At 40.9% G+C, this 238,273-nt stretch overlaps 2 protein-coding genes and 2 long non-coding RNA genes across 4 annotated transcripts; 1 reads left to right on the top strand and 3 right to left on the bottom strand.

The window, feature by feature from the left end:
- Nucleotides 1–2,060: 2,060 nt before the first annotated feature.
- On the bottom strand, nucleotides 2,061–181,761 carry LOC134463615 (protein unc-80 homolog). Its single transcript, XM_063216795.1, has 65 exons — nucleotides 181,395–181,761; nucleotides 180,739–180,787; nucleotides 180,089–180,245; nucleotides 169,411–169,655; nucleotides 168,404–168,527; nucleotides 168,121–168,182; nucleotides 167,369–167,490; nucleotides 166,258–166,528; nucleotides 153,007–153,138; nucleotides 152,540–152,759; nucleotides 151,220–151,351; nucleotides 150,606–150,874; nucleotides 150,159–150,351; nucleotides 145,458–145,558; nucleotides 143,827–143,958; nucleotides 142,650–142,797; nucleotides 137,090–137,140; nucleotides 127,439–127,587; nucleotides 126,364–126,527; nucleotides 125,876–125,977; nucleotides 124,671–124,879; nucleotides 122,778–122,884; nucleotides 119,546–119,696; nucleotides 112,549–112,721; nucleotides 106,911–107,123; nucleotides 105,323–105,458; nucleotides 104,989–105,122; nucleotides 104,441–104,618; nucleotides 102,568–102,771; nucleotides 99,754–99,851; nucleotides 99,278–99,475; nucleotides 98,782–98,889; nucleotides 95,707–95,845; nucleotides 91,098–91,279; nucleotides 88,110–88,241; nucleotides 87,830–88,016; nucleotides 86,172–86,300; nucleotides 80,284–80,427; nucleotides 79,956–80,056; nucleotides 79,727–79,813; nucleotides 79,423–79,606; nucleotides 77,130–77,224; nucleotides 76,736–76,825; nucleotides 74,385–74,486; nucleotides 72,783–72,963; nucleotides 71,325–71,590; nucleotides 70,487–70,621; nucleotides 69,782–69,920; nucleotides 69,139–69,235; nucleotides 66,940–67,110; nucleotides 58,540–58,632; nucleotides 44,287–44,505; nucleotides 43,266–43,466; nucleotides 37,871–37,994; nucleotides 36,872–36,997; nucleotides 36,074–36,197; nucleotides 34,702–34,908; nucleotides 33,444–33,628; nucleotides 30,693–30,858; nucleotides 30,136–30,315; nucleotides 17,955–18,096; nucleotides 8,337–8,418; nucleotides 7,981–8,092; nucleotides 5,705–5,859; nucleotides 2,061–5,391 (listed from the first exon to the last, which is right to left on the bottom strand). Exons 1-65 carry the CDS (start codon nucleotides 181,484–181,486, stop codon nucleotides 5,035–5,037), a joined length of 9,858 nt encoding a protein of 3,285 aa, XP_063072865.1. The 5' UTR covers nucleotides 181,487–181,761; the 3' UTR covers nucleotides 2,061–5,034.
- Nucleotides 174,848–175,779, top strand: LOC134463618 (uncharacterized). The gene is made up of 3 exons (XR_010037777.1): nucleotides 174,848–174,987; nucleotides 175,350–175,483; nucleotides 175,608–175,779. It is a non-coding gene; the product is annotated as an uncharacterized LOC134463618 (long non-coding RNA).
- Nucleotides 181,762–185,378: 3,617 nt separating the features above from the next.
- scyl2 (SCY1 like pseudokinase 2) lies at nucleotides 185,379–215,762 on the bottom strand. Its single transcript, XM_063216791.1, has 18 exons — nucleotides 215,607–215,762; nucleotides 210,143–210,330; nucleotides 209,062–209,219; nucleotides 207,261–207,405; nucleotides 206,022–206,171; nucleotides 205,572–205,793; nucleotides 204,852–204,968; nucleotides 204,247–204,372; nucleotides 203,393–203,569; nucleotides 197,160–197,282; nucleotides 196,919–197,032; nucleotides 196,428–196,560; nucleotides 193,759–193,877; nucleotides 192,673–192,773; nucleotides 191,684–191,753; nucleotides 190,721–190,783; nucleotides 189,094–189,213; nucleotides 185,379–188,741 (listed from the first exon to the last, which is right to left on the bottom strand). Exons 2-18 carry the CDS (start codon nucleotides 210,317–210,319, stop codon nucleotides 188,106–188,108), a joined length of 2,751 nt encoding a protein of 916 aa, XP_063072861.1. The 5' UTR covers nucleotides 210,320–210,330; nucleotides 215,607–215,762; the 3' UTR covers nucleotides 185,379–188,105.
- Nucleotides 215,763–219,424: 3,662 nt separating this feature from the next.
- LOC134464388 (uncharacterized) lies at nucleotides 219,425–220,237 on the bottom strand. Its single transcript, XR_010037872.1, has 3 exons — nucleotides 220,037–220,237; nucleotides 219,879–219,950; nucleotides 219,425–219,798 (listed from the first exon to the last, which is right to left on the bottom strand). It is a non-coding gene; the product is annotated as an uncharacterized LOC134464388 (long non-coding RNA).
- Nucleotides 220,238–238,273: the final 18,036 nt, after the last annotated feature.

Raw genomic sequence — 238,273 nt, 5'->3', positions numbered from 1 at the left:
AGTTCCCCGGAGGTTTGGCGACCACGCCCCCACGCCTTATTTGGCTCACTCAGCACGTGCGTCCTCAGTCCAATCGCAATGCTTTATTTTCCCCAGACGTTTAATCGCATTTAAGTGAAATTGCCATGTATACACGTCGCAAAATAACTCTTAATCCGATCTACTTAAATCCGATCCATTAGATCCGATTCAAAAACATCATGTACACGTAGCAATTCTCACAGAGAAATCAAGAGAAATGTCTAATTTCAGGAGGGAGGCTAATAATATCGTCCTCAACTGTAGATATGAATGAGATGATCTGATGCAGTTCAAACCATCATCATAATAGGGAAGAAAGGGTATTTAAATTACTTTGAACATGGCATGGCTGTTGGCGCCGAAAGGGCTTGATATGAGTATTTCAGAAAAGACTGATACTAGGATATTCACACACAACCATCTCTAGGGTTTACAAAGAAAGGTACGAAAAAGAAAAAAAAGGCAGTGAGCAGCAATTCTGTGAGCAAAAATGCCTTGTTGATGGCAGAGGTCAGAGGAGAATGGTCAGACCGGTTTGAGCTGATGCGAAGGCAACATTAAATCAAATAACCACTAATTACTACCAAGGAATGCATAAGAGAATCACTGATTGCACAGCACATCAAATCCTGAGGCAAATGTGCTACAGCAGCAGAAAACCACATTTGGTGCCACTCTTGTCAGCCAAGAACAGGAAATGAGGCAACAATTTGGACAGGCTCACCCTATACGACACTAGAAGATCGGAAAAATGTTGCCTGGTCTGATGATCTACTGCAACACTCAGGTGGAATGGTCAGAATTTGGCGTCAATAACATGAAAACATCGGTCAACCCTGCCTTACATCAATGTTTCAGGCTGGGGATATAATGGAATAAGGATATTTTCTTAGCACAATTATAGCCAATTAGTACCAATTTATCTTTGTTGGAATGCCATAGCCTACCCGAGTATTGTTACAGGCAGTTCAGGCAGTTCTAAAGGCAAAAGGGGGTCCAACCCAGCACTAGAGAGGTGTTCCAAATGAAGTGGCCGGTGAGTATATTGAAGAAGTAAAGGACAGTGTGTTGAATACTTAAGAGTACTGTGCTTTATGTTACCGGACTTCCGCCATCTGGTATCAAGATATAAGGATGAGTGAGGAAAGGAAACGTCTCCGCGTGCAGTTGGTGAATGCAGCCAGATGACGTAAGTCAGGTTTATGTTTTACGTACATTTTCAATGCAAACACAGAGGTTGATATCCCCTTGTGATTATGTGATGCCTGACTGCAATATTCAATCTGAATGGCCCTCAGTGAGGACAACGGTGGTGAAACCAGCACAATATATTTTTTGTCCAAACTTAGTGCATGTGTAACCAAGGTCATCCTGCACAAATCACCACTGGAGGCTCGAACTCCAACCTCTCAACAACCCTCTGGCATGGAAGCACAGGTGCAAAACCACTGAGCTGAAGGTTAAAGCCAATCTCTCCATTGCTATTTCATCTGTATGAGGCTTTTGGAGAGAGGTTTAATAATGTTCTACTGCTGAACTCTGCTAGCAGCTAATTGTCATCTGTTCAACATGCACAGGGGGAACCATCAATCTATTTCAGTGTTTCTCAAACTTTTTCAGACCGAGGACCACTTTGTCCCCCCAAGAATATTCAGGGACCAGCTGTCAACTGAATTGAACACTAATTTGACACTGCAAATTTTGATGCAGATCACTTACTGTTTTCACTCTACAAGCCTGTAAAATATGACTTCAGCTGTGTTTAGATTTGTAATAATGTTACAAATATAGCCTACAGCTAGCTTGTCTTTGAAAAGTAGAAATCCCCTCACAGACCACCTGAGCTCTTTTGCAGACCACCAGTGGTCCCCGGACCACACTTTGAGAATCACTGATCTATTTGCTTGTAGTCTACTATGGGAGTGGAGGGCATTTTACCACTTTTAAAAAAATGACATCTATGCAATGCTTAGTGTAGGTAAAATAAAAAATACTGCCAATACACATGTGAAGAATTTGATTATGCATCATTGTTAAGGTACAAGGATGTTTATTGAACTATTACATTAACTATTTTTGAAACAAATGGCTTGGTATATTCATTTCATTCAACACAGAGAGTAATGACAAAAACACAATTTACACATATCAATTCTAAAACATAGTTTGGCCGAGGTCATAATTTCAACATACAGAAATTACTAGGAGCACTGGAAAGCAAGATTTTCCCCTATAATTTACAACCAAAACACCTGGATATTATATGTCCTAATAATCCGCTTAACCATTTTTGCATGAGGAGAGAGAGAGAGAAACCATAACTAGTGACTTTCTCATGATAGCCTTGCTACTCTATGTCAAGTACATATTCACAGTGCTATTAGAAAGTTTGGGTGCCCTTTTGGAAAATCAATACAGCAGTTTATCTATTGTTGAGGTTTTGAAGCAGCAACTTAATTTCACAACTGAAATGTTTCTTTCCCTATGGTTTTGTATAAATTATTTTAATAGGTGTAACAGAAACTATTTTGTGTGGATTTAAACAAAAATAGGCTTGTGCATAAGTACATGTATGGGCACCCCAAAGAAGGTAAACCAATAATATGAAGTAGAGCTCACCTTAACTGATCTAATGGCCTGTGGATAATTGCTATATAAGCGGCCATGTCCCAACAGTCTGGCACTACTGAGTAGTTGCCAATTATTCTATCAAGAACACCTCTAATTCAGCCAGGTTATTTATCTGTCTTCTATAAACAGCCTGATCATAATAAATTCATACATTTTCAATGGTGGTAATATCTCAAGATTGGTATGACCATTTCAAGACATTGTACTTTTGCTTTAACTTCTTGTTGAATTTTGGTGCAGTGCAATCACTGTCCTGCTGGAAACTCAAAACTCTGGTCAGCTTTAACTTTGTGACTGACACTTGAGCATTCAATTGAAAAATCTGCTATTTGGAGAAAAAAAAGTGAGGCCCTCAACTTTAATATGTATTATAGTATGTATGCTAACCACACAGACCCATAGCAGGGTGTGCTTTAGGCCATATTTCATATAATTTATGCATTCGTGCATTTTTTGCCATGCCGACCTCACATTGCTCAGTTTTATCTGACCACATATGATTTCCCAAAATGCTTTTTGCTTGTCCAGATGTGCTTTTTGTACAAATTATACATCTTATTTGCCAGTATCCAAGACAGAACTTAGGACAAGGCTAGTCTGCTATTATGTTTGATAAATATTATAATATTTTTATGGCCAACCATATCTGTCTTCGTTACTGAAGGGCTTACAAAGTCATTAAAACAAGTTTGTGCTGCAAAGGTGAGCTCTACTTAACATTAATGCTATACCCTCTTTGGGGTGCCCATATTTATGCATATACAAGTGTTTCTGTTACACCTATTAAATGTTTTCACAACTGAAATGTTTCTCTTTCCCTACAGTCTGCTACTTAAGCTCAACAAGAGATTAACAAATGTAATTACTTTTTCAAAAGGGTGCCCAAACTTTCTCATACCACTGTATTTGCAAAGATAATGGCATACATTACACTTAGCTGACACTTTTATCCAAAACAACTTTAGGTTGCAAGATGTTAAGCAACTGATGCTCTGTGAAATTTGTGTGTAATAATCTTGCTCCCACAAGATTTTTGGTTCATGTGACACACTTTTGGTGACATAGTCACCCATTTCAGGCGTATCAAATATTATGCTTGAGCTACACCCTGAAGTAACCCAATGAGTGACCTGAATCAGATCTTGACAGTCTAAACGCCACAGATCCATTTATGCCACCCAGGTCGTTTCGATATGAGGTACTAATTCTGATACATATCCAATGTTTTCACACGTGACTTCAATCTGAATGGTCAGGTCACATTCATTTGATGTACAGGTCAGTGACATTTCAGCAGTAGCACACGTCGGGGCAGCGCAACAGCAGCCAGTGGCACTATTGTATGGATTTTGTTTGTATGTTTATAGTGGACCTTCTAACAAGCATTGTCATTGCAGTATATCAACCACCAATTACTAAATAATGTATGGGCATTAGATGTACTGTAGTTGTGCCGCCTAAGCAAAAAAAGTCTTTGAACTGTACATGTCACTAAGTGAGCAAAAACAACACTGAGCAAAAGTAAATTTGCGATTCCATTACTGCTAAATGCAATGTATATTTTGTATATTTTGCCACCAAAGGTTCCCATCACAAAAAGTAGTGTCCAAAAACCTTGCCCTTTCATTGTCAATCTCCCTGTCTCCTATGCAACTATAGACAGCTGCTTTAAAATTGTCAGGCAGTCATTGCTTATGTCCTCATTTACAGTAAATCACTTCCCTAAAGATTAACCACACTTGCAATGTGTGACGTCTTCATATTTTACTGTGCATGTGGGCACTTACTACGTTCCATGCTTTAACTTTTGCCATACACTGAACGTAGTATTCTGTATGCACTTTGGTAACACTTCAACATGCACCTTATTGTGCTATTTATTATGTGATTTCTTTACTGACCATCATTGTCTATTGTCCAATAACTACTAGGCCTACTGTTTACTGTCTGTCTCTGTACCCATTGTTGTTTGTCCATATTTATGTGCTCTGCTGCGGTCCAATATGTATTTGATGTTAGGAATGTGCCAAAACTAATTCAAATCAACTAATTCAATTCATTGAATCTTGATGATTTATGTTAAAATTTGATATCAAATACAAGACACATTTAGTTTTAATTTAGATTACTTTTGATTTAGATTAGATTTCCTCAAATATTACACCCTTACTCCTGTAGGTACCATGCCTGTTATACAAAAGGAGTTCCTTCTACACAGTTTACTTAAACAGAGTTTGTCATTTCACTATAGTTGTAGGCTTTGGTGTATGTGATATATACATATAAATATACTGCATCTCATGTCATCTCATCTTTATCTTAGACTAAGCAATTGGAAATGTGTCAAATTCTGTGCGTATTTGTAAAACTCTCCAACGTGTCTCAGACGTGTGACTCATCAAGATCAAGGTCTACAGGTGACAGTGTGAAAAGAGAGGAACCAGAGCCTGGAGGCTTTGGCAAATTGGGCTTGAGAAGAGTTTGTTCTGCCCCAAGCTCATATTGCAGTAGCATGGCTGTTTCTTCCTTCTCTGGGTTTGGCCTGATCTGAGAGGGTACGTGAGATAAAGAGTGTGCCAGAGGGGAACAGGAGGGAGTCACAGCAGGGCTAGAGGGGCGTGGTGAGGGGCACGTGGTGAGAGACGAAGACGGCGGCGTGAAGGTGTTCGTAGGTGGTGACAGCCGACTGCTAGCGGTATACGTTTCTTTTCCCTTATAACTCTTTGCTCCTGGCAAAGTCTAAAATACAAAAGGTTGCAAACTCTTAGAATCATGAATTTACACAGCAAATAATTGCATAACCTAATAACAGATATTTTTGAATTAGGCCTTAGACTATTTAGACTTTAAGCCATTTGTCCATGGGGCAAGTCATTTTGTCTTGATCAGAATTAGTTGTAGATCTAAAGTACAAGTTATTAGGTGATGTTTACTAAAATGAAGACTGATGAGGTGCTTTTTACGTGATACTAGAAAAATAAGCTTGCAAAGATTTCATTATGGTGTAGCTTTGCAGTTGTTTATGAAAATGTAGTTGCACTTTTGTACAAACCTCAGGGCAACACAGACTTTCCAAGTCTGGCTTCACAGTGGCACCAGGAGGGGACGCAGGGGGACTTGTCGTTCTGATCTCGGGAGGAGATTTACAAGTGGTCTCAGGTTGTGTCTCTGTGAAGGTGACTGAACGCTTCTGCTGTTCCCCATAAACTGCAAAGAAAATAGCCACGTGAGTTTAAATCCACTCTGTCTCTCATACACACACAGTCTACTGTACTTGGAGATTTTCACAGAGCGAGATTGTAATCTTTTGAAAAGCCCACAGAACAAATTATGTGATTCATGTGAAACTATGCTGTAGGTCCAAATGACAATCAAATGCTATGCTGTAATAAAATGCCCAGGCGAAATTTGTCCAAATTGTGACTTAAAAAGGAGTTTTTTTGATTGTAATCGGTCAGTTCTGTTAATCACAGAGGTACTAAATGAATGAATTTAGTGTTAGTGCATTCTATGCACTACCGAGAACATTTCTTCCAAATTTCTAATGAAAATATTGCCATTTAGAGCATCTATTTGCAGAAAATTACAAATAAATGGCCAGAATAATGCAAAAGATGCAATATTTTCAGACTAGTGGTGGGACGTTATCACCGTTTACATGCTGCGACAAGGTGAGATTCTTATTGGGCAATATAGAAAATACCGCCATTAATCTATTCTCAATGTTGAATTGGGAGCAGGATCACTGGGCACGTTGCCTCACCACCACCATGAGCAAGTTGGGTTAAAAGTGACTAAGTGAACTCAGTTTCAGTGCTCACATCAAAAACAACTAAATCAGCTTGTTGGCAACCTAGCTGAGATTCAAGATCTTGTTTCTAAACAGGATTTGGAGAAACTAATTCATGCTTTTATTTCCCATAGAGTTGACTATTGCAATGCCCTAATGGCCTAAATGCTAAACATATTGCAGATATGCTAAAGGTCTTTTCTTGTGGCCAGGGTAAAATCCAGACAGGGTGAAATGGCACTTCGTATCCCATGCAACACCACACGTTTTAGGGACAGCACCTACCCACAAGCCATCCGCTACTTGAACCTGAACATTCACTAGCACTTTAAAGCCACCCCACTGCCTGGCCTTCTACCTCTGCCTACCTTGCACTATGTACTGTATTCTGTCTTATTGCACTTTTCAATGTTAATTGTATGCATAATTCCCTGTTTATTTATGGCCCCTCTTGTTTTCTTGTCTTTGTCTTAGCTATATGTATTTGTGTTGATAAATGTACAAGCAAACCAAAGACATTCCTAGCAATTGTATGGTATACTGTTGATTTGGCTATAATAAACTTGAACTTGAACTTGAATGAACTTGAACTTGAATGCTGTCAAATGCTGGAACCAGCCTCCAGTTGCGATTGCAGAGTTGGTTACTCATACCCAAATTGCCCTTGTCATTTTATATTCTGCACACTGCCATTGTAACACTGTTTCTACGGAAGGTGAAGACTAGTCGTTTGGTAACGTTAGTTCACCAGCACACTCCGACTGAACTGATAATGAAATCATTCAATTGTACAGTATTCTCGAGCACACTGAGGATTGACTGAATATAATATATATAAACAGTATCAAGAAGAGGCTGCACATGATTGCAGTATCTAAAATAATCTTGGTTCATATTTTATGTATCTAATGACATGGAATGTAGGCTAAAGAAGAAAGTTACATTTAATCAAATTGCCCAGCCCAATTATCATGAAGTGACGTTTCATTTCATTTCTCAGCATTCCAGTTTAATGCGGAAATCCAGTGCTGCAGAAATGACTGATGATAACCTCTCTTGGGTGCGCTTGGCTATGAGAATGCACAGGAACCCCAGTTTAGGCAACTCGGATAACAGTCATGGGCTGAATCTCAAATGGTGCACTTGTGCACTTTAGTGTTCATGTTTCAGTGCGTAGGCCGTATTAGTTACGCACTGAAACATAGTGCCCGAAGTGCACCATTTGAGATCCAGCCATGGTAACCAGCTTATTCAACTCTATTTTACCAAGTTAACCCTGGTTTACCTCTGGAAAGGTTGAACTCTTGTTTGTAGTACAGGCCGCAGCATAACCATGTGTCCTTACTGAATGGACTTTCCAAACTTCTTTTACACAGACACAAACACACAGTTGGACCGATACTAACACAACACAACACACACACACACACACACACACACACACACACACACACACACACACACACACACACACACACACACACACACACACACACACACACACACACACACACACACACACACACACACACACACACCTATCTGTCTGTTTTTGGGTTGGATGCTCCTCCGTGTGGTTGAGAGTCTGGCTCCGCTGCGACCCCGAGATTCAGATGGTAGCTTGTGTATGGACAACAGGGGCCGTCGTAACTGTGCATTTGAAAACAGAGAAAACATACATTTCTCTCTTAAGTTACAAATATTTACACAGGAAAATGCTGTGTAAATTCAACACTCTTCTGAGCATATGTCGATTTAATGTTTCAATATCGGTTTCATTTACAATATACTGGGATAATTTATTCTTAGTAAAAGTGTTTAATTAACACTGCATTGTTTTTTTTTCACTGTACAATTATTTATTTGTTCCACTCATACATGTATCTCCCCTTACCTGTCGCAAACCACGTTTTCTACCGAGTGGTGGGTGGATGAGCACGTTCTGCTGACCAGGCTCACTTTGCACGCTTGCCACCCTACAGTGGAGAACACACATGATTATGACAAAAAAAACACTCATACAGACAAACACAGAACCATAGAAACACAAAGTCAGCTAGGACCTGAAGATCTGAATGCATTAACTCATGGAGCTGAATGACGCTGTGCATGTTCACATCACCAATAGAGAGAAAGCTGTAATGAGTTCAATCTTACTCACATAGTGATATAACTTCTGTCCTAATAAGAGTCAGAGCACCAATGATTAAAGCTTAACCAGGGAAAACAAATGCAAACACGGAGTCATGATTATACAGTGCTTAGTACTTAGTATCGCTTTATGCTGTTCTTTTAATCAGATTTATGTCATCTTCTTACAGACAGAGCAGAACATAATACTATAAGGGTGGGTATATGGTACAGAAGACAAGTAGTCATTGCATTTAATGCCATGATGCGAGAGAGCGAGCTTGGTCAGGTTTCAGTGTCTGTCACTATGCATTTGGAATCGACATGAAAGGTGTGAATGGCCTTGGCTTCGCCCAGTGGCATGGAGAGGCATTGGATAAACCCAGGTTAATCCCACCTCTGAAAAGTCAGGGTTACACTTTACTTTATGCTGGCGTCATACATAAGACATAACAGTGTCAATGACACACAGTCATGCATGTGTCATAAATTATGTCAATGTCATTAACATTTCATGACTTTGGTTATGGTAAAGACAACCCTAACCATGTCAACTTTTCATGACTATAAAACATTAATGGCATTAACATCATGTTTATGACTCATCCATGACTGTCATGACACTGTTTTGACACTATTATGTATGACGACGGCATCAAGTAAAATGTTACCAAAGTCCGTTTGTATATGACATTGGCTAGAGACTGAAGCTCGAACAGTATGAGCTTTGTTGTTGTGATAACCTCAGCAATGTTCCTCACTTCAACTGAAATGTTTTGTTCTGATCAAAGATTTTGAGACGCTTAATCTGCTATCTTGAATGCCATTTTCAAACAAAGGTGCAATAGTTTATGTATACATCATTATTTACTGTGCACTTCTGGTTGCCAAGGTGTGTGTTCTGATAGCTGGGTTAATCAATGATAGATTCACTCTACGTTGGTCAAAGATATGTTGTTAGTCTGCACCAATGACATACTTTTACAGTAAAAGCAGCATCTTAGAAATATACCCCTGATCCATTTTTTTTCCATTACAAGTTTGAAAGCATGTTCGAAAAGTGTAGCTCTTTAATAAATCAAGTAAATAAGGGCTCTTCCAATAATAATTTGACTGATCTGCAGAAACCTACACTGTCCGTTCAATCCTGTGTGTGAAAATAGGGAACATAGAATGTAAAGTGAATGCTGGTAAAATAAAAGACCTTTCCAAAGGTCTTTCCAAATGTGTGATAGCAATTCTTTTTAACCGTAAACATATTTTATAAGTAGTATGCAAAAGTGGGAATCTCCCAGGAGGTCATTGTGATTACTTGAAATATAGCAGACTTTATGTCAATGTAATTATGTCAATGATACAAACATCTAAGTACGGTACCAGGTAAAACAAGAGGCACTCCTTAAAAGTGCTACAAAAAGTGTTACTCTCTTGATGTTATGGTGTGCAATGTGTGTGAGGAAGTAATGACCCATCCCTGATTTCTATGCTGCACCTCTTTAAATCAGCCTAATTCCACTGTGACCTGACCTCCAAATTTGGGTGTTGTGTTATGTTGATTCCAAACAATTTCCAAGTCATTTCCATTGTATCAGTACCTGATAATACAACATGTCTGGCTCAGCTATTTTCAAGATCCTGGTCATTCCAATGGGGGCATGGGTTGTTTACTATCATCCAAGAAGTTATTGATGTGTTGTAAGGTGCCTAACATTTAGGATGATATTTTTTGCATGATTTTTACATACTAGGGATGTCAACAATTAATAGATTAATGGACTTTTGTCAAATGAAACATCTTTTTAAAATTTCAATTAATCACCAACTTGACTGGCGAGAGGTCCAGGTGAAATGGGCATGATGATATGCATGTGAAGAGAGGGGTGTGAAGAGTGGGAACATTTCAATAAATTTGGATTAAAGAATATGAATAGATATTACTTAAAATGTAACATTTTCTCTCATTTTAAATTGTAATTTTTAGATGTTATCTTTTTTTTTGGGGGGGGGGCATTGAGATTTGTGGGAAAAACACAGCTTACCGATTAATCGTAAGTAAATCGATAAGGTCAATCAACTAACAATTAATCGATAATTTGCATCCCTAAAATGTACACAAACTAAGCCCCCATTAGAATGGCCAGGGGATCATTCCATCATTGGCGCTGAATTCAGCGGCGCTTAGGGGTCTTACACACCAGGGCAGTAAAGCGTCACGGAACGGCATTGTTTTTTACCGGCGTCAGTGAAAATACATTGAAACATATCTGTCCTTACACATCAACCGGCGGTAGTCGAGCGTCAGTGTGCCGCGCTGCATTTGGGAAATAGAACTCGAGCGTATTTTTCACGACGGCGACCGGCGGTGTCTCATTCAAATGAATGGCAGAGTAGCATGCTAGCTTTGGCTGTGGGGAGGGTTTTCAACAGGACTGGCCGCGCACGCCAACGCTGTCAGTGTGAAAGGCAGAGAAAAACACGCCGGCCTAAACTAAGCAGAAAGACCGCGTTCGTCCCGCGACCGTTCCGCCTTGGTATGTTTTGGCCCTTACGTGCAAAAGCAGAGTTGCAACTAACGGCAGCTTAAAGGGACACTGTGTGAGATTTTTAGTTGTTTATTTCCAGAATTCATGCTGCCCATTTACTAATGTTACCTTTTTCATGAATACTTACCACCAGCATCAAATTCTAAGTATTCATTATGACTGGAAAAATTGCACTTTTCATACATGAAAAGGGGGATCTTCTCCATGGTCCGCCATTTTGAATTTCCAAAAATAGCCATTTTTAGCTGCAAAAATTACTATACTTGGACCATACTAGAAAATATTTGTTTATTACTTAGTAAACTTTCATGTAAAGATCAAATTTGGCAATAGGCAGCCCAGTTTCAATGAGCAGCATAGTTGCAGTACCTTTTTTGACCATTTCCTGCACAGTGTCCCTTTAAACTTGAGGCAGAAGCCGTTCCATCAGTGAAGATCAGCTGCGCCTTGGCTAGGTTGACTTCAGCTGCGCTCATCAAAGCTGTCGTTGCGCTCGTCCACGTTGTACAGGGGAAGTCCATATTAAGGATGGTCGAAAAAGCGATCATGTTGGGGAGTCGGGCATGCGTTGTGAAATTGAGTTTTTATCACAGAAGTGTGAATTAGTGGGTCAACGGTAACACAGCTGCTTCCTACTTGAGAGACCTGTGTTCGATTCCCACCGTGCGCAATGACGTTAATGCAATCTTCAATGGAGCTTTATCAAACAGTGATTGTCATTTCACAGCGTAAAAATATAAATGCTATTTTCTGCTGGAGTGTTTTATTTTATCTTTCAAAATAATTTGTTTTAGAATGAAACAAAGCATAGGTAACACGTAGGCTAAGGCAGAGAGCATTTGCTGAATCATTACAATGCAAAAACCAACCGTCTGTGACTTTGAGGACTTTTTCTTAATTACCTGTAAAGTGTAAATGTCTACATAGGCGTATTGTCATGGGTGATCGGTTAGGGCGTCAGACTTGCATCCCAGAGGTTGCCGGTTCGACTCCCGACCCGCCAGGTTGGTGGGGGGAGTAATCAACCAGTGCTCTCCCCCATCCTCCTCCATGACTGAGGTACCCTGAGCATGGTACCGTCCCACCGCACTGCTCCCCATGGGGCGCCACTGAGGGCTGCCCCCTTGCACGGGTGAGGCATAAATTCAATTTCGTTGTGTGCAGTGTGCAGTGTTCACTTGTGTGCTGTGGAGTGCTGTGTCACAATGACAATGGGAGTTGGAGTTTCCCAATGGGCTTATTGCTTGGTTGAGAATGAAGCCAGCCACTTAAAGAGACATTAAATAGGCAAATGCAGCCTATGTTTGTAAAGATTTTTTTTTCAGCGTACAACATGTCGCCAGTTGCCAGATTTGAACCCGGCGCGCTCACATATTAGGCAGCGCACCTACCCACTGTGCCATCTACACCATGTTCTCTGTGACAAGAATTGCTTGAACTTATCTTATTATCAAGACAATAAACATTTTCTAAAAATGTGCTAATTATCAAAAAATCCCCCGAAATGAAAGACAATGGTAATTATTGGAGTTTTAACAGGCATTACCACCCCATGCACTGTTTTAATAGGGAGACTGGTTCACTTTGATCTCGCAAAATGCTGGCGGGAAAATGCGGAACAGTCCGGTTGTGACACCGTTTCCTGCAGGTTGAAATTCTTTGAAACACTGATTTATTTAGCCTGATGTTAAACCTGGGAGCTACCAGGTTTGACTTGGAGCATAAATTACCGTGGCAACTCAGCTGAGTTTCAGGTTAGCAAGGCTGATGGAACGGATCTCTGTCTAAAAATAGCGTAGTTTACCGACTTGAGCTCGGATTTGGGGTTATCGCCGTTGATGGAATGGTCCCCAGGTTCTCAGCAAGAGATAAACAAAACAGTTGCACTTTATGTTTATAAAAGCACGGAATTAAAAATATATCATATTTGACATGCTGAACTGTAATTACACTTGTAGAGAAACTACATAAAAATTATGTGGCAATAGCCCTCTCTGCTTTCTCACTGTTTGGTGAACAATAATGTGCAATTACTAGGGACATATGAAAAATTAGAACACAAAAATGTTTGAAGTGCAATGATGCAATATAAACAATAGTGCAATATGCAACAACTATAATAGTGGCTAAATGTACATGCAGCAACTTTTATTAAACAATATATATATATATGCCAGATCTCCTCTTTAAACTGGTTTAAGAAATATTTGCATATGTATAACCCTATGGCCTAAATGTATCTTTTAAAGTATGAAAAAGTCTAATTGTAGGTCTTGTATATAATATTAAAATTTCTATTTCAGTGATAATTAATTGTTGATACAGCATATCAACAATAATTATTGTGAAAAAAATCAGAGTTCACAATTAAAAACAAAAAAAAACGTTGGGGGAAATCTGTGTACATCAAGATGGCTATGACCTTCAGTTGAGGGATTAAAAAACCGTTGAAGCTACCGATACAGTTTTTGACTAAAAATAACGACATTTATCCTCAACACAGTTCATTTCCAGAATGGCTTTTTCAACTTGATAAGAGTCCACACCTTATAGCATTGGCATTCCAAAGACTTTTTTACATTCCAAGTGTTGGTGTACGAGTCAAAGAAAAAGCTGTGACTGTGAGATGCAGTGTTGCCAAATTGGGCGGTTCCCCGCCCAATTGGGCTGCTTAGGATGACCGTCTGCGGGTAAACAGGGTAAAAAAAGGGCAATTTGGCGGGTTTTCCAATGGATTTATGGCCATAGATGTCAATAGAATTTTGTTCAAATTGGGCGGGTTTTAGTGCTTCCAGGCAGACTTTGAGCATTTTTTAGGCTGAAAATCATCAGTCTCATCTGGCAACTCTGGTGAGATGTCCAGTCCTTTATCACACCTGAAACTAAGACTTCAACAACTTCAAGACTTCAACAAAACATTGCTTCCCCCACACCAAGCACAATGATTAGTAGATGGTGTAGGCTGACGACGAGGATGAGAGCAGCTGTCAAGGGGCAAACAAGACACAACATTGCACTGGTAATGAGGACAGAGACAAAAAGAGACAACAACATGTCAAACACTATGCGATGGTCATGACACTATGAATCTGACCTTATTGTACATAGAAATGCACACACATACATGTATATACATACAGTACCTCCACCACACACACACACACACACGCACGGCTCAACACTGACTGTACCTAGATAGGTTACCCTCCTCCAGAAGTCCCTGGCTCTCATCGAGCACATTCGGTTCGCTGTGAAGGGTAGGAAAAGTGTTATAGGGAGAGCGTTGACAGGCCAGCCAGAGATGGTCTTAGTAAGAGTACTATTTCAAGGAACAGTCCACTTTATTTCAGAAAATTGCTTATCTGTAGTTAGGCTCTGATACAATATGAGAATACATAGTTTTTTTTCTCTATTTGTTTGCAATGCCTAGTTTGACCGTATATCCATATTTAGTGTTGCAATGGAAGTCTATGGTATCAAATAAAATCTCATTAAATGTACCAGTGATTGTGCTAAACTATGCTAATAATGTCAACCTATAGAGTACTAATCTAAGTACTGAGAAGAAAATTATATGTACATTCATGTGTTATACTTGGAAATACTGAAAATAGGTGAAAATCAAAAAAAGGGTGGACTGTTCCTTTAAAGGGGAAGATATCAATCTCAACACTTTTCCAAATGGCTAAAATGTGCAAGCAGGCTTTTTTTATTATCTATCCATTGTGGCAAGTTTGCACTCTCTGCCACTTCCATACTTCAGGGTCTCGTTTTATTGTTAGGGGAGAGAATTCACAATGTCTCTTGAATTCACCACTGGGCATGGACTTAAAACTGTTATGATATGGCATCGCTGTTCTCCTTGGCCATGAAAACAATAAGGGATAGGCCCCAGCAGTTACTTTTACATAATGCTATCATTTACAGGTTTTTATGTTTTTCATGTTTGTGTTCAGACACATCTTCAAATGGGGATAACTGTGCAGTGCAAGAAAAGACATGCAGGAACAGCGAGATTCGAAAGATGTGTATTACAGATTCACGGCATACTAATTACATAATACATACTACAACTACAAATATAATAAGTATAAGTAATGAGTGTAATGCTTTCTAAATAAATGAAACTAAAGCCATGTTCATAAAGTTCGCTCTTTGAGATTACACATAAAATACCTTGAGTTTTGCAATGTCCATCACACTCCCAAATGTAAATCAACATGGCAATAAACCCTACCCTAACAATGTACAGGGCACATCCAGGAATTAAAAAAATGTTGGTAACTTGTGTTGGTTATTTTAGGGATACATCTATTAGCACTAATGCATACAATGTCCCTGTATAAGTAACTTGTAAGGCATGTACAAAGCAAAATCAAACATTTGTTAGGCATGTATTCGCAAATGTCTTGTTCATGCACAATAAGGGATTTATTACCAATTTAATCTTAGCAAGGACCTAGTAGGCCTTAGTGTAGGGCTGGGCAATATGACGATATATATCGTTATCGTGATATAAAAGTGTATATCGTGACCTTTCTCCTATATCGTTTATATCGTGATATTCAATTGTATAAAATTGATAAAATTACTATCATTTAATTACATTTCATGTTGTCACAATACACACTATAAGTTAATGTAACTGTAAAAAATGAGAATAAAAAGATCCATTTTAAAGAAAGGTTGTTTTGCGACATGAAAAAATAAAGAGCAAATAAAGAGAATAACTGAAGACGTATGTAATTGTGCTATATCGTGATATATATCGTTATCGTGATATAAAGTAATCCATATCGTGATAATGTTTTTTTTCCATATTGCCCAGCCCTACCTTAGTGTTTGCTTAGTACATGCCTTACAATGTTAATGCCTGCATAAGTAACTTGTATGTATTAGTGCTAATAGATGTATCCCTAAAATAAAGTGTTACCAAAATGTTTAATTTTCAACCTTTAATTGATGTCTTTGCTTTTAAACAGGGTGAGCAACGCTTCAGAATTCCCTTCCATGCCATTATAAGACTAAACCACAAGGATTTTGTAAGAGTAACACCTCAACCCCTGTAATTCCAATGAACTTCAACTGATTTGCTTTATGGTAAGAGTTTCAAATCAGAGTGTATTTGACAGGTAGGTATAAATGTAAGACAGCAGACAGATTTTGAATCATCGTGAGGAAACCTATGAAGAAAATGTAAGGTTGCTTTGTGGTGGAGGAGACAGGTGAATTAAAACAATTACGCACAAAAGAGGTTGAAATAAGAGACCGTGAACCTGACGGGACTCATTGGCGAGGTGCCTGAGGATGCTGCTAGGTGCAAAGACTATGTTCATGGCTGTGGTGCTTATCAAACACACACACTCATGAATCATAATTAAAGTTACACTGTGTAAGATTTTTAGTTGCTTGTTTCCAGAATTCATATTACCCATTCACTAATGTTGCCTTTTTCATGAATACTTACCACCACCATCAAATTCTAAATATTCATTATGACTGGAAAAATTGCACTTTTCATACATGAAAAGGGGGATCTTCTCCATGGTCCGCCATTTTGAATTTCCAGAAATAGCCATTTTTAGCTGCAAAAAATGACTGTACTTGGGCCATACTAGAAAATATTAGTTCATTACTTAGTAAACTTTAATGAAAAGATCAAATTTGGCAATAGGCAACACAGTTTCAATGAGCAGCATAGTTGCAGTACCTTTTTTGACCATTTCCTGCACAGTGTACCTTTAAGCTTTAGTTGCCCTAAAGTAAACACGATTTCACACACCATTCCAGTTGTAGCAATACAGTCAATAAAATGCTGTCTGTTTCCTTAAATAAAATGTTCAAGAGTTTCATGTGTGAGACAATGCATTTTGGTATTTAGATGGTGCATGCTGTATCCTGTATGTATAAAGGTTCTTATCTCTCATCCTTGTGAACACAAGGCACACACACACAACTGGTTCAATAGACTTAGAAATGCCCAACACGATTACCTACCCACAGCAATGATTCATAATGTACGTCATTGGCTACGTTAACATGACGTTTTTAATTCCGAATTAATAATTCAGAATTAGTTTCGTCGAGTTTACTTTAATCTTTCACTTAATTCTAAATTGTGAAGTGTTGACATGACGTTTTCAAAACGGAATTAAGTTTTATTCAGTAAATTCCGAATGAAATGTCTCATGTAAACATAGCCAGTGACCCACATACAGTATATCATTCTTGCATGAGACACTTAACAATAGCAGTGTAAATACTTCATGTATGCATTTCACAATGCATTTACATCATTGGTAGATTTACAAATCCTGGTAACATTATACAATTTGTGGAAATTTGCGGAATTTGTGGAAATTTGCTTATTTTCCACTATTATATATATAGCTGCATGTACCTGTTATGGTTTCAGATAATTTGTCTCTTCTCTCCACACTACTCATGGTCTCTGAGGAAGGCGGTTTGACCATTGGAATGTGCACCTATGTTGTGCACCTGATTAACAAAGAAATAAGAATTGCATCTGTGCTGATCCGGCCTTTTCTCCTCAGCAGAGCCTTTGTCCTTCATTGATGCATCAGATGAGAACACAAAAGTACGTGTAATTGCTCCTTTGTACATTGTAAACATGCTGCTCCATGCCGAACAGTGGCCAGTGAACTTCAGTTCAAATAGCTAAACAATTCAGACAGTTGACTTAAAATAAATTATTGTTCACAGAGCAAGATTTTTTACCCAAACCATGGAAATGAACGATGATTACATATTACAAATATAGAACTACAAAGTGTTGCTTGCTTGCTTGCTCAGAATGTTGTGTATGGGGAGTTATGCACCTGTGGCTTGGAAGCATTGTACTGCTGATCAGTTCAGGCTGAGTGGCCCCCGTCGTGTGGCTGGAGAAGCGGCGATGAGTTATGGCACTTGGAATGAACGTCTCGTGCTCACTCACCACACTGGGGATGCTCATGGAGTCATCTGTGGGGGTAAAAGGAGGATACATGAGAAGGACATTTACTCATTGATGCTGGAAGATGTGTATCGCAACATTGACCCAGGCGCCTGAAGTAGCATGGACATGAGATTTGGTTGCCATGGCGGTGCGCAGACGCGCAGTGGCTTAAGTGCTCTACCTTTTGGTGCTTTGTTTTTGCTTAAATATATGTTTTTTTTTTTATTTATTTTTGTTTTAAATGTCGGGAATTACATTTAGTAGGCACCAGCTCATAAAAATCGGATTACAAAGCGAGAGGGCAATTACAACCGCTTTTCTCCAGTATCACAATATCACCGAAGACTTCGCTAGAACCCATGGGTCTCCATGGATCATTATCCCCGCTGGGAGACGGAGCAGGCGGCGTCGGGAGAGGAGACAGAAGCGAGGCTGCAGGGCTGGTGCGGTGGCGAGGCTACGGAGAGGGACTAACAAACCTCCGCTCCCAAGCGTTTTTCTCGCAAATTTAAGAGCACTCTGAAACAAGATGGATGAACTGAGATTGCTACTTGTCAATAACAACACCATGGAGAAAAGCTGCATTCTACTCTTCACCGAAACCTGGCTTCAGCCCTCTACCCCAGATGCAGCTATCGAGATAGAGGGCTTCACAGCGCATCGGCGGGACAGGACATGAGACTCCGGTAAAAACCGGGGGGGGCACTGTGGTGCTAAGCCCCCCACATTTGGGCTTTCATGCAAGCCCCATGGGGACGCCCGGACGGGGTCATTTCCCAATCCTCCCCCATCTCTCTCTCCCACTCATTTCCCGTCAACATCTCATCTCATACTATCCTGTCAATAAAGGCATAAAAAAGGCAAAAAAAACAAGGGAGGGGGCTTATGCGTGTATACAAATGACAGCTGGTGTACAAACTCTGTGCCTGTAAGCAGACACTGCTCCCCAGACCTGGAATATGTGACTGAAGTGTAGACTTTTATTTGCTGCGTGAATTCACTGTCATCATCATCGCTGCTGTATATATTCCCCCTGACGCTAAAGCCAGCTCCGCCCTGGGACTATTACATGACGCAGTTAACGATCAACAGAGCCTGCATCCAGAGGCTGTTCACATGGTAGCAGGGGACTTTAACCATGTTAATATAAAGACAGCACTGACCAAATTCCATCAACATGTTAAATGTGCCACAAGGGGGACCAACATATTGGATAAGGTGCAGTATATCACGAAAGTGAGCCCCTCACAGTTTTTGCAGATTTGTGAGTATATATTTTCATAGGAAAGCATTACAGAAATGTCACTTTGACACAAGGATTAGTGACTTTTTATCAACATATTTATCCACTTTCTTGTTCACTCAGAAAAAAACAAAATACAGCCATTAATGTTTGAACATGTACTCACAAAAGTGAGTACACCCCAGATTAAAATCCGGTAGAGAAGGGGCTGTGTTGTCTCGAATCGTCTCGAAATGAAAAGGGATTAAAAGGGAGGTCATCAGCGTGCGTTTCATAAACACATTTACTTTAGATGTTGTCAAGCATGTGTGGTGGTAAACAAGTGAGTTTTACAAAAAAAGCGTATCCTCTCAATAGCCAAGCATGGTAGTGGGACTGACATGGTGTGGGGATGCATGGATGCTATCAACCAGGGCCGTCGTTAGGCCTATTTTAGGGGGGCTTTAGCCCCCCCTACATTAGTATTAGCCCCCCCTTTAACGATTTTGCACAAAAAAAAAAAAAAAATCGGGAAAATTCCCATATTTTAAGCCAAAATTCGGGAAATGTTCTAAAGGCCAAATTCTGACAGTCAACGGGATGACAGAGACGGATCGTTCTAGGACCTACTCTGCTTTTCACAACAGCGCCTGTGCAAAGACAGTCCTGTCTAAAATCCCTCAGCACACGTTTTACAGCGTGGAAAAACAATGAAATGAAAACAAAACAATGAAATGAGCACAATGAGTTTCTTCTTGTTGTTTTGTCACACAAGTTGTCTGCTCGTGCAAAACTTTGTGCTGGTATAGGTTGTGATTAGGTTAATCGCATGATTCTGTTCCGAGGCTGTTTCATGCGTTGCATGAACTGACGGATTCTGAGGAGAAGAGTGGGCGCACAAGTGCTACGGAGCTCGAGGGTGAGCGCTCGTATTTTCAAGGAACTTCAATTCTTGGTGGCATCTGACATACAATCTTCTGGCAGGTAGCTTGATAAGCAAGACCCTCTGTCTCTCTCTTCAAGAGGGGGTGTGGCTCGTCGGGCTAACTGACAGGGCCGTGGGTATAATTACTGGACCGACTGTGTTTTTTGATAATGTGAAAAATCCGGGATATTTCCGGGAAAAATATCAAATCGGGAAGAAATCGGGAAATGAGTCAAAATTAGGGAGTTTCCCGGGAAATTAGGGATGGTTGACAGGTATGACTGGGAAGAGGTGTAGCGTCTATCGGTCTGGTGCAAGGAGAACAACCTGTTCCTAAACATCACAAAAAAAAGGAGTTGAAAGTGGATTACAGGAGGACAAAGGCTAACATTCAACTGCTGGTCATCGATGGGGCCTGTGTGGAGAGTAGGGCCGTCAACAGTAATCAATGCGGCAATGGATCGCGATGCAGGGCATGGACAATTCAGCATTGATTCGGCCACAAGCCAGGGGTGGATTTCTCGAATCCGACCAAAATTAGCCTTCGGACCAAGTAAGTACGAACGAAGTCCGACACAACAACTAACCAACAACGATGATTTCTCGAAAGCCTCAAACCAACAAAGTCCGATGTAGGTACGAAGTAAGTCCGATGAAATTCCAACCAAGTAAGTTCAGACGCACGATGAAGTTGTCGGAAATGCTCGGAGTGTCTCGCCTCAGCTCGGGTGCATTTGTCGCAAAGCAGTGACGCTGTACCACACAGTGCCTGTCAAATTCAGGCTATACATCTATCAAAGTCCACAAATCTTTGTCAACACAATCATGTCCCCGACTTCACCCCTCTTCAACTGCAGTTACCAAATGCGACATTACAATCCACCATGTATTATTTGTAGGTTTTGCATACACTGTTTAATGCTATAGCCTACCACTAATATGGAAGCACGGTTGGTGGGTGAGTGGTTAGAATGTCGGAATTTCATACACGTTTGCCGTTTCCTTATCGGAGGCGTGAGTTCAATCCCCGGTGAATATATAATAACCACCCATCACATCTTTTTTCCAGAACGGCAAGCGAAGTCATTCTCACGCTCATGGGCAACGCAACACTTTCAACAGGTCATGGCCAGGCAGATTGCAGTTAAATGCTGCTTGAAATGATAACTGAAATTACGCTTGAGAATTAATAAAACATATCAGAATGTTTCTTTAATTTTCCAGTCTGCACGCGTCTTTACGCGCAACGTAAGCGGGTGGAACTGCCATTATTGCCGTTGTACATAAAGACCCGCAGGAAGGGACCTATGGAAGGGGCCGTTAATGTCTGTAAACATGGCACATTCAAAGTCCTTCAACGTCGGAAAAGACCTGTTAACACAATCATATCCCCAAAATCCACCCCATTAAATGCAATAACCAAATGTCGGTCTACACATCACCATCAATCAAGAGCAAGGGCGGTGAATGGTAAGCGCGAAGGCATTTTCAGTGTGACAAGATTTCGATTCCCTCAGTAAGATAGGCCTACATTAAACGCAGGTGCCTATTCCTCTGCGCAACTGTTTATCCAACCTCTGTGTGTGTGCGTAAAGTGGCCGATCCACGCGTGCTGTTGGGCGCGCTTGTGGAGCTCTGGCATCCGAGAGTCTTTGCCTCGTAGCCACGCACGCAGGCACATTAAGGCCAAGTCAAATTGCTTTTCACCTGTATTTTACAAAAACACAAAACGATGGCCCAATTCACACAGATAGAGAAAGAATGACACGATGCGCTGTGTTGTTTTCTGATCCCCCTGACTGCACTGCACTTCGTGCGCCATGGGCCATGGCGCTATTTGGAGTGTGCTCACTGCTGAAACAACATTTGCTTTAGAATATGAATACTATAAGACCTAGTAACGCGAAGAAGTGTCCTATTCTTGTCATCACGCTCGCCTTTCCGAGTGCCTTCCCATTACGCACTATTTCAACATACTAGGGCAGTTGCATAATGTCCATTTTTTGAACTTGTTGTAGCCTACGATGTAGTTTGGAGTTCTTGTGGACTAAGGCATAGCCTACAATGCAAGGAATAGGCCTACAAGAAGGATCACCGCACACTGGTGCCTTTTAAAAATAATAGTGAACAGCGCATTTCGCAATGGCAACTTATAGGCTACACGTATTTCCATGTAGCCTATGCTTGTTGGAGTTTAATCAAAATGTGCTATTGGCTTTGTTATGTGTGGAGATATGTGAGCAATTAAATAATCTACATTCATGCGAGATGCTGCTTTTGGTGTGTGTTGAAATCCCGATGGTAATCAAACGGTTCTTTTTTTGGCGCAGCTTTGATTGATCGGAGCTCGTGAAGCACGATAGTGAAACATATAATTTCCTACTATATTTGGACAATATTTTTGTCCCCTGTTTGAATATTGTGTTGGTGGGTTTTTTTTTCAGCCCTGTTCGTAACATGACTAGACATTTGGTGTAGTGTGGGTCGGAGGCTTGTGCACTTGGTGGCAGTAATCGATCGATGTTGCTTGAACTCTGCCTGAACCCGCCCCAAACCACGAGCAAGAGTGACGTGCTTCCCAAAACAAAGGTGAACTAGCTAACCATGCTATTCGTTCCAATTCCGACAGTAGTACTAACGAACAGCCCCTACTTCGTTTTGCAGGAACACCTGAGTCGTTCGCACCAACATCGGACGAACGACTAACTATTGGTACTTTGTAAGTCTTAACGATGTGTTCCAGAAACAGTTTTGTCGCAGCTGGGTCGTTAGTTGCTACCTTAGTTAGCAACGAAGGTTTCGAGAATGTTAGCCCAGATTGATTCAGTGCATTTTTTTTGTTTTTAAACACGAACAAAACAAACAAATTAAAAAACACCAAAACTTCCAAAGTATGTTCAACTGCAGAATGCAGAAGGGGGTAGGTCTGGAGGTCTGTCTTTTCTTTCAATTTTGGTTGCGCGTGCATCACTGCATCCAAAGGGTTGGTGCTGCCCACTCTCTCTCTTTCTCTCTCCACATGAATTTCACCTCCCTCTACCCTATTCCGTGTCTCGTTCTCCATTCTCCCAATAATCAACGTCTTTGAAAGCGTGAAATAAAATCGGCAAAGCGCGTCATAAACTTTTGAAACAAATAGGCTATGAGGACAGCACCGTTCATACTTATAAATTGACGGGGATCAATGACCACATTCATAGACCGTGCTCTCCACATTAAATTCACCTACCTCTAACCTATTCTGTGTCTCGTTCTCCGTTCTCCCAATAATCTATGTCTTTGAAAGCGTGACATTAAATCACCAATGCGCGTCATAAACTTTTGAAACAAATAGGCTATGGGGACAGCACCGCTCGTGCTTATAAATCCGCGTGGATCAATGACCACATTCATAGACCGTGCCCTACATCTGCATGACATTAACCTATGATTGATAATGCAAAAAAACCTTTGGAATCTTTGTCTTGGAGTACTTTTGTGTCCCCACCAATGTCAAAATCAAAGTTTCGCCCTTGGTGCCCATGCTTTTCAATGATGGGTAGGCCTATGTTTAATTTTCCCAATTGTGGACGAATAGGCCTATCGTGTGGGATAACACAGCTTGGATTTATTTTTTGAGTGGATCAAACATGAAATAATTTGCGGGCGTTTTACTGCCATCTGGTTACTTTTCTTGTAGCACCCATCTTAGGTCGAGAAACTGGCACCAAATATCTGATTTGCAAACTAAGATAGGCTACCGACCTCCAGAAGAGAGACTTAATAATAATACAAAGTAGACCCATGCGTTTGCAAAGTATCTATATATTGTCCTTAATTTCCCTTGGGATTAATAAATGATAGCCTACTATACAAAACAGGTCATGCTGTTCATCACACGGTTCACTCAAAGCTCCCCGTGCTCGTGTTTGCATTAGAGCTAATGAAACCTCTAGCGCAGCGTTGCCGGTAGGAGGGGGACGAGACTAACGAATGGCTGAAGTCAGGTCAGGTGTCTAGGTGTCTATGGTGGCGACGTGAAGGCATGCGGCAGTCAAATATTTGTTTGCATGGATTTACGTTGATTATATCAAACAAGCTTTGTTGAAATAAGACAACTCAAGGTAAGACAATAATGGGTTAAGCGCTAAGGTAGGCTTATTGTGGTTTTTTTTGTATTATGCGTTGTTCCCCCATGAATCCTTTTTAATGCATTGGTGCAGCAACCGACTTTGGCAAATCGCATTGAACTAACAAGCTTGTGAAATGCACTTATGTGGTGGTTAGCCCTGCGCAGTGGCTATTCAGCAGATACTTATTCTGGGCCAGTGTGTATATTGCCTACAGTAGGTTGCCGATTTCAGGAAATAGTCAAGTAAGTTAGTTGACAACTGTTCAGTCACTCCCTCCCAACCCCTAAACATTTTACCTAGCTGCTCCTGAAAAATTGCCCCTTTCGTGGCATGCAGCATCTAAAGTTTGACCATCTTTCATCACATTAACTGAATAGCCAATAAGCACGCAGTGATGCCCGGCCGTTTCCACGTCTCCCCAAGTTTCACCCTTGGCAAAGCGGAACCATCTAGCCTACCGACGAGAAGGCTGGCAGTTTAAAAATGAATGTGTTTCGGACAAGGATGGGGTCGTGACAGTTCTCTTGGATATGGAGGAGGCATAGAATGTGTTAGTAATCTATGGGAGGAGGGCGTTGAGGTCGATATGGATAAGGTGGTTGACAAACAAATCACTGTTGAGCCCACACAGTCGCCTCTTTCTTTTTCTTTAATTGCACATTATAATAATATTATGATACATGTTTGAGCTCAGCCCTGGTGGGGTGCGAATGTTGTGAACAATAACAGACAATTAGGCTAAACATTTATAACATCAAACATAGCCTATGGGTAGAGGACCTCGACATAACCCCCGTCACAAACTTTGTGCTTTGAAGCTGAGATGCATTTTGGAAAAAAGAGATGAGCTCTGGTGTAATGCGCCATCTGTCTTAAGAAATACCCAAGTTTTTTCATCATTATTTCGCTAGCATGCCTATTCTGAATGAGCCATTTTGATATAGATTAATCTAGATTAATTTCATAATTACAGTGAGATTAATCTAGATTTAAAAAAATAATCTATGCCCACCCCTAATATATATATAGCTTTTTTTGTTTGTTGATTTTTCAAGCACCGTGAGCATCTGCACTTTACCAATTTCATTGTACCTGTACAATGACTATAACGTTTCATTCATTCATTCATTTGAGAGTGGGGATGCTCATCGAGTCATCTGTGGGGGAACAAGCCCGACAGGTGGACAAAGATACATCCGTCTATGCACTGCCGCCTTGTGGACACAGGAGGGCATAACGACTTTAAGAATGCGTTTCAGATGGACAGACATACAGACGGACAGACAGACAGACGGACGGACGGACGGATGTACCCTCTTATAGCGATGATAGGACACATCTAAAAAGGAAGAGAAATGAGAGGGACATTTGAGTTTGCCTGATTATCATAGACTTGCAATCGAGATTCGATCTGAGTCTGACCCCGAGCATAACAATAAACGTTTCCAAGCAGCAGGTTGTCCCGCCTTCCTCCATTTGCCATTGGTCGAGGCTGTGCGTGATGTGCAGGAGTTTAAACCAATCAGGCCTCTATTTTCTCTGACGTATGTTACGCGACCCGAAATATGACAGTTGATGTATACGACGACGATCACCATAACAACAATACCGAAAATGGAGAGACACGACTTTTGCAGGACATGTAAAGTCATCTGTTATTTGACAAAAGCACAGTCAGTAGCAGAGCGATTTCTGAAAATTGGCCTCACCATTTCCCCCGATTTAGTAAAATCAGACAGAATCTGTCCAAGATGTGTGAGTGCTCTGACTCGGCTTGAACGGGACCTGCCCGTTTTTCGGCAATGGGAAAGTGAGTTTGCGGGAGCCAACGATGCCTCATCCGAAACGGACCACCCGACTGATAAGAGACCTAGAGAGCCAACACCATCAAAAACGCCACGCATTGTTAAAAAGGGACGAGGGACAACAAGCTTGCCTAGCAGCAGCCCTGGAAGCCTTCTGAGCTCTCGGAAGAGCATTACTCAGGTGAGCTTCCATCAATCGATGAGCTATGTGTAAAATGTAACTGACTTTTTTGTTTAATACATCATTTGTATGTCATGAATCGGATACGTATGGTGTATCATCGAAGGTGAATGTGGTTTATACGCGGGTTCGTTTGGTTAAGCTTAACCTTTTCAGTTAGTTAGCCACTGTGGTTAGTTTACCGTGCATGAAAGGGCTAGCCACTGTGGTTAGTTTGTAATTGGGCAAAACTCGTATGAATGTCTGTCGTTGGTGTAGGTTTATTCCGAATAAAAACACAACACGGCCAGAAATTGTTTGTAGCGACCACCTCACTCTGACGTGACACCGCCGAAGGTGTTGCGTCACTAGGAGGGCGCAGCCTGGCTACATTTGAGTAGCCTAGAAAACCGTTTTACATTGGGCCCTTGATTTCACATTATAACAACATGTTCTACTCACCCATGTTAGTCGTGTATCATTTGGAGATCTGCCGAAGATATTTGGTCATGAAATTACTTACTATGGGCAATTTTTCGCAGGCACAAACTATGTTGTTTTTAATTTATTCATTATGATAAGCTACCACTTATATGTCTATGAGGATGGCTTGCTTCTTTTTATCTGTTCGACCTAGCAACTGTAACCCAAGGTCGACTGTCGGAATTCATTCTGCTTTTAGCAGTCACTCTTTGTTGCTTTTATCACTCATGGCATTAAATGCTAACAACAAAAACTACATGCTTCCAAGTGACTTGCAAGTTCTACATGTTCACGACTTAGCTGTATGGGGCACCTAAAGGTGGGCATACACTGTGCGATATTTTCAATCGTGGATATTAAGCTCCTCACACTGCACAAGGGAATTTAACAATTAAAAAGTTTGCATCTCACGACTCACGTCCTCACACTATATGAGCTGACAGTCGGATGCGAGCAGGATGCTCCCACTGTGGGACACGAAAGGCATGTTTCCCGGGTCTGCAGAGGAGGGAACATGCGCACCTGGGGTTGTTTCTCAATTGGGAAGTAGCTAATTTCTACGTTGAAGAGTAGATACTAAAAAAGTTGCTAACTCTTGTGTCTCGAACGTTAGCACACAAAGTAACTACTGCTTGGAGTAATGTGCACTCTGAAGTAGTGGTGACTTTGAAAGTGAGGCGCCTCCTATCCGTATCTCGACAGTGAAGTTGAAGTACAGCTGGAGTAGATCCATTGAGTCCAGACATCACCTCAGCCACCCCAAGTAGCACACAGCGCTAGTCTACTTCAGAGTGTGACTCCACCCATTAGCTAAACTTGTAGTAAATATTTGACCACAAATGTGTCAATATCTTTAAATCCTGTGGTGCAAACGCACTGAAAAACAATAGACACACAAAGTCATGATACAGCTGCGAGAGTGTTCAGAACACAAATTCACGTCATGTCATTTGTTTGTGAAAAAAAGTCATATCCTTGGTGATGAATCCCACACTAATAATATACTTTTAGCTGTATACCGATTGAATTTCGTTTCATTTCGAGGTGTAATTTGTGAAACTAAGGGCTGTAACGCGCTCAACTCAAACAAAGTTAACAACTGGGTGCTCATTCCTCGAAAATATATGAATTAAAGAAAAAAGCAGGACAGCACTCCAAGTTTTTGTGGTTTATTGCCCGTCACACGTTTCGGGGTTAACCTTCTTCAGTGTCGGGCAAAAAAAAAAGGTTTGCCCGACACTGAAGAAGGTGTAATTTGTGAAATACTGTATTTGGATTAGAAAGTATTGGTTACTCCCGGAAATGCAGTGGTACAAGTGTCGAAGACTCAAAAGAATTTTGCGCGAATTTCATTTCATAGCCTAGTGGTATTTACGCTTGCCTGTCAATGGGAAGACGCGAGCCACGCGGGTTCAAATCCACTGTGCAGCATGTTGACAACAACTCGTGAAATCGTGTCTTGGACCCTACAGTGTAACACATTTTCCCTTGGCTGCACGTGTGTGTTGGTAATGCACAAAATAAATTATCTATTTCTGTCAGATATTTGCAAAATTTTGGCACTGCAACCATGTGGATTCGAACCTGCGTGGCTTCTGTTTTCCTATTGGGATGCAAGCGTAAATACCACTAGGCTACGTAATGAAATTCACAACAAGTTCTTTTTAGGGACAGTTCAACAAGTGAATTTCCGGGAGGAACCACTACTTTATTATCCAAATATTTTACAAATTACACCTAGGAATGAAACGAAATCCAATCGGCATGCAGATAATGCTGCATTATTGGTGCGGACTGTGTCAGATTGTAATGCCATGGCCGTGTTTTTTCACAAAGAAATTACAAGGTGTGTTCGTGGAGGAAACAGCTGAGTCATGGTGTCAGCGGTGACATCCAATCAAATATGCTGGTGGTGGTTGTACACTATTGCTTTCTACTTCACACACTGAATTTAGGAGGAAACAGCTGAATCATGAGTCAGCAAGACACATGTGGTTGTCATCCAAAAAGGGCTATTCATGCTTGTCTCTTGTTGCTTCTTTGGTCATGCACTGCAATGACAAGAAAGTAAGTAGCGATGTGGATTCAGGAAAGTAGCCACACTACTTTGGGCTTACTGTGGGAATGGTAAGGTTTCGAGAAATGCACGTATTTCGCCTTGAAGTAAGTAGAGAGTTTTAAAGTACATCTGTAGAAAGATGCTAACGTTCCAGAAACGCACCCCTGAGGTGGAGATGAGGACGCGCTGAAGAGCGAATACCGCTGCCCTTTCAATTTGTACATGAGAAGCGTCAGTAGTAGCACTACTAATGCTCCAAGATTTCAAACAGTTCTGATCGTGAAATGATCGTGAGGTGAAATCGCTTCGTGCTACCCCATGTACACTACACGTTGAGAGGCTCACGATTGACCTGCTATTGAGCAAGAAATCGGCCCAACTTTCAAAAAGTCGTGCGAGTGACAAATCATGGCAAAATCGGGAAAGAAGTCGCACAGTGTAAGCCCGGCTTAAGTTGCTCTCTTCAACTTCTGGTCTATGGGGCCCTTAACACACAAAAGTTTTGAATGGGAGTGAATGGAGCGAGTCAAGCTAAATCTTGAGTCCGTTCGACATGTGCTCTGGATTTCACATAAGGTGGCAGTGAATTTTAAAGATTTTGATTGACGCCGTAAGGCCACCCATTTTTGGAAAGCAAGTAACTTTATTTTAGTTTTCGTGTGACACTTGGTAATAGACTACAACCTGACTTCCCAGGCCGCATGAGCTGTCCGGAGGGGGCGGAGACTTAAGCCCTCTGCACACTTGCTGTGAGCCGCAATTTATGCGAGGCGCGCGAGCAACCGACTGCACATGCTTGCTTTAAAAGCAGTAGACCAACACGCAAAATACTGGCGGTGTCATCCAGGGGGCAGAGAGCACAGCATTGCGATAAGGAAATTGGGAACACAGACTGTAAACAAAACAAAATAAGGACTCCCCGGGCAAGGAGACGATACTGCTACTTCTGTATTTGCACGCTCCTTTGTCAAAGTGCAACAGGGAAGTATGCCTGCAAATCGAACGTTTGTAAGTTCGGACAAGCTCAAGACGCTCTTGAAAAGTTGTCGCCATCGTCGTTTTCCCCAGAAGCGCTCGTATGGAACTGTGCAGTCTTTCTTGTGATCGCCCACAGTGAGTTTGAAGATATTGCACCTGACGCACTTGTATCTAACGCTCGTAGAATTGACATGAATTGTGCAAGTTAACGCGTTCATGAACGAATAGTGCACGCGCTCGCGTGTGCTACAGCAAGCATACCGCCAGCCTTAGGCACCCCATAGCTAATAATTTAAAAGATTTAAAAAATGAATGACTCACTCTCTTCTTCTTCCTCGTCAGTGCGGCTGAGCGTGTCTTGGGATGGTTGGCGTGACGGCTGACTGTCTTGTTCCCAAACTGTGCCAGTTCCTGTGTTGGACCGGGACATGGTAGCCAGACTCAAACGGTATGCTGATGTGGATGTCCCCACTGTACTGATGGAAGTCTTCCCCTGATAGGCTGCATAAAAAAAACGATACGATCAGACACTGATTCGTGTCAGGACTCTAAAACATTATAAACACTTGTCGATGCCCACTTGAAATGGAATTTGGCACATGCTCCTCATAAAAGCACTAGTGAGATTTGGCTAATCGGATTTGGGATTGGATGGAGTTTAGTTCCTTCAGTTTTTTTTATTTTGCTTCTTTTTTCAGACTTTGTACAATCCATAGGCTAAGATGTTTCCTTCTTTCTCTTTCTCGAGCACATTGAATGACACCTGTGTATGATGACTATACAAATACCATTGCTATTTCTGCCAAAGTGGAAGAAGTACTGTATAATCATATGGTAATATAATACACAGAAATATTATGTCAATTTAATTATTTCACCTGAGCCACTATGCACTGCCTCCTTCAAAATCTTAAGCTCGTTGCTAAACTCGGCAAACAGAGAACTCTTGCAGAGTGGCCTTGGGATGAAGCGACGCTCCAGCTGATCGGCAATGTGGTGCCGTGCTGTGATCTCCTCCTGCGACTCCGCTGGCTGTGTAAGAAGCTGGGCAGGTACAAGGGACAAACCCACATCACTCAAAGGGAAAAGATACATGCAACCAAAAACCAAGTCTTTGAAGGCATTTTTCTCAGTTTCAATGTTGTCGTAGTTACTTGCCTTTGTAGAACAGTTAACAACAATGGCAGGTACTACATTGTCGGTACAAAGGCAAAGTTTAGTAACCACCCCAATATTGAAACTGAGAAAAATGCAGTGAAAGCCTTGCTACTAGGGTTCATATTAAGGATAGACCGATATATATATATCGGTATCGGTATCGGGCCGATATTTGCATTTTTTAAGTGTATCGGTATCGGCCTTTACACGTGTGGTTTTGGCCGATACGCAATATTGATCATTTTATATAATTTGGGTTTTTTCAAAAGCACCAACACACTTTATTTTTTTATGACTTGATTGTTAGACATTACTTGATTGTTAGAGTGGGTGTTTAAATGTTACAAGTTCTACCCCAATTTGATAACGTTAAAGGAATAATTATTTTTAACGTGAGACCTGGAATATTTGTCATTATTTAACCTTTTTTTCACCCATATCGGCCCCAAATATCGGTTATCGGAAATCGGGTATCGGCCAAGGGTGATGAAAAAAAAATCGGTATCGCTTCATCATTAAAAAACCTGTATCGGTCGACCCCTAGTTCATATTGTATTTACTGCAAATATGACACAGTATCTCTAAAATGGGACACATTTGGACCATAAGGCTCTGTCACAAGATAACGCAGGTGTTATGAAGACCATTTTCAGTATGATTTAAATTTTGACAAAATATGTAGCCCTATACAAAATATTATTGCCCTGCACTTTGCTGGCCTTTGTAGTATGTGTATGAAGGTAGCCCAGTCCTCATTTTCGCATATTGGTGGTTGACGTGATGCCTGGTTTTTACGTAACATTGGTTAAAAACCTCCGAAATTGTTATTTTTCCTCAAATGTAAATGAAATGTGACAAATGTAAATGAAAGAAAATGTGGTACATTATGTTTTATTTTAGTTTTAGATGAGAAGATTTTTGTTCAGATTTATGTAAAGGTTTATGTGTCAAATGTCCTGTGGTGTGACTGTAACCTAGAATAAATATAGTTATAAAATAAACCAACAACATTTTGAATAATTTATTAAGTATTTGGCATGATTGCATAAATATTAACTTTACACAAAAATGTTTTAAATGTGAAAAAATTCAATACAGTAATATTAACAACAAGTTCAATTTTGCAATACAAATTGCTTCCTGCGGGGTGACATGTAAGTCAGGTTTGTGGACGGGCAGCTGCAAGGCCAACTGCAAGGGTCTAAAAGACAGGCCCTCAACTAGTTAGTACCTCAGTTATTGGAGAGTTGTGTGGAAGTTTACGGTGACTATTAACCGCTTAATATGTCTACATATTTCAATTTTTCTGTCAGACATTTATGGTGTCCTGTGGTGTGACTGGTCTTATAGAAGGAAAAATAAGGGGTTTTTTTTATAAATGAAAAACACATATTAAGATTTAAAATAATATCTAGCTAGCATGAGCTCCAAGGTCAGTCATGTACGTATATAAAAGGATTAAAATGGCCACGATGCACTGAATGTCCTGCGGTGTTACATGCTTAGTGTTACTCAATCCATATTTGTTTTTTATGTATCATGCAAGGATGTAAGGATACCGGGATAATTATTTGTCACATTCACCCAATTAATACAAGTAATACAGTGAAAACATGCAGTAAAAACACAGTTGTCTGTTGCCTGTACAATGCATAGGTGGGTGGGGTGGGGGTGGGTAGTAGTGTCTGTTGAGGGTTAAAGGAACAATAGAAGAAAGAGCATGGAGGAGATGTTTGTGGAGAATATTTTTTAATTTTATTGCATCTTACAGAAATGTGATGTCACACTGCAGGACACGTTTTCCTAAAAAATAGGGCAAATTCCACGGACCACTAACAGCTCTACACACTCCAGCCTTTGAACAATATAATTCCATCCAATGTTTAAAAAAAAATGTGTTACACCCTTATTTGTCAACCACCCGTATACCCATATGCAGTGGCAGTGTATGATTGCGGCCAAATGTCCCAGCCGGGACAAAGAGGATAAGTAAGTAAGTACCCATATACTGTATAAAGGTAAGGCACAGACACATTCCATGCACTGCAACATGTAAATATTGTACATGGAATGTGTATGTTGTAGAGCTGGGATTTAATGTAATTAATTTTGATTAATTAACTACACAAACATTAACACAATTTAAAAATTAACAATCTTTTTTGTAATCAACTGTTGATAAATCAACAAAGTCTGTTATAGCCTTTGAATCAACAGAGATATTTTCTAATAGTCAGGCTTTACAATGTTCGGAATGAACTTGAAAGCATTGTGTTTTTCAAAAAAACTGTGTTATAGTTTACAGAAGGTCTACCTGTACCTATACCTAAGGTCTACCTGTACCTATACCTAAAAAGTTGCACTGGTCTGTTGAGCTTGCTTAATTACCACATTGGAAAAATAAGCAATATTGCGCAATAATCTGGTCCCACATAACAGTTAGGTCATTTCAAACAAGGATGTAGACCTACCTTACACTGGATAAAGGGTCGCAGCAGGATGAAGATGGGGATTCGCGTGCGTACAATGAAATCAATAAAATCCCAGAATGCCATCCCCCCAACCTTTCTCAGAGCCATCTCCTTCACCTGTAGACTAAGCTGGTACCATTGGCTGCCCAGCTGTCTCTCAAAACACACCAACACCACCTTAAGAGCTGAAAAGGGGAGAAGTAAATGATGTATGCACATTATTGGCCACAGAAATTTAATTGTAAAAACAGCCCAGTAGGAGTCACTGATTTTTCACTGTGGTTTCATGTCTGCACCGTGATTGCTCCTGGCAAGATCCAGCTCAAAACACATTGGAAGTGTCCTGGTACGTGCACGGAACTGGAAAAAAGTAAGTGACTCCTACTGAACACACAGAGTTTCATGTACTGATAGTCTATAGGCGCTTTTCCATTATTCCATTATTACGTATGGAATAGCGGACGACGAGGTGTCCCGATATCAAGGGAAATAATGGACGAGGCAGAGCGTTCTAAACAGCCCGACGGCGCAGCCGAAGGGCTGTTCGCTTCGCCAAGTCCATTTTCCCTTGATATCGGGACACCTCGAAGGCCGCTATTCCGCTTATCACCCGGTTACCAGCATTTAAGTATTAATTTATTAATAAGTTGATCTAAGGCTTCGTGAGAAAGTAGATTCACCACTGCGCTTGGTACGTTGCTATGGGCACCACTTCCTAATCTAGTGAGACGCGCCTCTATCGGAGGCATACAGTAGCCTAACGGACGCGCTCAGAATGTTGGGGTGACTTGACAACCAAATGCGATAGAATTGACGACTGGGTTTTTGACTTGACAACGAGATGCAATAGAATTAGTAACGGGGTCTTGACTAGACAACCAGATGCAATAGAACTAACGACGCGGTCTTGACTAGACAACCAGATGCGATAGAACTAACGGCACTTCGCCAGAAAGTTAAAAAAGAAGCAACTTGGACGCCCGCACGCCCGCATGACATCATAGGTGTCCTGCTACCGGGGAATAAAGGACACCTGCTCAGCCAATCAGAAGACGTTCCGTCTGCTCACTGGGTGATAATACTTGGTAAACTTTCGTGAAAAGATCAAATTTGGCAATAGGCAACCCAGTTTCAATAAGCGGCATAGTTGCAATACCTTTTTGACCATTTCCTGCACAGTGCACCTTTAGCACATTTAATGACAATTACGTATGTGCTATATAAATCATACTGAGATATTGAGTGGTTAGAGATTTACCTAAATAGGCAGCCTGACCAGTCGACTCCGTCAATCCCTCCCTGCGTAAGTCCTTGCCGGTATCCCCCGGAGTGGAACAGTGGGCAGGAGAGTTATCCAGCATGAAGCTCTTGCTGCGCGAAGTGTTGATGATACGGGGCGGAAGAAGGATGTTTAACACTGTCTGAAGCAGAAGTAAAACCTCTGGCTGCTCCAAATGGGGACTGTCTGGAAAGGTGAAGATTTGGGTTATACAGTGACCTCATTTTACATGAGACATTTAATTCCGAATTAACTGAATTTAATTCCAAATAAAACTTGATTTCCCTTTTGAAAACATAATGCTTAAAAATTTGGAATTAAATAAAAGTGCAATGCTAAAGGATAACTTCAGCCAATTTTGACATGCAGTTGTAATGCTCACACTACCCTTGACTACCCTGGTCAGTACCAGTAAATGTTTTGATTTTTCTTCAGCCTTTTCCGAGATCCTGGTCATTGAAATGGGGGCCGGTGTTTGTTTACATTTTGAAAAAAAAATCTTGATTTATTCCCAAAAACATCCAAAAGGTTATGCAACATCAGTAGACAACTAGCAAACAGCAATTATTTTGGGGAAAATATTTGGTGTAGGCCTATGTTAAGATGTTTTTAAATTTTAAAACAAAAGCTGCCCCCCATTAGAATGGCTCAGATCTTGGAAAGGGCTGAGCCGAAAAATGCAGCACCACCGGGTACTGACAAGTCAGGGTAGCGTGAGCAATACAACAGCATATTGAAATTGGAAGAAGTTGTTGTAACTATATAATTCCGAGTAATTAATTCTGAATTAAAAACTAGTGCTGTAACTACATTAAAAAAAGACAGACTTTGTAATTAATTAATCTAATTTAATCTCATTTTTTATCATCACCATATGAGATACTTGGTATGAGAGAAAAAGGTGGGGAAAGGATGACTTAATCTACTTCATGACTTTAAACAGACTATGCCCACAATAAACAAAATATACCTCTGATATAAAACAACTATCAAAATTGAATACCATAAACGCCAACCTAATATCTCAACAACACTGGAGACGAAGGAAGACCACAGAAAAAAAGAAACACTTTTTTTGAGCTGGGTGAAAGAGCTTTTGGTATGGCAGTTTATGAACTTATACCTACTCATAATTCATGACGTAAATTTTATAATGTAATGCGGTGTAATTAATTAATTAATGCGCTAATGTTGCAGCCCTATTAAAAACATCATGTAAACGAGGCCAATCATCAAGGAGCTACAAATTATACTACTACTACCACCACAACAGGCATCACCCCAAGCTATACCATAACGATTAAGCATGCAACAAAAATCAGTGATGTTTGCATAGTAATGAAGAAATAACCTTTACTCCCTGATCCCACTGTGAGAACAAATGGGATTAGTAGGTTAAGCAGCATACTTTCCCTTCGTTCTTGATTGGTGAAAGGGGATATTACATGGTTTAGGGGGAAGTCATCCTTCAGAGCCTGTTGTAAAAAAAAAAAACATTTGAGACATTGTGAGGATAGAAACTAATATCTGAAGTACAGTCAGGATAATGCTATTATGTAACTATGTCTTTTGACAATTAGTCACAAAAGATATTGATAATCCTTCATCAATAATGATAGCCCTTCATCAAGTGCAGGTGTAGAGGGTAACTTTGACCTGTGGTCTGATGAAGCAAAAATATAACAGTTTGGCAGTATCATCACTGTTGATTTGAAGGAAAAAGAGGGAAACTTGCAAGCCCACAATAACCACGAGCATCAACAGCATTAGCATCATGTTATGGGGCTAGTTTGCTTCAGGAGGAACTGGTGCACTTTACAAAATAGATGGCATCATGAAGAAAGAACAGTGTGTGGAAAAATATTGAAACATCTCATCACATCTGTCAAGAACTTATATCTTGACGGAAAATGAGCCTTCCAAATGGACAGTGTACCAAAGCATACCGTCAAACTAGGGGAAAATAATGGGGAGAGCTGAAACGACATGGGTGTGCAAGGTGTACTTTCGTTTATTTGACCCTACCAAGCTCTGTTGATAGTATTGCACTTATGTCAGTTAGTTCTCAGTTCAGTGGTATCAGTATTTGTAATCTTGTAGATTTGGGGTATGTTGGAATTTCTGATTTTTTTTTTTTTTTAAAGAGTACCTGTATTTGAAGAGCTACAAGCCGCACCACTGCAGTACTGAAAGGGAGTGGTGGAGAAAGGTAGGGACTCAGGTGAAGAAGAGGCAAGCCATCAGCCACACTAGATGGACCTACAACACCCATCACCTAAATCAGAGAAGAAGAAAAAAAACAAGAGTATGGAAAAAGCTGCAGTCATCGTACTGTTGTAAGAATTCACAGTTAAAATAATCCGCTGTCTTTACAGTGTACACTGTTCACCCTTCAGTCACAATAATAATTATTTATTTTATTATTTTCTGAGCAATAGCTCTAGGTCAGAGTATGTGCAATATCTAGGTTTGTATATGCCTTTGGATGACTCAGGGCTAAAACTGGAATGTTGTGTGTAACACTAACAATGGTTGTCTGTTACCCTGTTTATAAGTTTGTTTGTTCTTTGTGGTCCTACTGTAAGTCTGTCTGTTGTGGTAATTTGATGTTAACTGTGAATCACACTTTCTCCATTCTGAATTTCTCTCCTGAAGAGACAATAAGGGATAATCTAATCTAATGGTGCTTGTGTTGGTATTTATGGCGCCTTTATGCTTAGGGCACCAAAATGGCTAGAAACAGCCCTGAGAAGTGGAGAGTTTCGATGTTTGTCCATCATAACCTATTGTCTGAAAGAAAATGAACATGCATCTCGCCTTTGTAGCCTCATACTGATGCTAGGCTGCCAACATCCCGTTCACTCTTAGCTGAAGACATTCGACTACATGTGGTTCTCAACCTTTTTTGAAGAAACGCCCCCTTGACCTCATCATAAGCCGCAGAGGCTCTGCAGTAAGGGTTTACAAGGGCAAAGATGGCATTAATTGGCTCAATGAGCTAACACGCTATACCATTAGGTCAGCGACCCGGGTTCGATTCCAACCCAAGGTCTTTTGCTGATCCTTCCTCCCTGTCTCGCTCCACTAATTTCCTGTCTCTCTCAATTGTCCTGTCTAAAGGTGAAAAAGCAAAAAAAGATGACATTACCAGGTTGACGCAAACATTAATGAGAGAACGCAGGTGAGGCAGAAAGGAGATGATGGGCTGGCGCTGTAATGTCAGACAGATCCCTTCAATCAGACTACTGGCTGCCTCCCATTCCACCTGTCGTCTGAAAACATAAAGACATCCAGACACAAAGACATCCAGACACAAAGACAGTGACACACATTTTCAATCAGATGATATGTTGTTTATAAATGTGTGTCTTACCTAGGGGCAAAATGTCATATTATGTTGCAACTGAAACAAAACTGTTACAAGCACTCGTGACAGCATTACTAATAAGTAGAATTTTGGTGTTTAGCACTTTTTAGCATGACACCAACAGGTCTATTATTATTGTTTTGAAATTATCATCAATCTCAAATAACAAGATTGTTGACTTTGTTCAATTATTGAATGGGTAAAAAGGCTTTAAGTGTGAAATGTTTAATCACATTATAAAAAAGAAAACACTGATTTAAGAAAACAAACAAACACGCACACCTTTAAGCCATTTAAGTGAACTCAGACCTGTGACTCAGCATTTTCTGCACATATGCGAACTCTCCAAAGTGTACCCAGACCCTTCTGAAGTAAACCGTCCTGAGATCTTTGTTGACGTGGTCTCACTACGGTTTGCTTATGGGTCATTTCACGTGAAATCAGACACTTAAGGACCCGACCGACACAGATTCCAATCATACTTGCTGTGCCTGTTTAGTAGCAAGGTAGCACCCCAGAACTGCATGTGTGAATCTGACACCAATATTAAGGGAGAAACAGACTAGCAAAGGTTAACATATGAGGGTAGGACACTATACATTCAGCCTTGATTATATTAGTCAGTGTAAGTCACAAAAATATGTCTGAGGTGTTTTTTGAAAGCTCTTTTCTGGCTCTAGAAATTACACATACAGCATGGAATACAACAACCTTCAGAATATGAATTATGATACATTGGAAAATTAAAACTTGAATATCAATAAAAACTTCTATTTTAAAATGTCCGCTTTCTTGTCTTAACATAGCCTGTAAGATCATAAACAAAACCTGAAAATGCGGTGTTTGGTTCTTTATTCATTTCAGAGATAATGGGACATAAAGGTTGAAATGAGTTGTAATGAAGTAGTAATAGAGTAGTGTCAGGGACAGGACTGGACTGGGCATCTGGCATAATTGGTATTTTCCCGGCGGGCCCTGCACCCTCGTCGGTCCCTATCCCAGGAACTCAAAAACTACATAGCTTCTGCCCATTGTCAATGGACACAGTAGAAGCTAGACCATTTTCAGCATTCAGAGAAGGCTGGGTTGAAGGAATACGCTCAGTAAAAGAACTTTCAAGCATCAAAGGGTATGTTGTACCAACTAGTGGTTAGCATGTGTTGAGGAATGTATGCCGAGCACTGGAGAGGTGAAACTGAACTTCCTGCATCCTCATGGACCATCTCCATCCTTTAATGAAATTAAGAGGCAGTTAAGTGACGATGCCTTTTATCAAAAATTGCCTTCAGATCCGACTAACCAGTTCAAACATGTTGTCCACGAAAAATTTAAATACTGGTTTGATAAAGGTGAACTTACAAAAAATGAATTTGAGTTCATGGTGAATGATTTCCCTGTTGTGCCAGTTATTTACAAGGTACATAAATCCCAGACCCCGCCTATAATAGGCCGACCTATCGTCAGCAGTATTGGTTCTCTGACTACCAATGTCTCTACTTTTGTTGATTTCTATCTAAAACCATGGGTGACATCTCTTCCTTCTTACCTCAGAGACTCCATTGATTTCATAAATAAACTAAAATCATTGCAAGTTCCAGCTGGTGGCATACTGGTGACGCTTGATGTGTCCAGCCTGTATACAAATATCCCGCACACGGGTGGTATAGCGGCTGTCAATCATTTTCTGAGCAATAGGCCCCACACTGAAAAACCTAGCACTGCCTGCATATGTGATTTGACTGAAACAGTACTGACCACCAACTACTGCTTATTCAAAAATGACTTTTATTTGCAAACTAAGGGCACTGCCATGGGTAGCACCATGGCACCTAACTACGCTAATCTTTTCATGGGCCAGTTCGAGAAAATGTTTATCCTTGACCCTGACCTTAATCCATTTCATAAACACATACTATGCTACCAACGCTATATAGATGACTTATTTATGATTTGGAATGGGAATGAAACAACATTGACTGATTTCCACGCATATCTTAATGCGGCCAGTGAACACCTGCAATTCACCCTTGAATCGAATAGCCACGAAATTAGTTTCCTTGACGTCCAGATCATTGTTGATGGTGAGACATTACAAACTGACCTTTACCGTAAGCCCACTGACCGCAACACTTTGCTCCGTGGTGACAGTTATCACCCTACACATCTAATCAGGAGCCTCCCAATTAGTCAGTTTCATAGGGCCAGACGGATTTGCAGTACTGATGACAGGTTTGACGGACAGGCGACAGACTTAACCAACAGATTTTTGGATCGTGGATACAGAGAGGAATGGATAACTGCAGCGAAAGAGCGCTTCGATACTACCACCCAGAATGAGGCTCTACAGCCCAAAATCAAATCACCTCCTAGTTCCCCTCCTCTCTGTTTCACTACGTACTCACCTATTGGCTTTGAGGTACAGAATATTCTAAAAAACACTGGCATGTCATTAGATCCAACCCTGCGCTCAAATCTGTATACACCGAGTCCCCCAAGTTGGTTTACAAACGCCCGCCTACTTTACGCGACCAGTTGGTTAAGTCGTACACGCCTCCGGAAAAACCGTGCACATTCTTGGACATTCCAGAAGGGAATTATAAATGTGCCAACTGTGTTCAATGTGGCTTCACAAGGAAATGTACTACATACAAACACCCGCACTCTGGAAAAACACTAAAGATACGTGGTGTCATTACATGTAACACCCCTTTTGTGGTGTATCTTATAAGATGTCCATGTGGTCTCGCCTACGTGGGTTGTACTTCTAGACCGCTGCGCGTCAGAATGAGTGAACACAGGAGTAACATTAGGTGCGGTGATGAGCGCAACCCCGTGGCCGCGCATTTAAAAAAAGCCAGCCACAACCTGTGTTTTTTTCATTACATTGGTATTGAGAAGGTTAACAAGCCCCCTAGAGGAGGTAATCACAAACGACTTTTACTCCAACGTGAGACTTACTATATACACACACTCAACACCATGTCTCCAGCCGGCTTAAACGAAGAATTTGACATTAAACCATTTTTGTAGGGCTAGGCCTATGCTGAAGTATGGTTGTCATGGATGTGTCTTCTACATGTATCCGTTTTATTCTCAGCTATATGTTTCCTCATGACTACCATTTTTACTGAACATGTGTATACTCATGGGATGTGATGATCTAGCACATGATTATGTAAACCTACATTACTCTGTAATCTACCTGTATACCTACAAGGTGTTTTTATGGTACCTATTATTTAGGCCATGTGATTGGGGATCTGTTTTAGACCCATTGATGAATTATTATATTTATGATGACTTTGGATGTAAATATGTGTATATATTGTTCAGCCCCTTTGTAGCTGATTATACATAAGGTTTTGGGATAGGTGCCCTCTGGTGCCCACTTTGTATATAGCTTACCCTTCACTTTTGTATGTGACACCCTCCCCCCTCCCCGCTATGTATATATACCACACCCTTTACACCTGTTCTGTGTTGCACTTTGATGAAGGACGGTTATTCCGAAACGTCGTGCCATTAAATATTTGGGAACATTTAACAGTGTTGCGGACCTTTATTTTCTTTTCAGCCATCTCCATCCTTCACATATTCCGTAGACATGCTGTCATGCGCTATTACTATGGTATTACTATATTATACTAGGTGATTTTTATGATGTTATATTTTTTAGTCCCATTATCTCTGAAATGAATAAAGAACCAAACACCAGTATTTCAGGTGTTGTTCATGACATTGCAGGCTATGTTTAGACAAGGAACTGGCCATTTTAAAATATATATTTCTTTGATATTTTTAATTTTTCAATTGATGATCATTCATATTCTGAGGGTTGTTGTATTCCATGCGGTTCTTGTAATTTGTAGAGCCAGAAAATAGCTTTCAAATAACACGACAGACATCTTTTTGTGACTTACACTGACTGATATAATCAAGGCTGAATACATAGTGTCCTACCCTCATGTGTAAACCTTTGCTAGTCTGTTTCTCCCTTAATATTGGTGTCAGATTCACACAAATGCAGTTCTGGGGTGCCATCTAGCTACTAAACAGGCACAGCAAGTATGATTGAAATCTGTGTCAGTCGGGTCCCAAAGTGTCTGATTTCACGTGAAATGATCCTTATGAGTCCTGACAAGTTACACTAGGTGTAATCACTTGAGGAGTGCTGAAGAGGACTGGGTGTGATCAAAGAGGACTGTGTTTGGTCAAAGTCAAATAGATTAAGTCCTTTTACTCGGCGGCCATCTTAGCTACGCCTAAAGCGCAATTTCAGATTACAAATGCGCGGAATTTCACGACATTCATTCTGCTTTACGGTCTGTGGGACCAAGTGGCCGCGGACTCTGTTGCAACCCCATGCGAGTAGCTACCCGATGCAAGCCGCACATGTCATCAGCAATCGACCGGCGGAAGCAGATTCTGAGGGCATACCGATTGGGTTTGAGCAGTCGTCAAAGGTTACGCGCCGAGGCGGCGAGATGATTGGATAAATGACAGTGCAGCTCAGCAAGCAATTGGCTATTGTTGTCGAACAGGTGGGATATGTGCAAGCACACGCCATATTAGCATAGCGAATTGCACTTGTTCATTCCTATGGGCGCTTTCTGAAATTTTCCGTCTCCTAATACAGACAGTCTCTGGTTTGGTTCTCTTAAAGGGAACTAGGTGTGAAAATGCCCAAAGACATGAGAAGCAGTTCATTGCACCAGTGTGTCAGGGAGCATGAGAAATCAATTTCCAAGAATAACAAGACTATTTTTTTGTCATTTTAGTTGCATTATCACAATTGATAGTATACATACAAAAACCCCTAAAACTTGCTTTACAGCATTCCGGATTTAATAATTTTCAACAAACTGTACGAGTTTCGTTGCAAAATGACCTAAGCACCATTCTTTGACTTTTGCATTTTATGATTGGAAATGACTGTTCAGACGTCCTATCATCTACGTGTGAATTCCTGCCATTCCAATGTTTTGGGAACATACTTTTTCAACCTATATAGAATGCATTTTGCAATGCAATGCTATGGAATGCCCAATACAAAAATGTCAATTTCCCAAAATGTTCCAACATGGATATACGTCATTTTGCAATAAAGCTCTTCATTTGTAAATATCAATTGGATGAAGTGACAGACCTGGAGTTAAGAGCTTGTGGGCGAGCGCACCTGAGGGTTGGCATTTTGTGGATCTTGTTGAACATACGGTCCAGGCGCTTTAAAATGAGGATAAGTGCTGGGCGGACTGCTTCAGCTGACCAATCGGTAATGGGCAACATTTCCATGATGTAGCGTCGTAGCCCACGACTCTCCATCGTCAGGGTGTCATACGGAGCCAGCTTCAACAAGGAGTGGGCGATCTCGGCCAACCTAGGCAAATTAAGGCAGCTGTATTTCGGCAGTACACTGTGTTCCAAATTTTCCTAACAGTCAATATCAATTTTCAGTCAATATACTGTAAATGACAGTCATCGTTTAACCTAGGCAATCAAGGCAGGTTAATTTCTGCAGTACACTGTGTTCCAAATTATTAACCAAATTCTATTTTTGGCAGATTTTCCAAAGAGTCAATATACAGTAAATTGCAGTCATCATTATTTTAAAGTCATTAACCATTACCATAACCAAGTTAACTAAATATATACAATATTATTGAAGAAACCATCAACAGATAACGTTATATCACTAAATAAAAAAACCTTAAAATCCACTTTCAAATTATTATGCAAAATAGGCTTTCAAAACATTTTATACAATGGCATGGTGGAATATCCCATTCTATTTGCATTCTCCTCTTCGCATCATGCTACAACTCCCCTTACCAATCATAAATCAAACACAAACCCACGACCTCTCATGGCTTGTTGCTTATCCAACACTGTTGCACTTAATCGCTGGAAACATTTCTTATAAAGTGCTGTAATAACAATTAATTTGCCCTGCATCGTTCAGTTGAGGAAGTGGTTGGTTACCACTGGGCGTGCACACGTTCATTGAAAAACCTTGTTGTAACACTGATGTTTACTGTTGTTTTATTGATTGCATTATTTTTATGATTTTTATTTGTTTGTATTATTTTCAGTCTGTATAAAATGTTCTCAATATATATATATGGAGAGTGGGGAGCTTTAGAGTCCCCTTTGAGAAACACTAATTTACAATGCAGTTTAACTCCAAACAAAAGTTCTACCTCATATGCGATTTGATGTCCAGAAGTTCCAGAGCCGTGACGCGTGGCTCTCCTGCCACGTTTTGCAAGATCTTGAGCCTGGGCACGCTGTGCTTGTAGAACTCGGTGCAGATGTTGAGCAAAGACTCCCGTGGGCGCCTAAACTCCTCTCGGGCAATTCTCTCATCCATCTCCTCGCGGGGAACACCTTGGCCCTCCTCAAGCAGATTCAAGTCGTCACTAAAGTTGGTGAAAATACAGTGCAGTGAATTGGTTATATAGAGCGGAGTAGATTCAAGATTCAAGATTCAAGATTTTTATTTGTCACGTGCTTCCTTGTGCAAGCACAATTGGCAGTAAAATGGGGATTGCAACTGCTCTGTGCTGTGTTGGATGGTAAAAAAATTAAAATAATAAAATAAAATAACAAATAATTAAAAATAGTTATTGTCTTAATAATTTGAAAAGCTGATGGCTTGAGGAAAAAAACGTTTACGCAGTCTCTCTGTTCTACATCTTATGGAACGTAGTCGTTTCCCTGAGGGCAGCCTTTCGAACATGGAGTGACTCGGATGGAATGTGTCTTTCATAATCCTTTGTGCTCGTGTCTTTGCCCTTCTTGCATATATATCTTGCAGCCCTGGAAGGATGGCGCCAGTGATTTTATCTGTAGTAGCATGCACTACTCTGTGCAAGGCTATCTTATCCTGAGCTGTGCAGTTGCCATACCACGTTGTAATGCTTCCTGTAATTACTGACTCAATTGTGGCAGTATACAGTAGAAGGACTTCTGCATGTCTGATGGAATTCTGAACTTCCTTATGCCGTGTACAGACCAGGAGCGAACGGAGTGAACGAAGCGACGGAAGTCATTATTTCTCTATGGAGGGCACGCGACCTGCGCTACCAAAGCGAATTCGCCAGGAGCGAAGCTTCTTGAGCGACCAGAGCGAATTTTGACGATTAAACTCAATCTAATCGTAGGCGAATTCGCTCTGACGCTGTTCGGCGAAAACCAATCGGAACGTTCATATCTCCGAATGTCCCAGGCTGTCAAGCCAAAGCCGCTTTGTGATTAGCTGAATCAAACATGTCAATGCTGCGTCTGGAGCGAATACAGCGAATTCAAGGTGAAACTTCTTCTGCTACCCACGCTACCAGGCAGCGTAGTTCGCTCTTGATCTGGACACGGCATTAGACTCCTGAGGTGGGACAGACGCTGCCTGGTCTTTTTCACTACAGTGGTGATGTGAGGTGACCAATGCCTCTTTTCCACTGGCAGTTTTCTGATGGGCCTACATCTCGACACAGAGCAACTCGGCTGCCACTTTTTGCTTTTCGAATAGGCACGACACAGCTCAATCGTAAAGCAAAATGTGGCGTCCGAGTCACGCTGTGTCGAGCTGTAGGCCTACCAGAAAAGAACCAGTGCGAAAGAGGCACAAGACATATCTTCAGAAATGTTGACGCCTAGATATTTGAAACTGCTCACTCTTTCCACAGGGGAACCAAAGATTTCCAGTTGAGCATAGTTCTGATCTTTCCCTCTTCTGTAGTCCACCACAAGTTCTTTGGTTTTGGCGACGTTGAGCTCTAAACTGTTCTCTGCACACCAGGATGACAACATCTCAAACTCATTTAGGTAGGCTGTTTCATCATTGTTGGTGATGAGTCCGACCACCACCGTGTCATCTGTAAATTTCACAATGGAGTTGGAGCTGTGGATAGCTGAGCAGTCATGCGTATAGAGGGAGTACAACAGAGGGCTGAGAACGCAACCTTGCGGCGCGCCGATGTTGATCGAGATTATGTTAGAGGAGCAGTTGCCAATCTTCACTGCTTGAGGTCTGTAGTAGTTGACTAAAGTATAATTTGGCTTCACAATCAGTCTATATACAGTAATATATCACATTACAGTAATATATCACAGCTGGGTAATACTTAAAAAGGCCCCGTCAAGACTCTTTTCTCAGCATTTCAGTTTAATGCACTGCAGAAAATTTGTTGATTAAAAATGATTAATCAACACCTCTCTCTGGTTGGCTGCGCTTGTGCTGCCATGAGACCATGCAGGAACTCCAGTATAGGCAACTCATATTGGATAAATCAACTTCTAAATCAGTGTTGTGGTGCGGATTACAAGGTAGCCAGGTTTTGTAAACCAGGGTTACACTGGGTAGGTTGAATTACCCTTGAATTACCATTTTTTATTTTTCTTTGACCTTTATTTAAAGGGACACTGTGTGAGATTTGTAGTTGTTTATTTCCAGAATTCATGCTTCCCATTCATTAATGTTACCTTTTTTATGAATACTTACCACCACCATAAAATTCTAAGTATTCATTATGACAGAAAAAATTGCACTTTTCTTACATGAAAAGGGGGATCTTCTCCATGGTCCGGCATTTTGAATTTCCAGAAATAGGCATTTTTAGCTGCAAAAATGACTGTACTTGGACCATACTAGAAGATATTAGTTTATTACTTCGTAATCTTTCATGAAAAGATCAAATTTGGCAATAGGCAGCCCATTTTCAATTCGCAGCATAGTTGCAGTACTCTTTTTGACCATTTCCTGCACAGTGTCCCTTTAAAGGAAGGTCGCATTGAGGTATGAAACCTCTGCTTCCAGGGAGTCCTGGCCAAGACAGCATTTAGAAAAACAAAGAGGAGGCACATGCATACACCGCATTCCACATTATTATGCAAATGACATTTTTCGCTGTTTCCCCAAATAATCAATACAAATGACAGTCCTCATAATTTTCAAGTCATCAGCCATTAGAGTACAATTTAAAAGTTTTTGAATGAACCTTCCAATGATAACGGTATTTTTTTAAATAATAAAAAACTTTAAATGCTCTGTTCCACATTATTACGCAAAATAGTTTTGTAGTGTTGTAATCCAAATTTCTTTCTTTTTTTCCCATTTACCTCAAAACAATTGACTTTGGAATTTGGTACCTTCTAAATTACATTTCAATGTTCAATACTTGGTGATAAGCTCTTTGTCTTAGTAACTGGAATGCTGCGATTAACATTGAAGTCAATGGTAGGGCATTGCATGGGAGTTATGGAAGCCCAGATATCCTTGATGCTTTGCTCTCAGCTGTTTTTGTTTGTTTGGTCTGGTGACCCACACTTCACTCCTCAATATACCCGTAGATTTCCATGCCACGTTTAGGTGCTTTTGAGGTGATGACATTCTAACGCACCAGACATAAAACCCCATTGAAAATGAATGGGATGCTATGTCTGGTGAGTTAGAATGTCATCACCTCCAAAGCACCTACACGTGGCATGGAAATCTACGGGTATATTGAAGAGTGAAGTGTGGGTCACCAGACCAAACAAACAAAAACAGCTGAGAGCAAAGCATCAAGGATATCTAGGCTTCCATAACTCCCATGCAATGCCCTGCCATTGACTTCAATGTTAAACGCAGCATTCCAGTTACAGCTTATGACCAAGTTTTGAACATCGAAATGTAATTTAGAAGGTACCAAATGCCAACTGTTTTGATGTAAATGGGAAAAAAAGAAAGAAATTTGTATTACAAAACTACAAAACTGTTTTGCGTAATAATTTGGAACAGAGCATTTTGGGCATTTTAAGTTTTTTGTTATTTAAAAAAATACCGTTATCATTGGAAGGTTCATTCAAAAACTTTTGAATTGTACTCTAATGGCCGATTACTTGAAAATTATGACGACTGTCATTTCTATTGATTATTTAGGAAAACGGCAAAAAATGTCATTTGCGTAATAATGTGAAATGCGGTGTATGACTTAAAGACAAACAAAAAAGCACATGCAAGGATATGCATAGGCCATACACATATCAGAAATAGGTGCAAACAGATACGCTAGACTAATAGGGTTTTCACACCTGGTCCCCTTTAAGTGAACCTAACTCAGTCCTCTTTAAGTGGACCAAAAAGCGAACCGACAAGAAAAGGACTCAGTTCTGTTTTTTTTTCATATTGTGAGTGTATTAAATAAAGAAGTTGCTGATCTTTCTGGTCCTGTTAGGTTTTTATGGTGTGTCACTCTTCTTTTTTATCACTCTCGGCCCTCTAGAGATCTCCTTAAGTGATTACAGCTAGTCACAAGTGTAACTTGTCAGAACTCATAAGCAAACCGAACTGAGACCACGTCAACCAAGGTCTCAGTACGGTTCGCTTCCGAGTGGTCTGGGTACGCTTTGGAGTGTTCACATATGAGCAGCGTCATAATTATCGTTAACTATTGTTTTTCCCCTGAGGACAATAAAACGATGACGGAAAAAACAGCATGCGTTTGTACGAAAAATATAACGATATTGATTAATATTTTCGTCAAAAAAATAAAAATGTGACTACAATACCACCCGAGACGAAAACCAATAGGAAGCATTTTTGTTAATATGTCACTGAAACATTAGAAAAGAATTGCCTGCTATTTCGCAAGTCGTGACCCTCATCTGCTCCGCGTTTCCTCCCTCCTCCCCTCCCTCACACACACACGCAGCAGGCACAGTGACAGCAGTAGTCTACTTTTTAGTGCAATCCTGGCTGGAAAAAATATTGTTGCCCATTTATCCATGACGAAGAAGTTTATGCAGTCATGAAATAGTGGTGGTGCTGTCGCACAGTAGCAAACATCTTTCTCTCACGATGCATTTTTGCGGAACTTATCCACTCCCTGTCGCTTTCATGAAACTGCTACCCGACGGCCGCTGTCTGATCTTTTTTCAATGTTCGTTAATGTTTGTTGGCTAATTTAAGGGTCTATGTGTAGGTAAAAGCCTTCTGATAAGAATCACTTTAGTGCCGATCGCAAAGGATTCTGAAGTGTGGAGTTTTGCGACTTGTTTCAGTCAAGGACACTGAAATAGGAAGTGAACGGCCGTTCCACGCTTTCAAATGAGTTATTGCAATAACGTCTTGCGAATCACAACTTTGCATTAAGCAAATAATATGCAACAGCTTGCAATACGCGCACAAGAGAGAGAGAGAGAGAGAGAGAGAGAGAGAGAGAGAGAGAGAGAGAGAGAGAGAGAGAGACAGACAGACAGACGTCTTCCAACAGTGCCATTGTAACTCTTACATGCAGTAGCCTACCCCGCGACGCTCTTGATTACTGGTATACCCACAAGTATTTTTTCATAACGTGCAGTCCCGTTTTCCCCCGAAGTCGTTCTAAAATATCGACAGAGATTTATGAGTGTCGTGGCCATGATTTTTTTTACACATTGGACGCACTGGCTTAGGCCCCTATAAGACGCTCTGGCAGTTTTTGACAATATTTGATTATTAGCCTACAATATGTCATTTTAATCATTGATTTCCCCAAATGGTATTTTAGTTCGACAATTTTATAAAGAAGTGTAGACAAGAGGAAATGAATGTAATATTTTAGTTGACTAAAATTATTTTAGATTTCGTCGACTAAAATTGTATGAATTTTAGTCGACTAAAACTAGACTAAAACAAAAATGATTTAGATGACTAAATTGTGACTAAAACTAAAATTACATTTTCGTCAAGAGACTAAAACTAAAACTAAACTAGATTGCATTCTCACAGAAAATGCTGGAAGCGGGCTTGTCTTTTGGGGCAGAGATGAGCAGTTTTATTTTTTATATCTCTATCCCTAAATTAAAAACAAACTACTATTGAGAAAACAAAGCTAAAAGAAATGTTGGAAAAAATCCATCCACCCAGTCAGAAGTTATGGGCCAAACAATTCAGCCATCTTGGATTCAGCCATCTTGGATTCAGCCATCTTGAAAGTGTTGTAGCTCCGCGTTTTGGGGATATACTAAATGACATACATGGTATTTTAAGTTGGCTAAGGAACACTGCATATGATATAATTTTGAAAATCAACATGGGTCCGAGTGGGATTCGAACTCACAACCTCCATATCTCTAATCCAGAACCTTTGCCATTGATACTAAATGACATACATGGTATTTTTAGTTCAGCCATCTTGAAAGTGTTGTAGCTCCGCGTTTTGGGGATATACTAAATGACATACATGGTATTTTAAGTTGGCTAAGGAACACTGCGTATGATATAATTTTGAAAATCAACATGGGTCTGATGGGATTCGAACTCCCAACCTCCATATCTCTAATCCAGCACCATTACCATTGAGCCAAGCAGCTGGCTGTCATAAACATTCCAGCAAGACAATATCAATTTGCATTGAAGAGCTGAACAATAGGCTTCTAGAACTGTAGTTGCAGGTGCTCGGTAAGAATAGAATGTTGAGAGAAAGTGACAGTTGAGATGGAACCCTATATTGGCTGCACCTGTTCTGATTGACTGTATGGCAGTTAGTATGGTGCTCTAAGGCAGAGGGCAGAATCATTTTGTGGTCTTTAGCTTGCTGTTGTTAAAAAAACTAAAAAGAATTGGCACATGTCATAAATGTGATCTTTCCAACAGTCTTTGAATGAAGTTTATAGGTTAAACGGTTCAGTCACAAATGGACCTCTTATGGAAGATGTGCTGACCTCTTCAGAAAGGCACTTCAAGAGTCAATGGGAAAAGCCATTGGGTCAGCCCTGCCGTTTTTACACACCTGCCATTTAAAAAGTGATGGGAGTTGGAACATGATACTTTCACAATTTGGAGACATCTCATAGAGCTCGCTAACAACCCGTCAACGAAACTTCTAGGTGAAAGTGTTGATGTTTTATGTCCGAAAAAGCCTCCAACACTCTGATCTGTAGAGTGACGGAACACTGTCTCCTGAAGGTTCTACCATTGTTTTCAATGGGGACCCAAACTTGCACAAAATCGCCAAAAACGGAAAAACGACGAGAGACACGGACACGCTATATTAGTACAAATGATCTCCAAGCTGAGCCGGTCGTTTTAGTGTTTGAACTGTGTCTCTATCTCGAAAGGCCTAGGAGGAGATCAATTTTCTATTTTTACTGCCCTACACAAGAAAATCAAGCTAGCATAATAAACTGTATTTAGGGATTACTAGAATCGGGCCTTGCTCTGCAAGCCCGCTTAATTAAAAATTCCTGTCAAAATTAACACTGCATATGCGGCAAAAAAACAGTCACTACTCTGAGTTCGCTTAGGCGGCTGAAAGGGACCAGGTGTGAAAAAGCTGAAAGGGGTCATTTCACGTGAAATCAGACACTTTGGGACCCGACCGACACCGATTTCAATCATACTTGCTGTGCCTGTTTAGTAGCAAGGTAGCACCCCAGAACTGCATTTGTGTGAATCTGACACCAATATTAAGGGAGAAATAGACTAGCAAAGGTTTACATATGCGGGTAGGACACTATACATTCAGCATTGATTATATCAGTCAGTGTAAGTCACAAAAAGGACAAACACAGTAAAACTGACATTAAAAGCAGTGACACTTATCTACTAAAGTTGTTTTGGTAACACTTTCTATAAAACCCATATCTATAGCGCATTATAAGCTTATTAATAACAAATTATAATGTGCATTATAATTACTTAAAACGTAATATGACGAGACTCATAATGCTTTATGATGCTCTATATCAAGAGTTATGAATAAACATGTGTCTAGCATATAATGCTTTATAAATCCAAGGGTGTTATGCCTGATGGGGCTTATAGTACATTATGAGTACTTATACCCCTCTATGCACAGACCTGGATGATAAACTGTCATAAGGGCTCATAAGATGCTATAATGTTCCATGAGAGATCATAAGTCGTCAGTGTGTGCTCTAAGTAAAGTGAAGTTCATATGGATGCATCTATAATGCACTGTATAATGCACATCTATAATGCATCGTAATGTACTATAAGCCCCATCAGGCAGCCTATAGTTTATATCCAGTCACGAACACTCATAACACCCTTGGATTTATGAAGCATTATAAGCTAGATTCATGATCACTCATTAAAGGGGTATGCCACTATTTTGGGGCTCAGTACTGTTAAAATCCCTGCCCTAGGTTTAGTAAGGAGGAATTTGGTCCTATTTTTCACGTCAGTGGCTGTCTTGTTTTAGACTCCCTCTGGGAGGCGAAATGTAGCTAAGCTAGTGAGAGTCAATAGTTTACTAAACCTAGGGCAGGGATTTTAACAGTACTGAGCCCCAAAATAGTGGCATACCCCTTTAATGTTAACATAAAGCATCATGAAACATCATGGGTGTAGTCATAATGCATTGTAAGTAATTATAATGAGCATTATAATTGGTTATAAATGCGCTCATAATGCGCTATAGATATGGGTTTCATAGAAATAGTAGAGCGGCTACAGGGAAAATCGTGTAAATTATGATACAAGCGTGAAATTCGGCAGGTATGTGCTCAAGACCCATTCGATCAAATCTACCCGATTGGCCACTTGAAATGGCAGCCATTTTCCAAGATGGCCGCCAAAAAAGACCCCAGAAATTGATTTATTGCATAGAATTGACCTAGAAAACTATGATACAAGCATGCAATTCAATATGTATGTGCTTACGACCAATACGATCAAATCTACCTGATTGGCCACTTGAAATGGTGGCCATTTTCCAAGATGGCCACCAAAAAAGACCCCAGAAAATGATTTATTGCATAGAATTGACCTAGAAAATTATGATACAAGCATGAAATTCAACATGTATGTGCTTACGACCAATACAATCAGATCTACCTGATTGGCTACTTGAAATGGTGGCCATTTTCCAAGATGGCTGCCAAACAAGACCTCAGAAATTGATTTGTTGCACAGAATTGAGAAAGGAAATTGTGATACAATCAATACATTTGACCATTATGTGCTTAAGACCAACACAATACATTCTAAGGGATTTCCCAGTTCAAATGACTGCCATTTTCCAAGATGGCTGACAAAAAATACCATAGAAATGGATTCGTTGCACAGGATTGATAAAGCAAGTTATTATTCAAGCATCAATTTAGGCATGAATGTGCAAAAAAAACAACAATACAATCAAATTTACCTGACTCAACACTTAAAATGGAAGCCATTTTACAATATGGCTACTAAAACACTGAATTTAGCCCAGAAGTGAGCAAGAAAATGATGATACAAGTATGTAAATTTGTGTGTTTGTGCTTAAGAGCAATATAATGCAACTTGAAAATGTAACATGGCAGCCATTTTTAAAGATGACCATCAAAGAAGACACTAGAACTTCATTAATTGCAATTAATCTACCAGATGTGGCCCAAATAAACAATCACTATGTTTGGATTTCCAATGAATTCATCATAGAAGGAAGCATAATCAAGCAGAAAGGCACATAACTATAGGTTATCAAGGGTAACCCTAGTTCTCTGAGGGATATGAACGAGACATCTCACTATGGGTAACGCCCTTTGCGTGGCCATTTGCCAAAACTTGCTTTCAATCAAGCCGTCAGACCAATGAGCTGCGCAGATGGGGATCCCACCCCCTCTGGGACAAAGCCCAGGTGTGCCGGGCTCTGATCTTCAATCTGAGACAACTAACCTTTGAGCTTGTGGGTGAGTGTGGCAATCTGGTGAGATGTCTCGTTCATCTCCCTCAGAGAACCAGGGTTGCCCTCTGTGACCTATAGTTCTCTTTCGGTTGAATCACTCGACATCTTACTATGGGTATTGAAAAATTCCTGATTGCATTGCCAGTTACCTAGAATGCGCAAGCAAAAGCCTGGCCGCAGCACAGACCCTGCCGATGCCCAGAGCTGTTGAAGGCGGAGAGGCAGCGTCCATCAACAGCGATAAGCGACACGGCTCTCCCAACAGCTGCCCCAGGGCCCAGGGGCCAGGGGCAAGAGCTGCACCTGAAGCTGCATCCCTCCAGACAGACACCAACCATGGGGAAAGTTGATACCAGTACCAACCTAGGGGTTAGGTAGGCACTTGACACCATCATTAGAGCAGGCACACCGCCCAGACTCGGCCTACCGGTGTCAATAAAGTGTTTAGAGGGCAGATCCCGGCAACGCTAGCGGGGGAACAAGAAAGAGGCGCAGTCTTCGTTCCGAACCCGGAGGGGGAGGAGGGGTTAAGCACGGGGCGCACAAAGGCAGCGTCCAGACATCCAATACCACGGAAAGCACACAGTGGAGGGAACCGAGGGCACGGAAACCACCCGTCTGAGTGTAACCGATGTGCAAGTGGAGCCCACAGAGGTATAGCGAGGCCCCCAATATCAAGAGGTATTCCCCAATGGAAAACCAGGCCTTGGCACAAGGGGGAATATCCAGCATGTTCAGTACACAACACCTGCAGGTGCAACTGAGAGGCACCATGCCCGAGACCGCCAGCCAAGCTTGAGCTGCCATGCGATCTTGCTGGCAGAAAAGACCCATTCATTCTCCAGCAGGGTCGCAGGTCCAAGTTCCGGACGGAGAACCGAGTAGCAACCACCACCACAGCGAGCCAGCCAAGAAAGCCCCGATAGACAGCTGTTTGAGCTCACACGCTCTGGTTCCCAGGGGGACATCAAAGACGCACTTCCCCTTGATCAGGCAGCCTGGTCGAGCAGGGGCCTGAGATACTTCATTGGAGAAGTATGATCTAACTTACCACGGGCGCCCTACCCAGGGACAGCGCTCCAGGCAGCACAACTGACACTCACGCTCCTGCTGAGCGCATGAGACACAGTAAGGGGTGACCGACCCAAGGGAGACACGGGTAATGCGTCCTATTAGGAGAGGCGAGGATTCAGGTGGCCTTGCCACGATCAGTCTTGTGTTCCAGAACTTGTGCCCGAACGTCAACCACCATTAGCGGAGGTCGGGTGCGCAAAGGGGACAGTGGCTGGAGAGGGCAGCCAGGGGAGGATGTTCATATCTTCGAATGTCCCAGGCTGACAAAGCCAGAGCAGTTATGTGATTAGCTAAATTAAACATGTTTAATGTCAAGTCCAGAGCGAATAACGCGAATTCATGAAAAAGCTTGTTTCTGGTGTTCACACACCTTCTGTTTAACAGCAATATTGAGAGAACCATGAATTGCTGTTATTAGCATATTATTACCACACTGTCATCGTATTATTAGCATGTCATAACCTTGGGGTCCATTGACATTAAGTTAAGAACTGGCTTATGTGTCATTGCTGAACATTTTAATATCTGTATCACTTCATCATCTATGGAAACATATTTGAGGAGAGTGAACAATTATTTCCACCCAATTTGCAATCTGCAAATTTCTAGGGTCTTTTTGGACACATCGTCATCACATTTTAAGTAGTAAATCAAGTATATTTGATTGTAGGCCTATTGGTCTTAATCACAAACATGCCGAATTTCATGTGTCCCTCATAAATTGCTTGGATAATTCTGTGCAATAAATCATTATCTAGGGTCTTTTTTGTCAGTCATCTTAGAAAATGGCCGACATTTCAAGTGACCAATTGGGTAAATTTGATTGCACTGGTCTTAAGGGCATTAATGTTGAATTTCATGCTTTTATCATAATTTGCTAGGTCAATTCTATGCAATAAATCTAATTCTGGGGTCATTTTGGCGGCCATCTTGGAATATGGCCACCATTTCAAGTGGCTAATCAGGTAAATTTGATCGTATTGGTCTTAAAGGCCAACTTCCGATAAAACTCAGTTATTCATATTACTCACTCCTTTCGAAGATCGGACGGTCACCCCAAGTTAAACTCACTTGCAAGGCTCTCATAGCGGTGCGTCAACTCTCCTGGCTGTGTTTCCCGGTGTTTCCCAATTTACATAAATAATGCAGAGAAACGAGCGAATCACGAAAGCCTTTCTGTGTTTCGTCACGTCGAAAGAAGGCGTTGTCCACAAAGGTTTATATCGATCCATTTATCTAAAAACATGTCGAGTATTTTTTTTCTGCTTGTTTTCAAAACAAGCAACGTCTGGTGGCCCGAAACATAGCTTAGCTTAGCTATCAGCTGGTTGCTACTCTCAGGTACACACACAGCACAAAGCCTCATACATAAAGCCAGCTCACTCTGGTTGCTCCGTGCCTGCAGCTCGCCTAGGGGTCGCTGTCGAAAGAGCACAGCCCTGAATGGAGCCTGCACGCCTCCGTTGGCGCCCTTATAGTGCAGTACCGGGGAAGTGGCGACTGTTTCCCATTACATTCTCTCCAAGAACTGGAGGACTGAGCCAATCAGAGACGCGTTTCTTCGAGAGCAGGAGTGAGCCAATCAGAGACGCATTTCCACGAGAAACACGGAACACTCTCTCGTTTCTCCACAAGCCACTTTGCCAGCTTGCAAAAACGTCTTGAAACAAAGCAACCAGAACGTTTTTTAAAACAGGACCAACGCGTAACACATTCAATAACAATTGGGAACACGGCAATATTAATTAAATGACGTTGAGAGGCCATCTTTAAGCACATAAATGTTGAATTTCATGCTTGTGTCAATTTTCTAGGTCAATTCTATGCAATAAATCAATTTCTGGGGCCTTTTTTGGCGGCCATCTTGGAAAATGGCCACCATTTCAAGTGGCAAATCAGGTAGATTTGATCGTATTGGTCTTAAGCACATACATGTTGAATTTCATGCTTGTATCATAATTTTCTAGGTCAATTCTGTGCAATAAATCAATTTCTGGGGTTTTTTTTGGCGGCCATCTTGGAATATGGCCACCATTTCAAGTGGCCAATCAGGTAGATTTGATCGTATTGGTCTTAAACACATACATGTTGAATTTCATGCTTGTATCATAATTTTCAAGGTCAATTCTATGCAATAAATCAATTTCTGGAGCCTTTTTTGGCGTCCATCTTGGAAAATGGCCACCATTTCAAGTGGTCAATCAGGCAGATTTGATTGTGTTGGTCTTAAGCACATACCTGCAAAGTTTCACGCTTGTATCATAATTTGCACGATTCAAGCCAAATTGGCCTTGTAGCCACTCTACTAAAAGTGTTACCGTTGTTTTAAAAAGATTTTTAAAAGTATCTATAGAGGGGACAGATTCCAAGTTTACAAAGTTTTGGAGGTTACTCCAAGCATGTGGGGCATATGAACTAAAAGAGGTCTTGCCTAATTCAGTGCGCACAGTAGCACGGCGGATGGGACACACAAAAGGGCCTTATCGTGCACTTTTGAGTAAAAGCATGAAAATCGGTACACATATCCTTCTTAATATGCTGATTAATGTTAGCGTTGGAGGCGTCGCGAAAAATGCATTGTTTTCAAGATGGCCGCCAAATCCAGTATGGCCGACCCATATTAATGAATCTACCTGACACTTGGTAGTAAAAGCACGAAAATCGGTACATATCTCCTCCTTGATATGCTAATTAATATTAGCATTGGAGGCGTTTCAAGATGGCCACCAAATCCAATATGGCCTACCCATATTAATGAATCTTCCTGACACTTGGTAGTAAAAGCATGAAAATCGGTACACATATCATTCTTGATATGCTGATGAATATTACCATTGGAGGCATTGCTAAAAATACTCTTATTGGATTTGGCGGCCATCTTGAAAACAATTAATTTTGCGCAACGCCTCCAACGCTAAATTTAATCAGCATATCAAGGAGGATATGTGAACCAATTTTCATGCCTTTACTACCAAGTGTTGGGTAGATAGGTAGATTCATGAATATGAATTGGCCATATTGGATTTGGCGGCCATCTTGAAAACGATTCATTTTTCATGACGCCTCCAATGCTAATGTTAATCAGCATATCAAGAAGGATATGTGTACCGATTTTCATGCTTTTACTACCAAGTGTCAGGTAGATTCATTTATATGGGTCGGCCATATTGGATTTGGCGGCCATCTTGAAAACGCTGAATTTTTTGCAACGCCTCCAACGCTAATATTAATCAGCATATCAAGGAGGATATGTGTGCCGATTTTCATGCTTTTACTCAAAAGTGCACGATCAAATCACCCATCCGCCGTACTTAAGTAGGATTATTTTATTTCCTGTCCTAGTGCCATAGGAACTGGTTTGGAGTGACACCAGACAGTTGACGTATGATGGGTACCATGAGGCAAAACCAAGAAATGCAGAGGAATTGTGAAATGTAGTACTAATTAAATTGGGCTGCACTACCATTGACTGTCGTCAGACTGATGTCAACTCCAAAATTGAAAGCAAAGTTGAATTTTCAAAAATGTGTTCATTTGTACAGAACATTTTTGAGTTTCCAATTTTTTGCAATGTTCTTGCTTTGAAATAGAATGTGCAGTGTCCCCAATGCATTTTTTCTAATGAAAGTAGAATTAATTTGAAGAATTTTGACATTTATTCACTCTTTGTAAAGACACTGCTATTATTTTCAGCACTACTGTATTTTAATGCTGTGAAACAGGTCTTACCGTCCTCCAGGTCCCCCAGACATAGTGTGGTTTGCAGCAGTTCCCCCTTTATGGCCTTGATCACAACGACTCATCTGTGGTGCTGTCATTGGCCTAAAAGAATAACAACATGAAGTGCAAAATGTGTTTTGATGTATATCTCTTCACATTAACATCACTTTGATGTCATAGCTTGGTAGTATCCTGGTGATGCCATTCAAAAATGTTAGAGCCAGCCAATTAAATTCAGTGACTAAGTTACCACACAAGGCAAGCTTACATCTTAGCAGTGCTTCACTGCATCATTACCAAATTTTATCAACACTTCTTGCATGCTAAGTACAAATTTGTTTCAATTGACAATTTGCTAATTTTGATTACAATCCATTCTTGAAAGAAAACTCTGGGAGCAGATATATACAAATGCAATGCTACAAATGCAAAACAATCATCAGCAGTAAGATTCTGAAGGCCATACTGAAATTCACAGAGAGGATCCAGTTCCTTTCTTTCTCCACATGTAGGCATTTGCATGACTTTAGCTAAATCTTGGTTTCATCAGTCCATGAACTTCCTTACAACTTTAAATATGGCCTTAAGATTCTAATACCTCTTCAACCTCTGTTGCTCAGTGCACCTGTAGCTTCTTTCATTCACAGACAGTACTTTTCAAAATGTTGTACTTGCTGTGTCCAATGTTTGTAGGACAGATCTGAATGATTTTCCTGCTTTTCTCATCTACTGCTTTTCTCCCATGGGCAGTTATTTGATGCTGGTTTATGAGTGATTCTACGATTCGACTGCGCTTTTGGCAAAAGCAAAATGTCAATTATCAGTATTTTTTTTCAACTTAATGACCTATATGTTTACATAGTGTATATATTTCATCCAAACACACAAATTGCCAAGCTTAATCTTAAATCATTTGATAAATACTCCAATGAAAGCGAACATTTGCTTGATTATTTTGTCAACAGTGCTATGGACAAATACTATGTCATTTCAAACATATATAAAAATACTACAAAGTTGAAACAACATACGTTTGAAAGTGCTTATGTCCCTTAACAATAATGTTGTCATTAATCTGTGCAATTGATATAGAAAATGTGATTGTTGAGCTTCATAAGTAGGATTGTATGATCAGTGGCGGACTTAGCAATTTGGGGGCCTAAGGAGAAGTTAGCTAGGGGGCCCATCGGCCCACCCAAGTGTGCATTGTAATTGGCAATGCGCTTATATTTATTGTATTAGATACAATCATAACAGAGTAGATAAGGGTTAGGGTTAGGGTTATGATATAGGGTCAAAATCCCTTATCGGTACCCCTCCCGATAACTTTTAGAGGTCATAACTCTGGCTAGGAAGGTCACACAGACAAGAGACACATATGTTCATCTAGCTCCCATCTCGCCATCTTTCTACGACTTTCGGGGCCGGAGCTACGGACAGTCAAAGTTTTGTTTTGGCTGTAGAATTTCCCCAGAAAGTCAGAGAGAGATGGGACCACAATTTTCTTTGGTTACAGCACCATTGGATGACACCCCCAGCCCCCCCCCCTCTTTGTCCACTATTCCCTGACTTCATGTTATGAGGATGACGGTTTGTTTTTGTGTTTGTTTGTTCATTTTTTTGTTTTTAAAAACCTAATAAAAAGTTAATCACAAAAAAAATAGAGAGATGGGGCCAAGACAGGTGTGTTCCTTGACCCTGAATTATGTCTAGTGGAAAGCATCGCCGAGTCTCTACGATGTACCGTTCCGGAGATATTCGCGATCAATGTTTTCCCATTGACGGTAACACGGCTTGAAATTTCAGCCATTTTTATGGTGTTGTGCTAACTGGGGACCTCAGAAGTTCCACCACAACACCTTAATCAATTCATGTATTTGTATGCTTTATCTATGTTTTTCTACATGTGATTTCTGATTCAGATTCTTATGAATATGTTGATAACACACTTGACAGTCAATTTTCCCGCTATGAGAACATGAAAAAGAATGGATTAAATTATGGAAGGATGGAGCTCAAAACTTACCAAAAAGTCTTCCCATATCCTGCCAAAGAGGTTATGACATCACGTGAAGTTATTCGTATGGCCTAAGACCACACCATTACTGATTTATGGAGGGGGTTTCAGACCGTGACACGGTTAGCACAGTTTTCGTGGACACACACAAAATGGCAAATTTCATGTACAATTGAAAGCACAGTGGTCTTTCTGACAGGTTTGTCATATTGTGATGATTTCTGTGAATCAACATGTGCAATAGTCTTGGGCAAAACAAGTTTCTTTACATGCTAATATGAAGACTGAATCTGACATTTGGAAAACAGGACGGCATGAAAACACCCAAAACCAGTATTAAATATTCATTTTTGCTGAGGGAAATAATGCCATGTCAACACTTTCTATATTATATGAAAGGTAAATGTGTGCTAATGTCCAAAACATCATTGGATGCAGTAATAGTTAGTGGAATTGGCAAATAAAATCCATGGACTTAAAAGCGCAGTCGTATCGTAGAATCACTCTTATACTATTTGATAAGAAATACTATCTATATATCCAATACTATCCAACTATCCAAAACTTTTGCTCACATGAAAACATGAAACAAAGTGTGGCCTGTCCTGAGTTGTTTCACACATTACACATTATTTTAAGAGGAAATAAAAGCTGACGTTGTGAACTCTTGTATCATATTGATAATTCAGTCTTAAACTTGTCTATGATGGCTCATTGCATTCAATAATAAAATTTAAATAATAAAAATCTCATAACCTAATGGTGCAGCCATCATTAGGTTATCTCGTAATTATGAGATAATTATCTCAAAAGTATGAGATAACGATTATAATTAGATACTCTCATTATCTCATAATTGTGAGATACTCCCTCATAATTTTGAGATAATTATCTGAATTACGAGATACTATCTATTATTGAGATATGAGATACTATTTTTTATTATTGAGTGAATGCAACGAGCCATCGTAATACGACAGAGTATTACTGCCACATTTAAATAATAAAAAAAAAAATGTCACAATTCTGAGATACTATATTGGAATTGTAAGATAATATCTCAGAATTGTGACTTATCTCGCAATTCTGACTAATTATCTCACAAATCTGAGATATGGTGGTCCGTGTAACGCTTTGCAGTGCTTTGATCCATTTTCCCAATTAAAAGATGAAAAATGGGGTCAAAACTTCAATTTTCCAGACAACTCGGAAAACGGATAATTGGTGTTGTTATTTCATTTCATTTTAATTTGTTGGTGGCTTTTGAAAGAGTAAATACGCGAATTTGAAACCAAAGTAAAATGAGTTCACATTCCAATTTTCCATATCTACGTTGTGACTCGTGGACTAATGCCGTGTCCAGACCAAGAGCGAACTACGCTGCCTGGTAGCATGGGTAGCAGAAGAAGTTTCGCCTTGAATTTGCTGTATTCATTCCAGACGCAGCATTGACATGTTTGATTCAGCTAATCATATAACGGCTCTGGCTTGACAGGCTGGGACATTCGTTGATATGAACATTCCAATTGGTTTTCGCAGAACCGCGTCATAGCGAATTCGTTTGCGAATTCGCTTTGGTAGCGCTGGTCGCGTGCCCTCCATAGAGAAATAATGACTTCCATCGCTTCATTTTCTCCTGGTCTGTACACGGCATTAACCATGCACCCGTGGGGGGGGAGGATGTCTTGGCTCCAGATGTGTTCTCAGAATTGCGTGCCTTCAGGCATGCATTAAAATAACCAACATCATCCTTTACTGACGAAGCGCTCGTAGACTATTTTGGCCTGAGTCTCAAACTCGTCATCTGTGCTGCAAATTCTGCGGACGCTCAAAAGCCGAGGTAGCCTAAACTATTTTCATAGCCGGCGGATGGCTACCTGTGCGTTAAGAGGCTATTTCTCTCTGTCACATTGCGATAAACCGACGTCTTGCAGCACAGATGACGAATTTAACACTTTACAAAATAGTCTACGAGCACTTCGTCAATGGGATATGATGCTGGTAATTAATGCATGGCTGAAGGCACGCAATTCGGCGCGCAGTGCCCTGGAGAAACGGGTGCGTAACCAAGAGTAACCAAGACGACTGGCCATGGTTAGGCTAATACATTTTCACTGTAACCTAATTAAATAAGCTAACTCTAGGCTACTCTCCGTTTAACAAAACAGGCTAGGTATTTGTGCCCAAATATAGCCTATGCGGCATTGGCAACACCCAGCATCACCGTTTAAACAGTTAATATTCACCAGCCGCGGGCGGGATACAGCCTGGCCGGCGGTTACAAAACAATTTTTTCAAAGACTTTTCTCCACCACCATATCCACACCACCATGACTTCTTGAGAGATACTTGCTATGGGTAATCAGGGCACATTAGACACTCCAATCTGTCAGGCCCCACTACCACTGCACAGGGCTGAGCTAATACCAACCAGCCTGCCCAGATACCACATTCCATGGGCACTAAGCATCAGTAGGCACCCCGACAGTACCAGTCACATAGCCTGATGAACCAGCCTAAATGTGAGACCGGATTAATTTAGTCTGGCCACGATGAACGATACCTCCGAAGATTGTGGATGAGAACCACCTGTTATTTTTTCAAACCGTTCCGGCACTCTGACCAATCTGTGATCTTTGCCGTTGATGTGCTTTCCCAACGGTGTTGCGAGGTTCGTCGTCACTCCCTCAAAACCCCGTCCGCTTTGATTCAAAACAAATCGCTGCGTTGTGATTGGTTTTGCCTGACTCAGGGCACAACGTTCAAACGTTCTCAGATCCGAGGCCAGACCCACTCGCTATAGCTGAAAAACTTCAGCATCTGCCGCTGCCAGCTGAGGGCCAGTGATTACACCCGCCCGCGGTTCCAATCAATGAGCCCCGCGGGCGGGTTCCAATTAACAATCAGACAGCCACGGGCGGGTTGGTGCAACATCCAATCAGCATGCAGTTCTGTACTGCACAGGTGCAGTTTGTTATTGAAGCTGAAGTGTAAAAGTGTACATGCTGCCCAATATTCGCCATATTTTTGGCGTTTTTCCGCAGAACAAGTCAACTGATTTCTGCATAATGTCACAAAATCCTCGGAAAAGAATATGCAACACGGCTGAGGCGAGCGCTGAACCAACAGTATCCAGTGACGGGGACGAAACAGACGATGAATGGGAACCTGACAGCTTTTGAATTCATCCCTGGACGAAGACTCTGGGTAAGTACCATGGACTGCGCTTCTGTGTATTACTGAGCGTTTTTTTTTTTTTAGTCAGACCGGGCCAAGAGCTGTTCGGTCGGGGTAACATGTTTTGAAAGTCTCTGTGCATTGTTTTCTATTACAGAGATGAATACATACTCCCATCGAAGAAGATTGGGGGCAAAGGAGTAGGCCGGCCGCGCGGTAGGCCTCCTGGACGTGGCAGAGGTAGAGGAAGAAAGGGTAGAGGCAGAGGTGGAGGCAGAGGCAGAGGACGAGGAGTCGGCCGCCCGCCAGGAGGAAGGGGGAGAGACTTTCCCCAAACTGAAGATGGACGTGGATGGCAGGACACAGAGGTACAAGATATACTTCCACAACAACCAGTGTTTAGACCAACTCATACTCCTGGTCCGCAAGTTATTACTGAGGGAAATTATTCCATATTGGATCTCTTTCGCCTATTCATCTCCGATGCAGTTTTACATAAGGTCCTCAGTAACACAAACAAATTTGGGAGACAGAGGTATGCATATCTTTGGGAAGAACTGACCATGGCAGACATGTTCAGCTATCTATCTCTGATCATTTACATGGGTCTTGTTCACGCCCCAGCTCTTACAGACTACTGGCGAAGGGCAGAATTGTATAGCTTTCCTTGGGCTGGGTCAACCATGTCTGGCCGTAAATTCAGACGAATCTCCACCAATATCCATCTGTCTGACCCTGATGATGACGAGCTCAATGCAGCTCGGAGAGGCACCCCTGAGTTTGACCGCCTTCAGAAGATTAAACCCCTATACTCTGATATCCGGCAAAGCTGCATTTCCAACTTCCAGCCAGTCCAGAACATTGCCATTGACGAACGAATGGTCGCCTCCCGTGCCAGGATAGGAATCCGGCAATACTGCAAAGATAAGCCATCGAAATGGGGGTACAAATTGTTTTTGCTAGCAGACTCACAATCTGGGTACACCTGGGACTTCATTGTTTATGAGGGGGAAAACAAAGCAGGATCTGGAAAAGGGCTGAGCTTTGACTTAGTCAGTTTTGGGGACTGGCTATAAGCTCTTTGTGGACAATTTTTATACAAGCCTAATGCTGTTCCAGCAACTGCTGGATGAGAACAAGATATGGGCATGCGGTACCATTCGCAAACACAGGATCGGGTTCCCAAAAGACAGATCCGATGCCATTAACAATTGCCACCCAAGGGGTACGATACGTTGGATACGGGAGGGAAGTCTGCTGTTTGTACAATGGAAAGACACTCGTCTAGTTCGGATGTGTTCCAGCATTCATCAAGCCCACAGCGAAGGCAGCACGATACAGCGCAGGGCATATGGAATGTGGAACAATTGCCGGTACCTCCTGCAGTACAAGACTACAATTTTCACAAAAAAGGAGTTGACTGGTCTGACAGTTTGATCGGTTACTACCAAGTTCTTCACAAGACGAGGAGGTGGTACAGATCTTTCTTTTACCACTTTATTGACATTGCCATAGTGAACTTGTTCATCCTCCACAAATACATGATGGAAAGCCCTTATTTCAGAAAGCCTTCCGTGAGAAGCTAATTCTGGAGCTCCGGTGCGCTGGACATGGTGAAATTGTCCCCTCTCCTCCGCGAGCGCCACCACCACTAGCTCCACCACCTGATGCCTTGCATATGCCCGCACACTTCGGGGAAGATGGCACAGAAGGACGGCGACAGTGTGTGAATTGTAGACAGAAGACACCACGTCTATGCACCACATGCGACGTTACCCTGTGCATGGTACCCACGAGGAACTGCTACAAGTCCTGGCATATAAAGGCCAGGCACTAAGGTGAGTACATTGACCTCCATGAGGGGGGCGGGGGGTGCACATTGCCTGGGCTTGAAGAGCCACAACACCTCGCACAATAAGCACACTAGCTCCAACTCTGATGACCACCACAGCCAGGACCGGGTATCCGAGGACCGTCAGCCCGAAAATGTGTGCTATAGATCGGTGACTGGTCTCAGTAGGATGCAAGACATCCAAATTTTTCCTGTTTTTACGCGTTTTCAGTGGATCCTTTGTCCTGGACTTTTCATAAGACTTGAGGCAAGTTTTTTTTCCTGTTTCATCGGGAGAACTGCTTTCGGAGTGACATTTATTTGGATTAACATTCATTTTCTCATTTTTTCCCCAAGAAATGTTGTGTTTTATTCCAAGTAGATTTGTAACAAAACACAAGAGTGCTCTTTTGACTATTTAGTGACAAACTCCAGACTCGTAGCTTTCAAACAAGAGCATGGGTGTTAGTGTAGCACAAACAGGGATATGACTGCAACCCCTGGCGTAAAAGAAGCCAAAAATGTATAAAATGTGTGTGACAGTTAAGTGGTTAAGATCATTGACAGTGCGTAAAATATAGCCTACATTAGGCTATTAAATCATGCCCCAAACTTAAGAGTGTAGCCTACTAGCTGAATTGGAAAGTTTGCGGGTTGGCCTACTGAGCCTTCTGTCAGATCTGTATGCTCCGTCTCAAGCTGACTTGCCATCCGTTTTGAACCCATTTTTCATCTTTTTCATATGAATTCGGAAAATGGATCAAAGCACTGCAAAGCATTACACGTACCATCCTATCTCAGATTTGTGAGATAATTAGTCAGAATTGTGAGATAATAAGTCACAATTCTGAGATATTATCTTACAATTGCGAGATAGTATCTCAGAATTGTGACTTTAAAAAAAAAAAAAACAAATGTGGCAGTAATACTCCGTTGTAAATTCTAAAGCCATGGCATGTTTTTTTCACAAAGAAATGAAGGGAGCAGTGCAGCAAGACAGTACCATTCTCAGGGTACCTCAGTCATGGAGGAGGATGGGGGAGAGCACTGGTTAATTACTCCCACCACCAACCTGGCAGGTCGGGAGTCATGACGGCAACCTTTGAGCTGCAAGTCTGATGCCCTAACTGCTTACCCATGACTGCCATTCATGGCAAGATATGCCGAGTCAATGCAACCATCATTAGGCTATCTCATAATTATGAGATGACTATCTCATAATTCTGAGATAATTATCTCATAATAACGAGATACTATCTCAAAGTATCTCGTTATTATGAGATAATTATCTCAGAATTATGAGATAACCTGGTGACATTTTAGTATTGAGTGAATGCAATGAGCCATCGTAGAAATGTGTGAAAGAAGGTGATTATAAATATACCTTGTCAAAGCCTCAACACTGTAGAGCAAGGCCTGTAGTGACGTGGCCAGAGCTGCTATTGCAGCAATTTCATCCCTGGCTGCGCACGCAGATTCTAGAGCCACCGTCGTCTTCTTCAGTTTTTGCAAATAGCATGGGACCAATGCCTCCAGAACCATCAGCATCTGTAGACTAAACAAATGGCATAAAGCATCTTAGTTTTGAGGTATTATATTAATGTGGTATGTGTAGTGTGTACCCAGTGCTGATTTTTGTTTAAAAATAGATATATTGTGAGAAAATTGAGGACTGTTTTCCATAGAGATTTGTTCCATAGTGAGACTTTGAATCTTTTTTTAAACAAGGCAGACTGCCCACAATGCTGGTATGCATGGGTATGGCAAAAAATACTTAATTATTTAGAGACTTTAATGTTGATACACCAGTGTGAAAAACACTGTATGGAACCTTCCCTAAGTACACTATGGACACTACCACAGGGCTATTGACTGAAATGTGACCCATGAAACAAATCTAAAAAAAGTCGGGACAGGGCCAGGTGTTATTTTTTAGACTTATCCAATTTACAACATGTTTTGGCCCTGTCCCGACTTTTTTTAGATTTGTTTCATGGGTCACATTTTAAAGGAACACATATTTCCCTGAAAACAATACTTTGCTTGCCATACAGCCAACAGCTGATATGTTGACCTTGTGCTATTGTCCATCTTATGCATGAATTGAATGTTTTGAAGATGGCAGCATTTTACTTTTATTCACAAAAAGTGTCACTAAGTGTCCCAACTTTTTTGGAATATGCTTGTATGTCATTAACCTTAAGCTCCGCATACTTAACGTGCGTAATTTGGCGCATTTGGCGCGAGAACCATTAAAATGTGGAAGACCATTCATAGTCAAAAGCACCATTTACAGGCGCTTGCTTTGGAAGTGTGCCCTCTGCTGTTCATGAGAGAAACAGCAGAAATCGGCGGTTGAATCAGATGCAGCGGTTGTAGAGATCTAAAATAGAAAGCCAAACACGGCTGCTGTAGGGCTATACTGAACGTCTGACTTATGACTTACCACAATAAAACATAGATTTTTGTTGTAGCCTACATTGCCAGATCATTCCAAGACCATGTGAAAGCATTGTTCTGGCTGCAGAATTTATAAATAGATCGCCAAACACAATGTGCTTATAGCCTACTGAACAAAGTAGGCCTAAAAAATTGTTTCACTGAACAACATTTAAGGGAGAAGATAAAATAACTCTCTAAGACATTTTATTATCCTCAAAATGATGCAGGGTCCATTCCGTAGTACAGTAGGCCTAGCTGTAGCCTATATCTCTTCGCAACTCCTGCTTTGTCTGCCTACCTGCATGGTCGATTGGTCTTTTTGTCTTGGTTTTTAGGTGACACTTTCGCTAAGGCACATGTGACACTATGTACACTTTTGGGGGGGGGGGGGCACCGCTGGCGACGTGTTACCCTCCATCTCTCTTTTCTTTCTTTGGCCCCAAGGAATACAATGACACTGTACTAGGCAGAGAGACAATGGACACTAAGGGACACTTTACTGGCCACTTGTCTTGGCTTCTATTTGCCACTTAGCTAAGGCACATGCGACACTGTGGACACTTTATTTTATTATTTTTGGTGTGTGTGTATGTGTGTGTGTGTTTGTGAGTGTGAGAGAGAGAGAGAGAGAGAGTGTGAGAGATATGCCTGGGCAAATGTATGTAACAGTGAGCTATATATGGTTATTTTATGTGTAAGTATGTGTGTAACAGTGAGCTATATATGGTTATTTTATGTCTAAGTATGTGTGTAATGTCTTGTGAGCAATGTCTTTATTTATGTATATGTGTATGCTACTTGACACCTTAATTTCCCCCTGGGATCAATAAACGATACTCTACTCTACTCTACTCTACTCTACTCTACTCTACTCTACTCTACTCTACTCTACTCTACGCCAAGTTACAAAAAATGTGGGGTGCATGACCTCGCGCCGCGGCAGCTTGCGGAGGGGCGTGTGGCGTCATTTTGAGCGCACGCCATCGTCGCCAGGGAGGTATGAATGAGGTTAGCGCCAGTTGCGTTAACTATGAATCCGCCTTTAGTGTGCATTGTATTGCATATTCTCCACCATACACAGGACGTGAACTTTGAATGGCTACATTTTGGAATGACAATATTTTAGATTTTATTAACTTACCTCCTGAAGGACTCTGGTGCATATGCAACAACTGTCACACAAAGTTTGATGGAGTCACTAATGGAGAAGGCCAAATCCTCATTGCCATAGCAAAAGTCTACAAATAAACAGGGGGAAAATAAAATGTTATTATTATACTAGCTATATTATTACAGTCACTTTGCTGTAGGTGCGCATCACACAGACTCATGTAGTACTGGTACAGTATTGGTAAATCCCAGAGCCTGACAGGCTGAAGGGTCATTGACGTTTTTAGTAGTAGTCAGGGGGGCAATTTTACTATTGAATGGTTATCTATTTTTTTATATTGTATTGTACTGTATTGTATTGTATTATACATTCCAACATACTTTGGTGAAATGAGTGTGGTCAAATGAGTGTTCATTAGCTCAGCATGTAGGTCACTGTCAACAAGACTGTTAATTAACCAACCTGGTGATGTGATCAATTTTAGTGGTAAATGATTGCTTTGCCGTCTTAACAAACTTAATGGGTGACATGGGATTATTTGGTGCCAATTGTTTTGTTTTCTGTGAAAACTTCTGTTTTAATGTTAGTGAGAAATATAACGCTTGTCAGTTTAAGTGTTTCTGAAAAAAATTAGGAGGTTCATGAGGGCAAAAAAAATAATAATCTGAATTACCTAGCGACCGTAACGGCTTTTCTGCCTTCACAAGCTCAAGAACATCAAGAGCATCGTCAGTTTCACCCTCCAGAGACAGCAGTAGATCAAAGAGACACTGGGCTGAGACACCTTTGGATAAGCCACTGCTGCTGCTGATCTGTTAAACACATGAACACATGTGTATACAATACTGTATATGCAAAAGCATTTCATCTTACTCAACATTCACAGACTAGTAGTTCAACTCTTGAGGATGATGATGTATAGTACAGTACATGAGTACAGGCCAAAAGCTTGGACACACCTGCTCATTCAAGGATGGCAAATGCCTAAAACAAGTTTTAAATGTCTTTAAGCTCTGGTTTTACAATTCTAATCAGTTATTTGATTACTTTTGTGTTCAATAAAGACTGACTTGACTGACTGGGTAGACAAAATATAAGCTTGTTAAAACCTGTGGGACCATCAGTTGTGTTGTGTAGAAGTCAGGTAGATAGACAGCTGACATTGCTGTTGGACAACTGCTAGAACTGATTTTTTTTTTTTTACTAAGCACATAGTTCTATGTGTTCATGCACATATAATTTTGATGCCCTCCATGAGAATCTACAATAAAGGCCTACTGTAAATACCCATGAAAATAAAGAGAACACATTGAATGGGGTGTGTCCCAACTTTTGGCCTGTACTGTAAATCTACAATTCAAATAAAAAAAGAACTCACATTGAACTCCAACAGCGGTGCAACACTGGCAAACAGCTGTAAGACAAAAGGCTTGCGATGGAGGATGTAGAACTGTCTGCAACAGAACTCAATTCCTTTACTTAACAGTGGGTTGTTTTCATAATCGGAGTACACCTGTACAAAGACACAGCCACCCACACAAATACTACAGGTTAAATAATATCTTCCTTATCTAACCCTGCTGCTAAAGCAGTTTACACAGAACACATTTAAAACAATGGGCACATTCTTGATGACAGTGTGCACACAAAATGACAATGCATTCAGTGTTGGAAGATTGGAACTTCAGCCAACGCCTTAAAATATGTCTGCCCATATACAACCATACAAAGTTGGTACAGCTACTGTCATTGACATGCAGACACAAAAGACCAGAGAAGATAGTTATCATTTGGCTATTGGAGGTCAGATTGAGGGCTGAAAGTTCTGAACACATTCAACACAGTGGACACATTTGTGATAGCACATGCTGTAGTAGAACATTCTAACCAGAATGCACTATAATGGCAAAATGAGCATTCGCCATCACGAACACGCCCAATCACATTATGCATATGATTATGAATATCACCATCTTCACTGGAAGAACACCAGTGACGTCAGGAGTTAGGCCCAGGCATATTTACTTGATGGACATTAAACACAAATGTATTCATTTTGTTGACATGGCTATGAAAGTGTTCACAGGTGGTGAACAAGAGGGCTGCTTGACATGTTCATTGTGAACAGGGGGCGGTCGGCCAGACAATCGCCCGCTACTATGGCACTATCATCACCACGTTATTAAGCATTAGTGAAGTGGCTCATTTTGCGTCACCTGCAAAATTGTCGGCAAAATCCACTGGTATCCACTGAGGGAAAACAGGTGGTTAAAATGCACCGCTGTGTTGATGGCAGTAGCTGTGTACTGTCTGAGGAGGGCACTGTCTTCTGGGTGTAAAAGCAGTGCGCCATTCAACACGTTCAAGAACAGCATCATCTCATCTCCCCACGGGTGCTCACTGGGCATGCCCAAGAACATCTCCTCCAGTAGTTTAATCCACAACATTTTGTGAAGGGTGTCCAAGCCAAATAGCTCTTTTCCTGCAAAATAAAACACAGACACACAGGTTTAAGTCATTAACCCCCAACAACAACTGATATAAAAAAGATTCTACATAATTTTAGTGACAGTGTAGATATTGTATCATTGGCTTAATACTAATTTGTGGAACAGCTGATACACATTCATACGAAGCCAGCACTGCACTTGTGCAGCCAAGGCAGTCAGATGTTAATAGTACATGAAAGCAAATATACAGTGGCTTTACAAAGACCACACTCCCCTGTTCAAATGCCAGGTTTTTGTGATGTAAAAAGTGACAGAAAGACAAATAATTTTACATCATTTTCCATCTTTAATCTGAACCATTATCCCGTAAAATGCAATTGAAAAACAAACTCAAACTTTAAGGGGATTTTTAAAAAAATAAACATTAATAAGCACAGCCATAAACTAATGCTTTATTGCAGCACCTTTGGCTTTATTACGGCACTTTTTTGGGTAAGAGTCTATCAGTGTGGTACATGTTGATGTGGCAATATTTGTCCACTCCTGTTTGCAAAAGCACTCCAAATCTGACAGATTGCGATTTCATCTCCTGTCCACAGTCCTCTTCAGATCACCCCTCAGATGTTTGATGGCATTCAGGTCTGAACTGAAACTTTTCTATATATTCCCTTTAAAGCTTTGAGTTTGATTTATAGTGTATGCCCTTGAACGTAATTTTTGCAGGCCACTTGGAACAGAAGCAACACTGCGGAACTGTCTCCATTTATATGTTCACTAACCATGCATTTGTGAGCATCAAGACTTTGAGATTTAGTCAATTTAGTCACTTTTTAGAACTGAATACAAAATCAATAACTTGCACATGTTTTCAGAGACTTATCTGGGTGAATTTGAGTGAGGCATGTCCAGACAATGCCTCTCCATCAAGCCATAGTCTTTAACTGGTGTGTTTTCCACTGGGCAGGGCAGTTTAGCAATTGAATTTTAAATCCTTCAAATTGTGTACTATTCTTGTTTGTCTGAACTCATTAGCTTTTGAAGGATGTTACCAGTGCCAAGGATGTACTAGTTGTATTAGTTGAACAGCTCCTTCTTGTTATGTTCGTGACGATCAGACCATAATTCAGACCCAGAGATCAGACGCAATTTCGACAGAAATGTGAACGATTTCAAAAAGTGTATTAACTTTTCCCCTCCATCTGTAAGTCAAAGCAAACTGTGTACCTTGCGACTCGTTGAAAAGTGAAAATTCAGCATTGATTGCACTTCTGGGAAACGAAGGAAGACGCAGCAAATCCTCTTGGAGCAGAGAAACATGTGACTGCTTATGAGAGGCTGGCATGTGCTGCGTTAAAGAGATGAGGAACAGAACCCGTCCAACCTCTTCCAACTTCCTAGTGAACACCTGAAATCATACAATAGACAGAGGTGCCAAGAGTAAAAGTTTTCCTTCCAACACAGGTAATTAGGAGAACTTATCTGAGTAACCAGTAGACCTGTGTAACTCTTCTTACGATCAGCTGACTTTGCACCAGGGCTTTGAACCGGTTCAAGGAACGAAAACGAAAACCGGGAACTTTTTGTATTTTACAGGGAACAGAAACGATACCGTAAGTGTTATTATTTTTTATGCTCTGGAACAGGAACACTTAATGAAAATAATGGTAACCGGTTAATACCGGTTTTATTTCGTTCCTCAAACTGGACAAAAAAATAGCCTAATTATTTTCCTGCGCACGTTACCATGACGGCTGAGGTTGACGTCCTGTGTGACATCAGACATTAGCTGACTGAATGCTCGCTGACTGAATGCTCTGGGACCTCTATGTGCCTAGATCGGTGGATTATAAAGTCTCCACTCCACATCCTAAATAAGAGAAACCACTGTCATACGAAAGGGCCGAGTTCCCATTGCATCGTTGTTAGACATATTGCAGAGAAGCATGTTTAAAGCGCACAAGAATGTTCTTCGTTAATGGGCATCCATGGCCTGCACAAACTCACAATGTCCGTCATAGCGATCCCTGTAACGCAAGTCAGCGTGGGGCGTGCATTTTCATATATGAGGTTTATTCTTTCTCCACCTAGGTCGTCCCTGAATGACAAAATTCTGTAGGATATTCTTTTCATCTGCTTGAATAAACAGTTTGGAATGTAGGCTGACCCATTTGCACTTCCATCTTTCTTGGTTAATTAATGTCAGATATGGGGAGTAATCAGCTGACAGGAACAAAATTAACCGTTCCGGGAACAATATTTTTTTGTTCTTACCAGTTCGGGAACATCAATTTATTGGTGGAACTCATAACCTGAAACGTTATAATTCCATTTATGTTCGAAACGAACCAATTGGAAAAAAATATCGGTTCAAAGCCCTGCTTTGCACTCCTTGAATCAAGTTTGTGATGGGTCCTTGTTAGGTTTTTAGTGTTTTTCAGTAACAACACAGTCTATCCAGCTCATTAGGTACAATGGAGTAAATGGTGCAACAGCTTTTTAATATCATGTTTACTTACACCATGAATTTACTTTTACTTTTGACACCTCTGACAATAGAATAGTGAATATAGAATACAATGTATACATAGAATATGTTCATGGTTTTTCAATATTGCATCCATTTCAAGAAATGTTATTAGTTTATAAGGTATCATAGAGACTGGACATTATACTGAACATTATACTCTTAGAATCTCTGGTGGGATTGTCAGTCATTCCAACAAGTTCATTATTCAAACAGCCATAAACACAAGTCACACCAGGAAAACTATTCACAACCGCCTCAACAGCAAGACACCATACAATAAAAACAAATTGGAAACAAACCTGCTTCTGAATGAGTTCTTGACCTTCCTCAGGCAACATGTGTACAAGGTTGAGTTGAGGAGAAACAGATCTTCTGAAGGGGTAAATATCTCTCACATACGTCTGAACAAAAGCAAAAATATGATTAGAAACCAGAAAAGAAACGATTCAAAGTGTACCCAGACCCCTTGGAAGTGAACCGTATTCAGACCGTTATTGATGCGGTCTCAGTACGGTTCGCTTATGAGTTCTGACAAGTTACACTTGTGACTAGGTGTAATCACTTAAGGAGGGCTCTAGGACCGGGTGTGATCAAAAAGAGGACTGACACACCATAGAAGGTCCACTTTTCGGTCCAATTAAAGAGGCCTGAGTTCGGTTCACCGAAAGAGGACTAATTGTGAGAATGCCCTGTGATATTAGGTAAAGGGTGAGATCGACAAGGTGTCATTATACAATTTGGATTCAACAATGTGGCCAATGTGTACACACCCTCATTTGAGGCACCCGGACTGAAGTTAATCAGTACTTAGGGACTGTACGTTATTTACTGGGGGGGGGAGGGCTGGTGCGCTGGAAGTCCGGTCAAAAAAAAAATCATGGCCCTCCCCCACCACCTCAATTTTTTCCCCATGGCCCTCCCCCCTCTTCAATTTTGTTTTCCCATGGCCCTCCCCCTACAGGTACAAAAATGTAAATGCTAAATATAATTTTTGGTGCTCTTGTGTGAGAAGACCTTGCGCCATTTAACCCCGATGCACGGCGCCTTCCAGCTCTGTTTGGCTATTCTTGTCGACTTAAACATTTGGTCATGTCAGTACATGGCAATTGTCACAGAGAGATGTGCACGAACAGTGTAGCCTATTAACTGTTCTGTTCAACTTGGACCGAGAGATTCGAGGCGGCTGCTCAACTGCGGAATCTCGAAGTGAACCCCCCACCCTCTCTTCTCTCTCGCTCTGCCCGCATGATTGACAACCTAGACTCTAGGTTGTCAATCATGCGGGTCCTACCTAGACCAAGCTGCGTGAGCAAGCGGTCTCACCTGCAGGATGACTCGAGTTGGTGGGATTACAGGGTTGAAGTAGGCGTATGGCTCCAAACAGTAGCTCTAGCCTAGACTATTTCAAAACGTGTTTTTATTTTCCCAAAAGTAGACATTCTTGTGGACACCGATGAACAATTAAACAAACCGCTGCATTTTTAGGGTGGCGCGCTCCAGTTTGACAGCTGATAATGCCGGTTGGAAGAAAATAGGCTACATTTCACTTCGAGATTCCGAAGTTGAGCAGCCGCCTCGAAGCTCTGTCTAAAGTTAGTAAGCTTGTTCGTGCACATCTCTCTGTGCCTTGCGATGCACTGACACATCACCAAATGTTCAAGTCGACTATGATAGCGAGCGAAACAGCTGGAGGGGCGCCCTGCGTTGGGCACGGTGACCGCGATTTCCTCGACATCGCAAAGTTGGTCCTGGATCAACATCTGGTATATTAGCCTATTCTAGGTCTGATTCCAAAAATTAACGGGCATGCCAAGTGCCGTCACGGTGGTATACGGCTCTGGTTATGGCTAGGTAGGTTATTACAGTGGCTATGTGGAACTGTGCCTAAACCAAATCTAATTCCTAAACAACCTGTCAGTGAAAATGTGTGCACCAACCTAACAACATGCCAAATTATGCCTTTACCAAAACATATTCCTAAACGTAACCTGTCAGTGAATAACTGTATTTTGTAACAGCATGGCACTTCTGCATAACTGATCTTAATCCATAGGCTACAGAAGACGTTACTGGCGCGAAATCTGACATAATCACTCAAACCAGATGTTGATCCAGGACCAACTTTGCGATGTTGTTCCAGCAGTAGCCTAACCCGAGGAAATCGCGGTCACCGTTATGGCAGGCACAAGGTCTTTTCCACACAAAAGCACCAAAAACAATATTTAGCCTAGGCTAACACATAATTCGGTATGCCTACACGCATCCCTAGGTATGCCTAGGGATGACTACAGATACACGCTTCAGTGCTAAAGTATGCACCCGGGACCTTGCATCGCAAAGCGATGTGTTTCAGAGAAGTATTGCATTTTTTATTATTATTTAAAAAATAATAAAATAAAATGAAATAAATTCTTTTTTTTCCCCTTGGCCCTCCCCCTAACTCCGATTTTTTTTTTTGCCATGGCCCTCCCCCCCACCTCATTTTTTTTCATCATGGCCCTCCCCCCCCTACGCACCAGCCCTCCCCCCCTGGTAAATTACGAACAGTCCCTTACTGTACATAAAAAAAGAATCAAAAAGTGTGTTGGAAAATGAATTAAAACACTACTGTGTGTAAATATAAAACAGGATAGTTGCTCAAGCGAGTGACCTTGGCATAATGAATGAGGTTCCAACGCTTGTCCATGAGGAAGTACTGTGCAGATCGAGCCTCTGGAATATTAAAGAACTCCAAACACTCCTGAGGAAAATCACAATTCACACAATCAGAATTCACACCAACAAAATATCAAAATACTTTAAATGTAATATGGTCACTTTTTTTTCAAAGACGTGTTATTATTCACTTGTTTTATGCTTTCTAAAAGACTTAAAACATGTTACTATATGATTCAGTTGTGTTATCCTCTCTAAAAAACAACAAAATGTAATATCAAATACTGTATCATACATGGATCTGATATACTGTATGCAAAAATGCAGCTTTTTAACTGAGCTAACTCTGCACATTTGAAAATTGAGCCTTTGACGCAGGCATGTACAACCTTAAGAAGAGCTTCAAATTGTGTGTCCTCATGGACGGGCAACTGTGTGGGGATGTCACACTCATTCTGGCCATGTACCACCAAAGTCTTGGTTCCTAAAATGAAATAACATTTCGACATGAAATAACTAAAATGAAATATGGAGAAGATCCACCTTTTCATGTATGAAAAATAAAATTTTCAGTCTCAATGAATACTTAGAATGTAATGGAATTTAAACATTAATTTAATTTAATGTTTAAAGGGGCACAATGTAGGATTACATACAGTGAGGAAAATAAGTATTTGATCCCTTGCTGATTTTGTTGGTTTGCCCACTAATAAAGACATGATCAGTCTTTAATGTTAATGATAAAATGTATTCTAATATGGAGAGACAGAATATCAAAAAGAAAATCCAGAAATTAACTCTGAAGAATATATATTAATTGATTTATATTTAATTGAGGGAAATAAGTATTTGATCCCCTGCCAACCATTAAGATTTCTGATCCCGCAGATCAAATGGCACTTCCAATCAACTTGTTATCTGAATTGAACACAACTGTTAATAGTAACCTGCACAAAAGACACATTGAATCTGCAGAATCAGTCCATAATATCAGTAAATCAATCAAACTAAACTCGCCAACATGGGACAGACCAAAAGGCTGTCAAAGGATGTCAGGGACAAGATTTTAGAACTCAAGAAGGCTGAAATGGGCTCCTGGATGTTAAGGAGCAAACTGTTGGTGCATTTCTTCCAAATTTTAGGACAAACAAAATGATTATCAATCATCAATCTTAGGCCTGTCTGTGGTTCCATACAAGATTTGACCTTGTGGGCATTCAATAACCAGAAAAACAGAGATAAAGCACCCTAAAACTGTATGGAAAGAGCTAGGAAATTATCTCAAGGCAGCTGGGACCTCAATCCCTAAGAAAACTATTGGAAACACTTAATACCACAGCGGATTAAAATCCTGCAGTGCATGTATGGTACCCCTGCTTCAGAAGGAACCTGTTCAGGCTCACCTGAGGTTTGCCAATGAACATCAAACTGGATTAGGATATGATTGTGAGGTGCTGGAATCAGACGACACCAAAATCAAACTGTTTGGCATTAACACAACTCAATGTGTTTTGAGGAAGAGAAATGCTGCCTATGATCCCAAAAACAACACCTTCTCCAACATCATACATGAAAGTGGTAACATTATGTTTTGAGGTTGTTTGTCTGGCCAAGACACAGGACAACTTCACATCGTCAAGAAATGGATGGAGGGAGACATGTAAACGTACAATGCTGCATGCCAACCTCTTTCCCACCACCACTAGACTGAAGGTGGGTCATGGATTGGCCTCCCAATATGATAATAATCCATAACATACAGCCCAAGCAGCGAAGGAGTTGCTCAAGCAGAAGCACATTAAGGTCATGAAGTGGCCTAGACACTTTCCAAACATTAACCCTATAATAATAATGTGGAGGGAACAGAAGCTCCCATTTGCCAAGCTAGAGTCATACAATTTAAATGATTTAGATATGATCTGCAAAGAAAAGTGGACAAAAATCCCTTCTAATATATCCACAAACATTGTCATTAACTGAAAGAAACATCTTAACTCTGTACAAGAAAACAAGGGCTTTGCCACCAAGTATTTTGTCTTCTTTGACTAGAGGGGTCAAATACTTATTTTCCTCAATGGAATACAAATCAATTAAAATATATTCTTGAAAGTTATTTTCTGGATTTTCTTTTTGATATTCTGTCTCTCCATATTAGAATACATTTTATCATTAATATTATAGAGTGCTCATGTCTTTATTAGTGGGCAAACCAACAAAATCAGCAAGGGATCAAATACTTATTCTCCTCACTGTAGTTTGTTAGGTGCCCCTGGCATGCCTGTCTCAAAGTCTACATTGTCATGAAAAGATGCTGTTTAACTGAGCTCGCTGTGAGAATGTTTTCATCACAGAATCATGCCAGCAGCTGATACAAATGTGAATCTGTATCTGGCGGTATGAAAAGCGATTTTTTCGTATTAGAAGTGTTTCCGACGACACATCCAGGTCGCTCTGTCAAAAGTTACATTTGGGGTTCTCTGACAGCGGTCGCGGGAGCCATTGTTCACTTACTATTGACTGAAATAAAAATTGGCTGACTCTGGACATTAATTAATTAAACTTTTAATCCTACATAGTGCCGCTTTAAAAGTTAGATTGATGTTTAAAAACTAAGCTGCAATGTGCTCAGCCTCTAATTTGTTACTTTAGAACAAAAATATGACGCTAAATATTTGAAATAACCTGGCATGGAGGCGGTAACCAGCAACTTGACTTCACACTGCTCCTTTTTCATGGTTTGCTTGAGATCCTTGAAGAACAAGCCCTCCACATAACCCACCACCTCCCACAGGAACGTCAGAGTGGCCGAGATGGCGTCCATGCCCCACTCGCATGGCGTTCGCACAAAATACATGATCAAGCCCACCTAGCAATTGACAAAAATGCACATACTATAAACACACACTCTGAAATATCCTAAAAGAGTTACACTATGGAAAATGTACGTCTAAAACGTGTATACCCATTACAAATCGGTGAGACTTACCAGGTAATTGAAGAGAATATGTGATGTCTGAGCAGGCATGTCCCCAATATTGAGTAGAAGCTTTCTAAGCATGTATATCAGCTCATCCTGAGACACAATAAAAGTCTGTGTCAAATTCTTATGCATCTTGGTATTTCAATGCATTTGATATGTTTTTCGGGACAAGCATGTCATATTAGTTAGATACAGTTAGGTATGTTTGCAAATAGTTAAAAGGCCTTTTAGGTACCTGTCTGTTACTAACAGTGAGCTTCTCTAGGAAATGTCGCAGCACTAGAGCAGGGTCTTCAATAAGACAGTTCCACAACACCTGCTGTGCAACAGCACTCACTAAGGGAAGGGGCATTTTGCAAGAAGAACAAAAAAGATAAAAAGATGCGTCTTAATAATTTTGCATTTCTCTGTTAATCTACAATACACCAGACCAGTTATTTTTTGACAAAATGTTAAAAATACTATTCATTACTGTTAGTTTGAAGCATGGATTTATACATTACTTAATGTTTCAGAAGGACATTTGTAGACGTTGGAAGTATCAAAGGCATGTTTATGTGTACCTGCAACTCCATCTTCTTGAACCTCCCCATCCTCCATTAAGTGTACAATCGGCAAAACTGCTGCACAAATGCATGCTGGGAAAACCGCTTGGGGCGGCTGCACAACATGATGAGTGGGAGTGTGTTCTGTGGTGTTGTCCTCATCTACACGCAAATTATATCAGACGGTAATTAGACCAAAGTATCGGATTGAAATGTACAGTATAATCCGAATTTCAGGCAGAGTAATAAAAGTTTCACTTTACTTGTCACCGGTGTCATACATATGACATGACGGTGTCAGAATAGTGTCATAATGCAATGCAGTCATGGAAATGGATCATAAACATTATGTCAATGTCATGCACATTTCATGACTGTTGCCATTAAGTGACATTTGGTTATGGTAAAGACAGACGAAACAATGTAACCATCAAAGACAACAACACTACCCAAAATATATTTTTTAATTTTATTTTGAAGCTTATTAAAATAAAATGCTTGTGCTTGACGTTGGTGGACACGCCCCTTTAGGCAGACCGGAACCTGGTCGCGCTTGCTGCCCATAGAAACGTATTAAGTTGGCGAATGTTATACTCTTAGAATCTCTGGTGTAACCGAATAATCCCATGCAGAATGTTATAGTGCAGGTTGAAATTGCAGAAAAAGAGGTTTAGGAACATTTTATATAGATTTTTACAAATTGTGATTTTTATCAACTACAGACCCCATAGTCTTCAAATCCACCTGTTTCAATTTTTTTCCTGAAGTGGAAACACACAAAATCCAAAATGGCGGATATGCAGTCATATTCTAACTCAATTGAATGTAATTAAAAGAAACGTGTCATACAGATGGTGTAACTTCAATCTGCTCACAACATTACCGTACCGTGGCAGCGTACCGTGATCATTACACCCTGTGGCCATTCGGAATGGGGGGGCAGTATAGCACTGCTTTTGCAGAGCAGCGTCTGCCTGTGTTTGTGCGTCTGTTTGTGCTTCCGTGCTTGTCCATCCCCCAGTTTTAGTAGTAGTAGAAATACAGTCAGCAAATTGCATGTTTTATTTAGCATTGGGCATTTGATAGGGCATTTGATAATAACACAAGTGTGAGCCCTAAACAAGACCACCATGTGAATTTAAACTCGACTTTTTTTCTGTCTTGCATTCACCGTCTCCCAATCCGTCCCTAACTTATTTCGGCACTATTCAAGTCAGGAACGGGTATCCTCAGGATACAGAGTTTGCATACCTACAATTTGAACCGGTAAAGACAATTAAAACCGAGTCAATCAGACAGGAACACCATTGTAATTAAGTGTGTCCCGTAACGCCAGCATGAGAGAGATCGAATTTTAAATTTGGCGACGACATTCTGTCTTCAAAACTGGCATCGGCCGCTTCCAATTTAGGACCACCATTAGGCCTATTCTCAACCGTTTCCACAACCTCACTGATCACAGTTGCTTCATCTCTAACGCCAGGGCTAAGGATAACGAAAATAGCAAAACAGAGTAGGCTAATAAACTGTAATGGAGAGACTGAGGAGACATGAAATCAAGCGGAGGAGTGCGGACCATTTTGAGTGGACCGATGTCGCTTGCTTTGTGTAGGCCTATCAAGCAAGCCTGTCTCATTTGTGCGATGAGCACAAAAACACAAATTGAACCACTCGTAGGCCTATAGTGTGAGTCAAACAGACATGAACAACATTGTAGCCTAATGAAGTAGTGCCCCGTCACGTCAGCATGAGAGGTGATTTTACATTTGGCGACGACATTCTGTCTTTAAAACTGGCGCATTGGCCGCTTCCCCTATTGCAGGCTATTACCTGATCTACACTGTCGCTGCCACAAAAAAACAAGGTAGCACAACTTAATACTATTACTAGCCTATATATCTGGTAAATAGTAGGTTGAAGACGGGGTATTATTGGTGCACTGCTTTTTTTGCGAAGCAGAGTAGGCCTAGGCTAATCTGCTTCAGTGTAGCTCATTGTACGTTGATCCCTCCCTCAGTTTTAGTAGGGAGGGAGAAGAGTCAGCCAATTGCGCGTTGCACGTAACATTGGGCATTTGATAATAACACAAGCATGATCCCTAAACAAGACCGCCAGTCGACGGTGTTTTGTTTTAATTATTCTGTCCTGCATTCACCGTCTCAATTCCGCCCCTAACTTATAAGTGATGACTGTTAATTATTTCTGTACTAGCCTATTCAAGTCAGGAACGGATATCCTCAGGATAGCCTACGGACTAATAGGTTGAAGATGGTTTTTTTTATTGGTGCTTGTGAACATTTCATCCTTTCAATGCGCTGTTGTGCGCGATCGACGGGATTCCGGTTAACTGGGGATGTGATGGACTGCACACGTGACAAGACATCTGTTACACCAGGTGTGGTAATCATCTGTGATTAGGACTGCAAATTCAGTTGCTTCGGTGGAGATTCGAACCAACAATATGACTGGGGGACTATAGCTCCTTCTTCGGAGGCTGGATAACCTGTCGCGCCACGACATGTCACAAAAGGCTGTGCAGTGAGTCCCGTGCACTGCACTGCACTGCTGTAACCCACCCCCTCCCCCACAGACAAACATTCATGTTCTGAAAAGTTCAACACGTTCTGAAAATTTTAGCCGCTTTGCATTAAGTTTTCGAGCAGACACTTGTCCACGGTGACGCAACATCGAAAGAGAAAAGGAGAGACTGTTCACAAATAACTGAATAAAGATTTCATTTAAAAAAACCACAGCATTTGTATGAAAATGTGCTGGGTGACCACACTGCCTATCCAGATGCACGTATAGCAACAATGAGAAAGAGAGGGAGAGACGGAGAGAGAGAGCGATTAGCGGCGTAGGCCTATCTGTGTGTGTGTGTGTGTGTATTTGTGTGTGTGTGTGTGTGTGTGTGTGTGTGTGTGTGTGTGTGTGTGTGTGTGTGTGTGTGTGTGTCGGGGAACATTTGAAGTGAAAAAACAACCCTCCCCCACTTCAGCATCAGATGTTGGTGGTCTACCACAAGTCAATCCTTGTTTACCCGACTATCTTGTAGCCTAGTATTCATGAAGTTCATAAAGCCATAATATCGTTATATAGCCTATAGGCTAAGATATCAAAAATCCCTCTGCATTTCTGCATTGCCTGAGTTCATAGGCTAAAACAACTTTATTTAGGCCTGACTTATTTAGCTTACTTTATTAGCCTTATTTATTATCGTATTTAGGCTTTAACGTAGGCCTATTTTACAAAATATCGAAAGAAGGAAAAGAAAAGACAGACAAGTTGAGGCTTACTGATTGTAGCCTATTACAGCAAATCAAACATGCGCTTTATGAACACACTAGCCTGAGGGCAAACATCTTGTTGGCATGATTGAGATAACCAGGCCATGCCAGGAATTCAACTACCTGGGCACACACTAAAATACTGACAGGCTACAATTGCTTGGATCTTCGGAGCACAGTGGGTTTCGTGGGTCCGGGGGGATGGTTGGTGACGGCACGCTTGATGTATTTTTTCCCCACCCCTGCATGCATGCACGCGGACACACGGGGTCGGGACATTCACCACCACAATACCATGAGCAAATGACTGAGTGCGGCTAAATATGCCTGTTGCATAGCGTAGCCTAATTATTCACACATCACGTCAAGTCACAAATTAGTAGTCTCTTGCAGTTGACCTATGCCAAATTAACGTCCTCCCTGTAAGGCTGCACTAATTCAAACAGGTAGAGAAGTCGGCTTAGCCTATAGCCAAAGTCTATAAAATGTAGCCTATTTTTTGTAATTTCCAATTATCTAGGCTATGTTTACGATAACGATTTGTTGCGCTACGACGGTGCTCAAGACAAGTTGGATCATAGTCATCTCAAGTGCTCCCATTAAAAAACGGCTGGGGTGTTACACCGGGAAGACCGCCGTCTTCTCTTTGCTGCCTAAATTGTAACAATTTAAATGCCTCATCTCCAAGCAGCACAATCGAAACTATTGGCTATCTAGCTTGTGAGTTTGGCTGGTATCCAACAAGACGAGTCAATTGGCATTAGGTCTTGCGAAGAGTGGAAAGAGTTACGTTACAGGCTACGTCGCGTGTGTGTGTGGGTGAGAGAGGGAGAGAGAGAGAGAGAGAAAGAAGCGCTTCCCCGCAGAAAGGGCATAGCGATGTCTCCAAATATTAGACAAATGCAGCTTATTTTAGTTAAGTAGACATCAGGGAAGTATTTTGCTTAAAAGCAACGCCGACCTGATTGGTTCATATTGCTCTAGCCGTGCGTGTCATTTACATCTTGCCAGCCTATGTTCTTAAATAAATCTCTAACTTATAGCGATTCCAAACTTGTCCCCCACCCATCGCACAACGTGAAAGTTGAAATGTGTGTAGCCTATGCTTAAATAGGCCTACTGCCTAAACTAGTTTAAATGCGTCCTCTCCAAACAGCACAATCGAAACTATTGGCTGTCTAGCTTGCGAGTTTGGCTGGTATCCAAAAAGACGAGTCAATTGGCATTAAGGTCTTGCGAAGAGAGCAAAGAGTTACGTCGCGTGTGTGTGTGGGCGAGAGAGGGAGAGGGAGAGAGAGAGAGCGAGAGAGAGAGAGGTGCTTCCCCGCAGAAAGAGCAAGGCGATGTCTCCAAATATTAGACAAATGCAGCTTATTTTAGTTAAGTAGACATCAGGGAAGTATTTTGCTTAATAGCAACGCCGACCTGATTGGTTCATATTGCTCTGAATAGCCACAGAAGGCTAGGCTATATTTTAATGGGTTTACGCGCGCGAGGTCATCTAACTGTGGTCACGCCAGGTGCTATTACGAGAGGAAAACTATAGCACGTTGGCAAACATTAAAGTCAGTTTAAGCCATGCATATGATGAACCAGTTTTCTTGTTTGAAAAAACACACTTCCTGGTGCGCAGGGTGCATGCATTTCTGACTGACCCATGAAATCGCATGCACGGAACTCCATGATTATGAGATGACATCGCATATATTTCCCAGCGCATATCACCGTAGCCTACAGTGAGACATTGTTCTTATGAAGCTGGCGGGAGACATGCATCCACAGTTGAAGGAATGTGCAATGATTTTGCGCTCACCCAGGCTCAAACACAATTCCTTAATGGCAAATCTACCCACGGTTGCATCAAACTTATAGGTGTCCTCCCTGTAAGGCTGCACCAATTCAAACAGGTAGAGAAGTCGGGTTAGCCTATAGCCAAAGTCTATAAAATGTAGCCAATTTTTTTGTCATTTCTAATGATCTATGTAGTCTATACGATAACGATTTGTTGCGCTACGACCGGTGCTCAAGTTGGATCATAGTCATCTCAAGTGCTCCTAGGAAGGCTCCCCCCTTCTGACACCTATGGGTGCCTTTTTAACCTTTGACCTACTTTCTTTGTCTATGCCTTGATGAAGGCCAATATGGCCGCAACGCGTAGACCCATGTGCTTTTAAACTGAATTTGCCATGTTAAATTAAAGGTTTTTTTTATATTTTTCTCAAATCTCAGAGTGCCTCTGCTTTTTTCTTCCTTTTTTGGACCTACACTTCACCCGGTACAGATGAGCACCTGAGTAATATTACCCCGCAAAGTCTCCTGAGCGCTTTAAGCCCTTCAAGCTGTTTTCTATTCAGTGTTGCCCCGGAAATCAGAAAAGTTAAACTGAACCTTAAAAAGGGCATTAATGGCGAAATTTCTCCACACAATGGCAGCCATCTTGGATTTGCCACTAAATTTCAAGGAAAAAAATGGAAACAGGTGGATTTGCATTCGGGGAGGTCCTGGAATAAAAAAAAAACACCAAATGGAAAAATCTATATGAAATGTTCCAAAACTTACATATGGACCTATATACTATTAAGACCATTTCAGGCAGATTAATAAAATAAACATACTCACCTTCAGTGCTGACAGCGGAGCGTACACTCCAAAGAGAGCCCCGGCGGAAGGAGTAGTTCCGGTGCGAGTTCGAGGAGGCACACGAGGGACTCACTGAAAGACGACGGGATGCCAAATTTACCACATCCTCTGTTGTATCAAAAAGAGGAGAGAGACAGGTCATTTTGCATTTATGGATTAACTTCCAGGTTCCACATTGTTAACTTTAGATTTACTATTCAGACAAAACCTAGACTAAATAAAGCCACGCTCTCCACTTAACAAAAATGGCAAACATTCCTAGTGAGAATTCAAGACATAAACTTCAGTTAGTTAAGTACTGCCTCCAAAAATACTCTTACAGTACTAACAAATAATGTGCAAAAACAATTCTCCCAGCTTTAGGCTACATGATGCCCATAGCACTAGCATTGTCTTGACCTAAGTATTATATCCTAAGCTTTGAAATGACACAACCTTTTAAAAGTAACTGGAACAGAAGTAAAAAAAAACAAAAAAAACTGGCGCTTTCCGATGCGTTTGTAGACAGTATATAGGCCAACCTATTTTTAGCCTATAACAGCGCGGTCCAAATTTCTAGGCTAAATATGCAGATAGAGATAGGCCTATGCATTAAATGTCAACGATTAACCTGTGCTGAAACTGCTATAGTTTTATTTTTAATATTCCAGCACCCTGACATTAAAATAGAAAAGCGCTTCAATCTGCTCTTAACGTGTCCGTTGTCTTGAATAGCCTTATTTTATTTGATTGACGATAGCCTAGGGTAGGCTAGGCCTATCATAACAGCATAATGCAAGACATGCCTATATTAAATCATTATCATCATCATCATCATCATTATTATTATTATTATTATTATTATGTCTTTATGAATTGATATTAGACTAATAGCCTATTGATTAGGTCACGTCTTATCCGATATGCACAGCTGTCTCGTTAAAGGGACGCCCCCAGTAGGCCTACGCCTACTTCGCTGAACGGTCATTCTGGACCTTGTAGAGCTATAAGTTTATTTATTTAATAGACCTACCTATGTGTAGCCTAGTCTTTCTGCATTTCTAGGGGTTTTATCAGCAATTTTAGCCTATAGCAACCGTGGAGTTGGCCTAAATATAGGCTACACTGGAGGTATACTAACTCTAGGTATAGGCTAATAGCCTAAATCAGGGGTTCCCAACCTTTTCCAACTTGGGGCCCACTCGAAATTGTCAAAAATGTTCGGGGCCCACCTCTGACCCAATTAAGAATAAAACTCAAATAAATCAACAGCAACACACACCAAAATATTATTATTATTTATGGAAAATTATTTCAAGGCCCACTTGGAATACCTTCAGGGCCCACCAGTGGGCCCCGGCCCATAGGTTGGGAAAAACTGGCCTAAATTAATCATTAAAAAAACAGTTTTAGGCCTTCCACATATTTAGACTTCTAGCAAATTAAATAGGACACACGGGAATACTATACAATAAGGGTTGGTGCCAATTATTGCGATTTTCTTCTCATAACGTTCGCCAGCCATTGGTCTCTCATTGAAGGCGGTCTCTGTCAGAGACCGTTTCGGTCTCCATCATGGCGACGTTCTATTCAACAGTGACGTCGTGGGTTTAACGAAAACAGTAAACCTCTGTCCCGACTGAAGTGTGCATGTTTACCATCCTCCTCCTGCTCAGGTGGGGGGCTGCAGGTGGGCTCATAGCATGCTTCATGGGAGATGGGAATGGCTGTGATTATGGAAGCCTCGCGGCCCAACCTCCTCCTCTCCTCTTCCTGCTGCAAGTTCTTGAGAATGTGCTCTGCCCGCTGATGAGATCTCGAAACGGCACGTGCCGAGAAGGACTTCTAGGATCAGAGACAAAGAAACTTATCTTTCAGATGGTGATGTTTCACAATAATAAAATTTTACTCTTCTTTGCCAAATTTTGTGGGAGTTACCGACTGGTCTTCATTAATTGGGTCTTGAACGCTTCCTGTGTTCTGAGGTATCCAAGGAGGATCAAACATCGGCACACATGGCATGCCCAAGATGGGAGAAGGCAGCGTAAAGTTGATGCTGGGAGGTGGAATCTAAAAAACACAAACAACAAAGTCTACATGTCACATGCCTACACATCCAGAAAAGGAAAAATACCTAGATTCATACATTTATATACATTTAAGAGAGGTCACCCCTACGACTATGCTAATGAACAAATGAATTGTAATGATATTCCATTGATTTGCACGTACATCAAAAAACACCAACAAAGTAACAGCATCTGCGCATAACACTATGTTCAAAAAGAGAAAAGTACTATTACTTATTCCAATAGCTCACTATGAAGTCTTACATTCTACTTGGCTGTCACAAAGATTGTAGATTTAACTGAACGCTAGGACTGGCTTATCATTTGGAGCATGTTCCCAAAATGGAGGACGTACAGTCAGCGGCCACTTTATTTGGCACAAGTGTCTAACTGCTCTTTGATGCAATTGTCTAATCAACTTAATGCATTGGGACACACAGACGTGGTCAAGACGATCTGCAGCAGTTCAAACCGAGCATCAGAATGGGAGAGAGAGGTAATTTAAGTGACTTTGAATGTGGCATAGTTGTTGGTGCCACACAAGCTGGTTTGACTAATTCAGAAACTACAGAAAATATTCAGAAAAAGACAATACACAGTAAGCGGAAATTCTGTGGCTGAAAAAAGAGGTGGGAGAGGTACAAAAGGGGACACGAACATTCCCAATGGAGGCAACCTCGAGTTATCTCTACAGCAAATGGAGGCAACCTCGAGTTATCTCTACAGCAAATGGAGGCAACCTCGAGTTATCTCTACAGCAAATGGAGGCAACCTCGAGTTATCTCTACAGCAAATGGAGGCAACCTCGAGTGGGGATGGAATGGAAATGCGGTTGCTTGACAATCTCAATCTCATCTGCATTTGACTCAACCAACATTTTCACTCCCACTGTGGATGTTGATTCTACCTGGGACCTGATCTACCTAATAATGGTTATCTCTACAGCAAATACAGTACCATTAGGTTGGCAGACAATGTGGCTCCTCATAACCCACCTCGCCATCCCACAGACTGGCATTTGTATGATGTGATTTTTGTTGCTACCGTATTTCCGTGGTATCGGACTACAAGTCGCACTTTTTTTCATGGTTTGGCTGGACATGCGACATATACTCTGGTGCGACATATATATGTTTTTTTTTCTCCACGGGAGAGCACTATGTGCGCAACTAGGCCTATGTTGTGTTGCCTAATACCACTGATAGAAAAAATGTTACAACTCCACAACAAAAAATAGCATTTACAATGACGACTGAATAGAAATATACCACCCAAAAGAAGTTAATATAGCCTACTGCTGAGTTCAAGCTGAAAGTAATTAAATATGCAGCCGAAAATGGCAATAGGGCAGCTGAACGAAAGTTTGGATGCAATGGAAAACTGTTTGGGGACTGGAGAAAAGCGGAGGAAAATGTGCATGTTGTGAAAAAAAAAAAAAGCTATCTGAAGGTTCAAGGCCCACGTCTAGAAGAAGAGCTGAATACAGGACAAATGTGTTCTCGAACAACGCGCGCGCTGCGAGTCAACGGTCTTGTTACGGGCTCCATGACATTGCCAAAGAAATGAATAGGACTTTTTGCGGAAGTCAGGGACCTCGTGGATTTATCGCGTTATGCAATGCAATCCCCTCTCATGGATTTATTTGCGCTATGCAACGCAATCGCCTCTCTATCCGAGAACGAGCGTCTGTGTTATTAAAGACAGTCAGCCGACTTCAAGGTGAAAATCGGTCATTTCCGCGAGTTTCTGACAAACGAGCACAACGTGACACTACCATAGGCTACACAACATGGTTGAAATCCCCCTCATCTTTGATACCGTCATGGGCTGAAGTCTCAGAAAAGGGGGTAAAGAAAGGCGTGCTCTGGAGACGGAACAAAGTTGCCTCGAACCTCCCACGGTCCAAACGCAAAACAATGCCGAAAATTGAATGTTGTTCTGACTACAGGGCAACATGGCGCGTTATCACTGTTTCTTCTTCTTTTTCTTTTTGTGGTTTTATGGCGGTTGGCAAACCATCTTAGTTGGTGCATTACCACCACCTCTGAATGCGTTGCCACTGCTTCAGATGCTGGTTTATAAAACAATGCCGTCTTTGAGCAGCAGCTTACCATGCGCCAGTTATCACAACATAGATTCCATGGATAGAGTAACCTTTCAAAAATGTGCGACGATTAGTCTGGTGCGACGTATATATGTTTTTTTCATCTACAAAATGCATTTTTGGGCCGTTGCGACTTAAACTCCGGAGCGACATATAGTCAAAAAAATACGGTAAATGCAAAAATGCTCTGCTGTGCCCTGATCAAAATCACCCCTAAGCCTCACCTGTCAGTAAAGCAATGTTTCTGCTGCTATGCTTTTGCCAACAACAGCAAATCAGGCAGAGTAAATGTTGAAATTGTGCCCTTTTTGGAGCTTAACATGCAGTTAACATGCAAAGTCGTGACGCACAAACACAACAGATGGTTCAAGTCTGCGTGTTCTCTTTCTTTAATCAAGTCTGCGTGTTGTCATAATGGTTTGGATGATGCCATGTTTCATCCCAAACCCGGGCAGGTCTGCTCTGCTCGGTCAGCACTGCTTTTTTTGTCCAGGACCCACATTACGTACAGTACCACACAGGAGCATAGTTTTTGGGGTTGACTCTGAAGTGACATCAGAGATGTCAATAAACTCTATTACACTTAAAACAATACATACTTTACAATGATTTACATATTTAAAATGTGTACACATATTTTAAGAGCAGATGTGAAAAGAATTTGACAATAAAAGGCATTCAGATTCCGATTGTGATCTCTACTCTTTTTATGACATTTGATTTTAAAAAAAATGTAGATGCTAAGTCAACCACCTTAAAGATTTGTTGTGCGCCTTCCTCCATGCGTGGCCAGACATGATAGCGGAAGCGCCAGAGTGTGTAGAATTTCAAGACGGAACTGATGCGCTGAGCTGGCTCCTGATGCTGGAACTCTGCAAACATCATATCTGACACGGCATCCGGGACTTTCACTGCACACAGAAGAAACATCGCAGCTGCAAAAAAAGGAAATGGAGAAAGAAATGGTCAGGTAAACATAATTCTCTCTCATGGCGTGTTAAAAACACAGTTACAAACCCCAACTCCGGTGAAGTTGGGACGTTTGGTAAACTGAGAATAAAATCAAAATGCTATCATTTTCAAAACATTCAATACATTCCTTAGATGGAGAATAGTGAAAAGACAACATATCAAGTGTTAAAACCGAGAAAAAACATATGTACTCATTTCTAATTTGATAACTGCAACACGTCTCAAATAAGTTGGGACGGGGATCAGTGAAATGTTATAAACATCCAAATAAGATAAAACAAAAAGGAAGAACATTTCAAAATGAATTGTACTAATGTACAATTTGAGTGTCCAGGTATAAGACAATCACAGAGAGGCTGAGTCACTCAGAATTAAAGATGCAGAGGGAACAATTACCATAGTTACCATAGTTTGAATTCCCTTGATTTACCGTGATTGAATGTATATAAGACATATTTTTGTCATTAAAATCATTGCATAGGTTCATAACATCATGAAATATATATTGGCTGTAGTCTCACTCTAGCACTCCGAGAATTACAGCTAGTTAAAACTTGACCATATTAAGGACGCTTCATGTGTGCAAATGATAGAGGGGTTTAACATTCCCCTATCCACCCGAGCTCACTTGAAATAGACCCAGAAGACATGGGAAACTGTAATTTGCTTACAGAAGTCAGCAGAAGTTGCAGAAGTCAATTCTTTTTTAAAATAATAGTCTTGCACATCCTGTACTACAGTGAAAATTGACCATGCAACTTGTGTTAGTGCTAACTTCAAAAGTCAGCCTCCATGATGGCATGGAGGTGCAGTAGTACATTGGTTAAGCTGTTCTAACTCACCTGTAGAATTGAATGCAGTACTGAATGAAACAAATGGGTTTTAAACAGCATGAAAAGCCACTCGTGCTTTATATTTTGAAGGGAGATCTTCGATTACTGCCACATAGTAAGGACAAATTGCATTCTCTACTATGTTTTAACAGTTTAACTCCAACATAAGGACCAGCAGGACATAAAATGGCTGGCTTTTGGTCAAGACCTGCCACACTGTAAAGCACTATAGAAAGGAAAATATTGCAAAACATGACAAGGAATACACCTACCATTTAAGCTGTTGAAATCATGTCCAAGATAGGAATCAACACTGTTTTTATATAAAATCACCTCATCGGTTAATGCTATTAACTGTTACGTGTTGTCCTTTGTTTTGTTTTTAGTCTTCCTCGACATTTGCTACCTTTTATTGTCCCCGTCCCAACTCTTTTGAGACGCGTTGGATTTACATATTCATGAATATCCCCCAAAACAATAACTTTGGTCAGTTTTGATGGCTGATATATTTTCTTTGTACCGTTTGTACCGTTCTCCAACTAATGTCAGACCCAGACTTTTGAAAATGGCAGTATTTTGTTTTTATTCACAATTAACCTTGCATCCCAACTTCTATGGAGTTGGGGTTTGTACATGACAGTGAAAGAAAGAAGGGCCACCTGGGAAACGCCCAGAGTTATTGTGACACAGCACTCCACAGCACACAATGCTCACTGCACACAACAAAATTGCATTTATCCTCATCAGTGCAAGGGGGCAGCCCCAAACGGCGCCCAAAAGGAACAGTGCGGCAGGAGAGTCCCATTCTTAGAGTATTTCAGTCATGGAGGAGAGAACCAACTTCTCTCTGAAGTGTCACACTTACAAGACCCCTACCAGTTTGCTTACCGGGCAATGTGCTCGAGCATCTTGAACAGCCAAAGAGTCTGGTCAAAATTGTATACATTGATTTTAGCAGTGCTTTTAACACAATTCAACCTCATTTGATGGTGAGAAAGTTATTGGACTTAGGTGTCAACCCCAGACTGATATTGTGGATTAATGATTTTTTAACTGAACGTAGCCAACAAGTAAGATTTAACTCTCACATCTCCTCACTGAAAACTATTAACACTGGAGCACCACAAGGTTGCGTTATTTCACCAATTTTATACACACTGTACACTAATGACTGCCAGGCATCCTCCTCAGCTCACACCTTTTTTAAATATGCGGACGACACAGCACTGGTGGGCTTTTTACATCCAAACATTTTTTCTGTTGAATGTTTTGAAAGGGAGGTTGATGGTTTTATCAGGTGGTGCACAGACAATTTTTTACAAGTGAATGTTAAAAAGACAAAAGAAATGGTGATAGATTTTAGCAAAAAGTCAATGTCCATCTCCCCATCTAAGATCAACGGCGAACAGATAGAGAGGGTCGCATCATATAAGTACCTAGGGATTGAGATGGACGACAGAATGTCTTTAATCAATGTGCACAAAACAAATGTAAGAAGTTGCAACAGAGAATGTTCTTTTTAAGGAAGCTCAAAGATTTTAAACTAGATTGCAGTATTCTTCAATTATTTTACCAATCACTTTTACAAAGTATTTTATCATTTGGACTTATCTGTGTCTATGGCAATATGTATGTGCAGGACCAAAAAAAATTGCAGCGCATCATCGAATCGGCCAGCAGAGTGATTGGTGTTGACCAGACATCTGCAGTTGAGTTGTACAATGAGCTTATTTTAAGAAAGATGGACCAAATTTTAACTGACCCTACACATCCCCTCTACCCAAAGTTTTTAAAGAGTACTAGGTTAAATGACAGACTCCTGCAAAGAACAATCAGGACAGTAAGATACCAAAAGTCATTTGTACCCACAGCGATCAGTCTATATAACAGCAAGCCCAAAGCAACTTCAGCACTTTAGTTCGCTCACCTGGCTTAATTTATTTAATGCATTTTATCTATTTTTACACAGCACTGTTTCTACTTCTATTGTTTTTACCTATTGTTATTGTTATTTCATTTTACATCAAATGTTCTTATCCCTTATTTATTTTAATGTGGTATGTCCAGCGTCTACTGTCTATGTGTTGTAGTATGTCCTGAGGAGATGTGAAATGTTGACCACTTGAGTTTCCCCCTGAGGAATAATAAAGTTTACCTTGACCTTGACCTTGACCTTGGATGGGGGAGAGCACTGCTTATTTACTCCCCCCACCAACGTGGCAGGTCGAGTGTCGAACTAGCAACCTTTGTAGGCAGGTCACCAGGTGGAAAAATTAGGCCTTTTGTCCTGTCAAAGTCTGATCCGCATGTCTACCGCACGTCTGGAGCAAAACCTAGCTGACAGCCAGACTACTTAGGAAGCCAACATATTCCTCGCTCACCTCCTCATACCCCGAAACAAATCCCACTCCTGCCCTCTGTCTAAAGGGTCTTCAAGCATACATGCATTTCCCGTTATCGCTTCCTCCTTAAGGAAGGTCAGGCTTCCTATTTCAGCATTCTGTTACTTGAACGGGTATTTGTGAATTTGTATTGAAGAAGCACAATTGTAGCCTCAGTCTTTGGCTAGCCTATTGGTAGGCCTACAATTTTTGGTTGTTCAAAACTTAAATAATGAATGAGACACATGTTCACAGACATAGTTAATAAAGAGTGTATTACGTATTTTGTGCATGTGACAGCTCTACTTATTCATCCATGTGACGAAATTGCCTACTGCAATATGGATGTGGGAAGACTCATGGCTTCTCTCCTGGCTTCTATCAACAAGTTTTGATCATTTTCAAAACATGCGGTTTACCATTTGTAAACAATCCTTGACTGCATGACCCTGGCTGTGCACTGTTCAACTTCTGATTGTTGGAAACTGCTGTCGGTCAAAAAAGGAGCTCATGTGGTTGGCTGCTTGCCATCTTGCCCCTCCTCACAACACAAATGTTTGTAAACGGAAAAAACCATGTACTATCTCTCACTCGCCACTCTACTCTGCTTAGTTGCTCCACATGTGGTCACTCTGCCTCATCATTGGCTATCCACCTGCACTGTATTCCCTCTGCCAGTTAACCTGTGTATTTACAGCTCTGGTTTTCAGTTCCTCTCTATCAGACCGTCTGTGAACTTGCTCTTGATTCCTGATCCCTGGCACATTAACTCTGATTCCTGTTTACGAACCTGGAACTGCTCTAAAAACCCGCCTGATCTCCAGTCCCGGTAAACCGACCTGCCTTTGTCTTCTCAACCATGATTACTGTCTGCCCTTGTCTGTACCTCTACCTTTGTTGATCTGCCCTGTTGTGTGTGTGTTTGTGTCACAGGATTTCCGGACCCTCCACCACCATCTCCATAGGACGCATCTCTGCTCCTGGGACACACACACACACAAGCTCCAGGACTCACAGTCCCAATTCCCTTTCCCTGAATTTTAATAAACTCTCACATGTCACTACTAAAACATTAGACATAAATGCAGGTATACGAGTAAAAGGTCAGTTGTCCATAGCCAATGTCGCTGCGATGTTCATTAAGACCTTTTATAATGCATGCATGAGCACTCTCACCTGCGGCAGCAGCCATGTGTTCGTCCGTACTTAAGAGAAGCTCCCAGGCAGCAGGCTGGATGTCTCCATACATGTCCTCTGTGAGAATTGGTGCTGCTTTTATGAGCAAGGACAGGGGTGCTGGAGACAGACTCATCACCTGTACAGAGAGGCAGCCATATTACACACTGTAACATGCAGCTGTTTTAAGCGGTCTCTGAGAAATTATCCCTTTAAAAGAAATAGGATTTTCCAACATGAGTGAAAATAATGATTGACAAATGAACCCCGTGCAACACAAGGCTCTATCATGAGAAATAACAACCATCCATAAACATGTTTTGTAAACTTCAACACGATATACAATTATATCTGAATGGGTCTCAGTGTGTTTTAGTAGGCTACTATAACTGTCAACTGTAGAATTGCTCCATTGACAATTGCAAAGACGAGCTCTGTGGCTGGGTCCATACTAGTTAATGGAAAACCAATAAATGCACATCACAGCTCTCCTATCAAACATGATTCCAACATTAAAAGTGCCCTGTGTACTATTTTTAGTAGTTAATTTCAAGAATTCATGATGCCCATTTACAAATGTCACCTTTCCACAAATATTTACAACCAACATCAACTTGTAATGATTGATTCATACTGAGAAAATTACACTTTTCATACATGAAAAGGTGGATCTTGAATGTCTCACTATTTTGAATGTCCAGAAATAGTCATTTTTACCTGCAAAACTTATTGTACTTTGGTCATATTAATAAGTATTAGTTTATTTAGAACATATTCATGAAAATGTCAAATTTGCCAATAGGCGGCACAATTTCCTAGTGGTGTGGATCGTTAATGCTCTCACGATTCAATCCAATTACGATCCGGTGGGTAACGATTCGATCCGATCCGATCCAATTCAACAATGCATTGCGATGCGCAGGGACGGTCACGGAGCACAAGTTTGTGACGGGGTTATGTCGAGGTCCTCTACCCATACGCTATGTTTGATGTTACAAACGTCTAGCCTAATTGTCTGTTATTGTTCACAACATTCGCACCCCACCAGGGCTGAGCTCAAACATTAATATTATTGTAATGTGCAATTAAAGAAAAAGAAAGAGGCGACTGTGTGGGCGCAACCGCAACCGCAGCCAACAGTAATTCGTTTGTCAACCACCTTATCCAAATCGACCTCAATGCCCTCCTCCCATAGATTACTAACACATTCTATACCTCCCCCATATCCAAGATAACTGTCACGACCAAGACGCGCAGCCCCATCCTTGTCCGAAACAGATTCATTTTTAAACTGCCAGCCTTCTCGTCGATAGGCTAGATGGTTCCGCTTTGCCAAGGGTGAAACTTGGGGAGACATGTGGAAACGGCCGGGCATCACTGCGTGCATATTGGCTATTCAATTAATGTGATGAAGGATGGTCAAACTTTAGATGCTGCATGCCACGAAAGGGGCAATTTTTCGGGAGCAGCTAGGTAAAATGTTTAGGGGTCGGGAGGGAGGAACTGAACAGTTGTCAAATAACTTGGGCCCTACTTGACTACGTCCTGAAATTGGAAACCTACTGTAGGCGATATAGCCTAGTTGGCCCAGAATATGTAGCCTAGCCTATCTGCTGAATAGCCACTGCGCAGGGCTAACCACCACATAAGTGCATTTCACGAGCTTGTTAGTTCAATGCGATTTGCCAAAGTTGGTTGCTGCACCACTGCGTTAAAAAGGATTCATGGGGAAACAACGCATAGGCTAATACAAAAAACCCACCCAAAAAGCCTACCTTGGCGCTTAACCCATTATTGTCTTACCTTAAGTTGTCTTATTTCAACGAAGCTTGTTTGATATAATCAACGTAGATCCATGCAAACAAATATTTGACTGCCGCATGCCTTCACGTCGCGACCATTATAGACACCTGACCTGACTTCAGCCATTCGTTAGTCTCGCCTCCCTCCTACCGGCAAAAGCTGCGCTAGAGGTTACATAGCTATTAGTTCTAATGCAAACACGAGCGCGGGGAGCTTTAACTGAACCGTGTGATGAACAGCATCACCTGTTTTAGGCTATCATTTATCAATCCAGAGGGAAATTAAGGACAATATAGGCCTATAGATATTTTGTAAACGCATGGGTCTACTTTGTATTATTATTCAGTGTCTCTTCTGGAGGTCGGTATCTTAATTTGCAAACCAGATATTTGGTGCCAGTTTCTTGACCTAAGATGGATGCTACAAGAAAAGAAACCAGATGGCAGTAAAACGCCTGCGAATTATTCCATGTGAATGCCGATTTAATGTCACGCTTTCGAAGACGTTGACTATTGAGAACGGAGAACGAGACACGGAATAGGTTAGAGGTAGGCCTAGGTGAAATGAATGTGGAGAGCACGGTCTATGAATATGGTCATTGAGCCACGTCGATTTATAAGCACGAGCGGTGCTGTCCCCATAGCCTATTTGTTTCAAAAATGTATGACGCACAATGCCGATTTAATGTCACGCTTTCAAAGACGTTGATTATTGGGAGAACGAGACACGGAATAGGTTAGAGGTTCATGAAATTAATGTGGAGAGAGAGAAAGAGAGAGAGAGAGTGGGCAGCACCAACCCTTTGGATGTAGTGATGCACGTGCAACCGAAATTGAAAGAAAAGACAGGGAGGGAGGAGAGGCAAAATGGGAGGAGCGGGTACTCAGACCTCCAGACCCATCCCCTTCTAGTGTTGAACATAGGCTACTTGGAAGTTTTACTTGGAACATAGGCTACTTGGAAGTTTTGGTGTTTTTTTTTACATTTGTTTGTTTTGTTTCATGATTATTTCAAATTTATTAATACACCGGCTTGTGGCCGAATCGATGCGGAATCGTCCATGCCCTGGATCGCGATCCTTTGCCGCATCGATTACTTTTGACGGCCCTACAATTTCCATGAGCAGCATAGCTACTCTGGTGTTAAAGGTGCTCTGTGTAGGGTAGTGGTCAAACTGATCAGTTGGTCTTCAATTATCAAAGGTGCAAGAGTGGATGCATTTTCATTTTCCTTTTCTGCTTTGCTTAAAATGTATATTGTCCATTGACTTACCTGATTTCTGATATACTTGAGCATTCCAATGTCCTTCTTCCCTTCGGTGTGACTGTCTGTGGCCCGTCTCTTCATAGAGGGAGTCCTCAGACAGGACTTATCAGAGCACTGAATAAGATAAATGTATAATGTATGATGTGAGAAACAAGTCAGGACATACTGTAGCACCGTGAAGAGGAGTGTGAAGAGTGGGAACATTTAGATCTCCTTTGGATTAAAGAAAATAAATAGAAATTAATTTAAATTCAGCATTTTATCTCATTTTTCATTTTTAGATTTAATCTGGGTGTTTTTGGAGGGCATTGAGATTTGGAGAAAAAAGCACTGCTTATCAATTAATCATAAATTCATCGATAAACTCTATCTACTAACAATTAATGAATTAATCAACAATTTGCATCCCTAATCCACACTCTAATGCACGCACATACACACTACTATTTTGTTCACAACACTTGAAAAGAACAAATAATCAAAAATGATCGATTATGTATACCTCTTTGTTCTTTTTTGCCCGTGTGCCAATGTTCAATGCCGCAGAATCTCTTAAACTGTCCACCGTTTCCCCATACAACAGCTTAATGGCTCTCACCAACCGAGCACAGGACCGACTGTGATGCAGGTAGCAGCGAGGGTGACAGAAATCTTGATGTGTACAGATGAAACTCTGCTGATTACACAGCAGTATCATGACCTAAACAAGCAAACATAACATTTAGTTCAATTACATACTCACCTAATCCACCTCTAAATTCGCTATCATTCTTCCAAACATTTGTAGCAAAAAACTGGATTGCATGATCATTGTGCAGGGGTCTTAACCCACTAAAACATGGCCCTTGTTATAAATTAGCCGTTACCAGAATGGCAATGACCAAGTCGTAATGTATTACGTGCAGTATGTCCCATCTTAGCTTCTTGAATCTGTCTGTTGTGATCATCTAATGTAGGCTACACTTCTAAATGACTCACGTGTATCCACGACATGTTGCGATGGTAATTCTCCTCTCCTCCTCCGGTACTTTGTCCTTCTGGTTCAATACTTGGTTCACTTGTGCTACATGGGCTTCCTGTTCATTCCAATGCAGTCAGAAAAAGAATAAATCTAATAAAAATACTACAAAATATAGCTGCAAGCAGCAATGCGGGGCCAAGCAGTAAACTTGCCAAAGTTGCCATGGCAACAGAAGGAACTGCAGCGCCCCCTTTGGCCCAAATCTCGCCAATGTTGGGGTGCATTCCTTGGAGGGGAAAATGGGGAGAGAGACAAGGAGGGTAGGCAAAGGACCTGGGCTGGGAATCAAACCCGGGTCAGCCGCATGATAGACGAGTGCCCTACCGGTTGGCCATGGCAGGGCCTGTGCTGCCCTTGATTTATATTGAGTAACACATTTCTATTCCCTCTCAAATTAGTCTATAAAATATCAGCAAGTCATTTCTATACTTGAGAGGCTTGCTTTTTGGACAGCAATTATAATCCTCTGTGATCATTCTATTTAGTAAAATTGTTTATATGACATACAATATCATGGAAAAGAATCGGGAGCCTACTAAAAATAGATATGTCCTTGAAATCCTAAACATAAGAATCCTATAGGCTGCAATGTAATGTTGGCCAGCCTTTTGAGAGACTGGTCTGAGGAATTGGTGTATATAGAAGCAACGTGTGTGTGTGTGTGTGTGTGTGTGTGTGTGTGTGTGTGTGTGTGTGTGTGTGTGTGTGTGTGTGTGTGAGAGAGAGACAGAGGAACCGAGAGAACAACAATGGTCTCTCTCTCTCTCTCTCCCTCCCTCCTTCCCTCTCTCTCCCTCTCCCCCTCCCTCTCCCTCTCCCTCTCCCTCTGTGTGTGTGTGTGGGGTGGGGGTGGGGGGGTATGTGCAGGGGCTGGGGCAGTGGGGCTTTGGTTGACACTAGAGCAATAGCAGACTACGCACACACCTAAGCTCTCGTCTCTTGTGTGTCCAGAGACCCCCTGCCGAGAATGGTGTCAGTGAACGTGCGCAGGTGCCGTTGGCAAAGGGGACAGAGAGATGAGAAAAATCCCTCCATTCTTTCCACAATTTTGAATGGCTGCTGAGAGCTGATAGTTTTTTCAATCATTACGAAAATCCATACCTGGGTGCAGCATAGTGTGAAGATGACCTGTGTACCAATATTTTGAAAATTGGGAGTACGGTTCAAAAGCTACAGGCAAAAATGTAGCTACAATTTTGACCTGCTGGTGGCGCTACAGAGTTTGAGCTGGGGATCTGATTTTTTTTGTGGTAGGTCATGGGATAGACTACTATGTATGTACAAAATCCCTGCCCAATTCGACAAACGGTTGCTGAGATATGACCTCACTTCCTGTTTCGCCACGTTTACGACAATTTTGATGGGCTCTCACGGCTAAACGATAAAAGATATCCAATATTCCTGAAGACCCCATGTGTAACTCAGTACAGAGATACTATATACCGAATTTCGGGTGAATTGGTCAAAAATTGCAGAAAAAATAGCATTTTTATTGAATTTTACAAAATCCAAAATGGCGGGAAAACTATCCTGGCGGAAAATGACGTCATAGGGTGCGTTGGATTCGTCTTGGCCCAAGGATTCCAGGGATACCAAGTTTATGAAAATCGGCCCAGCGGTTCAAAAGTTACAAGCAGAAATGTACCTGCAACTTTGACCTGTTGGTGGCGCTAGAGCGTTGGGGCTGGGGACCTATAAATTGCTGTGGGTAATGCTGAGCCGGGCCCGAATGTGTGTGCCGATTTACAGCATTTTCCTACGTACGGTTCTATGGGCTGCCATAGACTTGCAGAGGGAGAAGAATGGTGACTAGAGAATAATAATAATGAAGAAAACCTACTAACTCTATAGGGGCCTTCGCCAGCTTCGCTGCTTGGCCCCTAACAATAGACATTTATGATCAGGGTTGAACTAGTCATCTGGCATACAGGGCATTTTCCCAGTGGTCGACAGTCCCCAGGTGCCAATGCTTTCTTTTTTTTCTCTTAAACGGGCTCCAGATAGGATTAAAAGTTTAATTAATCACTGTCCCGAGTCAGCCAATGATTATGTGAATCATTACTAAGTGAACGATGATTCTCGCGATCACTTCCACGGTCCGCTGTCCGAAAACTCCGAATGCAACTTTTTTGACAGAGCAGTCCGAAGGACTGTCGTGCGAAACACTTTCATACGAAAACTCACTTTACATACCGTATTCAGATTTGTATCAACTGCTGACATTCCGTGATGAAAATCATTCTCACAGCGAATTCATTTGAACAGCATTTTTTTCATTACGGAGTAGATTTTGATACAGGCACGGGCAGGTACGGCCACCGCATTTTGAGCCAGGTACGGGCACCGCACAAAAGACATCATCCTACCTTGTGTGCCCCTTTAAAGACCAGCCCACAATTTCAATGACGTAGCCCATTATCCCATCTTTAATTTTGACAGGGGACTGAGCCCATCATAATATACAACAGTGCAGCGGGGGAGTGAGCGGAGTTGGTCTCAGCCAAACATAATACAATACAGCAGTAATGCAGCAAAAGTACTGCCATGCAAAGTGAGAAGGATTTTACCAATATCTCTCACAATGTCTCTGCTCTGAGACAGAAGTAACAAGACAAAAGCATGTTCCACTAAATATAAATTGGTACATTTTTAATTATGTAATTTATATATGCCTAGGAATTACAAAAAAGTCGGAATGATTACAGTACTATTGCAATTTGTCTTGTGTCAAGCGCTAGATTGACTGGACTACAAAGTGTGATGGACTTTACCAATATCTGTGACGGTGTCTCTGCTCTGAGACAGAAGACCTTCCTCATTCTCAGACTCAGAATCCTGTCGAGACATCTTGGTGCTCTTCAGGCTTCCTGCCCGCTTGATTGAAGAAAACGATCCTCCTTTTTTTACTCTGAAACTACGCGCTCCTTTGATCTGCAGCAGCCGAGATCCCCCTATTCTAATTTTTCTGTTTGGAGCTAAGTAGGGAAGACAAAACACATATGAGAGCGTTATTTGACACAAATCACTTCCATTATCAACAAAGCTGCAAAAAGGGAAAGCACTACCTAACACCATCACAATGTAAGTGCATCCTCACCCCAGAAAAACACTAAATCTGCATTTTGTTCCACCAAACTCTGGCCCACACTATTTGATACTGTGACAGAAACTCTCCTCAATGCATGTCTCACTTCCTGTCTAGACTACTACAATGTAGCAGTGTATGCTCTTCCCAAGAAACCCTGGACAGGCTACAGTATGTTCAAAACTCCAATCAAAACTCCAAAAAGCTCCAGGGTCTTAATGCACTCAAAACAGTGGCAAGTTCCGGCAACACATTACTCGCACACAACAACACCTTCACTGGCAACCATTATAGCCCCATATGATACTGCTCCAGGCCTTTTTATTAGAATAGCATGAAAAAGTTGATTTATTTCCATAATTCCATCAATAATGTTAAACTGTCATGGATTGTAGATTCATGGCCCAGTTTTTAAACTATTCCAATCATTCAATTGTTTATTTTTACATATTTTGGTCTTCCAGCTCAAAAAACCCATGAATTGGGGAATTTGCATCATTAGAATATTGTAATAAAATCAAAATTTTCTTCAGCAAAATTCGGCTCACATCAAATCAGTTGAAATTTGGTACTTTCTACATAACATGCAATGTTCAATACTTGGTTAGGACTCTCTCTGTCTTAATAACGGCCATGATGCGTTTAACATTGAAGTCAATGGCAGAAACGGTGCATGGGAGTTATGGAAGCCCAGATACGTATCCTTGATGCTTTGTTGTCAGCTGTTCTTGTTTGTTGACCTGGTGTCCCACACTTCACTCTTCAATATACCCTGTAGATTTCCATGCCACGTTTTGGCGCTAACTCACCAGTTTAATTCTAAATAACCAGAAATGAAACCCCATTGAAAATGAATGGGGTTTTATTTCTGTTGAGTTAGAATTAAACTGGTGAGTTAACACCAAAACGTGGCATGGAAATCTACGGGGTATATTGAAGAGTGAAGTGTGGGACACCAGGTCAACAAAGAAGAACAGCTGACTGAAAAGCATCAAGGATATCTGGGCTTCCATAACTCCCATGCACAGTTTCTGCCATTGACTTCAATGTTAAACGCATCATGGTATTGATTAAGACAGAGAGAGGCCTAACCAAGTATTGAACATTGCATGTTATGTAGAAAGTAGGCCTACCAAATTTCAACTGATTTGATGTGACCCGAATTTTGATGAAGAAAATTGTGATTTTATGACAATATTCTAATGATGCGAATTCCCCAATTCATGTTTTTTTTTAGCTGGAAGGCCAACGTATATAAAAAGAAAAAAAATAATGATTGGAATAGTTAAAAAATTGGGCCATCAATCTACAATCCATGACAGTTTAACATTATTGATGGAATTATGGAAATAAATCAACTTTTTCATGGTATTCTAATAAAAAGGCCTGGAGCTGTATATCCTAAGACATTCTTCTTCTGTCCTCCAATCACTCCACTCTCTTGCTCCCAAAGAACCTCTCTAAAGAACTAAAACCCTACTCATAGGGTTCAATGAGTTCCCCCTACCCCCTGTAAATGGCAACAAAGTCCTTGATTATCAAAAACATCTTAGACTTACCAATACTTTCTTGATTTCTCTTCTCATCAAAGGCTGTGTCTGACTTAAGTGTATGGCTGCTGCTGTTCAGAGAATCATGTCCATCCTCATCATCCAATATACCAGCAAAACTAATTTTACGCTCATATCGGTGACGTCCCAGTTCTGGGTCCAATCGTAGACGACAGCTGTCCAGGTCCTTGAAATGATAGCAAATTCAAGTCTTTTAAAACAAAAAACTGTATCGATGTATTAACAAATACATAAGCAGCAGGTGTCTTTTCCAAAACACTACACTAAAAGCCAATTAATTGGAAAATCAAGCACGAAAAAAGGACACCGTTTTGCAAACAAAATGTTATTTCACAACAATTGGTTAATGTCATCAGCAAAATTCTAAATGATAAATTATTGTTGAGGCATGATATACTTCTACTGTCCGGTGAATAAACAGGACACCAACATTGTCATCACTATTCAAAGATGAAATGAAATAAGATGAAATAAGTACAAAGAACTATTTTTGCATTTGTGCATAATAAATATTCATTATGCAGATAAATACTGACGAGCAGTGGTTCGGTGCGTGGTCGAGGTAGGCAAGGAAAGGTTTCTCGGAGGAAGGTGGTGATCTCCAACAGCAGCTGACATGCAGCCATCTTCAGAGCAAAAGGGCAACCACATTTGGTAGGATTCACAGTGTCTTAAAAGAAGAAGAAAAAATGCATTATTGCCAGAAAGCTTTGGAAGGCTGTCAAATATAATGGGCTGGTGGGACATGAATACATAAAGTCTTCATAGGAACACCAGAAAAGTTAATCGAGTGCCATTTTGTTGTTGGGGGTGGCATGGTGGGTTATCTGGACTCCCCGCCAATAGGTACAATGTTGCATTGCCACTTACTGTCATCTAAGTAATCTTCCTCCTCATCCTCTTTCCTCATCTTCCGCTTGGTCTCTTCATCAAAGATGAAACCAAGGATATTTGCTGGACTTTCGCTGTCTGAGTGGCACAGTTCACTTAAGCGTGTCCCAATAGCCTGGTTATTGCAACAAAAAAAGTACTCATTAAAGGTGTACTGTGTAATATTTTTCAGCAGTTTATTTCAAGAATCCATGCTGCCCATTCACAAAGGCTACCTTTTTCATGAATACTTACCACCAGGGCTTTTTTCATCACCAGCCAAAATGGCTAGTAGATATTAATCTTACTAGCCAAACACACACTCACTAATGGGTCAAAATGGCTAGTAGTTGTTATTTTCTACCAGCCAAACTGAAATTTCACCAGCATTTGACCGGTTGGATGGTGTTAATTTAGAGCCCTGCTTACCACCATCATCACATTCTAAGTATACTTTATGAATGGGAAATGGCACTTTTCATACATAAAAAGCTGGATATTCTCCATGTCTGCAATTTTCAATTTCTTGAAATGGGCATTTTTAGCTGCAAAACTTACGGTAATTTGGTCATACTAGCAGAGATGTATAGTAACGAAGTAAAAGTAACGAAGTACTGTACTTAAGTACTAAACTGCAGTATCTGTACTTTTTTGAGTAATATTTTTTTCCTCATACTTGTACTTTTACAGCACTACATTTTTCTGATGAAATTAATACTTTTACTCCGATATATTTTTCATGTGCTGCTTTCGTTACTCGTTTCTATGCCCGAGCACTAGATGGCTCTGTCATCACCAGATATGATGGAACGTGTTCACGGTCAGTGGGCGATGCAATGGTAGGGAAATAAAAGCAGATCGCATTCTCGCGCATGTCTTTTGGCGCGGTCAGTGACGCTCAGTTGGCATTGACACTGGCATGTTGGCAAGATGGATGAGGTAGACGAGGTATCGCCATCAACATCAACGTCACTGCACTGCCATTGCACTTCATAAGAGACTTATTGTACAGAGCTCTAATAAACCAAATGGTATTCAAACTTTTGACTGACTTTTTTTTCTCCCCATTTTTTTTAATGCAGTACTTTTACTTCTACTTCTACTTTTTACTCAAGTAGCAAAACGTGCAATACTTCTACTTGCTTTACTTAAGTACAACACATTTTGAATACGTTTGTCCTTCTACTTGAGTAAGGTAAGGAAAGGTTACTTTTGACTTTTACTCAAGTCATTTGACAAGATGATACTGGTACTTCTACTCCACTACTTTTCTCCAGTACTTTATACATCTCTGCATACTAGTACATTTCAGTATTACTCAATAAATATTCATCAAAAGATCAATTTGGCAATAGGCCCAGTTTAAATGGCAACAATTCTAGTTATCCTAGGATTCAACTGGCCATGGAATCATACACAGACACGATGTCTGAGTCAAACCTATATCATTAACATATCAACTGAGAATTAGCTGATCATTCAACAAGAATTTTACTGTTAAAGTATAAGTTTATACAGTATAAGCTAGTGTCATACTATAATTACTCAAGACTGACTGGCCCCCAAAAAGGGGGGGAATAAATCTTACATCGCCCCATTGGTAGAAATGCTTGGCAGCATTCCACTGCAGTTTTTGATTCCGTTTGTTTCCAACAACTGGTGATCGTCCGCGTGACAACCCTCGCTTGGTAATATTCACATGGTGGCCCTTCATCCACTCGGGCCAGTTGCCACGATTGCAGCGATGCACAAATCTTGCACATTCCAGAAAGAGTGAAGCTCTTGCAACAACCGGAGCTTCCTGAAAATAAGAGAATATAAGAAACACAATGAGTACAATAATAAATATAGGTTAAAAGTAATCAAAAGTGACAAATTGTTAGCATTGTGTTCTCCTTTGTCGAGCATGAAGATATTTAAAAATAACTTGAAAAGCACTCAGAGAGCATACCTTCTCCTCAGAGTTCGAATGATAACTTTGACCCTATGGGGGTCTCTGTCTTTCAGAGAAAAAAAAGTATTTTTATTTTATTTTAGTTGGATCATCTATGTCATTGCGACCCAATTGATGGGATCAATGTATACATAAATATATTGCTCTACTTAAAGCAAAGATGTCACCATCAATCCATGCTCTTGATTGCTGTGTTCTTTTCCAACATGACAATAATTCTTAACACACACTTAAAGGATAGCTCCGGTGTAAAATGAAAGTTTCACCATCGATTTGCCAATCCACAAAATGTATCTAATGATGAGACATTCTGAGAAATGGAGCGCTGTTATGGAGTTAGCTTATTTTAAGCTTTTTGGCGAATAATGCAGGCAAATAACCGCTGGGGCCAATATAAAAGACCTAAGTAATCGGTTGTGTTTCAGCAATAAACACGCTCGAAAACAGTCCATACTTCAGAGCTGTCATAACAAAGGTCTTGTCAACCACGCTGAGGCACAGACAACAGTATAGCTAGACAGTCTTTCAGAAGCGATTGTACTTTGAGGTGTTGCGCTTTGAGGCGTGCCAGGTCTACTCACTCAACAAGTGCAGATGAACAGGAATATGATACTTGTAGCGAACAGCCGTAGGAATCCGTCAATCACACGGCAGGAAACAATAGTCCAATATGTAAACCCAGTGAATCCACATGAAGGCAGACGTTTAAGCCACTTTTTTTTTGCTTCCGACAACAGACGTCTGTAAACATACGAACGGGTCCTACCCTAACTAGGGCCCCAACAGTGTAGCCCCCACTAATGTTCCGTTCCCATCCACTATGTAACAGTGATTGATTGTAGGCCTATTGGTTATTCATCAAAGGTTTCATCATTTTTTATTTGCTTATCCTTCCCTTCACATGTGCTTTCCAACCAGCAACAGGCAAGCAAGATGGTGATAGCAATACGGTGTTACAGGCTAATGAAATGTAGGCTACAATAAAACGCTTTTTTTGCTGTTGGATGATACCTCTTTTGCGATCACTTGCTGTTATTTCAGCACCATTTCATGACAACGACTGTCATATTTCATTATTGTATTTTCCAACTACGATGGTCATTGTCTGTCAGACCTTTCCACCGCGGGTGCCACACGCACAACACTGTCCAGCAAGCTATTGAAGAGACATGTCTCGTACGGTGTTATAATGAAATTACTAAATAGTCAGCCTGCCACCAGCAGCTAAGGTGCTTAAATAAACTTTTGATGGCATTTTTTGTTAAAAGTTGGCAACCATGCCAGAAGTTATCAGCATGGGCTAAGGTTTCAGAATCACCTGGTTGCCCACATGGAACATGAACTTTAGGGTCAAATATGAAGGTCAAAAGGTCAAACACGGTCAAATAACAGTGGTATATAGTTAAAAATTGTTAAAAAGATGTTAAAAGTGGGCAACCATGCCAGAAGTCATCGGCATGGACTAAGGATTCAGAATCAACTTGTTGCCAACACGGAACTTGACCTTTAGGGTCAAATTTGAAGGTTAAAAGGTCAAACACTATGTATTTTAAGGTTAGACTTTTTGGGGGACTGTGTTCGTGGAAATCTTTTTCAAAAGTTAGTAACCATGCTAGAAGTTATCAGCATGGACTAAGGTTTCAGAATCACCTGGTTGCCAAGGGAACTTGACCTTTAAGGTCAAATACGAAGGTCAAAAACAATGTATTTTCTGGTAAGTCTTTTTTGGTGATCTTTATATCCATGGAATTCTTGTTTTCAAAAGTTGGCAACCATGCTAGAACTTATCAGCATGGACTAAGGTTTCAGAATCAACTGGTTCCTATATGGAAATTGACGTCTAAGATCAAATTTGAAGGTCAAAAGGTCAACTGAGATCAATAAAAAAAATGGTGATGTGCTTTCATAAAATACAAGTTGATTGCATGGTACTGTATATTGAATAATTGGTAGGCCTATAATTTAATGTTTGATTTGGCTTATCATGGTGGGGCTCTGGCCTGTCATCCTTAGACATTCATCATAGCTCATTAGCATAAAATTAACTTAAACTTGTATTTTTTTAATTTTCATTCTGGTCATCTCAATTACTTTATTCTTCTTTGTGAAGCACATTAAGCTGCTGGTATGAAATGGGATATGCCTTGGCTCACCAGTGAATTTGCTTTGCCCCATCAATTCACAGGCTTTCCATAGAAAAAATAATGACTTCAGTTATTTCTGATGTGTTTCAAATGGTTATAGCAATGAAGGATACTTGCTGATTTGCGATGTCATATCATGGTTAGGAAACAAAACCTACAGTAAGAGTAGAGCAAGTATTGCACACTTCTCTTGATGTTCTCATGACTACTGTGGAATGTTCTGTTGCAATTTCCCAGGCTTGAGTTTTTGTGTCACCTGTACAAAGCACCATGCTTATCTTTGGGTATTGATCAACTTTTTTCAGAAGACAAAAAGGCAATTGATATGTTACCACCAAGTGATGCATATGGATTGCATCTTGCATAAGCAAATCAGCAGGCAAATGTATGGCTGCAGTCTGACAAAGTACATATTAACAAAGACACTGAGGAGACAGGTGGTTGGAAAGTTGTAGACCAACACTTGATGGCTGTGTGGCAAAGGAATCCTCCAGTTCCACATAGTAGCTTAGGACTGATAAGATGTGGTTGTAGAACCATGTGGCCAATACATGCCTGCAGTTGCCTGAGGAATGGACAGTCCTGTATACCTGCATGTGATTAAAATGTAGAATGTTTAAACGCCGTAGGGATAGAACATGATCTGGATGACACAACCTTTTTGTAACAACAGCAACAATAGCTCCTTTAAATACATAAATATCCAGTATGTACTGACATCACATTTGAATTTTAATTATTGTTTTAATTATTATTGAAGTAAAGAAACAATATGATGAATTACATTCATGTTATTGACAATTTGCAATAATCACTTTCACTCATACCCTAATAATAAAGACTATACAACTTCTAAATATACAGGCCCCTAAAGTATTGGAACAGAAAGGCAAATTTCCTTGTTTTTGTTGTTCACTGAAGACTTGGGTTTAAAAGGGCTCTAAGTAGGATTAAAAGGTTAATTAAAAACTGTCCAGAGTCATCTGATACTTATTTGAGTCATTAGTAGGTGAAGTGTGACTCTCGTGACCACTTCCACCGTCCACTGTCAGAAAACCCCAAATGCAACTTTTGACAGCGCTGTCCGCTTCGGAAGAAACCTCATCAAAACAGTGTCTTATTTTCTTTACGATTATTTGTTCCAATACTTTCAATCACCTAAAATGATTTAAATAATACAAAATATCTCCTCTAGGTACTAAATATTCAATTAGTATTTTATGAAAGCACATCACAAAAAAAACCCAAACATTTTTTTTAACCCCGGTTGACCTTTTGACCTTCAAATTTTACCTTAAAGGTCAGGTTCCATGCTGGCAACCATGGACCATGAAACCTTAGTCCATGCTGATAACTTCTAGCATGATTGTCAACTTTTGAAAAAGAATTCCATGAATATGAAGCCCCCACCAAAAAGGCAAACCAGAAAATGCATTGTTTTTGACATTCCAATTTGACCTTAAAGGTCAAGTTCCATGTTGGCAACCAGGTGATTCTGAAACCTTAGTCCATGCTGATAACATCTAGCATGGTTGCTTACATTTGAAAAAGAATTCCATGAATATACAATTCCCAAAATAGACTAACCAGAAAATACATTGTTTTTGACCTGTTGACCTTTAAATTTGACCCTAAAGGTAAAGTTCCGTGTTGGCAACAAGTTGATTCTGAATCCTTAGGCTAGGGATCCATTATAGCGTTACGTTATCGCAGCTCGACGTACTGGATGCAGTTTCGACGCACTGCTACTACAGCCCGCGTGGCCCGGGAGTTATATACAGGAAGTATATCAATCTACATTTCTAGCCGTTTTATCGATATAGCAAACCAACCGCCCCTAAATTACAGTTCAAAATGCTCTTACCGAACTCGGCACATGTGTTTTTTTCACACACAGCTTGGCCTCGTGTTATGCTTATGGTCGAAATCGAATAATTTGAACCCAGGCATCATAAGCACGTGCAACATAAATGCTTGTAGTCTATATTTTGTACATCCAAAAGTTCGATAGATGTCAAAAATCTACTTTTACGGAGGGAAATGCACCTTCGTGATGACCACAGGTATCATGGGACATCTTCATGTGCTCAACAGTCATTGGGTAACGTAGTCAGTCAGCCGCTGCTAATTTGCATAACTTTCGGGAGAGCTCAACTTTTGACGTGCCACCGGACCCACGCTCGCCGTGCCGGAATCCCAACATGCTTTGCGAGTCTGGTAACGACGATCTGCCACATTTCATTGAAAATGAATTGAATGCGTTGGTACGGCTTGCGTCAAACTGACAAATGGATGGGCACCGTTAGTCCATGCTGATGACTTCTGGCACGGTTGCCCACTTTTAACATCTTTTTAACAATTTTTAACTAAATAACACTGTTATTTGACCGTGCTTTACCTTTTGACCTTCATATTTGACCTTAAAGGTCAAGTTCCGTGTTGGCAACCAGGTGATTCTGAAACCTTAGCCCATGCTGATAACTTCTGGCATGGTTGCCAACATTTAACAGAAAATGCCATCAAACATTTATTTTAGGGTCTTGGCAGGCTGACTAAAAGGATGCAGAGAATTCTACAGAAATTGCCCGGAGAGTCCTTAGTTCACTTTGTTTTGTTTACAGTTTGTGTTCCCAATTTCCGGATCGCAACGCTGTTCTCTGTGCCTCCTGGATGACACCGCCAGTATTTTGCGCGTTGTTCTACTGCTTTTAAAGCAAGCATGTGCAGTCGGTTGCTTGCGGTGACGCGTGTAATTTGCGGCTCGCAGCAAGCGTGCCGAGGACCTTATGGCCACAACCGATTTTCTGAGGAAGTGAGGTTAATTGTAACCTTATCATTTTATTTTGTAAGCTCAAGAAGAAAGACGTTCACTGAAACTTCTTTAGCAAATATCGTAAATGGCCAAATCTTCAATTAGCGAAATAAATTGAGGCCATAATCCCCCATAACCAATAATATTAATGTATAACACATCATGTGATATTTATGGATTTCATGCCAGGGATATCGCCCTCTAACTGAATGGGGAATGCAGAATGCATCTCTTTTCTTGCCACACAGTTCACTGCGCATGTGGCACAAATATGTAAACAAAGATGCCCCTATTAAGTGTCTCTGGTTTAACTCACCAGATCAAGAGCAGCTGCTAGTATTGAGGCATCCGGAATGGTACCAGGCTCACAACAATTGAGGAGAAACTGGAATCTCTTCATCCCTTGCCGTATAGCACCCAGGTTCACAATATTTCGGTTCTTCAGAGCCTCTTGACTGGCAACCAGACGTTCCTGGAAGCTATGGCATCCTATAAAAGAGAACGAAAACAAAGAGTACACAAATACAATTACAACCAAGAGCAATCACAGATAATTGGAAAGAATAGAAGTATGTAGCTCAACTTTGAACATTTATTCAGGTCATACAACGTTTCGGCCCAACAGGGTCTTCATCAGGCATTTGATTTTGGGTAGGAAGTGTCATTTTAAATAGTCATTGTTCCAGTGAGCACAGGTCAGGTGGATAGAACGCATCACTACCCAGAGACACAGGGCCTCATTTATAAAACTTTGCGGAAGGAATGCGCCAAAAGATGGCGCACGCACGAAACTCAGGATGTGCGTGCGCAAGAAAATATTCAGATTTATAAAGCATGGCGCACGCACGTTCCACGTCGACTTCCCTTTATAAATCCCAACTGACTCTGAAGTTGCGGCAAATGTGCGCACCTGTGGACACACCCATAATTATCTATGAATATTCAGTGAAACGCCCAAAATGAATATTTATATCTGTGGACGGCGTGCGGAAAGCAGACGCGATAGCCTATTTACCACATGTGGAGCAAACAGTTTTATTAGATAGGCCTAGAGAACGTTGGGCAAAGTGGAGCGGTTAAGTTTGGGAAGTCGTAGGCTACAAAAATAAAAACCTTGAATTGCAGCATGTGGATGGTTATGTTGACAAAAATCACGCTATACCAGAAGTAAAACAATAAATAAAATAAGGATGGCATGGATATGAACCTGCTAAGTCATGGACATGTAGGCTAGTATTAATTGAGTTGTGAACAAAGGGAAAAATAGCTGCGTCAAGGAAACATCTCACATGGCATGTCCCCATGTGAAATTCACCGGTAGAAAATCTATTCGCTGTCTCATCGCACCTCATATGCACCGGGTTTAAACTTTTTTTCAACAATTGCCGTTGGTCACTGCGCGCAGCTGTCTGCTTTCAGTTCAAAGCGACGCCCCAACTGTCGATCGACATATCCACAGACAGCATGACATATGGGCATTTTCTAGTCTGTATTTATTAAATGTGTGTATTATAAACATACATTATCAGTGTATAAGACCAGCTGTCAAATGCACACCTCTGCTTTGATGACGAATAACCGCATGGAAAAGAAATGACATGCAACAAGAGAAACGAAGCTGTCCATTGGCACTTGCGCTTGCCTGTATGGCTGAGAAAATCAACCATTACAGATGCACTTGGGACTTGAGCAGATAATTCTGCAACTGGCTTAAATGACGTAATTCCTTGCAGACTCGGAACACTTTATAGCCTACCGATACGATTATAGCCCGATACTGGAAAGGTCCGTGGTTATTTTTAATATAATGTAGGGTATTTCCAAATGTAACGTAGGCCTATCCTAAACGTACAATTTGAAGCGTCTATTACATGTAGGCGTATGTGGCTATGGATAGGCCAGGTAGGCCTACTTATTATTTTCCACCATTACCAAACAACAAACAACCGCGTTTTCGTTGCGAACTGGATTAAATAATGTTAAAGTGGCTATCGTGACACGTGACCTTTGATTTTTTTTCTTCAACCAATTTCGGGTCGTTCTTCCAGCTACCTCCCGAGGTCGCGCTTTCCTCGTTTGGTCTGTTGTTTAGTGCCTACGCATGGGTCAAACTTTGCGTGGAGCTGCGCATGTTTACCGCCAAGTTCTTTTTCTATAAATACCAAACCTTGCGGTGAACTTGGCGTGCGCAGTCTTTTGTGCGTACGCACCCGTTATAAATGAGGCCCACAGACTCCACCCTCTAATCACGGTTAGACATGGGTCCAAAAACAATGCCTAGGCCTACACATATAATAGCCTGTTAAAGATCAAAATGTGTATCCATTTTTTAACATGAATATTTTGTATAAATAATTTTGAAATATATATTTTTTACTCTTTATACGCGGACACCCAGAAAACCACATCCCAAAATAAACAGAAAACTAAAATCTTCATCCTAAGGAGTGGAAAAAAATGAGTAAAGAAAAAAAATGAAATAGAACAGTTAGAAACTGTTACGTTACCATACATGTAGATATAGACACATCCATATAAACCTTTGCCAATTTCCATATAAAAGTAATCAATTCATGAATAGGTTTAGTATCAAATTCCTCATTTATGCCATGGGGGGACATTGTGTTGAGGAAATGAATCCAATACGTTTCATGCTGTAAAAGTAATTTGTCTCAATCACCTCCTCTCGGTGACCTGTCCACTTTCTCCACACCGATGTACCTCAGTGCGCTCACTGTGTGGCCTGTGCTTTTAAAGTGCGCTGCAACCGGGCTCCGTTTATCGCCCGTTCTTATGTAGGCCTATGTTCGCTGATCCTCGTGGGCAAGGGGCGCATAGTTTTTACAACATAGGCTAGACCACAGGGGCAACGAATGAGGCATATGACATGTGTTGTGCTGCAAGTAATGTTTGTTTCCTGTGTGTGGATGGCTGAAGTGTTTGCACTTCTGTGTGCAGGGCCGGCCCGAGGCATAAGCAAACTAAGCAGTGGCTTAGGGCCCCCAACTGGCAGGGGCACCCCCCTTGAGAATTTCCTAATCTTTCACAATTAGCCGACTTTGTAAATGACGACTTTAGCGCAACTAGCATTAACACACAAAGATAACGTAGTACTAAAGTGGCAGGAAGCTTTATATTGCAAGAGCTTGACAAACACCTCTTAATGACGGTGGGTGGTGAGATGTCATCTTTTTTATGTACCTCACTTCATGTTCTTGTATTAGTTTTAATTGTAAAACCCCCACAATAACAGAATATAAGGAAGAGAAATAGTTTTGAAGCAAAACCAATGTATTACTTTGTGATAAATAAGTTAATGTTTGAGAAATTTCGCTCTAAGAAGTGCATTGCATGATGGGTAAGAAATCTACACCATCCAATACCAAAGCCCTAAATGGCTCTGAGCGTCCTTAGCTCCGCCCCCTCATTCGTGAAAGTCAGTTTTATCCAAACAGTTTCCCATGTACGTAACCACTGAGAAATGATCATTGCTGCATTAGCCATGCATTGCATTTGTTTTAAAAACATTGGCAAAGTTAATTTATGAATGATTCTACGATTCGCCTGTGCTTTTGGCAAAAGCAAAATGTCAATTATCAGTATTTTTTTTCAACTAAATGACCTAGATGTTTACATAGTGTATATATTTAAGTTTCCAAACAAACAAATTGCCAAGCTTAATCTTAAATCATTTGATAAATACTCTAATGAACATTTGCTTGATTATTTTGTCAACAGTGTTATGGACTGCTACGCTTGAAAGTGCTTATGTCCCTTTGCAATAATGTTGTCATTAATCTGTGCAACTGACATAGAAAATGTGATTGTGATGTCATTATAAATCCCTGTAACGTCTGATTTGAATTTAGTCATCCTCCTTACACAAGACTCCCTTCTCCAGAGATAATCCCTCGTGTCTGTTCATAGGATTTTTCCAACACATAAGGGATCAATGGCACAAAAACACTTTCAAAACAGTCAACTGTGTTACTCAACTGTGTTACGGTCAACAGTGCAGGGGAACAAGTCGGCACTTTTTCAGGAGAAAAAACAGAGCAGACAAACCCATCTCCCTAGAACAGAAATTATTGTGTTTGTTTGTCTGTCAATATGGAGATAAATTGGCAAAAACATCCTCCTCCTCAACTGTCATAGCTAATTGTAACACCATTGACGGTGACACGGCTTGACATTTCAGCCATTTTTATTGTGTTGTGCTAACTGAGGACCTCAGAAGTTCCACCACAACACCTTAATCAATTCATGTATTTGCATGCTTTATCTGTGTTTTTCTACATGTGATTTCTAATTCAGATTCTTATGAATATGTTGATAACACAGTTGACAGGCAATTTTCCCGCTATGAGAACATGAAAAAGAATGGATTAAATTATGGAAGGATGGAGCTCAAAACTTACCAACTTCCCATATCCTGCCAAAGAGGTTATGACATCACGTGATGTTATTCGTATGGCCTAAGACCAAACCATTACTGATTTATGGAGGGGGTTTCAGACCGTGACACGGTTAGCACAGTTTTCGTGGACACACACAAAATGGCAAATTTCATGTATAATGGAAAGGACCGTGGTCTTTCTGACAGTTTTGTCATATTGTGATGATTACTGTGAATCAACATTTGCAATCGTCTTGGGCAAAACAAGTTTCTTTACATGCTAATATGAAGACTGAATCTGACATTTGGAAAACAGGACGGCATGAAAACGCCCCAAACCAGTATTAAATATTCATTCTTGCTGAGGGAAATAATGTCATGTCTACACTTTCTGTATTATATGAAAGATAAATGTGTGCTAATGTCCAAAACATCATTGGATGCAGTTAATAGTTCGTGGAGTTGGCAAATAAAATCCATGGACTTAAAAGCGCAGCCGAATCGTAGAATCACTCTTATGTAAAGAGATGTCATCACCACTTTGAACAACAATGGACCAAAATAATCCAGGAAGTGCTCAGGTAACTCACATCACTCTTTGTGTCTCAAATGCTAGTAGATAATTCTACTCAAATTCAGATTCTGGATAAGACTTTGCCTTGTGTTACGGTACAAAAAAAATCAATTTAGAAGCACTTTTATACAATAGCTTCTCCGCAATTGAATGACCAGTCAATTAGATTTTAAAGTTAAAAAACTTCTTGTGTCAGCGCTTGTGCAGTGCCATTTTGATTATGCCTGTTCAGCATGGTACAGTGGCCCGTCAGTGAAAATTAAAAATAAAATGCAGGTTATGCAGAACAACATGATCCGTTTTATATTAGGTAAACCATCTAGGTATCATGTTACTTCAAATGATTTTAAGAAAGTGGACCATCTGCCTGTGAAATTAAGGGTTGAACAGCTAAAACTGAATCATATGTTTAACATTATTAATGAGATAGCCCTTAAGTACTTGGGATCCCAGATTGTAATGTTGCATACTCAACATGCCCATGGAACAAGAGCAAGTGTTCGCTCCTGTAAGGTACAGTACCAGCACAGCTCGCAGCTCTTTCTTTTATACAGGGGTCATTTCACGTGAAATCAGACACTTTGGGACCCGACCGACAGAGATTTCAATCATACTTGCTTTGCCTGTTTAGTAGCAAGGTAGCACCCCAGAACTGCATTTGTGTGAATCTGACACCAATATTAAGGGAGAAACAGACTAGCAAAGGTTTACATATGAGGGTAGGACACTATGCATTCAGCCTTGATTATATCACTCAGTGTAAGTCACAAAAATATGTCTGTGGTGTTATTTGAAAGCTCTTTTCTGGCTCTACAAATTACACAAACAGCATGGAATACAACAACCCTCAGAATATGAATCATCATAAATTGAAAAATTAAAAATCGAATATCAACAAAACGTTTATTTTAAAATGGCCAGTTCCTTGTCTAAACAAAGCCTGCCATGTCATAAACAACACCTGAAATGCTGGTGTTTGGTTCTTTATTCCTTTCAGAGAAAATGGGACTCAAAAATATGGCATCATACGAATCACCTAGTAATAATAGTAATACCATAGTAATATTACATAACAGCATGTCTATCGGAATATGTGAAGGATGGAGATGGTCCATGAGGATGCAGGAAGTTCAGTTTCACCTCTCCAGTGTTTGGCATACATTCCTCAACACACGCTAGCCACTAGTTGCCATCATATACAGCTACAACATAGCCTTTGATGCTTCAACATTTAGAAAATTCCTGCACTGAGCTTATTCTTTCAACCCTGCCTTCTCTGAGTGCTAAAAGTTGTCTAGCTTCCACTGTCTCCATTGACAATGGGCAGAAGCTGTGTAATTTTTGAGTTCCTGGAATAGGGGCCGACGAAGGTGCAGGGCCCACCGAGAAAATGCCCGTCTTGCCAGATGGCCAGTCCAGCCCTGTCCCTGACACTACTCTATTACTACTTCATTACAACTCATTTCAAACATTTATGTCCCATTATCTCTGAAATGAATAAAGAACCAAACACCCCATTTTCAGGTGCTGTTTATGTCATTACAGGCTATGTTTAGAGAAGAAACCGGCTATTTTAAAATATACGTTTTTTTGATATTTAATTTTTAATTTTTCAATGTATCATGATAATTCATATTTGAAGGTTGTTGTATTCCATGCTGAGAGTGTAATTTATAGAGCCAGAAAAGAGCTTTCAAACAACACCTCAGACATATTTTTGTGACTTACACTGACTAATATAATCAAGGCTGAATGTATAGTGTCCTACCTCATATGTCAAACTTTGCTAGTCTGTTTCTCCCTTAATATTGGTGTCAGATTCACACAAATGCATTCTTGGGTGCTACCTTGCTACTAAACAGGCACAGCAAGTATGATTGAAATCTGTGTCGGTCAGGTCCCAAAGTGTCTGAATTCACGTGAAATGACCCACAGGGATTATGCTATGGAATAGCCTTCCACTAAATATTAAAATGGCAGAAACAAAAAGGTCTTTTAAACAAAGAGTTGGAGTATTTTTGTGGGATAAAGTGGAGAACTAGGTGACGTAGGAATGTGATGGCATATGTGTATGTAATATCTGTTACATGTTTTTGTTATGTCTTGTCCTCTTCCATCAGGGACCATGTTGGAAATAAGTGTTTATGCTTTTACATGTTATCCCTTGGATACCTTTTGTCTTCCTATATCCACAAATAAACCAAACCAAACCAAACGAGCAAAAAATTTAACTTTCAGTTTGGCTTATTTGCCCTGGTCTGTCTTCATGTATTTTTTGTGGGGATTTGAACACAAGTCTGGCAAATAAAGTGAATTGAATTGAAATTAAAGGAATTGAATTACCATCCTTATCCTCTGGGTGGTGAACTTTGGAATGACTCCTCCGGCCTGAGCGCCACCTACCGAGCCGCTTGAAAAATGTTGCCTCTTCATCATGGCTACTAAACTCCATAGCGCCCCCTTCAGACAATTTCACGGCGCTTGTGAACTTCACCTAAATCAACAATGAAAAGATGCATTAATGCATGGGACGACATAGCAGGGCTGCACAATTAATAGAAATAATAAAAAATCATGATATCGAAATTGGGATTCAATCGGAATTTAATCGTGCAATAATGATCTGCCTTTGAGCGTCCTTGAAGCCAGAACACACTGACAGGCTGGTGTTACTGGACAGAAATGTGTCCACCTAAGTTTCATGCTATTGCCTCTTTCATAATTATTAAAATTCAGATTTATTTTGCTCGTCCCGTATATAATTCATTCTTGGTTATATTTCATTTTGTTATTATTTAAAAGAAAATTCTGCAAAAAAAACAATAAACGTGATTAATAATCGTGATTACAATTTTCACCCAAATAATCGTGATTATGTTTTTTTCCCATAATCGTGCAGCCCTACAGCATTGTGTAGATTATTTATTTTGTGCACTGTATTTAATATTAACGAATGCAGCACATTTTAATGTGTGTGGCATGTCGTACATGTTTTAGGCGTATGATGAATAGTATTAAAAAGTTAAGGGTATTCATTTACAGTGCATGACAAAAGTGGAATCATCTTTGGAAAAGGGTCCATTCTGGGATAACGGCCAGGCAGATCAATTTGATACAATGTGTGGCGTATGGTCTCAGTACTGACAGTTTGATTTGTAATGTCTGCTGGGAACCTCTCTGTTTACTGTTTGTGTCTACCCATTGTCATATGTATTGTATGTGCCTTGCAGCTGTGTATCTTGTCCATTGTTTGTATTAGTTTTGTTTTTGATGTTGGGCGATATGCCACAAAAAAATCCTATGAACTTTGTTGACAAGGCAAATAAACTCTTGAACTTGAACTTGATCACACACTTCTTCAACCCCTGCAGCAAGGCTAAAAGCAGTCAACACATGTTTTAAAATAAATAAATAAATAAAATAAATAATAAAAAAAAATGGAATAAAAAGAATGATGTGTATAAAAACTATGCTTTTGAAGCAAAATTCAGTTCTGTGATGGCCGCTGAGAAACTGGTTTTCAGTCTGTTTGTCCCCGTCTTCATGGACCTGAATCTCCTGCCTAATGGCAGCAATTCAAACAGACTGTGACCTGGGTGGGATGTGTCTCTCAGAATGCACTTGGCCTTTTTTAGGCAGCGGGTGCTGTATAGTCCCTCCAAAGATGGAAGAGGGCAGCCAATTATGTTCTTTGCGGCCTTTATGACCCCCTTGAGCTCTTTCCTCTGTGCCACAGTGCAGCCTGGGAACCACACACAAAGACAATATCGATGTCAATATGCTCTCCACTGAGCAGCGGTAGAAAGACACAAGCAGCTTCTGACAGAGGTTGTTTTTCCTAAGTATTCTTAGGAAATAAAGTCTTTGCTGTGCCTTTTTCACTAGCCCAGTGGTGTTGACACCCCAGGTCAAGTCCTCCCTGATGTGAACTCCCAGGAAACGGAAGTCTGACACCCTCTCCACACACACCCCCTCAATCAGAAGTGGCTGGATGGCAGTCCTCTTCCTCCTGAAATCCACCACCAGCTCCTTGTTCTTGGCTGTGTTCAGGAGCAAGTTGTTCTCTCTGCACCACCCCACCAAGCGCTCTACTTCATCTATGTAGGCAGACTCATGCCCATTTGAAATAAGTCCAACTACTGTGGTGTCATCAGCAAATTTCACTATGGTGTTATTAGTGTAGACTGGGGAGCAGTCGTGGGTGTACAGTGTGTACAGCAGAGGACTTAACACACATCCCTGCGGCGAGCCACTGCTGAGTTTGAGGTCCATGGAGGTGTTATGACCTATGCGCACTCGCTGGGTGCGACCTGTTAAAAAGTCTTTAATTCAAAGGCAGGTGGAGTGTGGTATGCCAATGCTTGATAGTTTGTCCACCAGTCTGCTAGGGAGGATGGTATTAAAGGCAGAGCTGAAGTCGATGAAAAGCAGCCGAGCATAACTCCCCTGCTGCTCCAGATGGTACAATGCAGCATGGAGAGCAGTGGCTATTGCATCCTCAGTGGCCCTATTTTCCCTGTATGCAAACTGGTGTGGGTCAAAAGTGGGGGGGATGAAGCACAGGTGCCATCGGGTTGAACCACAGATGCCATCGGGTTGATGGCCCGCAGTATGCTCCTCACCTCATGCTCCTCCACTGCAAAGACGATGGTGTGGTCAGCAGTGGGGAGTTGCCTTCCTTCCTCTGGTTGAATTGCCTCAAAACGAGTGAAGAAGTGATTTAGCTCCTCTACCAGGGAAACATCGCCTTCAGCACCCCCAGCTCTGGTCTTGTAACTGGTGATGTGCTGTATTCCCTGCCACACATCTCTCACTCTCTCTATCTCACTCACTCTATCTCCTGCTCACTTGCTCTCCACTATCTCTCTCTGTCTCTCTCTCTCTGCTCTACTTTGATTGTTTCCATCACTAAGGCCATTGCGATTACATGGCTAACAGGTGGGAATACTACACAACAACAGCAAACTATGAGCTAATACAGAGCAACAGATGTCAGTAGCCAGGGTGTAAAACCAGCTGTTAATAAACAAACGTCAAGGAGATGATTTGGAAATAAAATCCTGCGCAATAGCTTGGGCTGGCTGTTGGATCATTCTTTAACAGTTGTTCGATTATCAAATGAATGTTGAGTGAAACAAATACATGCAATGAAATCTGGAGGCTACCTGTGCAATTTCTTGAAGGAGAGGTGTGGCTTACGGGGTGTTATGAAATCATTTGGCATACACGTAACCCAAAGCAAATCGAGTCAGTTGTATCTATTCAAGCAAACTGCAAACTTCAAGTAGTTTGCGTCTCTCTGGATGAAGTTATTTTAATGTTTTTAACAAAAACGTTGGCAATGTCTGGAGGGTTCACATACTTCCAAGCTAGCTAGTGCAATAGGATTCAGTGATAATTGCTATCTTGGAACTAGAACTTACATCAACAGATTAAGAGGATGGCTGGAGGTACAAAAGAACGATAAAAATATGTTATTCAACTCAAGGGGATATGTAAAATAAGCTTATTTCCAGAAATAGTTCTGTATCGCTTCAACTATCTTGGAATTGATAAAGACAAACATAAAACAAACCTTTGAACTTTGTCGAATGAAAGACAGGCGATCCACTGAACTGATGTCTAACAAGTCCTCTACACCATCCGTCAAACCAGACAGGGAGGATCGTTTCAGCCAATTACCTAAACAATGCAAAAAAAATTCAGAAAAACTAAGACGAGCAAAGTAAATGAGACAGAATAGTCACTTTCGATATACATTGACCATGTAACGATGCGTGTACACCAAAAGCGACCTATGCTACCAGAATGATAGAAGTCATTATTTCTCTATAGAGGGTCAACGAATAGAGCGACCAAATTGAAGAGACCTGGGCGATCAGAGCGAATTTCAGCAATTAAAGTCAAGTTAATATTATTGCAATGAGCTATGACGCGGTTCGGTGAAAACCAATTGGAATGTTCACATCTCTGAATGTCCAAGGCTGACAAGCCAGAGCTGTTATGTGATTAGCTATGTCAAACATGTCAATGTCACATCCAGAGCGAACACAGCGAATTCATGACTTCTTCAATAACCTTGGCTTCTCGGTAGCTTAGGTTGTTACTGGTGTACACGCAGCTGAAGACTGTGCACACTGTATGCATACAAACTAAATGGGAATTCTCGAATCAAGAGGTCTATAATCACAGGGATGCCAAGAACACCAAAGAACTAGGGCACATACATAAGAGGATACACACATGGCAACATAAAGGGAGAACATGAGAATGAGAAGATGATAAAGGACAGATCATTCATGTAATATTTTCACATACAAATTCAAAAATGGAATATATTAAGACTTGACATGCCATTGTAAGCCATTGCAAGCTAAAACTATCAAGTCCAAGTCAAGTCTCGAGTCAGTAGCATACAACTCTGAGTCAAGCCACTCATAATATCAAGTAATTCAAAATATTGCCAAGTTAAGCCTCAAGTCAAGTCATTTGTGACTCAAGTCTGACACGAGTCCAAGTCACAAGTCCACATCTCTGCAAATCACACACATCCACTACGAACAAAAGACAATACACATACGTAACATAGATAGCGTGAGTGGTAGACGAATAGTCCGATGACATGCTGATGATGAGAAAAAACAAGAAGATAGAAAAAGATGGATGAGCTGTGTATTATTGACTGTAAACACGCACCAGTAAGATTACATCGACACACTTAAAGTATTAGCTCTAACAACAACAACAACAATTTTTTTTTATTCTATGTCTTCTGAAATAAAGAAACATGGCATTGATTTATTTATATAAACTGTAATAGCTTGCCTCAGCATAGTATATAGTTTCAAATGGAGCTAAAGTTGGAAGCTATTTCACATCTTCCTGAATTAAATATGCCTACGTGACACAACCCATGTGTAGCTACAGAAAATGAAACCTGGCCAGCTTCTATTCACATAAAAAAATGAGCACTTTGATGTCAATGCAATGTCAACGGTATTTTCACTCCTAATCTTTTTGTTTTGTTTTTCCAATTTCCCAACCCACCATCATCTCTCTGTAGTACTACTTTCAAGTCTATCTTCTCCACCCTATCCGAAAATGTAAAAAAAAAACACACACAAAAATCTCTTACCCTCTCACTCCCATCAGTGTTAGAAAGCACCACATTTCATTTTGCGTAAATACACGTCGTCCAATTAGTCACTAGTGTAAACATCCTGTCGCATAACATGACACTTATAGTATGAATATGAATGTATTTAGAGTAGTGGATTTATTTAAATACATTCATATTATACTTCTAGCACAGTCTCCAATCAGGCTGTGTCAACATTTCTGAATGTAAGCCTACAACATAGTATTTGATACTGTATTGTTTAATAACCCAATTTTGTATAGGATGTGTAGGTAGATGTAAGATATAAGTTATACATGTAAATTCTGTTGAACTTTAACTATGACTTACCAATTGGTAGCTTGAGCTTCTTGCGAAGAGAGATACGGCGTGATCGTGAGCGCGAGCGCCGCTCACTGGTGGTACCGCTGTGGGCGGTCGTGCACTCTGACGTGTCCTGCTCTGACTGGCTGCTGGTGTCACTGGCTGCACTCTGGGACTTGAACATCTTCCTCCAGAAATCCTTCTTGCCAAGTAGAGCACCTGGAATCTGCTCTTCGCTAAACCCACAAATGCATAAAAGTTGCCATCCTCAATGACAATGCAAACATGTGTAAAAAAAAAAAAAATCGTGTTGAGTTCTTGCAGTTAAATTCTGCAATCAATAAAGAAATTGCATTGCCATCACATTGCTATCAATCATCTCATGGTGGATGACAGTAGGTACAGGGGTTGGACAATGAAACTGAAACACCAGTCCTTTCAGTGTGGGAGGTTGGTTTCATGGCTAAATTGGATCAACCTGGTGGCCAATCTTCATTAATTGCACACTGAACCAGTAAGAGCAGAGTGTGCAGGTTAAATTAGCAGGGTAAGCACAGTTTTGCTCAAAATATTGCAATGCACACAACATTATGGGTGACATATCAGAGTTCCATAGAGGACAAAATGTTGGTGCGCATCTTGCTGGTGTATCTGTGACCAAGACAGCAGGTCTTTTTGATGGATCAAGAGCCACGGTGTCTAGGGTAATGTCAGCATACCACCAATAAGGACGAACCACATCCAACAGGATTAATTGTGGATGCAAGAGGAAGCTGTCTGAAAGGGATGTTTGGGTGCTAACCTGGACTGTATCCAAAAAACATAAAAACACAGCTGCCCAAATCACTACAGAATTAAATGTCCACCTCAATTCTGAACTGTCCACTGGGAGCTCCACAGGGTCAATGTATATGGCTCTACACCATACATTATTGTGGTTTAAAACAAGGTGTTTCAGTCTCATTTTCCAACCCCTGTATATCAAGAGCATTGACTGTAAATGGCAAGCAATAACATTGTTCTCAAGTACTGAAAACCTGAAATATCTGACACCTGCAGCAACTTGGTAATAAGCTAGAGATTTTCTTTTGTTTTGACTTTCTTTTTTTCTGTACAAGTCTGGAGCAGGGTTGAACCATCTGCCAGACCGCATCCGTCCCACAGGCCTTATGTTTGACACCCCTGATATATGATCTCCTATTGATGGATCAGCATTAAAAACTAGCACTCACTGTTCTGGTGTTTGAGGGGGTCGACTGGAGATGCAGCTGCGACACTCATCAATAGCAGCAGAAGATTGATGTGACTTCTCCCCCAGTGGCCCCGCCTCTGATCTGAACACAGCAACAAATAAATACAAATGAAGTCCTAGTTCTTATCTGCACGTGATTTGTAGCCTGGAAACTCCCATACTGCCTTTAGTTCTACACAATCGTTTCGATCTGAAAGACAGTCTGGCGAGGATGACTCATAACAGACAAGATCATGGTCCCTGTCTCTGTCCAATCAGAAGCGGGTGTGCCATAATGGCCAAGCATTCCGACCTTTACAGTTTCTCTGTCCAATCAGAGAACAGGGCAGTGTGTCATAATAGCCAAGTATTCTGGCCCCTACGGAATTTACAATAGACAGCTCCCCAGACCTAATCTTACTTGTGATTAGGTCTGTTGTTAACCAGGCAACGTGCTTTGTGGGTATGTGACTGTTTCTGTGTATGTACCTGCGTGCAGGTGGTTTGCCGGCACCCTCTTTTTCCTCAGGTTTGCGTTGACCGCTGAGCTTCTCTGTGCTGTCCAGAAGGGCGCTCAAGGCGACACGCCGAAACACATTCCCATGCGACTCTTTTATGAACTGCACTAGTTGCCGAATGTCACAGTAAAGACCCTGGAAGTAGAAAGAGGTGAGAATATCAGCAGGAGTATTTATCATTTATTGGGCATTTATTTCCATTGCATATGCAGTAGTAAAGGTTTTGAAAATTTTTGACATTCAGGTTTCTAACATGTTCTATCAAACAGCTTCCTTGGCGGAGTTCTGCACTCTCTGAGTGCATTTCAAGTTCAGAATTTTACAGTTTCATTGAGTTTACATTGCACTTTAATTCCGAATTGGACTTTAATTCGTAATTGTGAAGTGTTAACATGATGTTTTCAAAGCCGAATGAAGTTTTATTCAGAATTGAATTCAGTTAATCCTGAATTAAATGTCTCATGTAAACGAGGCCAGTGTTCATGATGTTATGGCAGGTAAAACAGGGGATGGTCAACTGCTCCATGCTATGGAGCATGGAGCAAACAGGAGTTAAACAAGTTTCAATGGCACTAACACATGTAGCCGAAAAACAAATCAGCAGTGGAAGGGTTAATGACTTGGCGATGGCACACAGAAGGGCAAACATTGTCGTCACAAGCAGCAAGCAATTCAAATTATACAGACATATGATTAGAGAAGACAGCGTCATGCCTCTATTTTTTGCACAGATTTACCGTGAAATAAAATATATTCGAATGTGTGCCCCATTTCTTAAGTGGAACCAGAGACTGAACAAGGTTAAAAGAGCCAGACAGATTTAAGAGGTTTGGAGGGGCCACAACCATGAATATTGAAATCACCAACACACAGACATAACACACAGTCGTATTTGCTCATAACCCCAGAGAGAAACTCTGAAAAATCCTGAATTAAGTCCTTGTTGTATTTCAGAGGACAGTATATACTGTAACACCACGGGCACTAGACAAACACATCTCCTACATTACACTATATTCCTACAATTATATAAAAAATAATCTTACCAGATTCTCTGGGCTGTGGAGTTCATGGGTGGTGGAAGCGCAGCGTGTGATGAGGGATTTAAACATGCATCCCACCACCACTGACTCCATGCTTTGGGCCACAGACCGATCCCCTCCTGTGGTGAAGTTATTCCCAAACCCTGCCTTGTCTACAAACAGAACAAAAAACTCTCAGTAATGGCATTAGCAAACATTCCACAGTACATTTACAATTTACCATGGCGTCATTTGCATTGGAAATTATTGGCCTTGCCTTGCATAGAAATGTTTCCCTTTTTAGTTTGTTAATGTTCTGGGGTGCATTTCACAAACTAATGTTAGCCTTTGCAGCCTTGCTAACCTTCTTGACTTGTTGTCTCAAAGCCTAACCTTGATATTAAATGAAACGTTATTTTACACATTTAAAAATGCCTAATGTCAGACCATATGGTGTTAAGATGAATTATCCAGAGTGAAATGTATTGTAAGGTGGATTTTTCGATGACTGGGAGTCATGGAAGGATATGACATCAAGGATGTCACATCTATGATAGCAGTGAATTTTTAAGATTTGCATTGGCGTTGTAAGATCACTCATTTTCGGCAGACAAGGAACGCTATTTTAGTTTTCGTGCGAAACTAGGTAATAGACTACAACGTGCACCTCACATATTTGAAGTGAACTGAGGCTGCATCGAAGCTGAAGCTGAAGTCGACAATCACATCATTGGTTATCATTAATTCTGAGGTACTGCATATGTGTGATCTAGGAGGGAAGGCGAAGTGGATTGGAAAATAGGTTTGATCAGTTCATTAGAGCCCAGTCATTTTGTTTTCTACTTCCTCTACCCCATGAGCTACCCGGCATGGGCGAAGACTTTCTACCCCTACCCCTACCCCTACGCCTTCCCCTTGCCCCTCGTCCCTTGAAACGCAACACCTACAAATTGAGATACCCCTTCAACAATCGCGGAATGGCATTCACAGCATTAGGTTGATGTTAATAGTGAATTTTTTTCATGTGCGTTTCACAGATACCCTTACACATTGTGTGTTGCATTGTACTAAATTTAACATTGTCCCAATCACAGCGAAAATACTTATATTTGTGTGCTTTAGGGTATGCCGCCATTTTTTAAGGCATTTGCAGTGCATTCAGCGAAAGGTACCCCTCTGTTTGAAGTGTGCCTTCAGAAAATCTCTGTTTGAAGAGGTAGAAACCCCTTCCCCTTCCCCCTCTGTTGTGGATTGGGACGGCCATAGCTCTTCACATGAACATGAAAATCTGAGGGGAAGGGGAAAGGCGTAGGGCTAAGGGGTGAAATGGGACTCAGCCTTAGCCTTCTCAAATACTGTATCTCTTCAGGGTTTGCAAATCTTTCACAGTAGGCCTGTGAATTTCACTGGTTGTTGATTGGTGTTAAGTTTAGTTAAGTTGCGGTGATCTACGATGAGTGAACACTAAACTATGACTATGACATCTGAGGGTGCAGATTATATAGAATATTTTCCACAACATTCAGAGATATGCTTACAGAAATATGCTTCTCGAAACATAAATCATATATTTAGAAGAACTGAGATTAAATCTTTTGGAAAGCATTACATTCTGACAATTTTTTGAGTGAGCGCAGCAGAGAAGCTGCGTGATCACCCGTTGAGTTTCATGTCTTTGTAAACAAAAGTTTAATGCTGTAGGCCAAGGGTGTCAAATTCAAATTGAAAATCTGGTACGAAGGGGTCAATCTCAATGTTTATTTTCAAAATAAACTTAAACTTAAATAATAAATAATAATAACAAAATAAACTTAAATGGTGTGTTCACTTAAACAAATAATTTTAATTTCACACCCACCCTTTCCAATCATATGTACAGTATACGGTAGTTCAAATGTGCCTACACATATTTTGTTGCATATGACTGTGAGCCATATCATTGGGCTGGGCCCACTCATATTCCTGTGACACACCAAATTTAATTTTCAAGGCTTCCTACGCTATTGTCACATGTGTGAGATTTTGATTTTTTTTTTAATGTTTGCTGTGCCATTTTATTTGGGTTGTTTTGCAGTGTTTTGAGTTTGGTGTGCAGTGTCTAATCCCCAGTGCCTTCTAAATGCCACCTGATAATGACTTTCTATTAGACCAATCAAGAGTTGCTAGTTGGTGAGTTTGGCTTAATTGGGAACAGGTGTGCGCAGGGAGCAGGTCTCTATTTCTTTCTCAACAGGCACTGCACAGCAGAGCACGGGGGCAGAGGGTGAACAGGCCGGTGAGGTGAGAGCAGCTCTTTGAGGAGGAAACTGACGAAACCGGGTGCAGAGAACGTTTGTGGACTTCGTGTCCGACAGAAGACAACGGCGAGAGACCCGTCCAGAGCCCCGGCTGCCGTAGTGGAGATTCAGCGCGCACCACATCCCCGGGCCTCAGGTTATACCTGTGCCCGGACTGAAGTAAGTGGTTACGGCTACTACGTGACTCCAAATCCTTCTGGTTGATCTACTAGCACCGTTTCGCTGCCGAGTGTTTCCTCTTGCAGTATCTGCGCGTTCGGGCTCTACTTTACCTCCGCCTGCCCTCTGCTGGACCCTTGGTTTGGGGTTTGCCTGGTCACGGGCAAAATAATGGTTCAAACAAAAATGGGTAACTGACCCCTGTGACACTATACATTAATGGTGTATGTGGGCCAACTGTAACACACATTTGATATGATCTCGAGGGGTTGAACAAAATGACACCGCAGGCTAGACATCCCCGCTTTAGGGAGATGTATTGTTCCTTAGCACCTGTGCAGTCCGGTGCTTGCTGAGCAGAGCATGTAAGTGAAGAGGGCTATGTGGTGAAACACATTATTACACCCATTTTGAAAGGCGCTATATAAAAAAGGTATTATTTCTTATCCAAGGGAACCCAGCATGAACTAGCATCCCTTTCACCTAGGTGAAAAAAACACCAATCAATCAATCAGACTAGTGATTATACCCATCTGTGATTCGCCAGACCAGCACAAAGGGAAGCCAAAGGGAAGGCTTTGTCTTACAAAATCCATCCATTGCCTACACATTACAAATAGCCATGCGTAAAACGTCAAAGACGTTGGCACAAAGTGGGGAACAGATACACAGAGGGCTGTGATAAAGTTCAAAAGCTATCAGGTAAAATTGACACAGCAGACATATAGAGCATATAGAATGCTATGCTTTGAGTTTTGGTGGGTGTTACAAATGCGTAATCAACAGTGATTCTAAAAAGGCAACCCAGATAGGGTTGACCATATCCCTACAGCTACCCAGGTTTGAAGATGTATCGTAGGCCATATCAGAACCATGACGACATGCTGCAATCCATCAACATGCAGGAGCAGATTATAATAAAAAGTAATTGACTTTTCTTGGCCTGTAAAAGGGTACAACGCCATGTCTAGATCATTGGGACTTCTGCAAACCATGAAAAGAGCCATTATCCAAAAATGGAGAAAGCATGGTACAGTGGTACACATTTCCGAGAGTGGATGTCATCCTGAAACTACCCCAATAACACAGTGGCATGTATCCAAGAGATCAGAAAGGATCACAGAATAACATCCTATCAACTAGAGGTGTTAATGGCCCCTGAAAATGGCAGCGTTATTGATTCAACCATAAGACACAGACTTGGCAAAAATGGTATGCATGTGAGAGTCCACCAAAGCCACCACAACACATTTATGATCCCTAAAAAAAGATTCTGGGAAAATATTCTGCAGATACTGTATATGAAATAAAAGTTGAACTCTTGGAAAGAGGGCATCCTGCAATATCTTGTGTGAAACGAACACTGCACTTAGTAAAAAAAGAACGTCACATCATGTTTTGCTGCCCAAGGACCTACACAACCTGCTATGATTGAAGTAACCATGAATTCTGCTTTCTACAAAAAATCCTGGTGGATGTCCAGCCATCAGTTGTGACTATTAATTTGTGCGTGCGTGTGCGCGCGCGTGTGTGTGTGTGTGCGTGTGTGAATTGCAAATGTCTTATCAATACGTTTAGTTTAATTGCACATTAGAATAAAGTCAAAAGCAAGTTCAATCTATACAATACAAAAAAGTACACTTTGACTTGACTTTTGACTTTGAAAGACACTTTTCTCGAACACTTGTCTCAAATTGTTACTAGGGGTGGTTCAAAAATCAATATGTTTAGGGGGGCATAACTTTTTCACATGGATTCATCATATAGGTTCAAATTTCAGGTTCAGACAGGGGTTTTCCCTTCATAAATAAAACCAGTATGTAAAACGTATTTTTTGAGCTATCTGTACGTTACATTAAGTTTCCTTGATCTGAAATAATTGAGTGTGGCAAAGATGCAATAAAACCTAAGAAATATGTATGGGGGCAAATACTTCATAAAAGCCACATCCAAAAGAGCACATCATAACAACAATGGAGAGACTGCTGCTGCATACACTCAGACCCCAGATGAGCCATGCACAGGACCTACTACAGTTTGCATACGGAGAGAAGGTTGGAGTGGAAGATGCCATCACATACCTACTGCACAGGACCCACTTTCATGGACATCACCTCAGCCACCTCAAGTAACAGACAGTACTTAGTCTATTATAGAGTGTGACTCCACCCATTAGCTAAACTTTTGGTACACATTTGACCACAAACGTGTCAATATCTCTTAATCCTGTGGTGCAAAAGCAGGGAAAATCAGTTGACATGCACACAAAGTCACGATACAGCTGCATTCACGTCATGTCATTTGTTCGTGAAAAAAACATGTAATTACCGATTGAATTTCGTTTCATTTCAAGGTGTAATTTGTAAAATATTTGGATTAGAAAGTATTGGTTGCTCACGAAAAATTTACCAGTTGAAGTGTCAACTCAAATTCAGCAAGAATTCCATTACGTAGCCTTGTGGTATTCGCACTTGCCTCTCAACGGGAAGACGTGAGCCACGCAGGTTCGAATCCACTGTGCAGCATGTTGACACGAAAACGTGAAATCATGTTTTGTACTCCACAGTGAAACACATTTTCCCTTGGCTGCACGTGTGTGTTGGTAATGCACAAAATAAATGATCTAGTTCCGCCAGATTTTCCACATGCATGTCTTATAATTGTGAGACAACAATGTGGATTCGAACCTGCGTGGCTCACATCTTCCCATTGGGATGCAAGCGTGAATACCACTAAGCTACAAAATGAAATTCGCACCAATTTTTTGGAGACTTGAGACTTCAACTGGTAAATTTGCGAGAGTAACTAATACTTTCTTATCCAAATATTTTACAAATTACACCTCGAAATGAAACGAAATCCAAGCGGCATGCAGATAAAACTAAATTATTAGTGCGGAAGGTGACATATTCTAAAGCCATGGCCGTGTTTTTTCCACAAAGAAATGACAAGAAGGTGTTTGTGGAGGAAACAGCTAAGACATGACTCAGCAAAACAGAAGGCCGTGTCATCCAATCAGAAGGGCTATTCCTCCTTTTCTCTTATTGCGTCCATGCTCACGCACTGTGGAAAGGAGAAAGTAAGTAGCCATACTTCTCTGGGCTTCGAGAAACACACGTATTTCGGCTTGGAGTGAGTAGATGCTCAGAGAGTTAATCTATGAAAACATGCTAACGTTCCAGAAATCCATCCCAGAGTTGGTTATGAGTGATTCTACGTTTCCCTGCACTGTTGACCGTAACACAGTTGAGTAACACGGTTGACTGTTTTGAAAGTGTTTTTGTGCTATTGATCCCTTATGTGTTGGAAATATCCTATGAACAGACACTAGGGATTATCTCTGGAGAAGGCAGTCTTGTGTAAGGAGGGTGACTAAATTCAAATCAGACGTTACAGGGATTTATAATGAAAAATGTGTCAATCTGTATCACAGTGAATCATAAAATCCTACTTATGAAGCTCAACAATCACATTTGCACAGTTGCACAGATTAATGACAACATTATTGCTAAGGGACATAAGCACTTTCAAATGTATGTTGTTTCAACTCTGTAGTATTTTATATATGTTTGAATTGACATAGTATTTGTATTTATCAAACGATTTAAGATTAAGCTTAGCAATTTGTTTGTTTAGAAACTTAACCCTGTAAGACCTGAACCATGAAAGCAATGACAGAAAATTATAATTTCTTGGAATTTGCCTCAATATTGGTCCCTTATAAGAAATGTAAAAAAAAAAAAATAATTTAAATTTTGTTAAGGTCACTAAGATATTTAATGCATCATATATGATGCATCAGGCTTTAAATAAATGACCAGGCCAATTTCGTGACCATTGAAAAATGACTTTTAATGCATTTACAACTTTTTTTTAATTAAAAAAAGTTGTCAGACAATTTAATTTGAGGATTATCTTTAAATATTTAGTGAGATCCTGCCATTTTTTTTAGCATATCCTTGTTTTAGCAGGACCATATTTTACATTTCCCACAGCCTGGTTGTTTTTTTGTTTTTTTAAATCTATGTAAAAACATAGCTGATCGAATGCTTAACAACCTATTTATGAGTGTAATATAGATCATTATTCATTTTTGAATATATGGGTCCATTACTACAATTGGACCATTTCTCCATTCACTTCAATGCATTTTTTACGAGATCATAATTTCAACATTTTGCATTACATTTTCAAAATTGCAAGTAAAACCTGTTTCTTAAGGCAATATCTTTGTCTTGAAGTGAAACAACTTGTGTGTTTTGTTAAATGATCGTCGTGGTATGCTTTGTAAGGTTCCCTATGGCAAAATGCATTGATGGCTGACTTCCTGCCACCGTCGGATGGTGCTTATTTGTTTCATCAGTTTTAGCACGATCTCTCTGCAACACGGTGTAAAAATATAAACTCTTCCTTGATTAATTGCACAAAGTAAGTGTTCAAATTAAAGTATATAGAGTTATATTTCGGAAATTTGTACACAAACCCTTTGCAATTTGACGATATCTCTGCGTCGGTCAGGGAAACCGCTTCTACCCCATTTTTCCATTTTTCGCCGAGCTGTGGTCAACTTGTTGTTGACCGCTGCTCTCTTGTGGCGGTTTCCATGTACTGCAGGACGTTTGGAAATGACACGCAGGATGTATTTGAGATCGATTTTTTTTGTGTCAGCGGGGAGAGGGCTTTGAATTTGATGAAACAAATATGATGCGTCCGGCACGATAGGGTTAAATATATACACTATGTAAACATCTAGGTCATTTAGTTGAAAAAAAACTGATAATTGACATTGTGCTTTTACCAAAAGCATAGGCGGATCGTAGAATCACTCTTATACTTCCTGTGGAGGCTGCGGTCATTCAATGTGTGCAACAAACTTCTGAGTATATTCTATCAGTCTGTGGTAGCCTTTTTGTGGGCATGTCCAGACATGCTAACACATAGAAGGGTGCCGATGTTAGGTGACAGCGGGCCATCTTGACAGAGGATCTACAGAAGAGTATGTTCAGCTGGAGGCTCAAGTCACTGAAATGCAGAATTGACAGACTGGGAAAATCCCAAGAGTCATCCAGCTCTATAATTTGTCAATTATGTCAACTTTTCTGCATAGTGTTCACTCTGATCTATCTTTATTCTTTTTTTAATCTATTTTTAATCTATACAGAGGAACCTTGAACATACACTTCCACTTGAGGATGCATAAAGTTTCTATTTATCGATCTATCTACCGGTATCTATCTACCGGTATCTATCTATCTATCTATCTATCTATCTATCTATCTATCTATCTATCTATCTATCTATCTATCTATCTATCTATCTATCTATTTCTACACAGCACTGTAGGTTCCAATCGTGGCAAGAATGTACAATTTGTATGGAACATGATGTGATGAGCTGCAAGTGTTTTTTATACCTAATTGTTACATAATGTAAATGAGGTGAAACAGGGGGATCTTCCCTATGTTCCACAGATTCCATGTTCCCTTGTCAGGAAATTCTCCATCCAGATATCTATCTGAGGGGTCATCTTCATTTTCTACTTAGTTTATTTGCTGCAATCATCAAACTTGGATGGCAATTTCATGTATGTGTGTACACTGTACATGTATGTGAGGTCATTTCAATGTTGAACTGTGCCAAGGACGAAAGTCAGCTGATTTTCACAACTGAACGGGGAACAAGGAACATGGGACATAGGACAACAGGGAACATAGGACAAATGAAACATGGTTACACTCCCAATCAGAGTAGGACTATTTATGCACCTGGAGGAAGTGAACCATTGTACATATGTTGCCGAAATCATACCAAAAAAGGTCAAAGTGAAAAGCAAGATTTAACGCTTATCCAAACAATGGCTTAATGATACGTTGCGATAATTTGTTCACATTTGCTTTTGGGAAACACCTACATCCTTGAATCATACATCGGACTAGTATAGTTGTACACATTGGATGTTGCATAGCTCTAAACAATATTTTTTTGCAAACACCAGTGCTGTTCCTCCGCCAAATCTAGTAGGTTGCTATTGAAGTTGAGTTTTGGGAATATTATTGTGATAATCAATATACCCGCTCTACTCCAGTGTAAAAATGTGAACGTACACAGTAAATTACATCATTTGCAGACAGTGTTGCCAAATTGGGCCGTTTCCCGCCCAATTGGGCTGCTTGGGATGGCCATCTGCAGTTTAAATTTTTTTTTTTTAAAGAGTATTTGGGCTGGGGTTTCTGCAAACCTATGTCCAAAGAAATGAATAAAATGTAGTTCAAAATGGGCAGGATATAGTGATTCCAGGCAGTTTTTGAGCATTTTTGGGCTGAAAATCATCAGTCTCATCTGGCAAACCAGCAGAGTAGGGTAAGTAGCTCAACAATGAGTGCGTTCATATGCAGTTCAGTATCCGGAGTATGATCGGGATATTGAAGTATCACAAATTTGCGATTAAACACAAAAAAATATACCTTTTCCAACTTCAGTGTCTCAGATAAGCCCTTATTAAACCGGGATGTTAACACATGGAAACACCTTATCCCGGATACCCAGGCTTTCCATGGAACATTGTTGCTGATATCCAGGCTAAATGCATTGGAGGAGAGTTATATAACGGCTTAGAGTGTAGACCGGGATCACACTCAGTATTCAAATAAATGCCTTTTCCCGAATTTGATAATAACTGGGATAATAAGTCTCGTATTCGGGATACAGAACTGCATATAAACGCATCCTTTGCTACTTTGAGACATTTAATTTGGAATTAACTCACTTTAATTCTGAATACATCTTGGAATTAAATGAAAGATCAAAGTAAACTTGACGGAACTATTTAATTCTGAATTATTAATTCGGAATTAAAAACGTCATGTAACCATTACCATTGATAGCTTGGCTGAAGTATGAGCGATTTGAGAAAAGGATGTATTTTGCCAAAAGCAAAGTAATAACATAGTACAATGGTAGCTAAATACTAATCTAAGTTATTTGCGAAACGCAAGGCAAGGTTCATTTTCAATTGATATGAATGCTCTTTGGTAAATGACAAATATGAGACCCCTACTGAAAGACCAACCAAATTTAATTTTTGTTATGAAATGTTAATGCTTAGATTCATCAAAAGAGAGGTGGGAATTAATATAGGGGGCTTTGGTCAGTGGCATGGCCAAACATAATTGTCATATTATGTCAATTAAGAGATCAATTAATTATTGAGATTATCTACCGAGCGTTCTCTTATGCTCCCGATGGAAACGATCACCTGCAAGGCCGTGCTCTGAAAAAAAAAAAACATATGTCAGGCTATCACAGACATGTAATCTCATCAAAACGCAACAAAAAACAGCCACCACTGAAAATGTGTGCATGCATACATTCTTTTCATTTGTAAAATCAGCTACCAATTCAGTAAACTGAACTCTTAAAACTAGGAGCATTGACAACAGTTTATGGCAATATTTTGAGCAAGACAATTTCAGTTCAAGCTGACTGAATGATAACTGATTACTTTGGTGACGATTCGAAATTTGATGATGTGAAAGCATGTGGTATGAACACTGAAGTACATGTATTTCCTTGGACACATGAAAGAATGCAAAAAACGAAGGGTTCAACGTGGAATTATTTGAAATCTGATGTGGACAAATGTGGAATGGTATGAGGACCTCCTGTGTGCTAATTGCAAACCTCCAATGCAGACATCTTCAACCAGCGGACTCCGGTCCGCATACGGACGCAAACGTAATGTCATCCGTACAGAAACAAAATCGGTCTGTGTTCAATACATTCCTAACCCTAACCCTAACCCACAATGTAAATGTTTCAGCGGAGTACGATTTGCCCTCTTGTTCTCTTCATTCTTCATAGTGTCATTCTCATTATGTTTGCTTATATTTTGGATTTATGTCACTTGTATGTTGACAGACATACAGTATGTGCATGTTCTAACTTTAGTTTTTTGGTTCTCTCCTGTCTTAAGTTGCACTTGCTTTTCATCCATGGTATTATCTTGTACAAATATTTTGGCTAAAGATGGGAAATGTGGGGTTGGTGGTATTGGCAGAGCTTCAGTGTGTGTGGGTGTGTGTATGTGTTTTGTCTGTACTTTGAGGACCCTCTCGAAAACAAGATTTAATCTCAAGAGGCTATCTTCTAATAAAGAAATTTGAAATTATAATAATTATTATTGTTCTTTTATTTTCATAATGTTTCAAGCGAGATTTCACAGCTATGCGATTTCTGGGTGTATTTCCGTGTAGTCAGTCTTGCAACAAATCGGAAAACAAAAGATCAGGCTGTTTAGATAGAGATTTAGATTTAGATGATTAGTTTATCATCACTATGACAACTCAATGAAGCTGCAAACAAGAGGCCAGCACAGCCAGCTATTATTTGCGTCGTTCAGTGAGGAGCGGGTTATAGACACGCTCCCATTAGTTAGCTTTCTGCAAACAAAAAAACATGGCGTGCTACAAACTGAGAAATAAATGAAAGGTGGGTTCAGAAAACCCAGCATTTAAACTAGACAGACAACGCCATGTGTACTGCTTTGGGGGATGAACATAACTCCTCTGCAGCAAAATGAATTGAAATCTTTTTATTGAACGAAACTAAATCTGCTGTGAAAAAATGCTACGCATTTTAGGTGCATGTCTCTTGCAGAGAAAAGCTGCACACTCTTATGTTTCCTTCAATTGTTTTTGTTCTTATTTTTAAATACCTATTTGTTATTTGTTGAATGATGTCCAACTGTATTTGTTTGTTGACATTGTTGAATAATGTCCATTTCAACCTCATGTAAAAGCAACAGAGAAGTTCGCCGTGACTGACTTGGCATAGTTAGCATTCCATTGACTGGTCAGTAGATGATTTTAAGGCATGGCGCAGAAAGATTGATTGTATAAGCCTTGTAGAAGTCTTTTGTGTGTGTGTGTGTGTGTGTGTGTGTGTGTGTGTGTGTGTGTGTGTGTGTGTGTGTGTGTGTGTGTGTGTGTGTGTGTGTGTGTGTGTGTGTGTGTGTGTGTGTGTGTGTGTGTGTGTGTGTGTGTGTGTGTGTGTGTGTGTGTGAGAATTGCAAATGCCAGCTAGCCCCCATACAGTGGAAATTTTAAAAGTTTACATACACAAATCATTTTTTTCATAGTCTCCAATTTTAAAACCACTTGGTATAGGAGTTTATCTAGTGTTTAGATGTTAGGCCCTATACCTCGAGCACTGAACATATTCTTTCGCCTCCTTGCTAATTGCTCGTTTCCTTCTAGGCTCAACAGTCGTGTATGTGGTAAAGATCATTGTAGATGGACCCAGATGACATGTGAAACTCTTCTCTGATTACAGAATGGAACATTGTTTATCTTTTTTATATGGACTATCTGGGTTACATTGAAGGTAATGTAAAGTCCTCAGCTTGAAAGAACGCATATTTGATGGTATTGGGGTGCAGTGCCAGTACAGCATGGCCATCCCTGGTAGTCGCTTTCTTCTTCTACTGCCAGGTCTGGAGTGTGGACGAGGTCACAAGACACAGTGAATTTTTTACAACTGTCATTAATTATCCCCTACAATTAATGCTGACCAACAGCTGTAGTTAAATTGGCCACAAAATGAACATTAAATGCAGGACACTCTCTTTTGACTAGAGCCGGGACTTGCAGCAGCCGCTCGCACCAACAATTTAATTCAAATTCTGGACATCTGGCCTCAGGCTACACTTCCATACTACACAGTGGCCAGTGCATTTTCCCGGCGAGTAATCGTTCTTATCCAATCTACTTTCTTTAGTCATGTGGAGAGTTAAAGTGAATACATGGATTCACCGTGTTTATAAACACGATGTTGTGAGGAGGGGCAAGACACTGGCAGCCAACCACGTGGTATAATTTTTTGACCAATAGCGGTTTCCAACAATCAGAGGTTGAGTTGTGCGCAGCTAATGTCGTGCAGCCAGGAGAAAACAAAAATGTAGAACCCATGTATACTGAGTTGTGAAGTTGTGAGCAGTAAAGTAGTGAACAGCATACACAGCTACCAAGGCATTTGCTGGAGGATGGACAGTCAAGGATTTTGCATCTGAGCCAGGGTTGCCAATTCAGCTCATTGTATGTGACTTGCGGGTTACGTTTTTGGGTTTGTCCTTTTCAGGGTTGGGCTTGATGTTTGCTTCTGCTCTGAAGGTGATTGGATGCTTGTAACTTCAGGTTTCTCAATGACTACTCACTCACATCACTCACCTTTACAAGTTAGTCTACAACAACATTGTTAACTCCCACTCACTCACTACGTTTACACTCAAAAAACTTCTCCGGCTCGTTCGGCTGCTTTCCCCAAACTGAACTTGCTGCCACGTGAGGAGGCTCTGGATTTTCCTATCCCCATTTCCATTGCAGTCCCCGACGTGGGTTTTCATAGCTTTCACACCTACAGCTCCATATCAACATGGACATTTCGCTTCCACTGCAGTTTACTTTTGTTGTCTTGTTGAGTCTTTGTATGTGTTTGTAGGCCTATGTCTTAATTTTGTGTTAAAAGGTTTGTTAAGCGTCTGAGTATCTTGAAAAGCGCTATATAAAAATAAAGTATTATTATTATTATTATTACATGATGTTTTTAATTCCAAATTAATAATTCAGAATTAAATATTTCCGTCAAGTATACTTTGATCTTTCCTTTAATTTCGAATCAAGAGGTGTTTATAAGACCCTTTCAAAGAGGAATTAAGCTTTATTCAGAATTAAATTGAGTTAATTCCGAATTAAATGTCTCATGTAAACGTAGCCATTGTGTCTGCCTCGGTCACTTGCATAGATTTTAGCTACCACACAGACGCTCGCAAAGAGCAAGGTCTCCTCTCAAAAGTCACATGACTGAGAGTCAACTTCCTAGTTGTGAGTGATACTGCGCTATATAAATACATGTTGTATCTTGTTGTTAAAGGGACACTGTGTGAGATGTTTAGTTGTTTATTTCCAGAATTCATGCTGCCCATTCACTAATGTTACCTTTTTCATGAATACTTACCGCCAGCATCAAATTTTAAGTATTCATTATGACTGGGAAAATTGCACTTTTCCTACATGAAAAGGGGGATCTTCTCCATGGTCCGCCATTTTGAATTTCCAAAAATAGCCATTTTTAGCTGCAGAAATGACTCTACTTGGACCATACTAGAAAATATTTGTTTATTACTTAGTAAACTTTCATGTAAAGATCAAATTTGGCAGTAGGTAGCCCAGTTTCAATGAGCAGCATAGTTGCAGTACCTTTTTTGACCATTTCCTGCACAGTGTCCCTTTAAGTCAAGCGATCATCTTTTACTATTTGATCCTTCAACAGGCCTCAGAAAATGCAAGACCTCCACAGTTTTGGAAAAAGCTCCCAAAATTCAACAAACATAGGCCACCCAGCACTTTGACAAAGACATCACTCTGACAGGATAAATGTGCTTAAAGCAGACAGTAAAACACCTGTGACCTCCTCTGCAGTTGGTTGATACGCTCAGAAGCATCTAGACCCTTCGAAGGGGGGAATGATGGAAAACGTTTGAGAACCACTGTTCTAAGGTATGATTACAAAGTGCATTAAATGCTGTGTCAACTGATGCTAAAATGAGTCAATAGTAAGTGAACGGTGACTCTGCCGACCACTTTTGCGGTCTGCTATCAGAAACAGAAACCGCTGTCACAACTTTTTGCTGACTGACTAATGGAACACACATTTGTATTGACTGTTGCTACTCTGGGATGAAAAATATTCAAATTGCAACAAAACATTTTTTTATGGCAGTATAGATTTTCAGACAGGCATGTCCATGGGAACCACGGAAACTTTCAAGAACTGCAGAGGGTGGCTTGAAACATAAATACAGATCTTGTCTGTCACATGCTTGTCTCTAAGCGCCGATTCTCATTTAACAGACATTTGACCCAAAGCGAACTGTTCACCTGTGGATGGAGATATGTAGCTAATCGGAGCCTCAACCAAAGACAAGGCAGTGCCTCTGTAGCAGCAGCATTGTCAGGAATACAGAATGCAGCAGCATACAGGAAGCTGAAGCAGAGGCCTTAGTGAAAACGTTTTGTGCAACGCTGTTTATAATGCCCAAGAAATGGCTACTATCGTACTAATGTTAGTAGCTAATAGTAGTTAGTAGCTAATAGTAGCTAATTCATGGCGAAATGTGTCCTAACAAGTGTCACCAAGTTCATACTGTTAATTTCTGCATGATCACCTTATTTATTTTTTATCTACTTTTTTTTATTTTTATATTATTTGTACTTCTCTTTTTAATCTACAGAGCAAACTGGAAAAAGAATTTCCCCTTGGGGATAAATAAAGTTTAATCTAATCTAATCTAATCTAATCTAATACCGTCACCACCAAATACTTCTTTAAAACTGTACTAAGCTGTGTAGCTCTTCTGTTTATTTAATATTTGTATTACTCCTTACTTTTCTGTTGATAACGCAAAGTCTAAAGTTTCTTTTGGTATGTTGACATTAACATAGAACTCAATTTCCTATGGGACTTGAAAAAACTGGCTGAACTGAAATAGCTGGCACTCAATGAGTTAAAGACTGTATGTACACATTGCTCGACAGTAGTGGTTATAACCTGAGATACCTGTATGCGCTTTAAATATTTGTATTATTCCTTCCTTTTCTTATCTCCCTGTTTATACCCCCACTCCTTGCTGTTTCAACTAAACATTTGTCACAATTCCCTTTGTGCACTTTTTGTTAATGAACAGAAAAAGGACTTGCGCAGATGCATTATGGGTAGCTACTTACTGTCAGTGATGGGCTCCATGCAAAAGCCAAGAAGAGCATGAAGAAAGTCAACAACATTGTTGAGTGAATCCTTGTTGACATACTCCCTCATTGTCTGTCGGAACTGCAACTTGTCCATCTTGTACAGTGTGGTCAGGCAACTTTGAGCCTAACACAATGAAAAAAATACACACATGTAGTGCCATCTTGACTTACCAAGTTGCAAAAACATGAAATGTTGAAAGGGGCACGTATGCAAAGTTGACTGAATAAACATTGAATAAAAATGTGTAAAAACTGCACATAAAGCATTCATTCAACTGTCATGAGATATGATTCCACATTTATAACAAACCGTTGATGAATGTCAAAGACAAAACAATAACAACTTGTCTAAATGAAAGCATCAGTTGTAAAGCAGCATGTATTATGAAACAACCCGCAATATAAATCGTCTTCCTTAATTAGGATTTTTTTAAGGACTTTTAGGACTATGGTGTTCTGGACACCTCAGAGAAACGATTAAGGCTGAAAAGCATCACATGCTACCAGGGCTTAACATTGGCACCTGTCAACCGGCCAAAATGCTGCAAAAACTTGGCTGTTGCTAGTAACAATTTCAGTCTCACTAGCCACTTTGATAGATAACTTATTCCTTGGTGTGATAAATCACAGCAGTTGCATCAATTGTATGTATTTCAATGAAGGAATATTCTAAAGAAAAATAAATGACACCAAAACACTTGCTAGCAGAAACATTAATACTAGTAACTCAGGGAAACCACAATGGCCGGTGAGCAAAAAAGTTAACGTACTGTAAAGCCCTGCAAGCTAAATATAATACTTTCAGAGAACGGCAACAGTTGTAGCTAATATCAAACTAAAAACAGTTTTAAAAGCATCCACCACAGACATCCACCACTTTGAGAATATGACAAAAAGTACAAAGCACAAACACAAAAAAAATCTAAAACATATAGTACTTAAGGGAACACAATCACATCACATGCCTAGCATTTCAGGGCTATATTGTCTCGTTATGTCTTGTCATGTCTTCTTTAATATCTGTATGAATGACTCTAGCCACATCAAAAGACAATCTGTGACATTTGCAGCAATGCAATAAAGTTTTATGTTTCAAAGTATAGCGTATGGAAGGCTATGTGTGTACGTGAAGAATATGAAACTGAAAATGAACCTGCATGCGTAGGCGATCACCAGACAGCCCCCGATGACCCTCTCCACAGCCGTATGCACAACCGAGGGACTTCACTATCTTGATGAGCATAGCCAGCGCCAACCTGTGAGGGCTGAGAGATGAACTCTCCTCCTTTAATTGAGAAAAAGAGTATGAGGAACAAAATGAGAGAAACAAGAAGTTAGAAAAGAACATGCAGTGGTATCCCAAAGCTTGGACACCCTTTTGAGATTGGGATTTTGTCACATTTTCCAGACCAAAATGTGTAGAGTAATGCTGTGTGTATACCAAAAGCGACCTACGCCACCGGAGCAACTGAAGTCATTATTTCTCTCCAGAGGGTCGCCCAATAAAGCGGCCAAAGTGCATTTGCCAAAAGTTAAGCGACCTTGGCGACCAGAGCGAATTTCAGTGATTAAAAGTCTAATATTATGGTAATGATGGCCTATGACGTGGCGAAAACCATTTGGAATGTTCATATCTCCATATAAGGCTGACAAGGCCTGTTATGTGATCAACTAAATCAAACATGTCAATGGCACGTCCGGAGCGAATACAGCAAGTTCATGCCAAAACTTCAACGGCCTCGGCTAGCTTAGGTCGTTTCTGGTGTACACACAACTTTAGGTCTCTGTCAAGATTCATCATTCATCCAGGTCGTGTAAAAAAGACTTTAGTTGTAAGCAACTTCTTGAAGATTGATAGAGATTCTGTTCCTTAACAGGGGTGTGTGTTCATTTTCTGGTTGATGTACGTACAAGTGAACACTCACCTGTTCTTAGATCTGATACCCAGTCTGTACCCTTGGTTTCAAACTCGGATGCAGATTCTGATTGCAAAAGGGAACCATACTAGATAGGCATTTCAGCCAATACACTAAACTGCCAATAGTTTAGTATTTCTGTTGGTTTGTGGATCTGGTACCACATTACAGACAAACTGGTAAAGATGGTAAAGCATTTATGTAATGGATCTTGAACCCCCCCCCCCTTGAGTTAAATGACTGAATTTTACCTTTCTCCTGTATTTCAAGCTTTTCTCTGAGTCTAGCAGTGCAAATTTTACCTCAAAAGTAGCAATATACCGGTATGTATATATCTTGTAACTGGTGGCTGGTGTATTGATTTTTTATGGATTTTAACATACCATAGTTTAGCATAAATGTCAGCTGTCATGACAGAAAATACAGAACTGCAATCACAGTACATTTGATTGCTAAAGCTGAGTATTGAGTGTGGAGGGAGCCATGTATGGCATAGTTCAACTTATTTACCTCTGTGAAATAGAGGCCTTGATGGCATTTTGGAGGGGATTTTTTCCAATTGCATGTTACTTTTTTTGTCCCATGGTCTGGTTGACATTTAAATGGAATTGCCCTGATACAAATTATTGTCATTCAGATTTTTATACCCATAATGTTGACCCATTACACTGCACATTACTCTTTGTTTACACTTTTATCCGGGGCACTTCAGCCATGAAGTGATGTAGGGAGTGGAAGAGTGAGATTCGAACCTGCAACCCTCTGATCTAAAGCCCATCTCTTTAACCATAAGCATAAGGCTGCCCACTGTATCTACTGTACTATCTCAACACAGAAATACACACTGGTACATAAATGTGTGGGATACCTTGTGTCTGTCATCTTTTAGGCCACTGTCTCGGCCATCTCCTCCACCCCCATCTCCATCGCCACCTCCATCTACTCCCACTCCAAGGTTTGTCATCCCACCTAGTATAGTATAGGGAAATATGTAAGATTAGGAAAATTTCATATACATTTGTCCATTTGGTGTTTTTTTTTTACTTCTAGCCCTGTAAGACCCACTGTTGCAGAATTACAACAATTTTTGCATCCCCCCAAAAACTTTGTTTCTTTTTTTTTGTTCAACCACATAAACATACTCATTTGGTCCTATTGTTCAGTCTCAGAATGCTATTGGGTCACACATTTGTATATAAGGCCTGCCCTAAGGTCAAGAAGTCACACAACCTCCAGATTTTTGAGAGAGCATCGACCCCTTCATTTATTGGACTGGATTTATCTGATTGAAGTAAGTAAAACGCTTTAAATATTTTTTTGTGTGTTTATTACAGTGTCTAGAACATGCCCATGTGTATTCATTGTGAAAAATGTGCCTTACATTTTTTAGAGCTTGTTTTGTAATTGTCTTCTACTGATTTTTCTCGTCTAGCTCTCACAGACGATGCAACTGTCCTCCACACACCGCTGCGGTACTTTGAAAAGTTAATCTCAGAAGACAAGATTCAAGCTCTGGCAAGCCATGTAAATGAGTACAGCGTTCAAAATAATGGAAGATCTATGAACACCACAACCAAGGAAATACAGAAAATGTTGGGCATGTACCTGAGGATGGGCTTGGTACAAATGGCTGGAACCCGTATATTGGGAGACAGATACGCGGCACCCCCCAGTTGCTGATGTGATGTCCCACAACAGATTCCAATCTCTTTTGACAACATTACATTTTGTGAACAATTTGACAGTGTCAGAGACTGAAAAGAGGGACAAACTCTGGAAACTCAGACCATGGCTTGAGTCATTCAGAGAGAAATGCCTGCAGGTGGTACCCAAAGAGCACAATTCTGTGGATGAGATGATGATTCCTTCCAAGGGGAAGTTCAGCAGCATCAAGCAGTATACTGTATGCAAGGCAAGCCACACCCATTGGGATTCAAAGTATGGGTGAGAACTTCTATATCTCTATACTATAGTATCATAGATGTACCGTATTGGTCCGAATATAAGACGTGGTTTTTGTTATAAAAATAGTATTCTAAAAAGGGGGGTCGTCTTATTTCCACACGCTAGACAACATTTTTTTTTTTACCTGAATGCGGTCATTATGCTTCACAACAATGCCACAATGCCACAACTGAATAATGGATAGGTTAAGAGATTAATTTGTCCATATCAAATTTGCAGATGCTGGTTTCGTGATGACTGTTGCACCGCACGTCTATCAACTGTCAATGTCAACGCGATGCAGTCGACAGTGCAAGGAGGGAAACACATCAGTCAATCGCGGCTTGTTGCTCTGCTTTTATTTGTGTTCGGTTTTACAGTCTCATCAGGAAAGCATTGGTTGTTCTCTATGGTCACCCGACAACACCACTTGAAACTAAAGAAATGAAGGGTGATTTGACGAACAACCTGTAGCCTAAGTTTTGGATGCTGTCATCATCAGCCGATCAATGGTCATCTGTGTGCGCGAGAGAGCGGCACCTTTGACAAGCATGCCTATTTGACGATATCCCTCAACAATGCAACAACATAGAATAATGGTTAGGGCAAGAGATTGTCTTGTTCATATAAAATCACTACGATTTTACCCTTGGCACGAAATTAATGCCAATCGGACTTCTAATGTCAACTTGGTGCTGAACGGCAGCGCATGGGTTTCAAATGCAATGCGTCAATCTGCTTTCAGATCTGCGTTCGGTTTAGTCCAACAAAAAACTTTGAATGCATAAAATGAACGGCGATTTGGCGAGACGGCTACTGGTTAGGCTAGATATTGCTGTCAACTAAGCATTTTGCAAAATCTGTGCATTGCACAATAGGTAGCCTATCTCTACTGGACTGGTTGCCTGGCTGGCGAAGATGCTCTGAGTGTAGGCTATGTTGCGTCGCACTTAGAACAGGCGCATCCAGGCGGCTGTAGGTGCCCACAGGCGCTTGACAGGTAAAGTGAGCAAAGAAAGGAAAAAGGGTATGAGTAGCAATCTGTGGTCTTTTATCATGAAAATGTCATGAAAATGATATTGTGAAATTTGTTCTATGTAAAAAGCCTCAGATTTTCCAACAAATTAAAAACTGCATTTGAAAGAAGTTCCAATGTGAAACAAAATTTTGTTTTCAAAAAACTTTTTTTCCCCAAAACACGGGTCGTCTTATATTCAGGATTGTCTTATATTCGGGCCAATACTGTCAACACTCTTTCCTGGTCATGTTAATCTTGTCTACCTCAACTGACATAGTATGTTTATTGCATATTGTCTATCCCAACTCATTGAATGTTCTTTGCACAATTATCTTTATTACTCTACTCTGCTCTAAGTTCTTGTTGTTGCAATAAATGACTGTTCAGAACAACATGACTGAGGTTATTTTTCATGTTATACTGTTCTGGGACAAAAGTAAAACCCTGCAAAAGAATCCTTAGTTCTGTATTGTAGTTTAGACAATGAGTGCAAATGCAGGAGATTCTGCTCTCCGTTGAGCCCACCGTTGCAATATTACAACATTTCCGTAAAAACTTACAAAAACATATTTTTTAAAAAAACACATCATTTTCAGCCTCAAAGGCCTCCTACAACATCTTAATGGTTGATTTTTTTTTGTAGTGTTTTTCCATATTTGGGTTTTAAAGGGCTAGTACCCCCCTGAATACAAACCAACCTGTTTCCATTTTGTCCCCTTAAAGGAACAGTCCACCTCATTTAAAAAAAATGCTTATATGTAGTTAAGTCCCAGTAAAATAGGACAGGATTTTTTCGTCTATGTGTTGCCTTGCCTAGTTTAACAGAATAGCCTAATTAAGCGTAGCAATGCTTGTCTATGGGAGCAAACAAAACATCATCACATGTACTTGTCAACTACTTTAAAATTAATGTAAAATTCACCAGAGTGCAAAACAGCTATTTAATCCTGTCCTGTGATCACTTGAGGCTTGATGCTAATTCTCCCATTGACTTCCAGTGATTAAATCACCAATACATCTAAGTACTGTAGCAAAAGCTTTACACCACACACTGGAGCACCTGGAGAGTAGCGGAGCGTATGTCAGAATGCTTTTCCTGGACTACAGTTCTGCCTTCAATACCATCCACCCAGGCAGGCTGATTGAGAAACTGACAGACCTTGGCCTCCCAACTCCCACCTGTAACTGGATTCTGGACTTCCTTATAGAGAGACCACAGGTGGTGAGAATGGGGGGGGGGGGAGGTGTCCTCTGAGCTCACAGTCAGTACGAGATCTCCACAAGGATGCTGCCTCAGTCCTAAACTCTTCACACTGTATACCCATGACCTTCTCTCAAGCCATGACAACACCATCATCATCAAATATGCTGATGACACTACCATCCTGGGGCTCATCAAAGAAGGGGACGAGTCAGGATACAGGTCTGTTGTGAACTACATCATTGACTATGGGGAGACAAACGACCTCATCCTCAACACAGACAAGACGAGGGAAATTATAGTGGACTTTAGAAAACATCCTCCTCCCCTACAGCCTCTGCACATTAAAGGGACAGAGGTGGTGAGGGCTGAAAGTCATAAATTCCTAGGCATGCAAGTAACATCAAACCTGAGCTGGGGTCTGAACACCACATCCATCGTGAAAAAAGCCCAGCAAAGGCTGTACTTTATTAGGATGCTCAGGAAGGCCGGACTGAATTACCGCCCTCTTACCCAGGCCTACAGAGGACTTGTAGAGAGCATCCTCACAACAGGCATCACTGTCTGGTATGGCAACATCACTCAGGCTGAAAGGAAGTCTTTGCAACAAATAATCAAGACTGCGGAGAGGATTATAGGCACAGCACTTCCCTCCATGGACTCCATATATGTACAGCGCAGCCATAGGAGAGCAGAGAGAATCATTAAAGACCCACTCCATCCAGCTAACTCTCTGCTCAAACACAAGAACTGCACATACAAACTGAGACACAGTAGAGCGGACAGCATTCCTACCAGAAAAGCAAGGTTTTTCAACAGTTTCTTCCCAGCAACAGTGAGGCTGATGGCAAAAAAGAACATTTGATCCACCTTTTTTATTATTCTTTTGATCTCTTTGATTTTTATCACTTTTTAATGTATTTTGTCTTCCTATTTTTCTATTTAATTCTATTTATTGACTCAGAGGGCCTGCACAAGAGTTCCTATGTGCTTGGACTACTAGTTTATGCACAAATGGCAAAATAAACTATTTTGACTTTGACTTTACTGAAAACATTAAGAAGAAAATTACTGCATATGCACATTCATGGATAATGGTTTGGAAATACTGCAAATACTGTATGTGAAAATAAAAAGGGTGGACTGTTCCTTTAATATTTAGTGCCAAAATAACTTGCCATTAATGGTGTTTTATTTGCAAAGAATTGTCTAGCAGAGTAAGATACCCCAAACCCCGCCTATCCAATGTAAAGGAGTGTGCTTAAGTTTGGTCTTCTAAGGGGGAGTTGTCCCCTACTTCTTCTTCTCTTCTTGTGGCGTTTACCTGACATCACGTGGATCTAAGAAATTTACGGGCTTGATGTATTTTACTCCTCTAGACAATTCTTTGGTGTTTGCCATCCCACCTGCTGAGTTCCTAACATTGGTTCCGTCTCTGGATCGTGTTTCAGAATTTTCCTTGTTCTCAGAGCCCGAGAGGCCTTTGTCTTTGCCAGGGATGCCAAGCTGTAGCAAACACTCAATTATGCTGAGTGCGGCGTCGCACACCCGAGAGCTGATGTCATGATTGAACACTGCATACAGTGCACGCAACACCGCCTGCAAGGAAAAAGGAATACAATAGTCTCTCATGTTAATCACATTACCCACATTACACAATAATGTATGCATTACAAAAATTGCTACAGTGTTAAACAATCTCTTATGGCCATGTCATTGTAAATGTGTGCATACCATGCATACAGTACCACACCATGTATAAACCACTAGAATCTTTTTTACTTCTCTGTGAATAAAACAATAACCACCACGACCATGCTAATTACTATGATTTTTAAAGTCTTAAGCCTTACAGTGAGATCCAGCATGCCATTCTTCAGAATAAAGTTGTTGGTTCCTTCAATGATGTCCCCCTCTTCGAGTGAAGAATAGTTGATGCACGAGTCGGTTAGCGAGCGCGGCAGGTTGGCACAGGCGAGGGGTTCGCTGGGAATCTCAGGTATGGGCACTGGGCTGCAAAGCTTCTTCATGTGCTCCGTGAAGAAGTCAGCATAGCCAACATTAAACGAAGCCACGGTGGTGTTAAATGTTGCCATGGTGATTGTGGAGATCTGGGATTGCACTTAAAAAAAATACACACATATAACGTATATTGTTTACATCCAGTGACAAAAGTGCAGCTATTTACAGTAATAATCATACAGCAGCACGGCGATGTGTACCACTCCAACAAAGAATTGATTAAAAGAGTTTCGTTGTATTGCATGCATTCGGGGAAATTGCTCTTACCCCTCTGTTTGGCCTTAACATGAAATGGAACACCCCTACCACTACATGTGAACGCGCAAAACGGAGGGGGAAGGGGAAAGGGGTAGGGCTAAGGGACGAAACGGGATTCATCCCTAACAACAATGAGAATCCAAATTAAACCAAATGTAAAATTGCAAAATTATGGGGAATATCTTACCACCCTCTTTGATAGTGTTCTCCACATGACTGTTAGTCTGCTCTGGCAGATTCTGATGTGAATGAGTATGTTTCACAGGCAGACTGTCAATGTCTGTTGCCATGTCTGTGCTGCTACGCCGGGTGAACTTCCCTGTGACAGAGACAAGACAGCACAAATCTAAATGAATTGGGCCTCATTCACACACCAAAACCTGTGCTTGCTTAGAGCATACATCATTTATGTTAATTTTGTGCTGTAGTGCTTGTTAACAGACTGCAGCACAAAGCACATTTAAAGACCTTTGAACAAGCAACTACTAAGCTACAATTAGAAAAAGAGAGAGCAAAACTACTTGTCAGTAGGCTAGTGGTTCTCAGAAAGTCGCTGCACTCAGCGGCCATCTTGATGATGCGTTCGGTCATCTATTCTAGGTTAAAGGATACATCCGGTATTTGGCACTTTCAGCCCCTTGTCTGCAATGTAATTTCCCAGTTCCACTGAAATGTTGATTTCTGCTCAGCTTCCCCTTACTCCTCAAAAGACACAAAATGTACGGGATTTAAACTGACAAGTTCAACCTTAACACTGTGGTGAACATTTCTACTTTTACTGTATTAGTCTGCTCTCTCATGTTGAAGTGCTGAATCAAATGGTGACCTGGCTACCTGTGATTAAGTACTACAGTTATAAGTGGACAGTATCACGGCACGTTTGATTGAGTCTTCTTGTGTTTTGTCTCAAAATGCTACTTAACGCTTCTATCACTGCATATTTTTTCTTTCCAGGAGGGTTGAAATACCCTCCCTTTAGTTTCTTTTAGCTTTTTTACCACTGTCAGGTAACTTTGCTTTTGAACAATTCTTGGCATAATTGTTACATGTAGGTTTCTGGGAAAGTGGGCGGCAGCTGGTTGGAGAGCGCTGTGGAGCGAAAGCAGGAGGAAGATCGTGTTGTCACTGAAGAGATTTCTTTTCTGATGCTGATCCTTTGTTGTGTGCGCCAGTGATTATGCCAATGCGTGCCATAGGTTGTCAACCCCTGTTTTATAGACTGAACTATTTTTAATATAATCTGCCATCATTTTTTTTTAATCAACAACTACAGGAAAAAGTTGCTGAAAACCATGCGTGTTGTGAATACTTTGTGTCCTGCGCTGCATGAGTAATAATAATAATACACAAGTTTTGTGCAGGACTTTTCTTATGTTAGAGATGCTTAACAGCAAATTTCTTTTCACATATTTCACAAAAATCAGAAACAAAACATGCTATCGTTTTGATATGATCTAGGCAAAGTCTTTTGTATTACTATTCTTATTTGTGAATGCCTGTGCTTTACCCATTATTGTAGCCTGCCATCCCCCACGGTCAAGAGATCGGCGGTCATCTGCCAAGCCACTTAAACTAGAGAATGAGAAGTTACTTCTGGTTGGAGAGACGTCAAGATGGTCCTCGTGTACCAGGCAAGGTACACCCATGCGCCGCTGACGCTTCTTAGCCCCTCCAATGTGAAACGGAATTGAGCCTTTGCGTTCACGATCCTCACGTCGATTTTTGAACTATAACCAAAACAAAAGAATGCTGTTTTCACCACAGTCACCAATGCTTCTCCCATGCCAACATCACATTTTCTTTTTTTTAACTCTGCGTGAATTGTAGCTGCCAGGAAGGCTTGTTGAACTCATCTATTGCACAAACAAGCAAAATCCATGACATAAGATTTCCTTGTTTCAAACTTAGGTAGTTACATTATTGTACTGGAGTTTGGCAACAATCTCTACTGGAAAGCGGCATTATCCGCTTTACCTTCTTGAAGATGTTGATGCCCAGGTCCGAGGAAAGATCAGGGACAGCTGCCCTCCTGAGGTTTGTAAGGGACACTTTTGCGAAAGGCTCTGAGCTAGGGGACTTCTCCTCTTCATTACACTTCAGCATGTCCTGTATGTGCATACAGAACAAATTAATCAGAACAAAATTCAAGCGCATATGGACAAGATTCACACACACATTTTCACAAGTCAATAATAACTAAAACAAAAGCACCAAATGACAACGTGGTGATATTTCATTATTATTGAAGTTATTTAATTGCTTTTCAGCATGATCAGTGAACGTACCTGTAAGTAACCATCCCATGTTTTGTTCTACATGACCTTATAGTTATGGTGTAGCATTCTGTACTAACCAGGGCTGCGTTTCCCAAAAACTCTTAAAGGGGTATGCCACTATTTAGGGGCTTAATACAGTTAAAATCGTTGGCCAGGGTTCATAAAGGTGGTAAAGTGTCTTGTTTTTCATGTTAAGCGTTGTCTTGCTTTAAGACAAGTTAAAAGATGGAATATGTCGCTAAGCTAATGAAAGTCAATGGATCCGTGTAGCATGTAAGCAAGACAACGCTTAACATGAAAAATAAGACACTTTACCACCTTTATAAACCACAGCCAACGATTTTAACTGTATTAAGCATACCTCTTTAAGTAGTATTTAAGCCTAAAGAGTTCTTAAGTATGAGGTGCTGCCTAGCCAATATATCATATCACCTAAAGTTTATACATACATAGCCTACAATGTTTTGTACTGGTACATGCAAATAAAATGCTTGCGCGAAGTGCATGTGCGAGGTAAAATAGTGTATTTATGAACTTTTAGTTATGATGTGTATGATGTTATCTCGTAGTATAATTTTTTGCCCAGAAATATTAATATTCAGTTTGAAGCTAGAACTAATAAGAACACATTTGAGGAGTGTTTAGATTTTTTTGTGCCACCAGATCATTATATACAGGATCAGCAAGCTCAATTCATGAGGCCAAATCCATAAACATTAGCAGAATGCTAGCAAATACAGGAAATCCTCTGCACTGCTGGAAATACTACACACCCGAAAAAAAAGACAATACAGCTGCTTACATAACTCTAGCCATAGTTCTCACCAGGAATATTTTATTTATGAGAGTTGTGACTGGAAATAGCAATAGCAATTTTTTTTAGCATTTAGCCCTATGGACTCATTTTTCAGACCATTCCTTTTCCACTGAGGCGGCTCTGTTTCCACCAGTGGCAACAAGGTGGAACTGTGGCTACAATGGGAACCAATGGGAGATTTCTTTCTCATAGCTTCCAGTTTGTCTGCTAGCAGGAAAGTGACCCAAAAAATAACAATGCAAAATAGAGACAACTGGTAAGTTATCAAAAGTCATTTGTACCCACAGCGATCAGGTTATATAACAGCAAGCCCAAAGCAACTTCAGCACTTTAGTTCTCTCACCTGCCCTAATTTATTTAATGCATTTTAACTATTTTTACACAGCACCGTTTTTACTTCTGTTTTTATTTTCTGTTTTTATCTCCTTGTAATTTTTATTATATTTTACATCACATGTTCTTATCCCCTATTTATTTTAATGTGGTATGTCCAGTGTCTACTGTCTATGTGTTGTAGTATGTATTGAGGAGATGTGAAATGTTGACCACTTGAGTTTCCCCCTGAGGGATAATAAAGTTTACCTTGACCTTGACCTTAAACAGATCATGCCTTGCACACAGGAGCGCGGTGTAAGTGTGGCGTATGGCCGGCCTGACCAGACATGTCCACGATGCTCCTTGAAAATAGAACTCGAGTCTATTTTCCTGCACGGACGTCCGCGTTCAATGAGCGGCTTCCATTGAAAATGAATGGCTGCTGCCCACGGATAGAACGTGGACGCTGTCTGTGCAGTGTGAAAGGCACCACACGAACCTCTCAGACTCGCAATGCTCCCGGACATAAGAGAATATATGAACCACCTTTTTTTTTACTAAGTAAACAATGAGTCATCAGGTCAAAGGTCACAGTGATTCATCATGAATCATCAGATCAGATCAAAGTCCAAAATAAGATCAAAGTCCTAAATACTTAAGAGATGAGATCATCTTCCTCATCTTCATCCTTTTCCTATAGAAATGAATGGGTACCAGTGATGAGGGATAGCCCATGCTCGACACGTGACTTACCGAGAGGGGGCTCTCTCTACTCTCTATCAGTGGTGTGGGTGTGTGTGTGGGATGGGTGTGGGGGTGTGGATGAGGGGGGTGTTTTGCCACGACATGTCCAGGACATGGCTAGGGCCATATCCATGCGTACACAGCGTGGCTCGCTACGTATGCACTAGGCGTCCATGCGTACACGGCGTGGCTCGCTACGTATACGTACACAGCATGGGATCGCTACGCAACAGGGTGAATGAACTTTTGTTTACAGAGGGGCTACCCCTCCTATCGCACTCTCTTTCTTTCTCTCACACACAAAAATAATAATAAATATTAAACGACATCACCTACAGCTACACCACTCTGATATGGTTTATACCGGTTATGACCGGATGAAAAAATAGAGACTAAAAATGTAAATGATCTTTGACCTAAATTAATTACGATGGGGTGAGGGACATAAAGATAAGGTTCTATTTTTTAAAAGACACCCTTCCCACTCCCACTCTGCTCAGACACTTCTGTATAAGATGTACAGTTTTTAGGCAGAGGTTGTCATAGGTATTTCAAATGTTTTGTGTGCAAAAACTACTTCATTTATTTAAAATGAATGACCTCTCATGAATTTCCTTTATTGAATATTGTTCACACGAACTCTCATACTTGGCACCTGCCATCATCTTCTAACACATTGGGGTCCAGGAGAGGTAGGGTATGGAAAATTGAGAAAATGCTGAGCGTAATCTGGCAAATTGTTATAGCGTGCATTTCATTTTTCCTCTTATTCTGATTTTATGCAACACTCAGACCTATGAGTCTAGATGTACACAACTAAAAGTTTTATTTATATATAAATTATTATTAAATATACTGATGAAGACAATTCAATTATAATAATTGGAGTAAATGTAATCACATTTAGCTCAACATCTCAGCAAAGCAGCCACCAATCTACAGTTACATTGTAGTCCTGGTCAACCACAACAAACGTCCAGAATCTCCCCTGACTAGCAAGACTTGGATACAAACTCACAATTAGGTTAAAATATTTTGTCAGTGCACAGTCAAAATCTCAGGATAAGACAAAAATTCATATTCTCAACCTTACCCAATCTATCTCCCAGTCACACACCCATCATCGTCTACATTTGTACTGAACCACAAAATTAGCTCAAAATTTCACAACTAGCAGTCACATAACTCCAAAGTCTCCATACCCGTACAACCCAGCCATGCTCATCCCTCCACCCCCTTTGCAAACCTTTGCATCCCGGCTAATGGGTCACTTAGTAAGGGTGGCCCCAAACTCTGGAAAGTCCTCCCACATGCACTGTATCAACGCACATCACATTCCACCTTCAAAGCTTCAAAACACAGGAAACCTACCGACATGGCATGCCAACCATGGGGTTGAATGAGCTGATATCTGTTTGATATTTGCTTTGTTTTTTTTCTTCATGGTCTATTTTTATCTGTCTGATGTACATCTCTTCATTTCCGTGACATTCAATCCCATTTTTGGCTATGGCATGTCTTTCACAGGCTTGTCAGGGAACTTAGCAGGGGCACCTAGTGATTATTGATGCCTAGCCACAATGTACCCATCTCTGGAGATCCTTTAGAGTTTTCCTGATATTGAATCATACCTTATCTCTCTCTAGTCTATCTTACCAACCTGATCTCTTGGGACTGAAAATAGTAGGTGTGGGAAACCTCACACCTAGATTGGTGAGTGTCATTGTAGTTGTCATCTCATTGCAGAATTTTTCTGAGTAGGAAACACCCCATTTGCGAGAAGATGAATCCCCAAATATCTACATGATCATTCAAAGCTGAACTTGTGTTTTGTAGTGGTGAAAAAAAGAGTGTATGGTATTTCATTTTCAGCAGAGATGAAATGAAATATAGTCATTTTGTTAAAGTTACATTAGGCTATTAAAAGTAAACATAAAAATTGTGTTTCAGCAGCTCACAGACACTTGCATTGTTTCATATTTTATATCTCAGTCTTTATGACATTTGCAGCTGTGCTTGTACATGCACTGTGTACCCTATTGATTTTTGTCATGGCTCACTTTGAATACACATCAAAGTTACAACAGCTTGTTTTATAACACTTTTCCCATTGCTTAAACGTTTTGTGTGAAACATGACGCATAGGCCTACTGTTAAAATTCCGCACACAAACATAGGCTATTCTACTATTCGGACACATTTTGTCACACTGAAACTCTGCAAGGAAAACCATTTATGCCTGCAACAAACTCCTCAAAGCATATTACCTAATGTCAAATTGTCCATGGTGATATCAAAAGACCCACAGTAACATCAAATAAAAACACTGTTAGATCAGTATTGCATTTTAAAAAAATAGCTTCAGTTGTGTTTTATTGTTTGTTTGTTTTTTCAGTTCCATTAAAGATACATATTTAAGAGTCAAATAATTAATACAATAGATTAAAACAATGCACTTTACAAGTCAAACAAATAAGCCAACTTGGGTCAAAGATTGTCATGTATAACTGAAGAGAAATCTTTTTACATGGGCCTAACTGAGTTTATCATTCACTAAACATCTCTCCCCACGGTGTGGTAAACAATCTGTCAATGACCATATTCTGATTTTGTTCAGATATTTCGAGTTCATTTAATAACAAAATGTGAAGCACTTGAATATACCCACGAAAACGCTAAATGATCATTACTAATTCACCTCAACTTTAACTGATACACATTTTGCTAAATTACTTTAACTGTCACAAGGGTACACATTGAAGGTAGCCTAAAACACTAATTTCTACATAGTATCATAATCACAGCAAAAGCTGAAATCATGGGGAAAGGCTACTCCAAGATTTGGTCATCGAGTCTGCCCAAGCTAATGCCATAGAACAGCCTGATTTGCAAGGTATAGTCAAATAATAGCCTACCATACACAATCAGTTTAATCCACAGTTCATCTATTCACCCTTTGTGCCACATTGTTATATGAGTGTAAAATTACAAGGCTGTTTTGAAGCCTCAGTATTGGTATACAGTACAAGTTCTCAAATAAAAATTGAAATGAATAATATGACTTTTATGTTATTCTTGCACTAGGTGTTCGTGTTATGCAGGGGTATTAAAGCTGTGGCGTGTAAGATGGTGGCGTTGAGTGTCCAGAGTATAGGTTTTGCAACTATGCAGCTCATTAAAACTGTGATGCCTATTGCCAACTTTGATCATTTAATGAATATTTTCTGAATAATAAACCACTATTTACTAGTATGACCAAAGCACAGTAAGTTTTTCAGCTGAAAATATCTATTTCTGGAAATTCAAAATGTATGAAAAGTGCAATTTTGTCAGTCATGTTGAATACTTAGAATGTGATGGTGGTAGTAGGTATTCCTTTTAAAAAGGTAACGTTTGTGAATGGGCAGCATAGATTCTGGAAACGAACTACCAAAAATATTACACAGGGCACCCTTAAGTCTTAAAATGCTGTATGTTGGATACGTAGTGTTGACTGTATAGGATATGAGTTGTAAGCAGCAGCAGACGTCATAAATGCTGTAGGGAATCATTGAGAGTATTTCTGTAGGCCTATATTTCCCTGACTTTTACTAAATGTTTCATTATGACATGATCCTACATAAAGACTTGAATCAAAATAAATCAAAGGTCAAACACACGCAACAGTGATTTTAATAGGGTTGGGAATTGTCAACAACCTCACGATACAACGTAGGCCTATCACAATACACGGGTCACAATAAGCATTGCGATACAGTAGGCTACATGCAATACGCTAAGCATGGCATCTTTCTTATGCAGGGGTAGCAATAGGATGCCAGAGTGCACTGCAGCGTAAATTAATGCTGCCTTTGAACTCATCAACAGTGTTAAACTGCTAGCTAATACGTATCACGATACACTGGTCATGAGACCATAATTTATCTGAAGAGGTTCAATACAATATATTGTCATGACTTTTTCTTTGCACACCCCTAGTTTTTAACAGAGCATCACGGTTTAACACACACACCCTAAATCTACCATCTGGTCAAGGCAATGCCACACTTACCCTTTCTATCACACCTTACCAATTTCAGACCTACAGTAGTTGTCTCCAAGGCTATAATCATCAAGCATCTGCATGAGTGCATATCCCAAATTCAACCATGTTTTAAAACCCCTTATTGGTGGCTAGTGGTGTTGATACATTTTTGATCATTACATTATCCAAATTTTGGTCGCATAGCACCTATATAGGCTACTAGGGAGCTTTCAGAAGCCAAGAGAGCACTCTGTTTTTTCCAACTCACAGTTTAATCTCCAGAAAATGTTTGATTTCAGTCATCATAATCTACACAAAAAAGCCTATAAGCTTTTTTGACATTGAGGTATTGGAGCTCTAATGTGACTCACAGAATCCAACAGGGCCTACATCTCTGGTACAACACCATGAACCTAAAATTATCTACAGCATACTTTACAACCGAGTAGATTTCATTATGAAGATAGAACATGTGAAATTGTACAATGTGAACACGTAGTGAACTATATAAATTGAGCATTTTTAAAATACATTTGTGCACACATGATAATAGCATGAATAAGGTGTATAACACTATAAGGGGGGTATGTGAATCCTTTCAACCAGGTTAACACACAGGAAACCGCGCTGTCAGTGAAAAATATGATTCTTTTTTAGATTTTTTTTTTCCAGATTCTGTTACCTCAGGACTTCTAAAATTGTGTGATGTTGCAAAAGGTGATCATGGAGTTGCAGCACCACAAAATGTGTTGCGTGTAATGTATGCTTTGAAATATGGGTAGTAGCCATCTTGTAGCCCAATAAATGAGAAATTAGTGGATTTGAATGGAAATATGAAGTCCCAACCATTACAAGAGGCCTGGAGACATGAGAGGGATGGCTGAAATGCATGTTCATATACATTTGCAGCATCCACATTCCCCGCAAAAAGTTTATCCAGGCCCAGGAGGGTATATTGTATGTTCTACAAAATACAGTTGAGAAATGTGATATTGCAGCAGCTGAACATATCCTGAAAGAGTTAATTTTCAACATTTGCACCAAAGCTACCTACTTCATAATTCACTCACAATTTTCACAAACCATTTTCACTTATTTCTATATATGTTTTCGAAACTTTTTCAAAGCAGACTCCCACCACGAACCACGCATTGTAATTGCCAAACAGAGCTTTCTTTCATATGGCTTACACGGTAGCATTCAATCAATCACCACATCAGCCAAAAGACATATGTCTCACAGTGAAGAGGCACCACCAACAAAGCCTAAATGAATGACCTTCAATCCACAAAGATCAACAGTTCCGAAAACACAATAAGCATGTTTAAGACATTTTAGTCTTGTATTTTTTATTTGTATTTTTATTCATTTGGGGGTTTATGTGTCCAGGAAGGTATCATTGGGATATTGTATGTCATGTACATCAACCAGAGAATTTGACAGAGACGATAGCCAACATAGACCACAAACAGCCTGTCAAACCAAGCATACACGCTGGTGGTAACCCCTTATCACATACCCACTCTTATAACTATATAGCCACCAATATGGTAATGATCAAGTCTTACACGGTTACTTCAGGTTATCTGAAATCTCATTGCAATGTTGTTTGATGTAGTTTAGTGTTTTCGGCAAAGACTGAACACGCCTGTCGGCAGGCCCATCTGCAGTAAGAAGCCACGCAAGGAACATAAGTCAGGACATGGACAAAGATGACGTTGACAAAGATAAATATATTGAGATGGGAAAGAATACATAAATGATTTAAGTTGACATTAAACACACTGACATTGGTCTATTAAAAGTGTTTTAGGACACGATTCCTACAATGCTCTGAAGGTGATTCTTAGTATGTAGTAGCTGTTTTTATTTTATTTCCACATACTTTGGATGTTTATTATCATCGTGTAACCCCTAGGTCAGCAAATAAAATTGTCCAAAATATCGCAGCTACTACATACTAAGAATCACCTTCTGGAAAAAAAAATAATCTAAAAAAGAATCATATTTTTCACTGACAGCGCGGTTTCCTGTGCGTTAACCTGGTTGAAAAGATTCACATACCCCCTTTATAGTGTTATACACCATATTCATGCTATTGTCATGTGTGCACAAATGTATTTTAAAAATGCTCAATTTATATAGTTCGCCACGTGTTCACATTGTACAATTTCACATGTTCTATCTTCATAATGAAATCTACTCGGTTGTAAATTATGCTGTAGATAATTTTAGGTTCATGGTGTTGTACCAGAGATGTAGGCCCTGTTGGATTCTGTGAGTCACATTAGAGCTCCAATACCTCAATGTCAAAAAAGCTTATAGGCTTTTTTGTGTAGATTATGATGACTGAAATCAAACATTTTCTGGAGATTAAACTGTGAGTTGGAAAAAACAGAGTGCTCTCTTGGCTTCTGAAAGCTCCCTAGTAGCCTATATAGGTGCTATGCGACCAAAATTTGGATAATGTAATGATCAAAAATGTATCAACACCACTAGCCACCAATAAGGGGTTTTAAAACATGGTTGAATTTGGGATATGCACTCATGCAGATGCTTGATGATTATAGCCTTGGAGACAACTACTGTAGGTCTGAAATTGGTAAGGTGTGATAGAAAGGGTAAGTGTGGCATTGCCTTGACCAGATGGTAGATTTAGGGTGTGTGTGTTAAACCGTGATGCTCTGTTAAAAACTAGGGGTGTGCAAAGAAAAAGTCATGACAATATATTGTATTGAACCTCTTCAGATAAATTATGGTCTCATGACCAGTGTATCGTGATACGTATTAGCTAGCAGTTTAACACTGTTGATGAGTTCAAAGGCAGCATTAATTTACGCTGCAGTGCACTCTGGCATCCTATTGCTACCCCTGCATAAGAAAGATGCCATGCATAGCGTATTGCATGTAGCCTACTGTATCGCAATGCTTATTGTGACCCGTGTATTGTGATAGGCCTACGCGTTGTATCGTGAGGTTGTTGACAATTCCCAACCCTATTAAAATCACTGTTGCGTGTGTTTGACCTTTGATTTATTTTGATTCAAGTCTTTATGTAGGATCATGTCATAATGAAACATTTTGTAAAAGTCAGGGAAATATAGGCCTACAGAAATACTCTCAATGATTCCCTACAGCATTTATGACGTCTGCTGCTGCTTACAACTCATATCCTATACAGTCAACACTACGTAGCCAACATACAGCATTTTAAGACTTAAGGGTGCCCTGTGTAATATTTTTGGTAGTTCGTTTCCAGAATCCATGCTGCCCATTCACAAACGTTACCTTTTTAAAAGGAATACCTACTACCACCATCAAATTCTAAGTATTCAACATGACTGACAAAATTGCACTTTTCATACATTTTGAATTTCCAGAAAGAGATATTTTCAGCTGAAAAACGTACTGTGCTTTGGTCATACTAGTAAATAGTGGTTTATTATTCAGAAAATATTCATTAAATGATCAAAGTTGGCAATAGGCATCACAGTTTTAATGAGCTGCATAGTTGCAAAACCTATACTCTGGACACTCAACGCCACCATCTACACGCCACAGCTTTAATACCCCTGCATAACACGTAACACCAACTGCAAGAATAACATATAATTCATATTATTCATTTCAATTTTTATTTGAGAACTTGTACTGTATACCAATACTGAGGCTTCAAAACAGCCTTGTAATTTTACACTCATATAACAATGTGGCACAAAGGGTGAATAGATGAACTGTGTATTACACTGATTGTGTATGGTAGGCTATTATTTGACTATACCTTGCAAATCAGGCTGTTCTATGGCATTAGCTTGGGCAGACTCGATGACCAAATCTTGGAGTAGCCTTTCCCCATGATTTCAGCTTTTGCTGTGATTATGATACTATGTAGAAATTAGTGTTTTAGGCTACCTTCAATGTGTACCCTTGTGACAGTTAAAGTAATTTAGCAAAATGTGTATCAGTTAAGGTTGAGGTGAATTAGTAATTATCATTTAGCGTTTTCGTGGGTATATTCAAGTGCTTCACATTTTGTTATTAAATGAACTCGAAATATCTGAACAAAATCAGAATATGGTCATTGGCAGATTGTTTACCACACCGTGGGGAGAGATGTTTAGTGAATGATAAACTCAGTTAGGCCCATGTAAAAAGATTTCTCTTCAGTTATACATGACAATCTTTGACCCAAGTTGGCTTATTTGTTTGACTTGTAAAGTGCATTGTTTTAATCTATTGTATTAATTATTTGACTCTTAAATATGTATCTTTAATGGAACTGAAAAAACAAACAAACAATAAAACACAACTGAAGCTATTTTTTTAAAATGCAATACTGATCTAACAGTGTTTTTATTTGATGTTACTGTGGGTCTTTTGATATCACCATGGACAATTTGACATTAGGTAATATGCTTTGAGGAGTTTGTTGCAGGCATAAATGGTTATCCTTGCAGAGTGTCAGTGTGACAAAATGTGTCAGAATAGTAGGATAGCCTATGTTTGTGTGCGGAATTTTAACAGTAGGCCTATAAGTCATGTTTCACACAAAACGTTTAAGCAATGGAAAAAGTGTTATAAAACAAGCTGTTGTAACTTTGATGTGTATTCAAAGTGAGCCATGACAAAAATCAATAGGGTACACAGTGCATGTACAAGCACAGCTGCAAATGTCATAAAGACTGAGATATAAAATATGAAACAATGCAAGTGTCTGTGAGCTGCTGAAACACAATTTTTATGTTTACTTTTAATAGCCTAATTTAACTTTAACAAAATTACTATATTTCATTTAATCTCTGCTGAAAATGAAATATCATACACTCTTTTTTTCACCACAACAAAACACAAGTTCAGCTTTGAATGATCATGTAGATATTTGGGGATGCATCGTCTCGCAAATGGGGTGTTTCCTGCTCAGAAAAATTCTGCAATGAGATGACGACTACAATGACACTCACCAATCTAGGTGTGAGGTTTCCCACACCTACTATTTTCAGTTCCAAGAGCCCAGGTTGGTAAGATAGACTAGAGAGAGATAGGGTATGATTCAATATCAGGAAAACTCTAAAGGATCTCCAGAGATGGGTACATTGTGGCTAGGCATCAATAATCACTAGGTGCCCCTGCTAAGTTCCCTGACAAGCCTGTGAAAGACATGCCATAGCCAAAAATGGGATTGAATGTCACGGAAATGAAGAGATGTACATCAGACAGATAAAAATAGACCATGAAGAAAAAAAACAAAGCAAATATCAAACAGATATCAGCTCATTCAACCCCATGGTTGGCATGCCATGTCGGTAGGTTTCCTGTGTTTTGAAGCTTTGAAGGTGGAATGTGATGTGCGTTGATACAGTGCATGTGGGAGGACTTTCCAGAGTTTGGGGCCACCCTTACTAAGTGACCCATTAGCCGGGATGCAAAGGTTCGCAAAGGGGGGTGGAGGGATGAGCATGGCTGGGTTGTACGGGTATGGAGATTTTGGAGTTATGTGACTGCTAGTTGTGAAATTTTGAGCTAATTTTGTGGTTCAGTACAAATGTAGACGATGATGGGTGTGTGACTGGGAGATAGATTGGGTAAGGTTGAGAATATGAATTTTTGTCTTATCCTGAGATTTTGACTGTGCACTGACAAAATATTTTAACCTAATTGTGAGTTTGTATCCAAGTCTTGCTAGTCAGGGGAGATTCTGGACGTTTGTTGTGGTTGACCAGGACTACAATGTAACTGTAGATTGGTGGCTGCTTTGCTGAGATGTTGAGCTAAATGTGATTACATTTACTCCAATTATTATAATTGAATTGTCTTCATCAGTATATTTAATAATAATTTATATATAAATAAAACTTTTAGTTGTGTACATCTAGACTCATAGGTCTGAGTGTTGCATAAAATCAGAATAAGAGGAAAAATGAAATGCACGCTATAACAATTTGCCAGATTACGCTCAGCATTTTCTCAATTTTCCATACCCTACCTCTCCTGGACCCCAATGTGTTAGAAGATGATGGCAGGTGCCAAGTATGAGAGTTCGTGGTGAACAATATTCAATAAAGGAAATTCATGAGAGGTCATTCATTTTAAATAAAACAAGTAGTTTTTGCACACAAAACATTTGAAATACCTGTGACAACCTCTGCCTAAAAACTGTACATCTTATACAGAAGTGTCTGAGCAGAGTGGGAGTGGGATGGGTGTCTTTTAAAAAATAGACCCTTATCTTTATGTCCCTCACCCCATCGTAATTCATTTAGGTCAAAGATCATTTACATTTTTAGTCTCTATTTTTTCATCCGGTCATAACCGGTATAAACCATATCAGAGTGGTGTAGCTGTAGGTGATGTCGTTTAATATTTATTATTATTTTTGTGTGTGAGAGAAAGAAAGCGAGTGCGATAGGAGGGGTAGCCCCTCTGTAAACAAAAGTTCATTCACCCTGTTGCGTAGCGATCCCATGCTGTGTACGTATACGTAGCGAGCCACGCCGTGTACGCATGGACGCCTAGTGCATACGTAGCGAGCCACGCTGTGTACGCATGGATATGGCCCTAGCCATGTCCTGGACATGTCGTGGCAAAACACCCCCCTCATCCACACCCCCACACCCACCCACACACACACCCACACAACTGATAGAGAGTAGAGAGAGCCCCCTCTCGGTAAGTCACGTGTCGAGCATGGGCTATCCCCCATCACTGGTACCCATTCATTTTCTATAGGAAAGAGGATGAAGATGAGGAAGATGACTCATCTCTTAAGTATTTAGGACTTTGAGCTTATTTTGGACTTTGATTTGATCTGATGATTCATGATGAATCACTGTGACCTTTGACCTGATGACTCATTGTTTACTTAGTAAAAAAAAAGGTGGATCATATATTCTCTGACATGTTAAGCGAACACGAAAATCTTGGTGTTTATGTACCGTTAGATAAGATAGGCAATCAAAATGAACATCTGGGTGGAATGACTGTTGTCTAGTATTTCAAATGTTCATTCAATGCACAGTATTAGTTCATCTAGTACACTGTTACATCCTTACCTGTGTCTTGTGAGTGTTGACCAATGAAGGTGCTGCAGCCACCATAGATGAACTTCGTGGGCGTGGCAGTGCTACGTTTGGCTGCTCTGGTTGCCTGTGAGATTTTTCCTCTAGTATGTGCCTGAGTCGTTGGAGGTAATACATGAGCGCCCAATAAACGCCTTCCTCCACCCAGTGAGGCTGCAGGAGGCAACGCAGTACTGCCACATCAAAAAATGTGGCATACCTCGCCCTCTCTGATACTGCTGGTGGTCCATCAGGGGCAGAAAAGCTGTATGTTGCATGACACAAAAAGAAAACAAAGACAGGCAGATAAACATTTTCATATTACAGTATGAAGACATCATCAAACCGCATCCATACCAAGGCAAAAGCAGTGTGCTTAAGTGTGTTGTAGTAGTTGTAGTTCTATATTTCCTTTACCCATATAAGGGGCATTAACAAACTGGCGATGGCAAAGTTCCCAGAGATTTGCTCTCATGGATTGGTAGATCACCTCCACACAAAACGCAACCTGTCAAATTGTTCTACACATCAAATTGAGCTACCCGTCCAGCTGAGATACCAAACTATTACGATGCAAAAGATTTTTTATGTTAGATGTTTAGTTCCCGGATGTTGCTGATCTTGACAGAATACTCTACCCATCGATTTGCACTACCCGTCAAATTGTGCTACCTGGCGAAATGAGCAATATGTCAAATTAAGCTGTGACGGCTTGCATATCATAGAGGTCATTTTGTAATTAAAAAACTATACTTGGTAGGTTCTGTCCAAAACTACCTCATAATCTTCTTACTATTTAATGGATTTGTTTGATTATTGTACAGATACGTCATTTTGCAATGAAGCTCTTTGTCTATAAATAATGTCATCACTCTGCAGTTGCAGTCAGGCGCTGCATTATCATTGGTACAAAAATGTAATACAAAGATGGTTTGGAGATTTTAAAAAAAAAAAAACCACACCACAACATAAAAATAATGGAAAAGAAAGGATGTAACAGCATAGCAAAAAGAACATACACGTAGCATTAACCAATAAAATAACATTTCTGATTTTGCAATGAAAAAGCGAGGTTTGGTATTACCGTGACATTGTCTTCACTTACCTCTTCTGAGAAGCATGCTGTGATGGTACGCCACTCTCCATCGAGTTCCCTCGATGACAACCCTGACCCCCAGTTGATGGAGAAGTGTTACATTTGCTTGTCTCACAGACCACCTGAATACCCTTGAGGAGAAGAAAGTGTTAACAATGTTGACATCAATATATAACTAGTACAGCGCTCAAAGAGTTCCCCACCACCCTCTGTTTAGACAGAAACACACATGCACCGCGAACGAGCACAAAACCTCCTTGACGTCCCCTTGTGGCAGGCAGTTGACACAGCAGCGAACTCACACACCAACACTGACGAACCAACAAAAAACTCGAACACGAACACAACAAACTCAGGCGAGCACAGCGCTTATCGGGCTCATCGGCTCTGCTGAATAATTTTGATAAATAATCTCTAGTTCAATTTTGATCTAAATAATTGTGATTATATTTTTTTCCATAATCGTGCAGCCCTACGTGTCAGTCTCTTCGACTTTGAGACAGCATTATACTGTTTGGTCTGGCGTGCCTTATCTAGTCACGCAGGTGCAATAAGGTTGGCGTTTTCCTCTAAGAGCCTGCCATATGACCCTTGTTGGCCCAAAGACCATGGTTGTCAGTACCTGGTGTGGATTGGACATGTTAGTGTGCTGTCTGTTCTATATGCATCTTCATCAAAATCCTGACCTGAGTTCAACTCATCATGTGACTTGAGTAAATTTCTGAGTACAGGTACAAAGGATAATGATCAGGATCACTTACCATGCTCCTAGAGTTACTATCACTTGACGGACATTGCTTGACACCTGCAGATGTTCTTTTGGCTTGAGTTAGCAAAAGGTGAAAAGGACAATACAGGAAGTCAAACCTCCCGGTCAGTATTGAATATTATTTCAAGTGAGTATTCTATAATGTCCAAGGAAAAAGTTTCTATACATTATAAGACTCATCAAATCAGTGGTAAATGTTTGATTATCTTCTACAAAACTCCTAAAACAAAATCAAGTGAAAAATATGCTGTCCCATTTTGTAGCACAATACTCACCAGTTACAATGTTGCGGACAGGCTTGATGAAAGTTGAGAAAACTGGCACATCAGGCTGGCGGTGCTCCCACATTGGCTGCCAAATGACCAAACCACTGGCCAATCGAAAAGTTAAATCTGATTCCTGAAAAAGGGGAACCAGGAATAAGCTTTGCTGCTATGGTCTTCACATCAGTCAAAGTCGTACTATAATGAAAGGCGTAACACCACAAGAAAACTTCAAACTCCCTTACAGTGTCTCTTCTACTTAAAACATCATGACTTAGGCTCTAAGCATGCATTTACCTTTTTTAATGATATGTAATGTTGCAAAAGGAAATGTGGTGTTCATAAAGAATTAAATCTTCTATTTAATTTGAAAAAGGTTACTAATAATGTTTCAACAATGTTCCTTCATGCAAATTTAAAGGTGCACTGTGTAGGATGGTGGCCAGAGTAGGTATCTATGCTGCTCATTGACAAAATTGATCTTTTCATGAATATTTACTATGTAATAAACAAATATTTACTAGTATGACGAAAGTACAGTAAATTTCAGATAAAAATATCTATTTCAGAAAATTCAAAATGGCAGACGGAGAAGATACACCTTTTTCATGCATGAAAAGTGTAATTTTCCCAGTCATGGTAAGTATTCGTGGAGAAGGTTGTTATAAAGTTAGAATGATGGGTATCCATTGCGTCTCCCTCTAGTGGTGCGCTTTGGGTGCACTGGGCATTTTTGAAGACACCAGCGGTGGCATTTTGGGTAACGAAGTTTATTTAAGTCACACCTACTGGGGTCAAAGGCGAAATCGCCATTTCACACTGAAGAAGGGTGCAAGCCCGAAACGTCTGTGATGTGAGGCGATTAAAAATGAAAAAAGAAATCTGATGAGTGCTTCTTTATTCACTTACTTTCGTGGAGAAGGTAATATTTGTGAATGGGCAGCATGAATTCTGTGAAGAAACTGCTAAAACTGTTTTTACACAGTGCACCTTTAAAGAAGTCCTCCTAACTTACGTACCTTTATCCGGTTGATAAGTGGAGCAAACAGGAAGATGAACAGCTCCACACTGGCCATGCTGCGCTGGTACAGTTTCAAAAGTATATTCTCATCGTCCTCTGTGGAGCCACTCGAGAAGGTGGCACTTTGATTTGGGAAAGCATGACAGCCCATACCCGAGGGGCACTCCTGGGGGGCATCTAATAGCATCCAGTGGAGCGTGTGTAAGAGCTTGGTCTCAGCCACACCCAACTTATCCTGGTGCCCTAAAAGTGTGTGCAAAAAACCATGTAAAATACAAAATATAGTAATGCAATAATGATATAGGCCTGGCCTACTGTCTCATTTAGATGTCTATACAATGCACAACAAAATAAGGAAATTTGCCTTTTGGAAGGGACTAACTTGTTATTATAGTATCAGTCATTAGTAGTGTAATGTACATGCAATGTGTTGATTTTCTGATTAGCCTCCTTTTTACCAAAAGTAGCGTTTTAAATTCCTTCCAAAGGCATGTCACCTCAAAATAACAGAAATTTAAATGTGTGGTAACACTTCCAAATAAGGGGCCATAATTAACAGTAAAGTAGCTACAACCTAATACTTAAGTAAGGGTTAATAATCATTACTTAATGCCACATTAGACACATATTAATTGTTATTAATGCATTAGTAAGCAGTTACTTAACTATTAGATAACTATTACCTTGTGTTACAAGTTAATAACATATTATTATTTAACTAATAGATAAGTAAGGGCACAGTTAATAGTTAAGTAGCTATCAGGTCATACTTAACTAAGGACCAAAAGTAACACTTACTTAATACAAAAGCAACACATAACTAATGGTTATATAATACATAAATATTGGGTTTTGGGACCCTTATATTAGAGTTGGCTGAGGATAACTAATGGTTAATTAATATATAGATATTGGTGTTTGGGACCCTTATATTAGAGTTGGCTGCGGATAACTAATGGTTAATTAATCGATAGATATTGGTGTTTGGGACCCTTATAATAGAGTTGGCTGAGCATACCTAATAGTTAAGTAATTAATCTACTGTGACATCTAGTTTTCACTCGTTCAAATCACTGTAATAGTGGCAACAGGAGCCATTATATAGCAAGGATTGGACATACACTTCTCAATGATGGTGGGATGATGAGATGTATTTTTTTAAATGTACCACTTATTACATTTAATTGGTAAAAACCCTACAATACATGCAGAACATTATGAAGAGTAACAGTTTTGAAGCGAAACTAAACCATTCCTTTGTGATAATTAGGTTAATGTTTGAGAATATTAGCTCCAAGAAGAGCAGTGCATGATGGGTACGCAATCTATAGACAACAATAATTTGGTATTATTTAATCATTAGATATGCCTTACTTTTGTATTAAGTAAGTGTTAATTAAGGTCCTTAGTTAAGTATGACCTAATAGCTACTTAACTATTAACTGTACCCTTACTTATCTATTAGTTAAATAATTATATGCTATGAACTTGAGACACATGGTAATAGTTATCTAATAGTTAAGTAACTGCTTACTAATGTTTAACATGTGAATTAATAACAGTTTATATGTGTCTAATGTGGCATTAAGTAGTGATTATTAACTGTTACTAAAGTATTAGGTTATAGCTAATTTGCTGTTAATTATGTTAATTATAATTATATATATGGCCCCTTACCATGTGTCTCAAGTTAATAGCATATGATTATTTAACTAATAGATAAGTGAGGGTACAGTTAATAGTTAAGTAGCTATTAGGTCATACTTAACTAAGGACCTTAATTAACACTTACTTAATACAAAAGTAAGGCATATCTAATGATTAAATAATACCGAATTATTGTTGTCTATAGATTGCGTACCCATCATGCACTGCTCTTCTTGGAGCTAATATTCTCAAACATTAACCTAATTATCACAAAGGAATGGTTTAGTTTCGCTTCAAAACTATTACTCTTCATAATGTTCTGCATTTATTGTAGGGTTTTTACCGTTAAAACTAATAAGTGGTACATGAAAAAATTACATCACATCACCCCACCATCATTGAGAAGTGTACGTCCAATCCTTGCTATATAATGGCTCCTGTTGCCACTATTACAGTGATTTGAACGAGTGAAAACTAGATGTCACAGTAGATTAATTACTTGACTATTAGGTATGCTCAGCCAACTCTATTATAAGGGTCCCAAACACCAATATCTATCGATTAATTAACCATTAGTTATCCGCAGCCAACTCTAATATAAGGGTCCCAAATATCAATATCTATCTATTAATTAACCATTAGTTATCCTCAGCCAACTCTAATATAAGGGTCCCAAAACCCAATATTTATGTATTAATTAACCATTAGTTATGCCTTGCTTTTGTATTAAGTAAGTGTTAATTTTGGTCCTTAGTTAAGTATGACCTGATAGCTACTTAACTATTAACTGTGCCCTTACTTATCTATTAGTTAAATAATAATGTGCTATTAACTTGTAACACAAGGTAATAGTTATCTAATAGTTAAGTAACTGCTTACTAATGTTCAACATATGCATTAATAACAATTAATATGTGTCTAATGTGGCATTAAATAATGATTATTAACCCTTACTTAAAGGTAGGGTAGGAGATGTTTTTCTGGAACATGTTTTACCATGTCATCTGAAAAACTCCTCATGACGCCATAGCACCCATTAAAATAGAGTGTTTGGAAAAAAAACGAAATCTTTTGGTCAAGTGTACAGGGCGTAGTCAGAAGAAAACGGCAACCAATAGAAGTAATACTCATCATTACTTCTATTGGTTTCTGACACGTCCATCAACCGCCAGCACTCCCACCCCTCCTCCCTGCGCGTTCACCGACTCGTGAACTTGACCGACCCCGCCCCCATCATTCATGCACACTTGTTGCGACGAGGCTCATCACTCGGCTAGCAAGGTAACGACAGTTAGCAGCAGGCTGAGCTACTTGGAAACTTTGGTGGCTTTTGCAGAGATAACGAAGAACTTTGGCTTTTGGTACACTGGAGACTGGACGTGTCAGGACAACATACTCCCTTGGATTATAGTCATCGGACTAGCAAAAACAGACACGGGCTGAAAATTGGACCTGACACTCTTGGACACAGATGTCGGCTACGGCAGCGGCTTCAAACGTACGCTTTGGTGACCATATTTCTAATCGAGAGGTGAGGTAATATATGTCTCTATAATATTTTGTGAATTGGTTTACGACACAGTGGTGTCTTTTTTTAAGCAAGTATCCATTGAGAGGGGTCAGGGGATTAGACAACCTCAAGCTCCAACATATCTAGCTGCTACCTTAATCGCGTTATTTTTGGTGTTTTTTCCCTCTGTGGCATTTATTCTGTGCACATAAACACGTTTTCAGAATTGCTCTGTGTAACTCAGACGGTTACTCTTGTGTGTTTTGCTACTAGTTGTGCGAACGAGCCAGACAAACCAGCTGGGAGGACGGAAGCACTTCAATTCTCTCCACGCGTTCAGTAACTAAATACGGATTCAACCCGTAATAAGTAAGTAACCTACCATGTTTACGCACACATTACTTTGACCAGCAAAACATGTCTTCCTAGTGGTTTACAAAAATACATCGTTTGCATGTTTTGCTTTGGGTATGTACGTCTCTGTTGTATGACGATGGTAATACTGTAGCAAGCACAAGCACAACCTGTTCGCCGCTCCAGCATTGAAAAATAGATTGCCTTTGGGTTTTCAAATGTTTACATGATTGTGCGTGTAATGTTGTTAACTCGCTGATGTCGTTTTTGAGAAGACAGTAGTTTTGCATTTGATAAATACCTCCTAATGACCATGACGGCTACACAGCAGATCTTTATTGTGATGGTTACACTGAATGATCACATGGAGATGCCGGTACATCATTTGTTTTTACCCTGGTTATGGGTCATTTCACGTGAAATCAGACACTTTGGGACCCGACCGACCCGGATTTCAATCATACTTGGTGTGCCTTTTTAGTAGCAAGGTAGCACCCCAGAACTGCATTGGTTTGAATCTGACACTAATATTAAGGGAGAAACAGACTAGGAAAGGTTCACATGTGAGGGTAGGACACTATACATTCAGCCTTGAATATATCAGTCAGTGTTAGTCACAAAAAGATGCCTGTGGTGTTATTTGAAAGCTCTTTTCTGGCTCTACATATTACACAATCAGCTTGGAATACAACAACTCTCAGAATATGAATTATGATAAATTGAAAAATTAAAAATTGAATATCTAAAAAAACTACATTTTAAAATGGCCAGTTCCTTGTCCAAACGTAGCCGGCAATGTCATTAGCAACACCTCAAATGCTGGTGTTCGGTTCTTTATTCATTTCAGAGAGAATTTGACTCACAAATATGGCATCATACAGACCACTTACTAATAATATGGTAATACCATAGTAACATCACATGACAAAACAAAAACAAAACAAAAATGGTCAGTGTCAATGGTCCCAGGTTTCAGAAATTAAGGCAGATGTCCATTTATACACACCAAATGATGATATGTGAATGTTTGAACATTCCTTCTCTGTGTACCTGTGTCATCTTCCCTTTACCGTACTTTAAAGAGATAATCAATGGCTACACTCTCATTTTGTACTCTACCAGTGCATTTGAAGCAGCAGCTGCGTCTTTTGTAGATAATGTATAAGTACGTCCCGTTGCAGTTACAGGTTCCACTACCAGAAGCACATCCTGATGATCCATGACAAGTCTATCTGGTCTGAAGGGAAAAGTGAAGGATGGAGATGGTCCATGAGGATGCAGGAAGTTCAGTTTCACCTCTCCAGTGCTCGGCATACATTCCTCAACACATGCTAGCCACCAGTTGCCATCATATACAGCTACAACATACCCTTTGATGCTTGAAAATGTAACACATTCCTTTACTGAGCTTTGCTGGTAGTTTATTTGCTGAACAACACGTTTTCGCTACTGCTTCATCAGGTTCACTCTCATATCAAGGCTGCCTTTGAGTTGTTAAAATGTTTTCATGCTGGTGGGTGTAATTTCGTCTAGTTGCAGATACTACTATCCTTTTTGGAATGATCTGCCTTTGAGAAACAATGGTTCTATCTGACAAAAGCATATGAACAGATCCTGTAGTTGTAATTGATACACTAAATTATCATATTCCAATGTGTGTGCGCGCACACGCGCTATAGTTTTCAATTCAATCACTGGGACACTTTTCAGTCTTTGGGGTTGCTGGAATCAACACAGACTACCTCCATGCACCCTATCAGAACACTTTGCACGTTTTTTGTATACTTGTCCCCTTTGTGTATTGCTGCTAATCTTTCTCTTTCTAGTTGGTTGCATGCAGATTGTGCCAGATGATTTATCTGTCTATGGTCTAAGCATGGGCTCTGTGCTAATATATGCAATTTGTGCTCTTTTTTTCCCTCAGGTCAATCGCAGACAGGGTCCTTCCACAACCACATACTTATGCCAGTAAAAGCTACAGCTTTTCTCCTCCGATCCAAGAAGCCTGGACTGCAGTCACCATCTCAACACACCAACCAAGAGAAAGGCGGATGGCTCAATTCAGTATGTAGTTCTGCAAATGTTCTCAAAGGTCTTCACAGCCCCCCATGGTGCTGAATGCATTTACATTTATTTTTGTAAGGTATAAACAATGCTGATTACAGAACATAACTTGGGCCATGAGTGAAATTTGAGGTAGCAGCCATCACCTGATGGTGAGAGGTGGTCCTAAGATCAGAGAGAAGCAGGTTGAAATCCCATCCTTACCTCTCCCTACCTACACCTCCATCCACAGCTGAAGTGCACTTGAGCAAGGCACACAACTCCACTTTGCTCCTGGGACTGTAGCCAACACCCTGTAAAACCCTGCTGTGTAATTGAATGTAATGAAGCCCTAATACAGTCTAACACATTGCTTGTTTCAGATATGGAAAATTGCACAATAAAAGTTCCAGGACATGAAGGCTGCATACTGTGAACGTCAACCTTCAGGGCACCGTCCTGCGCAGAAGACTTTCTGCCCCAAGAGGGATGGCTGACAGCAGACACTCACAACCAGGTGAGCCCAGATAAAGGAGTTATTTTTGGTGTCCCTGCCCCAACAACCCAGGTTACTTACATTTAAAATGTCACTGGAGCTACTGTCCGATATGTGATTTCTAATTCTGTTTATCTTTTTACAGCACAGACGCCTCCAACCTCAGACTAGGCCCTTCACAGTTGCTGCACTTACCCACCTTCCCCAAGTTTTTCTGTGGTAATGACAACTGTAAATATAGTATAAAGTAATGTATCTAGTGTCATGTGTAGTACATTGTTTCAATTGTCTATACATTTCAATGACAGTAAATATTGGTGGACACAATTTGACTGTGTGGCTTTTTTTATTAATTCTGACTGAAAATGCATGGTTACATAATTTATATATTCCACAAGACCACAATCAGAAGATTATTTGACAGGTTGCATTTATTTTCTATGTATATAAAAAAAACAAAAGTAACAAGACAAACATGGTTCCAAACCAAAAAGGTGAGATGTATAAATGTACAGATTAATGCTCCTACAGATAATGAAAAATAATAAAACTCTGCACACTGCCGGTTTGTGTGTTTTATACCGTACTCTGTATAAACCTTTTATATTGCTCTAGTGGAGCAGGGTAACCCTGGCTAATCCTGGGTATTGTACTGTGTATTACAACGTCGACCCTGTTCAAGTGCCCCATACTCTCACCTGGTCCTACATCAGCCCAAAGTCTTCCTTTCAATGTTCATGGGCATCTCCTTACAGATTGCGCAGAGGCGCCAGGTTGGTTGTGCTACTGGGCTGTGGCTGAGGACCAGATGTCATGTGCCAGGTCGAACATCAAACTGGGGTCACGGGTCAGGGCACGCTGCAGTAACCGATGGGATTGCTTCAAATTCAATGATTGAATCAAGGCCTGCAAAGCAATAAATACGTTTTATGTAGTGCATTTTCTATTTGATGATGGGGACTAAATAACTATTGATAATAAGACCGATATGGACATAAGCAATCATATTATTGTGTATATAAATAAAGATGTGCCAATTGTACGCATACAACGTTTTGCAGTCAATTTCTTACAAACTGGCTGTGCCAGGGGCACACAGATGTATGAAGTAGAAGGGCTTTTATGGATGTACTTGAACTACCACTGGTGTTGTGTACCTACAACCATGTAATATCACACTAGTACTCAGGAGTAGAAATATTGTAATGGGTGTTGTTATCACAACAGGTGTACTCGTGTAGCCTACTCGTGTTGCGATATAGAGTACATCTGTTGTGATAACATCCATTACAATACTTACACATCTGAAGGAATACAGCAGGAAATACAGTCCCAGGAAAAAGTTTGTACACCCTTTGACATTTCTTACATTTCTGTCAAAATTGGTCATAAAACATGGTCTGATCTTTCCAGAAATCACAAGAAGGAACAACCAGAGTCTGCTTTAACTAATTCAACCCAAACATTTACAAGTTTTCATATTTTCATTGGCCATAAGATGTAAACATTCACAGGACAGCAAGGCATAAGTAAGTACACCCTTGCATTCAATAGGTTTTAACCTTAAGTTAGTCGCAATAACCTCAACCAGATGTTTCCTGTAGTTGCAGATCAGATTGACAAAACAATCTGGATGTATCTTGTCTCCCTCTTCTTTAGAAAACTGCCCTTCTTCAGCAAGGTTTCTGGGATATCTTTAGTGAATAGCTTTCTTGACTTCATGCCATATCATCTCAAATGTTTTTGTCAGAGCTTTGACTGGGCTATTCCAGAATGTGTATTTCATTCTTATGAAGCAATTCAAATGTCAATTGCCTCTAAAATATGGGTTGTTGTCCCATTTCAGCACCCATCCTCTTGTGTGCCTCAACTGTGTGACAGACTACCTCACATTCTTTCTGTAAAATATCTCAATAAACTTCTGAGTTCATTGTTCCACTGATAATAGCTAACTGACAAGGGCCTGAGGCACCAAGGTAGCCGCATATAATGATGCTGCCGTCACCATACTGAAAAGTGGAGATGATGTTTTGGTGAAGGTGTGGTTCTCCAGTTCTCCTCCAAACATGATACTATGTGTTCCCCTGAAAAATTCAACTTTAGTTTCAACGTTGGTCTACTAAATATTTAGCAGTAATTTTATGAAGCATATAAATGCTTTTTCGCAAACCTCAAAATTGCAGCAATATTTTTTTGGACAGAAACCCCAATAATTTTAGATTGGCAGAATGAACCCCATTTTTAGCTTTTCTTGGTTACATCTCCACATCTGAGTATGGTGGCGGGAGCATCATTATATGCGGCTACCTTGCTGCCTCAGGCCCTTGAAAGTTTGCTACTATCAGTGGAGCAATGAACTCAAGTTTATTGTGATATTTTACAGAAAAAAATGTGAGGAAGTCTGTCACACAGTTGAAGCACACAAGAGGATGGGTGCTGAAATGTGACAACAACCCATACTTAAGAAGCAAATCGACATTAGAATGGCTTCATAACAATGAAGTACACATTCTGGAATAGCCCAGAGAAAGCCCTGACTAAAAACAATTGAGATTATATGGCATGAAGTCAATAAAGCTATGCACTCCAGACATCCCAGAAACCTTGATGACGAGAGGCAGTTCTCTAAAGAAGAGGGAGACAAGATACATCCAGATTGCTTTGTTAATCTGATCTGCAACTACAGGACAAGTCTGGTTGAGGATATTGCAACTAACTGAGGGTTAAAACCTATTTAATGCAAGGGTGTACTTACTTATGCCTTGCTCTCCTGTGAATGTTATAGCCTTATGGCCAATAAAAATATGAAAACATGTAATTGTTTGTGTGGAATTAGTTAAAGCAGACTCTGATTGTTCCTTCTTGAGATTTCCGGGAAGATCAGACCATGTTTTATGATCTATTTTGACTGAAAAGTAAGAAATTTCAAAGGGTGTACAAACTTTTTCTTGGGACTGTATGTTATTGTGGGATGAATGTACATCCTTACAGTTAGCAGGGCGTCAATTCTGTTGGAGTCTTCCTAATCAATATCCCCGACCTCTGCTGCGTCTGTCTTCCTCCTCCTCCATCTGGCCATCGGTCCTACTGGGCTGTTAGGTCGTTATGATTGTGATGGGCCAGGAAAGTCAGAGCTGGAGCTCTCGTAGTGGTCGTGGAAGGTCTAAAGCATACACACATTGAAAATATCGTCAGCCAAAACAATTTCATTAGCGTTGATCAGTTCGGTTGTTTTTCTTTACTCCCTCTGTTCCTGTGTCTGCGCGTGCGACAACTCAAGTGAAATCTCCCCGTAAGATTCGTACATAACTGACGTCCTTGCCTAAAACACTACGGATTGTGGTGTCGGGTATATATAAATACAATAGTAAAATGTATATTGCTGTACACAACACATCTATCAAAATAAATCCATGTCAGTAGCTACTGGCTACTGTCTAGGGATGACGGTATACGGTAGCATCTGTCATCAGTGTTAGGAAGTAACATGTATCAAGTCAAGTTCAATAACTAATCTAGTATACATCTCCTGTCAATATTTCTTGAAATGACAACCATGACGGCCTGTGCGTTTATTGTGATGTTGAACATTCTTACCGTAGCCGGAGACAGTGCCATGGCTGGAAGTTAGCTTGGCTAATCGATTTGACGTGGCTTCTAGCCCCGCCTTGTGAGCTCTCGTGGATTCACTTGATAGACTGCATGCGCGTTCATGTGTTTTGAAGGCGTGGCTTCGAGGGGAGGGCTGTGTATTTTCAAAAATATAGCTCACAGGAACCGTTTTTCAAAGATCTCCTACTCTACCTTTAAGTATTAGGTTGTAGCTACTTTACTGTTAATTATGGCCCCTTATTTGGAAGTGTTACCAGATGTGTTCTACCTTATGCTGCGTGTAGACTAAGCTCAACCTACGCGACCCAGGTAACTGAGGTTGTTGAATACATTTCCCCATTAATTTGCTTTATTCGCTCTGCACGTGACATTGACATGTTTGATTTAGCTAATCACATAACGGGTCTGGGTTAACAGCCTGGGACATTCGTAGATATGAACATTCAAATCATTAGGCCTACCCCTTTACTCTCTTCACCAGGGCTGGATTAATGCAAGGGCTAAATATGGCTGCAAGTTAGGGGGGCCCACCTGCCAGGGAGCCCCTGACTGGCAAAAAGTGAAAAGCTGCAGAATTGTGACAAGATACAATCTTGTAAAATGTATCTGTTGTGTTCAGTACAGTTGGTAGACATGTTATAGTAGCCTACTCAATTCCTAGATCATAATTATGACATTGTCTATGTGTTTGTCGGGAAATTTACCTTCTGGTGGGGGACCAGGCCATCTTAATCCGGCCCTGCGCTTCACTCTTCACCACTAATCTCTGTATTCAATTACTGTGCAGATAAATGGAATGAGGACGTGACCCAGACATTGCAGTGGAATAACAGCTCTGTACTGACACCACTGTCCTTCAATCAACAACCTCATCCCATAGGCCTACTCACGATGTTCCTCCATGTTGCTCATCTGTCTCTCTTTATGTTATCTATACCCAGCTGAGCTGATTACATAGGCCTACGGCGTCCATGTGTATCTATATTGGTTGAGTGGGTCTTGCATGTAATTTACCCAATTTGTTCCTGTTGGACAGCAGGATGGCTGTGCAGTGAAGAACATGGGGCAGTGCAGCTTGCAGAAGCTCATGTCGGGGGATGCTCTGAATTGCCTCCGTCAGTGCAGGGGAGAGACCGTGGAGCTTATTTTCCACCAGTACACGTTCAAACGACTGCATGAAACATTGCATTGTTACAGGCAATATTACAGTTACAAGAGATAAAAATCAGAGAGATGCATTCCATCTGGATAAACATTTAGTGAAAATGAAAAAAGTGAAAGCCCATTGGGAAACTCCAACTCCCATTGTCATTGTGACACAGCACTCCACAGCACACAAGTGAACACTGCACACTGCACACAACGAAATTGCATTTTATGCCTCACCCGTGCAAGGGGGCAGCCCTCAGTGGCGCCCCATGGGGAGCAGTGCGGTGGGACGGTACCATGCTCAGGGTACCTCAGTCATGGAGGAGGATGGGGGAGAGCACTGGTTGATTACTACCCCCACCAACCTGGCGGGTCAGGACTCGAACCGGCAACCTCTGGGATGCAAGTCTGACGCCCTAACCGCTCACCCATGACTGCCCAGTCAATTTAACAGCCAATGTCATGATTGTGATAATAAATAAACTCCACATAAATAAATTAATTAATGAACTTACCACACAGGATGCTTCATACTGCTTTCCCAACTTCGGACGCAAAAAGGCGCTGGACACACAACGTATAACATAAATAGAATAGAAATAGAATAGAATAGAAAGCCTTTATTGTCAGTATACAACGTATACCGAGATTTTAGCTGTCATGACAATGTCATGACAAGTCTAGGCTATAGGCACCGTATACAGGATGTAGCCTAGGCTACTTTTTCAACAACATGGGTAGCCTATGTTAACACTTTAGATGAGCATAACCGTGTAACAATCTGCTTGAGACGTATCCCAGATGTCAAATGGAATTAATGTGTAGGTTATGGGGACGCTTTGCGCATAGGTTACATGTAGCCTATTTGCACGATTTCCTGCAACAGCTTACACGTTTCTTGGGTTTAATTTAGAGTCGCATGCTTGTGATTATAAATAGATGGTTTTGATTTTTTTTACACGGCTTCAACAATGTCAGGCTTTGACAATGAAGATGGAGAAAACGATTGTCGACCTTGTCGAGAGAACCTATCCGTGTAACAGAAACTATCCTCGTGGGCTACCCGTCTTGGTCTAATGATATAGGTCTAATATATGGGCTACTTGCTATTTAATAATTCGATGTGTCCTCGATTTGAAGGCACTTGTTGCCTAAAGCTAACATAACAAACCTGGTCTGTCGCCACAGAAACGTCTGTATCGGGAAAGGGATGCCGCGTCCACCGTCCTCCTGCGTATCGTCCTGGCTTTTCCTTTTCACCATCGCAAATGTACGAAAGGCGCGCGGTTGCGACGACAAATAACGTGCGTAGATATTTCACATGTAAACATAAAAGCAAAATATCAAAACTGACATCCTTCTTGTCACATATTAAATTGGAACATCCATCCGGAAATCGATGTGAAGCAGGCACACCACCATATGCACACCACCCATCACCAGTGGCAGGTGACGTCAAAGCGCAGTTGCGTCTTTAATTATCATGGCGCGTGCCCGATGCTGCTGAAATGAGATGTGACGTTGTTGCCTTCTGTTCATAAACCCCATGATTGTGTGGCCACCCGAATCAAACCTTTACAGGCAGTTTGAGTGGCGGCATGCCTTACAATTAATGCAATCTCTAAGGCCTCTTCATTAAAATAAATAAACAGGCTTGCTTAAAAAAAAAATAAAATAAGTTTTAACTTTGTGACAGCCGATATGCCATAAGCGCTTGAAGTGTTTCAATGACTCTATACATAGGCCTACAGCTCCAGGCCACTTTATTAGACTAGCATGAAAAAGTTGATTTATTTCCATAATTCCATCAATAATGTTAAAATGTCATGGATTGAAGATTCATGGCCCAGTTGTTTAACTATTCCAATCATTCATTTTTTTCTCTTTACATATTTTGGCCTTCCAGCTCAAAAACCCATGAATTGGTGAATTCGCATCATTAGAATATTGGGTAACGCTTTACTTTACGGTACAGTATTTACTGTGTACTTTCTGTGTAACAACAGGGTAACAGACAGAAGTTACATGGTATCTAACGGGTAAAAAAGGGGTAATTAAAAAGTAAATACTATGTAATACACATATCTCAAGAATTACTATGAAACTACTGCGTATTTTCTAACCATCTCATCATCAAACTTCTCTCTGTTACCCTTTTGTTACCCAATTAATGGTATTTACTTTGTAATTACCCCCTTTATACCCATTAGATACCATGTAACTTATCTCTGTTACCCTGTTGTTACCCAGAAAGTACACAGTAATTACATAGGGTAACTGTACCGTAAAGTAAAGCGTTACCGAATATGGTAATAAAATCACAATTTTCTTCATCAAAATTCGGTTCACATCAAATCAGTTGAAATTTGGTACTCTCTACATAACATGCAATGTTCAATACTTGGTTAGGACTCTCTCTGTCTTAATCAATGCCATGATGCGTTTAAACATTGAAGTCAATGGCAGAAACTGTACATGGGAGTTATGGAAGCCCATGATATCCTTGATGCTTTGCTGTCAGCTGTTCTTGTTTGTTGACCTGGTGTCCCACACTTCTTCAATATACCCGTAGATTTCCCGTAGATGAATAAAACCCCATTCATTTTCAATGGGGTTTCATTTCTGGTGAGTTAGAATTAAACTGGTGAGTTAGCGCCAAAACGTGGCATGGAAATCTACGGGTATATTGAAGAGTCAAGTGTGAGACAACAGGTCAACAAACAAGAACAGCTGACAGCAAAGCATCAAGGATATCTGGGCTTCCATAACGGTTTTTTTTTAGCTGGACCTATAATCTATAATCCATGACAGTTTAACATTATTGATGGAATCATGGAAATAAATCAACTTTTTCATGCTATTCTAATAAAGTGGCCTGGAGCTGTATGCCTAGGCCTAATGAATCATAGCCTACATACGAGCTTCAGCTTCCAAAATGATAAACAAATATTAACGTATCATTATAGATATTTCATACATTTTCCAGTAAATGGTCAAATTGAGGGTGTATGGTTCCAGTGGACTGTACGCTTGTCCACTATTCTGTCTTATACAGTTATGTCTATGAGTGTAGGCATAGGCTACTGTAGCCTACAGAATTTATTCTTTCTTAGCATTTTTTCTGAGAATATGGACTATTTTATTATTATAATTATTGAAATGATCAAAAATACTGGAGTGAAATTTTGCACTCATCAGTCTGAAAGCTGAGAATAGGGCATAGGCCTACTTAAAACAAATCCAACATGACATTGACACAACACGTCATTGGCTACAGAAAAATACTATAGAGTGAAGGTTCTGGTGTGGCCAATTTCAACATCATAAGTCCCTATGAGGAGACTTCAAACAAGCAGGTCAGAAAAGACACCCAAAGCAGTGGCGGAACAATTGCACATAGGGCCCCAGGGCAAGACACTTATAGGGCCCTCCATACGACTTGCCATGGTCACAATAGGGCCCCCACCACCAATAGAGAAGGGCTTTGTGCCCAGGGGCAAATGCCCTGCTTGCCCCCCCTATAGCTCCGCCTCTGACCCAAAGATATAAAAGGAACCAAAGCCTTTTTGGAAAATTAAGTCACTATGAGGAGACTTAAAACGTGCAGTTCAGAAAAGACACCCAAAGAACAGGAACCTTTTTGGAAAAATGGGCAGCTTTGCCCATTTTGAGTAAAAAGCTTTATCCACAACTACCTCAAATCAATCATTGATGTTTAAGGAAAACGAGGATAAACTTTTGATCACTTAAAAAAAGGTAAAGACTAAATAAAGTCAATAGATAAATTAAATGACCTCATCCAATCATTAAAGGGACACTGTGTGATTTGTAGTTGTTTATTTCCAGAAATCATGTTGCCCACGCACTAATGTTACCTTTTTCATGAATACTTACCACCACCATCAAATTCTAAGTATTCATTATGACTGGAAAAATTGCGCCTTTCATACATGAAAAGGGGGATCTTCTCCATGGTCCGCCATTTTGAATTTCCTAAAATAGCCATTTTTAGCTGCAAAAATGACTGTAATTGGACCATACTAGAAAATGTTTTATACTAGTAGTTAATTACTTAGTATACTTTCATGTAAAGATGAAATTTGGCAATAGGGAGCATAGTTTCAATGAGCAGCATAGTTGCAGTACCTTTTTTGACCATTTCCTGCACAGTGTCCCTTTACAACAGTATCTCACTCATTTCGTGAAGTATTCACGAAAAAAATAGAGTAATTTTCGTGGTGCATTCACGTTATTGCCCGCCTTTCGTAAAGTCTTCACGAAAATAATAGATTAATTTTCACGCTGCCTATTCACTTGAATTGCCCGACTGTTGCCTAGCGACCCACTAGTTTGATGCCCTTTCGGTAGCCTACCGTCACATGGTAATCAAACATTTCAAACAAGCAATTTAGGGTTAGGTTTAGGGTCAAGGTTAGGGTTAAGGTTAGGGTTAGGGTTAGGTTTAGGGTTAAGTAGGGTTAAGGTTAGGGTTAGGTTTAGGTTTAGGTTTAGGGGACATAAGGCGTAAGTACCGAAAGGGCGTCGAATTAGTGAGTCCCGAGTGTATCAGCAGTGTTCTGTCAGCGCCCCCTCCCCGCCCCTGAAGACGTTTGGATAACCATAGCAGCAGTGGGGCAATTCAAGTGAATAGGCAGCGTGAAAATTAATCTATTATTTTCGTGAAGACTTTACGAAAGGCGGGCAATAACGTGAATGCACCACGAAAATTACTCTATTATTTTCGTGAAGACTTTACGAAAGGCGTGAGATAGGGCTCCCCTTTAACACATGAATGATTTTCTCTGAAAATTCTATAAGAATCCAGAACTTATAAGCAGAACTGTATCTGAACACAACCGTGAAATTCGTTCAAGCGTTGAAGTATCTGGTGCAGGTAGCCGTTGGTGTCGTAAAAATGCCTTTGGAAATACAAATGCAGAACCACCCAGCGTTAGGACCATCAGCCTAATTTATAAAATGCAATTTACTGATGGGTTACATACTCGAATTTGTAGTAGAGTGTAGTAGAGTAGAGTAGAGTAGAGCAACTTTTAATCCACAAAGGGGATTAATGCTATAATACTTATGGGAAAAAAACACCGTTATTGGACATTTTACACATGGATGGAAAAAGACCAAGTCAGCATAATGGCAGTATAGGAATGATTTTAATGATGAAAATAAATTTCATGAAGGATGAAAATTTAGCATCACACATTTTAAAAGTTGAACTGTACTTCACGTTCACTGTATAAAAAGAGTAAATAAAATGAAATAAAACATATTTTGTGTGTAAATTAAGCTACTGACAGTACCACTGTGATGAGATTACTGTCTAAATTAGATTAAAACTTTTTCACACCTGGAAAATATTGTCCTTGACTACACATCGGCCCAAATAATAATGTTAAGTGGATTTTGGTGTTGATTTTAGTATGGATTAAGAGACATGTGTCAGGTAGAGTACGTAATATTTAAGTAGTTTACTTCAAGAACTCTGCTAGAACTAGAATGCTGCCCATTCACCAATGTTATCTTTTTTCTTTTTAGATAAGAGGGTATGTCTGTCCGTCCGTCCGTCTAAAACGCTTTCTTTCAATTGTTATTCCCTCCTGTGTCCACAGGGCGGCAGTGCATAGACGGACGCATCTTTGTCCGCCTGTTGGACTTGTTAATGAGCATTTTCCACCACCATCAATTTTTAAGTATTCATCATATGATTGGGAAAATGACATTTTTCATACATAAGCAGGTCGATCTTCTCTGTGTCTGCCATTTTGAATTTCCAGTAACAGACACTTCAGCTGCAAAACGAACTGTACTTTGGTCAGACATGTAAATATTAGTTTATTACTCAGCAAATATCAACACAAATGTAAAATTTGGGCAGCATAATTACATTGCCTACTCTGGCCACCATCCTACATACTCTACCTTTAAAGGTGCACTGTGTAGAATTGTGGACAGAGCAGGAATTGAAACTATGGTTCTCATTGAAACTGTGCTGCATCATTTTTTCATTAATATTTAATAAGTAATAAACTAATATTTACTACTAGTATGACCAAAGTACACTAAGTTTTGCAGCTAAAAATGTATTTCTGGAAATTCAAAATGGCGGACATTGAGAAGATCCCCCTTTTCATGTATGAAAAGTGCACTTTTCCCGATTCAAGTGTATTTATTTGTCACATACATTATTTGTAGTGAAATTATGAAAATATAATGAATGAGTTATAATGAATACCAGTACTTAGATTTTGATTGTGGTAAGTATTTGTGAAAAAGGTTACATGTGTGAATGGGCAGCATGAATTCCGGAAGTTGACTGCTAAAATATTATACAGAGCACCTTTAAGTCGCAGTGCTCATCCTAAACCCCAACCCCAAACCGAGGAGACCTACAGGGTTTTTCAGGTGCTCCACATTAGCAGCTACGGTAAGCTGGAGTCGAGGTCAATTAGTAACTTCGCAGTTTTGAAAAACACTGGGTTAATCCCATTCTCTTAAGGCTTATCTGCAATACCTGAGCTTCCACATTTTTAAGCATTTTCTTAACAGAATTTCAGAGAAGGTATGTATTCATTTTACGGACAGGTTCTTGAGTATGCAGGTTATCTTAATATAGGTTGAACCTGGCAGTTGTATTTTACAACTACTGAAAATAAAATTAAACAAAAACACTACAACCAACAGTTGGAACCTTAATTTCAGGGGAAAAAACCTCAACCACGTAATAAAAATTAAGTTGCATGGACCAATACTCTAGATTCCAGGCGAACAGGAGATAAACTCATCTTTAAAGATTCAGATACATCACGATAATTAATGAAAATAAATCCTGTCGCATTTTCCTTCACTAAAATGACTTCACTAAAATTTGAGCGTACAGTGTTTTTGATCCTCACCTCAAAATAAAGTGCAACAGTGGATGAGCATAACTTGAAAACTCAATTTCAAACTCACTACTTAACCGAAGCATTACGCAACTTTGAATATTTCTCCAACCTTTCTCCATCAGACGCCGCTGGAACCCCCACCCCCCTCCCCCCAGTCTTCCTGAAAATCAAGACTGTTGTTAACATTCATGCAGCATGTTCCAAGACTTGGCAATTTAAAGCCAACAGGCTTCGTAAGTATGGTTTCCAGCCCACAGACAGCGGAAGAAGTCGAGAGACGCTTCATTCGCCTACTCATGACTTCAGCATCGGGTGACCTGTTATGGTGTGATAAACTCACTTCAAAAGTTACACAGTGCCCCTTTAGCATTGATACATTACTGTTCACACCAACCACAATCTATGCCAAGCTTCAGAGAAGCTGCACCCACACCCTGCTGCATATGTTCAATCATTTATTTAAACATTGTTGTCATGACGCCATGCATCCAACAATCTTTTCGAACACATACTGGTAAGAAAGGAAATGAAGAGCAGAAGGTGCTAACAACTGATTACTGCATCACAACATTAATTAAAAACAAGTGTTTACATTTTAATGTGTCTGTGTGAAAAGCGAATTGGTGAGCTTAAATAAAGGCGTTTTACAACAAATCACATAACAAACCTATGATGAACTTTATACAGCACATATATGCAGAAACAGTAACCTTTCCATATACCATTGTCATGATCTTTAAAATTGTGTAAGGGACATAAAACTGAGATTTACATGGTTTGTCTAAATGCTGTCCTTTGAGCTGTACTGTGGAAAATGACAACAAAAAACCCTCACAAAAATGTTGGATGAAATAAAATATATTTTTGAAGGAACTGGATGTTTATGTAGGACCAACACCGTTACAGAGCAAACTATATCGATAAACTTCTAGAATTTACTCTCCTCTGTGCAAGCCCCCCACCACCCCCCACCCCCCTCCAGTTCATCCAAAGAGGTCCTTCAGATCGTTATTGACAGAGGTGCTCTGTTTCAGCATTCCAGAATTAGGTGCGGCCGAGGCATTAACAGCTGGCTGAACAAAACTATGGGGATTGAAAAAGGGATTAGCCTGCATGCCAAAACCACTCTGCACTGGTACCATCCCCTGCATAGGCGCAGTCTGAGGGGGGTGGCTCATTCCAAATTGGTTCAGCCAAGGAGTCGGGCTCGTCCCTGGAGCTACTTTCGGCGCCATTTGATTCATGCTCACTTTAGGTTTGTTGGTTGTAAAGAGAGAATCCAAGGCCGACAAGTCTGGAGGTTTAACGGGTTGTTGTGGGTGGTTTTGGGTGAGTGAGCTGAAATTGGGTGTGCTAGTTGTGGAAGCCATCCCTCCTCCATACATGGCCGGTGGGGGCGGACCCATGCTTAGGCCCATGCCCATGGTGGGGGGGAAGCCCATAGCAGCGGTGCGCCCATTGCCCACAGGGTCCATTGTGCCCATGCCACTCTTGGGGCCTGCCATCGGGAGGACAGTTGATGTCTTACCACTTGGTTGCATTGATGTAGTTGTGTTGGAATTCAAAACAAGCGGGCCAAGTGACATGTTGTTCAATAAACTGCTGGTAAGGTCCTTTGTCTGAAAGGAGGGGAAGAGGTAGGTTGCATGACATGACATATTTTATGCATTGAATATCTTGCCTACAAGCCTATGCAAGTCAAATAGAAGTTGCAGTTTCCCGTCAGTTGTTATTCTCATTGTATGTACTGAACACGCAAGCACGCACGCACACGCACACAGAGATAAGAGATGAACCAGGCAGATTCAAACACAGGACTCCCCCCCATCGCCCCTGGTAATTTGCAGGTACATGATGCTTAGGAATAAGGGGGTGGCGGCTTTGACACAGTTCACTAATGCACCAACAAATGTAACAGTATCAGTTACATAAAGTCCTCAACAAATGTAATCCATGATATGTGTTAAATACCTTTGTGATGGGCGCAGCTGGTTTTACACTCTGTGGTTCAAGTGGTTGTTGGTTTCGCAGTTTGGAGGCCTGTTCCTGTTCCTTGGCTAGCCTCTGTTTCTCTTCTAGTGTGAGTGACACCTGCAGAGAAAAATGCATAGAAGCGGCATAATGAGGGGACAAACGCTGAAGGAGCATTTTGTCAACACATTGAAATCTTGAACATTGAAAAGAAGGGAAGAAAGAGAAGAATCAATGTGTCCCCGAAGCGCTCATGTGGTTTAATTACACCTTTCATTATAGTGGCCATTTTGATCTGCATAGAAATCATATGAGCCGATAAAAATACATTTTAAAATCAGCTCTTCTTAGTTAGGTAGATATTTAGCAGCACATCTCAACTTAAGTCCTTGTGTAGTGTGTCCGTGGAATTGTTCACATTACTAAGCAATTTTTTTAGGGGCTTTTATGCCTTTATTTGATAGGACAGTCTGAGATGGTGACAGGAAGTGAGTGGGACAGAGAGACGGGGTGGGAGCAGGAAATGACTCCGTCTGGACTCGAACCGGGGTCCGCGTGGGCTTGCAAGCCCAAATGTGGGGGGCTTAGCGCGCTGCGCCACAGCACCCCCCTCTAAGCCATTTTTTTGACAGAGGTTAACCCTTCTTCTCTTCAATTCAATTCAATTACATTGCTCAGGTTTAGCGGTCTACTTACCGGATTGCCGTGAAAAAGGGGACGGGGTCACCTCTAGACTAATGTCCTATCTCTTTGGTGTAACTACTGTGGTCACGCAAGCGTATTGAAATAGGTAAACCTCTCTCTCTCTCTCTCTCTCTCTCTCTCTCTCTCTCTCTCTCTCTCTCTCTCTGTCTCTCTCTCTCTCTCTCTCTCTCTCTCTCTCTCTCTCTCTCTCTCTCTCTCTATTTCTCTCTCTCCCGCACACACACTCTCTCTCTCTCTCTCCCTCTGTCTCTCTGTCTCTCTCTCTCTCTCTCTCTCTCTCTCTCTCTCTCTCTCTCTCTCTCTCTCTCTCTCTCTCTCTCTCTCTCTCTCTCTCTCTCTCTCTCTCTCTCTCTCTCTCTCTCTCTCTCTCTCTCTCTCTCCCCATTCGCTTTCTGTCCACCTCTCAAACTGTCCTGTCGTAAAAGACCAAAAAAATATCTCTAAAATGTTTATTTAAAAAAAAGATAATCAATTGAATTCTGAGCTAAATGTTAATAAACTATTGATATAAAATATGTGTGGCCATGCTTACTTTATATCAATTTTATGTGTGGGGGAGACACCTGACACAAGGTACGCAGGCGTGCATGTATGGTGCAACAATGACAAAACTGTGGGGGGCGATCTTCCGAACTTCCATGCTGAGATCACGTTAGAGTCAAACAATGGTGGAAGACATTAATGAGAGCCCTGTTGGCTACCTGGCCCCTAAATGATACCTCCAGTATCGTGCAAACTTCTGCAAAGTGCGCTCCAGTCGTCCTGAAGCAAGTATGTGCACACGGTCAAACACTGTTGCATGCATAATTTAAGGCACACAGCAGGCATGTCCCTGGCCTTAAGGACAATTGTATAGACTTGCCAATCAGATTGCAATTCCAATAGACAACATATGCATGACAGAGCAAAATCAACTACTCACTCTGGAGGGCTGTGATGCACTTGAGGAAGAGTTGACATCTTTGCTACCAAAGAGATCTTCAATCTAAGAAACAGAAAAAGAATGCTTGACATCTGTGTGAAGAATCAATCACATTTTAACCTAGCACGGCAACCAGAGAACACAGGCTGCAATTTAAGCTTGTACTTTCTAGTTCTAGATTTTCTAGAGTCTTAACATTGCTCCCTGAACCATGCTTCCAAAATGTGAGCCTGAGGAGTCTTGGCATTGTCATCTTGGAATATGCCGGATTACTACTACATATAATAATAATACATTTTATTTGTCACATGGTGGCTTTCAGAACACCCAAGGTCATGTTAGAAACCAAAAACTAAACCTTAAAATAAAATAAAATAATACTAAATAGAAGATGGAGAGAAAAATGAATTCCATTCCAAATCGATATGCTACTTCTAACAGGTGGGTCTTCAGCACACTTTTGAATTTTGATACCGTGGTCATACTGTGCCTCAGGTGGCAGGGCGTTCCATAATTTAGGAGTAACATTATGACAAAGTACTGCCACCCATTATGCTCAGTAAGATCTTAGCAAGGTTAGACCAATAGCCCTGCAAAGGATGACTGTAGAGAACGTGATGTATGTGTGTAACTCTTTAATAGGTCTGTAATGTATGCTGGGGCAATGTTGTGGAGAGCCTTAAAAGTCAAAAGGAGCAGAGTGAAGTCAATGCTTTAATTTATTAGAAACCTGTGTAACTGACGCAGCAGAGGTGTAATATGCTGGGAGGACTTTGTGCAAGTGATAATTCGCGCTGCAGAGTTTTGGCCAAATTGTAGTCAGTGAGGGAGCGTATTTATTCAACATGTGTTCAAAGTCATGTCATTAATTTAAGCATGCCAAATCAGTCACTTATGTTCTTTGATTTGTGTTGGTAGGTGTAGTGTTGGATTTAGGGAGAGCAAAGCACACTCCCCTCTTACCTGATTTGTACTACTGGATGTGCTGTTTGACTCTCCAGATTGGTTCACCTGGTTCGAGTAAGTAAGGCTCCTACAGAGAAATATAAACTTCCAATTATTGACACCATGTAGTTTTACATGTACATACAGACTAATCCTTAGCCAAAATTAATAGCTTACTACAATTAACAAAACCACTTAGCGGCAGAATTATTTTTTGCCTGGTAAACTGACCTAGTACTGCATTGTAGGAGAAAATCCAAGGATACAAACCTTCCAACACAACACTATCTGGGTGTCAGGAATCATTTGTTAGGTTTGTATCACAGCAGAGTATCTGTTTTTGTTTGTTCTGTTTTTATCAGATGAGCAAGTTGTAAGGGAGGGCGTAAGATGGTGACAGTGTTAGTCATTACGCACAATTAAACAGTTTGAACCGTAGCCCAACATGTCTGTGGTTTGATGCCAACAGCTTCACCTGTGCAGTGCCAGACTATATGTTTTCATGCTATCGCCTGGCTTGCCAAGATACAAACTGGTCTTCAATTTAATAGTTCAAAGTCAATACTTCATAGTAAATACTTAAAAGTAAAAAAATAATATGGATATATAATAGGGATATGCTTGCAGTCTGCCTTAAATTGCATGCAATTGTGTGCACATACTTGCTTCAGGACAACCGAAGAACTTCGCACGATACTGGACGGGGTATCAATTAGGGGGCAGAGAGCCAACGGGGCTCTCATTAATGTTTTCCACCACTGTTTGACTCTCTACCGCGAACTCAACATCTAAACTCAAAATGTTCGGAAAATCAACCCTCGCGATTCTGTCAATATTGCACCATACGCAGGCATCTGCCTACCATGTGTGAGGTGTTCCCGCAAATTTGACATAAAATTTGTATAGCAACGCGCTCGTGCACTACATGTGCCCGCGCACGCGTGTCCTGCTGCAAGCATATCCCCAGCCTTACATAATATATAATTGTTAAAAAAGTTTTCCTGCACCTTTGCTGTTCCTGCATAACATGTAGCTGTTCCAGTTTGGTCTTGTGTTCAACCTCCATCTTTCCGAGCATGTCCCTGATTACTGCTATGAAGGAGTTGAACTGAAAAAAAAAGGTTACAAAAGGAGCTCATGTTACAGACGTTGTCAACTACTAAACAAGACATACAACAGCATATTTTATATTTAAGAAATCGTTTTTACCGATCGAAACACGATGATTTAAAATGAAGGGTACAGTTGAGGACGGTATTATTTGGCCCCCTCCTGAAATTTGACATCACTCTTGATTTTGCTGTGAGAATGACCATAATCAACAAGTTTCTGTTATTCTGAAAGTTGAAACAAAATATAGGCCTACTATGGAGATAATGTCCAACTACCACAGTTAACAACTAATCGAAGAGCCTGTTGACTATTCAGAAAGGGTACCGTATTAACTATAAGCATAATAATCAGGGGACTAAAAATGTTGTCCTTGTCATTTTTTATAATGTAAAAAAAAAATCCAAATTCAACTCATTGCATATTATCTCCATAGTGTCTTTGTTTGCAGAGTGTTGTATGGTCATGTAGTGTTGTATGTCATTCTCACTAAAGGCGAGCATACACTGCGATATTTTCAATTGTGGGTATTAAGCTCTTGCTCACACTGCACAAGGGAATTTCACGATTTACAAGTTCACATCTTACGACTCATGTCCTCACACTATACGAGCTCAAGAGTGATTCCCACCACCCTGTCAATTTGTGCATGAGTAGCAATGCTTTAACTGTGTGATTTACTCACGAGGGACGATAAGGATTTCAAACCGTTTTGATGTTCTTGCAACTCTACGATTGCACATCGCAAGCTGGTCGTGAGATGAAATTGCTCGTCGTTACCCCATGTACACTACACAATGCGAGACTCAAGATTGAGCAAGAATTCGGCCGATCTCCCAAAAAGACAACATCGTGCAAAAAGTCGCACAGTGTAAGCCCGGCTTAAGAAATCAAGAGAGACGTTTCATTTCAGGAGGGGGACTATTAATATTGTCATCAACTGTAAATAAGTCATAGGTCAATTATTAGATGCAAATGTTTACCTGGTTCAAATTGAGATTCTGATCGATGCTCAGAGATATCAAATGAGGAAGGCTCTTGGCAGCCAAATGCTCTTTTGGAATCCCCAGCTTCTTGTGGGTAAAGGTACATTTGTAAATACCTAAAAAAAATAAACAGAGTGAAAATAAAGGTACAAATACAGAATAAGACTGTGATAAGGGCAGTCATGGGGGTAAGCGGTTAGGGCGTCACACTTGTAGCCCAAAGGTTGCCGGTTCGACTCCAGACTCGCCAGGTTGTTGGGGGGAGTAATTAACCAGTGGTCTCCCCCATCCTCCTCCATGACTGAGGTACCCTGAGCATGGTACCGTCCCGCTGCACTGCTCCCTTGGTGCGTCATTGGGGGCTGCCCCCTTGCACGGGTGAGGTATAAATGCAATTTCGCTGTGAGCAGTGTTCACTTGTGTGCTGTGTCACAATGACAATGGGAGTTGGAGTTTCCCAGTTGTGCTTTCGGCTTAATATTATGTTTTACATTTTTTATAAAGGTCATCCTGAGAGTGTGTTGCTGAAGCCAGGAAAACTAAGGACAACTCTCAACTGAGGGCCCAATGATGGATAACGGTGATTCCACTTTGTTGGGATGTCCGTTTTAAGTGCAATGATTGGCTACACAACACAAAACCTGGAGTAAGCATCACATTTAGTAACAACTGTGCTTCCGACAAATGTGACATAATTTCTAATCAAAGTTAGTAGTCTGAAAAGAGTATTCACTAGTTAATTTTAAAACCAGTAATATTTTAAATGTTGATGTTCAGTGAAGGTAGAACTGGCGCCTCTGTCTTTCTTAAGAAATTTGTTTATTCCAAAACAGTGATTCAGAAGGGAGAAGAAGGCGTTGCGCATCTTTGGCTTTTCTTTATTTGCGACTTTTTAATACAGTTTCCCTGAACTGCATTCAGCTCCTGTGTGCTACTCCTTCTTCTCCCTCCGGAAATGTTGGTGTTCGAGCATATCAAAATGTCAAACAGAAGATTCACTCGGACACCCACTAATCAATAACATGCAGCAGTCTAGGTTTTAAGTTGATTTTCAATTGAAATGTCTTTCATCTGAGCCCATTTTCGGGAAAAATCAACTACATGCTTCGTGGTGCCGCTACGATATAGCCTCATTTTTCGTAGTTGGGCAACGCGCGCTGTCGTCGACAGTGGGTGTGAGAGAGGGTGAGAGAGAGCGAGTGAGAGAGAGAAGCGTGCATTCCGGGAGAGAAGCGCTGTTGTTGTGTCAGCTTCATGCCATGTCTCCCTTCCTCCAACATTATCCCTAACCTTAACCCTAAACCTAACCCCAACCCTAACCTTAACCTTAACCTTAAACCTAACCCTAAACTTAACCCTAAACTTAACCGTAAATCACTTGTTTGAAATGTTTGATTACCGTCGTTTCCAGTTAGCCTTCACGCGCACTTGATTGTTGACGTCCGTCCGCATTATTCTTCCCCCCAGAAGCAAACTACCCCAAATGTCAGTTCCCCCTTTCGTCGCCCAACTACGAGAAACGAGGCTATTCGTAAAGGTACCAAGAGGCTTAAAGTTGATTTTTTCAGTTTTTTCTTGTAAAGACTTCACGAAAGGCCCGAGTTACTGTTGTTCATCTGGCCAGTAATGGCACGCTCAACCTTAGGGTTTTAACCTTTAGTCTTCCACATTGGGATTCTCTGCATGCACGAGGGCATAGGCAAATTTATTCTTGCACAGTCTGAAAAGGTTAGAAAGCATGAAAACAGCTTATTCCTTCCACAACAAAGAGTTGAGTCTGTTTGGTGACAAGATGGGGTCCTGTGCGGATGTGCGAACAAGCCTGCATTTGAGATAGAAATTGAAGTTTGAGTTTTCTGCATGGGCTTGCGCAGGGTCCCATGAAAAACACAAGTCTTTTTTCTATCCATTAATTTACATTACATTACACTTAGCTGACGCTTTTATCCAAAACAACTTAAGAGTTATTTACAAGGTATTGGTTACAGTCCCTGGAGCAATATGGGGTAAGGTGACTTGCTCAAGGGCACTTCAGCCATGGATGGAGGTGTAGGGAGAGGTCTGATCTTAAGACCACCTCCCTAACCATTAGGCCATGACTGCTCAACAGTTATCCTGCACAGTGTTGGACAGGTTGTGTTTGAATGGCATGGCATATACATGCACACAGATTGTCGGTGTGGAAGGACAATTGAACTCAAGACCCTGTGCACACACCCACACACCCATTTCCGTGCTCATGCTTGTGTATGTGAATTAGGGATTGGAATTTTGGCAAAAAATCCATTCATAAATCGATGGCCACTATTCAAATATTCAAATAATATTCGAATATTGCTTTTCCTGGTTGTAAACAGTGTATGTGGGACTTTTTTTCCACGCCTTTTATGTTGAAAATGAAAGCCGATCCATTCATACTTCCTGAGCAAATTTAGAAATTCAATGAAACATTGCACTAATCTTCATTGTCACTTAACGGAGTAAGGGAGGTCCATAGAGACAGAAAGGGAGGTCCACAGAGATATGGGGGTTGCCTTTTTATGATTTCAATTTTTTTAAGTCAAAAGGACTATTCTAAATTTAAACGAATGTTAAATATTCGAAAATTCAGTCCCATCCCTAATGTGAGTGTGGTGCTGCAATTGAAAGCCATAAATGTCCATTACCCAAAATTCCCATTAAGACAGCAGGTTCCCTCGAGGGAATCTGCTGCAGGAAAGGTAGAATCTCATCGATGACAAACCACTTGTCAAGGTACTCCAGAATTTTCCCCAAACACACCAAAGAATTTACTCGAACCTGAAAAAAGAACAACATTTTAAATTGTGCATTCAAAAATGACAAAATATTTTAAGCTCAGGGTTAAGTAAGTCATGTAAGTCCTCTAAGTAAGTCATGATGCAAATAGCTAGAGGTTTAATACTTTAAATGAAAACACTTGCATTGCTTTGGTGAGGACATTGCACTGTAATTGTAAAAAGAAAAAAACTACATGCAATAAATGGTTAAAAATATCACCAGGAAATTATGTAGAAATAATCATAAAATTACCTACTTCCAAAATTACCTACTTGGAAGTGTTACCAAAACCTAATGACAATATTGTAAGGGAAATCTAATGTAACATCTTGTGTTCAGTAAAGGGCTGATGTCTCACCGCAAGCGAGGAGGTCTGTAGGCAGGCTGTTTTGACTCGTGGAATGAGTGCATTTTTCATGGAGGGATAGTCAATCAGATTGGCAAAGGTGGGAATGATGTTCAAGCAGAGTTCCTACAAGCAACACGAATTTTAATGACAGCACTGAAAACATAGAGCTGAATTGAATCCAACAACCTTATTTTTTATTGAATATGTACAAGAACTACAGCACAGAACTAGTGAACATGTGAATCAATACTTGTATCTGAATGGAAGGGGCCTCCAGAGCTCTGTAAACCATAGGAAGAACAGAGTTCTTAATGTCCTCCGCTGGAGTCTTTGTTAACAAGAGGTCCATCTTCTGCAGGAATATTAGAAGGATCTAAACAAAAGAAACACTTCAATGAGTTTTAAACAGAAAAGAAGTGCTTACCAGCTACAAATAGCCACAAAACATTTCACACATTTTTACCAGAACTGTATGAAACTATCAATATAATATATTAGGTGCAAGCACCATCCTAAAGTAAACTAGACTGGCAACAGTTTTAAACACTAGGTGGAAACCGGGACACAACGCCACCATCTTACCCCGAACTAACTCAGCTGCGAGCAAAAGCCTTACACGGGACAGCAGACTGCCAAAGCAAAGTTGTTAAACTGTATTTTATTTATTTTCAGAAGGATTGTCACATTTTCTTACATCTACATCCTCACTCCGATGAAAGAGATCATCCGCCCTACCAACCAAACGTTGTGTCAGCGTTGGATAATACAGGCTACGATAGAGAATCCTTTCATTGTGGTCTATACTATTTTGTGGATTTAAAAATATATATATTGGATAGCCATGACTGTGTATGGGAAATGTATTTGCTTTTTTTTAAGTCACTGATTCAACCAGCTAATTGTTGCATCACTTGCACAAAGACACTCTGGATATCCCAGCAACAACACAAGCCCAGAGTTGAGACACAAACTGCCCATAGCCTACAGAAAGATGCATTCTGTGCCTGCCCTGGTTGCAAAGTTTTGAGAGACCTCGTCGTACTTTATGAATTTGGTGGAAGGACATACTTGAAATATGCGTTGCCGGTGCAGGAAAAACACTTGGGAGACACGGTGATATACAGAACACTATAGCTACCATATTTATATAGACAACTAACATGGAATGTCGTAGCTGCCTATAGAAATCTACCCTGGCTCTCACGCAGACCTTTCGTGCTTCGTACATCTTCATTAAACTTTGTGAAACATCCATCTGCGTGAGAACCAGGTTAATAGAAATCCTGCACTGACATCAATTAGCCTACCCCGAATTAGTCCTTACTGACCATAAATAACATGTAAATAGGATGAATTACATGCCAGTTTTCCTAATGTTATAGGCCGAAGCGATAACTGTTTGATGTGCGAAGTCTGGAGTAAAGTCTGGGGTAAAATGGCGGCCACAGATCCCGGTATTACCAGCTGCCAGTCTCATTTACTTTAGGTGTGTGGGTGCAAGCAGCAATGCGGGGGCCAAACAGGAAGCTGGGAAAAAAGTTGCCATGGCAACAGTGAGTCTATACAATTCAAGTGAGACAAGAGAACCTTTTTGAAGCCATTAAGTAACATAGGATTTTAATGACTTAATGCTTTGAAATAAAATCGCATGATATGTGTTATGGTCTGAAGATCATCTGTTTTTCAGTGGAGCCAACAGAGTGCCCAAGTCACGCCCTTTTACCATGGGTCAGATTTTGGCTACCACAAATCAACAGTAAAGCTTTACCTCCAATGTGGTGACCGCTTGTGGTAGCTATAGAACTTGAGGTACTAAAATCAGAGCCATGGAAGAAACAGTTAGGCTAATCCCATTGACCTCTGTGTCCCATTTTTACTCAAAGATGGCCCACACATCTCCGTTGACATAGTTCCAAAATAGTTGAACACATAAAGTGTAGTAAAGGTAAATGCCATTCATTTCAATACATTTATGTCACCCTAGCCATTTCCTAGAATTATTTGAATCTACGTGAATCATGTCATAAACCGACTTCCTGTACGCCGATTGTCAGAACGCTGAATTCCATGGCTCTGACTAAAATTAATATTAAAGGGGCACAAGGTAGGATGACGTCGTTTGCGCGGTGCCCGTGGCATGCTTGTCTCAAAATCTACACAGTAATGAAAAAATGCTGTTGAAATAAACCCGCTGTGAGACTGTTTTTCATCACGGAATGCCAGCAGTTGATACAAATCAGAATTCGGTATGTAAAGCGATTTTTCAAATGAAAAGTGTTTCCCACGACACTCCTTCGGACCACGCTGTCAGAAGTTGTACGTGGGGTTTTCTGACAGCGGACTGAGGAAGTGGCCGCGAGAGCCATCGTTCGCTTACTTATGACTCGCATAAGCATCGGCTGACTCGGGACCGTGAGTAATTAAACTTTTAATCCTACCTGGAGCCCCTTTAATGAAAACTGTCACAGACTTTCAATAAAAAAGGAAAAAAGATAGTAAAACAATGGATGCCTTCACAGCTTGTCTGCTTGACCCCAATAATACGTTAAGAAGATGAAAAGCTAGTGGTGAGCTAGCTTCACTGCCTATGCGCCGATCAGAAAAACACTTTCATCTTCACTTTTATTTTATCTGTATCACTCACCATGTTGCTGGCCTGGGAGTGCAAAAAAGACAAATCGGAAAAAAATTAACTGAAAATTAATTGGCAAATAGTCAATGAAAACCTGTTGAACCAAACTACAGCCGCGGCAAAAATTGAGACACCACTTTGAAATTTTTAGTTTTTCTGATTTTGCCATGGAAATGTATGTTTGAGTAAAATAAACATTGCAATTTCATACCATAAACTAGCAACAACATTTCAGCTGAATTTCGAAAGAAAATATTGTCATTTAGATCATTTATTTGCAGAAAATCTCAAAAGGTCAAAATAACATGAGTAGTAGAGTGGAGTGCTTTTATTGTCACTATATAAATACAGTGAGATTCTGTTTGGTAGCAACCCACAAATGCCCACAAAATAAAAGATATATTAACAGTAAATAAATAATCACTGATTCTTGAGAAAGTGGCTAAAACAGGTTGTAATCTTGAAAGAAAAAAACGAAGTGAATAACAAAATAATAAATTATATCCTCGTAGACAAAGGTCTTGGCTTTTCAGAAATGCACAAGGCCAATCTCCCCATTTTGATTTTTTTTCAGAAATCAGGTTTTTCTCCGATCATACCTTGTTTTTTGTCAACACCGTCAGACACAATTAAAAGCAATAAAAAGTGTATTGATTTGGTTGCATATGTATCTGGAGTTTTTAAGTGATTGTGTGTGTTTTTTGGTTCAGTGACATGGCTTCAGAGACATGGATGGATGGGGAGGGACAGGATGGGGAGGTCTATGAATCACATTATCTTGCACCTGCTGTGAAATTTGCCAGAGAATAGGTGATTATCTGAGAGTGCTTCAGCAAGGCTGAAATTGGTCAGATTCATCTTTGCAAACGACGCGTCTCTGAAGCCACATACAAAAACATGATTCCTTCTATTCTGACAACACCCCTGAACACTGAGGATAGTTTTTTAAGAGAAGTACAATACTTCGGCCACTCAGCTTGCCAATCAAGTTGTGGATGGAGGACCACCAGATCATTACCCCGACATGGTCAGTCCAAACTCCAGGCCCAAACCCCCTTGAAAACCTCTGAAATGTGATCAAGAGGAAGCTGGATGGTCACAAGCCATCAACCCAAGCTCAGCAACTTAAATTCTTGCACCAGGCCTGGAATAAAGTCATCCAAGAACAATGTGAAGAACTAATGGAAGACATACCAAAAGGCATGAAAGCAGTGACTACAAATATTGATTTCTGAACTCTTCCTAAGTTAATATATTACTATTATGTTGTTTTTGAGTTAATATCAACTCGTTTTCTTTGCCTTTTTTTGAGATTAGGAAACATTGCATCTTGTGTGTTATTTTGACCATTTGAGATTTTCTGCAAATAAATGATCTAAATGACAATATTTTCTTTCGAAATTCGGAGGAAATGTTGTCGGTACTTATAAATAACAATGTTCGTTTTGCTCAAACACATACCTATCCATAGCAAATCGAAGTGGTCTCTCAATTTTTGTCACGGTTGTACATCTGCATGAATATTATACAGTAGGAGCCACTGATTTTGTACCATGTTTGTACCATGCTTCCTTGACCCCACCATGATGGCTCCTAACAAGACTATCTCGTTTGATCCCCCACACATGCTACCCCAGCACACATGGTACGCACATGGAAGGGCAAAGAAGAAGTGCCTTTTATTCCATACCCCTCAAATTAACTAAGATATTTCAAACAAATATTAACTTGAATAATAAACCATAAGATTTGATGACATGACTTTGACAGCAGTACAAAAACTGTAAAACCAATCAACAAAAAAAAACAACAACAGTACATCCCTGCAGTTGGTCATTTAGGCATTTTTCTATTATAACTGAACTATAAATTGTTTACGGGAAATGCAAACTAGCCAATCACTCGACAGACTTATTTGTTGACAATCGCCTGTTCTACAACCAAGTGCGAAGCCACCAAAGGCACCTCTGGACTTCTTCTGCCAGAGACCATACGCAGTACATGTCAGAAAAGACACCTCGAGCACTCGGACTGCTCTTCACGCTGCTGACATGTGACTGTACAACGACTCACGTTGTGTTTATGTTGCCACAGTTGTGGCATAGAAAAGGTACACTATGGGCAACGGTTAAAGCAACGGTTCGGAGTAGATTCACCCTAATGCCATTTGAACCGTGACATCCATCCAGTAGTCCAGCCGAAGTGTTTTCTGGCTTGAGCGAACATTAGCAGAGTTACCAAGTTATTTGTGGTTATTTCGAATAGTTTGCCGGGCATTCGCAGAATCTCCAAACTTTACCCCACAAAAATTACATGTCATGACACCAAACTTCGACAGTAGTACAAATATGGTCTCTACTCACAAAACGAAGCATTTAGGAGTTTGGAAATAGTCCAGGAGTTTATTATTATCCACAGAAGCCGAATATATTCTGCCTTTCTAAAGCTGCGCTATCGTTACCTCCGTAAGCCCGTAAAAGTCATCAACAAAGTTTCAGACAAAGGAGAAGAGGTTTAGATCAGAGGGTCGCAGGTTCAAATCCCCCCTTTCCATTCCTCACCTCACGGCCTTTGAGCTAGGTGCCTAACCCCATACTGCTCCAGGCACTGTAAACAGCTGCAAGTCACTCTGGATTTAAGTGCAAGCTAAGTGTAATGCAATGTACCAGTAACGTAATAATGTAACTATTGACTACTAATGACATGGGGCTAATCATTTTGCCAATACAATTTGCCCTTTTCTGTTTAAAAGCTGAGTAACAGAAACTTGTTAATAATAGTAATTCTTGCTGAGTCTAATGTCTCATTTCAGGAGGGAGGCTAATATTGACCTCAGCTGTATGCCCTCTGTTGTCCTGTCTTGCACTTAAATGTCTGCATGTGTTCTTGTCTATGGCTAAAGTATGTCTTTGTCCATCTCTTTGGGTCTATGTCCTTGCATGGGAAAGTAAGAAACGTAAAGGTCAATTCTGTATGATGGATGCATATAAAGAAATTGACAATAACACTGACCTAACTTGACAAGTAATCAGTGAACCAGCATATCTGTGAAATAACTTAACCTGTAAAAGCCCTTTTGACAGCTCTAATTCAAATATAACATTAATGGATCTTTAAATGGTAAGTGCCAGGTCCTTACAAAGCACCCAAGTCAAACCAAACCCCAAGCAAAGCTATAGGTAATGCTACATGGCATGCCATAACATTTTATAATATCAGGAGCATTTTTACAAAGATTGCACCCAAGAACATACACAACACATCAGCAATATACGTGCATTGACGGCTTTAAATGTTTCTTCAATCTTGCCTACACATAACTGACTACAGTCATATGCCAGTCTTTAAAGAACTGTACATAAAGTAATACTGCATCATTTTTGGAAACAAGCTAATTCTACACCTCCCCTTGAGATAAATAACTGAGTTGTACCCGACTTGTACTTCCAGAGGTTCTCCGAGTCTGGTAGTGCAAATTGCAAATTGCTAATCTAGCAATCATCATTGAATCTTATGGGTCCAGCTATTCAGTGATAATTGCTAGCTAGTAACTAAGAGTAGGATCACCAGATTAAGAGAACCACTGAAAGAACAGAAGAAAGGCAAAACTATTTAACTGAAGGAGAGGTATAAAAATGAGCTTATATCCAGAAATGGTACAGTATTGCCCTTGTACCAACAGACCTCTAGAACAGCTGCTTCACACATTAATTGCACTGCTGCCAAAAAAAAGTATCGAGAAACATTTTGTGCCCTTACCATCGGCATTAACACTAATAATTCTATTTCATGCACCCATTTGTATGACACTTCAATAAAAGCATGTCGTGAAATGAGGCAAATGGCCTTACCTGTACAGGCTCCTGTTGTTTGAAAACAGGTGTGAGGTCTGGCAGAATGAGCTTAACATACTCTTCTTTTGTACAATCTTCAGCTATCAGGAGGACGTTGGGCAGGATGAACGGGACCATGTCTGGATTAACAAATTCCGATGTCAGCGCTGGAAGGATCCGATACACCACCACTCTCTGCAAGCCAAACAAACATCAATCAATCAATCACCTTCCTGATAGAAAAGTACAATTTTCAAAATCATCTTTTTAACGAACTAAACAAGAAAGAATGAAATCACAATATGCAACTTGAAAAGAAGAAAAAGAAGAAGACATCATTGAGGGGGCAATAAACAAACTTATTTTTGTACATTAAACTTCATTTGGGAGGGTTGTAGCAGTCATATGAGTGACTTCTGAAGCGAATTGATTAATTGGAAGTCAGGTTATTAGCTGTTGTTCCAACAACATGGATAGGCGCCAAAACGTATGGAAAGGAGTGTATGCACCCAGAGCCCAGTAGAGTTTACATAACAGTTTTTACACGTCTATCCCAAATGCAACACACTGCCATCAATTTGGATCAATCATTTCTGGAACCTGATTTCTGTTGCAGAAACAAAGGAACTGCCAAAATGGCTACTTTGGGATTCGAGAACGTTAGAATAGAAGAATAGAAATAGAATAGAAATTGCTCTCCCATTTCAACGTACATCAGCGCACATTCAACTGTATGAAAATGAGCAAGTTGCAGGACAATGTAGCAACAATAGTGCATTCTCAATTATTATTAAACAGAAAATATTAGCTAATATACAGTGTATGAATCCCCCACAAAACCATCTGGGGAATCAAGTAAAAAATCTCCATACCTTTGGAAGTTTGGGTAGCACTTTAGGAAGTCCTTTATAGAACTGAGATTTTTGAAGATTGTCCCTTTGAAAGAGTGTATCAAAGTACTGTAGCGTCATGGCTCCAACATCATCAAAAAAAGGAATCTGCTCAAAACAGAGAACAAAACCAGCAACCAGCCAATCAGCAAACAGTGGAGGGACAGTACAGGGGGTGATGCACAATTCAAACTTGAATAGAGTTCACCCCCGCTCACCAGTGATCGCTTTTCAATGTCACGAGCGATTTAGCGATGGTTAAATCAAGAGTTCTAACCAAGGTGGCAAATAAAGCTGGTGGTTCATGTGAGTTACAAGCCCTGGTGAGAATATCCACCATGGGCCCTCAAAGGATGACACAATTTTAGGATTTTCACATCCAATGCATGGACATCAAGGTTGACTTTCACTGAAGAAATGTAATGCAGTTTTGATAACTTACTACAATTAAGACTACAATTACTAAATAAGAATTTAATGAATTTCTATTATTTTATTTTCATTTTGAGGGTGGTGAGGGGCCACTGGCTTAGAGATCAAGGGCCCCTGCTGAAACTGCTATTGTTTTTTCCATGGGCTGAACTTACCTTTGTCATCTGATCTGCGTCAGGCCGAACGTTGGCTGTGACATTCAGCAGCATTTTTACATGCTCACAAACATCACTGGGGATCTTACTCAAGACTGTTGGACTGAGTCGACTCAGCTGCACACAAAAAGGTGGAGAAGTGAAGAGGCACTTTAAAGATATTACACAGAGCACCTTTAGGGATTTCAAGAACATTGTTATTATACGTTTTTTTCTATGTAGAAAACAGGGCTGCCAGATTTTACTAATAATTTCCATCCAATAAATGAGGGATTAAATCCCACTGAGTTTGAACTAAACTCTATTGATTTCTACTGCCATCAATCTACAGAAAAAAACAGCCGAATAATTTTTTACCCACATATAGTCATCCTAAATCACCCAATCAGAATGCCCTGGTAGTAATGACTCATTATTTTGAAACTCAGTAGTCAGAAACCCAGACGTCCACCTCTGGAAAGTGCAATAGAATGGGTTCTCAGATCTGGGTTCTGAAACACAAACTTGGAGCAGTTTGGTGTACTCAGAGATCGTTAAACAATAGTGTTTTCAGACATTTGTATCTGTTGCAATAGAAAGCAATTACAATGGATGTCGATAGAATGAACTTGGATCTATCGAAAACCAATTTCAAAAGAATGAGCCATAAACAAGGCAGGAATGCTGTGGTAGCAAGCTGCATTATTTTCAACCATGACAGTAGCGTTTACATTTCCCTACCTGGTCCAGCTGTCTGCTGAAGCTGCGGAAGATGTCCTGCTTGCTGACGTGAAACAGCGGCTTGCCCTCGTTGAAGACGGCGTGTATGACAATACCCAAAGAGTACATGTCAGAGGCAGAGTCGCAGCTGACAGACAGAATGTACTCTGGTGCCACATACTCAGGGTTGGGAAGGCACAGCGAAGGCAGGTTGGGGTCCCACTCTTTACACACATACTTCACCTAATCCATACAAATGCAAATGAACACGCACACACACACAAACTTTGGGATTATTCATTATACACAAAAAAAAATGCACCGATTTCAACTCAGCTCAAAGTTGCCACATGCAAACAGATTCACACAAGCAAACACACACATGCAAGTGCACACACACACTTTGGGATTATTCATCAGATACAAAAATGCACTGATTTCATTACAGATCAAAGTTGTCATGATGCTCACCTCAGCATCTGAAGGGTTGGTGGAAGATATGCTGAAGTCAAAGCCCATGATCTTCCACGCGCCACTTTTGTTGATGATGATATTTTCAGGGCAAAGGTTACCATGCACCATCTTCACACCAGTGTGAAGAAAAGACAACCCCTCCGACAGCTACAATCAAAATACAAACAACAAACAGTTCAAACACCTACATTAACAACATGTAATTTATAATAACAATAGGGTCATTCCATGCCAATAGAACAAATCACCACGCACTTGCATCTCAAAATGTTCTGAAAATATTACTGGTTATTCATTATAGATCCAAGAGAAAGGATTGAAATCTGAAGTGGTATCCTTTCCAAGTTACAGTTCACAGGGGGAGGGGGTGTCGGTTTTGTTCAGCCATTGTTTTTCTACAAAGTTCTCAAGGCCATATTGTAACAGCTGTACAACTGGATTCCAAAAACGTTGCAACACTTGGTATTAAGTGAATAAAAACAAAACACCATCATTTTCAAAACATTAAATTAACCCATTGATGCCTGATGTTGCATTATGCAACATTGGCCCTGGCGCCTGGAGCTGCATTACGCAGCATTCAGGCTCATGAGATTTGAGTCAACTTTATTAAGAATCCCTGTTTGTTTGAGATGAATGAACACATTCTAATGAAAGATGAGGGTCTTAGCATTTAAATACAACTTAGTGCATATTTCTATGTGCTTCAGAAGCTGAGATATTTAGGTTTTTATAGGCTGAGGGCAACTTTTCTCAAAAAGGGCTCAGGCATTCAGCACCCTTTTTGCAGGTGCCTTAGGCGTCAATGGGTTAATACACAAGATGGAGAACTGTCAACAAGGGCACTGTCCAGTAGTTAAAATAGAAACACCATCACCAAAAACATACATAAACAAATAAAACAGTGGTTCTCAACCTTTTTTGAAGAAACGCCCCCTTGGTTAGATCACAATCCTCCCAAAGCCCCCTTTAACTCATCATAAGCCTTACAACGCCCCCCTTAGTATAACAATAAATAAATGGACTAATGCCCCCCAATGGCAACTAAGCACCACCCCCTCTCAGCTGTATCCTTCACAATGCACCCCCCCCCTCCCCAGAGCTCCCCAACGCCCCCGTTGAGAAACACTAAAATAAAGCAAAAGACAAGACAAATACTATCAACAGCCAAGTAAAAAATAATAAAACCACTGATGCAACTGCCCTTTTAAAGTCAATCTTAATAAAGGGACCTACCTGTAAGAGCCCATACTTGATCTCTACATCGTAGAGTTTGTAGGTCTTGATCTCGGTGGGTACAGGAGATGGCAGATTATCATACTGTCCCAACACATTGGCCAAACTGGCAAAGACGGGCTCAGTGCAGAATGCCAAACAGTCTCTGAAAAATAACGTTAAAAAGCAGCAGTTTAAGTCCCAATAAAACACATTACATTGGCAATATTGTTATTCCAGTATTTTCTCAAGTGACAAACAGTTGGTCAGATGTCGTTCAGAAAAGTTGTTATCGGACTTCACACTGGAGTTAACTGGTAAGCTTTGTTCATCGTCAAATCTTAACACATAATTTGGGTCAGTCAATAGTAATTGAATTAATATGTTCATCTGTTGACAATTTCGTGTTTGTCAGGAGGAAATAACTTCAAAATAACCAGGCTGCAACAGCTAAACATCCATAAGTTTAATAATACCTGCTAAATTTTGGCTACCCACCAACTGACATTTGAAAGTTAAAATGCTGAGTGGCTGTCCGTAAGTTAGGACTGTTTATTTAAGACATTATGAAGTTAGGATGCTTCTGTAAAACAGTTTTCCTAAACCAAGTTAGTGGGCTGCTCTGTAATGTGCTTTTCCTGAATACAACCTGAAAGTGGCATTACCACGGGAACTAGACTGATAAGATTGGCCACGATCACATGATGTTTTTAATTCGGAATTAATCATTCAGAATGAAATAGTTCGGAATGAAATTTATTTTCTTTCAAGTTTACATTGCATTTTCATTTAATTCTGAATAAAGGTTTGGGGATCAGAGAGCATTTCGATTGTACAGAGGACACACACGCTGGGTCACGCCCACACCCCACAGGTTAATGCGGAGTAACCTTTTTGTGATAAATTCATTCAAAGTGCGCTTTTATATCAATCTGTGGTAGCGGCATGATGACGTTTCGACCGTGTGGTCTTCCTCAGATTCCTCAGTTTCAGACCGCAAGGTCGAAGTGATCATAAAAAAACGTCACTTTTTTGTTCAGCAACAGTGATTGTGCTGCTAAGCCACAAGTATGCGAGGCATTGCAAACTCATAGAGAAAACATCCTATGTATTCATATATTTTGCCAGGGCTAAACTACAGATAAACATTTTCTGTTCCTTTAAAAGGTACACTGTGCAGGAAATGGTCAAAAAAGGTACTGCAACTATGCTGCTCATTGAAACTGGGTTGCCTATGGCCTATGGCCCAAGTACAGTCATTTTTGCAGCTAGAAATGGCCATTTCTGGAAATTCAAAATGGCGGGCCATGGAGAAGATCCCCCTTTTCATGTATGAAAAGTGCAATTTTTCCAGTCATAATGAATACTTAGAATTTGATGGTGGTGGTAAGTATTCATGAAAAAGGTAACATTAGTGAATAGATAGCATGAATTCTGGAAATAAACAACTAAAATTCTTACACAGTGTACCTTTAAAGGGACACTGTGTGAGATTTTTAGTTGTTTATTTCCTGGCATTTAGTTCCAAAATGTGATAGCTAACTTATTTGACAACATATCACTTTTACCCTTAACCAAATGGTTAAAGCTACGGCAACAGGGACATTGATTCAACCATGGTGGATCTTTGATTTAGAGTCCAGAGAGGTTCATCATCTGAACATGAGGGAATACATCCTGATTGACATACTCTGAATGTATGGTACCAATTCTGCAAGGCATGGGTGAAATGTTCAGCCAAAATGATGTGATAAGCTTGTTGATGGCTCCAAAAAACAAAACTACAATGTTAACCAAACCTGTGAAAAGTTACAACACTTACCTTGACTCCTCCAATGGGTGCTGGACTGTGAGAAGACGGGGATGTCTAAGGCGTGTTAACTGTTGAACACCTCGTTTGAGAGAATCGATTATCTGGTCCTTCTCGAATTTCTGATATTTGTCCACAATCTTCTTCTCAAAAACAAACACAGCAACCTCCTGGGGGAAACCAAATAGTGAAGCGGGTGAATTGGGACACAAGATAATACACCCATACATGAATAAGTAATTGGTGGTTGATATGCTGCAATTAATTAGTCAGGCTACGCCCTCCAAGTGACGCAACGCCTTTGGCGTTGCTAGTCAGGCCAGGAGCAATACAAATATAATTTCTGAGCTCCGGAAAAATCGGTAACTCCACCAACTTTGTCGGGAACCAATCAACTTTGAGCAGCTCTAATGGTCCTGGGTAGAGGCGTGTTCAAGGCAGTGACGTGGTTTAACCCATTGACGCCTAAGGCACCTGCAAAAAAGGGTGCTGAATGCCTGAGCCCTTTTTAAGAAAAGCTGCCCTCAGCCTATAAAAACCTAAATATCTCAGCTTCTGAAGCACATAACAATATGCAGTAAGTTGCATTTAAAGGCCAAGAGCCTCATATTTCATTAGAATGTGTTCATTCATCTCAAACAAACAGAGATTTTTAATAAAGTTGTCTCAAATCTCATGAACCTGAATGTTGCGTAATGCAGCTCCAGGCGCCAGGGCCAATGTTGCACAACGCAACAGCAGGCATCAATGGGTTAAGCAGAGACGTTCTATTGGGACTAAGAAAATGTTTGGTTTAAACTTTGCCGCTGCCTTTTCTGGCCTCGACCAGCAGCAAACCGAAGGAAGCAGGTCAACCATGCCGTCTGGGAAACATTAATCATTTTGCCCTTGGTCAGACCAAGTCTCGAACAGAAATGTGAAAGTCGATGAGAATCAGACTAGCAATGAATATGCTTATTAGATAGTCCACTAAAAACAAACAAACAAACAAACAAACAATATCCGTACAATAGTGGCACTGGCTGCCGTGTGCTATTGCTGAAATGTCACTGACCCACACGCATGGTGAGGTTGCTTGAGGATGTTACAGTACCTGTTTTGTAGATTTCTTAATGCCATTATAGATCTTCCAGCACAACCCTGGTCCTCCACTGGCGATGTGTTGGCCCACTTCAAACTCCCTTGTGACAGGATTACCCATAACAGCACTAGTGACATCCGCAGTCACTTTGGTGACTGTACTCTTCAGCTTGTTGAGCATAGACTCCATGGTTGGATTTACTGTGAGCAAGAAAATGCATCATGTTTATCTGAGCAGGAAAATTAATCAAAAACTATATTACTCCACTGGAAACGGGGAATTATTTAGTAAAGTTTACCTACGGAATGTGGTAAGCCTATTAATAGATAGGGTAATAATTAAATAGTAATAAATAGAGCCTGTATGTGTCATTTAAGTAAGAAAATAAGGACTCAAATCTCTATAAGTTTAGGCGTCTTGTCTTTGTACTATTCGCTTGGTTATCATCACACATGCTTGAGACTATTTAAAACAAATTTGCTCATTTTTTTAATCAGACCACAGGATATATGGTTCCAGCAATCCATATCCTTAGCCTGGATAAACACATTTCTGAACTGATTTATGACTACCTCGAGGCTAACTTAACCTGGTTTGCTGCTGAATCACATTCTTGAAATCAAGAAGATGGTTCTATACAAAAAGGAAAAAAGCAAATGTACTGGCCATGATATAAATTACATTAACTTGGGAGCTCAAATTGGGCTGCTTCTGCAAGGGTCTCTGAGCAGTCAGAAAAACCTCACTGTGAGACATTAGTCTTGTGATTTCAAGTACAAGAGTTGACTGGGACTACTGTGACTACTTATTCAAGCCTGTGTGTGTGTGTGTGTGTGTTATTTTGAACAAAAGTAACTTAGTTAGGAAATGGATCACACTCAGTTTTTTCTTATTATTCTTTTCTTTTTATTCAAACATTGCAAGGACAGACAGACGTTTTGGCTGCAAGAGCCGTGACAATGAGAAGAAAAAACTGAGTGTGATCCATTTCCTAACTACTAAAGTATCGCAAAAGCATATTTGGTGAAAAGGTTAAAAAAAGGTATGAAAAAGGTTGATATTTTAAGTTGATTCTGTGTATTAGCCATGTTTTCTCCTATTACAAAATAATATTGGAAATAAAATGTTATTGTTTAATACATGATAAAGTGTTGAATGGCAGGTAGACAGGGAAAAATATATTAAATATTTTGAGTAATATCGATATCGCGGTATACAGTCATGTTATCGTGTATCGCATATTTTGCTAATATCGTGCAGCCCTATCATGAACATCATTGACATGACACTGACAACACTGCCTCTTTTTGGGTTCCTGAACTTATACGCCACCAGGAGTCTTCCTCCCACCTCAAAGCGTTCCAGCCAGCAGGTCAAACAAACTACAAACATGGAGGGTTAAAAATACCTGCCCACCTGTCAAAGAAGTGAGCTATGTAAACAAGGGTGTAAACTACACCAGGCGGTTTTCATTTCATCATCTTTGAAAGAGGAAATGTCAACACAACTACATGCTAAATAAATTCACAAGCTATTTTGCAACCATTAACCTGTCAAATTCAACTCTATTTGTCCACAGAATGAGATCAAATTGCGGAGTAATGTGCTAGATAAACTATTTCGATCACTGTGCATTGATGTGTTGACGTCACGATTTCCAATGGTATAAAGTCGGCGTACTTCGATGTGGCCCCCGACTCACGACTTGAACATTCTGCTTTAACGGGCGTTCCAATGCATTTCAGCCATTGAGAGTAAATAGAATGGAGGCCAAAATTCTATTTCATTGTTGAAGCCAAGTTGGAGCCAAGGTTGGACCCAAAAAGACCAAAAAATGGCCAAATCCCATTCATTCCTATGAGAGACATAAAACCCTGTATCTCCCTTAAATGCAACTCCAGGGGGATCATTTTTCGCTCAACTAGTAGGTCCCCTTGCTCTCCAACTTACCAGGGTGGTGATTTTTTGTGGTGATGTTTTATTTTAGAGAGATATTAAAAGTTAAATTGACCAATGAGCATCAGAACATGGTTTGATTGACCGTTAGAAGTCTTGTTGTTGTCCAATCAGCACCTGCGTTTGGCGTTGCTAAGGTGGAATGTAAGTTGGAATGTTCCCAAATCTGGCTTCAAAGCGTTGAATGGCAAATAGCGTTGATTTGGCGTCCATTCTATTTACTGTCAATGATTTCAGCTTGTAGGAGGTCAGAAACATCCTAACTCCCACTGCTGTGGAATGTGCCATCTGGGTCATTTCACGTGAAATCAGACACTTTGGGACCCGACCGACACGGATTTCAATCATACTTGGTGTGCCTTTTCAGTAGCAAGGTAGCACCCCAGAACTGCATTGGTTTGAATCTGACACTAATATTAAGGGAGAAACAGACTAGGAAAGGTTCACATGTGAGGGTAGGACACTATACATTCAGCCTTGAATATATCAGTCAGTGTTAGTCACAAAAAGATGCCTGTGGTGTTGTTTGAAAGCTCTTTTCTGGCTCTACATATTACACAATCACCTTGGAATACAACTACACTCAGAATATGAATTATGATAAATTGAAAAATTAAAAATTGAATATCTAAAAAACTTATATTTTAAAATGGCCAGTTCCTTGTCCAAACGTAGCCGGCAATGTCATGAGCAGCACCTAAAATGCTGGTGTTCGGTTTGTTATTCATTTCAGAGAGAAGTTGACTCACAAATATGGCATCATACAGACCACTTACTAATAATATGGTAATACCATAGTAGCATCACATGACAAAACAAAAACAAAACAAAAATGGTCAGTGTCCATGGTCCCAGGTTTCAGGTTTCAGAAACTAAGGCAGATGTCCATTTATACACACCAAATGATGATATGTGAATGTTTGAACATTCCTTCTCTGTGTACCTGTGCCATCTTCCCTTTACCGTACTTTAAAGAGATAATCAATGGCTACACTCTCATTGTGTACTCTACCAGTGCATTTGAAGCAGCAGCTGTGTCTTTTGTAGATAATGTATAAGTACGTCCCGTTGCAGTTACAGGTTCCACTACCAGAAGCACATCCTGATGATCCATGACAAGTCTATCTGGTCTGAAGGGAAAAGTGAAGGATGGAGATGGCCCATGAGGATGCAGGAAGTTCAGTTTCACCTCTCCAGTGCTCGGCATACATTCCTCTGCACATGCTAGCCACCAGTTGCCATCATATACAGCTACAACATACCCTTTGATGCTTGAAAATGTAACGCATTCCTTTACTGAGCTCACTCTTTCAACTCTGCCTTCTCTGAATGCTGAAAATGGCCTAACTTCCACTGTGTCCATTGACAATGGGCAGAAGCTGTGTAGTTTTTGAGTACCTGGAATAGTTCTTGCAGATTCCAACCTTTTCAACAGGTTCTCAGCTTCATGATGGTACATCTCTGTTGTGGCAAACTGGCACTGCTTCAATGCTACACGGATACATTGACTTTCACTAGCTTAGCGACATATTCCCTCTTTTAACTTGTCTTAAAGCAAGACAACGCTTAACATGAAAAATAAGACACTTTACCACCTTTATAAACCCCAGCCAACGATTTTAACTGTATTAAGCCCCAAAATAGTGGCATACCCCTTTAATATTAGTGTCAGATTCAAACCAATGCAGTTCTGGGGTGCTACCTTGCTACTGAAAAGGCACACCAAGTATGATCGAAATCCGGGTTGGTCGGGTCCCAAAGTGTCTGATTTCACGTGAAATGACCCATCTATAATGATATGCAGCAAAAAGGGAAAGTGCCTGGTTGATTGAACTGGAGGCTAGAGCGCGTTGAGGTGAAAAGTGAAAGCCCAACTCCCATTGTCATTGTGACACAGCACTCCACAGCACACAACTGAACATGGCACACTGCACACAACGAAATTGCATTTATGCCTCACCCATGCAAGGGGGCAGCCCCCAATGGTGCCCGAAAGGGAGCAGTACGGCGGGACGGTACCATGCTCAGGGTACCACGGGATGGGGGAGATCACTGGTTAATAACTCCCCCCACCAACCTGGCGGGTCGGGAGAGGAAGCGGCAACGTTTGGGCTACATGTCTGACACCCTAACCGCTTACCCATGACTGCCCCCATGACTGAGGTGGGAAGTACCCGACCCCAGATGGGAAGTTCCTACCACTCAGGAACGCGCCATACATTCATGCTACCAGATGTCCTTCTTCAAATGGACTGAATCGAAGGTGTCTGACACATTGACAGTAGATGTCAATGGTCTGACATCACGTGTTGCGCAAAGGCTGTCATTCATGAGCTTTCCCCATCGTTTCCTGAGGCCTTTTGGCATGCTTTGGTGGCGTCCCGCCTCTGTGGAGCCAATAATAGTTTCCCTGTTCCCTACTTTTTAACAGCACATACCGACTTCTTGGAGGCTTTACCCATGCAACATCTCAATTACAAATGAGAGAGAATGACCTTTGAATTGTGTTTTTTAAATAAATTTAGAAGGCTTAATTTTTATCTGCCTTTGATCACGGTTATGCAGTCTAGTTTAGATACTACTATCTGTAATATTTGCTTCTTTCTCAAAAACATTGAATGACAGTTGTATCAGAGAGAGTAGATATATATATACTTAAAGAATCTCTGGTTGTATGATAATGTGCTAAACGAAAACGTTGTTTTTGCAATAGTATCGATGACGTAGAGACTCGCGTCACGAGGACTGAGGCGGCCGGCCACAGGTAAGGATGGGAGGAAGATTGATTGTGTGGCACAGTCTGACGGAGAAGGCTTGTACCACAGGCGGTCGAACTAGTGCTACGAGTCATATCCACAGAACCTATCTGCTTGTGCGCTCTACAGGCGCTCCAAGAATCCGGAAGTGCCGGGCCAAACGTGTCACCAGCCACCACCGGAGTCTCGTCACAGAGCAGCATGCATTACCAGTTGAAAGACAATAAACGTTAAAATACCCAGTAGTTGCAACTTATTTGAGGTTTTATATTTGATTAGTAAGCATATTTTATTAGTGAGCAGCCTACGTGCCAATAAGTCACCACGCACAGGTGCCAACCACATTACTTATAGGCCTAATCAGCGATTCAATATCATCGAAGACTATAGAGGGTTATTTGAAAGGAAGATCACTTCACTTAAGACAGCTCAGTAATGAACCGAAGTCAACGAATATTCACAACGTTTCGTGAACATCAGAGCCACTCGTCTATCAAGGTCTAAAAGGGATAGTGTTAGCTGTCCAATCCGATTCCATTATTACAATCTCGATTTCGCAATGACACCACGCAGATAATCCGTGCTATTCCGTTGTTTTGTTGCGCAGCGATAGTTAAAATTGTAGGGTTATAGGTTCCACAGCAGAAACTGCATTTGCTGAAATTAGCTACAACATGGTTGAATGTCTCAAAAACAGCTCCTCAACAACAAACAAGAACCTACGTGATTCAAGCAAACAGGAATGATTGATTTGGTCTTTTTACCTCGACAAACCAGAGGTGCCTTGGTAATCTTCGATTTTACGGAATCCAGTCGATATAAAACTAAATACGACACATTACAGCATATTTTCCATCCAGCCCAGCAAGAGAGCTAAATGTTTAATCATGTAGCATCAGGAAGTACACGACTGTAGTGTCAGGCAACAAAGTACGGCAAGCCAAAGGTGTCAAAATTCACGTCAGATGAGCGCAGCTGTGGTGCCTCTGGCTGTGTTCAGTGGTGGTCCATCATAAGGTGGACTGGACACATTCTTATTATTATCTTATTATACATTCTTATATTGCTCATAACATACATGTCATGGCTATTCTTTGAAACTTGACTGATAACTGTATTGCTTCAAGTGGAGACAGTTTTCAAACAATTCATAGAATTGTCTATGTGTTTGTCTGTGTCTGTAACTATGCTGCCATTTTGACCAGGACTCCCTGGCAGAAGAGACTGTAGTCTCAATGGGACAATCCTGGCTAAATAAAGGATAAATAAAAAATATTATAGGCTACATAGGCCTAGTCTATTATCCAAGCAAGGCCTGTGTTGGCTTAGGCTGTTTGTTGACCACTTGGGTGGGGTGCCTTCATCTGATGAAGGGGTAGGTTAATAATTCAAATGAAATTCAAATTAAAAATTAAAAAAGCTTTCAATTGTCTAACAGTTAACATTAACATAACATTAACACACACACACACACACACACACACACACACACACACACACACACACACACACACACACACACACACACACACACACACACACACACACATTTGCATCAGTTATTCAAGATTCAAGATTCAAGATTCAAGATTAGTTTATTACGTCTTATTATAGGTTTGAAGCCTATAAAGAGTACAAATTGTTGTGTTTTTTGTGTCCTCAAAAAGACGAAAAAATAAAAATAAAAAAGAGAAGGGGGGGGGGTGGAAAAAAGTGCAAAGAAAGTGCCTTGTTGTCTTCAGCATGAATTCAGTAATCTAACTGCTTGGTGAAAGAAACTACTTTGGAGTCTGGTAGTGTGAGACTTCAGGCTTCTGTACCGTTTCCCAGATGGTAGGCTAATCTAGTAAACAGTTCATGGTTGGGGTGACTAGGATCAGCCAAGATTTTTTTTGCCTTCCTGATGCTCCTTCCCTCGAATAACTCCAGTATGGAGGGTAAGTCACAGCCGCATATGTTCTGAGCTGTACGCACAACCCTCTGAAGAGCTCTCCTGTTGGCTTGTGAGCAGTTCCCATACCATGCAATAATGGTCCCCGGCAGAACGCTCTCAATGGTGCCTCTGTAAAACGACCTCAGGATCTTGGGTCTCATTCCAAACTTTCTCAATCGTCTGAGGTGGTACAGACGTTGCTGGCCTTTTTTTTACAATGTGCTGAGTGTGACTGTCCCAGGTGAGCTCTTCTGAGATGGTAACGCCAAGGAACTTAAAGTCTCTCACCCGATCCACTGTCTCACCGTTGATGTTAATGGTTTCAAACTGGTGTTCTTTCCGCCTGAAGTCAATTATTAATTCCTTTGTCTTGTACACCTTCAGAGACAAGTTGTTTCCTCTACACCAATCCATGAGGTTGTTTATTTCTTTTCTGTAATCTGTTTCATCATTGTTTGTGATTAAACCGATAACAGTGGTATCATCTGGTAACTTGATGATGTTGGTGTTGTGAATGGCCACACAGTCAGAGTAGAGGAGAGGGCTCAGAACGCAACCTTGCAGAGCTCCCGTGCTGATGGTCAATAGTGTGGTATGAAGTGTCATTCCGTAGGATTTGTGTGGTAAAATTGATTTTTTTTGCTTCATTTGCTTCTGACCCCGTTATACCCCTCCTCTAGGGGGCACTTTCTCGCCCTTGCCTAGCTACTGAACCCATATCTCTACTAATAATGATCACATTTTCACAATCTTAGTGTAAATTTCAGGGTTATTGATGATGCTGAGTCCATTTATGACCGTTTAATTGTGATCAGAAGTTGCTATTAGACATATTTTGTAGATTTAAAGGCTATTTTGTCCACCTACAAGCCTGCTGTGGGAGATATGACTACCACAGCATCCGTCTCATTGGATCTGTGCACATCATAAAGATTTCAATTTTATTAGGGTCTGTTGGAAAGGCCAGGATTTGTGCATGTGCCCCTGTCGTGATTCTCATTAATATTCATGATTCACGTGCACAGTGAGTGGTAGAATATTCATGTTCCCGGGCACAAGTTAGTAAGTCCGTTAGTTGAATCGATGCCGCTTGCTGCAGAAGTCTTGCTGAAGTTTCCTTTGTCCTGTGTGCGTAAATGACCAAAATGTAATCCTGTCGAAATGTTAAATGTCTAGCCTTTATTTCCTGTGTATGTGAAGTGTGAGATGATAGATAGAAGTTTTAGAGATCGTTTTTGTCTACTCATTTCCAGCTAAGTTTCCTTGATTTTAGCTTGACATACTGTGTAATTACTGCAGATTTTCAGTGCTATTTGCTTAGAGTCATTTCGAGTGCAGTGCGTCACTGTCCTTTATTAACCATTTTTGGTCTTATAATATTGATGCAGAAGTTCGTTGGATGTTGTAGCCTACTCATTTAAGTGAAGATGCTGGAACCTGTTTTACCGCTATTTGCCTCTAGAGGGCGATCTTACTCCATGGTTGTCATGTGTCCTGTATCTGTATGTGTTAGTGCACCAGTATAGTTTTATTTTAACTGAGATATTTTCCTGTTGTTTCTTTCCCTTGTAGACCACACACACACAAACACACAAATGCCTTTGTGACCTTCATAATGTAAATCATTAGGAGACCTATTCAAGAAGATTTATTTGGAAATTGTATTCAAGTGCACCCTGGTGCTTTGCTGTGCTGCATTTACTGTATTGCCTTACCACCAAGAGACTTTCATTAAACCCCCTTTATTTCATTTTGTTGTCCTGTGTTCTGACCGACACACCAAGGAGACACGCACGCACGTATTTCCCAATTTTCCTAATACAGTCCACCCTCTAGTTCCTGAGCTACGCTCGTTGTAATAAAGGTCATTCGGTGCGGATTTTCGTGTCAGCCGTGGAAAGAGTTATCCTGAAGATATGCATCCTTATTCACCCCAACCAGAAGTCGTCAGGCCTAGGCGCCAGATTCATCCACCTACATATCTTGAAGATTATGATCTGACGGTTGGCCGAAGACTTTCCCTCCCATTGCTCCCCTCAGCAGCACAGCACCAGCAAGCACAGGGTACTGAAGAGATGCTACAATATATGCCAGATGACCTAATGGAGGCTCGGCATACTTCAAGAGCTGAAAAGCCTCACAGCCATGGTGAACTGTTGCTTCCTCTTGATGAAGACGGGTTGCATCCTGCGCTACAGCACAACATGGATCCAATGCTGCCTGACTTAGGCCGTCCTAGTCCTTTTCTGTTACAGATTGACCATCATCCACCCATGTCTCTGTAGCATGGCGGAGATTAAATGTTTATTTTACAAGACACTAATTTATCAAATTTTAGATGTAGACCGACTACGCCACTAGAGGGGGGTATTTCCCCTCTAGAAAGTTAAGGTGTTAAGAACACACAGGTTCGTTAAGGACGAGATGAGACGGGATTCACCTGAAACAGTTACAATGTTTTATTTTGAAATGTTTTTCTAAAAACAACAGTGTTTCTAAAAGTGGAGGCGTGATAACCACAGTCACAGGCTGGACACACACACTGTGCAAGGGACAAAGTAGATTTTCCCACCTAAGCTTCAGTAGGCTAAGGTAATTAAGCAATTCTAATAACTCAAAACACGGCACCCCATACACCTTGGGCACTGGCACTTTAAAGTGCTATACAAATGCACCGCAACGGTGAAATCACACTGGCACCACACAGAGTAGCCCTACTCGGCTACACATCACCGCAAACTCTGGACTAGGCTACAGGAGCTGGGAAGGCCCAAACACTTTGTTGCTACAGCAAGAGTGGTGTACATCCGAAAACAAAATAAACATAACAGAAACACAGTGGGTTGAAAATAAAATACAGAGTATCGAGAGCTCTCACTTTCTCGCTCTCATCCTACAAATGAAAAGAAACAAAATGACATACACACACGCGCACAACCACACGCACTGTCATTCACGCTGCAATTACGGTAAAACAAAGCAGCAACCCGACGCGGATAGCCACACGGTTGGAGATCAGGCACCTGTACAGACGGGGTAGAAAATACATAAATAACTAGAACTAATTCAATGAGAATAAAAAGGAAAGTGGGCGACAACATACCGAGGGAGGTAGGACATGGCATATCTCCGGCATCTGCAGCAGAAGACGAGTAGCGACGCGCAACCAGATTTCCTAACGAAATAATAACAATGAGATACCCAGGCACGCACATTAAATAGCCTACACCAGACTACGACGCGGGCAATGTGATTACCTACCAGGTTAGTAACATCAAGGTTCACAGGAGAAGCCAAATGCTTACACAAGCGAGGTGACCCGAAATAAAGACATTCACGGCCGGCTGCCAAAGCCCCGTGAATCGGTCTCGTGGGCTCCGTCAGACTCCCAACCCACAACTGAACTGCCTGGTGCAATTTCTCAAACTACCAAATCTGCCGCCTGCCACGGAGACGCCGGTGCCGCGCATTTATAGAATTAACAATTGGTGTCTGTAGGTCACATGACGCCAGACTACTAGTGCTGTTTAAAGGGCGCATACACCCATCATGTTACATCTCCCTACCACCAACCATGGGAAGGGCAGCAATTGCGGTCACCATTAGTGCCTACTAGCCAACACGGTTTCCAGCCCATTAGGGCAGTCATGGGTGAGCGGTTAGGGCGTCAGACTTGCATCCCAGAGGTTGCCGGTTCGACTCCCGACCCGCCAGGTTGGTGGGGGGAGTAATCAACCAGTGCTCTCCCCCATCCTCCTCCATGACTGAGGTACCCTGAGCATGGTACCGTCCCACCGCACTGCTCCCCATGGGGCGCCACTGAGGGCTGCCCCCTTGCACGGGTGAGGCATAAATGCAATTTCGTTGTGTGCAGTGTGCAGTGTTCACTTGTGTGCTGTGTCACAATGACAATGGGAGTTGGAGTTTCCCAATGGGCTTTCACTTACTGAGCATATACAGCAAAATCCTCTTCATCCTGCATCCAGGTATGCATCACAGATACCTCAACTAACACTTCAGCGACCTCATTCAACTCCAGCAGTGCAACATACGCTTCCACCTTCTCAGCCCACCATCAACCGCCCAATGCAGTCATCTCATACAACTGGTCAACAGCCTTATTATCATTCGTCCTCTCAGCCTATGAATCCTGGAGAACCCACAGACAGATTCCAGATGTTGATTGACTTTTTAGGGAAAATGATGTCTGAGCTGCAGATAGTGAAAGACCAAGTTGCATCCCTTTCTCCCATTAAACCTCCACCTCCATCAGCTAGTATCCCACTGTATGGTCACTCCTCAACTAAGCCAACCAATCCATACCGACTGCAGCCTCACCAGTCGTTTACTCAAGCACCTCCTGGCTTCCAGCCCAGTCAGCCTGCATTTGCTGGTTATTCCCAACCACAGATGCCACCACCCAGACCTGTGTATGCTCAACCTCCACTGTTAGCACCGCAGCCTCGATATCTTCCACAGTAGCCATATCCTACACATCCCGTACAAGCGCCTAAATACCCCAGCCAAGAGAAATCGTACAGGGGTCCTAAAGCGACAATACCCAAATTTGTCACCAAAGATCCTGGCGAGTTCACTCGTCTAAAGAGAGCCCTTGACAATCTCCTACCTCCTGACTCTACAGAGTTATTCAGATACCAAATTCTCCTGGATCATTTGAAACTTGAGGAGGCACGTCTGGTGGCAGATTCTTACATGAACTCTCCCTACCCCTACTCTCATACCATGGCTGCATTGACTGAGAGATATGGCCAGCCCCATAAGCTAGCTCTCAAGAAAATTGCCAGCGCGATGGATTCAGCAGATGTGCGAAGAGGAGATACTGCTGCCTTTGAGAGATTTGCCTTGGAAATCCGAGCTCTTGTCGGCATGCTTGCTACTCTGGGTCCAGAAGGCGCAGTGGAACTAAGATGTGGTTCCCATGTGGATCGTCTCTTGAGTAAACTACCAGCAGAGATGAGGTCAGAGTTCCGTCGCAAGATGGGAAGAGGACGAGGAACAGTATTCACACTCAATGACCTTTCACAGTGGTTACATTACGAGGCATGGTGTCAGGAGACGCCTGCTACGAACCCAGACAGAGGGCAGAAAACAGTCCCAAAGCCTGAGCGAAGCGATAGTAGTGAACACTACCTCAGCCAGTGTACAGTGTTTAAAGGGACACTCCACCCATTTTGCATTAGGCTTTCCATTGATAGACACCCAGTCATACTTTTGAATGGTCTTTCAAAAATCTCTCAATTCCCCCTGAGATTGGAGAAATCCACATTAATCTCTTAACACTTCCTATGTCAATGATGTAAAAATGGTCATTTTGCATCATCGACATAGGAAGTGTAAGAGAGGTGGATTTCTGTTGAGACTACAAGCCTTTTTCCCACCTTTTCAACCCCGCCCATAGGGGGTTGGACCTAATGCTCTAACAGACCTATCACAGATCAGTGTCCCAGTGCTTTTGAAATCACTGGCATTGAGGCTCCAGTAAGCAGTGTTGCCAGATTGGGCTGTTTCCCACCCAATTGGGCTGCTTGGGATGGCCGTCTGCGGGTAAAAATGGCATTTTACAGGAAAACTCGCCCAATTCCCATCGACATCAATAGAATTGGGCGGGATTTAGTGCTTCCAGGCGGGTTTTGAGCATTTTTTGGGCTGGAAATCATCAGCCTCATCTGGCAACACTGCCAGTAAGTCACTGGCATAGCTGGAAAGGAGAAGCTGGAGCACACTGCAGCTTAGTTTTCAAGACTTTATTTTGTGCACACACCCGACCAACGTTTCGGTGTTGCTACACCTTCTTCAGAGTCAAATGATAGCAAGAGAGAGACACACATTTCAGGACTTGACATTCACAGGTGATCCCACTTGGTTTGGCTAAATTGGTCTCATCTCATTGCAGGTAATTGACCCCACCCCCCAACACCAGGACAAGATTGCAGACAATTAGACAGAGAGGCTTTGTGGAAAGGCATTTTGGATTCATACTCTAAATTCAGTGGAGCCTCAGGGCATAAATGAGGAACACAATATGTCTTGCTCTCTGTAACAAATTGTTCCAGCATCGCGGCTGTGGTCTTCTAATAATTGTAGCTGTGGTTTTATTAGGGCCCGAGCACCGAAGGCGCGAGGCCCTATTGTTCTTGCTCGGATTATTATTATTTTTCTTTTTCATCCACGTTCGGGCTGCCCATTTTGTCTGGGAAGCACTTGGTGACTTGCCCTTTTGCAGGTTGATTGGACATGATGACCGCTACTCAGAACCGGAAGCTCGGGTCGGGGTGGAACACGGGGACGAGGACACGCCCCCAAACGCGTATAGGGGCGGGGACAACATATAGTTTAAGCTACGGACTCGAAATTTTTTGGGGGTGTGTATCTCACTAAGACGAACCAAAAAGGTCGATACGATGCCATGGCCACGCCCAACAGGAAGTGAGATAATTGGGCTTTTTCCAAATTTACATGCAATGGGATTTGAAACACTCCTCCTAAACCGTACATCGCACTCACTTTATATTCGTTGTACATGAGCTCAAGGCATTGACGATGACAAATTGCGAAGGAATTTTTGATATCTCGTAATTTGACAATATGGCCGCTCGATGAATTTAGGTATCTAATTTCAAAACAGGAAGTTGGTCACTATTTTAGTTTGCAGTGTTTTCAAACGGTGCAAACTCACACATGTATGCATATAATGACTATCAACTTTTGTATATGCCTGAAATGAGGGCCACGCCCTCATTTACGGTTAGGGGCGGGGCTAACATCTACTTTGAGCTACAGACTCGGGAGTTTTTTTAAGTTGTGTATCTCAATAAGGCGAGCAATAAAGTCCATACAACGATATGGCCACGCCCAACAGGAAGTGAGATATTTTGACTTTTTTGGCATTTTAAAACAGGAAGTTGGCCACCATTTCAGTTTGGAGTGTTTTAAAACAGTGCAAACGCACACATGTATGCATATAATGATTAATAACTTTTGTATATGCCTGAAATGGGGGCCACGCCCCCAAATACGTTTAGGGGCGGGGCCAACATCTACTTTGAGCTACAGACTCGGGACTTTTTTTAAGTTGTGTATCTCACTAAGGCGCACAATAAAGTCCATACAACGATATGGCCACGCCCAACAGGAAGTGAGATATTTTGACATTTTTGGCATTTTAAAACAGGAAGTTGGCCACCATTTCAGTTTGGAGTGTTTTAAAACAGTGCAAGCGCACACATGTATGCACATAATGAATACTAACTCTTCTAGATAAGGTATAGCGCCACCATGTGGTAGGCAAAGGAACTGCAGGAAAAGTGTAATTCTTCAATATCTTAGGAATTGAAAGTCGTACAGATTTTTGTTTAAGTGGGTCATAGCAACACGCTAATCATGACAATGTTAATGCTAATTTTGAATGCTAATTCATGCTAATTAGTTTTTCTTTATCTCGTGAAACGAATGTCGTTCAGACATTTTTTGCATGCGTCCATTTTGCATGCGTCTCTATATGATTGAAATGGCAATGCAAAGGGATACCGAGAGGGGAAGTGGACAAGACAGCAGTGCTACGACAATGACGCCTTCACCTTCCTCATACTTGTCAGAAAATTGTTACGCTTCATCCGTTTTTCACAGGTAGGCGTGTATTAGGGCAGGGCGATGTGCCATGCCCCCTGGGCCTCAGGTGCGAGGGCCCGCCAAGGCCGCTTGCGGCTTTAATTGACAATGTTCTTTGTGTATTGTTTTTTTCACTTTTTTATTTTGTTTTGGGAAGTTGGCAAGCTGTCTAATTGTCTACAATCTTGTCCTGGTGTTGGGGGGTGGGGTCAATTACCTGCAATGAGATCAGACCAATTTAGCCAAACCAAGTAGGATCATCTGTGAATGTCAAGTCTTGAAATGTGTGTCTCTCTCTTGCTATCATTTGACTCTGAAGAAGGTGTAGCAACACAGAAACGTTGGTCGCATGTGTGCACAAAATAAAGTCTTGAAAACTAAGCTGCAGTGTGCTCCAGCTTCTCCTTTCCAGTGATGTCTGTCCCACTGTGATGCACCTGCAAGCAGGGTTGCCAGATGAGGCTGATGATTTCCAGCCCAAAAACTGCTCAAAACCAGCCTAGAAGCTCAAAATCCCGCCCAATTCTATTGATTTCTATGGCTAAAATTGGGCGGGTTTTTCTGCTAAATGCCATTTTTACCCGCACACGACCATCCTAAGCAGCCCAATTGGGCAGGAAACAGCCCAATCTGGCAACACTGCCTGCAAGCTGAGGGAGAGATGATGCATAGAGTCCCAAATAACTGGGGGTGGCCTGTGGAACTTGAGCATTGCCGTGCATTATGGGGATTGTTGTCACAAATCCACAAGCACTAAAAAGTCATTTTCTGCCTTTTCTTGGCCAAGAAGGCACCAAATTAGAAATGTATGTTACTATTCTACTATACATATGACCCACTTTCAGTAACATATTCATGTCTCCACCGGTGGAATGCCCCTTTAAAGCCTTCAATAAAGAATAGATGGCTAACTGGATAAAAGCCAACCATCGATGCTGGCGGTGTGCACGCACTCACCAGGCCGCGCAGTGCACACTGAAGAAGCCGTACAGTATCTGCAAAGGTAAGCACCTCCAGATTCTACATGAGGTGAATGCCAAAGACGCCAGCCCCAAAGAGCCTCCAAGCCAGGTGAGGTCAGCCACTGAAACCCTCTTCCTGGACCAGCCTACAGTCAGTAAAAGAGTCCTCCTGAAGGTTGCCAAAGTGCTGATTCGCTACCAGGGAAAAACTCTCGAAACCTACTCAGTGCTCGATGATGGATCAGAGAGAACCATCTTGCTCGCAGCTGCAGCGCTTAAGCTGGGCATGCAAGGCTCAGAAGAGAGTTTGACACTGAGAACCATACGTCAGGATGTACAAACCCTCAGTGGTTCCACAGTTTCCTTCCAACTGTCTCCTGCAAATCAGCCTCAGAAAACATATCAGATCAAAGCAGCCTTCACTGCTGTGCGCCTTGGACTCGCTGACCATTCGTATCCTGCCGCCCTTCAGAGCAAGTACAAGCATCTTCAAAACCTACCTTTGCAGCCCTTTGAACATTCATCGCCCCTGCTACTCATCGGTGCGGACCACCCCCATCTGATTACACCCATCACACCTGTTCGTCTCGGACCATCAGGTGGCCCAGCTGCCGTACAACAGAGGTAAGAACGGGTAAAAAAATCCAAGCCCGAACCGACATGGGCCCATGGGAATTGGGCCGGGCCCGGCCCGAGGCCGACTAATTATTGGATGTGTAGGCCTGAGCCCGAGGGAAGCCCGAAATTTCAAATTTTATTTATAAGGAGGGGTGATCTATGATAACAAATCAAAGCCCTTAAATTAAAGCCATTAAAGTATTTTGTTACGAAATCTAAGTTAAATAGACTGTATAAACATGCAGGCCATCTTTTATATTTCTGTGTATGCTGCACTGCAGTGCACAGAGGTTACATTAAGCGATAATCCATCATTGACGCTTTTTTTAAGAGTTGGCGGAAAATTTTAAGGGCGTCCGTCATTTTGACCGGCTGATCATTGGGCCATAAGCCACAGCAGCAGTACGACCTTAAAAATCTAGCGCGGCACTTTCACAGAGAGAGACAGCGAGACAAAGAAGAACAACGACGCGAGCAGCAGAACAGGAATGAAGAAGTTCTTGAATTGCCATTGCAAGAGTTTATTAGGCTACAGTATGTGTCGGGTTGATGAGGCGACCTCTGTTTTTTGCAGACCACGCGTCTCTCGTGGCCAAAACACGGCCGAAATGCCTCAGCGCACTGTGATGGGAGGGAGAGGCGAGGGAAAGCGCGTGCATTCTAGCAGCAGGCACTGCACTGCTGGATTATCAACTGACGTGGAATATTATTAACGCACAGCCTACATAGCCTATTTATTTATTAAAAAAAAAAAAAAACCAAAAAAAAAAAAAAACTGTCAACGATAGAGAAGCCGAACCCGACCCTACCCGAACGTAATGAGTGACATTTCAGGCCCGACCCGACCCGAAATTGGCTCGGGTTCGGGTTCGGGCTCGGGCCTGGGCCAAAAATCATAGGTCTACCGTACAAACCCGGCTTGGATAGGTGTTGCAGGGTCCAGTCTGTCTACTCCAAACACAGTTCCAGTCACCACAGTGCCACCCGAGTAGAGGTGGATGGAGTCCTTCGTTATGCCACCCCGTTGTTGCGCAAGGCCAGCACTCCCTGCTTCCAGGAACCCAAGGAAGCTGTCATGCCCAGCCTCAGGAGCATGGAGAGGCGTCTCGCGAAAGACCCTGGCAGAGCGGAGATCTACAATGTAGAGGTCAAGAAGCTAGTGGACGTGAAAGTGGTGACCAAGCTGTCCTCCGAGAACACCCCTACAGTTGGTACATTCCCCACTTCATTGTCAATCACAATGGCAAAGATCGGATTGTATTCAACTGCTCCTTCAGATACAAGGGTCTCAACCTCAACTAAGCCTTGCTGCCTGGTCCAACCCTCAGTCCCTCCCTCCTGGGCGTTCTCCTTCTGTTCAGGCAGCATAGTGTGGCCATCAGCGGAGACATACGAGGTATGTTTCACCAGGTATTGCTCCTGCCTGAAGACAAGCCTTTGTTACACTTCCTATGGTGTGACACCAGGAGAGACGACCCCCTGATATCTACGAGTGGCAAGTGTTACCCTTTGGGACAACTTGCAGCCCTTGTTGTGCCACCTTTGCTCTACAGAGACATGTCACATCCCACAGCACGGCAGAAGAAGACGTCAGATTCTCTGTGGAGAACTATGTTGACATTTGTTTCCAGAGCTTCAGAACCAGCCAAGAAGCCCGCCATCTGCTCAACAAGCTGCGAGACCTCCTAGCATCCGGAGGATTTGACCTTCGACAGTGGGCCAGCAACAAGCTAGAGGTTGTTAGCCACCTCCCACCTGATGCTAGATCTGCCAAGCTGAAGCTATGGCTCTCACAGGACAGAGCAGAAGCAAGAGAATCCACCTTGGGCTTGAGTTGGCTCTGTGACACAGACACCCTAGGCTTCAAGCACAGGCCTGTGTCTTACAATGCCCCTACAATGAGAAACATCTACCGAGTGTTGGCCACTCAATATGACCCTCTTGGAGTCCTCCTGCCCTTTACTACACGGGCGAAGGTCATTGTCCAACAGCTCTGGCATCGAGATTGGGATGACCCCCTGCTCCCTGAACACGTTCTGCAAGCCTGGGTAGAGTGGGAGTCCGAACTGACGTACCTACCTCGAATGGTCCTGTCAAGGTGCTACTTACCATCCACACTGGACAACCCACAGGTGACCCACAACATCCACGTTTTCTGTGACGCCTCAGAAAAAGGGTATGGATCTGTGGCTTATCTGCAGTCTACAGACACCGATGGCAATGTACACTTAGCCTTCCTCCTGGCAGGATCCCGTGTAGCTCCAAGAAAACAGCACTGCATGCCTCGGTTGGAGCTCTGTGCGGCTCTAACAGGTGCTCAACTAGCCGCTGTCCTCCTGAAAGAGCTGACGCTGCCCATCCAAGGAGTCACCTATTGGTCAGACTCTACCACTGTCCTCCATTGGTTGCACTCTGAGTCCTGCCATTTCAAGGTCTTTGTAGGCACTCGAGTGGCAGAGATACAGGAGTTGACCGATCTGAAAGCATGGAGATACGTAGATTCTGCCAGAAATCCTGCAGATGATGTCACTAGAGGGAAGCCCTTGGAGCAGCTATTAGGCGCTAACCGGTGGATCCAAGGACCACAATTCCTCCTTCAGCCACCAAGCGAATGGCCTTTAAATCCTGTCGAACCAGCTGGAGATGATGACACAGAACTGAGGAAGACAGTTTTCTCTGGGCTAACCCTTACCCTTCCACCTGTCACCGATGGGCACAAGCATTCCAGCTGGCAAGACCTGCTGCAAGCACTAGCGGAGGAGCTTCATGGGGCGGTGGGTTTGACTGGTTATCCTCCTGCAGATACCTTCAGAGAAGCAGAGCTCCTAGTGCTGAGGAGAGTCCAGACATATTGTTTCCCTGAAGACTATCAGTTCTTACAAGAGGGAAAAACAGTCACCTCAAGTAGCCGACTACTCTGTCTATCCCCTGAGTTTGACCACATCACCCAGCTCATCAGAGTTGGAGGTCGATTGAGACACGTAGAAGGATTGGACGCAGACACAATCCATCCCATAGTTCTCGATCCTAGCCACCCTAACACTCGTCTCCTCATAAAAGCCTACGATGTTCAGCTGTGCCACCCAGGACCCCAACGTGTGTTTGCAGAACTCTGTCGGAAGTTCTGGATCCTCAGAGGAAGGGAATCAGTACGTAGGCACCAACGAGCCTGTCTAAACTGCTGCAAATGGAGGTCCAAACCAGCCAGACAGAAAATGATGATCCGCCACCTCGACTCAGGCTGTACAAAGCAGCATTCCATTCTACTGGCATGGACTGCTTCGGCCCTCTCTTGATTAAGATAGGTCGCAGAAATGAGAAGAGGTGGGGCCTGCTCTTTAAGTGCCTGACAACCAGAGTGGTCCATCTAATGATCCTGACATCCATTGACAGCGACGCATTCCTCATGACCCTTAGACGGTTCATTGCCCGTCGTGGTCAGCCTGCCGAACTCTACTCTGACCAAGGCACTAATTTCCGTGGAGGAGAGTCCGAACTCAAAGAAGCCTACAGCAACCTGAGCCATGACCTGCAACAACTCCTGGCCAAGAGACAGATCAGCTTCCATTACAACCCGCCTGCAGCTCCTCACTTTGGCGGAGCATGGGAGCGTGAGATCAGGTCGGTCAAGACTACCCTATATGCCACAGTGGGCTCAGAGTCTGTGACCGAGGAAGTCCTTAGGACTGTCCTCACTGACATCGAGGCCATAATGAACTCAAAGCCGCTGGGATATGTCTCAGCTGACCTAGCAGATCCTGACCCGGTAACGCCCAATTGTCTCCTCATGGGTCGGCCAGATGGCTCCCTACCTCAAGTCATCTATCCGGAGTCAGAGCTGCTGAGCAGATGGAGATGGAGACATTCCCAAGTGTTGGAAGAGAGATTCTGGTCAGCCTACATCAAAGACTACCCGCTGGGACTACAGACCCGAGGGAAGTGGCAGAATCCTTCTCCAGACATTGAAGTCGGCATGGTGGTCATGTTGATCGATCCCCAAGTACCCCGGTCTTCATGGCAGATCGGCAAAGTGGTCAAGGTCTTCCCAGGCGCCGACAGACGGGTGAGGACAGCCGACGTGAAGATCCACGATCGAGTCTACACCAGGCCCATTGCCCGCCTGATTGTGCTTCTAGAGATCACCGACGCAGAGGACAACCCTGATGACCCCGACCCTGATTGACTTCAGGCAGAGACGGTCTTATACGAGACGAATCACTCATGAAACCTTCCATAGGAATGAACGAGAGCATTTGGCTACGCGAATATGGCGTTTGCCGGCGTCACTCCCACCTGTCCGGTAACGAGAGCCAATTGCTTGCTGAGCTGCGCTGTCACTTATCCAATCGTCTCGACGCCTCGACGCAAGTGCAAACGTAAACCTTTACGACTGCTCGTACCTAATCGGTTTGTTTGCTGGCGGCCATGTGGTTTGTTTGCCGTCCGTGGAAACTTCATTGTGAATTGGGCAGAGAGAGCAACTCGACCATTAGGCTAATCACCTTTCTGCGCCCATCCAAAATGCAGGTGCAAGACAAAGGGACAGATATAATCACGGAAACAAAACCGGCCGTGTGCATACATGTGCACACCCGTTGTGGTTTTTCATATGGTTGAAAACAAATAAGTAAGAAAAAGCAAAACGGGAGCAAGTCTGCAAGACATTCAACTTTGATCAGTTTAGCTTGTTTTCTTATATTTTTCACCGTTGGTCATTATCAGTTTAGGCAACAACAGCATCACAGTTTAAAACACCAATCATGAATTTATTCAATAGCCTATTTTTTTTTTTTATTACTGATGAGCAGGGACGACCATTGTGCTTACTGCTTTGGCTATCAGAAAATAAATCCAGTGTCTTTTCTGTACGATGACCGGAGAATGGATGCCCGTTTGACAGCCGGCCGGAAGAGGTGAAGTCCACGCAACTTGCTCCCACCTGCCGCAAAACAGAATGTTGTCGTGGAATGTGGCGCATGCGCAGATCAAAAATAGCATAAAGAAAAACGCTGTTTTAAAGTGTTACTTTCATGTTTCGGTCATTCTAAGACTGCCATTAAACCCAGTTTTTCATTGTGATTCCAACCATATGAGTTGTGTATCGCTGTGTTGTCCTACTGTCACACAACATTATTCCCCCCATTCATTCTTATATACCCCATCACTGACTAATCTCAAATAGTCAGTTTGAGGCGTAGCCAAGATGGCCGCCGAGTGATGGGACTTATGGGAACAGACTTTGCTTCAGGGCAGTCTTTCCAAGGGACAAATTTAGCCACAAATTTGGGGGCGGCTGTGTTGGAAAGGCCAGGGTTTGTGCATGTGCCCCTGTCGTGATTCTCATTAATATTCATGATTCACGTGCACAGTGAGTGGTAGGTAGAATATTCATGTTCCTGGGCACAAGTTAGTAAGTCTGTTAGTTGAATCGATGCGCTTGCTGCAGAAGTCTTGCTGAAGTTTCCTTTGTCCTGTGTGAGTAAATGACCAAAATGTAAGTAATCCTGTCGAAATGTTAAATGTCTAGCCTTTATTTCCTGTGTATGTGAAGTGTGAGATGATAGATAGAAGTTTTAGAGATCGTTTTTGTCTACTCATTTCCAGCTAAGTTTCCTTGATTTTAGCTTGACTTATACTGTGTAATTACTGCAGATTTTCAGTGCTATTTGCTTCCTATGTACGTGTAGAGTCATTTCGAGAGCAGTGCGTCATGAAACTGTCCTTTATTAACCATTTTTGGTCTTATAATATTGATGCAGAAGTTCGTTGGATGTTATAGCCTACTCATTTAAGTGAAGATGCTGGAATTTTCCATAGCTGCCAGCTGCCTGTTTTACCGCTAGTTGCCTCTAGCGGGTGATCTTACTCCATGGTTGTCATGTGTCCTGTATCTGTATGTGTTAGTGCACCAGTATAGTTTTAACTGAGAGATATTTTCCTGTTATTTCTTTCCCTTGTAGACCACACACACACAAACACACAAATGCCTTTGTTACCTTCATAATGTAAATCATTTGGAGACCTATTCAAGAAGATTTATTTGGAAATTGTATTCAAGTGCACCCTGGTGCTTTGCTGTGCTGCATTCACTGTATTGCCTTACCACCAAGAGACTTTCATTAAACCCCCTTTATTTCATTTTGTTGTCCTGTGTTCTGACTAACACACCAAGGCGACACGCACGTATTTTCCAATTTTCCTAATACAGTCCACCCTCTAGTTCTTGAGCTATGCCCGTTGTAATAGGGTCAGTACTGTGAGAAAATGATGGGTTTCAAATGTATTACCCCTTTATGCCCCCCCTCCAGGGGGCGCTTTTTCACCTCGGCCAGGATACGTATTGCAACCATAAATGCAGCAATAAATATCCTATTTTCACAAAAATGGTGTCAATTCAGGGGTTATTGAGGATCCTGAGTCCATGTATGGCAGTTCTAGTGTGATCAGAAGTTGCTATTACACATATTTTGGACATTTTTTAAGGCTATTTTGTCCACCTACAAGTCTAGGGTGAATTTCTCAAAACCAAAGTTACTTACTACATTAGCTACTTTGTTGTTTTCAATGCATTTTCCCATTGGCAACTACTGAAGTTGCTAACAGGCTAACAACTTCTCTTTTGAGAAACTCACCCCTGTTGTGGGAGTTATGACTACTATGACATCCATCCTATTCCATTACCCAATTTTATGAACAGTTTCAGGTTTTCAATTATTTTATTAAACTAGATGACAATGAAACTGAGCAGCTCAGTTCCTAGTTTACTTTGTATAAGGCTTGGCCGATTAGCAATATCAGGGGAAAGAGTGACAGAAAAGCAAAACCGTTTAACAGAAGATAAAAAGTGTCTAATTGCGTGTGGCCACCAAAGCTGTCCACTGCTACCAGAGCAACTGAAGTCATTATTTCTCTATGCAAGTTCGGGGAATAAAGTAACCAAAGTGAGTAATTTGTATTGGCAGTGAATACCAAAGAATAATTGGACTCGAAAAACGAATAGAACAATTATTCTGAAATGCATGAACAAGGCGGGCGGGTTTTGTTTACCTGATTTTGTTACAAATTAAGTAAATACTACCCTAAACTCCTAGAAAATACACCACTGGACAGAACACCTTCCATGGCACAGTGCTTGTAATGAATCAAAGAGGTGAAGATTTAGATGCTGTAAACCAACTCCTTGTCATCCCTGAGAAGCTCCTGTCCCCACATATCAGGTTTGATGTCAAACTTACAGCTACCAACCATAAGGACTAGGTCAGTTCAATGTACAACTTTCAAACAAAGAAATGTGGACAACACCGTTTCCAAAGCCTTCACTCCTACATGGACACTTGCCAATTACTTAGCAACAGATGCGACCAACAGTACAGCAGCAGCCTGTGCAGAATAGGAAACTGACTGTGATCATCTCATTCTGTCCATAGATGAGCAAACACCCAAACATCCCAAGAAGTTGGTAAAACATGAAGTCATCCATAGTTGGGCTGCCACTAAATCTCTGCTGATATCCCAGCAATCTGAGACTTATAGCCTGACAAACTCAGAGAACATCGCTCCACTTTCAAGACCTATATTATGCAACCCAGTTACTGTTCTGATGTTGACACAGGGAATCACTGCTTTTTAGTAGGTCCTGAGAGGATAACTCTCATCATCTTTGCATGTAGGCATGTAGTGTTTGCTGTAATGCATGCTCTTGGTGTAGCAGAGTGGACTTTTAAGTAAGGGTTAACGTTCGGCGAGAAGGTCGCTACCGTGAAATAGCAGCACGACAGAGAGAATCTTTAGACCCCGACGCGGAGCGGAGGGGTCTTGTTCTCTCTGAAGTGCTGCTATTCCACAAAGCGACCGACTCGCCGAACGTTAACCCGCTTATTATATGGATATACTTAAATGATTCACACATGGCTGGGACATTTCTTTAGGCCTATTTAATGTTAAGTTTATTATAGTTTTTCATGTCAAAAGATTGTTGCTGCGCCAAACAAAACAGTGCCGTTGTGGAACACCGCTAGGCAACAGCTAGGTAGCCAGGACAACAGGTGTTGTCTATCACAGCAGCTGATTAGAGTCTTGTTGAAAAGTCGCTTTAGCAGTGAAAAGTCTTGTTGCCATTGACAGCGGTCTGTTATAGACCAACCCGTCCGTTATCGAAAAATAACAGACGTGCGAACGTTGGGGAGCCCCATTGAAATGAATGGAGCATTCGACCGATGACGTCACACCATATAATAAGGTTTGATAATTACCTAAAATAATAACCCATCTTGTAGTTGCACGACTACGCCACTGGGGGAGTTTCACCCCCAGACAATAGGATACTTTGACTTAAACCAGCAATAGTAACATAAGGCACACAGCTTCGAAAAGACATGAGGAGACGTGAATTCCAACACCAAGGGTAGTTATTTTATTTATTCGGGACGAGACTGGCAAGAGCTCACAGTGACTAAAAGGGGGCATGGAAAGTGTACCTTAATCACAGCAACCCATGACTTAAAACAGTCCACAGCAAACATTCTGGATTACACAGCAAACAAGTGCCAAATGCGCCACACTAGTATATGACTAGCCACCCTCTAAACTAATGCTCCTTGCCAGATAAAACCCGATGTTACTTTGGGGGTTATGCCAAAGTAAAATAAAAATGAAACAAAAACAGACAGACAGTAACTTAACACAAAATCAAAAGAAAAACAAAAAACACAAGACAAGACAGCAGCACGACCTACACTGGGAGCAGCACAGGGTTAAAGGCCATGCTACCTGTAAGCAGGCCCAAGGTGGCTACATCAAAGCTAGGCCTTAGCCTGAGGCCCATGTGTGTGGCTACAGTACAGATGAATACAAACAGTCAATACACAAGACAACAAAATAAAGAAATGAATGAACATAATGAAAGGACAAAAACACAACATACCCAAAGTGGCCAGTCTGGCACACACACCAAAGCAGCAGGAACTACCATGCTGTTGGATCAGGGTTTTTAAAAGATGCATCTAGTGCCCATTGGTTAATTGCCCTGTAGTCGCCCCGTCTCCTTGTTACTGGAGGTAGCTGGGAAGGGCACAGCGAGGTAGCAGAAAGTGTCACCTGCTACATTGGCAAAACAACTGATGCAAGTGGCATTGACACATGTTCAATTGAATGTGATTCATACTCTTCAGCATGGAGTCTTTGGTGGGAAAGCATACAAGTGGACCCTTGAATATCACATCACAACTAGCTTGGCTATTATGATGATAAGATTTGATTCCATTTCCTCTGCTCATCCCCTTGAATCTATTCAAGGCTAAGTGTGTGGATTTCAATGAGGCTCTGCATCTGCACAGTCCGGATACATTACAATTGTACAGTAATACCCAGTCCTTCTATTTGGAAAGTATCCAACCTCTTCAAGCAGAAGACACTATAGAGTTTGCTCAGTTTCTTGTACAACACCTACAAGAGCAATTGAGAGTCCTCTGCATAGTGCTTGTCGTCCAGTGGACTGGGAAGATTATCTAGCTGCCTTGGGGAACCTTAGTACTTCTTTGCATATGATCTCCTGAGTTATACCTGCCTCATGGCAGTCCATCTTGCTCAAATGAATGCTTTGGAAGAAGATGATCCTATTACACGGGATGCTCTTAGGTAAGGGGATTTTGTTGCTGCAAGATAAGAGGTTCCCTTCACTCATTTGTTCACAGATCAGAACCTAGAGCATTAAGGAAAATTAAGGAACTTCATGGTGGGAAAGTAGGACTGAGTCAGAATGCTGCTGCCCTTGTCTAGTCACCACAACACCACATCTTGCTCATAATGTGATGCACTATTTGGACAGCTCCCCTCAATCCAGTAAGTCTGTGCGAAGTGAACACTATCAGCTTACGGGAGAAGCTGTGAAGATGCAAAATTCAATTGAGCTCTACTGCACTGGCAATCAATTTGCACTTAAGTCTCCTCTAAAATGTTGCATCAGTCCTTGTGTTAGACAATGCAAAGGATGATATTTTACATTTTTCAGAGATAGGTCCAAAACAGTTTGAACATTTCATTCAGGTGAGACTTCGGAGAGACCTTATTATACATGGAAGTAGGCTCAGCTTGTACCCAAACTAGAGGAGACAACTGGCAATTACTGCACAAAATGTCAGTTGTACCATGCTCCCTGTGCACTATAGATGTCTCCCTCTATATCCCAACTGATGAAGCTAGCCTCATGCATGCTGTTGAAAGACTACAGGTGAAATGCTGGTGTGGTGGTGGGGGAGATGATCTACATATGGACATCTATGAATGACATCATTTTTGTGTAATTATCTATTATTATGACATCATTATGACATCATTGTTATTATGTCCAAAATCTCGCCATAATGGATTTTCCAACAAATTTAGGTAATGCACTTAAATTTTAATGATTTTATGCTTCAAACCACTTAAATGCTCACAAAGTTGTCTGATGCTAATGGAAATAACAAAAAAATATGAAAATATATGGCGTCATAGATATGGTTAAGTGATTTTTGGTCAGCCATACCTGTCAGAAAACCGTTGCCATGGCAACAGAAAAAATGATAAACCTAATCTTTCGGAACCTAACTGTAGCCAACTAATTGTTAGGAAAAGTCACAAAGTTTCGTAGTCATAGCTTAGGACGTTAAGGAATTACACAAAATCAAAGTTGGTGCGGGCACTTTTAGCCCCCCCCCCAGTCTGGATAGGGTTAATGATCAGCACTCCTCAGTGAACAGTTGTTTTTTTTTCAAGTTAGTTCAAGTTAAATAAAGGTTAAATATTTTATATAAAGCGGACTGTTTACTATTCATGTTCATGATATTTTGTATGAATTAGTTGATATTACCGGTACCATTACAGTACATTATCTTTTTTTTACATCAAAAATGTTAGGTTGGAATATTAAAGTTAAAAATGTTTGCTTAAAGTGGTAAAAAAAAAAAAAAAAAAAAAACCTCAATGGGGCCAACCCAAAAAGTCACTACAGGTATATGAAACACAGTTACTGTTGTTGTTCACACACAAATTACATAGCTGGTTGGCATCAACTTGCTGAGTGTACACAACCCCCTCTGGTGAGTTAATATTTAGTCTTTATTTGAAGAAGATCCTGGTATATTAAATTTCAATTTATTGACAACCTGACAATTCTTGTCCACTAACTAAAAATGAGTCATAACAACTTCTGATCACACTAGAACTGGCATAAATGGACTCAGGATCCTCAATAACCTCTAAATTGATAACATGTTTGTGAAAAAGGATCTTTACTGCTGCATTTATGGCCGCAGCATGTATCCTGGCCGAGGTGACAAAGCGCCCCCTGGAGGGGGGGCATAAAGGGGTCATAAAATTTGAAACCCATCATTTTATCACAGTACTGACCCAAATAGAGTTGAAATCTTTATTATTTCTAAGATCTGTGCAGATCCAATGAGACGGATGCCACCGTGGTCATATCTCCCACAGAAGGCTTGTCGGTGGACAAAATAGCCTTTAAATCTCCAAAATATGTCTAATAGCAACTTCTGATCAAAATGAAACTGTCATAAATGGACTCAGCATCATCAGTAACCCTAAAATTGACACTAAGATTGTGAAAATGTGATCATTATTAGTAGAGATATGGGTTCGGTAGCTATACTGGCCAGGGTGAGAAAGCGCCCCCTAGAGGAGGGGTATAACGGGGTCAGAAAATTCGACACCCACTATTTTTCAGTAGTAGGACCCCAAACAACGCAAATGAAGCAAAAAAATCCATTTTAGCACAAAAATCCTACAGGAGCTGTTATTCAGACAATTCATACCACACTACAAGAAGGACGATGTGATGGAGCCCATTCTCACCACCTGTTTCCGTGCAGAGAGGAAGTCTAGTATCCAGCTGCAAAGGCCACTGTGCATTCCTAGACTCCGGAGACTCCTTAGGAGACACATTCGTCATTGTGATTTCTTTCTTGTCATCACTTGCGACAAATGAGTAGGCCTACAGGGCCTACGAACTGGTGTAATGATGTAATATTATGTGCTAGTGTTGTCCTTACACACTTTTATTTTTAACACCTCTGAGAATATCCAGCAGGCTATGGTCATGGGAACACTTACCTTATTGACTAAAGAATCGCACAAAGATGTCTGTGTATCCTCATTTCTTCTCTTCTTTCTCATCCATCATCAATGCTCACACCTCGCTCACCTTTTCGTATCAATTATAGAAATTAGGCACCGATGATGGCGCCAAGCTGAGAACTGTTTGGGCATGAGGACACAGACCAGGGGAATGAGG

Source organism: Engraulis encrasicolus, chromosome 15 (assembly GCF_034702125.1).
Source record: "Engraulis encrasicolus isolate BLACKSEA-1 chromosome 15, IST_EnEncr_1.0, whole genome shotgun sequence".
Lineage (NCBI taxonomy): Eukaryota > Metazoa > Chordata > Actinopteri > Clupeiformes > Engraulidae > Engraulis > Engraulis encrasicolus.
This window is presented reverse-complemented; position numbering and strand designations above follow the sequence as displayed.

What these genes read in the sequence shown, in the direction of transcription:
- LOC134463615 (XM_063216795.1), bottom strand. Translation starts at nt 181,486, where the DNA reads ATGGTGAAAAGGAAAAGCCAGGACGATACGCAGGAGGACGGTGGACGC. An exon ending in GAAGCTCAAGCTACCAATTG is followed by an intron (nt 122,885 to 124,670) that starts GTAAGTCATAGT and finishes TGCATTGTTTAG; the next exon opens with GTAATTGGCTGAAACGATCC. An exon ending in ACCTCATTCATTATGCCAAG is followed by an intron (nt 74,487 to 76,735) that starts GTCACTCGCTTG and finishes GCTTTTGTTCAG; the next exon opens with ACGTATGTGAGAGATATTTA.
- scyl2 (XM_063216791.1), bottom strand. Translation starts at nt 210,319, where the DNA reads ATGGAGTCTATGCTCAACAAGCTGAAGAGTACAGTCACCAAAGTGACT. An exon ending in TCAGCAGACAGCTGGACCAG is followed by an intron (nt 204,969 to 205,571) that starts GTAGGGAAATGT and finishes TTTTGTGTGCAG; the next exon opens with CTGAGTCGACTCAGTCCAAC. An exon ending in TGCTACCCAAACTTCCAAAG is followed by an intron (nt 203,570 to 204,246) that starts GTATGGAGATTT and finishes TTTGGCTTGCAG; the next exon opens with AGAGTGGTGGTGTATCGGAT.